Here is a 286,139-nt window from a genome sequence, read left to right on the forward strand (position 1 = left end):
TTGCATACCATGATTCACCTTTTGAGTCTGGGTTACCTCACTTAGTATGATGTTCTCTAGCTCCATCCATTTGCCTAAGAATTTCATGAATTCATTGTTTCTAATGGCTGAATAGTACTCCATTGTGTAGATATACCACATTTTTTGCATCCACTCTTCTGTTGAGGGATATCTGGGTTCTTTCCAGCATCTGGCAATTATAAATAGGGCTGCTATGAACATAGTAGAACATGTATCCTTATTACATGGTGGGGAGTCTTCTGGGTATATGCCCAGGAGTGGTATAGCAGGATCTTCTGGAAGTGAGGTGCCCAGTTTTCGGAGGAACTGCCAGACTGCTTTCCAGAGTGGTTGTACCAATTTGCAACCCCACCAGCAGTGGAGGAGTGTTCCTCTTTCTCCACACCCTCTCCAACACCTGCTGTCTCCTGAATTTTTAATCTTAGCCATTCTGACTGCTGTAAGATGAAATCTTAGGGTTGTTTTGATTTGCATTTCCCAAATGACTAATGAAGTTGAGCATTTTTTAAGATGCTTCTCCGCCATCCGAAGTTCTTCAGGTGAGAATTCTTTGTTTAACTCTGTACCCCATTTTTTAATAGGGTTGTTTGGTTTTCTGGAGTCTAACTTCTTGAGTTCTTTATATATATTGGATATTAGCCCTCTATCTGTTGTAGGATTGGTGAAGATCTTTTCCCAATTTGTTGCTTGCCGATTTGTCCTCTTGATGGTGTCCTTTGCCTTACAGAAACTTTGTAATTTTATGAGGTCCCATTTGTCAATTCTTGCTCTTAGAGCATACGCTATTGGTGTTCTGTTCAGAAACTTTCTCCCTGTACCGATGACCTCAAGGGTCTTCCCCAGTTTCTTTTCTATTAGCTTCAGAGTGTCTGGCTTTATGTGGAGGTCTTTGATCCATTTGGATTTGAGCTTAGTACAAGGAGACAAGGATGGATCAATTCGCATTCTTCTACATGCTGACCTCCAGTTGAACCAGCACCATTTGTTGAAAAGGCTATCTTTTTTCCATTGGATGTTTTCAGCCTCTTTGTCGAGGATCAAGTGGCCATAGGTGTGTGGGTTCATTTATGGATCTTCAGTCCTGTTCCATTGATCCTCCTGCCTGTCACTGTACCAATACCATGCAGTTTTTAACACTATTGCTCTGTAGTATTGCTTGAGGTCAGGGATACTGATTCCCCCAGATTTTCTTTTGTTGCTGAGAATAGTTTTAGCTATCCTGGGTTTTGCGTTGTTCCAGATGAATTTGATAATTGCTCTTTCTAACTCTGTGAAGAATTGAGTTGGGATTTTGATGGGTATTGCATTGAATCTGTATAGTGCTTTAGGCAAAATGGCCATTTTAACTATAATGATTCTACCGATCCATGAGCATGGGAGGTTTTCCCATTTTTTGAGGTCTTCTTCCATTTCCTTCTTCAGAGTCTTGAAGTTCTTGTCATACAGATTCTTTCACATGTTTGGTAAGAGTCACCCCAAGATACTTTATACTGTTTGTGGCTATTGTGAAGGGGGTCATTTCCCTAATTTCTTTCTCAGCCTGCTTATCCTTTGAGTATAGGAAGGCCATTGATTTGCTTGAGTTGATTTTATAACCTGCCACTTTGCTGAAGTTGTTTATCAGCTGTAGGAGCTCTCTAGTGGAGTTCTTTGGGTCACTTAGGTAGACGATCATGTCGTCTGCAAATAATGATAGTTTGACTTCTTCCTTTCCAATTTGTATCCCCTTGACCTCCTTATGTTGTCGGATTGCCCGAGCTAGTACCTCAAGTACAATATTGAAAAGATAAGGAGAAAGGGGGCAGCCTTGTCTGGTCCCTGATTTCAGTGGGATTGCTTCAAGTTTCTCTCCATTTAGTTTGATGCTGGCTACCGGTTTGCTGTATATTGCTTTTACTATGTTTAGGTATGGGCCTTGAATTCCTGTTCTCTCCAAGACTTTAAGCATGAAAGGATGCTGAATTTTGTCAAATGCTTTTTCAGCATCCAATGAAATGACCATGTGGTTTTGTTCTTTGAGTTTGTTTATGTAGTGGATTGTATTGATGGATTTCCGTATATTGAACCAACCCTGCATTCCCTGGATAAAGCCTACTTGATCATGGTGGATGATCGTTTTCATGTGTTCTTGGATTCGGTTGGCAAGAAGTTTATTGAGTATTTTTGCATCGATGTTCATAAGGGAAATTGGTCTGAAGTTCTCTTTCTTTGTTGGATCTTTTTTGTGGCTTTGGTATCAGCGTAATTGTGGCTTCGTAGAAGGAATTGGGTAGTGTTCCTTCTGTTTCTATTTTGTGGAATAGTTTGAAGAGTATTGGTGTTCACTCTTCTTTGAAGGTCTGGTAGAATTCTGCACTGAAGCCATCTGGTCCTGTGCTTTTTTTGGTTGGAAGACTTTCTATGACTCCTTCTATTTCTTTAGGCATTATGGGACTGTTTAGATGGTCTAGTTGGTCCTGATTTAATTTTGGTATTTGGTATCTGTCAAGGAAATTGTCCATTTCCTCCAGATTCTCCAGTTGTGTTGAGTACAGGCTCTTGTAGTAGGATCTGATGATTTTTTGGATTTCCTCAGTTTCCGTTGTTATATCTCCCTTTTCATTTCTAAGTTTGTTAATTTGGATACTTTCTCTGTGCCCTTTGGTCAGTCTGGCTAAGGGTTTATCTATCTTGTTGATTTTCTCAAAGAACCAGCTCCTAGTTTTGTTGATTTTTTGTATGGTTCTCTTTGTTTCTACTTGATTGATTTTGGCCCTGAGTTTGATGATTTCCTGCCTTCTACTCCTCCTGGGTGAAATAGCTTCTTTTTGTTCTAGGGCTTTCAGGTGTGTCATTAAGCTGGTAATGTATGCTCTCTCCATTTTCTTTTTGGAGGCACTCAGGGCTGAATTTTCCTCTTAGCACTGCTTTCATTGTGTCCCATAGATTTGGGTATGTTGTGTTTTCATTTTCATTGTGTTCTAAAAAGTCTTTAATTTCTTTCTTTATATCTTCCTTGACCAAGGTATCATTGAGTAGAGTATTGTTCAGTTTCCACGTGTATGTGGGTTTTCTGTTGTTTCTGTTGCTATTGAAGACCACTTTTACTCCATAGTGATCCGATAGGAGGCATGGGATTAGTTCTATCTTCTTATATTTGTTGAGGTCTGTCTTGTGACCAATTATATGGTCAGTTTTGGAGAAGGTGCCATGAGGTGCTGAGAAAAAGGTATATTCTTTTGTTTTAGGATAGAATGTTCTATATATGTCTGTTAAATCTAATTGGTCCAAAGCTTCAATTAGTTTCATTGTGTCCCTGTTTAGTTTTTGTTTTCCTGATCGGTCCATTGAGGAAAGTGCAGTGTTGAAGTCACCCACAATTATTGTGTTAGATGCAATGTGTGCTTTGTTAGTTTTAATAAAGTTTCTTTTACAAAAGAGGGTGCCTTTGCATTTGGGGCATAGATGTTCAGGATTGACAGTTCTTCTTTTTGTATTTTTCCTTTGACCAGCAAGAAGTGTCCCTCAGGGTCTCTTTTGATGACTTTGGGTTGAAAGTCAATTTTATCTGATATTAAAATTGCTACTCCAGCTTGTTTCCTGAGACCATTTGCTTGTAAAATTGTCTTCCAGCCTTTTACTCTAAGGTAGTGTTTGTCTTTGACCCTGAGGTGTGTTTCCTGTAAGCAGCAAAATGTAGGGTCCTGTTTACGTATCCATTCAGTTAGTCTGTGTCTTTTTATTGGGGCATTAAGTCCATTGATGTTAAGAGATATTAAGGAATAGCGATTGTTACTTCCTATCATTTTTGACGTTATTTTTTAAATTTGAATGCTTAACTTCTTTTGGGTTTGATGAAAGGTTACTATCTTGCTTTTTCCAGGGTGCAGTTTCCCTCCTTGTATTGGTGTTGTCCTCCTATTATCCTTTGTAGGGCTGGGTTTGTGGATCGATATTGGGTAAACTTGGTTTTGTCATGAAATATCTTAGTTTCTCCATCTATGGTGATTGAGAGTTTTGCTGGATATAGTAGTTTTGGTTGGCATTTGTGTTCTCTTAGAGTCTGCATGAGATCTGCCCAGGACCTTCTAGCCTTCATAGTCTCAGGTGAAAAGTCTGCTGTGATTCTGATAGGTCTTCCTTTATATGTTACTTGGCCTTTTTCTCTTACTGCCTTTAGTATTCTTTCTTTGTTTAGAACATTTGGTGTTTTGATTATTATGTGACGGGAAGTATTTCTGTTCTGGTCCAGTCTGTTTGGAGTTCTGTAGGCTTCTTGTATATTCATGGGCATCTCTCTCTTTAGGTTAGGGAAGTTTTCTTCCATAATTTTATTGAAGATATTTGCTGGCCCTTTAAGTTGTAAATCTTCACTCTCATCTATGCCTATAATCCTTAGGTTTGGTCTTCTCATTGTGTCCTGGATTTCCTGGATATTTTGGGTTACAAGCTTTTTGCATTTTGCATTTTCTTTAACTGTTGAGTCCATGGTTTCTATGGAATCTTCAGCATCTGAGATTCTTTCTTCTATTTCTTGTATTCTGTTGTTGATATTTGCATCTCTGTCCCCTGATTTCTTCCCAAGGCTTTCTATCTCCAAAGTTGTCTCCCTTTGAGTTTTCTTAGTTGTTTCTAAGTTGCAGTGAGTGTAGCATCCATTCATTTCATGCCACAATGCTTTACTGTTCTACTGTTCTCAGCAGGCTTGTGTCAGTTAACCTGAGGTTCTGCTGAATCCTGTTCAGCCTATGAAGGGCAGTCAGTCACCGAGCCACTGCAATAGAAAGTTTCTGGAGTCTTAGAGCCAGTAATATGAAGCTGTTCCTGACTCCCTAAAACAGTCCTAATATGCACAACGCATCTCTCATCAAGATAGTTCCTGGCTGCAATACTGTGTTTGTTGGGAGAGGGTGTTGTATGTGGGGGTGGGGGGGCATCGTGTAAGATGAAGTGACTTCCTTTTCTATTGTGAGATACTATGTAGATTTCTGGTTTTTTGTCTAGTTAGGCTGCAATGCATTTGTGCTTGTGAGACATCCTGGCTTGGGTTGTTGGTATCCTTGCCGATAGAATTTGCTGGTATTCTCTCTTCATTTTTACCTCCCCGCCCTTACATGGAGTGGAGAGATTCTCCCCCTGGCTGGGGAGTCAGGTTCATAAGTGTTAGAAAATGTTTTTTTTCCTTCTTTCTATGTTTTTATCTTTCACCTGCAGACTTTAAGAGTTCTAAGTTTTTCTCCTTTTGAGTCCAGTCCCCTCTCATGTCCACTCACCTTAGAGTGTATGCTTGCTGCTGGGTCTTCTTTGTAGAAGAACAGGTGCCTGACTAAGGCCTCTGATGGGCTATCATCTTCTTCCAGAGCTTAGTGTCCTTTCTTAGGTCCTCATATTCCCTTTATTTCTGTGTGTGCTTTTGTGTGTTGTGTGTATGAGTGTTATGCATACACATGAGTGCGCACATGCTCACACACTTGCATGAGGAGGTCAGAGAAAGACTTTGAAGCTTTCCTCTTTGATTTCTGCACTGGGAAATTTCACCATTTTGTCTAGGATGTCTGGCGATAGACCTTTTGGTATCTACCTTTCTCTACTCTTCAATGCCACAGTTACAAGAATGTGCAGCCCTGTTTAGCTTTTTATGTGGATGCTGGGGATTTGAACTCTAGTCCTTATGCCTGCTGAGCAAATGTTCTTACCCATGAAGCTATTACCTAGCTTTTAGATGTACATTAAAGCAAAACACACACACACACACACACACAAACACACACACATATCTCGGGGAGAATGAGTTCTAAGACATTACACACAGCTGACATTCCAGGGAATCATTTTCTGGCTTCTGTGGGCCCAACATTCCCTCTCTGGATCTTCCGCTACTTGTAAGCCACATAGTAACAGATGTTGAGCTCTCTGAGAAGAGAGTAGAAACTTAGAGATAGCTCCTGAGAAAGACTAATAGCATCTTATTCAGAAGTGATTTTTAATAACAAGATAGTATCACTTACCCAGAAGTTCCCTAAGACAGGGAAGCCAGAAGAAACACTTAATCTGAACAGGATGCAGAGTGAAGACATTGCGCCAGTGAGATGGCTCACTGTGTCAAGGAGCTAGCTCTCACTCCTAGCAAACTGAGTTCAATCCCCGGACATTCCCATGCACAAATGGAAGAAGAGAACGGGAACTTACTCCACAAAGTTGTCCTCTGAGCTCAATATGCAGGCCATGGTCGGTGTACCTTCCCATATCATGGTATCCCGAATTCATACACATTAGTAATAATAATAAAATAAAGTAATAATAATAAATAGTAATAATAATAAATAGTAATAATACTACTAGGAGCAAAAGAAAGGAAGGAAGACCTTGCTTTCCTGATGTCTGTCCTTGAGCTGTAAGGCATGGGGCATGGTTAATCTGCAGGTGTGTGTGCAGACAGATGTTTTATACACACATGTGATACATGATGCCAGGAAGTAAGTAAACTCAGGTCGAAGGGGATGCAGAGGGGGAGGGGGAGTGCAACAAAGGCAAGCCCAAACTTTTCCTTGAGTCATTACAGTAAAAATGTTAGGTTTAGACAGTCACAGAATAGCTCATAACTCTTAGCCAGGGTGTGATTATGACTATTCAAAAATTGTCTCTTTAAAAATTTATTTTTGTACCCTCCAGTACATTTTTGGTCTGATCATTAACATTCTCTTTAAACCACAAGGACTTAGAAGCACGTCATTGCCTGTTTCCCTACAGAATCAGCTTTTCGGTTCAAGTCCCAGCACATGGGGATGCACGGAGACTGTCAAAGTGCTTTATCGTCAACGTGAAAATTTTTCTCCTGTAAGAAAAATCAGTCGTTGAAAGGTATGATACATGTCTTAAGTCAGCTTGGAGGGCAGGGAGAGAGGAAGGAGCTTGCATGTTTGACCGGGCTTAGTAGTTAGCGGGCGTGGTAGTGAATAGTGTTACCATCTAACATGAATGAATTTGAAATCTATGTGAAGTTCCCTGCTTTGACGGTCAGTTCAGGGTGGGAAACCATTCCCACAGAAGTCAAGGCATAGATGAACAGTGTCAGCTCAGCTTAACACTATTGCCTGCCTCGTGGTTCATCTCGTACAATAGCATGTATGAGCAAAATCAAGCGCTAATTCAAACACCAGAATGTAGAGTTTAAAGGCACGTAGCGATGTTCTTTATAGGTTGGTGTTTATGTGCACTCAGTTTATGCACTCTTGGCCTCCTCACTTTGCATTCCATATTTGTGCCACAGAAGGAAGTTCTTTATTGAATGACTTTCAAGTGCAAATTTGCAAGGTCAAATTCAAACACAGAAGATTGTTGATTTAACCTGCCCTGAGTGATTGATTGCTCCTTAACAGTTTGCTAGATTATCAATCAAAATATTGACTGATTTCTTTTTATGAATTACAAAAGTCATTTTCTGTCTTTGTCTAATTAAGCTTAATGAGAATAAAAACCCTTTCAGGGAAAGGAGAAAAGATATGCCAAGCACAAACGATCCTCAGTGTTATCGTCGTCTGTGGAGCGGAGGTGTCCCAAAGACCTGGGCCATAAACAGAAAGCAGAACTTTCCAGAGTTGAGCCTTACCCTTGCCCAGGTGGCTCTCTGTCAGAAAGGGAGGTCTCGACCAAGTTCCTCATCTCTAGAGTTCTCTTTCCTTCACTTGGGCTAGGGTTTGGATTCCTGGGCATTCCTTGGACTTAAGATGGAATCAAGGATGACCCTCTGATCTAAGCAGTTCAACATGGGGTGGGGGGTCCTTTTCCTGGAGATTTGAACTTGAGACCTGCTCTTTCCAGATAGGAGCCTTACAGTTTTGCTTCCAGAAACATATTGTGGTCTGATGGCATGTTTCCCTCTGTTTTTTCTCAGTTCTAATTTTTAAAAACCAAATTCTAAAATCAGACTTATTTTCTATTTCAGTAGGCCCTGTGGCTTGAATTTGGTTAGGTACTGGCAAGGTCTTCCAGATGGATGGCTGAGGGGAATTCCCACATGCTGCCCTCCCACCTCCCCCCAGGATCCTTCTCAGTCAGAGCTCACTGTAGACCACACACATCTTTCTGAAGCATAGAAACGCCTTTGCCTTCCCTGCTCATAAGATGTCATTGTTCTGATCTTACTGTTAAATTTCCAGTTTCTAATCAGCAGGAACCTCACGTTTCCCTCAACATCAATGATATGGAATGTGACAGCTCCAGAACTCTCTCTTTCCCTTTTTAATCTGTTTTGCTATAGTAACTGGACAATTCCTAAAAAAATCACCCTGTCCCACCTCTCTGGTGATTAAACTTTAATCTCCCCCCCCCCCACCGGTTCTGCCTCCACACACATTTAAACATTTAAAGCTACGGGTGGTAAGGTTTCTGGATCAGTCATTCTGCCACTGGCCTGGCACAGAAGTAGCCATGCGTGCCATGTGTGGGCACAGCTGTATTCAATAAATCTTTATTTATAAAACCATGTGGCCAGCAGGATCCACAGAAGCTCCTACCAGCTGGGCCTTGCTCAACTCTGCAGCTTTACCCTTTAGACTTTCCCCATCTCGCACAAATTCTGAAATCAACTTCTCTCTCTTCTACTAGGCACTCTACATCGACCCCTCTATATTCTGTTGCCCCAGTGATGTGGGGCATGCTGTTATTTTTTTTAAAAAATACTTTTCTAGAAGAGATATATCCACATGACTTTATTATACTATGCTGTCATATTGTTTGTTAATATTATCACAAAGATTTACTGGAGAAGGCATGATAAGAATGAATAATTAAGGTAATTCAATGTAGGCATAGAGGGTCAAATCCATAGTCTTGGCTACTTGGAATACTGTTGTGGAAGGATCTCCCGGGTAAAGGAGTTGGAGAGTACTTAGCCCACATTGTGGGACCCGATTAAACAAAAAACATCAATCCCCTGTCGTTTAACAATTAAAAGATTATGATATACCAGTACTATGAGACAGGAAGTAGCCAAAGGACTGCATCATTTTAATTTTTATTTTATTTATTTTTTGATACCTTCATATATGAGCATCTACATTACCCCTGCCATCCCTCTCCTGCCTCCAACTCTCCTGCATCTCCACCATGACACACATGATCTCTTCCTTACTGTTGTTACATATGTGTGCTTGCACGTATGTGCACATGTTTTTATAACTTAGTCCATTTAGCTTTGCATGCATGTATATACCTATGCCTGCAGCTGACCACTTGGGATTGGACAGCCCACACAGGAGATTGTCCCTGGAGAAGACTTACTGTCTGTGAGGAGCCACTGATACCTGGAGCTATTCATCATGGGGTAGGACCCTGATGGATTCCTCACGTCCATTCCCGAGAGTCTATTACTGTTGTCATTATGCCGACCTTGTAAATCTTTAGATATAAGCACAGCTCTCATGCTCATCAAAGAGTCATCTTTTTGGAAGATGGAGACTGTTAGAGAGATCCATAAAAATGGTCAGAACGTAAAGAATAAGTGGCTGTGTGGTGGCTGCCCCCAACCAACATATCTTCAATGCGATCTCTACACCCAGTGCTCAAGAAAAATCATGGAAGAGTGGGTGGAAAGACTGGAGGAAGCAGAAGACCAGGGCATCTGCTGTGAAATGGTGTCTGCTATATATGAATTGGAAGTGACGCCCGTGAGCTCTCAACAATGAGGACTTTGAGAAATTTATACATATGCTCGCTCTTTTGCTAGTTCCAACCAGTGACGCCATCTTATCCTCACTTCATCCTGCAGCAGGGGCTGCTGCTCTTTTTCGTCCTTTCGTCTGTGCCAATCTTAAAACCACTAGGCACTTTTAAACACAGAGACCAACCCGGTCCTGCCCTGAACTATGAATAAGTTCTCCCTCACTGAACTCCTAGTAGACTCTAAGGTACTCTTTTAATCTTGGTCTACTTACCTCATACATAGCTTAGCTCAGTAGCTACAGTATCCAACCAGGTATCTGTCTTAGTGGATTTTTATCTGTTCCCTATAGCACAGATCAGTTTATCAAGAGTAGGTATTATGTGATTGATTAATAAGTTAAAGAACTTTAAAAATTTATAAAATGATGCTTCTTTTATTTGATGAAGAGAAGTGTCTATTTTGTGTTAGGATCAGAGTCACAGGCAAATCTCCACTGTACTGGTTTATAAAAATGTCCTCATGCAGGAGTAGTTTAATGTTACTGAACTTGCACTGAGGATTTTGTTAGCCAAGTTTGCTACATATGAAACCTATTGGCCATTTGGGGATTGACAACATTCCTACTGCTCCTTCAGAGAACTTTCCAGGGAAACTGGGATGGATAATCTAGACACCATATGTGCTGTTAACATAAAGTTACATATGCGTTAATCAAGTGGTTTCCATGAGAAACAAGAGGCCTCCAAGGCATGAAGAAATTCTTGTTAATTGTACTTCCTAGGGTAGTCACTCCAAAGAGTAAAATTACATTTCAAACTTTTCATCTTAAAAAAAGCAGTTAAATATCCAAAGCTGAAATATCTTGGAGTAGAAACACTGTGGCTGTTAAAAATGTTACATAAACAAGTTAGAAGTAAGTAAAAAGAGCTTGTATCTTTTTCATGTGACTCCAGAAAGAGAGAAAGAAAGAGGCAGGGAGGGAGAGAAAGACAGAGACAGAGAGACGGAGAGATAGAGACAGAGTCAGACAAAGAGAGAGATGGAAAGCTAGAGAGACAAATACACACACACACACACACACATGCACACACACACACACACACACATGCACACACACACACACAGCGAGGGAGAGAGAAAGCACTTGTGAAAACAAGTAACCATGGATATAAGACATGGTGCAGATGTGGGTGTTAGCTGCCATCCCCCCATGGGAACAAGGACACATAGCCATGAATTCCATTATCTGCATGCATTGGCTGACACCATTTGTACTTGTACTTGGCTACTGTTCCCAGGCTAACCTATTCTTATTATTTGTTTCTTTGGAGGAAAGTTCTGGATAAGGAGGAAATAATATTGGATGCTGTTAATCTTGAATACCTCCAAGCCACTTGGTTTGAAACTGGAAATGTTTATAAAAGATAATTCACTACCAATTACCTTAAAACAATGTTCTATCAAAATTAGCTTCATAACATTTTCAAAATTTTATTATCATAGCTTAAAATAAATATTAATATCATTTAAATCATTTTAGATAATCATATATTATAACTTCTTGGAAGTAGGTATGAATATAAACATGTAATTTGTTGAATTTGGGAGTAGCAGATTGAGAGATTATACTGATTTATCATAGCTATATGTGTTTGCTTCCTTTTTGAACTGCTTTTTCCTGTAATCAATCTCAGTTTTTTAAAATCTTGTCTAAAATCCTACTTCTACACTGAATGTTAAGGGAGCCAAAAGATGTTTGTTTGCGAGATTCTCAAACTGTCTGTATTGTTCCTTTTCCCCTTCTTTCTCCACCTTTTTCTTCCTTCTTTTAAAATATAACATTGCATTTTATTTCAAAGGAATAATATGAAAAGAATGGAATAGATAATTTAAATGTTCACAATTCATCATCTCTGCACTGGTTAGTTTTTGCCAACTTGACACAACCCTAGATGTTTATGGGGAGGGGGAATCTGAACTGAGAAATTGCATCTATCAGATGGTCCTTTGGGCCGGTCTGTGAGGCACTGTGTTAACTGCCCATTGCTGTAGAAGGACCCTCCCTCACTGCGGGCATGGCCGTCCTTGGACAAGCAGACTTGGGTTACTTGAGCAACAAGCTGAGTAAGGCAGAGATGGAGTTCCTCCTTGGTCCCTGCTTCAGTTTCTGTCTCCAGGTCACGTACTTGAGTTTCTGCTTTGATTCCTGTTGATCATGGGCTTTGACCTGTAACACAGAGACTAAACTAGGTCAGTCTCCAATTTATCATACTTCTTTCACAATGACAGATGACAGCCTGACTGGGTAACTTAAGCATCACAGAGATGAAGGAAGGTGAGGACTTGTCTATGTCTTTGATGACTGAAACTCCATTAGCCACATGCAATGAAAAGGAGGATTAATAGTGAGAAGCCTCCGCAGACTCCTTATCCCCAATGCTGTGAGTCACAGCTAAGGACAAGCCCTTTGATTCTTGGGTGCCTGCCCTATCCCAGGTCTCCATTTCTTCCTGGAGATGCTCCTTACCCTTCCTACCCCCCACATTAGTTGCAGATTTCCATTCATTCTCTTGGCCATCTGGCCATCCCCCTGCTTCTCCCCACACTGAGCCCTGAACGCCCCACTCCTCTCTTGATCTCCTCTCCCACCTAATTCCTTCCCTCTATCTGCCTTCCTCAACCATTCCATTCCCCCTTCCATCCTTGCTTGTGCCATCTTTCCTGTCTAGCCTCCTTGTGTCTTTGGAGTGTAATGGGCATCGTGTATTTTGTGGATAATATCCACTCATAAGTGAATATATGCCGTGCATGTCCTTTTGGGACTGGGTTACCTCACTCAGGATGATACTCCCAAGATGAATCCATTTGTCTGAAAAATTCATGCTGTCTTTGTTTTTCATAGCTGAATAGTATTCCACTGTACATGTACCACATTTTCTTTATCCACGCTTCAGTTAAGGGACACCAAGGTTGTTTCTAGTAGTTGTTTGTTTTGAATAAAGCTGCTCTGAACATAGTTGAGCAAGTGTCTTTTTGGGGTGGTGGGGTATCTTTTGGGAATATGTCCAGGAGTAATATAGCTGGGTTTTAAGGTAGAACTGTTATTATTCCCAGTTTTCTGAGAGACTGCAAAATTGATTTCCAAAGTGGTTGTACAAAGTTTGCACTCCCATCTGCAATGGAAGAGTGTTCCCCTTGCTCTAGCTTCACCAGCATGTGGTACCATTTGTGTTTTTGATCTTAGCCATTCTGACTGGTGTAAGAGGAAATCTCCTGTGGCTAGGCAGGAACCCCAGTGGAGCGATAGTGACACCAACCCACGCTCAAAACTTTTGACTCAAAAGTTATCCTGTCTACCACAAATGCAGGAACTGCAGATGGAGAAGAGACCGAGGGACTGGAATGGCCAACCAATTACCAGCCCAATTTGAAACTCATTCCATGGGCAAGCCTCAAACGCTGACACTATTAATGGTATTCTGTTTATTTACAGACAGGAGTCTAGCATGGCTGGTCTCTGAGAGGCTCCACTGACTCAGATGCAGACACCCACAGCAAACAGTGAATGGAGCTTGAAGACTCTTATGGAAGAATAGGAGGAAGGATGGCAGCCCCTAAGGGAATAGAAACACCCCAGGGAGACCAACAGAATCAATTAACCTGGACCCTTAGGACTCTTAGAGACTTAACCACCAACCAAAGGGTATACATGGGCTGGACCTGGGCCTCCCAGAACATGTGTAGCAGATGTACAGCTTGGTCTTCATGAACAACCAGAGTGGGGGCTATCCCAAAAGCTGCCGCCTGTTATGGAATATGTTCTTCTAGCTGGGCTGCCTTGTCTGGCCTCAGTGGGAGAGAAAGCACCTAGCTTAGCAGACTTGAAATGCCAGCATCAGAGTCAGGGGTGGGGTCAGATACCCACAAGGGCCCTCACCTACTCAGTGAAGGAGAGAGGGATAAGGAAAGGATTGTGGGAAGGAGTGACCAAGAGGGGGTCAGTGAACAGGATGTAAAGTGAATAAGTGGAAAAAAAAGAGTGGGAAGAAACTCCCAGGTCCTGTGGAGTCCTGCAAACAGCTCTCCAGAACATGCTCAGCAAGGCTAACAACCAGCATGTGGTCCTCCATTGCTCTACCATGACCTGATCTCAATACAAAGACACCATGCCCTAATTCTTCACCTGGGGAACTCAGCAAGGGTCTGGAGTCTCGCATAAATAAACAGGGATTCACTGGAAACCAGCAGGCAAGGATACAGAAAAGGATATTGGACGTAGCCATTTTCAGCTTTTCTAGGGTCCAGATAGATGAATGTTGAACGAATGGGTCTCCGTTGCCTGCCATGCTAATTATCATTGTATGTTTTGTTTTCTTTGTTTAATTTTGTTTTAATGATTGCCTAGTGCCCCTTTGGATGCCGAGACAGAAGAAAATGACTAGAATTTCAAAGCTGGGTTTAAATGAAGCTGTATTGAGGATTCGTGTGAGAAATAACCATGTTATGCAGAGAGATAAAAAGGAGACACTAATATGAATCAAAACAAATAGGTCAGGGCTCATGAAAAAATACTATCTGATCAATATTGTTCTGGTAGGAATTGCATGCTCAAAAATAATTTCAACCTTCTATAACAATACAACTCAGCAAAAAAAAAAAATTTTTTTTTTTGAGTCAACTCACTAGAGATGACTGCAGGCCCAAGCATACATTAGGTGAGTGGTCTACCCTTGAACGCCCCTGAACTATATCTCCGACTGTTTGTTTGTTTGTTTGTTTTGTTTATTATTAGAAGAGTCTCACTAAGTCCCTCAGGTTGGCCTTGAACTCATTCTGTGACACAGGTATCACTTAAACTCCTGCTTCAGCCTCCTTGAGTATTGCATTTTTAATATTGAATATTTTGAGTGAATGCTGTATATAGAATATTATATGTATATGCCACCATGCCCGGTGTCTTAGTCACTTTTCTATTGTTGGGCCAAAACACCATAATCAAGAAAACTTCTTTAAGAAGCATTCCATGTCTGGGGGTTGCTTACAGTTTCAGAGGCTTAGCCCATTATCATCACGTCAGGGAGCATGGCAGCAGGCAGCTGTGCTGCTGAAGTAGTTGAGCTACATCCTGATCAGCAAGCAGAATGAAAGAGAGAGACAGACAGAGAGGCAGACAGACAGACAGATAGACAGACAGAGACAGAGAGACACAGGACGAGACAGAGACAGACACTTCGTCTGGCATGGGCTTTTGAAACATCAAAGCACACCTCTAGTGGCATATTTTCTCCAAGGCCACCACTACTTCAACAAGGCCACACCTCCTAGTCCTTCTAATCCTTCTCAAATAGAGCCTCTCCCTGGTGATTAAGCATTCAAATGTATGAGCCAATGGGGGCCTTTCTTAATCAAATCACCACATATACTCACTGCCTTTCATGAGCTTATAGCCATATCATAAAGTAAAATGCATTTAGTTCAGCTTCAAAAGTCCCTAAAATCTTTCAGTCTCCAGTTTACTTAAAAGTCCAGATTTTAGTCTCTCCCGAGTCAGTCTCTTATGATCCAATTTCGTAAAATCCAAAAGTAAATGATTTACTTCCAACCTACCATGACACAGAGTATATGTTAACATTCTGCATGGGAGGAAATGGGCATAGTGAGAAAATACTTGACAAAAGCAAGCCTGAGAGTCAGCAGGGGCAGACTCTAGTTCTATAACTACAAGGGTCAAAGGGCTTAGCTGGTCCAGCTCTTCCAGCCTTCTTGACTACAGCCGACTTCTCTGGCTGGCCTCCCATAGTTGTGCATTCTCCAACATCTTGGGGTCTGCAACACCATTCAGGCTTTACTTTTACATGATAGCCTCTCGGCCTCTCTGGGCCTCCAACCACAGACTCTTCTGCAAAATGCCTGGCCCCAGAGGCTCTTCTTAACCTTGAAGGAAAAGTCCACAGTCCCCTTATTCCTGTATCTTTCATGACTCTAAAGCCATAAACATGTAGTAGCTGAAACTGCTCAAGTCTGCTGCCTGCTTGGTTTGAAACATTGTTTCCTCCTTGAATTACATTTGCACAGGCTTTTTTAAAAAGTGTTTTGTAGGTGAAGGAAATACATTGGAGCCCTTTCCTTTCACAGGTTGCAGGATGACCTGATGGGGTCTTGCTCTGAGAGCACCACTCCCTTTATCTCATAATTTAATAGCAGATTACGAATTTTATCCTTTAGAAATTAGTAAGGAGTTATTATTAAATCAAGTGATTAATAAATAATAATATACTATAAATAAAGCAGAAGGTATAATGGCTGAAAACTAAAGATATTAAAGAAAAAAGTAAGGTCCAGCATTACTAGGAGTCAAGAATTGTTTTTTTGTGAATAAAAGAGAGTCTTCAAAGTCAGCCTAGTAAATAATCGGTATTTTGGCTATATTGAATATTTAGTTATATTCTTAAAGTTTCAAAATAATCTACAAATTAAGAATTAATATTCTGGCCGGGCGGTGGTGGGGCACACCTGTAATCCCAGCACTCTGGGAGGCAGAGGCAGGCAGATTTCTGAGTTTGAGGCCAGCCTGGTCTACAGAGTGAATTCCAGGACAGCCAGGGCTACACAGAGAAACCCTGTCTCAGAAAAAAAAAAAGAATTAATTTTCTGTTTAAAAGCATTATGTTGGCATAAATCTCCTATACATCATTAATGTCTGACATAACCAATTTGTATTACATTGTGTAATAGAAATGAGTATATACACATACATATATGTATGTATGTATGTATGTATGTATGTATGTATGTATATATGTATGCACATCAGGCAGCATGAAGTACTCTGATTTTGTGACTTCAAATGTGGAGTCAGAGCTCCGCATTTGCGTGTGGAGGTCAGAGGTTGACATTGCGTATCTTCTTCAATTGCTTTCCACTTTAAATTTCTATACAGAGCTTGCTCTTGTACCTAGAGCTCACCGATTGGCTAGATGAGCTGCCTATTACTAGCCAACCAGCCTCTGACTTGTCCAAAGTAGAAAATTCATATTGGTACAGTAACATGAACATTAATAGTATTGGGTACTGATTGGCACTATTAGAAAAATGGCTTCATTCCAGTTCCACCAAAGTCCCTAGTGACAGTTATATTCTGTGGTGGGACAAAACATAGGATATGATATTTTATATGATGGTCATGGCTCCTAAGTCTCACCTTCCTACATAAACTTCCAAACGATCTCAGATTTACTGAGGAGTTGCAGTTACAAAGAGCTGTTTTCTCCTGGACCACTTTGAGAGTGAATTGTTTTTGTCACAAGGCACCATATCCAAGGGCTTCTGTTATATTTCTCTAAGCCTGGGCACTCTTAAATAGTGGAACAAAATTTTTTCCAACCATTCCAATAAAGTCCTTAAGAGTGCAGTGATTCGTTTCAAAAATGCATATTTCATGTGGTTGCTATATCTCTTTGTCTTTGATGTGCAACAATTCATAAGTCTTTTCATTATACATTTCAAGGATCCAGGCTAGTAGGGTTATAGAAAGCCCATCGATTTGGGGTTGTATAATGGCTTTTCATGATTGGATTAAGGTTATATGTCTAACACAGTCATATACTAAGTAATACAGTATTCTTTTCATTATGTACAATAAAATTCAAAAGTTACTTGTTTTGTATGTGTGTGTGTGTGTGTGTGTGTGTGTGCCCAAGAGCACAAGAACACATGTGGAGGACAGATGTTGATTTCCCTCCTCAATTGTATTTCATCTTATTTGTTTAAATGTGTTTTTAATTGGGATAGAATTACATCATTTTCCTCCTCCCCTTCTGCCTCCTATCCCTCCTGGCTGCTTACCCTGGCTTGGGCCCTTCACTTGTGCCCTTTCACTCTCAAGATGAGTCCTCTTTTTCTTTTATTATTATATACATATATAAATAAATGCATATATATACACATATATGTATATATATATATATGTATATATATATATACATATATATATATATATATATATATATACATACATACATATCCTGTTGAGTCCATCTAATTTTGTGAGAGAAGGTATCTCACTGAACCTCCAGCCAGTCAACTGTAGCCTGTTTCTTCCTCCTGGCGCTGAGATTACAGGTGTGTGCTGCCATGGCTGTGTTTCATGTGCACCAGGTGATCAAATTAAGGTCCTCATGCTTTATTGAATGAGCTATTTCCTTGGTTCCAACACTTAGTCTTGTGGCATTGCTGCTGACGTTAACTTTGATAACTGGATTGAGAAAATACCTGAGAGACTTATCTATCTTTGTAAAGTTAATTAGTTTTTATCATGTATAAGTATTTTGCAGTGATTACTTCTATAAATGCAGTTTTCACATACATATTAATATATTTATTTACGTTAGTAGGGACTCATGGTCTCTTATTAAATAAATTGTAATGTTTTACCATTATTCATCTAAACAACTTTTTATTTAGAATTATATATTCATAGGTGATAAAAACAAAAAGAGAAACTCAGGAAGGTTCTCTTCTGTGTGCACTGCATCTAGTTTCCCCTGATGGTTATATTTTGTTACTATAGAACAGTGTAACAACCAGGAAACTGACATGGGTACAATCTACAAAACTTACCCAGATTTGCTTGGTTTTATCTGCATATGTAGTTCTCTGTAATCTCACATTTGTGTGTCTCTCATAAAGGCTTGCACACTAGAGACACAGAACTCTTCCACGAACACTGGGCAGGCATCCTTGGATTATGTCTCTGAACTCACTTCCATGTCCTCTTCTCTTTAAAACTAAAATTTCAAGAACCACTAACCTGTTCTTAACTTACTTTATTTTAAGAACATATTAACAAGAAAATAAAGGGGTGTTCTGGGTGGTTTTATGTCAACTTGACAAAAGCTAAAGTCATCTGACAGGAGGAATCTCATTTAAGAAAATGGCTATAGAAGATTGGGTTGTAGGCAAGTGTTGATCTGATGCTGCTTGTATTCAAATGCTAAATTCTCTATTCCAAGATCTGCTTGCTCCAAGATGAGCTCATCCTCACGTATACCAGCTTTTTGTTTTTAATTAGATATTTTATCTATTTATACTTCAAATATTATCCCCTTTTCTGGTTTCCCCTCTAAAAACACCCTATCCCATCTCCCTCCTCCCCCTGCTCACCAACCCACCCACTCCCACTTCCCTGTTCTTGCATTCCCCTATACTGGGGCATTGAACCTTCTAAGAACCAAGGGCCTCTCCTCCCTTTGATGTCCAACCAGGACATCCTCTGCTACATATGCAGCTGGAGCCATGGGTCACTCCATGTGCACTCTTTGGTTGGTGGTTTAGCCCCTAGGAGCTCTGGGGATACTGGTTGGTTCATATTGCTGTTTCTCCTATGGGGCTGCAAGCTTCTTCAGCTCCTTGGGGTTTTCTATACCAGCTTTTGTTGTATAAGCTTATTCAAGTTATTCGTGATTGGTTAATAAAGATGCCTACAGCCTGTGGCTGGGTAGATGAGAGGTAGGTGGGGCTTCAGATCTGGGGCTTGGGGTCTGAGGCAGGGACCATGAAGAGAGGGATGGAAGAAGGAAGAAGCACCATGGGGGTGGATGGGTCATGAGCGCACGGCTGTGAGGAGTAGGAGCAGTCTACGAAGAACATGTCATATCTTGGGGTTATTGATGGGGAAATAGAAAAAAAATATAAACCTAAAGTGTTGATATCTGCTGAGCTATAATGCTTATTATAAATATGAAGGGTTTGTGTCTTTTATTTAGGAACTAAATGATCTAAGGTGGGATAGAAACCCTCAGATAATATTTACCACAACATACAAGCCTGCAGGACATTTTAATTAGTGATTGATGGGTCCAGCCCATTATGGGTGGTACGACCCCTGGACTGGTGGCCCTCGATTCTACGAGAAAGCAGGACAAGCAAGCCATGAGGAGCAAGCCAGTCCTCCATGCCTTCTGCATCAGCGCCTGCCTCCAGGTACCTGCCCTGTTTGGGTTCCTGTCCTGACCTCTTTCACTAATGAATAATGCTCTTCAATCGTAAGCCAAATGAAGCTTTGGTCAATGCAATGATGATCCTAAGTAGGTTGGAGTGTATCCAGTTTAGATTTGGATTTTTTTTTTTTTAATTTAGCACACTTTGGTTGAGATGGAACCAAGATCTTCCAAATTTCAATAGTTTATTGGTTTTATCATCGATCAACAGTATATACTGTGAATACGGCCATTTGTTCAGCCTGTAACTACTGGTGTGAATGCACAAGCACCTCTAAACGTTCATATGTTGGAACTCAAATGCCAAGGTGATGATACTCAGAAATGGAACCTTGAGGGCCACTGGGCCATGAGGATTTTGCCCTTCTGAGAGAGATCAGTGCCCTTTAACAAAGACCTTAGGCAGTGACCTCAGCCCATTAGACCTTTTTTGCCTTCTTCCACAGGAAGATGCTGCAAAATAAATCACCTTTGACACAAAAGCTCTCCTCGGCTCCTGAACCTGCTGCCCTGAGCTGGCGCTTTGCAGGTTTGTAGGCATCCCAAAGCAGGTTTTCCCACACCAAAGCCGTTCTCCCCTTAGGCTCAGACAGCTCAGTGCTCCTCTTGACTACAATATAACTTCAGCGTTAGGCTGAGCTTTTGACTCATGAAGCTCACGTGGCGGTTCTCCTCACCATTCCCAGGTTCTGATGCCAACTCTAGGCCACCCCCCTGGCACGTGGGGCATCGTCACTGCTCTCAGTCTCAGACAGCCTGCTCTGAGCTCCCACACTTCTTCTTGGTAACCAAAAGCTAGTTGGCTTTCTAGGGGATTTTGAACGAATCATTCAGCCAAGGAATGGAAGGGAAGAGGAGACAGAATAGACACCTGGACTGTGTATGAGGAAAAATGGACATTATAAAATGAGATACGACTTGAAGATGCAATAGTACCTGTGAGGAGAGCAGGGAAGATCTTGAGTTTTCTGGTGCGTGTAGTCAGTAAAGGACCTGTGTTTGGTCGAGGTGAGAGTACAGAGTCAAGTTGCGATATTGTTGTTGAGAGTCATAACTTGTTAGGAAATCGGATTCTATGTATAGTCAGTTTTATACTTGAGAAAAGTAAGCATCATTGGAGAGTGTAGGAAACACGAACACATGGAATACTATTAGACCAACTCCACTGAAAAGTGAGAAAGTGACCTAGGACAGAGCTAGTACAGAAAGCACCATAAAAGAGATATACTCACAAGATTCTTTCTTCCAGTGTGTCAGTCTATCCATGAGCTGGTTTGTGAAGCCCCAAAGTCATACAAGAGAAGTCATTCATCAAAGTAGATTCAGACTCCTGGCATATTGCTGTATTCTGGATTCTTCCTCAAAGCTGATTCAGTGCCCGAGCTTGTTGGGATGTTCTAGATGCTGCGACTGTAGATGCTACAATTGCACCAATTGGGTCCATGCTTCTGGACTAGGACAACCTCTCACTTAGAAAAGCTGCCCGTGACAGCTCACAACTGAGTCCCTGATAACTGTGGCTAGCCAAGTCACGTTTCTTGCCAGAGCTCGTGCCCCTAGTTGAGGGGTAGTCCAAATCTGATCACTTTTCTATGAATAAACACAGAACCCAGGCCCTTGCCTTTCTCCTCAATTGAGGGTGAGTGTGGATGCCCATTTCGACTCCTGAGTTACTTTTGAGGCTGGCTGAGGTTTCCTCTGCAATTATGTCTTGTTTGGGACCGTTTCTGTATCCTTCCTCTCCTGAAAGGATGCTCTGATTCACACGTGGTCCTAGTTTCATGTCTCTTTCTAGGAACCTGGGTTGTAACCTGCATTTAGTCCCAAATGCAGATGTTGGTAACTTTCTTATAATATAGACTGAAATCCTAAGTGATCTCATACATAGTGAATCTAATTTACAGGTAATTACACCTCCCCAAACCATTCACAGGAACTCGTTCAGACAGAGGGGAAATTTAGTTCTTTTATGACCACGACTGATAAAAGCTGAAATAGGCTTTATCACCAGTAGGCACTGAAGATTTATTTTCTTCCTCTGAATCACTTTAGATACCACACAATGAATCACTTCCAATGTGATGTGTAGATGAATCACTTCTAGTACTAGACGCCCCAGAGAGTCCTGTCCATCATTGTGCCTGCCAGGCAAAGAAACCTGCTTGTAAGTAATGCAGATTCTTTTTAAACATTGTTTGAGACCTAAAAGATGTTTTTTGTTTGTTTGTTTGTTTGTTTTTCTTTTTTTAAATTTATTGATATATTTATTTACATTTCAAATGATTTCCCCTTTTCTGAACCCCCACTCCCCAAAAGTCCCATCAGTCCCCTTCCCTCCCCCTGTTTTCCCACCCAACCCTTCCCACTTCCCTGTTCTGATTTTGCTCTATACTGCTTCACTGAGTCTTTTCAGAACAAGGAGCCACTCCTCCGTTCTTCTTGTACCTCATTTGATGTGTGGATTATGTTTTGGGTATTCCAGTTTTCTAGGTTAATATCCACTTATTAGTGAGTGCATACCATGATTCACCTTTTGAGTCTGGGTTACCTCACTTAGTATGATTTAAATGTTTGCCTTTATTGTTACTCATGTGCTTATTTACTTGTTACTTGTTGGTAAATGTAGATAGAAATAAATTAATTTCTATGCGATTTTCTTGAGACCAGGTTGGATAGCACTCTAATTTAGTTTTAAATTATGTGGATATGTGAGTGTTTGTGTGAGAGTATTACATGTACAGGTTGCTCACAGATGACAGAAGAGGGCTTTGGATGCCCTGGAGCTGAGTATAGGACGTTATGAGTCTCCAGACACAAGTGCTGGGAACTGAAATCTGGACTTCTGCTTAGAATGCCGCTCTTAGCCATTGGACCATCTCTTCAGTCCTGCATTTTTGCTTAGAATATTGTAAGACACATTGTAGGTAGTCTAACAAAGATTGGCACATAAATAATTATGTAAAATGGAACATGACTGTGTATGTCTTCATTTCCTTTTTCCTTCTCTTCCTCCCCCTAATTCCCAGAACCTCTGTGTTCCTTTTCCCATTCTTGAAGGGAAAGGAAGTTTAGCTTGAAACTTTTGTGCTCACCCAAGCCCTTAGTTCCCTTAGGGATGGAAAAGGGAAGTGGTGCTGTTGTCTTAGCTCAACATGGCCCGGAGAGAATTCCAAGTGTATTCTGGCTCTCATCTCCTTCATTATTGCTCGTGAAAGGCATGGTCAGCAGCAGCATTTGCCAGGGACACTCCCAAGGAGGGACTGACCTAGTTTTAGCTTTAGCCCATGTCCTTGGACTCCCCACAGTAAGAAGCAAATCAGGACAGCTGGTTACCCTAATAACCAAAAACCAGTAAATATTTTTAACACCAATGTGATTTGGGTGACTTTTGATCTCTGCTGGTTGAGGCTATTTCTTGGTTTGTGGTGAGTCTTGCATGAGCAAGCTAGTGAAATGCAAGACTTCTAGAACTATGCTGAACTCATCACCTACACAAACCAACAACGAACTGTGAGGGCCATGGTTTAGTATATCAGCTACTTCTATTGGCCTTGTGATCCAGGACGTGCTAAGTACAGAGAGTGTATTTTGCTGTAATTTTGGTGTAAGAGAAGACATCAAAGTCCACAGCATGAACAAGCAATGAGTCAAGAAACTAGGAGCAAATTGTCAAGGGCTCCAAGTAATAAACTACAGCATATCTTTTCAAATTGCTTCTTGAAAACACTTTCACAGTTTTTTTGCAGACATCATTCACTCCAGATTTTTATTAAGTGATATGGTATGGTACAGGTATGGTATTAGTTGGTAAAAGTACTCAAAGTGTAATTCTCTTTTGATTAGGATTAATGTTGAAAATGGAGACCCAACTGCAAGTCTCACAAAAGGCATTTACTATCTTAATTCTGGGCATTAACTGAACAGTACCTAGTATGTCATAAGTACTCAATAAATATTCCTTAAAGTGACTGTCTCCTATCCTTAAAGAGCTGACATTGACATATCTGGCTGTAAATCAAAAGTACCTTAAGTAAGAAGTTAAATTAGATAGTGACCAAAGATACACATGCAAAAGAGCAGCCTGTAGGCGTTGCAGGAACTTCTTATCATAAAGCATTGACTTCTTATAGCATAAAGGAAGAGGCACTGTCTCCGCTCAGTCATTCTGTGTGGAACAGTGACATTGAAAGCTCTAAAAGCTACACTGACAAAGCAAAAGCGGAAGTCGCAGGTGGATGTGGTGGAGAAGAGAGGGGAGGGCGAGATGGGGAAGAGAGCAGGCTCAGTAAGCAGAAGTTTGCAAGACTTTGGCGAGAGCAGATGAACTCACCCCCCAGGTGAAGCCTTACTGTTAGTCAGTTTGTTCTTTGAGTCATATGTTAACCATAAGTTGTACACATTGTGCAATGCTTTCAAGTTACCCAGATTTATCTCCTCTACTACTTACCCTTCTCAAGGTGAAATCCTTGATAGCTGGGCTCAGGGAGAATGGGACTAGATAGTCTGAGGTGCGATTTTCCATTGCTAAAAGAAGTCATCTCTGGCCCCTTGCGGTTTTTCTTGGCTGGGAGAAATGCAAATTGAAAGCCCAGTGTTAGCTGCGGGATAACCTTCCTTTACATTTTTGATCAACAGGTGTTTCAAAGAGTCCCTAAATCAATACAGGCTGTTACCATTACTCTTGGTTGCCTACCAGAACTTGATGTCAAGACCCTTTAGCTGTAGACCCCACACATTTTGGATACAGGACTTTGAGAAATCCATCTGGAACTGACCTGTAGTCTCCCTGAAGTCTCCTCTTACCATCTTAGAATGATTATGTGAGCTGCCAAGAGAGAAAAGCAATCAATAGTCCCGCCTACCAGTGAAGCATGCAAGCCACGAGAGTGGCGAGCGTGGCGAGATATGCCCATTTCTACAATAATGGTACAAATGCCATAGGGTGATAACCACTTTCTGACTGAGTTTAAGGCCCACTCCACAGAAACAAATGTATTTGATACTGTAAGTCTGGCCAAGAACCCATGGCTGTGGTGCTCACGGGCCACAGGAACGAACCTACAACTCTGAGGCAAATACATGGACATCGAAGCAAACGGCCCTCTGAAGTCTTGTCACTCTCTACTCATAGATCAGCGCAACTCTTAGACCTCATCACACAAGTTTCTTGGTGCAGGGAATGGTGGTTAATGCACAAACTCACCAATGGTCAAATCAAGGAGAATAAATACCTGTGGAATGTCCAGCCACAAATGGGACATATAAATCACAAGCCGTCCTTAACCTTCCAGGACAATCCAGGACTATCAGACAGGGTGGGATTAGGGTGAGTGAAAAGATTCCAAGACCTCCAAGATTCCAAGATTCCAGAGTGCCAGGGGCACCAGAGCCAAGCATTGGCCTCCGGATGTGACAGGATTGTTGAGCACCAACACACAGCCGCCGAGGCTGTCGCATAAGACCCGCAGAAGGTCAAGCCGGTCAACAGGCTAGCACGTTTTATGAGACCTCCACTCTTCACCACGGAGCTATGCAGAGTAGATGGTTTCTGAGTGGGCCTGGAGTTTTCTTCAAGGATGTGGTTCTTTGTAGGGTAAACCTACTCCGGTGGACCGTGTGTGGACTGCTCAACTTGGAGTCTATGGGTTCTTCAAAAAGGAGAAGGGGCACATAGTTGAGGGCTGTGTGTAGGGAGGTAAAGGTTGATGTCAGAGGAAACAGGGGGTGGTGTTGGGAGGGGTGAAAAATATATATGATCAGTACATGTCGCATGAAACTCTGAGAATTAATGAAAATTGGAAAAATATCAAGTAGGACAAAAACAGAGAGGAAGAAGAGAGGAATTCCCCTTTCTTAAACACTAAGGCCTGTGTCACTGGGTCGGTGTGTGATGGATGAGTGGTGCGCAGGATGAGGCATAAGGCCATCACTATCCAGGAGACAGCTGGTCTTGAGTCTCCAAACCACGCGGAGGGCCGGTTCCAGCACAGCTGGGGAGAACAGGCCTGGCCAGGCTTGCGGGAGAGTTGGGTATGTTTAGTATCAAGAGGACGTTTGTTTTTCAGAACTCCTCTCTCCCTTCCGAAATCTGGCAGGCGTTAGTCATCCGCCGCTCAGTACGAACCCATAAGTGTGCTTGTGTGGCTGGCGGGCTTCCTCCCGGCGCCCCGCCCTCAGGCTCGCACGAGCAGACCGGTCAGCGCCCACCAGGCAGGCCTGGGATACCCCGCGACCTGCTGATCCCCCGGGCGCTCAGCATCCCAGGCTGCAGAAGCTCGCCCCGCGGCACGGCGTGGCGTCAGGTTCGGGGCAGGGAAGAAAGTTGTAAAGTGCTGCGAGGAGTTGGGCGGTCCGAGGAAGAGAGGCGGAAGAGGAGGACTCGGCTGAGTTCCCGCAGCGATCGTGGGCTTCTTGGGCGCCTGTCCCGCAGCTCGCCACAGCAGCTAGACGCCAGCCTTTCTGCTCCCGGGTGGGCGCCAGAGACTCGGCGAGAGGCAGCGAGGAACTTGTCCTGTGCGAGCTGTCGCCGCGGGCCTCATTGTCTGTGCAGCAACTCTCCGGAATCCGGAGTGGGAGGACTGGACTCTGTCCACTGGGATTTGCTCAGAGTTCCGGCGGCAGCTGTGGCGGCCGTGGAGACTCTCTTTGTCCTCCCAGGACCTCGCTCTCTCCCCTCGGTGGCAGCTTTTGGGTGGCTCTGAGCTTGGAGCCCGCATCCCAGCCCCGCTCAGCCTCTGACCCCGGGGGTGAGTCCCCGGTGACTCCGCCTCTTTTGCCTCTCTGCTCTGTGAAGCTCAGAAGTCAGACCCCGGAGCCCAAGGGGCTGTGAGGCTGAGGGAGCTGCCGGGCCCCGGCCACAGGATGGTGGCGGGTCGGTCCCGGGCGCGCAGCCCTGGGAGCTGGCTGTTCCCTGGCCTGTGGCTGTTGACTGTGGGCGGTCCGGGGTCTTTGCTGCAAGCCCAGGAGCAGCCCTCTTGCAAAAAAGCCTTCGATTTGTACTTCGTCCTGGACAAGTGAGTGAAGGAGGACTGTGGGGTCAGGGTCTCCTGGGAGGAAGGGCAGCGCTGGGTCAGCTCGGACTGAAGTTGAGATGTGTTTGGGTTCTGGGAAAGGCAAAGGGAACTCTCCCTAGCATGCATGTGGCTGATTCCTTTCAAAAGCAAGCTCATTAGCTGTACAGCAATAGAGGCGGTGAGACTCCAGGACTACTTGCTTCTCCAGAGGAGAGGCATGCGTGCACTCTACTGCTTTTTGTCCTGGAGTCTCTTGGGAAATGGAAGTGTGGCCACTTGCATCTTGTTTCATCCCAGGAACTTTTATGCCCCTTTGACCTCTTTGTCACTTGCCTAGATGCCTACAGACATTCGAAAGCTTACCCAATTTTTTTTCCTGATCACAATGCTTTTGTGGGAGCCAGGAAAAAAATCCTTAACATACCCAATGTGGTTTGCATTTCCTGAGAAATGAGGGCTTGTGTTTTTATTTTGAAAAGCCAGGTCACACTCTAAACAGTTCATAAGCAAGTTGCCCCTGAAATTGCTCTTCCTGGTTTCCTAGATTCAGCCTGAACAGTAAAGGTTCAGCTCTGAACATGAACAGGCACTTAACTTTGAAGAGGGGGACCAGTCCCCCCGCCCCGTGTCCCTCACCCCCCACCCACCAGCATGCGCCTTGTAAACCTGAAGAAATGTTTGCCAAGGCCCACATTTTGTCTTTCTGATCATTTATCTTCCTTTTTTCAGGTCTGGCAGTGTAGCAAATAACTGGATTGAAATTTATAATTTTGTCCACCAGCTGACAGAGAGATTTGTGAGGTATGTCTCCCCATTGTACCCTTCTCGGCATTGGAGAGGAAATGGAACAAGCGGCCGGCTGTCCCTGTTCTGAAACCCTTTGCAAGGAAACTCTTTTCCAAAATCAAAATGTTGGATTTGAAACGTCTCAAGGTGGCCCCGTCACACGTGGTGTTCAGCTGAGACTTTGAGCTAACCCTCGGAAGTTCATTTTTTCTGGCCTCCAGAACTTGGCCCAGGGTGTGAGGGAACATCTTCAAATACAACTCTTAATGTCTTTTCCTTTTCGAGCATTCGTCTGTTTTGAGTTTGAGTTATGCTTTCTCATAATTTACCACATTAAAAAAATAACGTTTTATTCTAATAGTATCCGTACTATATTTTCAATTCCTCACACTTGGCTCTGTCAACGTCCACATTTAAAAGGAGAAAGTGTTGGGAAACTTTAAATGAACATGTGTTAATAACCCACTAGCTGAAAAAGCACTGTGTGTGTGTGCGTGTGTGTGTGTGTGTGCATTTAAAGAAATGAGTTGTGTTTACATGATGTGTGGGTGTGTGGTTGGTTTAAAATGTAACTGTTCTATATATGCAGGAGGCTTCACTAGCAAACACTGTTTCCCTTGCCTATAAAAAGCATGGCTGCTGGTAAATCCAGCTTACTCTCTTATTTAGAAGTAACTAGGAATTAGTGGCATTCCCTATTTAAAAATAACCCTTGGATGCCATGTTTTTCTGTGGCTCCCCCCCTTTTTTTTTGCATGCCAGGAACAAGTGCAAGTTTATCAGGATAATGGGAAGGACATGAATAGGAGTTGTGTCATTAAATATTGCCTCCTTCAGTCTTGTTAGCCCAAATGTTTTCTGTAAAACAGGCTTGGATGATCAAAACATTTTGAAAGTCATGTTGCAAGTAACTTCAAACAATCTGTAGAGGCCTAGGCAATCCCTGCTTCGGTTATTGGCAGCAGTAAAGCTATCCCTATAAAAATGTATGCCTGTCCGTGTTCAGTCATCAGTCTCCTGCTTCAGCAGCCAAAGATAGCACTCTGGTTCCTGGGCAGGGTCTGAGGTAAAACCATCTAGGAAAGGAAAATAAATAAGAGCTTATATCTGTAACTGTCCGAGCCGAATAGGCAGTTGTTTATAAGTTTCCAATCCAATTGCTGAATGTGCTGGGAGTGTCATACAGTGTTACTCAGAAGCAATGGATTATTTCAATGCGGCATCTGAAGAAAACGAGGCTCTCATTGAATCTGGTTGGCAAGTTTGGATTTCTATAGCATATACTGTTCTCTGGTTCAAGTATAGTTGCTCAGTTACTAATTATATGTTATGGGAAATGAATAAAAGATGGCGACCGTCATGCACAGTACTCAGAGAAGCTAGGGGCTTTGCAGAGAACTCTGACCTTTCAGCTCGTGCCTTATTTCCATACCTGCAGTTTTAGACCTGAGCAACATTAGCATATGCTTTTCTAAAAACAACCATGTTTCTGTGACATTAGTGCCCGGATCCTAGGAGACAGATTGGGAAATTGAATTGCCAAATCAAAAAGTAATTTTTTAATGCTTGAAGTATTAAGAAATGTAATTATTAAGTATTAAGAAACGTAAGTATTTACAGTATCTATGGTGAATTTTGTCTGGACTCTTATCCTAACTGTGACTTCTAGGTTAAGCTGGCTTCTCTCCAGCCCTAAGTGACGGGTGTGGCCGGCTGCAGAGATTCGCAGGAGAAGATCAAAAGAAGAAACAAGGAACTTTTATTTTTCTAGGAGAGATTCTTGCAGCAGCCTAGAGACTTTGCAGTTATTCTTTCTAGATGTAAACCCCAGTAATTCATGGAGGGATGTTTTGAGAGCTGAGAAGCATCAACTGCATAAAAAGAAATGCAGTGCAGACAGGAAGGATGGGCAGAGTCAGTTGATCTACTTAGAGAGTTCCATTTAAGGGAAGCAGGGACTGTTCAGTGGGACTAATTTCAAATGAGACTCCCTGGCTCTGCTACTGTATTGTACCAATATTTCTTTTAAAAATGTTTTAACTGCCTCTTTCTTTATTTTGCAGCCCTGAAATGAGATTGTCCTTCATTGTGTTTTCTTCCCAAGCAACCATTATTTTGCCATTAACTGGAGACAGGTTAGTGCATTATCATTTCAACGCAGGCTTTTAGGAGAGATGAATCATAAAGGCATGATGGATATTGCCATGTGGTGATCTGGGCCTCGCAGTGGGCTCAGGCAAACACACAGGCAACTAGTGCTCTGCAGGAACAGAAGGGAGAGGCAGCATGAGTAATATGAAGGAGTAGATTATCTGAAAATCAATATCATTTATATTGGTTGTAGAATATATTCTTCATTTCCTGTGTTTCTCTGAAGTTCAGTGGTTTGCAACATACTCTACAAGAATACACACACACACACACATACACACACACAAGACAGCACACACATACACACACACAAGGCACCAAACACATACCACACACACACACACACACACATACTCACACACAAAGATAGCACACACATACACACACAAGGCACCAAACATATACCACACACACACATATGACACCAAACACACACATATGACACCAAACACACATATGACATCACACACACACACACACACACACACACACGAGACACCAAAGACACACACAAAAGAAAGACACCAAACACACACACACACAAGACACCCAAATACACGCACGCACATGCACACACACACACACACACACACACACAAGACACCAAACACCCACCCCCACACCCAAGACACCAAACACTCACCCCCCACAAGACACCAAACACCCCCCCACAAGACACCAAACACCCACCCCCTACACACACAAGACACCAAACATACATAAACATATACACACACACACAAGACACCAAACATACATACACACACACACACACACACACACAGCCACACACACAGCCACACACACACACACACACACACACACACACACACACACCTGCTACTCCTCAGTGGTTTGGAAAGGATAGCCTTTTCTGTCCAGTGTCGCACTATTTCTTGTCACCATTTCCATGCTGTCTGATCATAGTTTGGCCCATTGGAAGTAGCCGTCCACATATCTGAATCGCAGCTGCTTTTCCGGGGCTACTTTTGCTTACTGTGGATTCTACAGTCAGAAATGGGGTGCTGTGCTTCATTTCTACTTCATCTAACAAAGTGTGTAAGACCTTGGTCAGTGAATATGTGCTGACTGAGGGAATGTGCTAACATCAGTTTGGGATCACCTCTTTCTGATCTACAGTTTTAAGCATGGGTGACTGAAGTGCTTTGGTTTGCAGAATGTGTGAGTTTTAAAAAAATAACTATGAAAATGGTTTTTAGGTTTCTTTTATAAAACTCAGTTAATATGCTTTAACCCTTATTTCTTGAGCTTTTAGTTTCAAAAGATCAATAAGTCATACTATTTAAAAGGGCTGAAGGAGATAACTTGTTTACAGTAGATTGACTTGGTTAGGAAAATTATATATATATAATATATACATTATACTATACTATGTCATACTATACCATGCTATGCTATACTATGTTTGTGTGTATGTGCATGTGTGTGTGTGTGCATATGTGTGAGCACATATGTATCTCTTGTGCTAAATTTTTCTTTGCTTGAAGAGGAAACACACATACATAAGATACCACGCACACAAACACACACACACACACACACACACACACACACACACACACACACATGGTTGTGAGTTCTGCTCAGGACTTAAGTATTCCTATTTGTATTTGGCCTCTTTAATTTATTATGAACAGGTGGTTTCAACACTGACACTACCTTATAACCCATGAACATAGTTTCCAATGTGCCTCAATATAAAAACCTTTGATTTTATGAAAAGGACATATCTTTACTGTCCAGTTTAATTTCCAGAGAGTCAGGTTTGGATCTAGCATGTCAAGAAAGAAAAACAGAGTGGACAACCCTGGCGGCGGCGGCGGCGGCGGCGGTAGCAGTGGCTGCTCCAGCTGAAGGGCCATCAGCAGTGGAACCAAGGCGACACAGGGTCCAGTTAGGCCCTGCGCCCACGACCACTGACCTTCGCTGACCAGCCGGGCGGCAAGCAACTGCGGTTCTGCGGAGCCTTTCGCTGCACGGAAGCCACTTCAGAACTCGGCTGCCCGCCAGTCAGGAGAGACTCACCGCCATCTTGATCCCGGGCTCCAGAGATCAGTCAGACTGAGGTACACAAACATAATCCTAGGCCCAACACCGCAGGGGTCTGAGCCAGACGGGCGTTGGCCTGCACCCAGGCCCTGGGCTGTTCGAGTGGCCATCGGGGCGCCAACCCAGCCAGGAGTTTTTTTTTTTTTGCCCCGGCCGGTGCACGCGCCGCCATTTTGCCTACAGGAGCCAGAGTGCTCGGGAGGGCAGAGACTGCTAACAAGCGTAGCCTGAGGCTAACAAAACGGGGGTCTAGGCCCCAAAAGGCACAGGACTGACCCCAAGAACTGGGCGGCTTGGTGGGCCATCTGTGTGTCAACCAGCCCAGGAGGTTATTAGCACAACAGACTCTCCCGGTGCTTTCGCGGAGCGCGGACGCGCACGCCCGCCATCCGGGTCACCTGGCGGACCCAAATAACAGACATAGCCCTAGGGGAACTTTGCTCGGACCTTGGCCTCCCAGGCGTTTGCCTGGACTCAGGGCCCAGGCGACAAGGCTAACCTAGTGTGCGCCAGCCCGGTTGGGGAAATCGGCTGCCCAGCGGAGTGAGCGGAGCACAGGGGAGGTCACAGCAACATTCACCTTCGGAGCTCCCTGGGGGTGCACACGGGTTCCACCTGGTCCACAGACACAATCTGGGGCAAGGCCTCAGGCAGAAGCCCCCAGCTCAAATCTCTCCGCTTCAGATCAGCCTGGGTGGCCGCCACATCTCCAGGTCCCTCAAGAGGCTAGTGGGGGCTTCCGGGCGGCCAGCTGGGAAAAGTCGGTGTGCTCCGATAAATCCTGCGGGCCCCAGCGGGAGCCTTCAGGTGCCTGCTTTGGGATCTGAACAGCCTGGAAAACAGCACCCTGTCTACAGGCAGTGCAGAGTGTAAGCTGTGCACCAGAGGCCAACGGGGAAGGGGCAGCTTGCACTGGTGAGTCCAGCACTGACAAGACCAAGTAACACCAGTGAGAGCTAGATGGCAAAAGGCAAACGCAGAAACGTCACTAACAGAAATCAAGGCAATATGGCAACATCTGAACCAAATTCTCCTCTACCAGCAAGTCCTGGATACCCCATCACACCAGTAAAACAAGATTTGGATTTAAAATCACTGGTCATGATGCTGGTACAGGAACACATGAAGGTCATTGAGGAGAAAATGGATCAAAAGTTAGAAGCCCTTGCAAGGGAAACACAAAAATCATTGAAAGAAATCCAGGAGAATACAAAAGCCAACAAGGAGGAAATGCAAAAAACACTTAAAGAAATACAGGAGAACTTTGCTCAACAGGCTGAGGTCATGAAAGACGAAACACAAAAATCTCTTAAAGAAATACAGGAGAACTTTGGTCAACAGGCTGAGCTCATGAAAGAGGAAACACAAAAATCTCTTAAAGAATTACAGGAAAACACAAACATGCAAGGGAAGGAGCTAAGCAAAACCATCCAGGATCTAAAATCAGAAGTAGAAACAACTAAGAAAACTCAAAGGGAGACAACTTTGGAGATAGAAAGCCTTGGGAAGAAATCAGGGGACAGAGATGCAAATATCAACAACAGAATACAAGAGATAGAAGAAAGAATCTCAGATGCTGAAGATTCCATAGAAACCATGGACTCAACAGTTAAAGAAAATGCAAAGTGCAAAAAGCTTGTAACCCAAAATATCCAGGAAATCCAGGACACAATGAGAAGACCAAACCTAAGGATTATAGGCATAGATGAGAGTGAAGATTTACAACTTAAAGGGCCAGCAAATATCTTCAATAAAATTATGGAAGAAAACTTCCCTAACCTAAAGAGAGAGATGCCCATGAATATACAAGAAGCCTACAGAACTCCAAACAGACTGGACCAGAACAGAAATACTTCCCGTCACATAATAATCAAAACACCAAATGTTCTAAACAAAGAAAGAATACTAAAGGCAGTAAGAGAAAAAGGCCAAGTAACATATAAAGGAAGACCTATCAGAATCACAGCAGACTTTTCACCTGAGACTATGAAGGCTAGAAGGTCCTGGGCAGATCTCATGCAGACTCTAAGAGAACACAAATGCCAACCAAAACTACTATATCCAGCAAAACTCTCAATCACCATAGATGGAGAAACTAAGATATTTCACGACAAAACCAAGTTCACCCAATATCTATCCACAAACCCAGCCCTAAAAAGGATAATAGGAGGACAACACCAATACAAGGAGGGAAACTCCACCCTGAAAAAAGCAAGATAGTAACCTTTCATCAAACCCAAATAAGTTAAGCAATCAAATTTAGAAAATAACGTCAAAAATGATAGGAAGTAACAATCACTATTCCTTAATATCTCTTAACATCAATGGACTCAATGCCCCAATAAAAAGACACAGACTAACTGACTGGATACGTAAACAGGACCCTACATTTTGCTGCTTACAGGAAACACACCTAAGGGTCAAAGACAAACACTACCTTAGAGTAAAAGGCTGGAAGACAATTTTACAAGCAAATGGTCTCAGGAAACAAGCTGGAGTAGCCATTTTAATATCAGATAAAATTGACTTTCAACCCAAAGTCATCAAAAGAGACTCTGAGGGACACTTCTTGCTGGTCAAAGGAAAAATACAACAAGAAGAACTCTCAATCCTGAACATCTATGCTCCAAATGCAAGGGCACCCTCTTTCATAAAAGAAACTTTATTAAAACTCAAAGCACACATTGCACCTAACACAATAATTGTTGGTGACTTCAACACTGCACTTTCCTCAATGGACCGATCAGGAAAACAGAAACTAAACAAGGACACAATGAAACTAATTGAAGCTTTGGACCAATTAGATTTAACTGATATATATAGAACATTCTATCCTAAAACAAAAGAATATACCTTTTTTTCAGCACCTCATGGTACCTTCTCCAAAATCGACCATATAATTGGTCACAAGACAGACCTCAACAAATATAAAAAGATAGAACTAATCCCATGCCTCCTATCTGATCACTATGGAATAAAAGTGGTCTTCAATAGCAACAGAAACAACAGAAAACCCACAAACACGTGGAGATTGAACAATACTCTACTCAATGACACCTTGGTCAAGGAAGAAATAAAGAAAGAAATTAAAGACTTTTTAGAACACAATGAAAATGAAAACACAACATACCCAAATCTATGGGACACAATGAAAGCAGTGCTAAGAGGAAAACTCATAGCCCTGAGTGCCTCCAAAAAGAAAATGGAGAGAGCATACATTACCAACTTAATGACACACCTGAAAGCCCTAGAACAAAAAGAAGCTATTTCACCCAGGAGGAGTAGAAGGCAGGAAATCATCAAACTCAGGGCCGAAATCAATCAAGTAGAAACAAAGAGAACCATACAAAAAATCAACAAAACTAGGAGCTGGTTCTTTGAGAAAATCAACAAGATAGATAAACCCTTAGCCAGACTGACCAAAGGGCACAGAGAAAGTATCCAAATTAACAAACTTAGAAATGAAAAGGGAGACATAACAACGGAAACTGAGGAAATCCAAAAAATCATCAGATCCTACTACAAGAGCCTGTACTCAACACAACTGGAGAATCTGGAGGAAATGGACAATTTCCTTGACAGATACCAAATACCAAAATTAAATCAGGACCAACTAGACCATCTAAACAGTCCCATAAAGCCTAAAGAAATAGAAGGAATCATAGAAAGTCTTCCAACCAAAAAAAGCACAGGACCAGATGGTTTCAGTGCAGAATTCTACCAGACCTTCAAAGAAGAGTTAACACCAATACTCTTCAAACTATTCCACAAAATAGAAACAGAAGGAACACTACCCAATTCCTTCTACGAAGCCACAATTACGCTGATACCAAAGCCACACAAAGATCCAACAAAGAAAGAGAACTTCAGACCAATTTCCCTTATGAACATCGATGCAAAAATACTCAACAAAATTCTTGCCAACCGAATCCAAGAACACATCAAAACGATCATCCACCATGATCAAGTAGGCTTTATCCCGGGAATGCAGGGTTGGTTCAATATACGGAAATCCATCAATACAATCCACTACATAAACAAACTCAAAGAACAAAATCATATGGTCATTTCATTGGATGCTGAAAAAGCATTTGACAAAATTCAGCATCCTTTCATGCTTAAAGTCTTGGAGAGAACAGGAATTCAAGGCCCATACCTAAACATAGTAAAAGCAATATACAGCAAACCGGTAGCCAGCATCAAACTAAACGGAGAGAAACTTGAAGCAATCCCACTGAAATCAGGGACCAGACAAGGCTGCCCCCTTTCTCCTTATCTTTTCAATATTGTACTTGAGGTACTAGCTCGGGCAATTCGACAACATAAGGAGGTCAAAGGGATACAAATTGGAAAGGAGGAAGTCAAACTATCATTATTTGCAGACGACATGATCGTCTACCTAAGTGACCCAAAGAACTCCACTAGAGAGCTCCTACAGCTGATAAACAACTTCAGCAAAGTGGCAGGTTACAAAATCAACTCAAGCAAATCAGTGGCCTTCCTATATTCAAAGGATAAGCAGGCTGAGAAAGAAATTAGGGAAATGACCCCCTTCACAATAGCCACAAACAGTATAAAGTATCTTGGGGTGACTCTTACCAAACATGCGAAAGATCTGTATGGCAAGAACTTCAAGACTCTGAAGAAGGAAATGGAAGAAGACCTCAAAAAATGGGAAAACCTCCCATGCTCATGGATCGGTAGAATCAATATAGTTAAAATGGCCATTTTGCCTAAAGCACTATACAGATTCAATGCAATACCCATCAAAATCCCAACTCAATTCTTCACAGAGTTAGAAAGAGCAATTATCAAATTCATCTGGAACAACAAAAAACCCAGGATAGCTAAAACTATTCTCAGCAACAAAAGAAAATCTGGGGGAATCAGTATCCCTGACCTCAAGCAATACTACAGAGCAATAGTGTTAAAAACTGCATGGTATTGGTACAGTGACAGGCAGGAGGATCAATGGAACAGGATTGAAGATCCAGAAATGAACCCACACACCTATGGCCACTTGATCCTCGACAAAGAGGCTGAAAACATCCAATGGAAAAAAGATAGCCTTTTCAACAAATGGTGCTGGTTCAACTGGAGGTCAGCATGCAGAAGAATGCGAATTGATCCATCCTTGTCTCCTTGTACTAAGCTCAAATCCAAATGGATCAAGGACCTCCACATAAAGCCAGACACTCTGAAGCTAATAGAAAAGAAACTGGGGAAGACCCTTGAGGACATCGGTACAGGGAGAAAGTTTCTGAACAGAACACCAATGGGGTATGCTCTAAGAGCAAGAATTGACAAATGGGACCTCATAAGGTTACAGAGTTTCTGTAAGGCAAAGGACACCGTCAAGAGGACAGATCGGCAACCAACAAATTGGGAAAAGATCTTCACCAATCCTACATCAGATAGAGGGCTAATATCCAATATATATAAAGAACTCAAGAAGTTAGACTCCAGAAAACCGAACAACCCTATTAAAAAATGGGGTACAGAGTTAAACAAAGAATTCTCACCTGAAGAACTTCGGATGGCGGAGAAGCATCTTAAAAAATGCTCCACTTCATTAGTCATTAGGGAAATGCAAATCAAAACAACCCTAAGATTTCATCTTACACCAGTCAGAATGGCTAAGATTAAAAATTCAGGAGACAGCAGGTGTTGGAGAGGGTGCGGAGAAAGAGGAACACTCCTCCACTGCTGGTGGGGTTGCAAATTGGTACAACCACTCTGGAAAGCAGTCTGGCGGTTCCTCCGAAAACTGGGCACCTCACTTCCAGAAGATCCTGCTATACCACTCCTGGGCATATACCCAGAGGATTCCCCACCATGTAATAAGGATACATGCTCTACTATGTTCATAGCAGCCCTATTTATAATTGCCAGATGCTGGAAAGAACCCAGGTATCCCTCAACAGAAGAGTGGATACAAAAAATGTGGTATATCTACACAATGGAGTACTATTCAGCCATTAGAAACAATGAATTCATGAAATTCTTAGGCAAATGGATGGAGCTAGAGAACATCATACTAAGTGAGGTAACCCAGACTCAAAAGGTGAATCATGGTATGCACTCACTAATAAGTGGTTATTAACCTAGAAAACTGGAATACCCAAAACATAATCCACACATCAAATGAGATACAAGAAGAAAGCAGGAGTGGTCCCTGGTTCTGGAAAGACTCAGTGAAACAGTATTTGGCAAAACCAGAACGGGGAACTGGGAAGGGGTGGGAGGGAGGACAGGGGAAGAGAAGGGGGCTTACGGGACTTTCGGGGAGTGGGGGGGGCTAGAAAAGGGGAAATCATTTGAAATGTAAATAAATTATATCAAATAAAAAAAAAAAGACAAAAAAAAAAAAAAAAAAAAAAGAAAGAAAAACAGAGTTTTAATATTCATGACATTCACATATACATAGCAAAGCACTTAGCACAGCGCCAGGCATGTCAAAGGCTCCGTAATTGACAGTTGCATAAATTGTGCCAGGGTTTCTGCTAGGCACTTTGTATATGGGTTCTCCATCCACTGCAGATGAGACATAGTCACTGGTTGCCCAGATTGATAATGTTTAGACATGTGTGGTGGGGATTGAATCTTTTATGTAAGCTCAAGACGTATCCTTTGTCAATAGTTACATCCAATGCACAAGGGACTGAAATTGGTGGGAGGAGAGGCTGTCACTGAAGAGGCAACTTAATGACGCACTCCAGAGTTACCGATCTGAGTCCACTTGAGTTAAAACCGCACCCTGGTGGTTACTAGTTGAGTGACCAAAGGTAACTTACTTAGTAACAAGTTTCTCATGACTCACTTTTCTCATGTAGATGCTACTGCTAATGATGACAAAAGGAAAGCCCACCTTATAAGAGAGTTGTAAGGACTGAAGTTGGTGACTATAAGGAAAGAGCTAATATGTTAGCATTCGTAAGATAAGAGCTTTGGACTTGGAGAGATGGCTCAGTCAGTAAAGTGCATCCATGCAACTGTAAAAGGCTGAGTTCAATCCCCAAAGACTATGGGAAAAACATTGGATATGGCAGTGCACACTTATAATTTCAACAGTTGGGAGACAGAGGCAGGAGGATTCTTTGGGTTTGCTGGACAGCCAGCCTAGCCTAATTAGGAAGCTTCTGACCAACAAGAGACCCTGTCTCAAAAAAAACCCAAAAACCCAAAACAACAACAGCAACAACAACAACAACAAAAAACCACCACCACCACCAACAGCAACAAAAAGAAAGCCAGCGAATACCTTCTGAGGCCTGACACCTGTGATAGTCTTCTGACCTCCATGTGCATGTGAGCACACGAAATGAGATGAATCCCTCACTCAGTGTCAGCTTTTCCATCTAGAGAACACAGATGCACAATCTGCCATGTTTTCTTAGAGTTATTGTGAAGATCCAAATAAGATAATGGGCAGTGCAATATTTTATATGTCGAGGAGCAATCTCCAATAAAAAGGGCTACTTCCTTCTAAGCACATTTTACTAGTTCTATTAATTGAATTGGTATCAAATTAACTGTGATTCTCCACCTTTGGATATAGAATCACTCCACAATTTTAAATTTAGAGATATAGTTTTCTTGTTGAGATGGAAGATCAGTGGACAACTGTTTCCAAGACCCCTGTGACTCTTTGTATTAAAACCTGGAAACTGGGTTCCTTATTGCTTATAAACTTTCCCAAAGTTTTGTGCATGCACACACACACACACAAATAGATCTAAGCATATGATTTGAAAAGTAATAGTTAAGCAAAAGAAAAGTACAGAGAGTTTCGCAATTTTGTTTTTTTTACTCACAGTTTTCAGTACCTTGGCAAATACAAGAAGTTGCTCTTTCGTGTTTCTCAGGGGTTGCTAAAGAGATGAAGCAAGATGAGAAAACAATAAGTATGCACACCAGGGTTGTGTCTTCTATTTAGCACGATGTCTAGTGTTATATAAAATCATAATCGTGGCAGACAAATTTCAGTTATACATTTTAGATACCCATGGCTTAAATTTTTTTTATCACATTGAATACTTTAATCTGAAGCATGCCCACCTTTCTCTTGCTCCCAGGACTTTTGTTCTACATGCGCCTTCTAGGTTACTGATCCACTTACTTACCCGTCTGCTTTATATGTGGAACTTAGTGTCTACAAAGATAATAATCTAATTTGTGTATGTGTGTGTGTGTGTGTGTTTATGTGTGTGTGGTGTGTATAAAGATAGAGAAAAAGAGAAAACTTGATAGATAGACAGATAAGAGAAAGGGCATGATTATACACATAAATAACCAAGATTTGTAGTTGAACAGTGGTTCCCAACCTATGGTTTGTGACCCTTTTGGCAAGCCTAAATCCCTAAAATTATGTACATTATGATTCATAACAGTATCAAAATTACAATTATGAAATAGCAATGAAATATATAGGTGCGGGTCACCACAACATGAGGAACTGTATTAAAAGAATTGCATTAGGAAGGTTGAGAACCCCTACATTAGGGGGTCAGGGCAGAGGCAGTATTTAGCATGTAAATATGTAGCTTCTCAGAATATGAAAAAAATGAATTTTGAGAATGTTACTAGCTACTATTTCACATAGATGTGAATAGTGATTTCTGCCCAATTCTGCTCATAATTATTTAATTCTGTGGTAATGATTTAAATAAAAACATTTGCTGAACAAGCAATACGTGCCAGATAATCTGTAAAGTGCTTTCTATGCATAGCCTCTGTTAACTCTATGTAATTACTTGTACTTTAAGATAGGTCATCTGTCTTGTCTAAGGACTCCCAGTAGCAAGTGCCAAGCAGTGTATTAGCCAGTGTTTAAGTAAACTATGTCATTCTAACACTAACACAGTCTAATGATTTAGAAGACAAACAAATGTCTCCAAACCCCCATCCAGTTGCCTACTCGGTCTTCTCCTGGGTCCTTTGGCCTTCCCATCCCATGAACAAGCCCAGCTTATTTATACGTTTTGTCCTTTCTTCCTTCTCTATCCTGGGTCTTCCCTGAGGTCCTGTTCTTGTTTTCCATTCCTGAGCTGGGGATGCACCTGAGTGGTAGTGCGTTCATGAGTTTGATTCTGGTTTGATCCCAGTATCAAAATATAAACAAAAGACTCCAAACCAACCAATGAAACCTAAGCTCTTCTCACGTATAACTTCAGAGAAGTCTTGCCTTGCCTCTGTATCTTTCCCCAGAATCTCCAAAAATGTTCTTATTTTTTAAATAATGAATGAATGAATGAATGAATGAGTTTGCATTTCCCTGAGCCTAGAGTATATGGAAGTATGGCGTTCTTAGTTTTCTTATTTACTCATATACCCGATCCCTGAACAGAGCCTGGTACATGTAGAAGCTCAACAGATATCTGTTGAATGATGGAATTTTTCTGATGCCAGAGCCTAAGTTAATGCTTAGAGCTACTACAATAAACTCTAGTTAGGCCAACAATATATATTATAGTAGTGTAATATAAATACTGTCTTGTATTTGCTACTTACCCCATTCCTATTCTTACATGGCAATTGTAAATACTCCCACTGTCATTATACTAGCTATATTTGCCTCGAGTTAAGAAAGACTTGTCTACCCAAATTGGACTTTAGATTTTGAGTACAACACAACTTAGGAAAAACATAGTCCTTATATAAACTTATAGACATGATAGAAGTCATTTAATTAAGTTTATGTAATATATGCATTTCATTGTTTGAATGAGCTCCTTCTAATTATTTAAAAACAGAATTAAATATTTACTTGTGGGGAAGTAGTTCTTGATAAACAGTTGATAACTCATAAATTAGCACATAATTTTTAGAAGAAAAATTGTCAGTATCTTTAAAAGTAGCAAGTTTCAAGTAAGAGATTCCAGTTTTTGCACTGTCTCAGCAAAGACAGATATAGGTCCAACATTGGACACTAAAGAATTATGTGTAATAATGTGAAACTATATCCAAAAATTCTATGCTCATCAATTGATTATATTATACTATATACATCGGATGAAATACTGTGTATATAGTCATATATAGTTGACTAAATCAAAATGTTATAATAAATAAATAATAAATGAATAACCACATTGCAGAACACTTAACATGAATTTAATTTCTTTTGTAAAAAAGATAAAAATTTCTATGTATTGTGTGTATCCAAAAACACGTGGAGTAGACGGCTGAAAGATAAACCGAATTGTTAATGATTCTCTCTCTTAGAGGCAGGAAACTAAATATGATGAGTATCATCATAATTTCAATCTTCATGTATTTAAAAGGAATACATGTAGAAAAGTCCTTAAAGTGCTTGAATTCAATGTCGAAACCTCATAGTGTTCTGCAGTCATGGGTTTCAGGCTTGTAGTCAGAAGGGAACTGAAGAATTGAAGAAAAAGCGTGGAGATCTAGAACACATTCAGATTGGAGGGCCCATATTCACCTCGCTAGTGAAAAGATTGGACCTTGGGCCAAGTAGACATAGGAGCTCTGCACTATCTGGATGACACCGGTGTGTTACTTAATGAGTTGAACCCAAGTTCGGAGCTCCACAGAGGAGCTAAGCGTCCCAACCTTCGAGCAGTGTCCCAACCATCGAGCGGTGTTCCAGGGACTGAGCGCTGTGCCTAAGAAGCCCTAGTGAAGGATTTAACAGATACTGGGTGCATCAGAAGCTCTGCGACAGCTTGCTTTTCTCTCTTCGCTTCTGTCCCCTGTCTGCAATTATCCCTTTAGTTCCAATGCCTATTTTCATAGTTATTTTCTTTCTCTTTACGTTTTCATGATCAGTTAGGAAGGTACTAAGGGGAATTGGAGTTGAAGGTTAGCCCAGGCTTATCCTGTGCCGTGTTGGTAATGGAAGATCAAAGATTTCACATGGTCCTGTTTGTCTACAGAGGCTTAGGTCAGTGGTCAGACTCACCCTGGCCTGACTGTACGCACGAACACTTCAGTGTGCTGTGCTGACTCAGGCTGCCTATGTTCCCCTTCCGTACTTTTCAAATGAATCAGAATCTTTCATAGTCTGAAAACATCATCTTCGGTATTACTCTGTTCTTCTAAGCCAGTGAACTGGGGAGAGAAAATAAACAGACTTAGTTTGTTGTTGTTTTTCTTTTAATTTTTATTTTCTTTTAATTAATTAATTTAATTTTTATTAACAAAAATTCTACTGGGGAACTGTTCTGTTTAGAAACTCTTTGGCCTCTGGATGGGTCCGGTTATGGCAGCCTCTGTGTCCTGATGTTGGATTTTGCTCCGTGAACTTGTCTTAGACAATGACAAGTTCATTACACTTTTACACATGCCTGGGGGACAAACAAGAACACACAGAAGTAGTAAAATGTACGGGTCACTTCCCATAGCCCAGTAGGACAGTGAATGAGGAAAGAAGTCATAATATGAAAAGAGGTAGCGGGGATGAACGTCAAGGCCAGAGTGGTAGAGCATGCAGGCTAAATTGGAGAAAACGTTCATAAAATATAAAATCAGACTAATGGGGGATGCAGTGGGCAGGTATTTTCAGATTATAGGTTGCTTCTTTGGATTTATTGGTCTAGATTCTATACCACAAATGTAGGCCTTAGAGTGACATTTGATGTAAGCAATAAGCAAAATTTGATGTGATTTACAGTGAGAGACTACCATGTCCTAAGATGATAGATTATAAGATGCCAACGTGTTCACACGGTTTCTAAAACTTCTGTTTGGGGCCTGGGACTGACTGACCACAACATTCAGCAGACATGAGTATGAAATGCCGTCAGTTTCAGGCACACATTTCAACAAGGCACGGGAGCTTCCCTTGTCATGGTCTTTGAAAATTTTCACCGGATAAAACTGTGACTACCCTGATGCCCCCATGCTTGAGCCCAGCCCAGCCTACCATGGAGTAGAACCAGGTACGAGCCCAGCTGAGTTCATGGCCAGCACGGCAGTCAGTACCAGCTCCACCTTGCCAACCCTGTGAGTGAGGCCATCAACCCTCCTAGTTTCTGCAGCTTCCCCAGTTGTTGAGAGCATAGCAAGAAGGGATCACATCTGTACACTAGTTTTTGGGTGGCTCTAGGAACAACCTTAGTGTCCTTTGTGCACTGTGCCCCTCTTCCTCCTGTATGCTTTCCTTTCTCGCAGCTGTCAGGTTTCCCACTTCATGTCACCTGTACCCTGCTACTTCCGTCCCAAGCCACCCAACCATCTCTGCATGTTTTCCTGGACTTCGCATTTCGTTCACGTGGTACACTCCCATATGAAGATGCAGAACTAGGAACCGAAGATGAGAGAAGATGTGGCACGTTTGTCTTTCTGAGTTTGGGTTACCTCACTCAAGAATCTTCTCCAGGTCTATCCATCAGTTTTATTTATACTGGTTCCTCTGACCAATTATGAGTCTCCACATTAACCGTTACCCATTGACAAAAGAATCTCTGACCAAACTTGAGATCACTTCTATAGATGAAGATTTTAGAATGCTCTTTGATAGCATGTTCATGCGGAAACTTTTGACAAGGTTTATAGATAGTATCAGACATAAAATCCTACAAAGCAGGCTTCACAGCCAATCAGATAGTAGTTTATTAATCCTTAACTATACACCACTATTGGGCCTGTGGATACGTTTTTGTTGGATAGGCTTGTATTGTAGCATGTAGGATCCAGGGCTGGGTAAGACAAATGGATGTTTTTCTCTCCTTGCAGCCTGTACAGTGCCCCTTGGCATGATGTAAACTAACCATTAGAACAGAGTTCTCTGTCTCCCAAGTGAGTGGTCTTCAGCAATAGAGTTTTATCATCTAGTTATGCTATGTCTATGTCATCTATGTTATGCTCAGGGGTTTCTATTCCTGCTTAAACATCATGACCAAGAAACAAGTTGGGGAGGAAAGGGTTTATTGAGTTTACACTTCCACATTGCTGTACATCACTAAAGGAAGTGTGGACTAGAACTCAAGCAGGCCGGGACACAGGAGCTGATGCAGAAGCCATGGAGGGATGTTTCTTATTGGCTTGCTTCCCCTGGCTTGCTCAGCTTGCTTTCTTATAGAACCCAAGACCACCAGCCCAGGGATGGCACCACTCACAAGGGGCCTACCCCCTTGATCACTAATTGAGAAAATGCCCCACATCTGGATCTCATGGAAGCACTTCCCCAACTGAAGCTCCCTTCTCTGTGATAACTCCAGCCTGTGTCAAGTTGACACACAAAACCAGCCAGTAGATATGCTAAGCAGCCCAGGGCAATGGCATTGCTTTGGTGCCTCTGGGACCTGAGTCACTAGGAACTCTAGGGTAGTATGTCTTTTGCTTTCTTACTAGTCATTAACTCTTCTCTTCTTCCTCTTTGCCTTTTGTGGAAAGTGCTCTTTCTTAACAGCAGCACTTTCTTCTTTTGTTACTGTTTCTTTCTTCTCTTGGATCATAATAGACACATTTCCCTTTCTCTTCTCCAACTCTGATAGTGCTGTCAAATTGCAACTTCCAAGGACTTAAGCATGGGTAATGTGTGAATACTGATAGTAATAAACAAAGCTGTGGAGTTTTATATTTCCTGGAGGGTACTACGATTTCATAAGGCATTTCTGAACTTGTGCGCTTTGAAATTGTTCACATTTACTATCCAAGGGACTTTGAGAGAGGGTTTCAAGTGAGTAGGCAGACTGTGATGAACTAGGCTGATTGTTCACACTTAGGTTCTCCACTCCGGATGCAGAAGCAGGAGTACACTGAATAAATATCAACAGTCAGTAACTACGGACATCTTCACATCGTGCCGGATATATTACATGCATAGCACCTTTAATTTTAAACCATCTTGGTCATGTGACCTCTTTGTTATGTTATACCTATTTTTGCATGGTGAGAATAAAGGATCAGGGCGACTCCCTAACTTGTCATAAATTACAACACTCGTCCATGCAAGAGCTGCCAGTTAAGGCTAACGTCTCATGCTTGGTCTTGGTGTCATGCTTGTCACTTAGTTCAGGGATCAATGAAGGGAGAACTGAGGGTTGACCAGCAGATGGCCTTGTTCTGTCCCTGGAAGAAACCATAGGACAAAAGAATATTAACTCTCAACACACATGTAGTCAGCACATGGCATGTGCAACTCATTTGATTTTTACGTAGCTCCGGGGTGTTCATATCACTATTCCAGTAAGTCCTGTGTGAGGCATCCAAGGCTATACGTGTGAGATGACTACCTCAGGTTCACAAGCTTTGAGGCCACACAGTCCGGCTTTGGGGCCTGCCTGTTCCCCCATTATGTCACCAGGAGTCCAACCTGTGCCACCATATGCAGGTTTTCTGGAAGAACATCACAGGAGTCTAAAGGGAAAATGGGGATTCTTCTGCTTTGGGCCCTCCTCCTTCCGAACCTCTCTGGTTATGCACTGAGTCTAAGCCCTTGCAATGTTCTGAATGCTCAGTGCTGCCGAATGATGTCATGCATCTCCAGTCTTAATGGAAACAAAAATCCAGACAGACATCACTATTTATATTTTATCGGTATAGAAGCTGGAGTCAGGGAAGTTACGTAACTGCTTACGGGTATACAGTGTGTCCCTTGTAGAACCAGGGTTTCCATTCATCTATGATTTACTCCAACCACCCCTCCCCCCATCATCCTACCTCATTAGATAGCTTCCCATGACAAATTGCCCTCAGTGTGTGTGAAGGGGTTGCTTTGAGTACCACTGTCACCTACCCAAACCCACACACGCTCAAATACTACTTTGAATAAGACAGTAGTATTTGAATGTAACCCACATGTACGTTCCTCAATGCCTTTAGCCATCTATAGATTACTTATCGTATTGACCATATGTATGTCTATTCACATAACTTTTATGCTAACCAACAGTTGTTTCAGGACTCGAGACAGGAACAAATGCCAGCGAAAGGCCCAGGAAAGATGGGATTTTCCATGTGTGTAAGGATGCAGACATTGTGATCTAATGCACCTGGAGGTTAAGGCAGGAGGATCATGAGTTTGAGGCCAGGTTGGGATATGGACCGTATCTCAATACCTGAGTTTAAAGAAATGATAATTGAGTCTGCAGTTGGTTGCATTTGTGTTGTGGTAGCCTGTGAGCTTGAGGGGCAGCCATAGTTCTTCGCTGGTACCTTTCCCTTGTCAAAGCTGTCCACATTTTTCTCTTACTTCCTCTTTTGTCCGCACTTCCTCCTGGGTCTCCACTTCCTCTTTTGATCTTTGCTCGTGAGCTCAGCTTGCAATCAGGAAGAGAGTGAACTAGGTGATCAAAGTCATTCTAACAGACTGTGGAGAACCAGAGCTGGGGCTCAGTGACCTTATAGTCCCCTCAAGGACTTATCAGTCACCATCCAGGAAACAAGGTTGGCTTTGAAAGTTAATTTATGTCCTGTCTATCAGTCTATACCCACCTTGATCTATGCCATTTCAGAAACTCTAGCTATGGTTTAATAGACTATCCTGTTCGGTCCAGAGACCTCCAATAGAAATGAATGGTAAACATGGCAAGTGACGGAGCACTCCAAAAACATGGTCAGTGTTAAAACTAAGTAAGCTAGGAAGTTCTTTTTTTTTTAAATTTTGTTTGTTTTTTTAAAGGTTTATTTATTGTTATATGTAAGTACACAGCAGCTGTCTTCAGACACACCAGAAGAAGGTGTCAGATCTTATTATGGATGGTTGTGAGCCAGCATGTGGTTGCTGGGATTTGAACTCAGGACCTTTGGAAGAGCACTCAGTGTTCTTAACCGCTGAGTCATCTCATCAGCCCGGAAGTTCTTAATATAATATGCTGAAGCACTCCTCCCCTCCCCTATGTCCCTTTTCCCTCCCTTCCCCTCCCCTTCCCATCCCTCCCCTCTCCTCCCCTCCCCTCCCCTTCCCTTCCCCTTCCCTTCCCCTCCTCTTCCCCTCCCCTCCCCTTCCCTTCCTTTTCCCTTCCCCTTCCCTTCCCCTCTCCTTCCCTTCCCCTCCTCTTCCCCTCCCCTCCCATTTCCTTCCCCTCTCCTTCCCTTCCCCTCCCTTTCCTTTCCCTCCCCTTCCCTCCCTCTTTTCCTTTCTCCTCACCAGAGATGTTTGGGTGATCCTGCTAGACCTCAGTGTTCCATGCGAGCCAGTGTTTAGGTTCTCCTCTGTCTCCCCTCCCCCTCTCTCCCTCTTCTCTTTGTCCTGTCCCTCCATCTTTCTCTTGTTGATTGTGGGGGTTTGTTCTGTAGTTCTTCATTAAAAATGTACAAACAACAAGCAGATGTTTAATCAGCCTTTGTATTTGTTTTCGTCCTGCCCCTTTCCAAAACATACTTGAGTCTTCTTAGGGCATAATAGCATTAAAAAAAAACATGTAAAATTCGGTAAGATCCTGGAAAACAAGAATAAGTAGGTAGCTCTAAGAACAGAGTTTTGTGACCAACTAAGACATTTACTGCAGGCTTCTTGACAGTCTGGGCAAGATACAAGTTGACACAAGAGCTCCTAGAAGCCTTTTCTCTTCTAATGAGTGATAGAAGGGAGTAGATCTGGATGGGAGAGGAGCTGGGTAGGAACTGGGAGGAGTAGAGGGAGGGGAAAGGAATAAAGAGATATGAGGAAAGAATCTACTTTGACAATTGAGAAGAAAGAGGGAGAGACATTTGGAATTGAAAAGGGTGGACACAGTTGTAAAGAACAGAAAGGAGGAAGTGCTCAGCAAGGACTCAAAGGTGACAGCAGCTGTGGGGCCTCACGGGGCTTTCAATGATAGCAGTATCCTGGGCAACGGCTTCAAACAAATACTGATGTGGTTTCCATACTACCCTTCCTAGTAGCTGACACAGCATTACAGCGAAGGAAGCCCGATGAAATGGGGCTTTCAAGATGACATGAACGTGAGCATTTCTTTGCAGCCCCACCATTTCCTACCCTGATTTTCTTCCCACTTGTCTCTGTCCCCTTTACAGTCCTCTGTCCCAGCATTGTGAGTGTGAGACTTCTGTCCTTCATCTACAACATCCCTTGACTTCTTGCTTGCTGACTGAGAGACTTAGAACATTTACATGTTCAAAGCCCCTTCTTATCTGGCCTGTCTTGGCCTGGGTTCCAGTTTCCCTAAAGAGATTGACAGTCTGGGTACTTTCTGTTGGAGGTGGCCCACACCTGCTCCAGGTGTGCCATGTCACTGGCCCTGGGCAAGGAGCACTTTATGTCTATGTCTTGATGGTGGTCTATCTCTATGATGGACCACCACTATCATGCAGTATGGAGGGGCATGCGGGTGGTAGGCACATTAAAGATGGAAACCCTTGATATGTTTTCTGTTATCCTGTTGGACTAGCAGTGCCTGGAAAAGACTGAATTCCACACTCTTGGGCTCTCTCTACTCAGCCTTGCTCATGCTTCCGGCTCTTGCATGCAGCGGTGAGTGGGCCTGAGCCAATGGGAGGGCTATTTTTACCACACAGATTCTGTTTGTGTAAGCTTGCACATCAGTTGTCTCTCTCCCTTTTGACAGCAAACATTAATGCTCGAGGACACACTGCCACTCATTTCAGGGAAACACCAAGTATTTGATATTTATCTCTGCTCAGACAAAAATCAGTCTCAAGTTGTTTCCATAGATCTCAAATATAAATATTGACACAAAATAAATGTATACATTATGGTATTTACTGTGCCGTCTGCAGAACCATGATTATTTCCTATGGATGATTGAAATTTTATTAGGCATTTATTTTGCAAGAGGCATTATAGTAAGCAGCAGGTTCAGAACACATGACTGCATGAGCAATAGAAGACAGAGGCCGTTATACCAAACCTCTGGTCTCACAGAGATGTGAACAGTTAAATTAATTAGTTAGGTAAAACGATGTCAGAGACTATGTTTTATCATAGAAAATTGTAATAGAGATAAAGATAAAAGCTAGAGTATAGTAGAATCAGTTAAATGCTTTGAGTACGTGGTTTTTTAAACCAAGCATTAATGCTATTAAAATATAATCCATTAGTTCCTTTTAAAATGTGTGAAACACTGGTACACGGCTTATTGAAACATTTAAATACATTTCCTATTAATTTTATGTGTTATAACCATGTGTTACAAACAAGTAAATATGCATAATGTACACATGAAGTTCTTTGTAAGACTCCACAATGGTCTTTGATATTAAGATATTATTTTTGTAATCCACCTCTTTTATCTGTCATCCCCAGTGGTGTGGATACTATTCACTGCTTCTTTCTTTATTTTTTAATTTTATTAGATAAATAATTTATTTACAATTCAAATGTTGTCCCCTTTCCTCTTACCCCCACACACTGTTTCTTTAAAGGATATTAATTCTGTTGATAATTCCAGATTGACATTTAAAGCATCTTTTTGCTTCTATTAAAAACTAAGAGTTAATATTTTTTAAAATGAAGATCTTCTCTGAACCTTTAAAATTAACATTTCCAGCCAGATGGTAGTGGGGAGTCTCACACCTTTAATCACAGCACTTGGGAGGCAGAGGCAAGTAGATCTCTGTGAGTTCAAGGACAGCCTGGTCTACAGCATGAGGTTCAGGACAGGCAGTGCTACACAGAGAAACCTTGTCTCAAAGAACAAAAGCAAAGCAAAACAAAAGGATTTCTGCAAAATTAACACTTAAACTAGGTGTGGTTGACACAAGCTTGTGATTACAGTACTCAGGAAGTTGAGACAGAGTGTCCTGAGTTCAAGACCAATCTAGTGGGTATAACAAACCTGCCAAATGCAAAAACAAACAAAACAGAAAACTAAAAAAAATTGAATGTATTTTGGACTATATTTGTAACAATGTTTTATCTCTTAAGATAATAATCTTAAACCCTAAAATATGGGTCTTCCTTTAAGTATTCATATGAAATGCCTTTTTTTAAAAACTTTGTAGACATAGCTCCATTTAGATATCTTCTACTGGTGCAATAAATAAGTTATATGAAAAAGACTCTTTGCCAGAGATGGTGATCAGTCAGGAGCCACCTAGGAGTGGTTAAGGCTAAGGTGAATTTCCTGGAGATGACCCGACATTTTTGCATGGTCTACGATGGGTGAGCTCTGAGAGGCAAGATCCCAAGAGACTTGATCTCAGGATTGCTTCTTGCAGCTGATATATCTTTCCTGTCACTGTTATATAGCCTAAGAATTCCTGGGATTAGCCTACCCTACTGAGTAAATTTCCTGCGGATCAACATAAAGATGAATGCTCATGAAATAATACTGCTTAATGATTTTATAGCTTTTTGTATTTGATTCAAATAATTTTAGGAAGAAAGTTTTAAGAGATGGTTTTAGTTGTTTTGCCAGAAAGATATAATAAACTTAGAATCAATAGAATGTGCCCATTCCTCATAAAATATTGAAGACTCCATAATAAGGAATACAATGAGCTTTCACAATTACACTGAAAAGAGAAATAGGCTTGGGACGAATTTGTGATCAAGGGAAATCATTCATTCTAGGTCAGGTCCAAGGATGAAACCACAGGTGTGCTCTATGATAAAGCAAGGCCTTGTGGAACTGTTGCTCTTAACTTATAATGAGCTTACAGAGTGGACCACTGCTTTGAACTTATGATCCACATCCTTCTGTAACTCCATTTTTGTGTAACATTTTATCAATGAGGTATTTTCTAAGAAATTTTGTCTATAAAAAGGCCAGAGAAAAAAATAGAGTGTGGCTTCAGGGCCTCTGCCCCACCCACCCATCCATCCACCAAATGTATATGTATAGTATTTGGGGCTCAGCCCCATACACCAAATGTATGTATATGTCTGCTTATCTATATATACATGTATAGGTATACGTCTAAGTATGTAAGCATGCTTAAATACTTGTGGAGTTGATTGAGACAGGTGGTCAAGCCCAATCAGAATGTATGTGTGTATGAGTGTATTTGAGTCTGTGCATGTTACCTATGTAAAAGAGTTTAATTATTTTCCTTTCTTTTCTTTCTGGTTTATGAAGAGTTAAGGAGTCCACGCCCCTTTCCTGGCCAGGGAGAGGCTCCTGGTCAAAAGAGAAAGGAACTCTTAACATTTAATTCTTTACTTAATTCCTTGCTGCTACCAAGTGTCTGTCTGTCTGTCTATATGTACATATGCTTAAGAGTTAAAGGAGTTCAGAGTTTCTTGCTGGGTACTCTTGCCAGCTCCAGATAATTAAGTTTTGTTCCATCAGTAGTATTGACCCCATCACTGTCACTGGGCCCAGTCTGCTTCTCATCCACTGCCTTCCAGAGAGAGCCTGTGCTGGGCAGGTTCCCAGCAGCGATCCATTCCTTTCATCCTAGCACTCCAGAGGTAGAAGCACATGGGTCTAGCGAGTTTGCTAGCCAGGTCTATACAATGAATTCTAGGTCATCCAGGGCTGCATAGTGAGACTGTGTCTAAGAAAAAGAACACGAGGAAGAAGAGGAGATGAAGAAGGAGGAGGAAGAAAAGGAGGAGGGAGGAGGAGGAGAAGGATGATTATTTACTTTTCTCCATCACACTATCTCTAACAAGAGTGCATTGTCCTCTTGTCCATCCATCCATTTATCTACCTGTTTACTACACATTTACCTATCCATTGTTTTATTTACTCACTCATTCATTAATTCATTAGTCATATCTGTATTAACTTTCTACTTATTTGAAAGAAGAATATTCAGGGGCCTGAGTGTGGGAATGGGTTCTCTAACAGTGAAGTTCTGAGACGTAAGACCCGACGAGACTGAAATAGAACATTTCACTTTCTATGAGGAAGGGTGAATATTAGTCTGTAAGAGTTTGTCAGAGTCTATAAGGCAAGGAGGCAGTGTTCCCTTCCGGGGAGGCGAGGTGAGTGTGGCCAATGGGCAGGCTGAGATACTTCATTTTCGTGTTTGTCTGTATGAGAGGAAGCATACAGGACTCCCTATCACTTGGTAAAGCAAGCTTCAGCAAAGGTTCCTGGCTCACCAGTGTGTGAAGTGCTTTGATTCCACCACCTATTGTTGTCTTTATAATTGATTGCATGGTTAAAATCCATAAGTTACCACATGCCTATTAGCCTGATAGGAAAGGAGGATGAGTGTCTGGACATAGGCCACATCCTTTCCTTTGTTTCTTACTGGTGGGGACTTAAGTTATCCAGAAAGTGTTTGCTATGGCCTCTGCTCAATCTTCTTTTCAGATACAAGATAGGCAAAGGACTGGAGGATTTGAAAGCCGTTAAGCCGGTCGGAGAGACGTACATCCATGAAGGACTAAAGCTTGTAAGTTATTGTACATTTCAAACAAGGGGAGGTGTAGTTTCTTACTATAGAAGGAGAAATCCCTTCGCATGTAGATGTCCATTTCCCCAAATGGTTTAGTCCATCCTAGACATGAGACTGATAGAAAATACCCTTTTCTAAGTGTTGATAGGAAAAGTCTGTTTGCATCTTGTCTCTTAACAAGCCTGTTTCCCTCTGGGATTAGTGTCAGATCAATTAATCCCAGGTATAAAAAGCTGTATCACAGAAACCCAGGTGTAGTGGCTCTTTTATATGAATACACACATATTTCCAATAAAAAGGCTAACAGAAATGCCCAGTTTTGTGAAGTCATTCATATATTATATGTGTATTATTTTGTAGCCCTTAATATCTTTATTTTGTCAGACCTACGCATTCAGCTTCACAGACAGTGCTGGTTAAAAGTGAAAATGAAATTGTCAGCTATATAATTATTCTTTATTTTTTTCAGGCAAATGAACAAATTCAAAATGCGGGAGGCTTAAAAACCTCCAGTATTATAATTGCTCTGACAGACGGTAAGCTGGACGGCCTGGTGCCATCGTACGCTGAGAACGAGGTAAGTGCTAAGCTGAAGTGCTCTACACCCCCTGTCGTGCTTCTCTGTGCGCACATGCACCATATTGGAATCTCCCCTCCATCCCTTGTGCCCTTCCTCCCTCTCTCCCTCCATCTCTCTTCTATTTTTTCCCTTTGGAAATATTAGTTATATCAAAATACTAATACATGTGACTGTGAAAGGATGCTTTCTTCATCACTGAGGCATCATGACCATTAATAATAATACTGATATTTTATTATTATTATTAATCTTTTTTACAGCCCATCATTATGCATTATGCTCCTTCCTGGTCCACCCTCAGACAGTTCCTCATCCTATTCTTCCTCCCCTGACTCCAGGAAGATGTCCCACACCCCCATACCTCACCAGACCTCCCCCTTCCCTGAGGCCTTAAGTCTTTTGAGGGTTATGTGCTTCTTCTCTCAGTGAGGTCAGACCAGGAAGTCCTCTGCTGTATATGTGTTGAGGGTCTCATATCAGCTGGTGTATGCTGTTTGGTTGGTGGCTCAGTGTCTGAGAGATCTCTGGGGTCCAGGTCAGTTGAGACTGCTGGTCTTCCCATGGGGTCACTCTCCTCCTCCCTTTCTTCCAGCCCTTCCCTAATTCAATCACAGGGGTCCCCAGCTTCTGTCTATTGGTTGGGTGTCTGCATCTGAGTCTTTCAGCTGCTCATTGGGCCTTTTGGAGGGGTGCCATGCTGTCTAGGCTTCTGTCTGTAAGCACACCATAGCATCAGTAATAGTGTCAGGCCTTGGAGCCTCCCCTTGAGCTAGATCCCAATTTGGGTCTGCCACTGAACCTCCTTTCCCTCAGTCTCTTCTCCATTTTTATCCCTGCAATTCTTTCAGACAGGGACAATTCTGAGTCAGAGTTTTTGACTGTGGGATGGCAACCCCATCCTTCTAATTGATGCCCTTGTCTTTCTACTGGAGGTGGACTCTACAAGGTCCCTTTTCCCACTGTTGGGCATTCATCCAAAGTCCCTCCGAGTCCTGAGTGTCTCTTCTATTTTTGTTTCCTCATAGGCAAAGAAGTCCAGGTCACTTGGTGCGAGTGTTTACTGTGTTGGGGTCCTGGATTTCGAGCAAGCTCAGGTGAGTTAAGACACACCTGCAGACTATAATTCACTCACTTGCCTTAAAGGTATTTAAATAAGCTCTTTTTCTGTGGCCAACAGAGGCTTTGCATAAAATGACTTGTGTTTTGAGTTCTTCTAAAATGGAAAATTAAACTCAAAATAAATTTCTTGAATATTTATTTGGTGAGGATCTTAAAAGAAGACAAATGCTTAGATCAATGCTGCATGAATATCCCTTTACCTTAATCAGTGAGACAATGGTGATAGTTTTATCTAGAATTCTTATTTTGATTTGAAAATTTTCTCTTGTGTGGGAATATGAAGAGTCCATTTAGAAATCTTTAAGATTTTTTTCATATAAATCTATTTTTCATGGAGTTTTCTTACAAAAAACTTTACCTTTGCATTTTTGTGTGAGTAAATGGCAAAAATTCATAGACTCTCCTGCTGTTAGACAGCAATTAGACATCTATACTACATAGATTTTGTAGCCGGTGACTTAAGTTCATTTCACGGTAGTATCTCTGGAAGGAAATTGGTCTTCTTACCATCAGTTCTAGGCCTTGAATTTTAATTGTAATGTACAGTTACACAACACTGTCGTGTGTGTGTGTGTGTGTGTGTGTGTGTGTGTGTGTGTAATCATTAACACAAATAATATATCACAGAATGAATGAGTTGTACACAGTAAGTTTTCGGATGAATGTTACCAAAACAATTTTCCATGTAAGTTTAAATTATAAAGAGCTGTGTGTCTAAACCTCCCCTTTCTTCATTTTCTTCCAAAAGCTGGAAAAAATTGCTGATTCCAAGGATCAAGTTTTCCCTGTCAAAGGTGGATTTCAAGCTCTTAAAGGGATCATCAACTCTGTAAGTATGCCTCTGATTCCCAGAAGGCTGGTAACTTTATAACACGAGTTTTAAGCTGTCCAAGCAAATTGTCTCAAGTGGAGCAGGTGGGCAGTATTTAGCAAAAGGAGAGTGATTTTCGTTTGTTGCTGCCAACAGGAAGATCTGGATTTCTTTGTTGGTGAGATTTGCCACCGTCTTCTGCATGTATTTCGTGATCCTGGGCTGGGATTTTTAGTTGAAGATTTTCGGAAATTGCCTCTGACATCTCCGCCCTTTCAGCGCGGAGTTAACCATCTTCTACTTTTAGAGTTTCTCCAGGCTTTATAGGAGAAATGTGGAATTAAAAAGAAAAAAAATTGATTGGAATGCGTGGTGAGGGCCTCCTCCCAGCCCGTTCGCTGATTAGACAGGCAACTTGATCTGGGGGCTCAGGCTTTGACTATAGTTGTTCCTCCCGTTGAAATGATGAATAGTTTCCGCGGGGCACATAACATCTCTGTTTGGGATTCAACAGCACGCTCCCTGGTGACTGTTAGACTCTGGGCTCTCCTGAGCTGGGTCTGGCGGGGAAGGCGAGGATTGAAATTTGGAGTCGGGCTCTGGCTCTTGCTGTAGAGGTTTATATTTCGTTTTACTGCCTTTTGCTAGAAGCACTAGGAACAGTTGCTATTAAGTATTTATGATATTTGGTAAACATCACCCTAAACTGCAAGTGAATATATATTCTCTAAGCAAAATCTTTTCCTTTAATCTTTAGGCACTTAGAAAAGGGAGAAGTATCTCACTTCCAACATTTGGCTTGGGCATTTTAAATGTCCCCTTGAAGATCATTCTCAGGTAGACAGGGTGAGATTTATTGGCTTTGGTTTTAGTAGTGTGAAGGCTTCACAAGAACTAATGGATTTTTTAGAGAAGACGTAATTTGGTTCGGTCACGTCTAGCGGACATCCAAAATGTAATAGAACAGAGATTAAGTCATTATAGGAGTTTTAGTAGATTATTAGTTTTGATTTTTAGGGAAAAATTGCAGTGTGAAAAATAGTTAAGTTTTATGGCTAAGTTCAGGGTAAATAACAATATGATGTAAATTTTTAAAATCCAAGGAGAGGAATGAATAATTGACTCCCAATAAACCGGCCAGTGGTGTGTATTTTTAATAGATTTTTATTGTGCTTAGGGTATGCATGTAAAGATCTCTCTGGATTACTGTCTTTGATTTTTATTTTTGTGGTTCTATGCACATGAAGACTGATTCAGAATCTTCTGCATGACAGCGAGCTTTGCAAAACTATTGTTGTGGGATTGAAATATAGTTATTTTTTCCCTCCAGGGAAGCTTTAAAGAATGTGATTTAAGTACAGTGTAGCTCTTGGTAGATGCTAGCTTGAATAAGTTATGTTGAAAGAATCAGCAGGGAATTAGAAAGAGTCACATATTTTAGGCACAAAATTTGATAACAAAATCCTTCCTGTTACATCTGGAGGGTGCTGATGGGTACCATTTCAGGTCAGCAGAGGTTACCTGTTTTGTTATCCCAAGGGAACAGGCCTCTGAGGAAATCTTGCAGGACCTGCAGGTAGAAGTTGGAGCCTTTACAAGCAGTCTGGACTCACTAATGCCTGATATGTTTATCCATGTAATGATGGTAGGGGAGTAGAGGGGTGGGGGGTGAAGGAAAATATATATATTTTCCCCTATACATTTTATAATTACCCATTATTGCCTTATTTGAAATACCTGTTTGCTACTTAAAATAAATGTAGCATATCTTCCACAGACTGAAGACAAATAGAAGACATTCTTCTTTTCTTTTTTCTTTACTTTTATTAGATATTTTCTTCATTTACATTTCAAATGTTTATCTCCTTTCCTTGTTTCCCTTCAGAAAACTCCCTATCCCATCCTCCTCCCCCTTCTCACTAACCCACCCACTCCTGCTTCCCTGTCCTGGCTTTCCCCTACACTGGGGCAATGAGCCTTCACAGGACCAAGGGCCTCTTCTCTCATTGATGTTGGACAAGGCCATCCTCTGCTACATATGTGGCTGGAGCCATGGGTCCCTCCACGTGTACATTTTGGTTGGAGAAGACATTCTTCTTTTCATTATGCTTTACCAAACCAATGACTGACATTGCACTCTGAGTGCATTTAAATAAAATACAGCAAATGGAACAAATATGAACACTTAAGTCTCTCAGATGAGTGAGAGGAGGGCAGCTGTAGTTACCTCAGCGATGGAGAAGAAACTAAGATTACAGTTGGTGTGGGATGCTAGCATGGATAGAGTGTTCATCAACATCCAGATGGGGTTGTTTAGGTGTGTGACATCATAGGCTCTTTTCATGGTGGGATTTGAACTGAGCTCCGACAACGGGAGTAGCTATAACTATAAACAAAGCATGCATGACCAGATTGGTCTGAGCTCAGTGATTTAGAGGATACATGTCTCCAGGAAGCATGGATTAAGAGTATGAATATTTATGTGTTTCATTTCACAAGTGAAATGGAAGGTTAATTTAGAACCTGGGATCTGTAGGATGGTCATGAAGGTTCAAGTAGAACAACAAACAGTAATGGATAGGGTCCATTTCTAGAATGGAGTCATGTGCTCATATTCTCTCACCGTTGTCATTGTGAGAGATGGTGAAAGAGTAGAGACAGTCTGATGTTGCAGTGGGAGGAACAGGTATAACTTCTACCCTGCTGCTAGGAAGCCATGTAGTCAGTCTTATATCCTGATTAATCCCGAGTTTTAAACTTTGCCTTTGAAATGGAAGTGGTAAGTTGTAGTTTATTAGAGGGTTAGATGTTTTGGAGGGCAGAGAGGTTGGAATTGAAGTCATATATTGGGTAGCTAGGAATGCAGCGACCTACAACCATATAAGATGGAGCAATTGATCTATCTGTGGGGAAGCCTATAAGGAAAGATATTCAGCAATCTGTATGTCAAGGTCTTAGGGATAACAGGACATGATTGCATGGGGATTGAATTCAGTAATATAGTATCATAACTAGGAATTCTAGATGACATGATAGTCAATGTGAAGAGTTTGGCCAACACTCCTTCCAAATCTTCAGGTCATGGAGCAGGACTCAGTTCCATACTGGATAATGAGCACTGAACTTTCTATTTTAATGTCACAAAGATTTTCAAGACTCCACATTCACAAAAAGGGCCACAATTTCTTTTGAGGGAAACTTCATTGTTACTTAGAGGCAGGTATCATAAGGAAAGAATATACTCCTTTGAATATAGATACTCTCAGAGTCCCCAAGGCTTGGTTCTTTTTAGCTTGTTCAGAATAAAACCAAATCAAGGACCTAAGGGAAGCGCCTAACAGATTGTCTTCACTGGTCAGGATGAAGTCAAGAATAGGGTCAATCTGAGCCTTCAGTTATACAATTCTTAATTCATGCTGCATGGACTACCATGGATAGAGACCCTTCCAGTGCTGTCTTCATGATATATGTGCTAGATTGCTAGCAAAATGGTAAATTTGAATAGTGTAAAAGTTAGCAAAAATGTGAGAGGTCACTGTATCATAGGACTAGAGAAGCAGAAAGACAGTCAAATGTAATATCATACCAGCATTTGATTCCAACGATGGATAGCTAGCTGAAGGCAGGGTGAAAACTTCTTAAACAGAGTGAGCAGAAGTTTACATAAAAAAAAGAAGAGTTCAGCAGGGAGGGGAATCCAACTGACCTTAAGAAAGAAAATCCAAGTGGGGATGCCCCTTAGAAAATTGTAGAGCAAGTTAAATGTTAAGGTTGGAAAATTTTTAAATTGAGTCATTCCATCCTCTTTGTTACTTCTTCCACCACATTGACCATGGGTGTGTGTGTGGGGGAACCATATGATTCTTATGTTTCAGCTTTAGGTTATTTCAATCATAGATTCATATTTGAAAATGAAATTTTATTTGAACTACTAAAAGTCAGACTGGCCCATGAGTTCACCTCATAGTTCAAGGCCAGTGATTTGTTATGCAATGCCCTGGAAGAAAAGATAAAAATAAAACAAACCCACAGATTGAAACCTACAGCACAGAAAGAGCAGAAATAGAAGCGCTTTGTGGAAACTCCCTTGATTTTATTTTTCAGAATAGGATCATGCATGTTTCACTACTTGGAATTATTTGTGCAAGTTTTGTTTTTTCAATAAGAGTAACTTGGAAAGGATTCAGCAGAAAGAGATGAATCCAGTGTGAGGCTAGTTTTATAGAGTAACTGTGTTCCAAAGCTCAAGTACACTACATGTAGGGTGACTGTGATTAATGAGAATTTGTTTGGAAAATGACCTAAACCATCTCAGGCAGGATATGTAAATAACATGCAAAGATGCTTTCTAAGAGAAATTATGTTGCTTAGATTTAAAAAGTCACTTCATTCATCGTGTTGGGAATATAAGGATTGGCATTAGGAACTAAACTGTTCTTAGTAATGTTCATTGTTTTGTTTGAAAAAAAAAATCCAGAGTGTGTATAAAACTATGTTATAGGGGAAAGAGGAGATCCTACAAACTCCTTTCTCTCCAGGCAAAGGGAGAAGCTGGAGGTTAATAATTGTCTGTCCTAGCAAGACATCTACCACAGGGGCTGTGGTGAGCTTCTTAGCTGGGGAAACCTATATTTGTGAAATCACAGTTGATGAAATCTCAAAGCTTGAGCAACTGTAAAGATTTAGTCTTAGTTTTCTAAGAAGAAACCAAACTGCCAGGATTTATTCAAAACTGGAAATCAATTTTCAGGATGCTGCTTGGTCAGCAAGCCCGTTGGAAAGTGACTGGTATTGACAGCAATAAAAATCACAGGTTCTATCAGAACGCCATCGTATATAATTGAGGCATGATAGTATGTCAGCCTTATTTAGATCACGTAGTCATCTTTGTCCTCATGGCCTGAGGTTTAGGTTAAAAGGACACCATCGTGATCAGTAAGTTCACTAGGGCTATTTGCAAGAGGAGACCATTTCTCCAGTCGAAAGGAGGAATTATCCATAGAAAAGAAAGATGAAAAATGTTCTGGGTGAGAAATAAATCAAAAAACAGGTTAGGCCTCTGTAATATTCGGACACATTTAAGTTGTTCAAAGATATTCTAAACAAGACAACATGTTTATCCTAAGGAAAATGAAGAAATTGAGGTGTTCACTTTATTAAACACTCTGTTATACTTTGAACATTTAATATACACATTTAATGTTTTCTTGAGAATTAAACCCACACTGAACAATTAATTAATTACAGCTTGATGATAGTCCGAGAGAAAACTAAAATCATGGCAGTAGGAAATCCAGAGTTGAACAACATTCGGTTTGTTAATATTAACATGTAAGTTCTAGCTAGGTTTTTGTTGTCCATGGCGTTGTGTGTATGTTGTTTGTGAGTACGCTCGTTTGTGTGTTAGAGTATACATGTGCCTGTGGAAATCAGAAGACAACATGAGTGCTGGGTTCGACTCTGTCTCTCTTTGGCCTAGAACTTCAAGTAAACTAGGATACATGGCCCGGGAGCTCCAGGGATCCCCCTGTCTCTGCCTTCCATCTTATGATCTTTTTATTAAAAACACATGCCACCATAGCACCTGGCCTTTGGCTTTGGGGATCATCTCAGGTTCTTCAGCTTGCAAAGCTCTCTCCTCAGCTCTATTAGTTTTTGAGAGCAGATTGAATTGAGTAGAAAGTCAGGGTCACATTCTTATAATTCTACCACTTGGGTGTTGGTCTATAATACTTAGGAGTTCACCATCATTCTCAGCTTCATAGCCTAGCTTGGGCTACAGGAGACCCTGTTTCAAAACAAACGAATAACAAATGAACAAATAAACAATAAACATAGCAACAAAACAAAACAATACTCCCCAAAACACCACCACAGGAAACTGTATAAATAAGATTTAATATCCCTTTTCTCTTTTTATATAGCATACATTGAAAACACTCTTCAAAAGATAGTATTCAACTAAATTTATGATTTTTTTAATGTTGCTACCTTATTTTTTTTTGTCTTTGCCTTATTATTTTGCATTTGGGCCCATGACTCATGAGTATTACTGAGTAGAAATTTGAATCCATACAAATACATTTTTACTACGTATGAGTTAAAATGACTTGAATATTTCCGGTAACACAATTTCCAGCACCTCTGTGCTGGCTAGTTATAGGTCAGCTTGCTACAAACTAGAGTCATCTGGGAAGAGCTCACTTTGATTGACAGGATGTCTGCATCAGACTGGCCTGTGGGAAACCTATGAGGCATTTTGGTCACTGCATGTTGCAATCTTGGGGCCTTTCTGCATTAATGATTAATTTTATGCCTTTCCCTGAGAAACTTATGTCTGAATCTTTTTAGGAAAATCCTAAAATTAACTTTATCTGGCCACTATTTAGAAGTCTTCCATATGCCCTGGATAAGCACAGAGCTAGATGAGGCCAGTATTCCTAGAATATGCTTGGGATGTCTGCCCCTGAGGAAAACTCAAGCAGTTTAATTGATGCAGGGTAAACAGAGTCAACTGACAAACTAGGGCTGGCCAGGAGTATGGGTTGCAGATGGAAAGTCTTACTTAATATACACATAGAGCTCTCTGAAATGTAGTTTAAAGATAGAGGGTTGTACAAGGTACACCCCTGGAGGAATAAAACTTCAGTAAATAAGAGATTGAGAAAATAAACCTTTCCTACTTCATAGCGTAGATGATGAAACATATAGAAAAGGGGCTAAGTATAAGTATTTGCTATTCATAAAGAGACTGGTTCAGATATTTTCTCTTTGTCTGGAGTGTTTTAAAACTACAAATGCTGGCAGTCTAAAAGCAGGCTGTCATATAATAAGTGTGTTGGCTTGTGGAGACATTCTTTAGATTCTTTAATTCAGAGTTATAGGGCTAATAATGAAAGGAAAATCTGTTCTGTTTGTATTTTCTAATTGTAACTGAACTTGTAACCCTGGACACGTAATGAAAAATCAAACACAGAGCCTGTACCACTTGGATAATCATTCATCTGTGTTTGTTCTGGTTGCTAGTTAGTCAGAGTCACAGAAGAGGCCTGATTGTTAGCCAGTTAGAACTGCTAAACTCCCCTGACCATCCATACCTGACCCCCTCCCTTCCGTTGCTGACCCCTTATCTCCTCTGCCTGCATCCCTGTCAGCAAGAAAGGAAGACTCTAGGTGGGCAGGCGCCTCCCACCCACCCCTCCTGGGACCTCACTACCTCCTACAGCTGTTCTTAGTACAGCAATGGAAAGCCAACTAGGAAACTCTGTATTCATTGTCTTAGAGCCAGAATGCCTGTGCTTTGGATTGAGAAAGTCCTTGAACTATATGCCCAACTTTGTATTTGCTTTTGGTCAAATTTATTTAATATTAACAGAGCAAGTGGTATTTATAACGAATTGTTCAATATACTTTTTACATTAGGTCATGGTTTAAACATATGGTAATCCTGTTCATTTAAAATTATTTGGTACATTTTTATGGAATAGGCTATTTAGAAATAAGAAAAGTATAGGGACTTTCAAATCTGCTTTGGTTTATATTGGTCTTTGAGAGGTCATGATTTTTTTCCCAAACTGGATTTTTGATATTCAAATCATAATATGCTGAACTACTTCTTACATTGTTATCTTAAGTTTTAAAGACACTATAGGTTGTAAGTAATAATTTGACTTCATGCTCCATATTAATTTATTCCATATAAGATATATACCTTGGATATATCCCAAGTATAGCTTTTTATTAAATAGCCCTATGTTGTCATAAATACCAGGGAAAAGCATATTAACTATATCATATATAGTTTTTAGTTCATAATGTGGATTTTACTTTATGTGTGTACTGCTGGATGTGACAACATGCCTTTAATATGTAGACTTGTTCAGGAAGTTATATGATCTTAATCAAAACATGAAAAACTCCATATACATGAGACATACTTTAACTATGTTAGAAGATCTATTTTTTTCTCTGAAAGCGATTGTTCCTTGGCAACAGTGTCATCATGTTTGGTTATTTTGGGTTATTAATCAGTGGCTAAAAAGACCAGAGTGTCAAATGGAATAGGAGATAATGCACTCATTGTGGGCAGCAGAATTCCTTGCATGGCTGGGCTCTGACTTAGGCCTGGCTCCCTCTCTTCAGTTCTGTGCCAGCTCTGCTCGCAGAGAGCATGTCTGCCCCTCCGTAGCTAGTGAAGAGCCTGGCCTATATTAAAAGTTCTGCAACCTGACAGTGCATGAGATAGAGGAGGTTTAATTCAAATTAATTTGGAACATGCCTGTAGTACCGAGGGAGAAACACCATTCTGGATTGGGCTGCTGAGAAGGGGTAATGGTGGTATCCACTTTCATGTCCTGCCAAACATCCACACCCTCAAGGAGGCCAGCAGGCAGCATCCACAGCTGCCTCACCACACTGCATCTGGCCTTGCCACTAACCCGGAGCAGAGAGTAAGCAGCCTTACTGGATTCTTCCCTGCGACCTCCTCAAACAGAGAAATTCCATAAAATTGATATTTGCAGTTTCACAGGTTATTCAGAGCATTCTGACTTTTGAATTGTGTGAGTAATGTGTTGAAGTTTTATGAAACTAGTTAGACTCAAAATAAAAATCAGCAATTCTTATTTGTAAGGGACATTGTAACCAGTCCACCAGCCATTTCCACCTATTTATATATAGATCTATCTCTATCTGTCTATCTATCTATCTATCTATCTATCTATCTATCTATCATCTATCTATCTATCTATCTATCTATCTATCTATCTATCTATCTATCTATCTCTGGTTTCTTGAGATAGGGTTTATCTGTGTAGCCCTGGACCAGCTATTCTGGACAAGGCTGACTTAGATCTCAGCAATCTGCCTGCCTCTGCCTCCCAAGTACTTCGATCAAAGACACACACCACATAGTTTTACAAATGTCTCTCTGGTATGTAGACTTAGAGTCCTTCTACATACCCAGGAGCGGTATGGCTGTGTCATGTAGTAGTTCTATGTTTAATTTGTCTTCTTAAGAAAATGTTTCTTAACATGTTTATGTGTATGTATGTATATGTACTCATGCATGCATGTGTGCACACATGTGTGTGTTTGTGCATGCATGTGTGTGGTATCTATGACATAGAACCTAAGAAAGCTGGGTTCTGATACCAGTAAAGAACTGTCCAGAAGCAGCAGCAATGACAGCAGCAGAGCAGATGCACCTGACAGCAGGAGTGAAGGAACAGCTAAGCAGTAGACATTACCTCTTTCTTTCCATCCTCACTATTGTGTGTTCCCCACACCCCCACACCCTCATGCTTGATGACAGTCACTCTATCTGGAGTGAGATGGCATTTAATATGCTTTTACTTTGTGCTTCCCTGGTGGCTAAGGATGTTGAGTACTTTGCACATTTATTGGCCACTCCTATTTTCCTATGGAGGACTGTTTATTCTGTCCAGGAGCCCATTCATTCATCGAATGAGTTGATTTTATTGGTGTTCAAGTTTTAAATTCTTTATATAAACTGGATATTAAACCCATGTGAGCTGTGTAGTTTATGAAGATGTTTTTTTTCTCATTCTGGCGATGCTTTCCTGGACTGTGCTGAAGCTTTTTAATTTTTTAGAATCCCATTTGTCAATCCTTGGGGCTCTTTTCTGTGCTGTTAGATGATTTTTTTTTCAGAGAGACCTTACCTGTGCCTATAGCTTAAGGTTCTTTATTCATGTCTCCTCTAGCAGGTTTCAAGGATTCAGGTATTAAAGTCGATGATTACTCTTGAATTTATGTTTGTGCAGTGTGAGAGATAAGGACTGAGCCTCATTCCCATACAGGAATGGATTATAAGGTAGATATTTGTTTTGTCCCAGCACCATTTATTGAAGAGTGCCATTTCCCAAAAATATATATTTAGTATCTTTGTCAAAAATTAGATGGCTACATCCAGCTTTATAGAATTTCTGTGGTATTCTGGCCTTTTCGTGTATTTGTCTTTCTTTGATGGCACTGCAACCCCATTTTAGTTGCTGTTCCACTGGAGTATGTAGGAGTGCTGATTTAGAGTATGTGGTATTGCTAGGATTACTTTGTCCATTAAGCATTGCTCCGGATACTCAGGGATTTTGTACTTCTATAAGAATTTTGGAATTAATTTTTCTAGTTCTGTGAAGAATTTTATTGGGATTTGGGTGGGTTTTGTATTTAATCTGTAGATCGTGTTTGGCTGGATGGCAGTCTGATAGCGTCTTCTTTCCCTTGAACATGGGAGGCCTGGAATGTGTCTTCCTCAGTTTCTTCCATAGCTGTCTTAAAATTTTCAACATAGAGGTCCTCACCTCTTTTGTTAGGTTAATTCCCAAAATTGTGCTTTCCTCGAAGCTATTGTGACTGTTATATTTTCCTGGTTTCACCCTTGGGAATGTTTTTATTGGCCTACAGAAAGACTGCTGAGTAGTCTGTGTCCAGTGGCGACCATGAGACTTTTCTGAAAGTGTTTATAATATGTAATTGTTTTCTGTTAAAGTTGCTAGGCTCTTATAGCTACAGGATCATGTCATCTGCAAATAGGGATAGCTTGATTTCTTCCTTTCCTGTTTGCTTTCCATTTAATTTCTTTCTCTTGCAATCTTGGTCTACTTAAGACTTAGAGTACTATGTTGAACAAGAACCGTGAGAATGGACACTCTTGTCTCATTTCTGATATTTGAGAAAATGTTTTTTGTTTTCCCCCATTTAGTGTTATAAGGTCTGTAAAATTATTGTACATACTCTTTAGTATATGTGAGTCCATTTTTTTTAATTCTTGTTTTCTAAGGGCTTTAATCAGGAGGGAAGATGAAACCTTGTCAAAGGCCTTACTACATCTATTGCGGCATTGATATGCTTTTCGCCTTTTAAGTCTCTCTGTGCTGAATTAGTTTATTGAACCAATCTTGTATTCCTCACCTGAGTTAATGCCAGCTTGGTCATAATACATTTGTGATTTTTTTAAAAAAGAATTTACTTTTATTTCATGTGTATGAATGTGTACCTCATGAATATATGTATAATATGTGCATATCTGGTGCCTGCAGAGGCCAGAAGAAGGCCTTCCCTTCCCTGGAAGTGGTGTTATAGATGTTTGTGAGCCCACATGCAGGGGCTGGGAAACTGGGTCCTCTATTAGAGCAGAAAGTGCCTAATCAGCCACCTAGCCCTCAGCCCAGCCTTATACGTGTGATTCTGAATATATTTACAAGAGTACTTGTGAATCTTACTTCACAAGAGTATGATTCTAAGAATTTTGTTAAAGTTCACCAGAAAATATTGTTCTACAGACCTCTGTGTCTGTCTGTCTGTCTCTACTCTTTATGTGTTCATGTACATGTGTGTGTGTATGCATGCATGTGTGTGCACATGTATGTGTGTGCACATGTGTGTGCATGTGTTTTATGTTTTAACTAGTTGGTCCCTGAGCAATACACACTTTGGAGGATGAATTTGGCACTTTATTTTCTTTTGCTATTTGTGGAACATTTTAGGAAGTTTTTTTTTTGGTGTCTTAAATCAGTAGTTGAAGGATTACAATGTGTTGAAGGACTCATGATGCTTTGCCTTTTCATATTTATTGTGTCTCTGTGCTATGATTCTGAGTATGGCTTCCGGTTGTACTTGGAGACATTCCTTTTGAGTATCACACTTTTGGGTTCTCAAGTTTTCATTTGCATGGCTCCCCGTCTTTGCATAGTGAAGCCATAGCTGCTCGCACTTAGCTTTGTAGTCTGCTCTGTGTGGATGCTCGCACCCTTATGGATACTACAGTTGCTACTGTTCCCTAAGGTAGTTAATGTTTGCTCTTGGTGTCTCCTAAATCCACAGGGAGTGTGAAAAGCTATACACTGAGATCTGAACAAGAAGGGAGATCTCCTAAATATCTTATCCTTCCCCCATCTCCCCGGACGCAGCTGTAGTGTTAGTGGATTTAGGATTTAGGTTCTATAGCAATGATCAACTGGTAGTTGGTCCCGGTGATGGGTTGTTTCCATTGAGCTTCTAAGCTCCAAGTGACCCAAATTTGGGGTATTTGTAGTTAATTAGACCTGCTCCAGGAAACCAAGAGGGGCAGCTGCCTCTCCTCAGTACTCCCTGAGTGTGTACTCTCCTCAGTACTGCTGTGTACTGTTTTTGGCTTTGGGGATTCTAGTCCTCCAGCTGTCTACAACTGCATCCAAAAGCTGTACATACCCTGAGATGGTTGCAGATTAAATTCCAACTCCCCGTCCTGTGACTGTACCCCATCCTCAGCTCCTAAGGATAGTTTAGTTTCAAATAGTAGCTTCTCTCTCAAGATGGTGTCTGGCCCAGCGCCTTCCTTCTGAATCACACAGAGTACCACTGTGGAACCATCTGCCCAAGGAATCGCTGTTACGTCAAAACCATCTTGAGTGTTAGGTCTGCACATGTTTTGCAGGCCTATCCTAAAGGTAGGAATCCAAGTCCCTTGTCACCAAGTCCCCAAGCCTTAGGCTTTGGAGAAGCTTTCTGCCTTTCCTCCCTCAGTCCCCACCAGACATCCCTATGAGTGCAGGATGTTAGGCTGACCATCTTCCATGAGCTACTGTGTTTGTACTTATACATTTAGATATCCTACCCACTGTCTCGTAACTCCCCTGCTTCCTTGCTCTCTCTCTTTCTTTGGAATAGTGCTGTGTGTTTCCTATTCTGGTTCTTCTCTACTCATTCACACAGGAGCAACTTCTAGTTTAGTTGGCCATCTCACCAGAACCACCTCCAGTTTTACATCTTGAGCTTCTCATTGGTCACTTCTTACATAGAAGATCTTTTTAAATGAACTATCGTGCTTTAATGGTAATTACTGTTTAAAGTATTGCATGCAAACTGCATTCCAACATTAAAGTATTCAGTGTCTAGTTATTGCCATCTTAATATAGAATATGGTAAATTCTAGATTAGAAAAACAAATTTACAAGTCATTTTTGTTTCTAAATCTGTATTAACTCTTGTCAGTCTTGTCTACCGGCCCCTTCTCTGACTCTTTTTCTTTTTTCTTTTTTTTTTTTTCATTTGGAAGTGATTTTGGTAAACTTTGTTTTAAATTATATTATTCTGCATTTGTAAAATCCATAATTTAGAGAAGGGACTAGGTGCCTTTTCTTAAAAAAAGTCTTGACTTATCTGTGTCCCAATGTGATTATTGATTTGATGACTAGAGAAACCTTTTTAATGTTATTTCTAGTTTATTTTTTCAACCTAAACAGTTCAAAACAGTATTTTTGTCATGAGTGTGTCTGCCCTGGAATCTGACTTATTTTTTTCACAAAGTATCTTCTCATGGATTAAGCAAGTTCCATTCTCAACATGAGGTTCAAGAACTGGAAAAGGGAAATTCAACTGGATTATGTCACACATTGGTGCCAACTTTATGACTCCCTATTTTTTTTTAAAGAAAACTTTCCCTTATTAGCCTAAACTATATCAATGTGGCCCCTTTTAAATACTTGGAATGTTTTCACTTTAGCCTTAACCCTCAAAAGTTTTCTCCTTTAGAGTCTGGTGCATAAATTCTGTGAAAATATTTAAAGATGTTATTGACTAGAGATTCCACTCCTCCACAGAAGGTATACTGGATTTTACCATTGGTCCCCATTGTTGTTATCCAAGAGTTTTTGTAGCTTTTTTTCAAATATAAAATCTTAGGAGATTTGTAGTTACTAAAGACTCAATCCAACTGTTACACAAAAGTTATATTCATTTGGAAAAACCTTTCAAAAGTTCAAATGTGTCTGTCATTCAGATGCATATTCAGCACAAATAGGTCTGTGGCTTTACAGGTGGTTTTAGAGGCTGAGTGTCTGCATTTCCTCTGTAATTGAAAAGCACAGGAAAGGTTTGCAATTTTTTGCGGCAGGACTTCCGTCCTGTCTGGTTACAAGCAGAGGATGTGTCCACCACTGTACTTTGTCTGTCTTCAAGTTCCATCAGGAGCAGAATGCTGATCACAGACCATCTGGACTTTGTCTGAATTTGATAACGCTGTGCAGAGGAGTTCTAAAATTAGAGACAGAACTCTGGTGACCAGGCACAGCTTGCTTCATCGTTTCTCACGTGTAGTCATGCGTCTTGTGTGGTGGTTTCCGTGTCTCAGAGCGTGTTAAATGGAGCGGTTCTGAGTCAGTGCATCGTCCGTGCTTGAACACAGACTGTGTTTGAGAATAATTGCTTGGTTTTCACAAGGGATCTGCGTTCTGCAAGTGTGATGATTGATACATGAGAGGAAGTTGAGTCCCCTGGGAGTTAAGCCTGGGAAATGGACTACGAACACATTGTCAAATAAAGAATCTGTTATGGGTTGGTAATCTTTGAACTTCAAAACAGAAAACATAACAAACAACAGTATTGAGCGGGCAGATTTATTTGCTGTCTTGTTTAGACCGGTCTGGGAAGGATAGCATTGGTTTTGATGTGAGAAAATTTTAGTTACCTGTTCATATTCAAGGCTACAGGACTTTGAGGCAGTGCTCAGCTTTCCTGTGTTTGTCTGGATTTACTCTGATAAAATCATGTTTTTATCGTGTTTTAAAAGGGATGTTATATGTACAGTGTTAGACCCTGAAACAACCCAAGTGCTTACTTATACAGAGTGTTGTAGCTATGTGTAGTGGTGAATTGACTGACCTCGAGCTTGCTAATAGCCATGGGAGTCACGTGTTATAAGTAGTCTTATAGCTGCTCTTAATAATTTATTTTTTATCCTTTTCAGATATTAGCTCAATCATGTACTGAAATCCTGGAACTGAGTCCTTCAAGTGTCTGTGTAGGGGGTAAGTGTTTAGAATTTAAAAATACCATGTAAGAAATTAGTTTTCTTTTTTTTCCCCTAGCTAAAAGATATGATTTGAAACTCATGTTGGAAGGAGAATAGCAAAATTAACTTTTCTGGCATCTTTCTATTTTGTGTGTGTGTGTGTGTGTGTGTGTGTGTGTGTGTGTGTGTGTGTAAGAATTTTTAAATAATTCCTTGAAATATTTCTATTTTAAATTCAAATTTTTTAAGATTCGAATGTTATTTTAAATGATGAGCATATCGTGTGACAGGCTTTTAGAGTGTTCTGTATATTCAGTTCGTGTTTGAGACCCTTTCTATGGCAGATAAAATAAAATGTAGGATCCTTTATCTGATTGGGTGGTATCTGGAACTGCAGAGCTCTATGCTCTAAGGACCTGGCCATGCTATCACATCTGCCAGCTCCAGGCACGCACGGAAGTGACGTAGAGGCAGAGTGCAGGGAGGAAGCGATGGGTTCATCAGCTGCTTCTCAAAGCAGAGCAGGCTTAGGTTCCCACCTCCCAGACATCCTTGCCCAGGCAGTCTGTGTCTCCCCAGCCGGTTTTCCTCTTCAAGTTGACCTAGAGTTCTTTTTAGAACGACTTTATTTAGAAATGGAAAAAAAGCCCCACCCTGAATAAGGAGAAGGGGGATGTATCATGTAAGCTCCCTTCACACATGGTCATTGAAACACTGGGCAGGAAGCACGCACAGGCACATTCCAGAGCAGCAGGGCCTTGTCTAAGGATGGAGATCATTTTCTAGGGAAAACATAGACAAGTAGGTAGAAACTACACCAAGATAATAGCTTTTCTTTATTATATTCCTTCTTGAGTCTTCCAGGCTGTGTTCTTTAACTATACAGTTTTACCTAGTCACATTAACATTGCTATTCAGGAGTTGTATAATCCCAGTTTGCAAATGGAGAAAGTGAGGCAGAGGCAGGTTCAGAGATTCGGTATATGCCAATCATTGTCCTTTAGATTCTTGTCCCTCTGACACCAGTACCCGTGTTCTTCCTGAATTACATGTTAGGTTTACCTGCATATTATTAGAACATACAAGTACATGTCCTTTGATGACATGGTGAATGGGAAGTGTCCTGTAGACTTTGCTTTGGTAGCTAGTGACACTATGTCAGGGATGATGTTAGGAGAAAGAAGTCTGGAAGTATAGAGGGTGTCAGGGTGAATTAAACAGAAGGAACTCTGAGCATAAAAGTCCATTTAGGAATCACAAGTGACCTCCTTTGCCTGGTTTGTAAACTTCAACAAAATCTGAGCTATATATTTAATACACATTGAAAAATAAGAACAAACCCCCAAAATATAAAAATCCCGAGAACTTCAGTTCAACCAACATATTTATGCTATTAAAGTAGGAACTTTCTCACAAGATAGATCTATGATGTGAATGTATGAGTGTGTGTGTGTACACATATGTGTGTAGGCTTGTATTATTTCTATGTTCTTTCTAGAAAAGTTTTGCTGATTTTTTTTCATGGGGTTTCATGATTTTTTTTTACAAGCAAAAAATCATGGGTTTCATGATTTTTTTTTACAAGCTACTTTTGCCTTGAAGCTGCCCAATTCCTAAATCGTAGTTTGCTCACATCAACTCTTTAACATTTCTTTCTTCAGTTTGCTTTTGGTACAAGAGGTCATCGCCATTGGGATCACTAACATATTCTATTATAGTTAAGCATCAAGTATTCTCTGCCCAGTGAAAGACTGAGTCTGTCAACTTTTCTTCTAGCATATTCTTTCATATTCATTCCTTCTCGAAAATTCAGAGCCTTTAGGCATTGTAGATAGGGAGACAATAAAGCAGCTTCCTCTAGTCTCTGCCATGGCTGTCAGTAATCCAAATGCCAGAACACCTGTTGTATTGCAAGCTTGTAGGCAACAGAAGACAAAACAGGTTGACAAGTTGTTTCTTTGTTTTTTTGTTTATTTACTTCCTGAACTTAATGACTGAGAATGGAAGAAAAAGAGCAAATTCTTTTTTTTTTTTTTTTTTTTTTTTTTTTTTTTTTTTTTGGAGAAAAACCTATAAGAATAGAATTGGGGGAGTTGAGATCAGCCAGGTAATTAATTAAACCAAAGTAGCAGCTCCATGTGACCTAGAATGCTATCTCCACCTAGGCAGTCTACAGGAAGCAAGCTTGCCTGGAGTCGCATATTCACGGTTATTGGTGGACAGGATCAAATATGAAGATGTGTGCTGAACCTCTTGATGCTATGGATGTCCTTAGTAAAACACTGGTTATGGTGCTCATCTTTTTCTTTCTTTCTGTTTTTACCTCTAGAGAAATTTCAAGTTGTTCTGAGTGGAAGAGCAGTCACGTCGATCAGTCACGATGGCAGTGTCCTGTGTACATTCACTGCAAATAGCACATACACAAAGAGTAAGTCCCCAGGAATGCCAACGTCCCCTAAGTGTCTTTATTACACATTTATTGCGCATCTTGAGTATTATTTTTTCTTCTTTAAAGAGTATTTATTTTTATTTTATGTGTAGGAGCATTTTGCCTACATGCATTTGCATCTAGTGAGTGCCTAGTGAATGCAGGGGCCAGAAGAAGACATCAGATTCTTTCAAACTGGAGTTATAGATGGTTGTAAACTGTTATGTGGGTGCTGGGACCCAAACCCACCTCCACTGGAAAAGCAGCAAGTGCTTTTAACCTCTGAGCCTTCTCTGTAATCTAAAATATTGTTTGTTCCTTCCTTCCATCATTCCCTCTTCCTTCCTCCCTCCCTCCCTTCCTTCCCTCCCTCCCTCCCTCCCTCCCTCCCTCCCTTCCTTCCCTCCCTCCCTCCCTCCCTTCCTTCCCTCCCTCCCTCCCTTCCTTCCTTCCTTCCTTCCCTCCCTTCTTCCTTCCCTCCCTCCCTCCCTCCCTCCCTCCCTCCCTCCCTCCCTCCTTCCTTCCTTCCTTCCTTCCTTCCTTCCTTCCTTCCATCCTCCTTCATTTCTTCCTCCTCCTTCCTTTGTTCCTTCCTTCTTTCTTTTTTTATTCAATTAAAATCAGCTATGCTAGTTTTTCATTAGAGAAAAAAGAAGTTTCCATAATAATAATATGAATAGCAATAATTATTTAGTAGAGACTAAATAATTGCTCATGACTTAATAAACACTAGACCTTGATTTCAGTAACATCATTATTCAGAAGATGATCTTTGATGTATGGGTCACCCTCCTGTGGTGAAATAGCTAGTAACAGGCAGAGAAGAAAGTTGAAGTACCTGGATCTAAGGTTTTGATTAACCACCTCAGTCATGTGATCAAATCACCCTTTGTGTAGACTTATGTTTTGCCACTCTTGACTTAAAATGCAATTGTGTCAGATGACTTCACTGCCTGCTGCCGTAGTATTATTGTTAGGTTTTGCCATCTCTTCTCAAGATTTAACGTCAAGTAACTTTTCAGTTTCTTGACTTTCTTTTGTTGTTTGGTTTGTTCTTTGTGCCATTAGCCTTTTATGCCTCCAGTGTTCTCCAAAACTGAGTTGGATGGTAGTCTGCTCATCAGTGCCTCTTGCTTTCCTGAGTATGGTGGTTTGATAGTGAAGTGGGTTTTTTTCAATCAATGGGTATTTTGACTTCTATAATCTATGAAATCTGGTAGAGCTGTTTTAAAGAGATTCATCTATAACTCTGCAGTTTGTTTGATGGTATTAGAAGAGTTTTGACCACACAGCAAATTGTCAGTATGTGCTTGTTGGATTAGAGAGATGGGCATCTCAGTTTAGTAAATGTGGCCAATTCTCTCTCTTCTCTGTATGAGAAATACCATTTGTTAAGGCAAAATGATATTTGTAAAAAATGCATAACAAATTACACAATTGAACAGGGAAGACTAACTTTATTTCTGTTCAGTAGTTATTAGTATGAAAGTGCTGGATTTATTTGACTCCTTTTGATTGCACATTTGGCTTGATTATAATATGGACATAGATAAGATTCAGTTTATTGAATTCAATTCTCAAATAGATGGAGGTGGAATAGTATTTTCATTATTCGCATTCTGAGATGATTCATTTGCTTATGTAAATTTCCTCGATAGTTCTACTCCTTGATTAATCTTCACACACACTGTTAAAACTCTAAGGGAGTTTAAGCATCCAGCTTGTTAAGGTGTGCTTATATGCTGTAGAGTGCTATATACGTATCCTTTGTTCATCCATCCTAAATTTTGTTTCTTAGAAATAATATCTAATTTACCCTTGAATAGCTGAGGTATTTGAAATGTTCAGGATAAAAAGTTATAATTATAACTGTATATTATTATCTTAACTAATAAATCTAACTTTTGATTTATCATATTTTATACTAAGATTTTGCAACTCTTCATGTTTTGATTTTCTTTCTTTTGCCTTTTCAGCCAGACTTTAAATATATGTGATATGTGTGTGTGTATATATATATATATAAAACTTTAAAAATATTAAAACTTTATATATATATATATAAACTAAAAATACTATATATATAAAAACTTTAAAGACTATATTAGTGATTCACAACTTGTTATTAACTAAATGATGTTCTGTATTTTAGGCGAAAAACCAGTGAGTGTTCAGCCCAGTTCCATCCTTTGTCCTGCACCTGTCCTGAACAAAGCAGGAGAGTAAGTACATCACAAGGACAACTCAACATGGAGTTCGTGTTCCTGAGTAACTGGTGACTGCTCTGCTCTGTGAAGGTCTCTCTCTCTCTCTCTCTCTCTCTCTCTCTCTCTCTGTCTCATTCTTTCTCTCTCTCCCCCATCTCTCTCTGTCTCTCTCTGTCTCTCTGTCTCTGTCTCTGTCTCTCTCTCTCTCCCCCCCCCCCATGTGTCATCACATAAAAGTCTTTCTTCCTTGATTAAAAACAAATAACAACCAAAGCAAACCAAACATAAGCAATTCCTAGAAAACAGCAATTGCACATTGGTCATTTCGTTTGCTTATTTTGTCTTTTAAGTACAAGCCCAGGTTGGGCTCAAACTTATTCAGCGGCCTGCACATAACCAGAGCCACACAACCATTAGTTTGAACTTTATAGTACTGAATGTACATACTCACAAACACACACAGGAGTTCCAAAGTAAGATTTTAACTGTTTGCTGTGGAATTTAATAAATATTAAATATAAAAGCGAGTAGAACAAGCTCACAGTACATATTAATTTGGGCTTTATTTCCCACTTCAGCTAATCCCACACTGCTACTCCCTCTTTCTTTTGTGTGACAGTAGACCACGAAGAAGATTCTTATTTAAATTATCAATGCAAAAATAATTTTAATAGTCACAGTATTTCTACTTGATTTTTCTTATACTCTTTAGTATGCAGCAAATAATTCCAAAAAGTTGAGATGTTCTCTACTTTGATATTAATGGGCACAATTTTCATAGTGCTGTCCCACGTGATGGAATTACTTAATGATGGTATTTTCCACAGAGCAGAAACATAGTAAACACTAAAAGCATAATCTCCAGTCAAAAACAGTGTCCACACAGTGGAGTTTCTTTTCCTTCATTGAATCAAAGAGAATAAATTTTGTATCTTGCTATCTGCATGGTACTTGTTTTTTATGAAAGTATTCAATTTAGCTATTGTATAGCACTTTCAATAGCCAAAAAGAAAGCTAACATTATCACTTTTGTATTTTAAAAAGATCAAAAGGGCTATATTATATAACTTCAGAACCTAGACTAATTTCATTTTTTTGCCTGTGTGTGTTCTGCCTGATAATCTAGCATCAGTGATGACTTGTCCATGGCTTATTGAGAAAGGCATTGGACTTTATGATAGTTCAGTTTTTCATGACATCATCTGGCCCCACATATACAGTAGAATTCAGTGATCTTGTTGTAGTAGGCATGACAAACCACTGAAGATTGGACTTGATCAATTGAACTTGAGGTTTCATGTTCCTTGGCTGTCTTCATGCCTCTTGGCTCAGTCTGTCCTAAGTTATATTTTCTAGTCTTCCCATTGATTATAACATCTTTTTTCTTTATCATTCAGATAAAAAACTCTTAGAATTATAATTGATTCATTCTTATTTCATGCACAGTTTACCTTGAACTCACTCAGCACTAAGTTTGGACCATGACATCCAATATCAGATTGCTCCATCTGGGCAGTCCACGTTGTCACGTGCCAACGTCAGTAATCTCTTTGTTGGTCTTTATGCTTCTACCGTTGGCTTCAGTGACCCTACTGGGATAGATAGGCTTGTGCTAGTTACCTCTGCAGGTAGGAATGTCGGGAATAAGTTCCTCATCCCACTCAGGGAAAGGAGAGCTGACAGTTCCCCATGTTTCTGTAGGACCCAAACCCTCACTCCCTCCACAGGCCTCTCTTCATTGCTTCTCTGCTCACCACTACGTCGCTATGGCCACACCTCTGCCCTTTTTTTCTGTCTCTTAACTCATCAGCTTACACTTCTGCCAGCGCTGTCCTACTTGCTAGTCTCTCTGCTTGGACTGATGTTCTCTTATCTCCTTAAGTCTTGTTCAAATGTCACCTTCCCAAGAGGGTAAAACCCTTTGTACTCACCCTGCCCCAGCAGCCTCCCCAGTTTCTTTCCATGTTCTTGTTTTTCTCTAAAATCCTTAATGGTTACTGCCTTTCCTTTCTTCTAGGATAAATGTCTTCTTTCCTGTAAACCCCCTTGCATTACCCAGTGCCTACCATTGTACAAACTCACTAAGTACTTGATTGCTGAAAGGTGGTTAACTTTTTCTCAAATTGTTTTTTTTTAACCCATAAATATAAAAAGTTAAAGGAGATCATTCAATTTCTGATGGACGAGGACTTTATCAGCTAGCAGAAAATGGTCAGAATTTTATTTTAGGGTGACATACCACTGACAACACAAAATCATGAGACTTTAAAATAAGTGACTATTGAAGAAGAGAGTTTTCTCTTCTATGTAGTTAAAAAATGAAATTGTACTTATTATATGCCATATATTATTTCAAATTTTAAAAAATGTTTACTTTGACTCTTGCTTACCTCTGTATGTGTGCGTGCTATGCGTATGGGTTCATATGTGCCTGCTGTGGTCATATGGAGGTGGGAGGGTGGCTTTTGACTTCCCTTAGGCATCTCAGGGACCAAACTCAGGTCCTCAGGCTCAGCAGCAGGCACTCTACCTGCTATCTCCTAGGCGCCTCCTTTTGAACATTGTAATATAGTAACTATTGACACCCTTTAATGCTTTGCAGACAGGATAAATACTTCAGGTACATGATTTTTACAAACCTCACACATAATGATAAATATTTGGTATAAAAAAAGCATCATTCATTTAGCTTTTGGTATTGATATTTTGCTTGTACGTAGAGAATGTTTGGGGAGGGAGATTCACCCAAAAGAATTGCTTTTGCACTATTTTGTTTCATTTTGGTGTCAGACTCTAGCTAATCACTGAGGCAACATTTTAGAGAATTTTGTAAATATTCTAGGTGCTGGGAAATACCATTGTATTCACTACTTCCTATGCTGTACATAATTTAGACTATTTTCTTTGCCTTGACTTCTCTTCGGATCCTTTCTGTACATGACCAGTTCTTACGAGGTTGAATTAAAATCAGCAGAACCAAGACCATTTAGCCTTGTAAGGCGGCCGAGGCTTAATATGTTTGCCTAATTACCTTTTGGCTAAAGATTCAAACCCATTAAATAGCTAGTTAGTCTGTGTTTCAGATGAACACATCTGGCCCATCAGTGAAGGGAGGCTTGTCCTGTGTGAGGGTGACAGATGTGGTGATGGGTCCCCCTCTTCTCTCACCTAAATAATTAACAACTCACTGGTGAAGTAAGTCCTAGACAGAGAGCCTCAAAGACAGATGCATGGTCTCAGAGCTGACCCCCACTCCTGCCTCAGCTCATTAGCAGGCTCTGTTACTTCTTCTCTCCTCTTTGTGATGCATGTTTTTTTTTTTTTAAATGTGCTTGTGGATTTTGATTTAAATGAGGGCTAAGATGGATGTTTTCTGGGAGGTGGGACTAAGAGCCTGCCTCATCAGAATGGCTAAGATGTCTTACATTCAAATATTTATGTTAGGAAGTAAAGACGAGTTACATAAACAAGTTACAAAAACAGGTTACAAAAACTCCAATGTGGGAAAGGGATGTGTGTGTGTGTGTGTGTGTGTGTGTGTGTGTGTGTGTGTATGTATATATAATTGTCAGAATGGATCCTAAGTCAGTATAAATTTGTAAGATTGCAAATTTAATTAATGAACAAGTTTCAAAACAAAGAACTTCAAAATGCCTGTGCAGCTCCTCTCTAGGAATAACCCTGCTGAAAAGATCTGGAGTTGGGCTTCCAGCAGCTTTCTTTGAAAGAGATCAGTCAGTGTTTACAAAATTTACTTGACAGAGATTTTGGCTAACGTCTTAGGATACAGGACAGAAAGTATCCTAAGTGGAAGGAGTTGGGTTTTTCCAACTCTTCTCACTGGACACACTTTCTTTTTAAAAAAAAAAAAACAAAAACTTCATACACTTAAGAGTCACCTTAGCAAAAGTTTTGGTAGATTATTTAGTTTCTTTGTGTCAGGTGCTTATCTGAAGCAGGATGCCTTCTTTGAGTTTAAGTAGGATGGCCTCCTAAAAGTTCTTTGACTGGTCCCCACCTGGGACCAATCTCAGGTTCCAGGGATGCTATGCCATCAATACACATGCTGGCAACACAGAGGTTGTTCTCTGACCTCGTGTTCTGGGAGACAGCAACACTAGCACAGCTGCTCTGAAGGACTTGAGATTTTTAAACCTGTAATTTGACAAAAAGAACAGAATAAATTGGGTAAACATACATAAACACATTGTGAAGAAAGAAAAACAGAACAGAACGAGGCAGAGCCTTAATCTACAGCTTGCTTGATACGGATGACTTAAGGAGGCATATGGTATAGTTAAATGTGCTTTCAAAAACATTGGCCAGAATCTTCTGGCAAATATGAAATAAATATCTAAATCAAATGAAAGCGATAGCATTATTTCTCTTACAAGGCAGTGTAGGAAGCCACAGCCAGAGTCTTGCAGTTAGAGATGGTAGATGCAGGTCATTTGAAGGATCTGATACAGGATCTCTGGGATGTGTGGTAACTTGGTGGTGAGGGCTGGACTGGGTAATTGTTAAACATTTTTTCCTGAACGTTGTTACTTTTCAATATTAAGCCTAATTTATTTTGTCTGGCATCCAATTGACTAATTCGATTTATTTTTTCTTAGTTGGCTGAGTTTTGCTTTTTACCAAGCTTCTCTTTCTTTGCAAAAACATACCCACATATGTGTGTGTATCTATATCTGTGCAGTCCCTAGATCCTTTGTGTTGGCAGCAGGTGATACAAACATTATTGATTCAATCTGTTCTTTCTTGTAAAGAATGAGACTTGATGATTTAATTTGCCATCATGGGTACCAGGACATCAGTTATGCCTTTATTTGGATTATAACCATTAGAATCCTGATGAAGGAAGTTAAGCTGAGAATCTTTTTTGTTACTCTCATCTTCTCCCATCATGGAACATTCACCTTCTTTTTCCATAGAATAGTATCTTCTGATTATGCCAATGAGCACACCATGTCATATTTACCTGGTCAGCATTGTATCTCTTTGCCAAGTATCTGGTACAGCGACAGGCATTGTCCTTTAATAGGAACAGTGCTTACTTTGAACACATGTATGTGTGCCCCTCAAGATGTCCAACTGAGAATGTTAAATCACGTGCTTCCACGTCTCAGTGAAGGCCTGGCTCCTGAGTGCAGACACTTGGCCTCATCAGGCATCGGGGGTCAACGACGGGAAGGGTTTCACTTACTCTTTTCTTTTCAGCTACATTTCTTTTCTGCTACAGAGAAAGAAGAAATGACTAGCAGGTAAAGAGAAGCACTTTCCACCATATTGTAAGGAAGATATTTTCAAAAGCTGGAATGGCTTCCGTGAGTGTGTTGAAAGCTACAAGATGATGATGAACAGGAAATCTTTCAAGTTTACCTTTAGAACTTCTTATATACTTGCTTACAAAACTTACATTATCAATTTGATATCACAGAAACACTTGACATTTTTAAAAAATGCTTAAAGAAGGGGATTATTCATATAGAATAATGTACATATGTACACATATACACACATATATACATATATACATATATGTACACACATATACATACATATATTTATATGTGTATACACACATATACATATATATTGTATTTTTCTAAAATTCACCAGCTTATTAAAAAGTTGTTACTAACATTAGAGGGATTTACATTGTGCCTTATACGGGAACATTCATATATACTGAATATGCACTGGCTTCTCCTAAAAGCTGTCAATCATGCTGGCTGTAATTTTGTTTTGGTCAAATACATAGATAACTATAGAATAAAAAAAAATTATTTAATCTCTTTAATCCCTTTAATATCTTTAATGAACACAGTTCAACAGAATATTAACTTACATCTGTGCCCATAAATTGAAGTGGCTAATTTGGACTGCTCACAAACCTGAGACCACCCTTTGCTACTGAAAATCTGCATCATTCGCAAAGCTAATGCTAAGAACACTTCGCAGAGTATTAAGTGGCAGTGCTTGCTTTCAAAATGTCTGAAGTTAACCATGATTTTAATAACTTTTTGAATGGTTGCCAGTTTAATTTTCAGTGCGTGCAAATTGGAGGTAAATTATTTAGTGCTTCTAGTGAATGTCTTTAACATTTTCACTTACTTAAAAAAAAAATCCTCCTTAATGGATCGTAAAACAGAAATCTTTCCCAGAATCTTATGTATCTGTCTACCATCTGTCTGTCTGTCTGTCTGTCTGGAACAAATGTACCTATTTCAACTAGGTTACTGTAGGTTTAAATAGTAACCATATTTCATGAAGTATGACATTTCTTAGATCAGAATGGCTCTAATGTAGCACTGAGCCCTCTTCCTCCAATTTTGAACTACTCGTATATCTGTTGGTGTACTAAGACGCCATGACTATCAGGACTAATTGACTTTATTTAGTCAACAATAAGTCAGAGTATAATTTACTCATTTCTCATGTAAAATAATTTAGTGTGTTTGACTTTGACTTTATGAGTTATTAATTGAGTACAAGGCACCATGAAAATATAATTAAAAAATCTTTGTACTGTGACAACGTCATAAAGGTTTCTTTGGTCTTTCGCGTTGAAGACCTGTTTTTTTTTTTTTTAATTTTTTTTTTATTATTCGATATAATTTATTTACATTTCAAATGATTTCCCCTTTTCTAGCCCCCCCACTCCCCGAAAGTCCCGCAAGCCCCCTTCTCTTCCCCTGTCCCCCCACCCACCCCTTCCCACTTCCCCGTTCTGGTTTTGCTGAATACTGTTTCACTGAGTCTTTCCAGAACCAGGGGCCACTCCTCCTTTCTTCTTGTACCTCATTTGATGTGTGGATTATGTTTTGGGTATTCCAGTTTTCTAGGTTAATATCCACTTATTAGTGAGTGCATACCATGATTCACCTTTTGAGTCTGGGTTACCTCACTTAGTATGATATTCTCTAGCTCCATCCATTTGCCTAAGAATTTCATGAATTCATTGTTTCTAATGGCTGAATAGTACTCCATTGTGTAGATATACCACATTTTTTGCATCCACTCTTCTGTTGAGGGATACCTGGGTTCTTTCCAGCATCTGGCAATTACAAATAGGGCTGCTATGAACATAGTAGAACATGTATCCTTATTACATGGTGGGGAGTCTTCTGGGTATATGCCCAGGAGTGGTATAGCAGGATCTTCTGGAAGTAAGGTGCCCAGTTTTCGGAGGAACCGCCAGACTGATTTCCAGAGTGGTTGTACCAATTTGCAACCCCACCAGCAGTGGAGGAGTGTTCCTCTTTCTCCACACCCTCTCCAACACCTGCTGTCTCCTGAATTTTTAATCTTAGCCATTCTGACTGGTGTAAGATGAAATCTTAGGGTTGTTTTGATTTGCATTTCCCTAATGACTAATGAAGTTGAGCATTTTTTAAGATGCTTCTCCGCCATCCGAAGTTCTTCAGGTGAGAATTCTTTGTTTAACTCTGTACCCCATTTTTTAATAGGGTTGTTTGGTTTTCTGGAGTCTAACTTCTTGAGTTCTTTATATATATTGGATATTAGCCCTCTATCTGATGTAGGATTGGTGAAGATCTTTTCCCAATTTGTTGGTTGCCGATTTGTCCTCTTGATGGTGTCCTTTGCCTTACAGAAACTTTGTAATTTTATGAGGTCCCGTTTGTCAATTCTTGCTCTTAGAGCATACGCTATTGGTGTTCTGTTCAGAAACTTTCTCCCTGTACCGATGTCCTCAAGGGTCTTCCCCAGTTTCTTTTCTATTAGCTTCAGAGTGTCTGGCTTTATGTGGAGGTCCTTGATCCATTTGGATTTGAGCTTAGTACAAGGAGACAAGGATGGATCAATTTGCATTCTTCTGCATGCTGACCTCCAGTTGAACCAGCACCATTTGTTGAAAAGGCTATCTTTTTTCCATTGGATGTTTTCAGCCTCTTTGTCGAGGATCAAGTGGCCATAGGTGTGTGGGTTCATTTCTGGATCTTCAATCCTGTTCCATTGATCCTCCTGCCTGTCACTGTACCAATACCATGCAGTTTTTAACACTATTGCTCTGTAGTATTGCTTGAGGTCAGGAGTACTGATTCCCCCAGATTTCCTTTTGTTGCTGAGAATAGTTTTAGCTATCCTGGGTTTTTTGTTGTTCCAGATGAATTTGATAATTGCTCTTTCTAACTCTGTGAAGAATTGAGTTGGGATTTTGATGGGTATTGCATTGAATCTGTATAGTGCTTTAGGCAAAATGGCCATTTTAACTATATTGATTCTACCGATCCATGAGCATGGGAGGTTTTCCCATTTTTTGAGGTCTTCTTCCATTTCCTTCTTCAGAGTCTTGAAGTTCTTGTCATACAGATCTTTCACATGTTTGGTAAGAGTCACCCCAAGATACTTTATACTGTTTGTGGCTATTGTGAAGGGGGTCATTTCCCTAATTTCTTTCTCAGCCTGCTTATCCTTTGAGTATAGGAAGGCCACTGATTTGCTTGAGTTGATTTTATAACCTGCCACTTTGCTGAAGTTGTTTATCAGCTGTAGGAGCTCTCTAGTGGAGTTCTTTGGGTCACTTAGGTAGACGATCATGTCGTCTGCAAATAATGATAGTTTGACTTCTTCCTTTCCAATTTGTATCCCTTTGACCTCCTTATGTTGTCGAATTGCCCGAGCTAGTACCTCAAGTACAATATTGAAAAGATAAAGAGAAAGGGGGCAACCTTGTCTGGTCCCTGATTTCAGTGGGATTGCTTCAAGTTTCTCTCCATTTAGTTTGATGCTGGCTACCGGTTTGCTGTATATTGCTTTTACTATGTTTAGGTATGGGCCTTGAATTCCTTTTCTCTCCAAGACTTTAAGCATGAAGGGATGCTGAATTTTGTCAAATGCTTTTTCAGCATCCAATGAAATGACCATGTGGTTTTGTTCTTTGAGTTTGTTTATGTAGTGGATTGTATTGATGGATTTCCGTATATTGAACCAACCCTGCATTCCGGGGATAAAGCCTACTTGATCATGGTGGATGATCGTTTTGATGTGTTCTTGGATTCGGTTGGCAAGAATTTTATTGAGTATTTTTGCATCGATGTTCATAAGGGAAATTGGTCTGAAGTTCTCTTTCTTTGTTGGATCTTTTTGTGGCTTTGGTATCAGCGTAATTGTGGCTTCGTAGAAGGAATTGGGTAGTGTTCCTTCTGTTTCTATTTTGTGGAATAGTTTGAAGAGTATTGGTGTTAACTCTTCTTTGAAGGTCTGGTAGAATTCTGCACTGAAGCCATCTGGTCCTGTGCTTTTTTTGGTTGGAAGACTTTCTATGACTCCTTCTATTTCTTTAGGCATTATGGGACTGTTTAGATGGTCTAGTTGGTCCTTATTTAATTTTGGTATTTGGTATCTGTCAAGGAAATTGTCCATTTCCTCCAGATTCTCCAGTTGTGTTGAGTATAGGCTCTTGTAGTAGGATCTGATGATTTTTTGGATTTCCTCAGTTTCCGTTGGTATATCTCCCTTTTCATTTCTAAGTTTGTTAATTTGGATACTTTCTCTGTGCCCTTTGGTCAGTCTGGCTAAGGGTTTATCTATCTTGTTGATTTTCTCAAAGAACCAGCCCCTGGTATTGTTGATTTTTTGTATGGTTCTCTTTGTTTCTACTTGATTGATTTCGGTCCTGAGTTTGATGATTTCCTGCCTTCTACTCCTCCTGGGCGAAATAGCTTCTTTTTGTTCTAGGGCTTTCAGGTGTGTCATTAAGCTGGTAATGTATGCTCTCTCCATTTTCTTTTTGGAGGCACTCAGGGCTATGAGTTTTCCTCTTAGCACTGCTTTCATTGTGTCCCATAGATTTGGGTATGTTGTGTTTTCATTTTCATTGTGTTCTAAAAAGTCTTTAATTTCTTTCTTTATTTCTTCCTTGACCAAGGTATCATTGAGTAGAGTATTGTTCAGTTTCCACGTGTATGTGGGCTTTCTGTTGTTTCTGTTGCTATTGAAGACCACTTTTACTCCATAGTGATCAGATAGGAGGCATGGGATTAGTTCGATCTTCTTATATTTGTTGAGGTCTGTCTTGTGACCAATTATATGGTCGATTTTGGAGAAGCTACCATGAGGTGCTGAGAAAAAGGTATATTCTTTTGTTTTAGGATAGAATGTTCTATATATATCTGTTAAATCTAATTGGTCCAAAGCTTCAATTAGTTTCATTGTGTCCCTGTTTAGTTTCTGTTTTCCTGATCGGTCCATTGAGGAAAGTGCAGTGTTGAAGTCACCCACAATTATTGTGTTAGGTGCAATGTGTGCTTTTAGTTTTAATAAAGTTTCTTTTACGAAAGAGGGTGCCCTTGCATTTGGGGCATAGATGTTCAGGATTGACAGTTCTTCTTTTTGTATTTTTCCTTTGACCAGCAAGAAGTGTCCCTCAGGGTCTCTTTTGATGACTTTGGGTTGAAAGTCAATTTTATCTGATATTAAAATGGCTACTCCAGCTTGTTTCCTGAGACCATTTGCTTGTAAAATTGTCTTCCAGCCTTTTACTCTAAGGTAGTGTTTGTCTTTGACCCTGAGGTGTGTTTCCTGTAAGCAGCAAAATGTAGGGTCCTGTTTACGTATCCATTCAGTTAGTCTGTGTCTTTTTATTGGGGCATTAAGTCCATTGATGTTAAGAGATATTAAGGAATAGTGATTGTTACTTCCTATCATTTTTGACGTTATTTTTTAAATTTGAATGCTTAACTTCTTTTGGGTTTGATGAAAGGTATCTATCTTGCTTTTTCCAGGGTGAAGTTTCCCTCCTTGTATTGGTGTTGTCCTCCTATTATCCTTTTTAGGGCCGGGTTTGTGGATAGATATTGGGTAAACTTGGTTTTGTCATGAAATATCTTAGTTTCTCCATCTATGGTGATTGAGAGTTTTGCTGGATATAGTAGTTTTGGTTGGCATTTGTGTTCTCTTAGAGTCTGCATGAGATCTGCCCAGGACCTTCTAGCCTTCATAGTCTCAGGTGAAAAGTCTGCTGTGATTCTGATAGGTCTTCCTTTATATGTTACTTGGCCTTTTTCTCTTACTGCCTTTAGTATTCTTTCTTTGTTTAGAACATTTGGTGTTTTGATTATTATGTGACGGGAAGTATTTCTGTTCTGGTCCAGTCTGTTTGGAGTTCTGTAGGCTTCTTGTATATTCAAGGGCATCTCTCTCTTTAGGTTAGGGAAGTTTTCTTCCATAATTTTATTGAAGATGCTTGCTGGCCCTTTAAGTTGTAAATCTTCACTCTCATCTATGCCTATAATCCTTAGGTTTGGTCTTCTCATTGTGTCCTGGATTTCCTGGATATTTTGGGTTACAAGCTTTTTGCATTTTGCATTTTCTTTAACTGTTGAGTCCATGGTTTCTATGGAATCTTCAGCATCTGAGATTCTTTCTTCTCTCTCTTGTATTCTGTTGTTGATATTTGCATCTCTGTCCCCTGATTTCTTCCCAAGGCTTTCTATCTCCAAAGTTGTCTCCCTTTGAGTTTTCTTAGTTGTTTCTACTTCTGATTTTAGATCCTGGATGGTTTTGCTTAGCTCCTTCACTTGCATGTTTTTGTTTTCCTGTAATTCTTTAAGAGATTTTTGTGTTTCGTCTTTCATGACCTCAGCCTGTTGACCAAAGTTCTCCTGTATTTCTTTAAGAGATTTTTGTGTTTCGTCTTTCATGACCTCAGCCTCTTGACCAAAGTTCTCCTGTATTTCTTTAAGTGTTTTTTGCATTTCCTCCTTGTTGGCTTTTGTATTCTCCTGGATTTCTTTCAATGATTTTTGTGTTTCCCTTGCAAGGGCTTCTAACTTTTGATCCATTTTCTCCTTAATTTCTTTATGTATGTCCTTCATGTGTTCCTGTACCAGCATCATGACCAGTGATTTTAAATCCAAATCTTGTTTTACTGGTGTGATGGGGTATCCAGGACATGTTGGTAGAGGAGAATTGGGTTCAGATGTTGCCATATTGCCTTGATTTCTGCTAGTGACGTTCCTGCGTTTGCCTTTTGCCATCTAGTTCTCACTGGTGTTAGTTTGTCTTGTCAGTGCTGGACTCACCAGTGCAAGCTGCCCCTTCCCAGTTGGCCTCTGGTGCACAGCTTACCTCCTGCACTGCTTGTAGACAGTGTGCTGCTGCCCAGGCTGTTCCGATCCCAAAGCAGGCACCCGAAGGCTCCCGCTGGGGCCCCGCTGGATTCACTGGAGCACACTGACTTCTCCCAGCTGGCCGCCCGGAATCCCAGCTAGCCACTTGCAGGACTTGGAGATGTGATGCTGCCGCCCAGACTGATCTGGATCTGGAAGCGGAGAGAGTAGAGCTGAGGGCTTCTGCCTGAGGCCTTGCCCCAGATTGTGTCTGTGGACCAGATGGAGCCTGTGTGCACCCCCAGGGAGTGCCGACGGTGTATGCTACTGTGACCTCCCCTGTGTTCTGCTCACTTCGCTGGGCAGCCGATCCGCCAACCGGGCTGTCGCACACAAGGTTAGCCTGGCCGCCCAGTCCCTGAGTCCAGGCAAAAGCCTGGGAGGCCAAGGTCCGAGCAAAGTTCCCCTAGGGCTATGACTGTTAATTGGGTCTGCCAGGTGACTAGGATGGCGGGCGTGCAAGCCCGCGCTCCCTGAAAGCGCCGGGAGAGTCTGCTTTGCTAACAATCACCTGGGCGGGTTGACTCACAGATGGCCCACCAAGCCGCCCAGATCTTGGGGTCAGTCCTGTGCCTTTTGGGGCCTGGAGCCCCGCTTTGTTAGCCTTAGGCTATGCCTGTTACAGGTCTGCCCGCCAGAGCTCTCTGTCATCCTGCAGGCAAAATGGCGGCGGCGCGCACGCAGGCCTGGGCAAAAAACCTCCTGGCTGGGTTGGCACCCCGATGGCCCCCCGACCCGCCCAGGGCCTGGGTGCAGGCCAACGCCCGTCGGGCTCAGACCACCGCGGTGTTGGCCTCGGATTATGTTTGTGTACCTCAGTCTGTCCGATCCCCGGAGTCCGGAACCAAGATGGATGCACCTCTCCTGACTGGTGGGAGGCCGAGTTCTCGAAGACCTGTTTTAAGGGTGGGATGAACAGCATATTGAGATGTCCAGGAAAAGCACAAAGCCTTCTCGTTCTGTCTGTGGTGGCCAGCAGAGGCAGCACATGGTTGGCCCTTGTCTTTCTGAGTTGTCTGCTCTAGGCTAGTCCTTGAGTGTCTCCTCATTCTCAGGGCCTCATGCTTTCATGTCTGTCTTCAGATGTTGCCGCTGCATCCAGATCCTGCCTTTCATGGAGTCTCTTAACTGTCAGTTTTCATCATGGCTGGATCCCTGACCTATAAAACCATCTCAGAGGCTTCTGTTCTTGCTGTCCAGCTCCAAATCTCCAGGCAGGATCCGATCATTGCCTTTGCACATCCCATGCGTACAGTTTGCAAATGTCTACCGACTTTCCTGTAGGTACATTTAACATAGAGGTTGCAAAGAACTTAGGCTTGGTCCTCCTTCTGTGCTCCCTACACAAGGCCATGCACACACTTGTAAGACAGAAATATTGAAGTCAGTCTTTTTCTTGCTTGCCTCCTACTTATATGGAGTGTCCGTGGCCCTTTAATTCCGGCATTAGATCTCTCAGTACCATTTGCATGTGTCCTTGTGGCCTCTATTTTAGTTCAGTTCCATGTTGGACTTTATCTGAAACAGACTCAGACCTTTGTAACTGGTCTTTGTTCTCTATAAACACATTCTTCAGATGTGTGCCCTATATTTAGAAATATCAACAAGAATGACATTTGTGCTGGGTGGTGGTGACACACACCTTTAATCCCAGCACTTGGGAGGCAGAGGCAGGCGGATTTCTGAGTTTGAGGCCAGCCTGGTCTACAGAGTGAGTTCCAGCACAGCCAGGGCATCATAGAGAAACCCTGTCTCAAAAAACAAAACAGAAGAAGAAGAAGAAGGAGGAGGAGGAGGAGGAGGAGGAGGAGGAGGAGGAGGAGGAGGAGGAGAAGAAGAAGAAGAAGAAGAAGAAGAAGAAGAAGATTATTTGCAAAACACAATTTTCACCATATTTTTATGATGCTCTTTACCTTTTCAGACTATTTATTAATTCCTGGAGATAGAATTCTTCACAGCTGTCCTTGTTATTATCTTTCCAGACTAAAGCTTTCTCCCCATTCTTTTATAGTCCTCTTCACTTTCTCAGAGGATCTTCCTCACTCTCTCACACAGTCCTCCCCTCTCTCTCACAGGTCATCCCAACTCTCTCACAGGTCCTACCTACTCTCTCACAGGTCCTACCTACTTTCACACAGTCTTCCCCACTCTCTCACAGGTCCTCCAAACTCTCACAGGTCCTCCCCTCTCTCTCACAGGTCCTCCTCACTCTCTCTCATAATCCTCCCCTCTCTCTCACAGGTCCTCCTCACTCTCTTTCATAATCCTCCCCACTCTCTCACAGGTCCTACCCACTCTCACACAGTCTTCCTCACTCTTTCACAGGTCCTTCAAACTCTCTCATAGGTCTTCTCCACTCTCACAGGTTCTCCCCACTCTCTCACACAATCCTCCCCACTTTCTCATAGGTCCTCCCCACTCCCTCACCCAATGCTCCCCACTCTATCACACAGTCCTCCACACTCTCACAGGTCCTCCCTATGCTCTCACACCGGTCATCCCCACTCTCTCACACAATCCTCCCCACTCTCTTATAGGTCTTCCCCACTCTCTCACACAGGTCCTCCCCACTCTCTCACAGGTCTTCCCCACTCTCTCACAGAGTCCTCCCCACTCTCTCACGGTCTTCCCCACTCTCTCACACAATCCTCCCCACTCTCTCACAAGATGTTGCTGGCATGTTCCATCTTGACTGTCCTCTGCCTCTCTTGTCTGTCAGTTTCTCTATCTGCAGAGACTCCTTTTTGGAACTCCTTATCATTTTTCAGGTTTATCTAATAGGTGACTGTCTTCAGGAAACTGATGTTTTTGTTGACAAGTCTGAATTATCTGTGCCTCAGTAGTATAGAAGATCCATGTTCATGTCTGTTTCACCTGATCTCAGTCACACTACATTGTGTGTATTCCCTTCAGTTATGTGGTGATTTGTTTTGTTATTATGATCATATTATGATCCCAGTTTGGCTGTGCTCCTGTTATAATGATTATTATTGGAATCTTAATCAATTCAAATGCCATTGTTGCTTTAACTGGTAAAAGACAGAGAGATTGATATTAGCAAACATTCATCAACCAGTTTGGAGTACTAAAACCAGTATGATTTTAGTATATCCATGGATATATGGATCTTCAAACACAAGTCAATAAAGAAAGCTGTAATACTGGGTTTAGTAAGATGTTTTATAACAGGAAATAGAACTGCAAACTTTTTTTTTTTACATAGTCTACATGAAATTAGATTGGAGTAATTTTTAACACTTTAGCTTTCTAGTAATTAGTAATTCTAGACTAGTAATTCTTTAGGGGAAAATCTTGTATAAATGTTTGCTTCTATACTCTATTTACTTGTATATTCTATATTGTCTATGCTGTTCTTTTAAGTGGCTTTAATGAAATTATAAAAACACATTGATGCTTTGAAAATCCTTCTAACACATAAATGAACATTACAAGACTTCAGAGAGCTCCTGAGTTACACACAATACAAGGAACATCCCTGTATGTTGTTAATCTCTTCCATGGAGCAACTTTGACATAGGTCTATATCCCTACTTTTAAAGGCTAGGAGTGGAATATTAAGACTAGATTGACATAAATTCATTCTTGGGGCTCTAGATTCTTCAACACATTTCGTTAATATGCCTGCTTTTACAAATCATGTTCACATTTGGGACAAATAAAGATGAAGTGTCCCTTTGCAGCCTATCTGTGTCCTGAACTAAGTAAACATAATATTTATTTAATATATTATAGCCCATAATTAGATCTCATAACTGAGAATCTGGATTCCATTGTTAGATGCATACTAACCAGAAGTAGAAGTGATAGAGGGATAGGATTGAACAATGTATTGGAATTAAGAGAAAGGACATAACATGTGGCAAAGCACCTACTATGTGCATTGTAACCTTGGGGCAAACAAAGCTCCAAAGCTTTAGGCTGCAGGGTGGCCTTTAACTACCTTTGTGCTTGGGGTCATCACTGGCTCCATGACAATGTTATACCATACCAGGAATTTAAGGATTCCCTCTAAAAGAACAACAGAATTCAAAAGCAGAATCAACTGTGTTTTTCATGTTCACAACTATTTTGAAATTCTTCTCTAAAAATTATAAGTATTCATAAATATGTATTCAAGAACAACTATCCTGTTTATAGAAAAAAATATACTGTAGTTAAGCATGAAAAATATGATGATAAAAAAAATCTAGATAAGGACACCTAATTTTTATGAGATAAATTTAACAATAGGTTCCTAAAATAAGTGTGGAGGATTAAGACTAGGTATGTTGGAGGAGTGAAGGTTCTCGGATTGCAAGGTTAGAGAGGTCTGAGCTTCTGGTGAGCTACCTTTGGAAACTTCATTTTCTTGACTTGCAAAATGGAAACATTGCCAGCGGACTACTGGGAGAATGAACTAATGTTTCTGGATGATTGGAAGAACTCAGTTTATGACTACTGTTGTTGACCATTTTGCCTGGATCCTGTTACTAATGTGTGCATTTTGATATATCAATGAGGACTATTGGCATTTCTTCTAGGCTCCACCGCAGTTACCAAGTAACATCCAGGTGTCCTTGACTCAAATCAAAGGGGCTGCTTGCCCCCTCCTCTCTCTTGCTCTTGTCCTCTTCTTCTCCTCTTGCTCCCTTCCCCTCTCCCCCCTCCTCTCTCTCCATTCCTCTTTCCCCATCTCCATGTGCTCACAGCCAGACCCTGCTTCTCTTCTCTTCTCTTCTCTTCTCTTCTCTTCTCTTCTCTTCTCTTCTCTTCTCTTCTCTTCTCTTCTCTTCTCTTCTCTTCTCTTCTCTTCTCTTCTCTTCTCTTCTCTTCTCTTCTCTTCTCTTCTCTTCTCTTCTCTTCTCTTCTCTCTCTCTCTCTCTCTCTCTCTCTCTCTCTCTCTCTCTCTCTCTCTCTCCTTTTCTCTGTCTCTACTACCCCTTCAAGTCCCCTCCTCCCCATGCCCTAAATAAACTCTATTTTATACTATACCTGTCTGTGGCTAGTACCTGGGTGGTGGTGGTAGGGGAAGAGAGGCCTCAGCATGGGCCCACAGAGGCACCCCCTTCCCCCACTCCTTACCTTGCCTCAGTCAGACATATCACTGTCTTCTCTCTATCTTTTTATATCACAGTAAGGACCATATATTAAAAAAAAAGCTTCTGGAGATTTTATCTGTATACCTCATTTCCACTTTACTGAGCCATGGTCATGTTATACTAGAATGTTCTTTGAGGATAAATAGTTATTTTGGATAACTAAGGTCTCAACATGTGCTTCTTCTACAGGAAAGCATGATTATAATTTTCAAACTTCATCCTGGGTTCTTATTTCATTCTACTAAGTGCTAAAATTGTGAATATTTTTGCTGGACTTTAAGTGCTCCATTATAAACAACTCCAGACAGTTTCTGCTCATCTCTTAAAGTGGAGTGAATGAGATTACCCTGACAAGAATATATTAGTATGAATAAAAATAATCTTTTCTCCAAATAGAACTATGTCTGCCCTGTCATCTGACTTCTCACATAAAAGCATGGGACTTGGAAATTAGGAAAGTTTATTTTGGATTCAGTTATGCTTAGTCATGCAAACAGCAAAACAGACACCAAGTTCTGCAGAATAAGCAACTTGATTTAACAACAACAAAGAGCCACTTGGCATTCTGTTTTGAAATAGTGCAAAAACTCAGCAAAATTCAAAATCCCCTTCTTTCCTGGTTCACACTGTTTTCTTCTTAACAAAGAGTTTTTGAAGTGGCTATATTAGAAGAAATGGTCTTAACAGGAATGTTCACAAGTTTTGAGTAAGATCTTACCTTGGATTTAAGCAGTGCTACCTTTCTCTGTGGCTCTCTTCCTGTGTGGATCTGAGCAAAGTTATCACATGGAGGGAACACACACCCTAAGAATGTCCATGGTGTCATTTCGTCTTGGTGTCATGAGTGGTGAGAGAGCAGGTTGGATCAGGTAGAATCCTGCATCCAAGACTTTTGCCAAATCTATTTGCCTTGAGTCTCCTGTGAAACTATGAAAGTCCTGATTGCTTTAAAAAGCTGCGGTAAAAATGGAGAAGTCTTCACCTTCAGCATCTCCTAGCTGACTTAATTATTGCTTCTTCACTCCTCTTGTAGAACTCTTGAAGTTTCAGTCAGCTTTAATGATGGGAAGTCTGCCGTCTCAAGATCCTTAACGATCACAGCCACAGAATGTGTGAGTAAAAAGCTAATTACCTTTTAAAAAGAGTTTTATTATGAGATTAAAACCTAGAGTTTTATGGAAACCACAAACCAAGAGAAAATACAAGAAAACATTTGTAGAATTTATCTTCATTTTTTTTCTGTTTTGACCTCTTTTAAAGGCTGTCTAATATACATTATATTTTAATATTTATAAAATCCCCCAAAGTCATACTTTAGATTTTAAAAAGTAAGAAAACAGAAATGAAGCACTTTTTAGGAGATTAAATATGGAAGTAATTTTTCTCTATTATGAAGATTTGATTTTAGTAACCAAAAATGTTGATCAAGTTTTGAAATTATTAGTGAGCTTTAACAGGTGATATCATCATTTTGTCCATATAGACTGAGTCTGTGCTTTCTAAAGTCAGTAAGAATTCTCATTCTGAGAGCTTGGTAATAGTGAAATTTGAAACTCTATTTCAGTTGAGTTATTTATATGCATCACTCAAAGTTAAGTATTTTGAAACATAAACTCCACTGAGACAGTTCCCCCTCCCCCATGGTAACTAATTTTGTATATTGACAGAAAGTTTTGATATTGGTTTGTTGAACATAGAACCAGGACCCTCTAAACTATATTAGATTGACTGCTCAGATATTGTTCTATATGTGTGTGGATGCAGATAAAGGATCAACCAGAAATTCTCTTTTCCTACAAAAGTTCAAAGTAGCAAGCTGAAGATATTGCCATATCATGTTTTTATGCATTGATTTAGGAGATACATAATGTTGCCCCTTCAGGGATACCTGTTTGTGGCTGTAAGACAATGTTGTAGGAAAAATGAAGCATCCACATGGGCTTTTGAGCCTTTTGAGCTCTTTGGATAATTTTATTAACATTTCTTTCTGTTTTGCAAATAGCAATTCTTTTTTTTTTTTTTTTTTTTTTTTTTTTTTTTTTTGCAACTTCTAGGTTGTATGGATGTTGCAATTTTTTGGTTTTCTCCTCTCAGGATGTGGTTGATTGAGGTTAACAAATATCTGTGCTGTGAAGTTAGTTGCTTAGGGCTTAGCTCACCGAAATGACACACTCTCTCCATCCTTCTCACCCTTCTTCATATCCTTCCCCCTTTTAAAAATCTTTCTTCCTTGCAGGCAGGAAAACAGATATTTGTTTCTGTCTTGTAGTCAAGAGCCAGTTCAGTTTGATGTGTAGGGACTCTGAGATAGAGTGACTCACCTGGTATGGATGTATACGGCCATCTTATTTGAGCCTGGTAACTTCTCAGGAGACTTGTTCCTGAAGGTTGTTCAAGAGTAAATTGCTTAGAAAGTGAATACTGGTATTTCAGAAGTGGGGAAGAGCTGGAGTTGGAAATGTGATCATTGAGTAAGGGGTCAAGGTGAGTCTTGTTGAGACGAAGACTTTTGTGTCAAGGTTGGAAAGGTCAGAGTGAGTCTTCAAGACCATGAGTTACAGGAAGGTTCTGTGAAGATATGCCAGGTGGCCAGAGCCTGAGGAGGGACAGCTTCTAAAGAAAAGTCAGTGGTCAGTGATGGAGTGAAGACATGCCAGGAAAATTGAGGTCTCGGTGAGGAAAACTGTGGTAGAGGGGGTAGAGGGCATTTGATCCTGTGTGAGCTACTGTGAGGCCTTGAGACTTTCTTCCCAGTTACAGGAAGAATCTTGAACAGAGACACACACTTAATGCTTACAAGGATCTCTCTAGCCACTGTGTGAAAAGGAACAAAATGAAAATATTTACAGCAAGTCTCAGCATTCCTGTAGTCTCAGAAGCATGGGAAGTAGCCCAGTTGGAACGATTGTGGTGGAGATGATTAAGAAGAGATTAAATGTCAATAGTTTTTTTTAAAGTTATAACCCTTTGTCTATAAAGAACTTAAATGTAGTTCATGGGAGTATGAAGTAGATTTAAAATAGTTTCTTTTTTTTCTTGAGGTGTGGGAAGGATGATTAGTTATCAGATAGAATATGATGAGTTCCTTATTGGTACTGTTGGGTGATAAATGTGTCTGAGTGACCGTGGTTCCTTGGTGGCAATGCTATGGAAGCTCCTGCCTCTACAAATGTTAGTGCTTTATTTGCAAAGTGATTCTAGGAGTCATCAACAACACAAATCCCATGTGGTGTGTACCAGAGAACTGGATTCTGCCTTCCAGATGTTTCTGTTTGCTTTCTTGGGTAGCTTCAGGGGGCATTCACTCTCTCAGACTCCATGCTCTCTCCATAGTGGCTTCTCTCTTTTGTGAAAGGCTTTTTGTTATAACTACACAGTTCCCTTCCTGCTTACCCTTCCTTAAGCATTGCCTGACAGGCTCTCCCATGTGTCTGTTGGGTTTCCTTCCCCAGACTTCATGGTGTTATTATAGATTCAAGGTCCATCTCTATTACTCATGGGCTACATAAGTGCACATCTAGTACGTGGCCTTGACACCCATTTAGCAGTCCAGCCTATTGTACTATCTACTCAGGTATGGTTTAGATGAATGGAAAAGTATTTTTAGATGTCTGCCATGTATGTTGAATTCATTTAATTCAAGAAAAATGACAGTCATATGCAGAATGTTTTTGAGGATTTTTCAACTGGAAGTCTGTGTATGGACAACATTCCTGATTAAAAGCAAGAAACTTTTGGTTTGTGATTGTGACACAGATCTAGGAGTGACAAGATGTAGTTTCATACTCTTCTCATCTGGCTTCAAGTCTATGCCACGGCTTCAGCTCATAGCACTCTTGTTTCTAAGCTCGCTCTTTTCTTAATTTGTTTATGAAGTTATGTGAACAATGAAATTACTTCCTTTACCACACTGACCACTCTATGCTCTGATGTTAGCTCTGACAATGAAAACAAAGGAAATGGGTAAGCTGGGATTCGTACAGTGAGCAGAGGTAGTGTTTGGGATAGTACAAACAGACTCAGAGCAAGGCCGGTAGCTTTAAGTCATTGCTTCTTCTCATCCGATTTTCCATCGTGCTTGGCTGAGACAAAGGAAAGTGAGATCTGCAGTCTTTAGAACATTGGTATTCTAGTTTCACATTTGCAGAATGGAATCAGCATAGGTTTGTGAGTTCCTTGTTCATTGAAACATTGTTTGTGTAGGAACAACAAATGGACCTTTTTAATTAGTATGGGACGAGGGACGAGGGACTCCACAAGATCCTGCCGCCAAAAGTAAGACCAAGAATGCACAGGGTTCTCCCAGAGTCCGCTGCAGTTTCTCACGTACTTCTAGGAAGTACTTTTCCTGTATATTCCTGCCTTCCTAGTTTGGTACTTACTGTAACTGCCTGTGGGGTGGTGTGGTTTGTGTCTTGAGTGTTTAACTTGTGAGGAAGGAGAATGAGCTTCCTCTTTTTTTCCCAATCTATACTCAATTGTCTTCTGTTAGCTTTAAGAAGACAGTATTTAGATGTTTGTCTAAAATTCTTGATAAAGTATTTCTTTTTCTTTGTTTATCTTCCCTGAGTTCTTTCTCTTTTAAAAACAAACAAATCCGACAAAAAGACAACCAACTGAAATGCCTTTTCTGGGAATCCCAGAGATGTTGGGTTTGGAAGAGACACTGTTTTCATGTAAAGTCTGTGCAAAGTTCTGTCTATAAAGTGAAAGTGTGGACGTCCGTTTTGACACCTGTGTCATGTGAAGTCTTGTTGATTTAGAGTTCACTTTCTTGGTACATAGCTTATAAATGTCAAACAAGGAGTATCAAGTGGTAAGCTGATTAAAAAATGGCCTTTGAATTCCTAGGAGATGCACGATCATGACAGAAAAATTGCATCAAATTATCCAATGCTCACAGTTAATTCCATTGTAAAAACACTGCCATTAAAATATAGAGAAATTCTTTCTAAATGTGTGGCCAGATCCAGTGGGGCATCTGTAGCTGTGGATTTGTAAGAAGGGTTCCTACCAGAAACAGCTAGCCTGGGCCGAAGGATGACTCAGTGGTTGCTACAGTGCCACTTACAGGCAGGACCTATAGCAGGTGCCCAAAGGGGAGAGGAACTTGGTGGACAGACAGTGGAGAAATGTAAGTTCAGGTCTTGCCTGCATAATATATGGATCATGACCAGAAGTCAGTGGAAGGAAGGATTATCAGACTGAAGTTTCAGTGAGACACACACAGCAACAAGCTTTGCTTTTCTTATCGACCTGTGTTTTATATCTACCTCTCCCTCCGAGTCTATAAAGTAATTGCTGCCGTATCATCATTAACCCTGTGGAAATTCTGCCTGGAAGAAATTGGACTTGAACCAACGTAATTGTTGCCTAAGCACAAAAGCCCCTAAGGGACCATTTGCTTAATCCTCAAAAGTTGTGGTTCTCACATTCTTTGGAGACATATTTAAATCATTCGGCAGCATGTTGGAAGATGTTGCATTTCTTGTTAACCATCTTCGCATGGCATGACATAACATGCACTAAGGAATTAATAATTAACTAGAGTGGAACAGAATTTCAGCCTGATACTGTTTGGCCATTTTCCCTTAGTGTGTGCTTCCTTCAAAGGATAAAGAGCACGTGGGGTTTGACCTTAAACTTCACTTCTTATTTGTTTATTTTTTTCCCTACAGTCCAATGGGATCGCAGCCATCATAGCTATTTTGGTGCTGTTGCTGCTCTTGGGTGCTGCCTTGATGTGGTGGTTTTGGCCCCTTTGCTGCAAAGTGGTAAGAAGAGTTTTCAACTCTTATTTATTTTTTAAAAGCGTCATGATACAACATAAGGCCCACTGTATGAATAAATGTCACATGGTACAGGAAATGAATGAATGGATGAATGAATCCAGCATTTAAAACAGCAAAGTTTTAATTGGCAACTTGAATCTCGATTATTTTACAACTGTAGTAAATTCTAGAAAGCGCTTATGTCAATATCTAGCATACAGCCCACCTCAAAGACACTTTGGAACTCGGGTTGGTGGAGAGAAGTGTTGAAAGGTTGAAGGTAGTTAGGAACTGATATAGGGGAAAGTCATTTCCACTCAAGCTCAAGGAGAGTTCTGATAAATGGATAATGTTCTTCACCATCATCCCGAGAGCTGTGGGTCTGTGGCTGTTTTAATGCTCACAGATTGCATATCTTTGAAGATCTATGACACTGGATGTTCTTTTATCTTACAACTGTAACATGTTTTAGAGGTAAGTCCAGTGCAGAAGTTAGGCTGTCAGTTAAATGGTACTTTTAGAGATAGGCAAACAGCTTCTGCTATTTGCACGGAAAAAGTTTGGGACAATGGAGCGCCTTCCTGTTGTCTTAACAGGTCGTCACCTGAGTGACTTGTAAAAGCACTGAACATTTCTATCTAATAGTAGTTTCACCCCAGCGCTTACTTAGGACTCACTGGGCTGGTGTGCTTCCCTGGGGATCCACACCTCTCTGATGCTCTGGGACTGAGTCTGTTTTCTTATCACTTCCTGTTTAAAGAAGCAGCCTCATTGACTTGTGACCTCTTTCATCACCCCAGAGCCAGTACCTCTGTGTCATATCCACCTGATGATTCCTCTCTACTTACATGTCTCTCCAACTGAATCCAAGTGTGCGAAGGCTGCCTGATGTTAAAGACTTGTAGATCCCAGTTGAGGCCATTATCTCAGGGTTGTTAATCATCACAACCCCTTAACCATGTATGGTACTTTATTCACAGTACCAGGGATTAAGTTACAGGCATCCCTACAGAGGTGTTATTTAGCCTTCTACAGGATAATGCATAACACACACACACACACACACACACACACACACACACATATATGTGTGTGTGTGTGTGTGTGTGTGTGTGTGTTTTACTTAGTCCCTTTTTATAGGGTTTATTATAGAAAAGATTATCTTAGGAAAATCTGTCAGTGTGTTCATTGTATTGCTTGTTTTGAGAGTGTTACATAAGCACTTCCCCTATCTCACAACATAGAAGACTGCCTTTCCCCTTCACCTTTGTTAAGAGATTTCAACTTCCCACAGCATCAGGCCATGGTTTGTATTCTGTCTATGCTTCTTATCATCTGTACTGCAGTCTGCTTTCATGAAGGCAGCCTCAGGACCTCTTACCTCAGGGTAGCTGGCCCACAGATGAGGCACAGCATTAGCTCACACATCAGGCAGGATGAGACTCTTGCTGTCTCTTTGCTGAGCTCATCAAGTTTGTGCCACAGCAGTTTATGCTCAAAAAGTTTCCCGATATAATCTTGATTACCTTAGACACGGCTATTTTGGGGTGGATGGCATTCTTGAGTCTCAAATTAAAAAGCAAAAAGGTGCCCTAATGTGATTTGTGCTCCTTGCATTTTTAATTTAAATTTCACGGTGGCAGATTCCTCCCTTCATTAGTTAGTAATTTCATTTACTAATGGTCACAGGGTGCAAAAGTGTCCAAGTGTGTGACTGTTCCCTTAAAGATACATGGGAAAAAAACTGAGGGGCAATTTTCAGGAAGTTGTTATTCTGAAATGTCATTTTAGAACATAAATTTGAATGTTATAAAGGAGATCCTATCATCATCTGGTGGAACAGGTCCATTCTAACCTGAGGCTCTGCAGATCATAAACCATGAACCTGTGTTATGCAAGGCATTGAGCCATCTCTTCAGTTATGTTATAGGACTCCAGGAAGAGTTTCTAGCTTCAGAAGTAGCATGATATCTCATTAGTTCTGAAATGTGTTTGACAAAACAGCCACTTGCACAGGTCCTAGGTTGAAAAGCTGGGGTAAGGTGCAGGCAAAATTCTTCCTTCAGCCTTTGTTGACTGTGTGTTGACCATGTAGAAGGTGGCAACTACTGTACTAGGAACTGGAGAATCATACATGCCTTCCGTATGATATGAAATTTCATATTTTAATAAGGAAGCAAAAAAATGTGGCCTAGAAATGTAAATGAAGGACCCTAAGTACCCAGTAGCACCATCTGAAGGACAACAGCCTCAGAGGCACCGACGGTGTCTATGATCTCAAATATGTTTTAAATAATAAAAAAGTGCAGTTAATGAAGGACATTTAAGGTGTGTGTGTGTGTGTGTGTGTGTGTTTTGTGGTGTGCTATACAAAGTGCTAAGCTGAGACCTACTATAGAAGGCAGTTTGGATTTTAATTAGACCTTCATACACAAGGGTATCCTATGTATTCTAGAAAGTTTGCACTCACTGGAGAATGGAGACTTGTGGAGCTTTGAGGCCTGAATATATATTGAGGCTCTTGCAATAGAGAGATTGTCTTGAATAATATAGCTGGGCTCTATACATAGCCATAATTCTTATGAGGAAAACTGAAAAGGGGGAAGACAGCGCAATGGAGACAGATTGTAATGACCCAGACCTTAAGACAAGGAACGCTGATGTGAGCAGAAACTGGCAGGGGCCAGGGACAGTTTCCCCTGCAGTCTGCAGAAGGAAGCCATTAGCCAACAGCTGACTTTTAACTCCATTACAATTCAAACTCCTGACTTCCAGAAGTGAATGGACACAAATCTTTAGTGTTTTAAACCACATGTTTTTGATGACTTTTTGTTGCAACAATAAGAAATATTGTATCTTTGGACTGATTCTGATATTCCCAAGTTGGAAATGACCGGTTAGGGCTATTGATTTTGGAAAGCAGGAGATGTGGCTCAGGGGTAAAGGCACTTGCCAACAGGCCTGTTGATCTGAGTTCAGTAGCTGGAACCCAACATGTGCAAAGACATAACTGGCTCTCTCCAAAGTTGTTCTCTGACTTTCATATTTCCATTAAGGTACTAAATAAATTAATAATAAATGTAATAAAATAAAAAAATAGAATAAACCATTTTTGGTTCATTATAGTTAACTGTCTAATAGCACGTATAATGGTTTATGTACTGAATAGGACTGACTTCCTGTCTCAGAGTGTGATAGCAACAGTATTAGATTATAATTCTGAGAAATGTCCTAGGCACACGGATTACTAGTGTCACCAGAAAGCAGGGACCCACGTATAGGTTCTTCAGGATGATGCTACTTGCAAGAAGAGCCTAACGTGGCTTCTTTCAAATTTAGCTGTTGTGCTGTGACTCTTATGAAAGTTAGAGATTGGTGTTTTGCCCTGCAGAGAATAGCAGGCATGGGACATTTAGATAAATATGGTATCTGTAAAATCATTTTTTGTGTCTGTTAGCTGTACCAGCTTCATTCCAGGACACAAGGAGCAAATGAAAATCAGAAGCTTTACTTCTAAACTATTTTATACTGATTTTACTCCAAATGCATAGAGTGAAATAGTACATTTTATTGGTGATATGGAGGTAAATGCACACAGAAGCAAGCATTTAGTATAATTATTTATTTAAAATTTATCTTCCAGAATAGCTCAGCAAGTTTATGAAAACAGGCACTTTGATTGTTATTTATTTGTAAATATGCCCAGTGGTATAAACATAAACAAATAGATATAGATAAATATTCAGTAAATACATCTTCTGGGACATCTTCTTGAACTATGTCATCACAGACACTGAGAGATGTAGTGTCTGCATCTACCCACATCAACTTTAAAATAGAGCGCTCTGTTGCTTGTTATAAAATAAGTCCTGTTGGCTGTGGAAACATATTGTGCTGGAAGGAGTTTGTAGTTGTTACCCAGCATGCCTGGTTCTTTCATTTTCACTCAAAACTTGTCTCTTACAAATGAATACACAATAGAAAGCACAGGTTAAGTATTTCCATCCAATTGGAACTCTTCATTGTAATAAAATCTGAAGTTTTTTTTTTTTTTTAACTCTCTCAGAGTTGCCTCTACATGCAACCCACAGGGGGTTTTCTAGCAGAGAGATGATGAATTTATACAGAAAAAGTCTTTGTATATACTTGTAATGGAAATCTATCATTTACTTTCATTCTTTGCTTATGGTCCCTAAAAATCCTGAGTTCTGAAGACTGTCGCCACTAAAAAACACATATCAAATGATTCCCAAGAAGAAGAAAGGAGAGGGCCCTGGTCCTGGAAAGGCTTGATGCAGCAATGTAGGGGATTACCAGGACAGAGAAGTGGGAAGGGTTTGACTGGGGAATGGGCAGAGGAAGAGGGCTTATGGGTCTTATGGGGAAGGGGGAACCTGGAAAGGGAAAATCATTTGGAATGTAAATGAAGAATATAGAAAATAAAAAAAAAAAGGAATCAACAAACTCCCTCCCCCCCAAAAAAGAAAAGAAAACACAGTTTCTATAACACATCTAGTTCAGATAATTTTAAAATGTATTTTACATGTATACTTACTTTACTGGCTGGTTTCCTGTGTCAATTTGACACAAGCTGGAGTTATTATGGAGAAAGGAGCCTCCCTTGAGGAAGTACCTCCATGAGATCTAGCTGTAAGGCATTTTTCTCAATTAGTGACCAAGGGGGGAGGGCCCATTGTGGGTGGTGCTATCACTAGGCTGGTAGCCCTGGGTTCTATAAGAAAGCAAGCTGAGCAAGTCAGGGATAACAAGCCAGTAAGCAGCATCCCTCCATGGCCTATGCATCAGCTCCTACCTTCAAGTTCTTGCCCTCTGTGAGTTCCAGTCCTGACTTCCTTTGATGTTGAACAGCAATGTAGAAGTGTAAGATAAATAAACACTTTCCTCCCCAACTTGCTTCTTGGTCATGATGTTTTGTGCAGGAATAGAAACCCTGACTAAGACACCTAATTCAAAGATATAATAGGTACTGTCTGTTACTTGGTCTCATTATTTAGTAAATTAATAAAACAGCATACCTGCTCCTGTAACAGACTTTTAATAGATTTGACAAATGGAACATATTTATAACTATAATTTCAATATTATTCAAGTGCTCCAAATCCCATGCATTCAAGTTTTTCTTTGTTAGTATGAGAAGGTTTCTGAGGATTCACCAGGTTATTACGGTAGAGCATCAGAAACAAAAGAAAAGGCAGATGTGTCTGTTATAGATTGACTACTCAAGATACTTTTACTGTGATCGTTTATTCTATCTTGCCATTAATTTTAAGGAGAGCTCTTTACAAATGAAAGGGAAGGGTGACTGTGATTGAAAATGCCGCAGGTTGTGCCCTCTGCATACCTGGCTCTCATACAGAATCCGAAACAGGAGCAAATTTGGCTCAGGAGTCCATCTATTGATATTTTTAACAAGAGAGCTCTTACACAAACGCTGGATGAGCAGGCCCTACCACTAGTCATCTGTAAGTTGTGTAGTGTTTGTGAACTGCTCCAACAGGGCGATAAGCTATCACAAATGTAGATGTTTTCATTACTGTGTAGCTTAGAGGATATATTGTGTTTCTGGCAGATTCGTTTGACTAAACAGGACAGCAGAAACGACAGCCAGATAGTAGCATCATTTGGGATAGCCAAACACTCCACCGAATTACAGATGTAAGGCTAATGAGGTGGCAAACAGAGGCTTTCTGGATTCTTGTCAATGAGCATGGTACACAGCTGCAAATACAGTTGATTATGCAGGAAACAATGCAGTGGGTGTAGGTCTAGTGTCCTTAGCCAAAGTTCTCTATCCTCAAGGAAACACTGTTACATTCATTGATTCAAAGTGTCTTCAGGGCACTTAGGATGTTATAGAAAGGGTTTGTGACTCTTAAATTAGAAAACAACTTAAAAGTTGCCTTTTTAAGGAACAATTTACTTACAAGTTAAACTTCATAGTGGTGTTTCCGACCAGAGCTCTATAGAATAATTTTCTTAGCCAGCAACAGCTGTGCTGTTCCCTTTACAAGTAATAACACTTCTATATTGCACTTGCTTTTTATTGTTGAGGAGGGCTCCTGGTACCTTTATTGAGTTACTTTCAGAGAGGCCCGATTTTTGGGAGGAATGCGCAATAAAACAGAAGTAATTTAAATTTTAATATGCCTTCCTTGCACCATTAATTAAAATGATTTATGTTCAGTTGCCTCGTTGAAATAGAGTGTGATAGATGCTAGGATGTATTGCTTCCATGGTGATAGTTTCCAACAGCATCATTTTGGAAGCACTATCAAATTCTTCTTGGTCTATGACAGCAGCATCTTTCATAACTCCTGGCATTATACTGTTCTTCACATGTTCCATGTGACCTTTGAAGGTTGTGTTTACTGTGTAGCTTTCTGACTACTGCCGTTTTTTATTTTATTTTATTTTGTTTGTTCAAGGTAATATTTTCTGAAGACTAGTGAATTTGTTAAGAGAGAAAAGAAGGATGAGATAACTGGACTATTTTCAGTGTTCAACTAAGATATTCAGAAAGGACTTTCCAAGTGCAAATCTAAGGGAACCTAGGACTTCAGTGCCTGCTGTGCAGTGGTGGCACACACCTTTAATCCCAGCATTCAGGAGATAGAGGCAGGCGGATTGATTTCTGAGTTTGAGGCAAGTCTGGTCTACAGAGTGTGTTCCAGGACAGCCAGGGCTACACAGAGCAACCCTGTCTCAAAAAAAAAATCAGTCCTTGATCCATAGTTTGGTCAAGAAGAAAAGTGAAAATGATTTATATATATTATATAGTATATAAAACATATAATTAATATATATTATATATAATACTGTAAGTACTCAGAGTGTTTTCCATGTTGCCTGCAGGCTTGTAGAACTTAGATGGTTTTCTTGTAGTTCCTGGCAAAAATTACTTCTGAAATCCTACTTGTCTATAGTCATTATACTGTATCTTATTTTAAAACTCCAAAGCAGTTCAATGTTGACAGTTCTTTCACTATTTTTTTTCTGAGTATCAGAACATATGATTGCATCAAGCTGGCTGCAGGCTCCCGAGCTGACATTCCCTCGCGCAAAGAATGCCCACATCATTCGAACATTTGAAAAGTGTTAATGAGCCGATCAAAAGGACTGTTGCCTGAAGCAGCTAACTTTTTTTTTTTTTATTTTTTTTTAAGAAATCGGCTCTCCTCCAAACTGAAATCTTCATTCTAGCAGCTAAGGAGATGAGATGTAATCCCCCCCCACCCCCACCACTCCGATGAGGATAATAACAAACGGAAAAAAAAATTGGAGGAGACTCAAACTCTCCATATGGTTCATAAAGTGGTGGAAGTGTCTTCCAGAATTTTCAATACAGAGCTGAAGGATGCTAAGTGGAAAAAATGCTGGCAACCAGGCAATATTATGCCTTTTAAAACCTGCACATTCTCATGAAATATGGTGCACATGAATACATTCTTCTCTCGAGTAAATGTGCTCTTACACTATTTAATGTAAGAACGAGTTTCTCACGACTGTTATTTTTAATGCTTTTGGACCACACTAAGTTTTTCTTTCTCAACCACAAACTGATTTTACTGGCACGCGGGGTTACTGCTTTCATGTAGACTCCTGTCAATTTTTGGCTTTAGGGACAATTGGTGACACATTATTTTCTTTTTCTTTCCTCTTTGTTGCTTAGGAGGCCACATGGTAGTATGCAGAGGAACATTTTCAAATGTAGTAAGAGAACTAGTTTGTCTCCTGTCCTAAAAATTCTGAGTGGTGTGGGTTTAATGGCGGACATGCAGTGCTTCTCTGAAATGGTGTAAGCCTCATCTCTAGCACATGATTCATATAACTGATTTTCTGGTATATATGATTTCCCAGCAGCACTGCTTAGAAAACAACTGGTCTATCACAGACTTTTCCTTGGTCTTCAAACCGTTACTGTGAATGGATCTCATGTAGTGGAACTAAACTTGGTATTTGGAGGTAGATTGTTTTAAGTGATGGACTTGAATTTTAAATTTATCTTTTTATCTTTGTATATACTGAGGGGGTGATTGCTGGAAGTAGAGCTTTCTGTTTTGCTATACTTAGGATGGGCATCAGCAAAGTAATCTTGCTGGCTCATGTGAATGTCTACCACATGGCAACACAAGAAAAGGATAGACACTGTTAGTAAGAACATTCTCCAACCCTGGTTCTGGGGGTTCTGGGTCCTGTCCTAAAGCTTCCCACCATTTCTTGAGATGAAGGGTGTGTCTTTTTACTCAGTAGACTGACACTTGACTGAAGTAGAACATAAGGCTTCATTTTCACTATTAACCATGGGTACTTTCAGACTTCAATATCTCTCTAAATTTAAAATTGCTCAGACACATAAATATTTTCATGTTGCCTGAAGAAATAACCTCTGAAAGAATCTGTTCTGGAATGATATCAGTGTAAGATGCATGCTCACACATCGATAGGTAATTATACAAAGTCATAGGAACAAGAGACCTATCAGAAATATTGCGATGTATGTATTTTTATTTTCTTATAAGCCTTTTCATGTTGGTGAGGACCTAATATTAATCCAATGTATTCCAAGATGTTGAAAATTGGTATGATCTCATGCATCCCTTACTCCTGTTGAATTCACTAGTTCTCTAGCTTCATTGGTTAACAGAGAAAAAAATGTTGATGATTTCATTGAAATTGGTGGTATTTTACTATGATGGAGCTCTTTCCATCATTATTTACATTTTTATAATATATATTATATTATATATTATAAAATTTAATATAAATTATAATATTAAATAATTATTATGATTATATTATAAAATATAGTTTTATATTTAATATAAAATAAAATGATGACATAATAAATTATAATATAAAAATATAATAATATATTTTTTATAATTTATATTTTTATCAATATCTCACTTGAAACTTGATCATGATCTAAAACACTGATGTCCATATATCTGAAGGGATTAGGGGGATTATCAGTCTGGTTGCAGTAAGATACATGTAGATAGACTGTTGAGGCAGAGCATTCTGGAGACTGATGACCTATCACACAGAGACCTCAGAATTTAGACAAGAGAACAGCTGGGTCATGTAAACCTGCTCCAAAGAGGCTTGGTATTTCCATAATGTGGATTGTGGAAAAGTAAAAGCTTCCCAGTAAAACAGAAACAAGTACTTCTTGTCTTGGATAAGTTTGATTAGAAGTGACTACATAAAGATTTTTTTTTAATATAAAATTATTTTTTTGTGTTTGTGTGTGTGTTTTTGTGTGTGTGTGTATGGGTGTGTGTATTTGTGCATGTGTACTTGAGTTTATGCATGTGTGCCACATAAGTAAAAGAGTTTAAAGAGATCAAAAGAGGGTGTTGGTTCCCCTGGACCTAGAATTCCAGGTGGTTGTGAGCCTTCTGCAGGAGAAGTAATTGCTCTTAATTCCTGAGCCAATTTCTACAGCCTCACAGAACGATCTTAATGTAAGACTCAAATTTCCCCTTTATTAGTGAGCCTCTAGGAAATAAAAAGGAAGAGTTAGTGATGGAATTGGACAGTGATCTTCAGGACGGTATCATCACGCTAGAGGTTCTACTTATATTTGTCTGTGCAAGAGGTACATGCTATAATAGGAAATTTGAAATCTTTACTATGAAATGAAAGTGATCTCAGATATATTCAGTCTCAGTGGAAGAGATGGGTATATTTTGATCTTTCTCTGGTGAGAGAATTCCGGAGAATGCATGAAGAAACAAAAGAGATGCAAATTCCAAAGCCTTTCAATAAAATCTAATACTTTCTTCATTTGAGCTAGGTGCATTGGAACTTTGAATTTATTTTGACTCAGGGGGATGATTGATTAAGCTTCTGTTAGAAGAACATTGGCTCAGTTACACAGGTTAGAATGAAGACTTACTAAAGGGGCCGAAAGAAGCCAGTTGTTTAATTTTTACTGAAAGAATTTCGTGCACCCAGTGGTGAAAATATAGTATAATGATAGACTACCACAAGCATGGCTACTAGTATTATTAATATTTCCCTTCTATAGCTTTTTACTTTTTGAGCCTATCATAATGGTTATATTGTGTTCTGATGAAATCTACTATTCCTGACTCCTCCCCTTCCGGTTTCTCCACCCCCCCATCAGCTTCCCCTACCAATCTTGTGTATTCTTTTTTTGAAACCCATCAATTAAAATGCTGAGAAGAGGCCAGGAAGCATGAGGCCCCAACTGCTTTGCCCCCAAACACCATTGAGTTAACTGCTGACCCATATTTAAAAATGTTATTTTATGGATGGAAATGGAGAACATCATCCTAAGTGAGGTAACCCAGTCTCAAAAGAACACTCATGGTATGCACTCACTGATAAATGGATATTAGCCTAGAAGCTTGGAATACCCAAGACACAGTGCACATATCAAATGATGCCCAAGAAGAAGGAAGGAGTGGTGGCCCCTGGTCCTGGAAAGGCTCAGTGCAGCAGTGTAAGGGAATACCAGGACAGGGAAGTGGGAAGGGGTGGATTGGGGAGCAGGGGGAGGGAAGAGGGCTTATGGGACTTTTGGGGAGGGAGGATCCAGGAAAGGGGAAATCATTTGAAATGTAAATAAAGAATATATCGGATAAAAAATGTTATTTTAGCTTAAGGAAACTGTAGTTGTGATATCGATTAATGAATATATACTAAAGAAAATGAACAGAATAACCTGGGTAACATGTAACCATTTTATTAAAAATGGGTTATGTCTTTAGCTCCCAACTATAAACTCAATAGAAATGCAGTAGATATTCTAGCCTCTAAAACCAGGAATTTCTTTCCATTAGAAAGAAAAAAAATGTGTGTGTGTGTGCATGTATGTGTGTGTGTGTGTGTGTGTGTGTGTGTTGTATGTGTTTGGGTGATGCTATATGTGCTGTGTGTGTTGTGTGTGTTGTATGTGTATGTGCACATGTGTACACACATTTTCCAGACTCCAAGACTAGGGCTGAAGCGTGGAATCTATTAGAAAGAGAAGTTTTGGCTTTGTTTGGGGTAAAAAACCTTTTTATTTCTTTTTTTAATTCGATATATTTTTTATTTACATTTCAAATGATTTCCCCTTTTCAGGGCCCCCCATTCCCCGAAAGTCACATAAGCCCACTTCCCTCCCCCTGTTATTCTACCCACACCTTCCCATTTCCCTGTCCTGGTTTTGCCCTATACTGCTACACCGAGTCTTTCCAGAACCAGGGGCTACTCCTCCATTCTTCTTGGACATCATTTGATGTGTGGATTATGTTTTGGGTATTCCAATTTTCTAGGCTAATATCCACTTATTAGTGAGTGCATACCATGATTGATCTTTTGAGACTGGGTTACCTCATTTAGTATGATGTTCTCCAACCCCATCTATTTGTCTAAGAATTTCATGAATTCATTGCTTCTAATGGCAGAATAGTACTCCATTGTGTATATATACCACATTTTTTGCATCCATTCTTCCGTTGAGGGATACCTGGGTTCTAAAAACCTTTCAAATGATGAATTTCTTGCCAGTCAAATGATGCTTTATGGAGCAGTGAATTTCTCTATTGCAGTGGACCAAGCATAACTGGAACCACTACTAGGTAGGGAATTTTTAGAATTTTGAAGTTTAGGTTTGTGTGCACTTTTCATGACTGAAGAGTGTATTTGCCATCTTTAAATTTGGGGGAATTCTAAGTCCTTGATTTTGGGGTGTGACAGCAAGAATGGAAAAACATAATCCTGTCTTCTTTCTTCATCTTTCCTCTTTTCTGTAGTTCCTCCCTCCTTCCCTCTCTATCTCCTCCCTCACTCCTGCTTCCTTCTTTCCTTTCTTCTTACCTTTTCCTCCTCATATTTTTCACTTTCCACCCCTTTCACCTTCCTCTCCTGATTTCTCTCCCTTCCCTTCTGCCTTAAATCCTTAATGTTTTGTACCAACCCCACTCTGATGAATCATGGGAACACAGAGGGAAGGCAAGGCACACATGGAACTTGTATTGGCACTTGCAAGGAGATTTCCTTTTAACTAGATAAAATCAAGAACTCTCTGATAAACTTTGGGGAAGAACATAGAGGTGTCTGTGAATATCATAGAAATTATAACCCGTTTTTGAGAAGATGGAAATCCATGGCAAGAGATAAGGTAGAAAAATATTTCAAGGAATTTGTTGGACCTAGGAAGGATTTGGAGAAAGTACTAGAAAGAAGAAACTGATCATAGGTTCTTCTGTCGTTTGTAGTCTGCTTCTGGAAAGAATGAACACTAGCATGGAACATTGGGAAGAAATTTGGGTTGGCTTTGATCTTACTGAGTGCAGTGCTGACAGTAGTGTTTCCTTTGGATATGCATGCTGGTAAAGATAAAAGTACTCCCTTCTTAATAAAGGGATATAGACTTCATAACCTTATGTCAGCTTCATTTGACTATGTTTTGTCATAAATCTTAACCCCATCTCTGGAGTTGCCACAATAGTCATTGTTTTGTACATTCTTAGTTTTCTTATGCAATGGAAACTTTTACATTTTGTTTTGTTCTATTTTGTGATAGGTTATCAAGGATCCTCCCCCACAGCCTTCTGCACCAAAGGAGGTAAGTGTGTGCCTGGTAAAGGGATACATAGCTGTTTCATTTTTATATCTAAATAGCATCCCAAAATTCATGCAATTCTGTTTCTGTGACAGCTAAGTATCTACTTTTTGATTTGTGACAAACCAACTGCAACTTTTTATCTTATGATTTCTTTAATGTACTAGAGGAATGGCCCCTTCATTGATAGATATAGACAGACTGGCTCCAGGATCAAAAGTACATGAGGATTTAATATGGATTTATAGCCATGTATTAATGGTCCTGATGATATTTATCTAAAATTGTTAAAATATCCAATCTGGCCATTGAAAGGTGCCATTACTTTTGTCAGAGTGGTAATTGCTCTTGTATTATTCTGTTAGCTGGCATCATACAGGCAACATAAAGGAAGGGATGTTTTGATATTGTGTGTTTTTAGTGCTTCTTTAATGTTTGTCTTTTCATTATAAATTTTATACTTCAAAGTTACATATATGCAGAAATATGAAGTAATTGAAATGCGGCCCCAAGTTGAATAATTTTTTCAAGTTTGAATTGATGAGCATACTTGATTTAAAGTACAATATTCATACTTCAAAAGGCAAACTTCTGTTAGCCAGTGGGTGATGCGGAGAGAAACTGATGAAGGGGAAGAGCAGTCATACCTTGTAGATCAACACTTGAAATTGTTGTGTGAGATTATAAACACACTGTATATCCCACGTATAATTTTGTATTTTCCCATAACAATGGAATAATTTAAAATATCTCAATATGACCCACCTCTGACTAAGCAACATTTTAATAAATTAATTAGGTATACTTTTAAAAATTGTATCTCCATAGGAGGAGGAGGAAGAGCCTTTGCCCAACAAGAAATGGCCGACTGTGGACGCTTCCTACTACGGTGGTAGAGGGGTCGGAGGAATTAAAAGGATGGAGGTTGGTCTCTTAAAGCAAGAGAAAGCACTGATCTAAAGTATACATTTGTAGAATTCTAGAGCCATAGACACCATGCTTTTTATAATTGCATCTCTCTTTAGTTAGCACTGGGTCCTCTCTGTGCATATTTGTTCTCTGTGGAAGCATCCTAGCTGTGTCCAGAGCTGGTGAAGAACAGCAGGCTCCATCAATCAAAAAGGACTGCATTGATAAGATTTATGAATGCTAAGGATAAAAATAGTTATGGGTTTCCTTACTGCTTTGGAAAAAAATACCCCATGGAACATCAGCTTTAAAAATGTCAATCATTTAGAGTTGCAACAATGCTCTTCTTTGAAAAGACTCAACAGTTAGTTACTATTTGAGGGAAATCACTTTTGCAATATTCAACACCATGAATATGACTTTATCACAAATATAGAAGAGGCACATTCAAACATTTGACAGCTTTTACTTACCAGTTACCAAATATCCCAGTTAATACTTCTTATCATTTTTGTTGAACTATTTTTTTTTTGTTAGTCCAGTAGTCCAAAGATGAAGATTCTTTCTAAAGAAAAGGGTAACATGAACCAGGGAATGGATCCTGAGCAAAAGAATCCATTGTGATTTTATGTATTAGTAGGTTTGTGTTACAAACACTTTAGATAAACCAACTTACAAAGAAGGAATTTACTTTTGGCTTGGAGGTCTAACCTCAGCTTCGAAAGCCTTCCTGGTTCTAGCCCTGCATCCAGGCTTACCCTGGGCAGGTAAGAAGCAAAACAAGAGAAAAAATGTCCAGCTATCACCCCCTACAGGCACAACCAACAAAGGCCTAAGTCTTAGACCTCCTCCTGGGCTTTTAGGTGCTGTTACCTTCCGAAAGCGCCTTGCTGATGACCAAGGCATTAATACACGTGTCCTTAGGGGACTTTCCATATCTGAACTACAGTAGTTTCTTTATGCTCAAGAAAGTACAGGCATGCTTCCTAGTACCCTGTGATTCAAAGTTCAAGAGTCCTTGAGTGCCAGCAAGGGAAGTTGCATCAGCCACCCTTCCTTTACAGTTGCAGAACATTTTTGAAAAAGAGCCAACTTTCATTGAGTCTGTGTCCATTAATCTTGTATATTGTAGGCACATTACTGCAATATTCTGTTGACGCAATGATAGCGTGGATGATAATGAATTTAAAAATGATAAAGGAAAAAAAACACCCCATAGATATTTACAAAGAAGAAATTCAGTATATAAATACACACAATAAATTGAGTTGAGAATTGGGTATTATTAAAATTTATCTAATGTGAATTTAAACTTGGAGTGGGAAAGTCAAGTCCACAATGCTTTTATTAGCACACCGATAGATCCAAGCCTGCCCAGCACCCAAGCTGAAGGGAATAAATTGATTATAGAAGGGCTCAGATCCACGAGCATGGAAGATTTTTCCGTTTTCTGAGGTCTTCTTCGATTTCCTTCTTCAGAGACCTGAAGTTCTTCTCATACAGATCTTTTATTTGTTTGGTTAGAGTCACACCAAAATACTTTATATTGTTTGTGGCTATTGTGAAGGGTGTCATTTCCCTAACTTCTTTCTCAGCCTGCTTATCCTTTGAGTATAGGAAGGCAACTGATTTGCTTGAGTTGATTTTATAACCAGCCACTTTGCTGAAGTTGTTTATCAGCTGTAGGAGTTCTCTGGTGGAGTTTTTCAGACCAGTCAGAATGGCTAAGGTTAAAAACTCAGGAGACAGCAGGTGTTGGCGAGGATGTGGAGAAAGAGGAACACTCCTCCACTGCTGGTAGGATTGCAAGATGGTACAACCACTATGGAAATCAGTCTGGGGTTTCCTAATGACACTTCTGGATATGACATGACACTTCTGGAGGACCCTGCTATACCTCTCCTGGGCATATACCCAGAGGATTCTCCGGCATGCAATAAGGACACATGCTCCACTATGTTCACAGCAGCCTCATTTATAATAGCCAGAAGCTGGAAAGAACCCAGATGTCCCTCAGTGGAGGAATGGATACAGAAAATGTGGTATATTTACACAATGGAATACTACTCTGCAATTAAAAACAATGAATTCATGAAATTCTTAGGCAAATGGTTGGAACTGGAAAATATCATCCTAAGTGAGGTAACCCAATCACAAAAGAATGCACATGGAATGCAATCACTGATAAGTGGATATTAATTAGCCCAGAAGTTCTGAATACCCAAGATACAATTAGAATATCAAATGACTCCCATGAAGAAGGAAGAAGAGGGCCCTGATCCTGGAAAGGCTTGATCCAGCATTGTAGGGGAGTATCAGGACAGAGGAAAAGGAGGGAGGTGATTGGAGAAGGGTGGAGAGAAGAGGGCTGGTAGATTTGGACTTCTTCTTTCCCTGATCTGGCCTAATAATGCATGGCAGTCTGTCTTGGATTTGTCTGTGTTTCTTTTCTTACACTCTACCTGTTATCTCTGTCCTCTTTGGGAATGTCCTGGGATTCTCTCACTGCTCCTGCTTGTATAAACTCCTCCAGAGACCACTTCCCAGTTGAATATTGTTGGACTCCTATTTGGCTCTTCTTTTTTGTTGACTGAGAAGTTGAGAAAAACAATAACCCAAATCCCCATGGTTTTGGTCAATAGCAAGACTTCCCAGAGAATGAGATTGCCTAAAATTGGTGAGATTCGATGTGTGTGTCCCTCCACCCCCAGCCAGATAGAATAGTCCAATTCACGTCTCTTGGTTAAGAATTTACTTATTAAATGACTTTATTCAGATGAGCAAATGAACCAAAGACAGAAAGCTATCTGGCAAGTGAAATGTAACTGGAAATTAATACTTTGTAAATCAGTTAAATATTATGAAATAATTTTTAAAAAGATTATTTATTTTTATGTAATATAAATTCATACAACTCATAAATCATGTATAACTCCTTCACTCATTTCTTATTGCTTACATTCAAATCCTTACCCTTCCCAGTGCACACCTATGGTGGCTTTTAGCACATTGCCTACTTATATGCCACAGTCCCACCATCTGGAAGGGAAACATATAATATCTATTTCTTTGATTTTTGTTATGGATTGAATAAACATGAATGCACTGAGTAAATACTATCATTACCACCGCACATCCCTTGTGGTAGAATTGAACCACAGAATCTTTCATTTTCTTCATAAGCCACAAATTGTCTCCTTATTTGAAGCGGTGGAAAGGCCATTGTGCCAGATTTAACTGATGTTATATTTTTGAAGAGTTATCTTGCATTAGGGTCATATTATTATAATAAAGAACGATGAGGATGCAGGCAGGAAGATCCTTGGACTGTCCTGTCTAGCCGGCCCAGTCTAATGGGCTAGCTCCAGGGCCCAGTGAAAGAGAGACTGTCTCAAAATACAGGATGGAGAACTACTGAGGAATTGACAACTGAGGCTGACCTCTTGCATCCACACCCATATGCAAACACTTGAACATGCACACATATACCCATACATACAGAAAAATAATAATAACGAGTGATAAGGAATTCATGAAAATGCAGAAGAAAAGGAACTGGCGTTAGCATACCCATTTGTCTTCTTACACCGGACTGGTGACTCACAGGACTGTGGGCCATGTAAGGCAAGAGCTTGCTCCTCTGCTGGGACCCTTTGATTGACAGCAGTGCCTCCTTCCTTTTAAAGGTCCGATGGGGGGATAAAGGATCTACTGAGGAAGGTGCAAGGCTAGAGAAAGCAAAAAATGCTGTGGTGATGATCCCTGAAGAAGAGATACCCATCCCACCAAGACCACCTCGACCCAGACCCACACACCAGGCGCCTCAGACAAAGTGGTACACTCCAATTAAGGTACGTGCCTGCATTTTGTGTGCTATAGCTGAAACCTAATGGGGACTTAGCTTTTACAGTCTCTCCTATCTCCTGAGGAAGACCAAGGCCCATAGAACAGCAGACATCCATTTTTATACTCTAGCAACTGCCTATTTTCTTAGCACAAGCCTTTACGTTTTTATATTTATTTACTTGCTTACCTGATTAACGAAGTGAAACTATCCAAGTTCACAAGTCCAATATCTCTATAGGGTCGTCTGGACGCACTCTGGGCTTTGATCATGAAGCAGTATGACCGGGTGTCCTTGATGAGACCCCAGGAAGGCGATGAGGTAATATGATTCCTTGAGAAAGGTGGCTGGGGGCGGGGCATATAATGAAAGTAATTTAAAACTTCCTGTTGGCAGGCAGGGTAGAATCGATGCTGACCCATGTATATGCTCTTGTTACACAGGGTGCTTGTTAACGTCTGTGTTTTCAGAATTTGCATTTCTTTTTCAAGCCAGTTTCATACCACTGCCTTTCCAGATAGTTAATTAAAGTCATAAGCACGCACATCGCTTGGGCATTTGACTTTGAAGACATGTGTTCTGAGTTATTTTCCTTTGGAAGAAACAGACTGGGGATTAGCCTCTGAAGTCTTTTCTTCTAGCATTCGTAGCAACGAGATCTGGGGAAACCACCTCAGAACCGTGTTCTTTAGGTATAAACATGTTAACTGCTTTTAATAGTGGTAGCGGTCACAGTCCGGCTTTTCAAATATGTCAAGGTGTCCTTAATTCTTGAAGCACCACAGAAATCTGTACTAGTGATGTTCAGATGCATATCCTCACAGGTGTGCTGTATGCTTGTCTTTCCTTATCGAGAGTCCACTATAAGCTTTCATTTTAGAAATCTGTTTATAATCATTCTGCTCTTAGTAACTTTCCTAATAATGTGCACCATTTCCTAGAGCTACAGTTTTAGAAAAGTTGTTCAAAGCCTCCTCCTAGGCGACAGTGGTGGTCTGGTTGAGGGACCCAGTGCTGTTCATGATGCTAGCAGGCTGCTTTCCCGCTGTGAGTTCAGCCCTTCCTTTCCTCCTGAGGAGAATGCCAGGCACCTCTCAGAGGAGTATGGCTTCAACATTTAGGCCTGACACGCTGCTCTTAAAAACTACAGTGTAATCTGTCAATTTAGTATTTATGCTGCGAAGCCGAGAGAAGATGCACTTAGCATTAGCTAGTTTTAACTTGGTGTTTAAAAGTTTAAAAAATTTTTAAATTGTTTGATTATTTATTTTGTTTTTTACTTCTATCAACTTAGGAACATTTTAGAAATATCTGAGGTCAGCCAGTTAGGGTACACGACTTGAGAATATATAGCTGAACTTTCTAGCATTATGACAGTGACCTTTGCTTTGAACACTGAGAGAGAGAGAGAGAGAGAGAGAGAGAGAGAGAGAGAGAGAGAGACAGGCAGAGAGAGAGAGAGAGACAGAGAGAGAGTTATATGTGTGTAGGGTGCAGCCTCTTCTATTGCCAGGTCATTGGTGCATTAGCAATAGGAACTTCCTTTATATGGAAATTAATGCATCAGTTTAAATTCAGGTGTGGACTTGAGTTTTGTTTCTGGAGCTGCTGAGTAACCTTCCTTCCTCTCAAGCATGCTGGAGTTTCACTTCATTTGTTTACAATGACTTTCCTGCCTCATCTTGGCATGCTCCTCACCAGGTTAGATGTTCATGTATATGTTTAATAATTTCCATCTTATTAAGTGCTGGGTATTGAGTAAATAGTGAGAACTGGGAATGGGTTGGGATTTCAGTTCTCTTCCTAAAATCGTATATGCTCTTCTAACTAGTATGGAAAAGTTTGAATATTTGCAAAATTTGCTTCCCTAAAATCCACCAATACCTGATTCACCTGAGTTAAACATTAAACCCTGACTAAATTTACATATACACATTTCATATAAATATGAACTGTAATTATGTGTATGAGATCTTCATTTTCATCTGATTACCAGTTTGCTCTAAAAATTTACTTTCCAGTAAACTATCTTATTAAATGTTAGGAATTCTATAAACAGTCTGTTTTCAGCATTGGTAAATATGTTAAATTCCTTTTGAAGAAGTTTGGCTTCACCTAACTCATTGGAGCAAATGTTATCTGATATCAAGCACAATTTCTTTAAAGAAAAAGCCTGAAATTTATCAGCTTGTAAGTTGGTATCATTACTAACTTTATTTCCTGTCTCCTGTGGTCATTAACCTTCTTTGAATGCACACATATACACAAACACACCATTTATATTGGTTTGTGCTTTTTATGAAGTACTCTAATGGTACAGGTGTGTGTGTGTGTGTGTGTGTGTGTGTGAAACTGTAAAATAGTTTGTTCATTTTAGGCATTATGTAGTCTCGGAAACTCCAGGATTTAGATGGCCGTCCTCATTTACATCTTCAGGGCATAAATAATACCTTTTCATCTGGATACCAAAGACTGGCATCCTCCCAGGGTGGACTGGGAGGCTGACTTTAAGCTGCATGACAGATAATAAAAGCACAGTTTTTCTCAGGGCCTGACTAATGGCTCCAAGGAACACAACCCCAGCCTACCACAGCAGCTTGTTTTGTGCTTTGGAAAACAGCCTTGTCATTTAGGTAGGAACAGTTTGTTGCAGATTCTGCCTCTGGAGAGCTCTGTCTGATAAACAAACCGGAGAGCGCAGCACTGTAGCAAGTCCCGCAGGTGGGGCAGCGAGCCCTTCATGGTGCTTTTGGAGCCCAGGTTGTGCTGGGGCGCAGTGGCCGCGGGGCTCCCGGGCCGAGCTCTGCGCAGCCCCGGGGTCCTTGATGCGGTGGCTGGAGCTGGCGGGCGCAGTATCAAAGCGGCCGCCGGGGCGGGCGAGCTCCCTGCGCGGGGCTGCGGGCGGGCGAGCGCGGGCTTTGATGCGGGCGCTGGGTCCTGGGAGTCGTGGGTTTTGCAACCAGGTGCAAGCTAGCAGGTTGTCCCGACATCTGCTGGCGGCCTCGCTGCCGATTGTCAGTGGAGGTAGTTGAGAGCGGCAGGACCGGTTTGGTCTCGCGCGAGCAGCCTGGAGGCCCCAAACTCCAAAGGTAGGAGCGGGGTGGACACAGCTGTGCTCCCAAACTTGCCCGAGGCACAAATAGGAGATCTAATGCAGTTTGACTCCGCGGCGGTGGGGAGACAGGACAGAGAGCCACTTCAGAGACAACTTACCGCTGCAACAGCTGCCGCCAAGTTTCCAGGGAGTGACAGGGGACAGCAGGTACAGATCGAAGTCTCTGCACAAACAACCTCCATTACGCCCTGGACTCTTTTGAAGGGTCTCCATCAAACAGGCTGGAGTCCGCAGCAGGAGTTTGTTTGGTTTTCAAAGCAGTATTTTTTTTGTATGAGCCTGTGTTTTCCCCCTCAATAACAAGGTAATTTATAAATGATGCATTACCATGCGTCCTCTTTTTTTCCCTATGAAAAAAGAGTTAGAGAAGCAGAAAGGCAAAGAAAAAAGAAAGCACAGCACTAGTCTGGAGTTGTTCCCCAAACAATGAAATCTCAGAAGACCTTCTTGACTGTGTTTGAGGTTATGTTAACCTTCAAAAGGGTTCTCACTCACCCATGAGCAGACAGCAACTTACACATGCAACGCAAGAATCCCAGAATATGCCTGAAATACACGGATTTCTGCTTACGTCCGATGTTCTGTAGAGTTTATCTCTGCAGATGTGAAATGTAAGGTTCTCTTTTCAAAGGAATATGGGGATTTGCTTTGTTGTTGTTGGTTTCTTCACCATCACCCGCAACCCCACCGCTAGGAAAACAAAAATATCTAGGCAATTGAATGTACTTCAGTTTGTTTGTCAGAACTGCATTCCTGTAGCACCTCAAAATAAGGAGGCAATTTTCTCTTGGAAGGAGAACACCCTTTCTATTACCTGCATTTAGCTGAGAGAGAAAAATTCATCAATTAGTTTAATGTTTTCACCAAAAAATAGTTGCAAAAAAACTTAGTGCACAGGTGTATATTTATACACTGGCAATGGGATGGGCTAACATAGCATCTTGGAAAGTAAAGAGACAGTCCTGTGATTTGTACCCCAGCATGCAGTGAGATCCTCATGAGATGAGAGCAGTCTTATAAATGCATGCTTTGGAGCAAAGGATTAGCCAAATAGCACGGCCTAGGCTTAGCAGTTGGAGTTGGCCGTATGTGTATAGTAAGGCTTAGGTAAAGCCTCCCATGTGGAGGTCACTTATAAACTATACAGCCACGCTCGCTCCATATTCCTCGAAATGACCATGTCCACACGAATAGAACACCATTCTTCCACTTTTTAAAAGTTTCTAGCAAAAACAAGACAAGATGCATCAAGATCCTAGGGAGCTCAAATTTATTTCGAAGACATCACGAGAGAGCTTTGTAGCTGTAAAGGCTGATGGCCGAAGCTCACTTCCGGTTTCTATCTCCAGTTGCAGATTTACGTCTACACCCACAGTCCTGCTTCTGGATCTTCATGCCCAAACAAGCAGGCCTGACTCTTTTTGAATGGTACCTTCTTCAGTGACCCAGGCCTTCCTAAGTGTCACTATGAGCTGCCCCGTGTTTATGAATCACATGGTGTCAGCACCGTTCAGCCCCACCATCCGCAAACCTGCTTTTGTTGTCTACTATGTTTGTGGCATAAACCTCTTGTGGGTTTCCTGCAGAAGATTGATCATTCACTCAAATGATTCTATAGTTATGATATTTTTAGTATACAGTGGATGACTTCAGACTTTGAAATAAATTTGTCAAAATCTTAAACTTAAAAAAAGTTTTGTAGCCTTGGCTTCTCAAGAATATTATTCACTGTTGTCATCTTTTTGTTTTGTTTTGTTTTGTTTTGTTTTGTTTTGTTTTGTTTTTAAAGACAGGGTCTCTCTGTGTAGCCCTGGCTGACCTGTAACTCACTCTGTAGACCAGGCTGGTCTCACAGTCAGAAATCCGCCTGCCTCTGCCTCCCAAGTGCTGGGATTAAAGGCGTGCGCCACCACTGCTTGGCTGTTGTCATCTTTTCAATGACTGCATTCATACCCTTTGTTTTTAAAATTTAGTGTATGTATTTTGTGACATATGGGTGGGCTTTATAATAGATTTTATGGGCTTTAGAAAAACATCATATTTTACCCCGAATTGGCCCTATTAATCACAAAACTCTCACACTTTTATATACTATTTTCAGTACTTAAAATGAAAATATAGAGATAAGTACAAAACTGTTAAAAAAACAAACCCTAAACTGATGGCCATATGTGACATCTGCAGCTAATGATGGCCCTTTCGGCCAATTATGATCTACTCAACACGTCTTAGAGCACACTGCCAACGCTTTGCCTCTCCGGGAACCCCAGCAGCTTACATTTTCATTATTTCTTGCTGTATTCACTTTAAAACATAACCCGCCTAGACCACGCAGTATTGCCTAGGTGGACATGTGATTGCCGTAGTCGTCCACGGTGAGGTAACCTCTTAGGGGGCTCCTCCCTGGAAGAGACAGAGTCTCCCTTTCTCAGTAGCCACTGGTCACTGATAATTCTTCATCTAGGCTTGGGGACTTAAGAGGTTCTCCTCAAGTCCACTGGCATTTCAAATGGTGCTGCCATGATGCAGGTGCAGGTCTTGTTTAGGTGACCATAGAGCCAAAATTTTATGGGTACAATTTCCCTGTCCAACCTTTAACCCAGGACATCTTTTAAAGTGTTATTTCACCCTCTCATTTTTTTTTTTTTTGCCTGCAGGTATACCCATTTGCAACATTTGTGCAATACAGGTAAAAGTCAGATCACCCAGAAGTTGAGTTAAAGACAGGTTTAAGCCATGATGTAGGTGCTGGGAATAACACCTGGTCCTCTGGAAGAACAGCCAGTGTTCTTACCTGCTGAGTATGCTCTCCAGACCCCATTTCACCATCTAATAGATACAACTAACTACCTTTGGCTGATACATGATTAAATTTCTACTAGAATGATCCAGATCAGGAGCATGTGGCTGCTATGGCAACCCTGCTGACACTACAGTGGTGTGTGTCTGTGTAGATGGATGTCCATTTACACTGTAGTTATAGAAATGCTTGCCTTACTACAGAACACATATTTGCTTCTTATAAAAGTCATCAACTCATGTCTCTTGCACTGGAAATTAACACTCACAAAGAATGTTTTTTGGGTGCCATTTCTTAGCTTAAATTTACCTCCTAATAATGTCATGAACAGGTATGTGTTAATTCATTCTGGTTTCCTGAAGTGAGATGAAAGACATGTGAGATTCAGTTACATAAACTACAAAGCTAGATGAATTTTTCAAAGAACCTATATATAGTTCTTGGATATTTAATGAGCACATTAGTAATTAACAAAGAAAATATTTATTAGTACAAACACCTCTTTTTAGATAGATACATTGTTTTTTAGGAATGTAAATTTTCTTTCATCTCTAAGCTTTGGCACAGTAAAAGAATGAACAATTAAAAAAATTATCAGACATAATCTTCCCCAGGGAAGTACATACCAGTCATATGTTCAATAACAAATAGTCAGCCCTGAAAACATGTATACAAGTAACAGACTGAGTATATTCTATTTAGGAATAGATACAGGAATATATAGGAGTTTATACAGGAATATATACAGGACATACATATGCATCATATACATAAACATACATGTATACATATTTACCTGTATGTATACCATAGCACTTAATAAAAAAGAGGCCATTAATATGAAAGAAAGCTAGGGGTTTATATGGAAGGGTCTGAGTGGGAATGAGAAATGTAATTATATTATATTGTCAAAACAATGCAAAACTTGTTTTTTTTTTTTTAAAAAAGGCCAAAGTTCATTTCTGGTTTTCCAGGGCTGAGCACATTGTTTTATAAGCTCAGTGTGCGCTGACATGGGATCATCTTGAGAACATGAACACATCATCCCTCAGGGGACAGAAATGGCCTCACAGATTTATATTTTAACATTTCTCTATGCCTTTCAATGTAATATTTTAAAACAGGATTTGTTTATTTTACCTGTATGTGTGTGCACGCGCATGTGCATGTGTGTGCATGTGTGTGTCTATCTGTGCATGCTCCTATGTGTATGTATGTGCACCATATGCGTGCACATGTCTGTAGAGGCCAGAAGCAACCAGAAAACTCCCCTCTAACTGGAGTTGCAGGCAGGTATGAGCCACCATGGGAACTAGATCAGGCTCCTCTGCAGGAGCAGAAAGTGCTTTTAACTGCTGAGTCATTGGTCTATTTCTGTTTAATCTTAGTACAATTTTTATTGTAAAGGAGAAAATACACCTCTACTCAGTCGCTTCACAAATTTTATAACATAAAATTGTATTTTTTATTATGTTCAATATTCAATTTTTTAAAAAAGATTTATTTATTTATTATATGTAAATACACTGTAGCTGTCTTTAGACACACCAGAAGAGGGCGTCAGATCTCATTACAGATGGTTGTGAGCCACCATGTGGTTGCTGGGATTTGAACTCAGTACCTTTGGAAGAATAGTCAGTGCTCTTAACTGCTGAGCCATCTTGCCAGTCCAATGGGTATTTTTTTTTTGATTTTATTTTTTTATTTTTCGAGATATAGTTTCTTTGTATAACCCTGGCTGTCCCTTCCTAGAACTCACTCTGTAGACCAAGCTGGACTTTAACTCAGAAATCCGCCTGCCTCTGCCTCCCAAGTGCTGGAATTAAAGGCATACGCCACAGTATTTTGAATATTTTGAAATATTTTGAAATAGATTATTATTTTAAAAAGAATGTTTTTTGGTTAGGCCTTGAGATCTGCTAGATGCCCAATTATAGGTTTAATGTAAAAGATTTCTCAGTGTGGTTGGGAAAGTTTCTTTGAGTAGAAGTGTCTATTGCTCTGTCCTTTGCTTTTATTTCCCAAGGACTGAATCTTGCCTCATAGGCATGGAACACCTGTACTCACTGTGTAGGTCTTGAACTTGCAGCAATTCTCCTGCTTCAGTCTCTCGAATGCTGGATTACAAGTACTGTGATAGCATGCTTCTGTATATTTTGATTGTCAAAAAAAATGTGTACTCATTTAAGCACATTCTATAAATGAACGCTTTTAGGGTCTTGCTTACTATGCTAAATACTTCAAGAATTAGTTCTGTAATTTTGAGGTTATAATATGATTACAATCTCCTCCTCCATTGTCTCTCACCAAATCCTCCTGCATACTCCTTTTGCTGTTTCAAACTAATGGCTCTTTTAAGTTAATTGGTACATCACACACACACACACACACACACACACACACACACACACACACACCCTAATACCCTTTAATTGGTTCACAATTTAATTTTTTTCTGTTTTTGAAATAATAACTAATTCCTTTTAATTGATTATATGAAATTATCTTTATTTCTCCTTATACTTTTCAAAACGAAACTGGATAGTTTATTCAAACTCAATCCAAGTTCATTTTATTCTTTGATGTACATTATATACAAATCAATCATAATACTTGACAGAAATAACATAATTCCTACACTTTAGATTCGCATGATTATTTTCTAGCAAGCTGGTTAATGTACTGAATACTAAATATGTGTCTTGCAAATATATATTTCATAGACATACACATACACCTACATGAAATTTATACTTCATAATTTGGTTGATCACTAAGCATATTTTGTTTTAAATAAAAATTACAGATTTGAAACAGGCTTTTAAAATAAAGCTGTTTCCTTCTTAAAATAAATGTTCTACTAGAGCACTTCATGACAGGGATGATTTCTTAGCAGTTTATTATAAATTCGCTGTATTTTATACCATAAGTTTAAAGTCTACCCAAGGGGGGCTCAGACATACAAATAAATCCTCTTCATATTTAATTGCCTAACGGAGTTTGTAAGTCTGCAGAGCATTGCAGTAGAATATTCATATAGCATGATCATGTTCACGGCATACTGATAAGTATTCTAGAGTAAAAGGTGCTTTGTCTCCTGCAGGGCCCTCTCTCACTTCAATACCTTCACAGGTCTTATAACTCTGGTGTGTTCCTAAGTTCAAATCCTTGGTTTATTTCTCGACCATTTCTGGGAGCACACAGAAACTCCCTGACTTGTTTCAGCATTAGGAGTACCATTCACAGACAGTTCTGCCCTCCCTCCCGACTTTCACCTGCTTGTCTGAGAGCTTATGTGATTTTCCACTTGGATGCCCCATTGTCACTATATTATCTGTGTTTAACTGAACTTAACCATATGACTCATGGAGGCTTTCAGATTTTGGTTATATAATTCTCTCAGTCATTAGCTCCTTTAAGGCACATCTAAGGAGAGACCCAGTAGACACAAACCCACTTTTGTGGTTCCTACAACGGTAGTAAGGTGCCCAAGATTTTGATGTTCTGAGTCTGGGTACAGAGTCCTAACACTCTGTTATATGTATGAGATAGATTCAATGTACAGAATTCTTTATGCAAATGTCACTTTTGGGTTTGCTGTACTTTATAAAAATAAACAGTTGGGGAAGTTATGTGTTAGACCCTATTGATGTGTGAGAAATACATCATTTGACTTTGTAGATTTAAATGTTTCTTTGATCATTACTACATATTTTACTGTTCCCTCACTTTGCTGAAAATCAGCTGCTAGGAATGTGAAGACAAAGCAATTCTAATATTTGACAAATTTGAATAGTTTCTTATTAAGGTATGGTAGGGACTAATGGTACATAAAATGTTATTTTATGGAGCTAAGACTTGTTGATTTTATGGGATGGTCAATTTTAAGTTATAATTAACTCTACTAAGCATTTTCCTGAATTATATAAGTATGACACAATAATTTCCCTTTAGGTTGAATTCTGCATAGATGAAGGTTAGTTATTCTTATTAATTCATTTATTACAGTATCTTTCTTTTTTGCTTAAAGTAGCATTTCTTCCTCTTTTGTTCCTATTGGATCCAAGAAAAGTTTCTAGTGATTGAAACTTTTCTAGATATGTCTTAGTACCGACCTAACTGTGTAGACTCTTGTCCATCTCCGTGTTCCTTACTCACTCACCTAGCTGGCCGGCACGGAGCTTCTGTTAGCTCCGTGTCTCATGTTTTGGTTTACAGAAATACTGGCTCTTCATGGTGAGAAAGCTGACAGTCTAATTTGGATCCTACTGTCCGGAAAAATGGCTTAAACTGTCCTCCGAATCCTGATTTATGAACTAGTCCCAGGCCCTAACTAGATTAGTGCCTTTTCTATTAACTGCTAAGTAAGGCAGCTGTCGGAGCGGCTGGCTGTAAATTTTCTCATGTCTATTTCTCTAACTCTGCTGCAAAAAGCAGCAGAGACCAGGATCACAGTTTCCTGACCTCCGTGTTCACAGCCCGAACTGAGCCTGAAAGGGATGATGGGAAAAGTTTGAAGAGGTGCAAGGAAGCGTTTGTTACCTCCGTTGGGGGGGGCGGGGGTGGGAAGGGATGGCTCTTGTCATTAATCTTAATTAATTGCCAAGAATTTTAAATCTGAGTTATTAATACTGATGTTAAGCCCTTAACTTGCCATTCATGCCTTGGAATCAAGTAGTGTTATATGAGATAAGAGTTTTAGGAGGCATGGAAGTGTGTGTGTGTGTGTGTGTGTGTGTGTGCACGGGCATGCATGCTCATGTATGTACCTTATATGATTTTTTCATTTATATCTTTCCAGTATTAACTTAGGTTAATATTCAGGCCTTCACCTTTTGACAGTTGCAGAAATGATAAGCAAGTAACAGTCATTCCAAATAAAAACTCTCGATACAGCAGCGGCAATATAAGTCTGAGTAATGTTGCTTTCATGTTTACCTGAATACTAAATAGCTCACTGATGTCAGGATACTTGTCAGATTGTGGGGTGACAGAAGAATGCAAATCAGAGCTAGAATAAGGAACAGAAAACAAAACAGAAGAAAACAGATGACTAAAGAAAAAATACTATTTCTTCGAAAAAAATTAAAAAAAATCAGAACGTGACATGCTTGTTTCAATAATAGACAACAAATGATGTATTTTTAACTGTTTCATTCCCAATCATATCTGAAGTAAACAAACTTATTCTTAAAATGTCTTCTGCCTTCTTTCCAAAGCTTACCATTAGTTCTTAACTCTTATCTTTTAAGTCTATGTCAGTATTCTGCCTTACTTTTCAATGACAAGTTATAACTACTTATGATATTTATGAGTATTTTTGGCTGCCAAAAATGGCTTGTAAATCTTCAAGGGAAAATCTTTCAAAAATAGATAGGACTCTGAACTTCTGAGATAAGTTTTCAGGATTATATTCCATGTTCTCCATGTGTTTGGATAAAAAGATAACCAGTGGCAATATATATATATATATATAATTTCTGGAATTATTATAGCTTTCCCACATAGACCTTGAGCTAATAGAAGTGACTTAAACTTCAGAAGTAAGGTTTGTTCAGTGGGGGGGGGGCAGACATTGTTGATGGTCAATAGATTTAGAGCCACAAATTGGACTTTGAAATAGATGGTATTCTTTTGAAGTGTTTTCTTTCTTTTTATGAGTGCTTTACATAGTACATAGAAAAATAATACAGAAATGAAATATTCTATTCATGCATCTGCTGGCTGAATTTATATGCAGTAGCTACTGCAGATGTAAAAGCCTGCTGATGCCAACAGTGCAGATTTCATTTATAGGCTCTGAAGAGCCCACGAAAGCTTGGAACGGTCAACGGTGGGAGGTTAGAACTCTGCTCTTGGAAGTCTCTCAGACTGAGGCAAGCAGAGGAAATGTTTTCTTCTCTGTACCTCGGCTTCTATTGATGGGTTCTGCGTTCATTTGTAGTCATTCATTGTGAATCACTAAAGAATGATGTGAAGTGGTACTGCCACTCTGCTGGTTTGAGACTCATAAGCAGATTCTTGTGTAAGGCAACAATCGATATAGGTCTTTTTCGAACGCCAAATTTGCTTTATGAACCGGGAATATTGTGGATCCATAGTTACACACATTTCTTGTTTAGGGGTGTTTAGGGGCTTCTTTCCTTGCTTCTTGGGAATATTTGAATGAATCATTGAGGCTCAGAATTTCAGTATTCCCAGCTGCTTGGGTGGAAGGGTGGCTAGCTATCTAGAATAGTGAAAGCAGGTGTTGCAATACTTGAGGGAATTTATGGCTTTCTTTTCAGAGGAAGGATTTAGAGCCACAATTTAGCCAGCAGCTAAGTGTCTATGACATCTTTGGTTTGCCTAATATGCTATCTCATTTGTGTCTTAATAGTCTTGGAATTAACCATCATATCAGCCCCATTTATGGATGGAAATAATGAGACTCTTATATTTACTACATTCTTTAACATCTCACTGTCAGAAAGTCGTCAGGCGTAGAGTGCTTAAAATCAGGCCCTTTGATTTGTCATTCAACAAGTACGACATATTCTGTACTAATTTTATTTGTTTGCTTGTTTTGTTTTGTTTAGTTTTGGTTTTGTTATTATTGTTGCATAATCCAGGCTAGCTTTGAACCTGCGGCAATTTTTCTGCCTCAGCCTTTTAGGATTATAAGCCTGTGACATCACATTCAGTCCCAAGCTGTCCTTTTACAAAAAAAAAAAAAAAAACAAAAAACACTTGGTATGTTGAACAACTAGCTGAATGAAGACCATTCTTCAGGTGTGGAGGTACTTTTAAACTTTTGGATATTTTGAATTTGATTCTCCTGCCAACTAAATTATCATGATTGAGGAACTGCTTTTGTTGTGTATTCAGAATCATGCCTATTACTCTATGATATACATATCTAGTATTATTTATTTGTATGCACTGAATAATAAAATTTGATGTATTCCAGTGGCAATGAATGGATTCCACAGAAAGTTCATAAGGCAGAGTAAAGAATAATTGAACCAAGATTATTAGCAGTTGTGTGATTTAGTGTCTTTGACTGTGGTTTGATCCATACTTTTAATTCTGTGCCCTGGTAGAAAAGAGCCTGCAGGATCCCATGGGAGACGAAGAGCTAGTGCACCTAGGAATCACAAACTGTTTTCTAGGTGGCACAGAAAACTGGGAGTTGGGAAGGAGGCTTGTTAGAAGAAGGCAGAATTAATGCAGCTCTAGCACCATAGGCAATTAGAAAGACTTCTTCCGGCTGGGCGGTGGTGGCGCATGCCTGTAATCCCAGCACTCTGGGAGACAGAGGAAGTCGGATTTCTGAGCTTGAGGACAGAGAAACCCTGTCTTGAAAAAAAAGACTTCTTCCTTGGAGTCCAAGGATATGTGATTTCTATACTGTCACTGATTTGTATCAATATAACACAAGTTTTCTAATCTTTCTGTCCCTTGGGTTTTTCATTTGTATAGAGTCTGAAAGGATCTCTCTCTCTCTCTCTCTCTCTCTCTCTCTCTCTCTCTCTCTCTCTCTCTCTCTCTCTCTCTTCCCCTCTCCCTCTCCCCCTCCCTCTCCCTCCCCCCCCTCTCACACACACACACACACACACACACACACACTCATATATACACCTCTCTTTTGGATGTGGATGTGAGCTTGTCCTTTTATTTTATGTTTTAGATTGAAAACTAAACAAGACAGCTCTATGAAAAGGACCCTTTCTGCTTTGCTCATGGGGGGGCGGGGGTCCCCTGGACCCTGCTCATCACCCCGCAGAAAGGAAGCTTGTGAGAGAATTTCTGTTGGCAAAAATCTAGTTTGCTATCAACAATTTTTTTTCACAGAAGCACATATTTATTTAGAGTAATAAAACATTTCCTAGGCTAACCATGATTAGAAAAAAAACATAAACATTTTTTCCCATAACATATAAGCCTGAAAACTGGCATGCGCTCTTTATAATATGCCGGAATCTGCTAAGCGACTCTCACGAAGCCACAATCCTGACTCCGTGGTGGCCTTTATCTGCTATTGCTATGCTTTTCCATAAATTGAACATAGCTGCATATGGAAGGCAGTAAAGGGGTGAAGACTTCGGAGACCCATGTAGCTAATTGTACACTAATGTTCTATTTTTATCCTGTTTCTCCTTCCTGATGATTGTCCTAAAAAAAAAAAACCTTAATATGTGATATTGGATTATTATCATAGTCATTTGATAGGCTATGATTGCTGTGTTTGAAAAACACAAGCTTTCCCTTTATTTAACAGTTGCTCACAGGACACTAACATGTCCCTGGCATTAAATATATAGAGATACATGGGATTGCTCTCCCGTTGGGTCACAGTAAAATTGATTTTTTTTCAAGCAGGGCTACAATACTAGACAAATGTTAAATGAAAATCAATCACTCTGATTTAAATCAGATAAATACACTTCTTTTATTAAGTGCTCTTTCCCCATACAGCTAACTGGATGACAGATAACACTGATGTAGCCTTTGACCTCTAGAACTCGGCTTTCAACAAAGATCTAAAGAGAATGGCTTGCTTGTGATTTTATTCTTGTATCATGTTTCTCTCTCTCTCTCTCTCTCTCTCTCTCTCTCTCTCTCTCTCTCTCTCTCTCTCTCTCTCTCTCTCTCTCTCTCTCTCCATCTTTCTCTCTTGGTTTTTTCCAGACAGGGTTTCTCTGTGTAGCCCTGGCTGTCCTGGAGCTCACTCTGTAGAACAGGCTGGTCTTGAACTCAGAAATCCACCTGCCTCTGCCTCCCAGAGTGCTGGGATTACAGGTGTGTGCCACCACTGCCTGGCTGCTTACCCTACTCTTGAGCAATTAGATGAAACATGTACTTTAGATTGTTTATAAGTAGAGAAATAGTAATTAACTAAACTTCCCTAGGCGTTTATTATCTTACATATAATGGAGCATAAAATGCTTCATTAATAGAAAACTAGGCTAGTTTTGTCAAGACGAAACTTTAGTTTTAAGCAAGTATACAAATACAATCTAAAATCCAGAAGTCACCATGACATTAAGTGCAGTGAATGACAGTCATATTTATGTAGAGGCACTGTGAAGGCAGAGTTCAGAGGTCAAAACCTCAGCCCTCAGGTAGTCCAAGGACACGTCCTAAGGACATTATCAAACACAGTCATCAGGGCTATCAGCATCATCAATGATAAGAACAAAGGAGCTTGATCTTAGGAGTTTGGTGTGCCACATACTGTTCCAGGGACACTGCATATGTTATTTTAATTCTTACAACACTCATTGCAAAGGGTCTTATTCCCCTTTTAAAGCCAAAGCAGCCAAGGGGAGGGGGAAATCCGGTGAGTTACCAACGTCTTGCCAAAGGGTTATGGTAGGATGAGTCAACTGGCCTTCACATGGGTTGTAAAACATAAAAAAAAATGGCTAAATTTTTATTTATATTTCAAAATTGCTTATACATAAATGAACAGTGCTTTTGAACCTAGTGGTTTGCTTCTCATTATTGGCTTATGGATTCAATTAAAAGAGTATAATAACATGATATTTAAAAATTAGCAAATGAAGGGTAGGCAGTAGTGAACTGTTTTGATAAAGCAGGGTGCCCTACCACTAAATATCAGATGTTTGAAGCAGAAACTTTGAGTGTCTTAAGCTGTTATTCAGTCTATTTGGTTAAGAATATCAATTAAGATACCTATGGATATCATAAAGGGGTCAGGAACAATGATAAGGCTTATACACTTGCTTCCTTAAAAGGAATATAATAAAACAATACGTCACGCTTAATATGGAACTATCAAAATAGATGATTTGTTCCCAATCTAGAACTGCAGAGAAGGAAGAGCTTTAGCATTTAAGTGCTGCGCAAATGAACATACAGACAGATATCTCTCCATGAAAAGAAAAGACACAAGAAAAGAAAACTATGTAATTCGTATCTTAAATTCAAGTTATTTATAGTAAATACTTTTTTCTTTTCATTTACATAATCTATTTCATTTCTTTTTTCTTTGTTTACATTTCAAATGTTATCCCCTTTCCTGGTCCCACTCACCCCCACCCAGAAACACCCTATCCCATCACCTTGCTTCTATGAGGATGTTTCCCCACTCGCTGCCTCCCACCTCCCCACCCTTGAATTCCCCTACACTGGGGCATTAAACCTTGACAGGACCAAGGGCCTCTCCTCCCATCCTCTGCTACATATGCAGTTGGAGCTGTGGGTTCCTCCACGTGTACTCCTTGCTTAGTGGTTTAGTTCCTGAGCTCCCTCTCCTCCCTCCCTCTCTCTCTCTCTCTCTCTCTCTCTCTCTCTCTCTGTGTGTGTGTGTGGTTCGTTGATATTATTGTTCTTTCTATGGGGATGCAAACCTCTTCAGCTCCTATAGTCCTTTCTCTAACTCCTCCATTGGGGACCACATTGGGGACCCCGTGCTCAGTCCAATGGTTGGATCTGAGCTTCCCCCGTCTGTATTTATCACACTCTGACAGAGCCTCTCAGGAGACAATCATATCAGGCTCCTGTCAGCATGCACTTCTTGTTTCTTTTTCTAATTCTCTCCATATTACTTTTGAGAATGAATCTGGAGCTTACTGACTTAACTAGCTAGCTGTCCAGAAAGTGCAGAGACCTCCCATCTGCCTCCCTAGCTCTTGGTAATGGAGGAACCTTCACTCTGTCTCTCTGGCTACCCTGCACTGGGGTGATGGGGGGACCTCCTGTCTGCCTACCCTGCACTGGGGTGATGGAGGGACCTCCTGTCTGCCAACCCTGCACTGGGGTGATGGAGGGACCTCCCAGTGCTCCGGATGGAGGGTGCACCACTTGATTCTGTCCTGCTTCTTAGGAAGACATATGGGGCTAAAATTCAGAACTGTAAACCTGTATAGCAACCACTTTACCACCTGAAATGCCTTCCCAGTCAGGACTAGAAGTTTATTTGTTTTGGTTTGTTTGTTTGTTTTTAATTTAATGGAAATAGTGACATTGAAAGATACCTCTGATAGAATGTGATGATTGGAAATGTTTTATCATCACCAGCAATGCGCTTCACTTTCAATTGTGAGGGATGATTACTTATCATCATATTTTCAGCAAAATATATGAGAGTGGTACCGGTTTACTAACAGGAAGCAATTTAAGTCTTGCCTTGGCCAACTTTCCCAGGAAAGAGCTTGGCTTAGGGGAGAATGGAAATTTATTTCACACCTGCATGCCCTTATTCCTTCTCTGACTGAAGCCTCATGAGATGTAGTTTACATCAAGCACGTGGGAGGTTACCAATGACTCAACAGCCAGCAGGTGGTAAAGGCCACAATCAGTGTGCCCCAATAGCGAAGCTTTCCTGTACACGGATTTAATAACTTATAATTTACCAAGGAGCAGTCTTGAGGCATCGAGGACTCTGATTTTCTGTGTCTGTGCACAGCATTTGCCACTTATATTTTTTTAAATACACTGTGCTTCTCCAAGAAGTCCCCTGGAAGGATTGTGGTAGTGTGGTCACAGGCCTCGGATGGTGACAGCTACTGCAGTTGATTCTAGCTCTTGTCATCATTAATGACTTGCGTTGGACACTGTATCATGGCCACCTTTGCTCAGTGTAGACATATGTTCGTTAGAATAATTACTGCCTCTCACCGTCTACTTAATAGACAGCTCCTACTCATTCCAGACATGTAACTGTCATGGAATAATGCACCAAGCCCATGTGATCGCTCTTCTCCTGCTGCTCGTGGGCAGTTCTGTCTCCTCCCTTTCCTTCTTTTGCATGATGTTGAAATACATTTCACAGCTAAATTGATGAATTTTCATTATGCCACTCCTTAGTTTCAAAGGAGACGATCTTCCTTAGTTTCAAAGTCATAGCCTGACATTTATTAAGGAGTAATATTTTCTGGACATAAAACATGGCCAGTGGGTTTGAGTCTCTTTTTTTATCCTGCTATAACATCTTGAAGAGCTAGAGGAGAAATCAGAGAACCAGCAGTAGTGCTGACTCCGGAAATCCAGACTGTAAATCACCCGCAGAACCTTAACGTCTATATCAAACTTTTGCTCTAAGCCGACTGTCTCCCTTTCCTCCCTTTGCTCCTTCTTACCTCACAGCCTGTTATCTCTCCGCCTCTCCCTTCATCACCTCTCTTCTACTCACTGAACTGCTGAAGAGGAAATGGAAGAAATCTCCTTGGCGGTTTTAATCTTTAAATCTAGAGTTGTCATGATAGTGTGTGCTATTGAATACATTGCTCAGTTCCTTTGCTACAGAGATTGGCATCTGATACATGTGACTTTCTGAGTTTTACCTAAGACCTTTTATTTTGTTGTTGTTGATATCTGTTATGGTTCCTCCTTTCCCAGCTTAGGAGACTTATCTAAACTTAAAAAGCAAACTAACAGACATATAAGGCATATATATATATATGTATATATATATATATATACATATATATATGACATAGTTGTTGTATATATGTGCATGTGCCTGCATGCCTGCGTGCGTGTGCATGTGAGTGTGCGTATATGTGTGCATGCATGCTCCTCCCGCATTCACATGTGCACCAGTGTGAATGGGGAGGGCATAAGACAACTTTTGGGAGTTAGCTCTCCCTTTCAGCCCTGTGGGCTGTAAGGATGGAACTCGGGTTGTCAGGCGTGGCAGCAGGCACATTTGACCCTCTGAACCATCTTACAGGCTCCAGGACAGCAAATCCCAAGGGAGCTTTTGAATTTTTGTGTGTCTTAGCTTGACACTTTAAGGAAACCAAATGCGATGGATGCCTGAAATTTACAACAGCATGGTTTTTGACTGTGCTGAGGGTTACCCTAGCTTTACTGTCACAGTACAGAGTCAAATGCTGCCTTTCTAATTTACTGGTAATCGGCCAGGGGCAACTTAGGTCTTTGTTTTAAAACAGACATAAATAGACATTGTCAACTGAAACTTCATCTCTGAACCCCAGAAAAGAGGCAGTGTTCTAAGAGATTCTACTTGGTTTTGTCAGAGATGCCACACGGCCAGTGTAAGGCCTGCTTAAAGGATGGTTTCTATGCAAACTAGAGATCTTTGAGCATCCAGTTTTCAATGCACTAAGGAACCTGCCTTAGATGGGCCTATGGGGACAAATTTAATTTTCTACCATATTCTTCCTGCCACTACTTTTTCTCATAAGTTGAGAAAAAGATTCAGTCTTACAATACAGAAATGAATGCAGAAAGATGGTAATTTCTTACTTTTGAGTTCCCACATTTGTATCCAATGGCAAGGTGGTTTCTATGAAGCTAAAATTATTTTCTCATTATGTAACTATATATATTATTATATAGTTACATTATGCTTGGAGAAAGAGTCCTTCTCTAGGTTTTGGAGTATTTGCAGGCAGGGTCTTTGAAAGCTGATCCTGGTTATTGTGTATGCCTGGAAATTCGCCTTATCTCGTATCCTCACTCAGAAATGACCTTGTTAGGTGAGGAGGAATGGCAAGAGAGACATCCCGTGCCTCATGAGAGCAAGTGGAGCCATGCGTATCAGGAGAAGACACTAACGATTTATTGTCTGTGGCAAAGGAAACTCAGCTCTCTTGGCCTGTGCAGTAAGTGTTTCTGACACCACCCGTGGCAAAGGTGACAGAAGCTGTGGGTTAGAAAATGTTCTGCTGGGTGTAATGACAAACACTCTCATTTGGTTTTGTATATATTAAGTGAGTTTTAACGTTTAGTCTTTGTAACACTTTAAGCAGAGATGATGACACACCAAGTCTTTATTATAGAGGGAACCTTGCTACCCAGTTGACTATCTGGGTGGTCCTATTGGACTAAAGTTTATGAGTAGATCTGGCCTGTTTCTGAGAGAAGGTAGCATATACAGAGCAGTGTAATTTTCTCCCAGTCTTATATTTTACCTATTAAAATGTTCTTTCCTTCTTCACGGGAACTAGTTTAAAGGAGAAAACCGTAGATGATTTAGTCACAATCTGGAGAAGGGAAGGTGGTTATAAAGCAGGAACTGCAAATCTGGGGTAGCTACACAGAGAATCTTAGAACAGTCCCATCACACTGGGAAGTGTGGACTCTGACAGCTGTCATTGTGGGGTTTGTATCTGATTCTGTCTGGAAGTAGCCAATAGCTCACACACCCAAGCGATTCATAGTAATTTGCAATATGATCTCTATGGGCACTTTGGTAAGAAAAAATGCAACACTGTGATTTTTGTTTTATGTTGTATGTAGACACTAAGGGTTCAGAATATAAAATATAAACACTAATCCACTATGATATATGTCTTTTTCTGTCTTCAGGTAATAATAGTAGTTAGTCATCCTAAACAAATGCAGGCCTCCAATGGGGGGAGAGGGAAATAAACAAATGTATATAGGCCTGTTTTTATCCATAATACATATACTTACCTATTTTTTAAGTTAGATACTTCATTAGTATGTATAATTAATGTCCTATGATTTCAACAAGAACAAAATTAGTAGATTCAAGGTAGTGTATTGTTACAGACCATTGGTTCTCAACCTCTGGGTCATGACCCCTTTAGGGATCAAATAACCTTTTCACAAGAGTCACATATCAAAGATCCTGCATATCAGATATTCATAGCTGTAGAAAAATTACAGTTATGAAGTAGCAATGCTTGAGTTCCAATCCTGACTTCTTTTGGTGATGAACAGCAATGTGGAAGTATAAGCTGAATAAATCCTTTCCTCCCTAACTTGCTTCTTGGTTATGATGTTTTGTAAAGGACTAGAAACCCTGACTAAGACACAAACCATCTTAAAGATTGTGCAGGGAACATATCTAGGGTCTGTATTTATGTATAGAACATAATGTATGATAATGTATGGCGTATTTTTTTTTTGTGTGGGCCAATCAAGTTTGATGTAGGGTCTGTTGATTCAGCCCAGCTCCTTTTGACTGCATAGGTTTTCTTCATTCATTTTCATCACATCATAATGAGACACCTAAATGTGCTGAGAGAAGATGCCGGATGGACACAAGAAACCCCAGCAGCCAGATTGATGAATTATGTAACAAAAGGTGTATTAGGGACAGAAAACTTAAAATTAGCTTCATGGCTTTATTTTGTGTTAAGTAAGTACCCAGCTTTCCTTTTTGTTGAGGACTAAATGAGTGTAGACACGTGCATCACGGGTGAGCATTGCCAGACTTGGGGTAAATACAACCTCAGTGGTTGTAGCCATGTTAGCTGTAGCTATGTTAGCCTTTGGGGCTGATACCCTGGCAGAGAAAGCAGATGCTGGCTGACATGAGACTCCGGAAGCTGGAGTGATGAGAATTTTGAGCTTTCTCCATAGTCAAGTTAAATATTGCTATCTAATGATGTGTTGGGAGAGGATCCTCCTAAAAGTGAAATTTACACACTGGGCATATTTTGCTTATTAGGCACTAATGCTTAGTGCGCTGAGTGGTCTTCTGTCAGGCAGCAGATCTCCATAGATCTCCTTTCATTGGTGCCTGCAGTGGGCAGCTCTTCTTGGGAGGGGGTTGTGGCATGAAGGGGAAGGCCTGTGTTCCTCGCTACGCTTGCTCTGGTGTAAAAGAATCTATTTGCAGTAAATAGCTTGAAATGAAGCCGAGATTAAACAAGCATGCTTGAGATCAGCACGTATTTGTTTCTAATATATTTACACTTGATTATTGGAATACACAAGGATAGAATGTTATGAAATTGCTGAATGGCTGAGAGTGTAATTTTTGTTCAATTTCTGCATCTTGCTGTTGGCAGTTGTTCCTCGGGCTCTAGGGATAAAACATTGAACTATAACCAAGAATCAGAAGGGCAGAAGGGTCTGCCAGCAGTGGTGGACATGCTTAATGTATTTAAAGGATTAATGGGCTATTCAAATTAAAACCCCCAACAAAAGTGTGCAATGCTAGCTCACGAATGCATGCATGACAACCTCATGGACTGCAGCAGTAGCCTTTAGCTTTCTTCCATGTTGGATGGGGCACAATGGAGACAGAATTTTTTCTTGGATGTGGAAGGCTGAAAATGCACTTTTGATTATCCCCCAAAATAGAAATGTACATGTAGTGCAAGATCTCATGTTTATATTTTTATCTCAAGCAGCGAAATATATGGTGTGTGTGTGTGTGTGTGTGTATGTGTGGTTCCAGAGTAGGATATAGTAAAAGAAAATATCTGAACATTTTTCTCCTACTACAGCAGTTTTAAATGGTCTCATGATTTAATGATTTTTAATGAGGGCAGCAGTAGCAATTATTTCTATATGTAATGTAATATATTAACCTCTCCAGATAGCAAAGGAGCAGTTCTTAAGGTAATATATGACTTTTTCAGTATTATTTAATTTTTCCTGTATGGCCAGCATTAGTAACTGAGAGTGTAATGCGAAAAATGCACAAGCACTGTGGATACATTCATCAGGCTGGAATTCTACAGCACTTTCCCTCCCTTCCTTTGGCCAGTGCTCTGCATTTCACAACCGGATTCTCTAGAGCAGTGGTTCTCAACCTTCCGGCTGCTGCAATCCTTTAATACAGTTCCTCATGTTGTGTTGAGCCCCAGCCATAAGATTATTTCATTGCTACTATGTAACCGTAATTTTGCTACTGTGAGAATCATAATGTACATATCTGATGTATAGGATATCTAATATGTGACTTCAAAGGAATCACAACCCACAGGTTGAAAATTACTGCTCTAGAGGCTTCTGTGTTGTAATCTGTATGGGCAGAGCATTTGGCAAGGTCCACCTAGGGCATTCTGACAGAAACAAGTGTATCTAGAATTAGCAAGAGAACCTGCTGACTCAGGTCATGTGCTGGTCTTGTGACACTGTTTGTCTAAATACCAGTCTATAATCACACCCACGATTTGGGATAAATAGGTAGATTAAAAAGTAACCAGACCTCAAAATGGTAATTGTTGTTTTCACAACCAATGCATTATTGGCCACTACTAGACGATTAAAAAAAAACATAAAACAAAACAAGACATAAACAACACAGCCGTGTGTAGTAATAACTGATAATCAATGTGTACTTTATCTTTCTCATTGTTACCTAATGACAAAGAGCATGTCAAAGTTTCTTTCTTTCTAGTTTACATAGCAGTTTGAATCTATTCTTTGAGAAAGATATGATCAAGGCAGTGTTTTCATAAGGGTAGATTCAAATTAGAAGTCAGAGCTGGGAGAACTGGGGCAAGGGAGTGAGTAGCATGCATAGTTGCTTCCAAAGAGGCAGTTTTCATGGACACTGAGCAGGGAGGGCTTCAGTGCTGTTAGGTAGAAGCCAACCAGGTGAGCCTAAGCTTGGCCAGCCGCTGCCATCCATCTTCCTGAGAGCTGCCTTTGACTGACTCTCTGTTGTTTTAAATGATAATATAGGATTGGTTTGCAAGGAGTTTACCAAGCCAAATCAGATCTTTTCAGATTTTCCTATGATGAGTAACTGCAAGTGCAGTGAGACAGGGTGACTCCACCTAGGTTGTAAAACCCATTGGGGCAAGCACTCAAGGTTTGTTTAGCCTGCTCAAGGCTGGAGGAAGGGTGCAGCATAAATAGGTAGATAGATAGTTGTATGATATCTTACAAGTTTTTGGACAGCGGCATTACTGCTATTTTGCCCTCCTCCCTTCTCCTCCTCTTGTTTATTTCTCTCTCTTTCCCTAATTAAATTCTCTCTGTTGTGGCCACTTCCCCTTTCAGCTCAGGTAGCACCTGCTGTCTTCTTCTCTATTGCTCACCCTTTCCCACAGTGATACCATGTCACTGTCCAGGTTTCTGCAGCTCCTCCTGGTTCTGTAGTCACATTTGAAGAGTAGGAGCTAAGAGTCTCAAATGAGGGGCAGCATGCGACATTTGTGGTTCTGGGTCAGTTACTTCAACATGATCTTTTCTAGTTGCATCCATTTTCGTGCAGAGTTAATGGTTTCATTTTTATTTAAAGCTGAACAGTATTGCATGGTATGTATGTAGCACATTTTTATTATCCATTTATCAGTTGAAGGACATTAGATTGAGAGGGGTTTTGCCAGCTATATATCCAACAGAAGAGTAATGATCCTGATTACATTTAAAACTTTAAACACAACGAGTCAAACAAACAAAGAACCCAACAGATGACCTACTCAAAAACAGGCCTGGGATCTGAATACTGTTCTCGGAAGAGGACATCAAAAAGACTAAGAAATATCCCCAAACTGGTCTTTATTCCTAGCAATTAGAGAAATGCAAATCAACTTTGAGATTTCATCTTATCCTAGTCAGAACAGTTAAGACCAATAAAATTATAGAAAGCAAATGTTGGGGGGATGTGGGAAAAAGAAATTCTCATTCACTGTTAATGGTATTGCAAACTGGTGCACTCATTGTGATCAGTGTGGAGTGTTCTCTAAATTTAAGAAATAAATCTATCATATGACCCAGTCACAGCACTCCTTGGAACATGTCTAAAAGACTCAGCATCCTACAGATCTACAGCATCTACAGATACTTGATCAGCAGTATTGACTGTTGCTTTATTCACAATAGCTAAGAAATTGAAAGATCTTCTAATTTATTTGTTAACTAATTAATTTGCAGGAGGAAAAGCTTATGAACATTTTCTGGGTGTTTTCTAAACGTTAATAAAAATTAAAACTCATTCATTTATTAATTTTCTTAAGAGTTAAAGTCAAAAAAAATATCAATACATTTTTTATCTTTGTAACAAACATTAAAACAAAAAATGTCTTCCAGTGATTGGATGATCAAATTCTTCCCTCCAAGTAATCGCACCTAGCACCATTCACTAGTTTTAAAAAGTCATAAACATAATTAGATCTTATCTATGTTTGATACTAGGTAGAAAAGTCTGTAGATTTATAAAGACTGTTACTTTTCATGGAGTAATAACTGACAAGAGCTTAAAGTGAATTCACGTAAGGTTGTACAATTATCTTTTATTTTCTTGTGAAGTATTTATAAATTATCAAAAACAAATGCAGGTTTTTTTATATGTAATTTTTTCACAATTATCTTAAGTCAACTGCTTTTGAATTATTCTCTGTGTTACTTTTTGTTTTCTTCATCTGACTGTTTAGGCTTGCATTCATTGCCCAGTCCTTAGATTTTAACTATTTCACTAATGACTTCCACCAGTAGTTATATGTGAAGGTTTTATGGCAAAATAAATTATCTTCAAAGGAAACAAAGGTCTAATAGAATTAGAAAACATGAGGACATCATGGTAGCGTCTCTCGCTTTGGGCAGTCAGGCTCAGGAACACCTGTGGGCAACAACTAAGCTGAGTGCTGTGGTATCGCCGCCGATTTCAGTGCTGGTTGTGAATGGACAGCAGTCATGTAACAGTGGCCACATCCTCATGACTGAGGTCTAAAATAAGACTGTTACATATCATCTAAAAATCGATCTGCATAGAGAATAGCTGAGTACCATAAAAGCCCCTGTGCTTAAGTAACTATGTCATTTGTGGCAGGCACACTTTTTTTTTTTTTAAGAATAAAGTAGATGTTTATTCCACATAATTTTAGTTCAAGATGTAGAGAAGAAAGGGAAGGTAACAATGAATACATTGCAAGCTACACATTGTTTGAAAAAGTTCTGGAACTGATGAAGTTACAAAACTATTGAAGAGGGTCAGGCAGGATGATGTCACACAGAAGAAAATATAGAAGACCCAACAGAAAGAGGAATTACCTGGTGCAAAGGTGAAGGAGACACACTCAGAGGGAGAAATGGTTATTGAAGGCCCCTGACATGCAGGAATGGAGTTCAGAAGATCATTGCTTGTTGACTTCAATCTGCCAGTAGGAAATATATCCTAATTTTCCTTAAGCAGCCTACATTTCTTTTAATGATAGAAGAGAAATATAAATTCACTATTTATCATGAGATATTTGTAGTGGAATAATTTTAAAGTGTGTGCTTCAGATAGAGCAAAGAAGAACATTCGAGAATTGATAAACTTCACAGAAGATGGCAGACACAAGTGTGAACTTAAGACAAGGAGGCTTTGCTAAATAATACTCTCAATGAGTCCAGTAGCTTTGTTTTATAAATGTAGATGATGGTGGCAGAAAATCTGACTCATTTTCTCAGTATTATATAATCATAAACTAGCAGAGAGAGATTTACAGTTAAGAATACTGACTTGAATATATACCCTCTGATTAAGTCTCTGCCTCCATAAATTAAGGACTAAATGGATGGACTAATGAAAATATAAAATCCATTTTATATAACCAGTAAATAGAATATTGATATGATAAAAGATTATCAGAGAAACCATTAGGTAAAACATCAGGATCTGAGATTCCAAGACCCAGCACCAAAATACGTAGGTGAGGGAACTGGTGTAAGTCTCTTAGTATTTCTGACCCTAGCTTCAGTTCTGCAACATGGAGGTAATATCTGTGTCCTGTGCTAAAGTTATTGTAGAGAGAAACTGAAGAATGGCTTCAAGCCCAGAGAACCAAATAACCCCATTAAAAAGTGGGGTACCAAGCTAAACAAAGAACTTTCACATGAAGAACTTTGGAGGGTGTCACGTCCACCTTCGCCAGCAAAGAGTACGCAACACCAAGGAGTTTCTTCCTTTAATGGTTTATTCTGGAAACCTTGAATTAAGCTTATTTCTTCTTTTGGCGCTCCGGGCTCTCTCCCAGCCTCACCTTATAAAGCCTAGATAGCTTGTCTGCCCAGGGAGATAACCAGCCATTTCCTCATAGGTCAATTAAGTGAGTACCTCATTAGCATGTAAGTGTGATAAGGAATACAGCACACAGAGCATGTACTCAAGTGATTTACTACCAGGGAGCTGCATGTGGCCAGCACCATCTTGTAACAGAGAAGAACAAAGGGTGGCTCACTACAGGAGGGCTGAGAAACACCTTAAGAAATGTTCAACATCATTAATCATTAGGGAAATGCAAATCAAAACAACCCTGAGATTTCATCTCACACCAGTCAGAATGGCTAAGGTCAAAAACTCAGGAGACAGCAGGTGTTGGTGAGGATGTGGAGAAAGGGGAACACTCCTCCACTGCTGGTGGGATTGCAAGATGGTGCAACCACTTTGGAAATCAGTCTGGCAGTTCCTCAGAAAACTGGGCATGACACTTCCTGAGGACCCTGTTATACCACTCCTGGGCATATACCCAGAGGATTCTTCAGCATGCAATAAGGACACATGCTCCGCTATGTTCATAGCAGCCCTATTTGTAGTAGTTAGAAGCTGGAAAGAACCCAGGTGTCCCTCAAGGGAGGAATGGATACAGAAAATGTGGTATATTTACACAATGGAGTACTATTCAGCCATTAGAAACAATGAATTCATGAAATTCTTAGACAAATGGATGGAACTGGAGAACATCATACTAAGTGAGGAAACCCAGTCTCAAAAGATCAGTCATGGTATGCACTCACTGATAAGTGGATATTAGCCTAGAAACTTTGAATACCCAAGATATAATCCACATATTAAATGAGGTCCAAAAAGAATGGGGGAGTGGCCCCTGGTTCTGGAAAGACTCAGTGCAACAGTATAGGGGAATACCAGAACAGGGAAGTGGGAAGGGGTGGATGGAGGAACAGGGGGAGGGAAGAGGGCTTATGGGACTCACTCTCTCTCTCTCTCTCTCTCTCTCTCTCTCTCTCTCTCTCTCTCTCTCTCTCTCCCTCCCTCCCTCTCTCTCAGTTTTTTCTCTGTGTAGCCCTGGCTGTCCTGGAGCTCACTCTGTAGACCAGGCTGGCCTTGCACTCAGAAATCTGCCGGCCTCTGCCTCCCAAGTGCTGGAATTAAAGGTGTGCGCCACCACCACTCGACCACAGCGCTTTTCTAACTCATCATTCAACACACATGGGCACTTCAAAACTGGAAGAGACTGGTGGGAAAGGCTGGTACCATGGACAAGAACAGGAACACATGACAAAGAAACAAGTCTCTGTTTATCCTCTCATTGTTGTCTATCTAATTTATCTGTCTGTCTGTCTGTCTGTCTATCTATCACTTATCTATCTTTACTTATTCACTTTATCTTCCACTCACTAGCCCCCTCCTGGTCACCCCTTCCCACAATCCTTCCCCTATACCTGCCTTCTCCTTTGAGGAGGTGGGGACACCCCCCCCCCCCGCCCCCCGGAGTATTCCTCTACCCTGGTCTTCAAGTCTGTGAGGCTAGGCACACACTTAATATTAAGGTGGAAGTGTCTGAATGTCTCTGAAGGACACCATCACTGTGGTTTCGGGGTGATGTGTTTTCACTCCTGTCTTTAGAGCTACAAATGACATTGCAGAATCAGACTATGCTATCTCTAATAATCGCCAATTAGGTTGATCTTATGTCATACGCTCTCTATGTCACGGGATGGGATGGATCCTTACACTTGATACTTTGATTTGGAATAGGCTTTCACAGACTAAGAAGGTTTCTACTCAAACCTAAGAAAGACTCCTCCTGAGAGCACATTACCTCAATTATTTTTCTTTACATTAACTTGGCAACAGCTGTGCTGCAATAACAATGAGCTACACATTTCCACAATGGATGTAAGATATCAAGTATTTCCTTTGAAAAGAAACTGCCAACTCTAGCAAACTGGGCTTAGCCTATTCATTTTAAATTTCCAGGCCCTTTCATAAAGTATATATATATATATAAGTATTTTTTAAATATTACAGTATGTATAGCTAAAATAAATGAAATGACCACACTTTATTTATATCGTTGTAAGAAACATGGGCTTGACATTGGGCTTATATGTTGCTTCCTTGTCTTCCCACCCCTATTGTACCTGACCTGTTTGTATTTGGCCCTTTTCCTTTCTGGTCCAGGTTGCCTTCCAGCTTTTCCTATGATGGTTAGCATTTCTCTATAGATGAACTGCATCTACACTCACTCCTGGCCACTGTTTGATTTATTTGTAGTCCGTGCACTCTAGGATAGGTGCAGGGCATATTGTTTTAGGAATGATGCCCATGGCTGCACATGCTATATCCTACAGAAACCGGAAGTGGGGTCAGGGCACTGGTTCTGGGATATGCTACAATTCAGCCCTGTGTTCCCACCAAGCTAGAGAGCAAGAGGGCTTTTGTTCTAGTGGCAAAATTATTACTTTTTTTCCCTCATTTGGTACCCCTCCCCTTCTCTACTTGTTCTTGCTCCTCCCCTCCCCTCCTGTCCCCTCCCGTCCCCTCCCCACCTCTCTCCTCTCTTTCTAATTTTAATTTTCCCTTAAAAAAGCTAAACAGATTCATAAAACTGTCAAACTTCCCACACCGTAAGATATCCATCTAAATTTTCATCACTACTAATTTCTGTCTTAGTAAAATGAAGAGGTGAATTCTTCTTCAAAAGAAGGGTCTTTTTATACAGAGGCGTGCGCGTCTCTCAGGAAGGCTGCTGAACAGATGTTTGTTTTAAGTTTCGCTTGCCTAGCCTTTTCCAGTTTCAGCTCTACCATCTACTTTGAAGTTTTCTTTGAAAATAAGTTTATGTATTGAAGTATTTCAAGTATGTTAAGCGGACACAGTAGTGTAACACGTGGTGTTTCAGTGTTCATTCTGCATGGGCATAGAGTACCACATGAATTTCCGTACATCCCCACATAACCCTATGAGGTAGGCACACACTGTTCCACGTGGTATAAATGAAGAGTAGGTGGAGAAGAGAGATGTGGTTTTTACAGACAAGTTATATCATTGATTACTCTTGTCATCATATTAAAAATGTAGGTAGCTGTTCACTCATATTCCTCCCCATAGCTTGTCTTACTCTTTCCATGTGGAAAGTTTGATAACCTACAGCTCTTTTTTTTTAAATGAGAAAAATACCTCAAAACTTATAAATTTGATTCCATAACATTATGCTTCAAATTAGGGGAGGGAGGGGAGTCTGGTGGGTAAGATGGTGTCTGCCAAGCCCGAAGGTCTGTGTTTGGTCTGGTACCACATGGCACAGGGAGAGAAGTAGCCCCTGTGAGTTGTCCTCTGACTTCCCAAGGTGCACTGTCACATAAACGCCCATGCAAGTACTTACTCACGCACAAAAGGAGTATGAGGGGAAAAGTAACATAACCATTGGTTATATGTTGTGTGTATGTGTGTTCTGTGTGTATGTAGCAAATACCTTTTCTTTTACTTATTAGAAAATAACACTGTTTTAATGGGAACATTTGTAAGTGTCAGAAGGAGTAAGAAAAAATTATCTTCTACCAATCTACAAAGAATTAAAGAATTATCATATTTTTTCTCTCAGGCTATTTTTAAAATCTGCGTTAGACTATGCTACATAAATACTAATTTCTTTTCTGTTCGTGAACTATATGATTACAGCTCAGTACACACATTCACACACACACACACACACACACACACACACACACACAGGTTTCACAGTGAATTCCATCACAATATGTGCATCTAAATGGAACAAAAACAAACTTTTTTATGTTATTTTACATGGCATTTCAACTGCCATGTTGCGTTTATTGAGCATGTCTGCAATTGTTCTTTTGTCCGTACTCTGGATATTTAATATTTTTTCATATTAGGGATGGCATCTTTATATGTAAAGCAACAATAATTTTTAAGGGTTCCTTATTATTTAAGGTTTCCTTTTCAGCAATTCAGCTATTTGAAGTCAACTGTCTTCTTCAAATGTTAAATGGAGACCTTCAGGAAGAAATGTTAACATGTTAAATTTCATACTTTTCTGAGGAATGATATCATGGGTGGTGTTGCTGTGTCTGCCACGGACATGCGTTATTCTTCTGTGCAGTGGATCCACGCTGTATGTGCGCCCTCCCTGTCCCTCACCTGTCATGCTGTCAGATTGGCCGTCACTGGGTTTGTGCTCAGTTGACCTTATTTTTTGTGGTAATGGCCCCAAGGCACAAGTGAGAACTTCTAAGGTCCTTTTTAAAATTGAAAATGTTCAAGTTCTCCTCTTAAGGAAGGGCAGTTGTATGCTGGAGATGCTAAAATTTGCTATGAAAATGATTCTTCTGTTCACGAACACACAGGAAAACTTTAGCACCTTAGTGTTTAGTGCTACTCAAGGTTAGACAGACATTGGTGGCCATTTAGAACATGTCCACTGCATATTTGAGAGGGTGATTTGAGAATAAAATTCATGGGTTTACAAAGAAGACTAAAACGAATTTTCTTTTTTTTTTTTTTCAAGGCAAGTAGATCACTTTCATCCAGTTGATGCTAATGAGGGCATTTTAATTAATTGTTCTGGAAAGCCTTCCTTCACTGCTGTTCTGTTCTCACCTTCCCTGTCCTTTCTCCTCCCTCTAAACCCCTGTCACCTATCTTTCTAGTTTCTTGGACTGAATTTATCTCATTCTTTTGGTAACAGTTTTCAGGAACAGGGACAAAGCAAGACTCTTAAACAAATTTGGCCCTATTAATCTTTTGCTTGCATTTAACATTTAACAAAAGATAACTGTTGAAGATACAGTTGCATTTTCCTAGACAATGGATAGTTGGTGGGAATTCCATGCTTGGAGGAGAGTGGACAAGAAGAGGAAGAGAGAAAAGGGGAGAGTGTACTAAGTATCTTTATCCTTGGTTTGTAATAGTGTCGCATGTGTATCCAAGTGATGCTAAATAAGATTTAATATATGTTCACTGTATGATCTATTACAAAGCACTGGAAGAATTAACAAACAATATTCATATTGAATTTTTTTCTTATGGATTTAGTCTCTATCTCATAAGGCAGACAGCAGGTAAATATTCAAAATTAGTATGAGACATTTCCCCATGAATAAGGATATTTGTAAAGGTAACTGAGGGAGTTATGTTCTGGCAAGTCCATATGTAAACAATGATGGTTTTAGTGAGTACAATGAAGAGAAAAACATAAGTAATATAATAGGTAACTTTTATATCTGAACATATCCAGATATTCAACTCAATATCTGGATATGTTCAGATGATAGCAAAGATCATAGTATCTTTATTTAATGTTTTTTTGTTGTTAGCACACGCCTGCTTGTGAGACCAGTTACTAAAAAAAAACTGAGGCAGGGGGAATATGTCTGTGTGTTTTGCGTGTGCACCTTGTTATTTCTAAGGATACATCCTTATTTCTAAGGATACACTCCTTTCTGTAAAGGAGTGTGCTTGTGGCACATCCATGAGATGGGCTCATTTGCTTGAGACTTTCTAGTGCTGCTCTGGGAACAAACAGTGAGCCCTCACTGTCGCGGCGTTAGCCTTGCAATCACAGACTTCCTGTACGTGCACTGTAGCTACTTGGAACCTTTTCTGGCTTGGCGTTGGCATTCTTTTGCTAGATTACATTTATGCATTAGTACCATCTGTGCCTGCTGCACCTTCTGTGAGTTAGCCCTGTCCAAATGACTGGCATTTATCTGGAAACAGAGAGAGAGAGAGAGAGAGAGAGAGAGAGAGAGAGAGAGAGAGAGAGAGAGAGAGAGAGAGAGAGAGACTGAGACTCACTGTCAGCATAAGTGAAATTTGGTAAGGGAGACATATAAAACCATCTCTATTGATTCATTGTCTCTCAGAAAATTAAATATAATAATTATTCTTTTTTAGCCTCTGAAATGCAAAAGAAGTTAGAACCCAGTGTCTAAATAAGGGAATACAACAAAGCACACATTTTGCTAGATTTTCAAGCCCAGAAAAATTATGTGCAGTTTGAATATGAGGGTGCTTCCCCTGGACAGTGAATATACACAATATGGAGTTCAGTGTGGCTGAACAGATATGGCAGATACTCGAACCGAGTTCTATTTTGATCCATGTGTTGAAGTGTAGACTTAATTTCACATTTTTTTTTTTTTAGGAAACGATAGCTCTATATTCGACATATAAATCAGATTGCTGAATTATTCCATAGACTCTCTCCAAGGCGTTATTATTTTTAAGCCATATGGTATTGCCAGAGTTCTCATACCTCCAGCACACCCTAAGCTGTGAGTGGAAATAGAGGGATCATTTTTTTTCTCATCAGTAAAAATAGACATCAAAAAGTTTCAGCTCACTTACACTGTTTATTTTTAAATTGTGCCTATTTTCAGTTGCTTGATCATCCAGTTTCCATTCTTGAGGTAGTTAAGAGCTGGTGGACTAGGGTCAGAGGAGGGTCCTAGGGAAAGATAAAACACAGTGAAGAGAGGTGGCAGCCTCAGAAAGAGGAGGGATAAAGCAGGCAGACAGGGGACTCAGAAAAAGCACTATAGTTCAGAGCTGCTCATGGGGAGAAGAAACAGCTCCCCAAAGATACTCCTGAGCCTTGGAGAACAGTAACCATCAGTTCTAGCAATTACAGCCACTTGAGCACAAGGACCATGCACACAGCTCAATCTAGGAAGATTAAAATGTGAATATGTTCTTGAGAAGACTAAACCCCAAACGGAGAGCATACAAAATCTTAGAACACAGTGAGCATAACTATTCCACACGCTCCCCTGCGTTGTACTGTAGGTTCAAAGGGAAATCCAGACTGGGTCTCACCATGGAGCACGGGCTGGCCGAGAAGTCACATGTAGACAAGGCTAGACTCAAACACATATCAATCCCCCTGCAGCTGTCTCTCCCAATGCTGAGATTACAGAGGTGTTTTGCACTGCCCCACCTCAAATTTTACTTTCAAATGATTCTTGCCACTAGTGATTCCGAGTTACTGTTCTCTGGATATTCAGTATTGTTGGTGTGGAAAAGTCTTGATCACAGTCCCTCTGTTAGCTTAAGGAAAAGAGGCCACATAGAATCGCTCAAAGATCCTGGCCCACCCTGGTGTGGTTAGTGAAGTTAGTGGTTGCAGCTACATCATTAATAGCTAAGCACAGCAGTGCTCATTCATTCACAAGTGCTGGGCACTTCACTGATTGTCTTTCCTGATGGCCTAGCCTGTGAGCCTGGTTGTGTTCATCTTCATTTGCCAGATGGTTGGCAATGACAAAAGCCCTCCCAGTGTCTACTTTCTGACTGAGGGCAGGCATAGGATGGGCAGGAAACCAGCCTTCCACCCCCTCCTCTCTCAACTGTTAGGGTAATTGCCCTAGTTTCAATCACGGATTTTCTAGCTATTATGCAGAATGAATAGTTTTCCAACTCCATTAAGCATCCTATTTAGATCAAGTCAATAATATTTCTACCATATTATTCTTAGCAGACCTGTGAAGTGGTATGCATTTTTCTTGAATATTTGCCTTGTACAAACACATATGAAACATTAAAATGTACATGTCATCAACAGTTTTGTTACATTATAAGGAACCAACTGCATGATAAATAAAACAACCATGATTATATTTATAAATGATCATTTAGCAATAATTTGTTACTAAAGGCCATCATATATTTAAAAAGTTATTTGGGGGAGTTAATTTATAAAAAAAAAGAGTTATATTTTTCAGCCATTTTATACTATAGGGCACTTAATTCTTTTTTATTCAAATGTTTAAATTATATTCATAACAATATTTTTTGCTTTGATAATTTGAAAAATGTGAAATATATTTTTCATTGCACTGTCTTAACCTTTCCCATTGAACCCTTTCTTCATCTGTATACCTTAAATTTACCTCGTTACTGAATTCTATAATCACATTTCAGTTACTTAAAATGATATATATAAAACAATATTTTATTTTGTCAAATTGTATATTACATAGAAGTTATCATGCTACCCATTTTAAAATGTACTATTTAGTAGCATCAAATCCACTCACATTACTTTACAACCATGACTTTTATACATTCCTAGAAATTTTATCATAAACACAAACTGAAATTTCAGTCACTAAAGAACAGTCCTTCACCTTCTGCTAGTCTCCAGTAGCCACTGTGTCATCTCTCCTTGTGGGTGGGGCAGTTTAAGGTTTACCCACATGTGGCATCATACAACATCCCTCTTCTGTGACTGGTTATTTCAGTTACAGTATATCTTGTTCTAAATGAAACCATGATATAGCATGTAGTGTTAGAATTTTCTTTTCTTGAACTTAAATTTTTATCTTTTTAAATTTCATACATACATAACTGTATTTATATCATTTTCTTTCTTCTTCCTATCCAATGCTATAGTGTGCCCCCAACCACTCAAATTATTAGCAGCTTTATTATTATTGTTATACACACACACACACAAGTGCACACGTACACGCACACGGTGTGCTCACTTTATGTTTCACTTATGTCTATGCAATCAAGGCTGGATGCTTGGATCTGGACAAAATATCAGGAGTCTCATTCCCAGGGAAGACTTATTCTCCTTATCTCAGCAGCCATTGACTGCCTGTAGCTCTTCATCTAGTGGTAAGGAATTGTTAGGTTTCCTCAATTCATATTGGCATGCCAACTTGTGCTGTCATTTAAGCGGGTCTTTCTTAGGGAGCCATATTGTTGCGATTTCATGGGTGCAGCATTCTTGTCATGTCTAGAAGTCAGCAGACATCCTGGTGTTCTGGCTTGTGTAATCATCTCAAATCCCATCTCCCATGGTGTCAGGTATAGGAGTTGTCTGTATCATGGGTCTATAATTTGGGGTTGGCCATTATTCTTTGAATTTTGACCCGTTATGGATGTCTGGGGTAGTCTCCAGCTGTTGAAAAGGAAACTGTCGATGAGAGGTGAAAGCCACATTGAACTCTCCGTATAAAGATAAGAATATGGAATGCACTGAGGAATTACATTGGCTTGAGAAAGTGGGAATAGTAGACTCATGTTTTGAAGGATGAATAGAATAGCATTACTGTATTCACAGATCTAATTTTAAAACGGATTGATCCCTAAATAGACACTCCTGTTCTGTTCTTTTGCTTTCTACTTCTTGTGAGTAATGAGCCATGAATGTAGGAGTTCTTGATCCCAGGTGTCTTAGAGCCACACCAGAAAGGGCATTCAGGTGCATACTGCATCTCTGTGGTCATTTTCTGAATACTTTCAGAAAGACCACATAAATTTTCATTTCCTATTAGCCACTCACACAGATTTGAGTTTTCTACATCTATTCCAAACTGATATTTTTTCATTCTTAAAAATGATGGTAGCCATCCCAAGGGGTAAATGATAAGATAATGATAGTTTTTTTAAAGCTTCTATTTGTTCTTTACTTATTATTTATAAATAATTTGTAGTTCTTATCTTAATATAGCGGTGATATAAAATGATTTATATATAATAAAATACTAAAATCGAACACCTTTTGAATAACTATATAAAATCAAATCCTCTTCCATAGCAAAATTTCTTTTTTTATTTTACTTATTTATGTTTCAAATGTTTTCCTACTTCTATGTCTCCCCTCAACAAGCCCCCATTCCATCCCCCCTCTCCTTTGCCTCTAAGAAGGTGCTCCCTCACCCACCCACCTACTCCCTCCCCACAACCTTTCCTGGGGCATCAAACCTCCACAGAACCAAGGGCTTCTCCTTCCTTTGATGCCAGACAAGGCCATCCTCTGCTACATATGCAGCTAGAGCCCTGGTTCCTTCCATGTGTACTCTTTGGTTGGTGGTTTAGTCCCTGGGAGCTCTGGGGGTTCTGGTTGGTTGATATTGTTATTCTTCCTATTTCTTTGTGGTGTGTGTGTGTGTGTGTGTGTGTGTGGCAGCAGCATCAAACATATTTTTAGCTCCTATCTTGCATGCAATGCAGTAATACTAGTTATAACCTTCACACCGAATGTCCTAAAACACCTTTTTAAGTGAGAATTTGTACTTCATCATTTCCCTTCTGCCTTTCTGCCCTCAGCCTCCAGTGCTGCCATCACCTAATTGCTCTGAGTTTTCAGAACATATTTTGTTTGTAAGTGTCATCATCTTGTCCTTGTCTTTCTGTGTTTGGCTTCTGTGACTTTACCCGATGTCATCTTGATTCAATTGTGTTGTATATGGCAGAATAGTCTTTTTAAATGATGAATATCATCTTTTGTATATACCACAGGTTTTCCTTTTTCTTTAAAATTATGTTCATCTTAAAGAAATAAGTGGTATACAATGTCTTTCTTACTTTTTTTTTTGTAATGCACTAGTAGACACAGGTTGCTTCTATACTTTGGTTACTGTGAATATTCACAGTATTTCTGTACACACCAGAGTGCTGTTTTTCCCCACTCAGGGATTTTGACTGGCATGGAATACAAATACAAAGACTTTATGTTGGATGAGATATAGTAACTTTACAACAGATTTTCCATAGAAGAAATGTAATCGGACTTCTTAGTTCATTTAAAAATATCTATAGACGTGCTATGTGCAGCTGTCTTGTTTGATGAAGTTGATGTATTTTTGCAATGAAATAGATACTTTAGTATGCAAGTCTTTAACAGAGCTTTATAAATCCTCTTTTCCCTTTTCAGCTTGAAGTCAGAACTCATCCTTTGCCTCAATGTGGCAATTTCTTCTCTTCCTGACTTCTTAGCACATATGACCTTCTGCCTGTGTAGGTGTAGTTGACATGTAGTTTGTGAGAAGGTGGGACCAGAGCTGAGAGCTCTTGAGATTGAATTGGGTATATTAGAAATGTAATATAGAAACTTGTTTTATATAGATAGAGGTGGTTGGATTTTTCTATTTTGAAAAAAAGAAATCTTCTTGTTAACCCATTAACTAAAACCCTTAAAAACTTAACAGAAACATGAGACTCATTAGCGTTGTCCATGGTTAAGATGCTGTATGCAAATCCTCATCTGTAAGTATTTGTCACTTAACTGAGTTGTGGAACAATCAGCATTGATTTCATAATCTTGACAGCTGGTGCAACCATTGTTTTAAACATTAATTTTTAACCTCTCCCAATTAAAGGAAAAAATAAGGATGTTGAAGCCATGTATTTAAGGACATTTTGATTGGTGATATTATCTAAGCCCATTTGCTCTTAGATATAAAGTGTCTCTTCCCATACAAGGGAAGAACAATAAAGGAAAAAAAATCTCTCTTCAAAAGTCTCTTTGTCTGGAGAACTGGGGGTGATGCTGAATGGTATGCTAGATCTCGGCTCTGTGGGGCTTTCCTGTTCATTGATACTACCTGATACAACAGCCAGGTAGACGTAGTTGCCCCAGTGCTGCCTGCCAGCTGCAGCAGTTACTACAGGCTGGTTTATAAAAATGTGTGTGTGTGTGTGTGTGTGTGTGTGTTTGTGTTTATTGCTGATCAATGAAAACTGACCCTAGCCATATATGAAAAGCTCTGATGTGATGTGATGTGATGTGATGTGATGTGATGAAAGCTTTTGACTGTGGAAATGAGTTTCATTTCCCCCGAAGACTGAGATGTTACCTGCAGATGCTGTGAATCCCTAGAGGATGGTGAGATTATAGAAAGCCATTGTGTTTCCATTGGTGTCTAGTTTTCTTGATAGGCATGATTCAAGATCACTATGAAAGCAATAGGTTTGCATGGTGTTATCTTTTAAACCAATATTTGTGCCTGGAATTCAGATTTGCTTTTTCTTATTTCCATATGCTCTGTTTTAAACATATGTTAAGATGTTATTTAAAACTAGAAGCACTGAAAAAAAAACCCACATAAAATATGTTTTCTTCATTATCCGAGGCTTCGGTGCCATCATCGTTTGGAGTGGGAAAGAGAATGTTAAGTTATGTCTGTAAAACAGATTTTAACAGCGCCAAATAGAATGCACAGCTGGCTGTCATTCTACCAGGTGCACTGGCGTTCTTGGAAGAGACTATTTGAAAATGCGGATATAATTGGCCATTCTTGGGGGATGCCAACACCATAATGTTCACTGAGTGCTTTCCAAGCTCCAAAGATTAGTGTTGATTTTGCTGGAAAAATGTGATTAAAAAAACATACATTCCACATTTCAATCTAAAATGTACGCTGTTGCTGTTGGGTTTCCATATAGGTACCATTCAAATAAAAGGACACCATCATTTCACACAGTCTTTCTGCCTGTCATGCTAGGCTCTTTGGTGGGGTATGACCTTTCAGGGACAACTTTATAGTCACTTTGTAAAGTTACATGACACTTAATAACTTATTTCTTTGCTTCAATTATCAAAGGGGTATTTTCAAGTGACAAGTTGTGTGTATATGTGCATGTGCATGTGTGTGCGCATGTGTGTGCGCATGTGTGTGCATGTGTGTATATGTGTATGCATGTGTGTATATGTGTGTGCATATGTGTATGTGTGTATATGTATGTGTGTGTATGTGTGTATGTGTGTATATGTGTGCATTTGTGTATGTGTGTGTGCATGTGTGTATGTGTGTATATGTGTATATGTGTGTATGTTTGTATATGTGTGTATATGTGTGTGCATATGTGTGAGCATGTGTGTATGTATGTCTATGTGTCTATGTATGTATATATGTGTATGTGCATGTGTGTATGTGTGTATGTGTGTGTATGTTTGCATATCTTTTGAGACCATCGGTAAATCTTGAAGTGTCTTTCCTCAAGAACTGTGAATCATAAAACAAGACAGACCCTCTCACTAACTTGGGGTTCACAGATGAGGCTGAGATAGTTGAATAATGAGTGGCTATGACCCACCTATGTACCTCTCCCTAGGACTGTTATTATATATACATACCACAAGGCCAGATTTCTGTTTTCATGTGTATTCTTGGGCTCAAATTCAGAATCTCTTCCGAGTGCAATCACTGTGAAAACTGTATCATACCCCTAAATTCTTTAAATGATAAGTCTTTGAAATTCAATCTAAAGAGTACAAACTTTTTAAACATTAGAATTCATATCATCATCATCCCTGATTACAGATACAGCTTTTAGTCTTTCACATTCCCAACTCCAAAGCATGCCTGTGTTTTCTGTTCCTGCTATAGATTGCTATTTACCTTAGTCTTTCACCCCAGGAAGAATAGCTCCATTAATGAAGTACAGATAATGACTTTCCTCATTCAGTGTTAACAAGGAATGGTAATTGAAGTTAGTCTTCTTAGTTAGGTTTCATTATTAATTTTTAACTAATCAGTTAATTAATTGTGTGTGTATGCATGCATATGTGCCTGGCCTGAGTGTATTTGTGTATACTATATGTGTAAGAGTCTGTGGTAGTAAGAAGAGTTATGGAATCACCTGTAGCTGTAGTTGCCCATGGTTTTGAGCTACCATGTGAGTGCTGGGAATAGAGTGAGTCCTATGCAAGAGTACTAGGTGCCTCTAGCTATGAACACATCTCTCCAGCTCCAGGTTTCCTTATTTTAAGAATATTTTTGTTATTTTTTAATCCAAAATTAACAAATGTTAATATTGGTTAAAAAATACTGCCAACTTTGAGCATTTTTGTTTAAAAAAAAAACACTTGTTTCAGAAAAAAAAAATCTATACCAAGTGTTCTACAGTCTCATTTTCATATTTAATGACATGAATGAGAAATCCCTGATTTGGTTTGGTTGGTGGAATTTCCACAACAAATGCGGCAGGGCTATGCTACTTGTGTGAAGGAGTGTCTTTCAAATACTGATTAAATAACATGGACACAGAGGGGAGTAAATGTTCCTGTTATCTGCACCCATTTAAGTCTCTGAGTCTTGCTGTGAACAGTGTGGGGCTGTTCCTCCCTTGCCCAGGTGTGGTGTGTATGGATGTAAGAATTGCTGTAGCGCTGGAATATTTACTTCCCTCCATTGTCTCTGTCTGCTGGTGCCTTCCACCATGAAACAGACCCAACCTCCTGCCATCTGCTGTGCGTTCAGGACTGACATCAAGGTCAGTTTCTCTAGGATGCCTGCTGTTGCCCGGTTTAGAACATTTCCAGCCTGCGATCTGTCCACCTCTCTGCTGTGTCAGTTGCTGGGCTGCATTTGAAAATCCATATGACAAAGGAAAGCAGGAAGACTCTTGCCCAAGGGGTGGTGGTAGCTAGTGATTATTACAAGGCAGTTAGTGGGTAGTGGCATATAGGTCTGTAGACATGATGTTAGGCAAGCCAACCACTGTGTTTTATTTTATAGATCACTAATCACTGTGCTCTTAGACTGAAAGTTTCAATATCCCTACCAAAAAAAACCAAAAAATTAGTTATAGGAGCCAGAGAATATTGCCTATATAATTTAAGTTTCAAAACTGATTTAATATTTCTTTTTTTCCTGTTAATTTTTAAAATTTTATTTATTTTTGTTTATTGAGATAGGGTCTGTCTGTGTAGTCCTGGCTATCCTGGAACTCACAGAACTCACTATGTAGACCAGGCTGTCTAAGAACTCTCAGGGATCTACCTGCCTCTGCCTTGAGAGTGCTGGGATTAAAGTTGTGTATCACCATGCAGCCTCTGATTGTACACTTCTGCAATAACTCATTAATCTGGTATTTTATCAGTTGTACCACAGGGGGAATCACTGAATTAATATTTATAAGACAATAACAAGAACAAACCAAAACAAAAAATACAAACAAAACAAAATGAAAATGGAAAAAAAAATTGTGAGTTTTGTAGAATATGGAACAGGATGCATGGGCTAGAAACAAATTTCTAAGACTGGTTTGTTAAAAAAAAGAAAGACAAACTGAGGTCAGGAGACCCTTGCTATGGAAGCATGAACAACTGAGTTCGGATCTCCAGGGTGCAGGTCAATGGATGATGTGTGCACACCTGCTCCTGAAAACCCAGCATTGCAGGGTACAGAGAGGAGGGTCTCTGAGGCTTGCTGGCCACCAGCCTAGATCCAGGTTCAGTGACAGTCACTGTCTCTAGGGAATGAGACAGAAGGTGATAGAGCAGGACATCCAACACACATGCAGATCACACATACACACACTCTCTCTCATATTATAATATGAATGCATATACATACTCAACTTCTCACATACTAAAAAATGAAAATTATAGGAACTGGAAGAGTTATTATAATGCTAAACCCACTGTACTAGGATCTAATTATGATTTTTGTTTATTTTCAGAGAATATAATAAGTTAGTAAATTACAGTATTATTAAAAATCATGTTTGCTTAGAATACCAACTGTATTTCTCTACACTAATCTTATATTTATATTCATATCCTTAATTGTTTTGCTTTTTTCAATCTATATGTATATCTATCTATATCTATCTCTATGTACCCCTCCAGATATATCAATCTATCATCTATCTATGTATCTATGTAACTATATATCTATGTATGTCTCTATCTATTCATCCACACATACACATATCTATCTACCTGTGTATCCATAAGTCTTATGATATATCATTAATTTTCTGCAATGTTTGACCTGCAGATAGACTTGAACCTCAGGGTCTGTCTTTGTGACAGGCATAATTACACTAAACTGTCACACCGTGGTCAAATGTGTGCTGTGTTGTTACAACCAGTCACCTTTTTTTTTAATATTTTTATTTTCTATATTCTTTGTTTACATTCCAAATGATTTCTCCTTTCCCAGATCCGTCACCTTTTATTACTTGACTTTAATCTCTTTTTGTTGTTGTTGTTGACATTTTTGAGGTTTTTTGCAGATAGAAAACTATTCTTTGTACATAAAAATGACTCCATATACTTTAGTATTTAATCAATTGTTATTTTGAAACATCTTTGCATTATGTCTCTAGTTACATGAATATACCTGTATACTATAGAAACTCTTTAAAGGTTGAATATTTGTTCTTTTCATTTCATTGAAATTAATTGTATCTCCTGAAATACAGGAGATAAATACTATTTTAATAATCATTTTAAAATTTACTTTTTATAAATGATAGAAACTGTAGATTGTGATTACCATATCAATTAAAGGGTAATATTATTGCACATTTAGTTTTTTTCCAAACTGTAACATGAAATTCCCTTTGAATGTCATTGTGTAGTTACTGCTCAGTGAGATATGTGTGCCACTGTGTCTGCCATTTTCTCTTGCAAGAAAACCTCCATGGCTTATCTTCAAAGCTTATTTGGAACCTATAAGCTGTTCTGCATATAGAACCATCATAGCCTTCATGTATTATCAGCTTTGAGTTGGTGTACATGAAGTATTTAAATACTGTTTGGAGTTTTCTTCTCCAAGATCTCAACTTAGCAACAAATGCAGTCATTTGGCTGTTTCTCTAAGAATTTAGACCATATTAATCTGCATATATTCAAAACTAAGCCCTGACTTTAGAAATGTGGATTTTAATTATTAACATAAAATATAAACAGCAGTTATTTAAACTTATGTTTCTCAAGTGTGCTAAAACTATTAAAAACATACATCTGTGGTCTAATAGTTGAATTGCCTTTACATATACTATTAGCCTGCATATCTTGAAAGTATTTATTGCGATCTTTCTGAACTGAAAGCAAACAGGATCATAGTATCTAATTTTCTGGTCAAAGTTTTAGGAAGATCTTTCACAAAATCATGACTAGAGAGATGTTTCAGAATCTTAGAGTGCTCATCCCTCCCTGGTGATGTGAGTTCTGTTCTGTGCTCCCATTTCGGATGGCTCACAGCTCGCCATTTCAATTCTAGGAGATTTGATGTTTTTCTAGTCTCTGGAGACATCTACAAACACACACACACACACACACACACACACACACACATATATGTGTATATATATATATTCACTAATAGACATACACACTTGCTTAAAAAATGTTGGTAACCCTTTACAAAGTAACCCACAACTGTTACTTTGGGGTTTTAAGTCTCCATACACTTCTATGCACTCTTTAGTGGTTATTATTCACAAATGGTGTTTTCAAACCCTCATAAAATTTCAGTATTTGTTTTTTTCTGTGGAAAATCTTGATAAATAACCGGTACCATTCCAAAATTGGGTGGAGATTTGGTTGTGTGATAAATAGCCAAAAAGGGCTGATTATTCTTGGAAAATTCATTCTTTTAGAAAAAGTCAGCAGTCATAGAGATCCTGAGATGGAGTTTCCCTGTTCGTTCTGTGGAGAAAGAAAGCAAAGGGTATGGTAGGAGTAGAGAGAGCTGAAGAACACTGGGTCTGAGGCCAGAGAGGAGACACTGGCCCTCAGGGCAGCAGAGGCTCTTGGACATGGAAACCTTACATCACTAACTATTTATGTCCTTGTTAAAAACAAAGGTGTTTCACACAGAGTTATCATCGGCTCCCTTCAAATTGAAGTAGGATGTTAAATAACCTACATTTAAAAAACAGCAACAATAAACAATGAAGAATGTTTACAGACCCTAACAGACTAAAACACCCAAATTCCAATCATAGTCTGTTAACACCAGTTTCCACTCAGATGTCTTTATTACATTTACTTTTCTATAAATATGGAAACTATAGTTGATTTTTTAAAAAGTTAGTAAATGTTCCATTGTCAGGCGCCCCACATTGATTTGAGGAAAAGTCAGCTGTTACCATTATCATTATGATCTTCCTTGTACTTCAGAGGATGAGAGGAAAGGAAAGCAAGTGGAGATGCTTTTATGGTTGACTCTTGTGTTCTGAAATTTTGCTGTATGTTTCCTGCATTTCTGTGCATTTATTCTGTTGGGACACAATGAGCTTCTGTCTTTGACTTTTAAGCTTAAATGTTTCACTGATCATTTATTCCTCCTGGAGCAGTGATTTCTCAGAGGACAAGAGTCCCGTGTCTCAGAGACGGGACTTAGTTTCTTGCATTAGTTCTTATTTTATTTTGTTTTTCAATTTGAAAACCTGAAATTTCAAAAATCAGTGAGCCTTTGACTATACCCAGATTACATGAACATCAGTCAAATATACCAATTTTCATATGGTTTATTATTTGAAACTTTCATTTGAAATACTCAAGTACTATGTTAAAAAGATATGGAGAGAGGGGGAAGCCTTGTCTAATCCCTGATTTTAGTGGGATTCAAGTTTCTCTCCATTGAGTCTGATGTTGGCTACTGGTTTGCTATATGGTGCTTTGACTATGTTAGCTATGGGCCTTGAATTCCTGTTCTTTCCAAGATTTTTAACATGAAAGGACGCTAAATTTTGTCAAATGCTTTTTCAGCATCTTATGAAATAACCATGTGGTTTTTTCTTTGAGTTTGTTTATGTAGTGTATCTCATTGATGGATTTCCATATATTGAACCATCCATGCATCCCTGGGATGAAGCCTATTTGATCATGGTGAAATATGTTTTTGGATTCGATTGGCAAGATTTTTATTGAGTATTTTTGTGTCGATATTCATAAGGGATATTGGCCTGTAGTTCTCCTTCTTTGTTGGATCTTTGTGTGGTTTTTGTATCAGCATTATTTTGGCTTCATAGAATGAGTAGGGTAGTTTGCCTTCCATTTCTATTTTGTGGAATAATTTGAGGAGTATTGGTGTTAGGTCTTCTTTGAAGGTCTGATAGAATTCTGCACTAAAACCGTCTGGTCCTGTGCTTTTTGTGGTTGGGAGACTTTCTATGACCCCTTTTATTTCTTTAGGGGTTATGGGACTGTTTAGTTGATCTATTTAATCCTGATTTAATTTTGGTATTTGGTATCTGTCTAGGAAATTGTCCATTTCCTCCCGATTTTCCAGTTGTGTTGAGTATAGGCTTTTATAGTAGGATCTGATGATTTTTTTTGAATTTCCTCAGTTTCTGTTGTTACATCTCCCTTTTCATTTCTAATTTTGTTAATTTGGATACTGTCTCTGTGCCCTTTGGTTAGTCTGGCTAAGGCTTTATCTCTTTTGTTGATTTTCTCAAAGAACCAGCTTCTAGTTTTGCTGATTCTTTGTATGGTTCTCTTTGTTTCTACTTGATTGATTTCAGCCCTGAGTTTGATGATTTCCTGTCTTCTACTCCTCCTGGGTGAATTAGCTTTTTTTTGTTCCAGAGCTTTCAGGTGTGCCATGAAGCTGCTAGTGTATGCTCTCTCCATTTTATTTTTGGAGGCACTCAGGGCTATGAGTTTTCCTCTTAGCATTGCTTTCATTGTGTCCCATAAATTGGGTATGTTGTGCCTTCATTTTCATTAAATTAGAGCAATTAGAAAACATAAGGAGGTCAAAGGGATACAAATTGGAAAGGAAGAAGTCAAACTATCACTATTTGCAGATGATATGATAGTATACTTAAGCGACCCAAAAAACTCCACCAGAGAACTCCTACAGCTGATAAACAACTTCAGCAAAGTGACTGGTTATAAAATCAACTCAAGCAAATCAGTAGCCTTCCTATACACAAAGGATAAACAGGCTGAGAAAGAAATTAGCCACAAACAATAGCCACAAACAATATAAAGTATCTTGGTGTGACTCTAACCAAACAACTGGAAGATCTGTATGAGAAGAACTTCAAGTCTCTGAAGAAGGAAATTGAAGAAGACCTAAGAAAATGGAAAAATCTTCCATGCTCATGGATTGGCAGGATTAATATAGAGAAATGGCCATCTTACCAAAAGCAATCTACAGATTCAAGGCAATTCCCCTCAATATCCCAACTCAGTTCTTCATAGAGTTAGAAAGAGCAATTCTCAAATTCATCTGGAACAACAAAAAACCCAGGATAGCTAAAACTATTCTCAACAGTAAAAGAACTTCCGGGGGAATCAGTATCCTGGACCTCAAGCAGTACTACAGAGCAATAGTGTTAAAAACTGCATGGTATTGGTACAGTGACAGGAAGGTAGATCAATGGAATAGGATTGAAGACCCAGAAATGAACCCACACACCTATGGTCACTTGGTCTTTGACAAAGGAGATGACACCATACAGTGGAAAAATGATAGCCTTTTCAACAAATGGTGCTGGCTCAACTGGAGGTCAGCTTGCAGATGAATACGAATTGATCCATTTTTATCTCCTTGTACTAAGCTCAACTCCAATTGGATCAAGGACCTCCACATAAAACCAGACACACTGATACTAAAACTGGGGAAGACCCTTGAGGACATGGGCACAGGGGAAAGTTTCCTGAATAGAACACCAATAGCTTATGCTCTAAGATCAAGAATCGACAAATGGGATCTCATAAAATTAAAAAGTTTTTGTAAGGCAAAGGACACGGTCAAGTGGACAAAATGGCAACCAACAAATTGACAAAGGATCTTTACCAACCCTACATCCGACAGAGGGCTAATATCCAATATATACAAAGAACTCAAGAAGTTAGACTCCAGAGAGCCAAATAACCTTATTCAAAACTGGGGTAGAGAGCTAAACAAAGAATTTTCACCTGAAGAACTTCGAATGGCTGAGAAGCACCTTTAAAAATGTTCAATATCACTAGTCATTAGGGAAATGCAAATCAAAACAACCCTGAGATTTCACCTTACACCCGTCAGAATGGCTAAGATTAAAAACTCAGAAGACAGCAGGTGTTGGCGAGAATGTGGAGAAAGAGGAACACTCCTTCACTGCTGGTGGGAATGCAAGTTGGTACAACCACTCTGGAAATCAGTTTGGATGTTCCTCAGAAAACTGGGCATAACACTTCCAGAGGACCCTGCAATACCACTTCTGGGCATATACCCAGAGGATTCCCCAGCATGCAATAAGGACACATGCTCCACTATGTTCATAGCAGCCCTCTTTATAATAGCCAGAAGCTGGAAAGAACCCAGATGTCCCTCAATGGAGGAATGGATACAGAAAATATGTTATATTTACACAATGGAATACTACTCAGCAATTAAAAACAATGAATTCATGAAATTCTTAGGCAAATGGTTGGATCTGGAAAATATCAACCTAAGTGAGGTAACCCAATCACAAAACAACACACATGGAATACAGTCACTGATAAGTGGGTATTAGCTTAGAAACTCTGAATATCCAAGACACAAATCACATATCAAATGACTCCCAAAAAGGAGGAAAGAGAGATCCCTGGTCCTAAAAAGGCTTGTTCCAGCAATGTAGGGGAGCACCAGAACAGAGAAGTAGGAGGGGGTTGATAGGAGAATGGGCAGAGGGAAGTGGACTTAGGGAACTTAAGGGGAGGGGGAAACCGGGAAAGGGAAAATCATTTTGAATATAAACAAAGAATATTGAAAATAAAAAATTATTAAAAATGAAATATTCAATATGCATACTATCATTTATTATCAGTAGATTTTAAATATCTTTACTATAGCTATTGTTTGCCCTTGTTTTTTAGGCTATATTGTAAGCCACCTGTATTGGCTATGTTTTCTGTTAATTAAGGGACATATTTTCCTATTTCTTTATTACTATTGTTATTTTTTATTTTATACTGGACATTGTGAATATATATTATAACACACATACACACACATATATGTATATAATTTGTGTCTGTGTATGTGCATATGTATTTTTTATTTAATTTTTTGTGCTTTTTAACTTCACATCCCACTCATAGCCCCCTTCCCAGTCACTTCCTCCTACAATCCTTGCCCTCTCCACCCTCCCCTTCTCCTGTAAGTGAGTAGTGCCTCCCATTCCACTTCGAGGGGAACTTCAAGTCTCTATGAAGCTAGGTGCTTCTTTTCCTACTGAGGCCAGACAAGGCAGCCCAACTAGTAGAACATATCCTACATCCAGGCAGCAGCTTTTGGGATAGTCCCCACTCCAGTTGTTCAGGACCCACATGAAGACCATGCTGCACATCTGCTACATATGTGCAGGGAGGTCTAGGTCCAACACATGTATGTTCTTTGATTGGTGGTTCAGACTCTGAGAACCCCAAGGTCCAGGTTGACTCTGTTGGTCTTCCTAACCCCTTCCTCTCTTTGGCTGTTGACTCTCTCAATTTGAGGGAGACATATGTACTTGCATATACAGAGAGGAAAGAGAGAGGCAGGCAGACAGCATTGACTTACATTTTCTTTACCCCTGGAGAAACATGCACCACTTTCTCTCTTTCAGATTGTTGATAGATTTCATCTCTGAGCTGCATCTTGTCGCAGACTTCACTGCTCATTTCAGCCAGCTCTTGCTCCCACTCTCTCTCACTCTCTCTATTGCTCTTGCTCTCACTCTCTCGCTTGCTCGCTCTGACTTAAAGTCTGTCTGCAAACTTTGTGGTTCCAGGGGATGTTTCTAAATCACAACTATGACCCTCTGATGCTTCCTGGTGACCTTCTGAAGTTTTTAAAGGTCTGTCACTGTAAGGTATGTGGACCCATGAATGCAGCCTGCCTTGCATTTCCTTGGGGTTCATGGGAGCTTAGGAAAGACCCTCTCATTCCTCCAGCTCATAGTTTGCACAGTTACATCCTGGTGGCTGAGTACTTGAGGCTCTTATTCTCCTGCCTTTGTTCCAAATGCTCAGTGAGACGCTTCTGTGGTCCCCTATGAAGGAAATGGGAGAGTTTATCACCTAGGGTTTTCAGTGGACTAATTCCTGCCTCTGGAGTGAAGTTATTTGGCCTGTGGTGGGATCTTCTCTACATTTGACAGGTTCAATATTGCACTTGTTTTATTTGCAGATTTTTTTTATTATTAAGTAACACTATCTCCAAAGTAAAATATATAAAAGTTTTTCATTCAGTGTCACATAATAAAAAGTATATCTCCATCTTTTCCTAAACACATTTGGAGGCAATTAATCTCTTTTAAAGATATAGCTATATATTAATCCAATTATATTCTTTTTATACCATAAAAGTTAATAGATATGATGCCTTCCAGATAAGTGAGTGGAATTTATTTTGATAAACCTTGGCCATTTTTTTCCAGTAGCCTTTTTTTTGGAATAACATTCTCTAGAATAATATAATTCTATTGTCTATATATTAGTTTATTAATTTGCCCTATGATGATAATAGACATTTGGATTATTTTACACCTTTGTATGCATCCTTTTTGTCTTGCATTACTCATTACTTTTCTCTGTTGGTCTCTCCCTGTTGCATCTGAGTGTATGTATGTTTTGTGTATACCTTTGCCTATGCATGGAGGCCAGAGGGTGACTTCAGGGTTCTTCCTCAATTACTGCCCACCTTAGTTTTAGAGTCAGCCTCTCACTGAAACTGTAGCTTATCACTTGACTAGACTAATGGCCTAAGGAGTTCCAGAGGTCTACTCGTTTGTCTTTCCTGACACCTATCCCCTGGCCCCTAGCTCTAGGTTGGTGAAATGCACTACCATACCAACCAACATTTTATAAAAGGATCTTGGGGAACCTAACTCAGGTCTTTATGCTTGTGTGGCAAGCACTTTACCAATTTGGGCTTCTTTCTGTACATATACATACGCATATGCATAAATATAAGTATACATATACACACAAGTGTATATGTATATGTATACATATGTGTATGTGTATATGTATATATTCTATTGTTTTAAAGATGTCTTTACTTTTAGTATTACCTAAGACATAATCTATAATCTAACTAAAATTAGGGAAAGGAAAATTATTGCTGTACTACTTATGATATAACTAATAAGGCAAATATTAAGCAAAGAGTAAAATACATAGAAATCTGTTTTGACTGTGTATGTATGTAATGTGTCTTTTGGGTATCTACTTCTCACTATAATTTATTATGAAGCATAGCAGGGGCTTGCCAATAATGATTTCCAGAAAACTGTCAAAATTATATCTATATCTACATATAAACACACATATACCCTCACACACAGTCTCTCTCTCTCTCTCTCTCTCTCTCTCTCTCTCTCTCTCTCTCACACACACACACACACACACACACACACACACATACCCCTTGTGTTGCAGTTAGAAGGATCATCTCATCTTTTATTATGGCCAATGGTTTAAATGTTTCATTCACTACCAACTATATGTTTAAATTTCAAAACTGTCAATAAACAATATATTTGCAAAGTAAGTATTACTTATATTTATAGAGTTATAAACATTTTTCAGGTACCATGACAGAATGAAGAGACAAGTCTGAGAGTAAATTTTAGGCAAAATCAGCAATTCCTTTAGTAACATAGAATTATGGTTTATATTAGATAGACATTTATAGGTTGAACTTCATTTAGAAAACTGTGTAGACTTGTATTTCAGCTCAAAATTTTTCAGTTTTAGGCAAACTCATCTCTAGTTCATATTCTCTATAAATGGGGAAGGGCAATCTTCAGCGTTTTATCACCAGTTACTATAGGGAATTGACATTCAAAAAACTCTTGTGTTCTCTGGTCCCCTAACAATTGTGTCTTCCTGAACATTCTGTCTATGATCTCTACGTCCATGTGTCTGGGTATTTGTGTGTTTGTTTGCTTGTTGATTGTTTTTAATCATTTAAAATTTGAGATTGTGTTTACTTTTGCCCTGTGCGTGGACATCTAGGAAGGTCTGTTTAAAAGTGGAGATAAAAATCAAGCAGCTCCGTGTGTTTGAAAAGTCTCAGCTAAAGTGCAGTTGTTTGTGTTGGCTTGTCAATGGATGTTTATGAGGCAAGCGCATAATCCTGTTACGGTTCCGGCAGTAAAATACATCCTGTGCAGAGAGTTAGTAACAGGCCATGTGAGCGCTGATGCTAGTGGAATTTTAATGCTTCAGAGATAGGAAGCATGGCGTCTGCTCTGGTTAATGCTGCTGTTACTGACCACAGTAAAAAATAGAGGTGGAATCAGGTTTTACACACTGCTAAAGAGCCATACCTCCCGCAGCAGCGAATGTGCTGCTTCCCACCGCTCTCCTCCTTTCCTTTGTTGCTTTAGCTCGCTGTAGAATACTCATGTTTCTGATATTTTTCTTTTAGATTTCTTATTTATTGTGAAGCCGAAGAGAAGGGCCATTGCTAATAATGATTTCTGGGAAAGTGTCAATAAGATAGATCCTCTCTCAGGAGGTTTCTAGTTATTGTCTGAAATATCACTTGAGTGCAGTTAAAGCTGTCAGATCTGACTGTGAGTTTAGTCTTGTTACCATTTGTTATCATTGGTATTTTATTCACAGTACATTCTTGCTTGGTACATTCTGTTCCTTCTTAGGGTAAAAAGTTGTGATAGAATAAAACTTCACATGGACAAGTTGAGAATGTTAATACATTTCCAGATTAGTTTTTGGGGCAGAGTCCCATACATCCTAGACTGCTGTAGAACTGATGTATCTGATGTTAATCTTAAACTATTGATCTTTCTGCTCTACGTCCAAGTTCTGGATTGCAAATGTGCATCACAACCTAGCTATAGTTTTCGCTTGTAATGATTTTTATGGAGCATACTGTTTCCTAGAATTCAGTAAAATTAGTCCATGTTCAGCCTTCAGAATCAGTGGATTTATTTTCATAAAAGAATAGCCTGGCTTCAGCATTTCCCATGTCTAAATGGCAAGGTCACATTATCTGATTTTTTTTTTTTGCAATTCAGATTAAGTTCAAATAAGTCATCATTTGGCATCTACATAGTATTATCTGTCGGTACTACACACACACACACACACGCACACACACATGCACACACACACACACACACACACACACACAACCCTCCAGAATAAATGAGGAAAAGTAGTACAAGTGACAGGGCCTCTAGTACAAGGCAGAGGTTAAAGAGATCTGTTGTTGGAGGGTGGTAAAGGTTAAGATGAATTCAAATATTCTTTGTGTTTGGGAAATGTAAGAATAATGAAGTGTGCATTAATTTATATTTGCCTAACCCTACACTACTTCTGAAGAAGAAGCATACACTAAAGCTTCAGCAGAATAATAATAGGAGAATGATTATGAGTCAAATTCAAGTTCAATTATATAAGAAAGTGCACTGTAATGATAACTTGTTATTTTAAATTACCCAGCCCAGGAAGAGCTCCCTGCAACCTAGGCAGAAAGAAAAAAAGACTAAGATATGTAGTTGTCTTTGTGTAACAAAAGGGAAGCACGTGGGCTTAGCCTAACACTTTTCCCAGTTCCAAATGAACTGATTCTTTAATATCGTCATCATAAACAATAATTACCCAAAACCCTGTCTTCTTCTTATAAGCCCAATGGTCACACAGACTCCTTATGTTATGAAAAATTATAGAGATAATATTGTAATATTGGAGATCTTTGAAGACATTTATAAGAGCTATAAAAATAAAATAACATAAGGTCTAGTTAAATTTCTGTATTGTGAGTTATCAAAGTAAAATTTTAGCACAGGAAAAAAAATCTTACAGTATGGACTTACAATTTTCAAGGCTTGAGTGGAATTGTGTTTGAGACCTTCACATGTTCCACCCAAACCCAGGTAGCTTCTGGGTATGTGGAGATTCCACAGTAGTCCATGAACCATAGAACCAGAATGAGAACACCTCTGATGGAGAGAAATAGTTTCACTTAGTGCCTCCTCCTCAAAGAGAGTTTTCTCAGTTGTATATAAAGAAAGGATGTTTAAGCTATTTTGCTATATACTTTTTGATATTTTGCATTATTAGTGAACAGAGAAATAAATGCCTTATCTAGCTATCAACATGGCTAGAACATTTGATGCATAAAAATTGCAATCTTCCTCTTCCAGTTAGATATAATGAAGCACTGGATACATGAGCAGTAAGGGATAATTAGGGTTACCATGTATTCACACACACATGAACAAGCCTATTTAAAAATTTAGTCAACCATTATCTTGCTAGAGGCCTGAACAGCCTTTTTTTTTGTCAAGGCTCCTGATATTTAGTACTTTAAAGACGAGGAAAAGAAGAGTCTAGATTGTAGCAATTGCAGTGCTAACTACAGATCATGCGTTTACAGAAAATGTTGAGTGGAGATTCCAAGATTTATTAGTCATTCAGCTGATTTCGTACACTAGCACCTCTGAGCAGACCTGCAGTTCTGACAGGTTCATTTGGATGTTAACTGTCAGATGCAGCTCAGACAAGAGAACAAATCTGCCAAATGCTGGAAATCTCTGGCAGAGCAGTTAATGGTGGTTCCCAAAAGCAAATCATGAATAGATGTTTGGGATGACTTTTAACAACCTATAAACAAATAGTATTGTAAAGAATTTTAATTGTAAGGTAACTTATTTCAGGGTAGTGAATTTATTCTTTGAAAAGTATTATTTCTTTTGAAGTGGTTAAACAGACAAGCATACAGAAAGTGTAATAATGAAAAATAAGTTGTCATGGACAGTTCCATTCCTTCCAGATGGCTAGTAATCTGTCTGTTCATCTTTTACTTTCTAGACACATATTTACACAGTTATGATCATGTATGTATATATATGTCTATATATGAAAAATTGGCATTCTATTTTCACTACCACTTTTTTTCATCTTTTAAAGATTTTTATTTATTTGCCACATGGTATTGAGTTAGGTAAATTGTAATTTGGTTTCTGAATTGTTGAACAGAAATATAAATTGATAATATAATTTTCCTATTACAAAAATTCTGTGGTAAATATTTTAACATCTACCTAGCCATTTCACTGGTTTGGAGTCTCTACATAAGATTAGAGGAGTGGTGGTAGTCATCCCAAGATAAGAAAGTAGTGTTTGCAGCCCATTTTTACATAGTTGCTTGTCGGATAGATTTTTGCCAATTTATGCTGCCATTCAAAAGGCATGTGAGTTGTTTCCTTGCCATAGACACAAAGTAATTAGATAATGTGTTCAATATAAGGAAGCATAAAATAGTATGGTTTAAAAGAATGGCAGTTTTATTCTTTTAAAATTATACCTTCTTTTTTAGATGAATAGTACTGACTTAGAAAGACTGTATAAGATTATGACAGTTATCAACACAGAAATACCTTTCTTACATGCTAGGAAACATTTATTTTGGTTGGGAATGATCTGGTTTGGAATTAGTTTGGCTAATTGATTTGAGCTCATTAAGAAAGAACAACAACTTAATATCTGAATTATCACATTGAATTTATAATGCAACATTTGAATTATCACAACGAATTTATAATGAAGTGTACTGTAAAATACTTGCATATAGGTCTACAGTCACTAGTAAATTTGTGTTTGTTCTCCCTAAATTTAGTTTCTTTAAATATTTAGAAAATTCTACCTCTAGTATTTCCCATATAAAATGAATAAATTAAATTATGCTTCCCTTGCATTCAAGAAGTTGTATATCCCCAAAGCAAAAGAAAGAAGTGTATTCATAGTTCCTGTTGAAAGTAATGAAGTGTTATGACATTGATATAACTCAATTTTTATTGACAAATGTTATTACTCACAACTGACTCAGTCATTTGTAGATCATCAAATTCAAATTAGTTTTATTAATGCATAAATATGCAATATGGGTATTGTCCAAGGCTTCAGAATACTATATGTGGATTTAATGTATCGCTAAAGGATGATCCCAAATCCAGAAAATTAGTCAAAAAACAATTGATTCACAAATTCACAAACTAAGAAAATTAAATTTTGTGCTCATATTAACAAGAAGGATTTGTGATATATTAGTATTAGTATCTAAAACTTATACCACATGATTCAGATGCTAGGCACAAACTAATAAAATTAGTATTTGTAGAAACATTGTTGCTTCCAAAATTATGTAGAAGATGAAACTTTGATGGACAATTGACTTTTAGCAGAAGTTGTTAAAACCTCTAGTTCTTTTAGTTCTTTATGGTTTCCTGTTTCCAAAAAACGTCAGAAATCCCTAAATTTGTTGAGTAGTTGTGTTCCAAACAAAAATGGACAAAAACAACCTCTATGTTCTAAATTTTCTTCTTCCATAATATTTTTTAAGTTTTTTGAATTTTCCCTTGTCCCACGTATTCCAAATAAGCACTCACATTATAGGAAACTATAACATGAGGAGCTTTTGAGAGCAGATGTAATAGCAAATGGAAGTCTTAATTGCATGATAAATCTGGCCTAAACTAAGAGAGAGTGGGCTAGATTTAGCCAGTGGAGGACTTTGGACACAAGTCATGTGTCACAAGTCAACAGTATTGTAGGAAAGGAAGAAGGGAGAGTCTTTATCTATAATTGGAAGTTTTGTTTCCAAATAATTATTGGGTTAGTAATTATTTTATGAATCAATATATCTACATGACCTTCACTGAAGTGTTTAGAAACTGGACTGGCGAATACTCTCTAAAAATATATGATTCAAGTAAATAGTCTTAATTTGGGAAAACAGTATGTATAGTGGTATAAGAAGTGGGTCAGCAATGTAGGATGTGATCTAGAATAAGGTACAGCACAAAGAAAACATCCCTATCCAGTCTTGGGTTTCCTTGTCCTTGGTTCCTTAATATGCTCCTCATATATACATTTTAGAATCACTGAATTGCATAGGAAATCCATCCATCTTACTTCATCATAGAAAGTATAAGGCGATGTCATTGATAGTTTGATTCTGACAGTGGTGCCATACTTCAGACAGCACTTAAAATGTTTTAATCCCATGTTGATTTTTTTCTATGTGGATTTGAGCACACCATCACATAAGTAAACTCTCTGTACACAATAAAGAAAATAAAGTGAAATAAAATCTGAGCCATATTAGCTTGTGCTAGGGAAAACGATATGACTTTGTGACTGATGTGGACGTTGTTCTGAGCTTGGGTATCCTTAACTACATCTTGCTATGGAAAGTAGATGTTACTTGACTTTTAAATAACTGCTTCCTGTTTCACCATGGATTTCCCTCTTCCCTCAGGGGCGATGCATAAACTTTTCCCGGGTTCCACATCAGTAAGATGGCAGCATGAAGAATGAGAAGAAGACAGTGTATCTTCGTGATGCTGATTTCCAACAGAACGGACAGTCCAGTGCATCTCAGAAGTTCTGGGGACAACAGCTCATTTTCTCTGTCAGGAAATGTTTCCTCTGCCTTCTGCTTTCTGTGCACTAAACATTTTCCAACACTTGTTCTGCCATGGACATGAGAGGTGATGAAAGTCCTTTGGGACCCTGAAAATCCCAAGGGATGTTAATTTGCATGCTATGGTTTATGCAAAGCTGGGTTTGACTGTGTAAGAGGACAAGGCAGACACACCAATGATATAATGATACCAAAGCCAGGACTGCAAATCCACCAGCCACGCAGGTTTGCAATGGAGACTGTTGCTTCTGACATGAATGCGTGACGTGTGTGCTTTTGTTTGGCAAGATCTTTAGCTGCAAGCGAAACATGGAATTTCCCACCAGGCTAAACAGATAATGGAGTCTACTGCCTTGTAGCTATGTCAGATAGCAAAGCCTTTCCAAGTCCTCCATTACTTTGTGCCTTACGGGAAATTTCTGACTAGAAAATCTTGTCACTGTTACACTGAAAGTGCACACGCATGACAAAATGTGGACGCCTCAAGGTACTGGGATGCAAGCAGGATTTTTGCCCTTTAGTTTTCCAAGACACCTTTCTTTCATTATGCACTTGAGACAAGAGAATTAATAGAGCGTTAATTCAACAAGAAGACCGCCTCCAACCAAAGACCTGGAGTGCAGCAATAAGGACTTGTGATTTGAGACTTTGTCCCTAGCCTGGTAGGTTTCCCCTCTCTCAGCATTTGGGATTTAACAGTGCGTAAAGCATTAGTATCTGTAAACACACCTAGGTGTTTGTTTGGCTTTTAATTTAAGGAAGCTGTAACCACAAAGCTTCCGCTCAGGGTTTTTTCTTCCTTCAAGTCTCCAAGGGCTCTTCAGCGTCACAAGCCAGCAACTCTCTTTGCATGAAAATTTCAAATTTTAATTAATATAATTAAAGGCAACAGCAAGCAGCAGCCTGTGAAGATTTTGCTCATCTTTTTTATGCCTTTTGACATTGAATGACCTATCACTGTATGCATGTGACTTAGAAATTGAGGAGCACCACACCTTGGTGGCGATTCAGGCTAGGAAAGAGACCTCCTTCCTTCAGTTTATAAATTAAAATCAGGAGGGGCGCCATCAGAAAGCATGGACAATATACATACTATAAATTTTTAGAAATATCACCATCGTGTCACGTCAACGATGCCAAATTATGTTAGCGTGAGCAGAAACACGGTGGGGGAGGAAGGAGGCAGCAGCTGAAGGGAAGAGCTCAGATAATCTAGTCACTTTCGATACCGTACTTCAGATGCGAAATGGATATTCGACTGGAAACCTGACAAAGCGCGCCTGCTTTGATGTGAACTGGTATAGACAATGACCAGTGGCCGGGTCAGTGGGATGTCTCTCTGCGAGCACAAAGGCTTATCAAATGACACTAAAAATAAGTTCAACAACCATCACTTTGGAAGGGGGAAGGCGGACATTTCATGTTTGGCGGGCATGAGAGTGCATGAGATGGAAAGAGCGATTTAGAGCATCCTCGTATAATTACCCTCATTGTACTCTTCATGGAAATTTCAAAGGACCGCAGTGATACTTTTCATTGGGTGTCCGGGTTTGTGGCACTGCTCCAAGAAGCCTTACACACACATCCAAATATACAAATGCACATACCTATTCTCTCTAGCTTCCATCGTTTTGCTCAACCTTATTTATGTCACTGACTGGCTGGAACCAAAGTCACACCTCCACGTATTAGTGAATAAAAATTTTTACCTGTGTCTCTGTTATCAGTTTCTTTAAGTTCACATAGAGCCTACACTTTCTTGGGTTTAATACTCAACTACTCTGGTTAGGAACAAGATGGAATTCTATTCCATTGTAAAACATCCAGTATGTTCACAGTTGATTCATGGTTGATGTTACAGGTACAATCTGTGTGTGCACATAGAAGGCTGGTAAGTACACCTAACTCTTCCTGTGATGAGTCCTTTTAGACATTTGTTCTGTGTCTGCCTCTAGAGCAGGACCTATGGTCACTTCCCCAAAAGGCATTTCATTTCTGATGCAGGCACACCCATTGGTGATATTTTAAGAGCATCAAAAATACTACAGAAGCTCTGGCTATGTTTCTTTGGTAACCACTTCAAATTTTTACAGAATCATGTAGCATATTTGCACCATGAGGAATGTAAATAAACCTCTGCCTTTAAATGGCAAAATAGCTTTCTTGCGATTTGTTGCACTGGCTGGAGAATGTGTAATAAAAATACAACAAAGAGCTGTAAACGAAGAGGGTGAGTCACGGTTCTATACATAGACTGAAAAAGTATCATTCATAAGGTTCAAAGACAGATGGAATTTTATTGCCCCTAAAGTTAAGAACCAGATTAATGTTATGCTTTAATCTCAGATCTTAGCAGAAATGAGAAGAATTTGTTTTTAAAATTAATCTTCTTGGCAAAGGACATTGAGAATCTTTATGTGACACTTTTCATACATAGCAATAGCTCCCATGTGATTGATCTGGACATGATGTCAGTCGAGATCTCTTTCTTTGTACAAACAAATGAGTCTTGTCCATCATCCATTTGTGTTACATAAGGTTGCAAAAGCAATTAAGTGGGAAATGACTCCTAACTTATGTGTCTCCTCTGCCTAGAAAGAAAGTTTTGAAGGCATCTATATATATTTCATAACAATGTCTGTTCTTTATGGATTTGATCCATAAATATTTATCTATCTGAAAACTTTGATACTTGGAATGTTTTCCGTAAAGCATTTGGTGCTCCAAGAAGAAACATTTGGTGCTAAGAGTTGCAGCTCTGATGCCTTCCCCCAAGTTAATTCTATTTTAAAAATTTATATTTCCTTCCCAATGAGATGCAGAGTAAAACTTGAGAGTCTCCATTGACTAGGGAGCAGCATCTGTCATCTATGGTTAATTACTATTTTGTTAAGAGTATATAAGGTTTAAAACCTTATATTTCAAATTGTTGAGAAGTTTTTTCTTATATTTCCAATGAACTTTGCCCTAATCATTTAAAAACAAATTATTTATTATTTTTAAAAATAAATCATTATCAGATATAAGATATGAGTGTCTCTATGAACTGAATTTCATTATCTGAATGTCTCTGGCCTGTATTTACTGTTCAGAGGTAGACTAATTTCTTTAAGATTGAAACACTTTCTGAATTGTGGTGAGCAAGTTGATGGAGACATTTCTATTTGGTTGTCTTACAGATATTATATTTGAAACTTCTGAAGAAAAATATAATACGGTTAAAGTACAAGTATTAGAAACCATTGTAATTTCTTTCTTTTCATATCCTGGCTAACTTTTATTAGATTTTCATTCCTATTATATTAGTAAATTTATTAGAATTTAATTACTACTCTCAAGGTGGTGAGTATATATACACACAGAGGAGACATATATCTCACACACACATACACACACACACAAATACACACACACACACTTTAAATGCTCAGACTAATTGGTGCATCTGTTGTACAGTTAAAGAAAGCAGTAGGCTCATGAAGCTAGAAAATGCTGTCTGTAGTTGGTGTAGCTATAGTGAAGTCTCATTAGATTAGTGTTGTCTAGTCAATTTCTATGGAATATTCTGAGAACATTTTAATTTTAGTATATTTCTATATTTACTAGAATTTTATTCAGTCAATTGGGTAAAAGAACGAATAAATTTATTGAAAACCCATAATGCAGCAAGTCTTTTGCTGTTTTGTAAAATATATTTTTGTACTCCTGCCAGAAGAAGATTATAATGTGAAAGTACAAGGTATAGAACATGCATCTCTATATACATGTTCTTGTATGGGTTGCTTTCCTCATTTATCAGGTTGGGAAGCAGGTAGGGATGTTCTCTTGGACACCTAGTGAGTAGGTAGGTGGCTGGCTTGAGAGACCAGCACTCCAGTCATATTAAAAGTTCCTCCCAGTTCTGATGCTTGCATGAAAATGATGAAATTAGAGGTTTTAGTGTTTATCTCAAATTTGTCGTACCTTCTTCTTTGTAAAGTTTGATAGTATCAGCTCTGTAAACTGCCAGTTTGGTTACAGAAAAGACACTGAACTTAACATATAATTTTGAAAAATAGTCATAGTGGAGTAATTTGCTAGTTAATTTTTTTATAGAAGAATTTGTTAGAGCAACTGGTACGAAACCTCTCTGAAGATGAGCAAAACATTGGCAAAGGTATTAACAGTTCCTTCTGGTCTTCCAGTCTCACTGGTGTCTCAAAGGCTCATATAAAGAGACAAAAGAAAAACCCTATTCTGAAGCAGTTATGAGATAGTTTATATATTATAGAAATTTGAAATGCATACTTCCCCCAGTCAACACTGGACAAAAGAAAAATCAAAACAAACAAAGGAAAAGCCAACTTGATTAACAATCAGTATGCCTGTGTTATGTTGCCTGTAGCACATCGTCAAAGGGAACTATTGTTGAGTGATTTAGTGTTTAGGATCTGTAGTCTATTTACATAGTGAGCCTTGCACAGACGTGCCCTGGTCTTAATGTAGATGACTACTGTAAGAATTCCATACCCCCCACATTTTTCTTCTAATCATTGCAAAGTTATTTGTATCTCAGATGAGTTATCTTTGCAAGATTGCAAATGTTAGTCATAACATGGAGTGAATTTTAAACATAACTACAATGTATATTTAAGTATGTTCAACCTAACTAGAAATATTAGAAACCATTTCCCAAAGTGAAGATCATTAAAAATAAGCACATCTCCTTCATGAAGGAAACGGTGGGGTGACGGTGAACAATAGAAATGAACAAAGGGGTCGAGTACGTTCAGAGCCATGGTTGATAAAGGAAGCTGTTGCATCATGTGCTCAACTAGGAACAAATCTAAGTCTCTTGGCACCATCTGATTTGTAAAAGTGACTGGAAAAAAAACCTCAAAATGTGAAACAAAACTGACCAGTTCTAGCAGATGACTCCTATAAATGGAACTTTGACTTGAAATTCCAGTATGAAATCAGACAATTATGACGATCGCACTCAAGTTCCCTTCAAGTTCTTTTACTTTTTAGAACATCTTTTTAATTCTAAAAGTTTCTGCTAATTAAACAGAGCAATGACAGACCTTCGTTTTCTTTAAATACTTTGTTTGTGTGAGGCTGTCACACAGAAGGAAGGATTATATTTTAAACAATATGCTCAAGTGTAAAAATCTTCAACAAATTCTTAATGTTTTTTTATGGGAGAAATTTTTGAGAAGTTTTGTAATGAGCATCTCGAGCCTTCTCTAAGGAAAAAGATAGCTCAGGAAGTTGAAAAGAATTGTACATAATTTAAAGAAGGTACTAGGGACTGCACTGTGACCTACAGAGTACCTTTGAGGGGAGTCAGTTCCATGTAGCACAACACTAAACACAGAGTTACTGTAGCATCATGGTTACCTAACAATTCAGCGTATTGTTGGTGCCCAGGGCCTACTGACCTGATGCCTTTCTAACACTAACCCAATCCTTGCAGAAGTTCTTATCAAATGACAGCTAAAAGCTGATTCATTGGGCTTCCTGGATACAGTCAGTGCATGTCTCAAGTTCCTCAAATAGGCTTTATGAACAGGCTGAGGGAGGGGTCAATTTTCTTTAAAAATATTTTCCATAACTTCAAAAATCAGTGTGATATATTTCACTTCAAGGTTATCATCACATATGTTCACAGTTTCTGGCTTTGAGAAACTTTTAATACCAACTAAATTGATCAGAGATGGCTTATTTCCCTTTTCCTATGGCTACTGTAATGAAGTTCTATGTATTTAGTGTTCCAGATACAACACAAATTTATTTTCTCCCTAATTTCTTTGCTTGCTTCAGCTTCTATTGCTGCCTACAATCTTTAGCTTCATCCGCCTCCAAAGATCCTCACACCAACCTCCAGCAGTCATCACAGCAACAGTTACCTCTGATCTCCTGGTCCCATAGACAGACTGTTGCCTACTCATATGAATATGCCTGTAGGCTCCCTTTCTCCAAACAGAGTAATAATCATTAGTTCTAGGAAGGAAGACATAAATATTAGAAGGGTCCATATTTAGCTCATTGCAGACTTGTAAGCTTCCTTTGTTAATAAATGCTATTTTTCAACCTACCACCACAAGAAACATATAAGCTAGGCTCAGCTTTCCCTGTTAAATCTGCCCCTGTGCAAAGCCATCATCTTGATATGCCACAACTGGAGCCAGGAGAGAACCTCTACTTGCCCCCATTCTTTTTTGCGGTGCGTTTTGTATTATACCTAAGACTTTACACAATGAAAGGAGCTAAGGGTTACACTACTGGAAGATGTTTGGCAGATGAAAGATCTCCTAGGAGATGGAAGCGTGTGGTCAGAGTTTTGTTTCCTCCAAAACATTTGTGCAGAAGGCCATACGTTAACTAAGTTATTCCTGGAAAACTTTCTGCTGTCATTCTGAAAAACATTTAAGAAGGTGTTTAAATATCACCAGACACTATGGACAAAAATACATTGATATTCTAATCCTAACGTCAGTAATAGACATAAGGACCTAAACAGAACTTCCTCCCACCTGTTAACTGTTTTTAATCCATAATTAAGAATGTTCTCATGAGAACTTGTTTTAAAATTGACGCAAACCTCACATATATATCAAATATTGGTAAGTAGCAATTATAAAGATATTCATGGGAGTGATAAAGTATAAAATGATAAAGATGAGTTAGTCTAGATAGATTGAATTGGGAAAAACAGATTATTAGTTTTGATCCTGGTGGTAGGAGACATTTTTGTATATTTCAGATTTTATATCAGCACTTACACACCCTTCTTAAAAAGTACATTTACATATTTAACAATATTATGAATTATTTAGGGCGTAAACCTTTATATGTTTTGTGGTCCTAAGACACTCTGCCTGTATCTATAGAGTATCTGAAGAGTTCTTTAATGTCCTTATGTACATGCCTTTCATTTCTTGTTCAAAGGTATATAATAAGTGCATACTATGTGCACTATGCTAATTTTGCTAGACCCTATGGAAACATTGATTAGCATTTTTAAGACATGTTTAGTAGGTGGAAGGGTCTTCTGATGATACTAAGTTAAAAAAGCTATTGTGGCATGAATCCTGAGTGGTCCATTTAAAACATAAACAGGATCACATGTCATGAGATTTCATGCTCAGGGGGACCTGTTTTATGTGGCCATGCGTAGATAGACCCTGAGCCAGGTTATCTCATTTTGCCACCAACACAATTTTCAGTGTCTACAAAGTCTTACTGATGAATCACGAAGCCTGTAAACCATTCCATTTGTTACAAAATATTACTTTTGCTTAAACTTACAAGAAAGTTAAACCACATAAATTTAATATCCTCCGGGCGAAACAAGGCTGCCTTGCCCATTGGGGCAAAGTGGCACTTCTATAGCACGCTGTGTTTACGACATTTGAGGACTGTTGGTCTAATATCATTCAGAAGCAGTTACTATTGGACAGTAAAACAAATAGCACCCCAAACACTTAAGGGATAATTAATTCAAAATCTTAACTTTAATTTCTGAGGAATGTGTGCTAAAGAATCCCTTTACAATAGAAAACCAAAGAAAAATGACTATATTTGTTTTTACCTTGTGATAACGCTATGTTCCAAGTATATATTCTAGTCTCTCATCAATACTTCTCTTTCTTACCAGCACAAAGCACAGGCAGAACAGTGGTGCTTCAGGGAAGCCAGGAAACATCCTCTTAGAATGTCCCCAGTTCTCAGTTCTTCATAGTGTCTACAGAATGGTAGAAACAGTGTTGGGGGCGGAGGCCTGAGGGCATAGAAAGTTGACTGGGCTTCCTTCCAGAGATAAAAAGGACTATTTGAAAGATGGATAAGAGGTCAGTGAGTTTCCTTTCAGCATGAAGAGAAAGGAGCCCAAAATTTCCCAAGAAAGAATCTAGCCAGTTCTGCACTGCTGTAGAAAACAAGGTAAGGAGCGATCTTGGGAGAAAATCTAGAGAGGAAGTGTCTTGAGGTTAATCTCTTGTCAGCTTCCTAAGGTTAGCAGATGCCTATCTTGTGCTAGTCTCAGCAGAAGACAATAGGATATTGCAGACAATCCAGTCTCTGCCATCTGATTGTCGAATGGAGACGGGCATGAAACAACAATAGCGTATCAAGAGGATTTCAAAGAGGAAAGAAAGCATGCTGCAGTCATGCAAGAGAAAGGGGCTGACCTAGCCCGAGCCTAGTCATACAGTGTTTGCTGATTGTGGTAGAAGTGGCAAATGATCTTCTCTCCAAAGGAACCCCCTTGAGATGGAGCAGGCCCAGAAAGATAAATGTATATTATCTCCTCTTGAGCTCGTAATTAATAACATAGATTGCCTACACATAGCAAAGCGTTTCAGAAAGGGCTCCCTGAACATGTGCCCTGCGCTCACAGCATCCCCGCCTCTGACAGGCTTGTTTAGCTTGCTGTCAACGTCGTCATTTCTTTTTGTGAGCGAAAGATGGAGGGCGCCACACCGTGAGCTTTGGCTTCTTTCTGTTATTCCTGTTGCAGCATATGTCAGCAGTTCATTTATTTTTATTACCAAGTCATATTCCACTGTACAGTCGTGCAAGTGACAATTCATCTGGTGACCTGTGGATAGGCATTTGGGTGATTTTCAGTAATTATGATGAGTGCCTATAATTATTTGTATAGAGGTATTTGGATGTTTATGCATCCATAAACCACACATGATCTTGCTTGTTCAAATATTTAGGAGCTATTGATTGACAGCTGTATATTTAACTTTATACTGTAGCATTTTACATTTATATATTGACTATTTCTGTATTCTAGCCCTTTAGTAACTCCAGTTTGCCCAGTAACTTAAGAAATTAGCATGAATTGTCAGTCAAATTCATAGAAATGGGGAATAGGAATAGTGAATTAAATTAAGGATACAGGATATGAATAACTCACACATAATTGTTTCCTTTCTTTGGTTTTATGACTTGGGCAACTGGCTTTGTAGGGAAGACAGAGGAAAGGACAAGAAAGCCACAGGTATGGATGGACTCTTCCCAGGGAAGGTCTAAAGTGTCATCTGGAGAAGCTGTGTCACAGATGCATGGCACTTTGGAGTTCGCGCTACAAGCCTTCTACAAGACCAGTCTGGTGAAGAGATTACTACAAATCACTAGACTATGCCTTCCTTGTCGACTCACTGTGAGGTTGAATTTGTAAGTGTGGGTGAGTTACAAATGATGTTCAAACATACATGTGACCAAGTATTTGCTATAGCATGGAATTCTCTTGTGTAATCTGAACCCAAGTTCTTTGTAGCTTGGTCACTTACTACTTCCAATCTACATCCAAGCCAAACACAAAGCAGAGCGTGCATAGAGTTACTGCAACATTAAAGTTATATCACTAGTGTTATAGTTTTTACAAATCCACTTGTGCATATTTTCCTGGTTATTTTTTTTTTCTGAATAAAGCAGAGAAGTTAAGAGTCCCTCTTCCAAAGAGTACCTAACAAGTGCTATATGTGTGAACTTTCCTTTTAACTGTCTTAGCTTAATCTTCTGATTTTGCATTAATGGAATTCAGGTCCACAGATAATAGACTAGATTTTGGAGGCCATATTGCTGCAGTAATATGCTTCCCTCTGTTGTTCAGTAATTTTCCTAATCAAGTAAAAGGAGATAAAAAAATTGCACTGGAAGAGCCCAACCCTGTCATTCACACAGTTAAATATAGCTAATAACATAAGAAACAAAGATTTTCAACAGGGTTGATTTGCATTTTTTAATCTAGCCAGAAGTCCAAGCCTAATTGATGTATTCTATTCCTCTACTAATACCTAGAGAGACCAAGTAACGCTAATAATGTAACCCTATCTGGGTATTGATGAATTTATTTATTTATTTATTTATTTATTTATTTATTTATTTATTTATTTATTTAATAGATATGTACTGATTACTGGCTCTGTATTTGGAACAAAAGTTGGTCACTTATTGATTGCAGTGAAAAAAATAAATACAACCCTATTTAACAGAACTTATCCCCAGTCCTAGTTCTTTTATGTAGCTGCTAAAATAATTTACTAAAACAGGTCTTGAATCTTAAAGCACAAAGTATTGTCTTACAATCTGACAACCAGATTTAAAGCTTTAGGGGAGAATCTGTTTCCCTCAAGTTGTTGGACCTTGTTAGGTATTCTTATTCTGGTTGTCACCTGGGACCATCTTTAGTTACTAGGGCTGTCACATCTGTCCGAGTCATAACTCTCTGACTCCAACATCAGCCATGACAAGCCTGGACTTTCTTACTTTTCATCTCTTTATCCAACTCTTGCCCTGCAAGCTGAAGTATGTGGTGGACGTGTGTCTAAAGAAAACAGGTATGTGTGTTTTGGGAATTAATCTTGAAGGTATTCTTGCCATTTATAACAACAGAGATAAACTTGTAAGACATTATGTTAAGAGAAATAAGCTAGTCACACATGGACAAAATCCTTGGGATAGCCAAGCGCAATGAGGACTTAATAGCAAAAAGAAGGGTGGACAGAGGGGAGGGAGTGATGTGGAATCCTTTTCTAATGTCTAAAAACATTTGTTATACAATATAAACAAACTCATAGGACTTCTGGATGACAGAGTGTACACTGTTAGTAGGATACTATGTGCCTTAAAATATCCAAAACAACTACCAGGCCTATCCTGTGCCCATCTCAGGAGTAAACAATGGGATATTATAGATGAACTGGTGTCTGCAATTTGATTGGCTAATGGTATCACCCAGGTCACAAAATCAGTCATAGGAAGAAAGAGCATATCTCTTACTCATGGCCCACTGAATTCAGACCTTTCATTACAGTGGACCTTGTTTTTTTCGATAGCTCTGTATTTGGAGGCTCAGGGTCTTTTATTAATTGCCTTTTGTTTTCCTTTGATCATTGCACATGCATGATTAGAGTGTTACATCTTTGGGAAGATTGATGTTTTATCACAATATAACATCTCTTTTTGCCTCTAACAGAATGATTTAATTACATAATTATATACTTTCTTTTAAAATACTTTTTACAGAACAACACATTTGCTGTTCATTTATTTTTTTATTTTTTTATTTTTTTTATTCGATATATTTTTTATTTACATTTCAAATGATTTCCCCTTTTCTAGCCCCCCACTCCCCAAAAGTCCCGTAAGCCCCCTTCTCTCCCCCTGTACTCCCACCCACCCCTTTCCACTTCCCCGTTCTGATTTTGCCAAATACTGCTTCACTGAGTCTTTCCAGAACAAGGGGCCACTCCTCCTTTCTTCTTGTACCTCATTTGATGTGTGGATTATGTTTTGGGTATTCCAGTTTTCTAGGTTAATACCCACTTATTAGTGAGTGCATACCATGGTCATGATTCACCTTTTTTTTTTATTATTCGATATAATTTATTTACATTTCAAATGATTTCCCCTTTTCTAGCCCCCCCACTCCCCGAAAGTCCCGCAAGCCCCCTTCTCTTCCCCTGTCCTCCCACCCACCCCTTCCCACTTCCCCGTTCTGGTTTTGCTGAATACTGTTTCACTGAGTCTTTCCAGAACCAGGGGCCACTCCTCCTTTCTTCTTGTACCTCATTTGATGTGTGGATTATGTTTTGGGTATTCCAGTTTTCTAGGTTAATATCCACTTAATAGTGAGTGCATACCATGATTCACCTTTTGAGTCTGGGTTACCTCACTTAGTATGATATTCTCTAGCTCCATCCATTTGCCTAAGAATTTCATGAATTCATTGTTTCTAATGGCTGAATAGTACTCCATTGTGTAGATATACCACATTTTTTGCATCCACTCTTCTGTTGAGGGATACCTGGGTTCTTTCCAGCATCTGGCAATTACAAATAGGGCTGCTATGAACATAGTAGAACATGTATCCTTATTACATGGTGGGGAATCCTCTGGGTATATGCCCAGGAGTGGTATAGCAGGATCTTCTGGAAGTAAGGTGCAAAGTTTTCGGAGGAACCGCCAGACTGATTTCCAGAGTGGTTGTACCAATTTGCAACCCCACCAGCAGTGGAGGAGTGTTCCTCTTTCTCCACACCCTCTCCAACACCTGCTGTCTCCTGAATTTTTAATCTTAGCCATTCTGACTGGTGTAAGATGAAATCTTAGGGTTGTTTTGATTTGCATTTCCCTAATGACTAATGAAGTTGAGCATTTTTTAAGATGCTTCTCTGCCATCCGAAGTTCTTCAGGTGAGAATTCTTTGTTTAACTCTGTACCCCATTTTTTTAATAGGGTTGTTTGGTTTTCTGGAGTCTAACTTCTTGAGTTCTTTATATATATTGGATATTAGCCCTCTATCTGATGTAGGATTGGTGAAGATCTTTTCCCAATTTGTTGGTTGCCGATTTGTCCTCTTGATGGTGTCCTTTACCTTACAGAAACTTTGTAATTTTATGAGGTCCCATTTGTCAATTCTTGCTCTTAGAGCATACGCTATTGGTGTTCTGTTCAGAAACTTTCTCCCTGTACCGATGTCCTCAAGGGTCTTCCCCAGTTTTTTTTCTATTAGCTTCAGAGTGTCTGGCTTTATGTGGAGGTCCTTGATCCATTTGGATTTGAGCTTAGTACAAGGAGACAAGGATGGATCAATTCGCATTCTTCTGCATGCTGACCTCCAGTTGAACCAGCACCATTTGTTGAAAAGGCTATCTTTTTTCCATTGGATGTTTTCAGCCTCTTTGTCGAGGATCAAGTGGCCATAGGTGTGTGGGTTCATTTCTGGATCTTCAATCCTGTTCCATTGATCCTCCTGCCTGTCACTGTACCAATACCATGCAGTTTTTAACACTATTGCTCTGTAGTATTGCTTGAGGTCAGGGATACTGATTCCCCCAGATTTTCTTTTGTTGCTGAGAATAGTTTTAGCTATCCTGGGTTTTTTGTTGTTCCAGATGAATTTGATAATTGCTCTTTCTAACTCTGTGAAGAATTGAGTTGGGATTTTGATGGGAATTGCATTGAATCTGTATAGTGCTTTAGGCAAAATGGCCATTTTAACTATATTGATTCTACCGATCCATGAGCATGGGAGTTTTTCCCATTTTTTGAGGTCTTCTTCCATTTCCTTCTTCAGAGTCTTGAAGTTCTTGTCATACAGATCTTTCACATGTTTGGTAAGAGTCACCCCAAGATACTTTATACTGTTGGTGGCTATTGTGAAGGGGGTCATTTCCCTAATTTCTTTCTCAGCCTGCTTATCCTTTGAGTATAGGAAGGCCACTGATTTGCTTGAGTTGATTTTATAACCTGCCACTTTGCTGAAGTTGTTTATCAGCTGTAGGAGCTCTCTAGTGGAGTTCTTTGGGTCACTTAGGTAGATGATCATGTCGTCTGCAAATAATGATAGTTTGACTTCTTCCTTTCCAATTTGTATCCCTTTGACCTCCTTATGTTGTCGAATTGCCCAAGCTAGTACCTCAAGTACAATATTGAAAAGATAAGGAGAAAGGGGGCAGCCTTGTCTGGTCCCTGATTTCAGTGGGATTGCTTCAAGTTTCTCTCCATTTAGTTTGATGCTGGCTACCGGTTTGCTGTATATTGCTTTTACTATGTTTAGGTATGGGCCTTGAATTCCTGTTCTCTCCAAGACTTTAAGCATGAAGGGATGCTGAATTTTGTCAAATGCTTTTTCAGCATCCAATGAAATGACCATGTGGTTTTGTTCTTTGAGTTTGTTTATGTAGTGGATTGTATTGATGGATTTCCGTATATTGAAACAACCCTGCATTCCCGGGATAAAGCCTACTTGATCATGGTGGATGATCGTTTTGATGTGTTCTTGGATTTGGTTGGCAAGAATTTTATTGAGTATTTTTGCATCGATGTTCATAAGGGAAATTGGTCTGAAGTTCTCTTTCTTTGTTGGATCTTTGTGTGGCTTTGGTATCAGCGTAATTGTGGCTTCGTAGAAGGAATTGGGTAGTGTTCCTTCTGTTTCTATTTTGTGGAATAGTTTGAAGAGTATTGGTGTTAACTCTTCTTTGAAGGTCTGGTAGAATTCTGCACTGAAGCCATCTGGTCCTGTGCTTTTTTTGGTTGGAAGACTTTCTATGACTCCTTCTATTTCTTTAGGCATTATGGGACTGTTTAGATGGTCTAGTTGGTCTTGATTTAATTTTGGTATTTGGTATCTGTCAAGGAAATTGTCCATTTCCTCCAGATTCTCCAGTTGTGTTGAGTACAGGCTCTTGTAGTAGGATCTGATGATTTTTTGGATTTCCTCAGTTTCCGTTGTTATATCTCCCTTTTCATTTCTAAGTTTGTTAATTTGGATACTTTCTCTGTGCCCTTTGGTCAGTCTGGCTAAGGGTTTATCTATCTTGTTGATTTTCTCAAAGAACCAGCTCCTGGTATTGTTGATTTTTTGTATGGTTCTCTTTGTTTCTACTTGATTGATTTCGGCCCTGAGTATGATGATTTCCTGCCTTCTACTCCTCCTGGGCGAAATAGCTTCTTTTTGTTCTAGGGCTTTCAGGTGTGTCATTAAGCTGGTAATGTATGCTCTCTCCATTTTCTTTTTGGAGGCACTCAGGGCTATGAGTTTTCCTCTTAGCACTGCTTTCATTGTGTCCCATAGATTTGGGTATGTTGTGTTTTCATTTTCATTGTGTTCTAAAATGTCTTTAATTTCTTTCTTTATTTCTTCCTTGACCAAGGTATCATTGAGTAGAGTATTGTTCACTTTCCACGTGTATGTGGGTTTTCTGTTGTTTCTGTTGCTATTGAAGACCACTTTTACTCCATAGTGATCAGATAGGAGGCATGGGATTAGTTCAATCTTCTTATATTTGTTGAGGTCTGTCTTGTGACCAATTATATGGTCGATTTTGGAGAAGGTACCATGAGGTGCTGAGAAAAAGGTATATTCTTTTGTTTTAGGATAGAATGTTCTATATATATCTGTTAAATCTAATTGGTCCAAAGCTTCAATTAGTTTCATTGTGTCCCTGTTTAGTTTCTGTTTTCCTGATCAGTCCATTGAGGAAAGTGCAGTGTTGAAGTCACCCACAATTATTGTGTTAGGTGCAATGTGTGCTTTTAGTTTTAGTAAAGTTTCTTTTACGAAAGAGGGTGCCCTTGCATTTGGGGCATAGATGTTCAGGATTGACAGTTCTTCTTTTTGTATTTTTCCTTTGACCAGCAAGAAGTGTCCCTCAGGGTCTCTTTTGATGACTTTGGGTTGAAAGTCAATTTTATCTGATATTAAAATGGCTACTCCAGCTTGTTTCCTGAGACCATTTGCTTGTAAAATTGTCTTCCAGCCTTTTACTCTAAGGTAGTGTTTGTCTTTGACCCTGAGGTGTGTTTCCTGTAAGCAGCAAAATGTAGGGTCCTGTTTACGTATCCATTCAGTTAGTCTGTGTCTTTTTATTGGGGCATTAAGTCCATTGATGTTAAGAGATATTAAGGAATAGTGATTGTTACTTCCTATCATTTTTGACGTTATTTTTTAAATTTGAATGCTTAACTTCTTTTGGGTTTGATGAAAGGTTACTATCTTGCTTTTTCCAGGGTGAAGTTTCCCTCCTTGTATTGGTGTTGTCCTCCTATTATCCTTTTTAGGGCCGGGTTTGTGGATAGATATTGGGTAAACTTGGTTTTGTCATGAAATATCTTAGTTTCTCCATCTATGGTGATTGAGAGTTTTGCTGGATATAGTAGTTTTGGTTGGCATTTGTGTTCTCTTAGAGTCTGCATGAGATCTGCCCAGGACCTTCTAGCCTTCATAGTCTCAGGTGAAAATTCTGTGATTCTGATAGGTCTTCCTTTATATGTTACTTGGCCTTTTTCTCTTACTGCCTTTGATATTCTTTCTTTGTTTAGAACATTTGGTGTTTTGATTATTATGTGACGGGAAGTATTTCTGTTCTGGTCCAGTCTGTTTGGAGTTCTGTAGGCTTCTTGTATATTCATGGGCATCTCTCTCTCTTTAGGTTAGGGAAGTTTTCTTTCATAATTTTATTGAAGATGTTTGCTGGCCCTTTAAGTTGTAAATCTTCACTCTCATCTATGCCTATAATCCTTAGATTTGGTCTTCTCATTGTGTCCTGGATTTCCTGGATATTTTGGGTTACAAGCTTTTTGCATTTTGCATTTTCTTTAACTGTTGAGTCCATGGTTTCTATGGAATCTTCAGCATCTGAGATTCTTTCTTCTATCTCTTGTATTCTGTTGTTGATATTTGTATCTCTGTCCCCTGATTTCTTCCCAAGGCTTTCTATCTCCAAAGTTGTCTCCCTTTGAGTTTTCTTAGTTGTTTCTACTTCTGATTTTAGATCCTGGATGGTTTTGCTTAGCTCCTTCACTTGCATGTTTGTGTTTTCCTGTAATTCTTTAAGAGATTTTTGTGTTTCCTCTTTCATGAGCTCAGCCTGTTGACCAAAGTTCTCCTGTATTTCTTTAAGAGATTTTTGTGTTTCGTCTTTCATGACCTCAGCCTGTTGAGCAAAGTTCTCCTGTATTTCTTTAAGTGTTTTTTGCATTTCCTCCTTGTTGGCTTTTGTATTCTCCTGGATTTCTTTCAATGATTTTTGTGTTTCCCTTGCAAGGGCTTCTAACTTTTGATCCATTTTCTCCTGAATTTCTTTAAGTATGTCCTTCATGTGTTCCTGTACCAGCATCATGACCAGTGATTTTAAATCCAAATCTTGTTTTACTGGTGTGATGGGGTATCCAGGACATGTTGATAGAGGAGAATTGGGTTCAGATATTGCCATATTGCCATGATTTCTGTTAGTGACTTTCCTGCGTTTGCCTTTTGCCATCTAGTTCTCACTGGTGTTAGTTTGTCTTGTCAGTGCTGGACTCACCAGTGCAAGCTGCCCCTTCCCAGTTGGCCTCTGGTGCACAGCTTACCTCCTGCACTGCTTGTAGACAGGGTGCTGCTGCCCAGGCTGTTCAGATCCCAAAGCAGGCACCCGATGGCTCCTGCTGGGGCCCGCTGGATTCACTGGAGCACACTGACTTCTCCCAGCTGGCCGCCCGGAAGCCCAGCTAGCCACTTGCAGGACTTGGAGATGTGGTGCTGCCGCCCAGACTGATCTGGATCCGGAAGTGGAGAGAGTAGAGCTGAGGGCTTCTGCCTGAGGCCTTGCCCCAGATTGTGTCTGTGGACCAGATGGAGCCTGTGTGCACCCCCAGGGAGTGCTGACGGTGTATGCTGCTGTGACCTCCCCTGTGTTCCGCTCACTCTGCTGGGCAGCCGATCCCCCAACCGGGCTGGCGCACACAAGGTTAGCCTGGCCGCCCAGTCCCTGAGTCCAGGCAAAAGCCTGGGAGGCCAAGGTCCAAGCAAAGTTCCCCTAGGGCTATGACTGTTAATTGGGTCCGCCAGGTGACTAGGATGGCTGGCGTGCGCGCCCGCGCTCCCTGAAAGCGCAGGGAGAGTCTGCTTTGCTAACAATCACCTGGGCGGGTTGACTCACAGATGGCCCACCAAGCCACCCAGTTCTTGGGGTCAGTCCTGTGCCTTTTGGGGCCTAGACCCCTGCTTTGTTAGCCTCAGGCTATGCCTGTTACAGGTCTGCCCGCCAGAGCTCTCTGTCGTCCTGCAGACAAAATGGCGGCAGCGCGCACGCAGGCCTGGGCAAAAAACCCCCTGGCTGGGTTGGCACCCTGATGGCCCCCCGACCCGCCCAGGGCCTGGGTGCAGGCCAACGCCCGTTGGGCTCAGACCATCGCGGTGTTGGCCTCGGATTATGTTTGTGTACCTCAGTCTGTCCGATCCCTGGAGTACGGAACCAAGATGGATGTACCTCTCCTGACTGGTGGGAGGCCGAGTTCTGAAGTGGCTTCCGTGCAGGAAAGGTGCTGCACAACTGCAGCTGCTTGCCGCCCGGCTGGTCAGCGAAGGTCAGTGGTCGTGGGCGCAGGGCCTAACTGGTCCCTGTGATGCCTTGGTTCCACTGCTGATGGCCCTTCAGCTGGAGCAGCCACTGCTGCCGCCGCGCCGCCCGAGCCTCAGACCATGATTCACCTTTTGAGTCTGGGTTACCTCACTTAGTATGATGTTCTTTAGCTCCATCCATTTGCCTAAGAATTTCATGAATTCATTGTTTCTAATGGCTGAATAGTACTCCATTGTGTAGATATACCACATTTTTTGCATCAACTCTTCTGTTGAGGGATACCTGGGTTCTTTCCAGCATCTGGCAATTATAAATAGGGCTGCTATGAACATAGTAGAGCATGTATCCTTATTACATGGTGGGGAATCCTCTGGGTATATGTCCAGGAGTGGTATAGCAGGATCTTCTGAAGTGAGGTGCCCAGTTTTCGGAGGAACCGCCAGACTGATTTGCAGAGTGGTTGTACCAATTTGCAACCCCACCAGCAGTGGAGGAGTGTTCCTCTTTCTCCACACCCTCTCCAACACCTGCTGTCTCCTGAATTTTTAATCTTAGCCATTCTGAGTAGTGTAAGATGAAATCTCAGGGTTGTTTTGATTTGCATTTCCCTAATGACTAATGAAGTTGAGCATTTTTTAAGATGCTTCTCTGCCATCCGAAGTTCTTCAGGTGAGAATTCTTTGTTTAACTCTGTACCCCATTTTTTAATAGGGTTGTTTGGTTTTCTGGAGTCTAACTTCTTGAGTTTTTTTTTTTTTTTTTTTTTTAATGGAGAGAATCACCTAGATTTATTATTGGTCTAAATTTTTAGCCATGTCATAACATTTGATGAGTAACGTTACAGACAACAGATAGAAATGCCCGGGACATTTCTGAGAAAAGACAAACTTTCGCCAACTTTACAAAGCATCTCAAAAACGAACAAAAATGAAGGCCATAATGTTGTCTAAAACATTAGCAGATAGCCAATGTAGGTCTGCGTGCAGCTGAGGATTGTCTATCAGAGAGGAAGAAGCTGATGATGAAGATAAGGAGGGTGACCTGAAGTTCAGCATCTTACAAACAGTAGGAGTCATGTGATTCCAGGGTAGGAGTGATGGGTTTCCTGGGATATGGGGACTGTCCCTTGTTACATTGTTTTATAGGAAAGTCAAGTGTTGAGCTAGTGGCAGGGTACATCTGCAGAGTTAGTGGCTGAAGAAGGAACTCTATAGCTTGAGATTTTGCAAGGCTGTAGAGACAAAGTTATTATCCAGGATGAGAAGAAGGGAGGAGAACTGGCTGCTATGTGGGGGAGGGAGGTGGGAAGGTAATGAGGACTTACTGGGTAGAATAGCATGAATTTAGGGAGCCAGGAGGATTTCAGATCAGCAGGGGAGGTGAAGATTATATGGGCAAATGCAGTTTCCTTCCCCAACCTTCCCCAGACAATTTCTAGCAATTCTTTTTTTTTTTTGTCTTTTTTTTTATTCAATATATTTTTTATTTACATTTCAAATGATTTCCCCTTTTCTAGCCCCCCACTCCCCGAAAGTCCCATAAGCCCCCTTTTCTCCCCCTGTCCTCCCACCCATCCCTTCCCACTTCCCCGTTCTGGTTTTGCCCTATACTTCTTCACTGAGTCTTTCCAGAACAAGGGGCCACTCCTCCTTTCTTCTTGTACCTCATTTGATGTATGGATTATGTTTGGGGTATTCCAGTTTTCTAGGTTAATATCTACTTATTAGTGAGTGCATACCATGAGTCACCTTTTGAGTCTGGGTTACCTCACTTAGTATGATGTTTTCTAGCTCCATCCATTTGCCTAAGAATTTCATGAATTCATTGTTTCTAATGGCTGAATAGTACTCCATTGTGTAGATATACCACATTTTTTTGCATCCACTCTTCTGTTGAGGGATACCTGGGTTCTTTCCAGCATCTGGCAATTATAAATAGGGCTGCTATGAACATAGTAGAGCATGTATCCTTATTACATGGTGGGGAATCCTCTGGGTGTATGCCCAGGAGTGGTATAGCAGGATCTTCTGGAAGTGAGGTGCCCAGTTTTTGGAGGAACCGCCAGACTGCTTTCCAGAGTGGTTGTACCAATTTGCAACCCCACCAGCAGTGAAGGTGTGTTCCTCTTTCTCCACACCCTCTCCAACACCTGCTGTCTCCTGAATTTTTAATCTTAGCCATTCTGACTGGTGTAAGATGAAATCTTAGGGTTGTTTTGATTTGCATTTCCCTAATGACTAATGAAGTTGAGCATTTTTTAAGATGCTTCTCCGCCATCCGAAGTTCTTCAGGTGAGAATTCTTTGTTTAGCTCTGTACCCCATTTTTAATAGGGTTGCTCGGTTTTCTGGAGTCTAACTTCTTGCGTTCTTTATATATATTGGATATTAGCCCTCTATCTGATGTAGGATTGGTGAAGATCTTCTCCCAATTTGTTGGTTGCCGATTTGTCCTCTTGATGGTGTCCTTTGCCTTACAGAAACTTTGTAATTTTATGAGGTCCCATTTGTCAATTCTTGCTCTTAGAGCATACGCTATTGGTGTTCTGTTCAGAAACTTTCTCCCTGTACCGATGTCCTCAAGGGTCTTCCCCAGTTTCTTTTCTATTAGCTATTTCTATTTTCTATCAGTATCCGGTCAGGGATACTGATTCCCCCAGACTTTCTTTTGTTGCTGAGAATAGTTTTTAGCTATCCTGGGTTTTTTGTTATTCCAGATGAATTTGAGAATTGTTCTTTCTAACTCTGTGGAGAATTGAGTTGGGATTCTGATGGGTATTGCATTGAATCTGTATATTGCTTTTAGCAAAATGGCCATTTTAACTATATTGATTCTACTGATCCATGAGCATGGGAGGTTTTCCCGTTTTTTGAGGTCTTCTTCCATTTCCTTCTTCAGAGTCTTGAAGTTCTTGTCATACAGATCTTTCACATGTTTGGTAAGAGTCACCCCAAGATACTTTATACTGTTTGTGGCTATTGTGAAGGGGGTCATTTCCCTAATTTCTTTCTCAGCCTGCTTATCCTTTGAATATAGGAAGGTCACTGATTTGCTTGAGTTGATTTTATAACCTGTCACTTTGCTGAAGTTGTTTATCAGCTGTAGGAGTTCTCTAGTGGAGTTTTTTGGGTCACTTAGGTAGACTATCATGTCATCTGCAAATAATGATAGTTTGACTTCTTCCTTTCCAATTTGTATCCCTTTGACCTCCTTATGTTGTCGAATTGCCCGAGCTAGTACCTCAAGAACAATATTGAAAAGATAAAGAGATACCAAATATCAAAATTAAATCAGGACCAAATAGATCATCTAAACAGTCCCATAATGCCTAAAGAAATAGAAGAAGTCATAGAAAGTCTTCCAACCTAAAAAAGCACAGGATCAGATGGTTTCAGTGCAGAATTCTATCAGACCTTCAAAGAAGACTTAACACCAATACTCTTCAAACTATTCCACAAAATAGAAACAGAAGGAATACTGCCCAATTCCTTCTACGAAGCCACAATTATGCTGATACCAAAACCACACAAAGATCCAACAAAGAAAGAGAACTTCAGACCAATTTCCCTTATGAATATCGATGTAAAAATACTCAATAAAATTCTTGCCAACCGAATCGGAGAAGACATCAAAAGGATCATCCACCACGATCAAGTGGGCTACATCCCAGGGATGCAGGGATGGTTCAACATAAGGAAATCCATCAAAGCAATCCACTACATAAGCAAACTCAAAGAAAAAAACCACATGGTCATTTCATTGGATGCTGAAAAGCATTTGACAAAATTCAGCATCCTTTCATGCTTAAAGTCTTGGAAAGAACAGGAATTCAAGGCCCATACCTAAACATAGTAAAAGCAATATACAGCAAACAGGTAGCCAGCATCAAACTAAATGGAGAGAAACTTGAAGCAATCACACTAAAATCATTTATTTTTTTATTCGATATATTTTTTATTTACATTTCAAATGATTTCCCCTTTTCTAGCCCCCCACTCCTTGAAAGTTACAACTACATGTTGACACTCTTTCTATATCTGTGATTTTCATGTCTTTTCCTCTACTATCCATGCAAAGCCAGTTGCCTGGGTCATGAATACAGGCAAAGGAAGCAGCAATTTGTGTATATCTATCTTCTAAATTCAATGAACTATTTCTATTCCTCATTTCCTCCTTATGATGCCAACAAACAGAACATTCAAAAGATAACAAAATACTCATGAAGTTGTTGAGATGTGTATCAGCTTCCTTTTGGTGATTTTATTACAGGAATATAGTGTTTCAAAATTCAACAAAATGAACACAGCAAATATGGTGGGTTTTTTTGTAATTTAATTATATTGCAATAAAGTCAAATGGAAAACAAACCACTTTATGCTGAATGAAAGAAGGCATCAAATAGTAATTCCTTTTACAATCAAGAACAGCCAAACTGAGGTATGAAGAGAAGATACAGAGGATGATTGAAAATGTGAGAATTCACTGGGAAGAGGAGGAGAGCTCTGCTAGGGTCACAAGGATGCCTACAATCAGCAGTTGATGACAAAGGCTCAGGAAGGCAGTTGTGAAGAGCAGCAGGCCTGGCACCTGGGTGCAGGCTGGGAAGAGCTGCTTCAGTTCCAAAATGCATCTGGCGAATTCTCCTTAAATTCAGACTGGAGGATAATTCTGAAGAAGACAAAGTAGAAGCATAATATTCCTCAGGTTACATTTCTTTCTAAATAATCATTCAAGAAAGTATAACAAAATGCCTTTGCCTTTTCAATGGAGTGCTATGTGATTGATGTTTATGCTTCTATTGGAAACACATATTTGTATATTTGAATTACTTCAACATTAATAAAGTCAAAAGGAATGAGTCAACTTTCCCAATGTCTTCAGAAACCCAAGAGTGTAAGAAATGACAAATGTTTCTTGGATATAATAATTTTTAAAGAGAATTTCTCATACAATTGCAGTGAAATAATTGTAGTTAAAAGAGAGATACCCATGGGCCAAAGGATAGGATAGAAAATTGACCAGAAATGTCAGAAAAGAAAATTTGAAAGACCCAACAAGTTTTGCTCTCTTGTTCTTGGTCCTGTGGAGATTTGATGCTCTAGTGTAGAGGGATGCTAGAGTAGTGAGGTAGAAGTGAGTGGGTGGATGGATAAGCACCCTCATAGACCAAAGGGGAGGGGAGAGGGGCATGGGATGGAGGGTTGTGGAGGTGAAACTGGGAGGGAAGAATATTATTTGAAATGTAAACAAATAAAATGATTAACAAAAAGTATGGAATGAATTTACACCTCCAAAAAAGGGACAAAAATTATTTAAAGGTTGGCTAATAAAGAGGAATAGCATATCAGAGTAATACTTCCAATATGACAAGAAAAATCTGTGAGAAGGCAGATGGCTATGTTGTCAAGGAAAGGACTTGCACCTTCCTTTGTTGCAGTGAGGAGAGAATAAATAAAGAATGAGATTATTTCTAGTATGATATACACACCAGGGACATAAGGGGCTCTTTCTGAAAAACCTTCTTCGGGGGAAGGATACATAGATAAGAAATGGCTCCCAGGACTCAAGGGGGTGACCTTATCAAAAGGCCCAACAGTGGGGAGATGCAACCTGAAGTGATCACATCCAGTAGCTAGACAGGGTGCCCAGTGGTGGGATAGAGTCTCCAACCCGTTTTCTTTTCTTTTTTTTTTTTATCTCTCTCTCCATATCTTTTTTTTATTCGATATATTCTTTAATTTACATTTCAAATGATTTCCCCTTTTCTAGCCCCCCACTCCCTGAAAGTCCCATAAACCCCCCATAATTATTTCCATCTAAAAGAAAAGTAGGGACAGAGATCAAAGGAAAGTCCATCTAGTGACTGGCCCACCTGGGGATCCATCCCATGGGTCAGCATCTAACCCTAACACTATTACTGATGCCATGTTGTGCTTGTAGACAGGAGCCTAGCATAGTTGTCCTCTGAGAGACTCTACCAGCAGGTGACTGAGGCAGATGCAGATACTTACAGCCAAACATTGGACTGAGGTCAGGGACCCGTAAGAAAGAGTTAGGGAAAGGATTGAAGGAGTTGAAGGGAATAGCAACACCATAGAAGGACCAACAGTGTCAACTAACCTGGACCCTTAGGAGCTCCCAGAGACTAAGATACCAACCAAAGATCATACCTGGGTTGATCTGTGTCCCCCAGAACATATGTAGCAGAGGACTGCCTTGTCTGGCCTCAGTGGGAGAGGATGTGCCTAATACTTGATATCCCAGGGAAGAGGGGTACAGGGAATGGGGGGATGCCTGCTCAGAGGCAAAGGAGAGGGAAGATGGGGTGAAGATCTCTGGGAGGGAGACCAGGAAGGGGGGACAACGTGTGGAATGTAAGTAAATAAAATAATTTTTCAAAATAAAAGAAAGATAAGGGAAGGAAAGAAAAGGAAAGAAGAGAAGAGAAGAGAAAAGGAAAAGAAAAGAAAGGGCTGTTTTGTCAGAGGATCCAGGTTCTAATCTCTGCACCCACATGAAACCTCACAGCTACTGGCCCTAACTACAGTTCTAGGGAATGTGATGTCCACTTTTGGCCTCTGTTAACACCAGGGACACACATGGTGCCCAGATATATATGCAGATAAAACTTCCATACATGTAAAATTTAAGAACATATTTTCAGTTAAAAGAAAGTTAACTTTCGAGATGGCGAGTGAGGAGAATGGATAGAAATTCTCGTGGTGCTAACCACCTACCGCTGCCCCCGACTGCTAACAAAGCTAAACAATCATGGTGTTTGGGGAAACTCCATGATTTACACAGACTGGCTTCTCCAGGGGCACAGAATCAGAGGGATCTGGGGCAAGAACCCACCAAAGAGGAGGAGCTAGTTCACGATTTCTTGTGGGTCACTGGAACACTCTAAGATCAATCATTGTTGGAACTGCATGTGTTAGCCTGAATCAACCCCAGAAGCAGCTTTAAGGAAAGTGGACTTTTGAGAAGCCTGTATGACAATGCATGTAAATTTTGAAAATTAAGCAAATATAGCTTATATTACAGGTAGCGACTAAAAATGTAAACATTCGTGGAAATAGCATGCATGACTTTCATGAACTTGATAAATGTAAGTAGGAAACCCAAAATAGACACATGTCATTATTAGCTAAGAAGTAAGAAGGCACAAAATATATTGATTCTTTCCTTACTGCTCTGTATCAATAGTGCTCAAACTTCTAATACTGTGACCTTTTAATATAGATCCTCATGAGGGGGTGACCCCCAATCTTAAATTTATTTTTATTGCTACTTTATAACTGTAATTTTGCTACTGCTGTGAATCATAGTGTAAATATTTGTAATTTCCAATGGTCTTTGTTGAGCCCTGTCCAAGGGTCATTGGTCCTCAAAGGGGTGGAGACCCACAGGTTGAGAACTGATGCTCTACACATCAGTACTTCCTTCTTGTCCTATTTTTCCTTTTTTTCTCCGAAGGCCTCATGAATATTGTATGGTAGAAATAAAAGCATTTGGGGATATTTCCTATTTATCTAATGATAGTAATAATAACATATTCTAATAAGGTTATTTTAATTTCATCTTTTTGAGAACCAAGTTCTATGAATCAGTGGCCAAATGAAAAAAATCAGGACAAGAATTAGTTATAGGCTAATTGGGTGAACGCGTGTGCACACAAGTACATGCACCTCCCCACACACATACCAACACACATATAGGCACACACATATGCACATACATACACTCATGTATGCATGTACATACATGCACACAGCAGTATCTTCTAACTCACAATAACATAAGCATCAATAACCCCCTTTACATACTAAGGCCAAGTGCATTTGTCTTTTTTCTTTATTTTGAGAATTCTTCAAAGGCAAGATTGTGTTCCTTTATGCTCTGCCAGCAGTCTTTGGCACATGGTAAGCTCTTAATAAATAATAATTAATTCTGTCTCTTACTAAATATTCATCCATTTAGTCAATGAATAATAATTAAAGATAATTAAATAATGGAAAAGAATACAAAACTTAGCAAAAAGAGTTATAAATGAGATTATGTTTATACCTGACTAACTACAGTGCAGTAGAAAACATACTTGGAGCTTGAGATCTGCCCATTGGTATAGTTTCATTTGCCTTTAATTTTAACTCATCTTTTACTGTGTCTCAGTTGTATACACATGTGTTTGTATAAACCTACATTATACATTGTATTCATTTATATACCTGTGTTAATACTTATTTGCATATGTTAAACTGTTATCATTGAGTTTTCTCAACTTGATCTATATGTTTTTAACTTTGGACATATCTGTGTTAAATTTCATTCACTACATAGTGTATGTGTGTGTGTGTGTGTGTGTGTAAGTCTGAATGTGTGAGTGCATGTGTATGTTTGTATAAGTGTGTGTGAGTGGGTGTGGGTCTAGTTCATGTAGCGTGGTACTGTAACAGCCTATTTGTTCCCTGTATGCTCCTGCACTGTAAATGCCATTTTATTTCCTAAGATGAAGGGATAAGATTAGAGCCATACCCAAACTGTGTGAATATATTACTTGGGCTGAGCCCAGAACATTTCTTTCTCTGTGCTCATTACCCCTAGGCCTAGACCTAGAAGAGTCTAGCCTCTGTGCAATCTAATATTTTAAGCTGATGGATTCAATCTGTCTTCTCTTGACTTCTGACTGAATTTCTCTCCATGGCCTCATACTAACTTCGGCAATATGCTTTTAATCTTCTGGCATCTTGTCTTTTTCTGTTTTCACCTGTGTCTAGCTTGTTTTCTTTGCAACCTGTCTCTGTAAAACTGTCCAGGTAACACTGCCATATGTACACATCATCTCTCTTTTTCCGTCTCTCTTTTTCTCTCTGCTCTTAAGTAACCTCTTTCCTGTGTTGTCCTCAAGTGAGTTAGCCACATCCTATCTCTGACTCATTCTGTCAAATCTTTCTCTGATTCATCATTTTGTACCACAGACTAACCTTACCTTTATTGTTAGGCATTGAAGGTATGTACTAAGGGCAAGTTTGTATTTTAGACAAATCATACTGTAATCCAGAGCATGTCTGCATTCTGGCTGAATCTTAAAGGTCTTTGGATATGATCCTTTGCCAGAGCAGCCATATTGTTAGATTAAAATTCCTCTACATTGCACTAGACAGTCAACAATCATAATGTTCGTGTCCTTTGTATAGAAGAATTGTCGCACAGTGGTCAGGAGTACAAGTACCCTCTCTGGCCTAGACTTCCAGTGCTAATAACTTCCCCAAGTATCTTTTTGCTCAGTCTGCTTAACTCCTCCTCAGTGTCCACATATGTAAGATGGAGGGTACCAGCTGTAGGCTCCTGTGAGGCACAGAGTAAATGCCACCTGTGTTACCTGTCATAATGACTATTAGGTTAATATTAGCTAATTAATTTCAGAGCTACTTTTAATGAAGCATTAATAACCTGATACATCTTTTCCTACTTCAACGAGGATATTTGATATTTCAATCTGTTTAAGAATTACTAGTTAAAATTCTTCCCATATCCTTAAACCAATGTGAGTCACAATTAAATTATGAGTTTCTCTATTTTCTCTCTTCTTTTTTTCACATATAAACCTAGGAACTTTGTTCTTTTAATCTTTGCATATAATAATGCTATTCTAATGTATGAAGTTTGTAATGGAGGGGCTGCAGCTTCCCCTTACACTGTTTGCAGCTAGTTAAGCCAACAGGAGTGCTTCTTGCTTAACCTGCTTTCTGGAGACACTTCATTCATGTGCTCAATGGTCACCCAGTCAGAGAAAATTATGTTCTTTATTTCTTGAGCTTGATGTTTGATTAAAACTTGAACTCTACATATCTCTTCACATTTTCCTTCCACAGTATCCACCAGGGCACATTTATGCCCATCACATCAATCTTCAGGGCACTAAACTCTTTTATTTTCAAAATTATTGAACAAGCTAGCCTTGGCCACATTGGCTGTAGTAAGTCTAGTTAGTCCTTCACTAGGGTTTCTCAGACAGAGTAGCCAATCTCTAAAAGACTTCTTCTTTCAGGACTTCAGGGAGTTTGCAATTACCTTGGTTTCCTTATGCTGTCCTACAAGCTACCCAAACAATGACTTTTGGAACAAATTTAAGCCCAACCATCTTGGGATTCTTCTCCCACCTTGGCATCATGCAGTAGCTTTATTTCTTTTTAGACAGGTATTTATTTGAGAAGTTCATAATGAGTACTGTATTAATATCCTCCATTCCACTTTCTGTTCCTTCCAGCTCCTCATGTGTCATCCCCACCCCATTTTCTTTCAGATTCATAGTCCCAGAGCTGTAGAGATATCTCAGAGGTTCAGAGCATTTTTGTTCATGCAGATGATCCAATTTTGATTCCCTGAACCCACATGGTGGCTCACAATCGCCTGTAACTCTAGTTCCTTGGAATCTGACATTCTCTTCCTACCCGCTTGGGCCCAGGCATTCACATAGTGCACTGGCATACATCTAAGCAAAAACACGTGTATACACAAAAGAAATGAATCTAATTTAAAAGTTCACAGCCTCTTTTTTCTTTTTTCTGTATCTGTTTATGTATGCATAAATATTGATATATAAATACAACTTGCTAATCCATTTAATATGGTCAAATGTACATATTTTTGGGGCTTGCCACTTGCTATTAGATAACCAATTAGAGGGCTTATCCCTGGGGAAAACTGTCTCTTCCACTTTTAGCAGCCATTACTTGCCTGTAGTTTCTCATATAGGTATAGACCTTGTGGGTTCCTCTCTTGCATGTTGGCATGCCACCTGGCATTGTTATTGCTCGTGCATTGTTTAAGCAGCCATATTGTTGAGATTTCATGTGTGCAGATTCTCTTCAATGGGGACCTCTAGGATAGCATTCAAACTATGACATTTTACATTCCGGCCATTTCAGATGATAAGTAAAAAAAAAATTACTCAGTCATTTCTTTCTAAAGACCCAGCTTTTCTATCTAGCAGACAACTCCATTGCCACGTCACCTTACTTTTAAGTTGTGCAAACATAATGACAGCAGCAGCAACAACAACAACAATAATAATAATACTCAAGTAATTTCCAGAAGTCCATTTGGCAACAGAACATCATACCATATGAACTGCTACAAATCAGTTTCTACTGACAGGGCCACAGTCAAGGGTAAAATTTCTACTTTGCTTTTTAGTTGAAAGTCTTATCTTAGACTGTTATTTCCTTCAGTATTTTCTGAACTACAGCTGAAGCTGAATTATGTTCATGCCAGTTAGCATGCAAGATGGACATCTGATGAACCCTGATGAGTGCCTGGCCTTTCAGAGATTGTGGTATAGAGTAACCAAAAGAAGTGAACACCATATGAAATGCAAGCGATGCTTTTATTGATAACAATTGTGATAAAGCCTAAAAACATTATATAAGAAATAGATGCAATAAAAGGAATGAGTCCTTTGGATGACAATCGGGTGATGATAAGCACTCAACCTTATGCTTATGAGTAATTTTCTTATTTTAACCTAATGGCCTAAGGTCCGTTGAATTGTCCAGATGACAGATGTTATATGAGGATAATACTGTCAATTGCTTTCTTCCATTTGACTTTAAAATAAACTTCAAAGTCAAAAAAACTTTTTGAGTCACATCGGTTTGTTCAATGATATGCCTTCGAAAGGTGGGGTTTTCATATCCACTATTTTTATATGTTAAATGAATTTTCTTCCTCAAAAGGTACAACCTCATAAATAAATACCTTAATTCAAAGGAAATGGATGAGACCTCTAGTGGAATGACAGCCAATTCTGTCTTTAAAGACCGCCTTTGTTTCTGTTGCCTGAGCCATCACTAAAGATTAAGGACAGTGCTCAAAGAGGGCAATTCCTCATACTTCACCTGCTCACTACGTGCCATGGTAGTTTTTTATTCAATTATTTATCTGCCAATTACAAGAGTGAGCAAAGACAACATCAAGGCCATGTTTTCATTTCAATTATTGTTCCCTAGTGAATTACAAGGTTGTGGGTCTCCTATAACAATTTATATTGACACAGGCCTCATAAATCTGGTGCAGCAGAGAGAGTTGCTCAGCTATATGTTGTGATCATGTCTTTCTACTAACAACATCAATCACTTGCCCAAGAGGACAGAATAGTTCAGAGTGCTCTATCTGCTGTTGACATCATAAAGTCTTCTTAAGTGAGGACTGAGTTTCACTTCCCTCTTGAAGAGTACTCAGCATTGGCCTTGGAGGTCCAATCTCAATGTTAAAGTTAGCCAATCAAGTTAGCCAATGTTAAAGTGGATGCAACATTTGCAACAAATGGTTTATATCTATCTATCTATCTATCTATCTATCTATCTATCTATCTATCATCTAGTTATTTTGTTATTGTATATGACAAAATTTCTAAAACTTGAGACATTAAAATGATTTTGGATAAATATTAGAGATGAAAATTATATTTCTAAGTTTGTTTACTAAGAGTTGAAAATGTTATTTGAACTAAAATAAGTTAGATTCATTTTGTCTCAAGGATGGATTTCTTCTCACTCATTTTTAAAGTGAATAATTTTCTCCTTAAGGAAATAATGAAACATAACAACCCCAGCCAACACATCTGTCTCTGAAATGTTCCAAGGCAAAGATGTTAATCATCAGGCAGGTTATGCATGTGACCACCAACAGTTTATCTGGAAAAAATGAGGCTATGACTAATACACGGGAAATCATGTTATTTGATACCATATTGCATCAGAGAACAAATAAAACAGAAAATGGGCAAGCCATAATGTTAAGAAGTAAATGAGGTTATTAGGTTAGCATATTTGTAATTACACCATTTTTTCCTGTTATTTCAATATACAAAGCACAGCTAAACATTTCTTAGTAAGGGATTACTAAAAGTAAATATATTATGGTCTCTTCCCAATATGATATTTAAATTACCTACTTCATACAGTTACAGTGATTCTGATGACCTTTACTTTGGTTTATATACACAGTAATTTGTACTGGAGGGGGATGATTCATTTTAACAATAAGTTGTGCTTAGTGACTCACTCTTCTTTGTGACACTACTGACTAGTTTAAGAAGCATTTCTTGCTATTCTTTTTTATTGGATATTTTACTTATTTACATTTCAAATGTTATCCCCTTTCCCAGTTTCCTCTCCAGAAACCCCCTACCCCATCTTTCGCCCGCCTGATTCTATGAGGGCACTCACATACCTGCCTACCCACTCCTGCCTCCCCACCCTGGCTTGTTATACTTAAAAAAATTATTTCTTTTTCTATGGAGAACAGTGTTTTGGGGAAAATGCTTTAATTTGCAGTTAATAGCAAACTTGGTGGCATCTTGTTGGGAAGAGAAAAATGCTAGAGGTTTTGGACTATGTTTTTTACATTTACCAGTATTGAGCACACGTTGCAGGTCTAGAACACATTCTAATCCTTCTTTCAATCATCTATAAAACTTTAGAAAACCAATTTTTAAAAGACTTCAAGTGCATCAATTTTATTGGAGTGGTTGGTGGTATCTATGAGTGCTCTTGGTAATATCAACATGCCAGTAACACTGAGTCTGTAAACAGGAAGGTCAACTGTGTTGGCTTGTTGAGATAGAGAAATGATGATAATTTTTCCAGCCCTTTGAGAAAAGTTCTAAAGTTTTAATCTCATTCCTGCCGTTAATGGCAGCTTGTACTACTCCTCATTCTGGTGTTGCTATCTGTGTGATTAAAGACCATTTGACTAGTACAATGGATACAGAACCAGATTGTGAAAAAAATGCTTCTCTGATTATTAAGTCATCTTGAAACCATCTGCCCTTGGACTATGTTTTGCTTATACTAAAACCAAAATGAGCCTCTGTGTAATGAAGAATTTAAAGGAATGCTACAAGACATAATTCAAGTCAACAAAACCATACTGAAGATAACAATATTTTGTATTAATATAAGGCAATGTTAGTCAAATTACTACAGCAATATTTAGTATGTATCATAAAATTATTCACAAGCCTAAAATGCAAAAGAAATATGAAAACAATAGCTGTTGATTTTAGCTACATCAGTGTTTCTATACTGGAATGTACACACTCATGCTATTTCTTACTCATATACGACTTTGACTTCAGTCATGGCTCCGCTGTCTCTGAAGTCCTAATCTTAAAAAAGAGATTTAAAAAATGTATGTATGTGGTGAACATGCCTCCATGGATTTATTGAATCAGATTCCTTGGAAATAGAGTTACAGGCAGTTATGGTTTTTCACGTGGGTGCTGAATTGAACCTAGATCAAAGTCAGTCAGTTCTTTTGCCTGCTGAGTCACTTCTCCAGCCCCCAAATCCTTTATTAAAGCAGGTCAATGAACTATTCTCCATGCATGAAAATAAGTTAAATCATAGAAACCAGCATTTCAAAGGTAATTTAGTGAAGTATGTATTTGCCATTATCTCTACTCTGTTGTAACACTGATTGTTGCACAAAGTGAGGATCACCAAGGTGCTAATATTGCAATACAAGCTCTCCTCTAGGAAGTCTAGGGTGGGAATAAGTAGTTAAATAGGAAGACAGAGACTGTAGCAGTTATTTTGAAGTTTGCATGGGACTTTATGATAAATGATAGCAATGTCCTCAAGAATTAACATGTCAATTATTTGGTATCAAGGACTTGAGCTGATCTATCTTCAATGAGGTGGTTTAATTAGGAAGTACAGAAACAGCTGATTTACCAACTTGAACGTTATTCTTAGTGGCTACTCTTAAAATACCACCCACATAAAGGAGAGTTTTAAATATGTCCCTAAATATGGTCTCTAGTCTCTTGTTAGCTTGACTAGACTTAGAATCACCTTCAATACTGAAGAAGGTTTGTGGTGTTCATGTAGGGATTCCTAGAGTTGATCAACTCAAGGGAAGAAACAGAACCATTATTCCACAGTCTGGGAGCTCAGGGAAAATAAGCAAAGTGGTAAAGCAAGTAAATCACTGATGCTTACTCTACTGGCTGTTTCTTTGTGTGTGTGTGTGTGTGTGTGTGTGTGTGTGTGTGTGTGTGTGAGAACTTGACACAGGCTGAAGTTATCATGGAGAAAGAAGCCTCCCTTGAGGAAGTACCTCCATGAGATCCAGCTGTAAGGCATTTTCTCAGTTAGTGATCAAGGGTGGGAGGGTCCATTGTGGGTGGTGCCATCTCTGGGCTGGTAGTCTTGGGCTCTCTAAGAAAGCAAGCTGGACAAGCCAGCATATGCAAATCATCACACTGTCTCTAATAGACAACTGTTTGCAAAGAAAAACAGTCAGTAAGGACAGGCTTCATGTCCAGCATGTAGATGACTAACTCAAGCTGAACTCAATGACATTTTTGTAGATTTCATTTTGTCTCATATTGCTTTGTTTGCTTGTTTTATTGGTCTTTTACTCATATATTAAGGTTTCCAATTTTGTGTTTTTATTAGTTGTTTTGTGGATATTTGTTTCCTAGGCCTTTTATGGTGGTGTTTTTTATTTTTTATTTCTGGTTGGCTTACTTGCATTTAAAAAATAATTTCCCTGTGTGTGTGTATGTGTGTGTGTGTGTGTGTGTGTGTGTGTGTGTGTGAGAGAGAGAGAGAGAGAGAGAGAGAGAGAGAGAGAGAGGATGTGTGAGGAAGCAGGGGAAGAGGTATGTGATGAGAAACACTGATCACAAGATATTTTATAAATTTTCAATTGAAAACACGAAAAGACTTTAAATTCTCCAAGCTTAAGAATAAAAGTTATCTTCAGCTCTTAAAAACAAAAAAATATATCCTAATGATGATAAACAGCAATTGTATACATGTGAACATGCATCACTAAAATTTTGTTCATGAGCACACATAATCACTTAAATCCTAATAGCCAATAAACAGGAAAACTAAGCACAACAAGTGATACCTATCCTTCTGTGTTGAATGGAATTTGATGGGGGAAAGTCGTCATGAGTCTAAAGATACATCAGCATCATGGGTCAATCACAGCATGTTCTCAATAGGAGATGTATAGGAAAATGTGCCTAGCTGTCACTGTGTTCATGGGAATCAAAGCACTGGTACAAGAAGGGACGGGGTTCCCAAGTGGCTACTGATGGATGGGCATTTCTGCAGGTATGGGTAACCAGAGTGTGTTCTGAGTGACTATTATATACATATGTCATTTTATTCAAACAGCAAAAAACCAAAAACTTTTAATGCATGTAAAATTATAAAACATACATGAAATTACTAGTAAATCACATTGCAAAAGAGTAGGGATAAAGGGTTAGCTATGTCCGGCTCAGAATCTGAACAGAACGAAGTTAGAATGAGGTAAGTGATTTTAATCTGACCCTTGGAAATCTGTTGGACTACATGCAGAGGAGGATGGCCCTCATCAACAGTTTTTCTTCTTTGCCATGGACCTAGGTCAACTAATGCACTTGCCTTCTTCCAGGACTTCTTGATTAGGTCCACACCGATATCCAGTAACTACCAGGAGGATCTGGCCTTATTAAAAGCACAGCTTCAAGTATGCATCATCAAGGCTCTTGTCTGTTCAAGCCATCTGTGGGAGTTTGAACATGGCCTTCAGGGTGGACCCTCTTCAACTATGTGGCTCAATCCCGTTGTTTTGTGGTTTCAGTTTAAGAATGATCCCTAGGCCACAGAGCTGGCCTCATATGCTCAGTTTGGTTGTGTGAGATGGGTGGTTCATCTGAAGTCCCTTTGGGAAGGGTGGGGTTACACTTACGACTTTGCTTGTTAATGTTAAACACATGTAGAAGGCCAGTGGTTACTTTGCGGCTTTAAGTTTAGATCAAATAAATTGATAAAGAGTCGTGAGTTTTTTTAGACAGTTATAGGGACTAATGCATATAGACTAGGAACCTTCTTCCTGATGTATGTTTACATCTATTTTTTAAAAAAACATCTGCGTTCTTTCATCTACAAGTTTGTGTGGTGCTATGCCTACCAATTTTATGCACTAAGAGCTCAATTCCAAATACTAGCAGAATACTTCTGTGAAGCCATTGTATCTTTACAACAAACAAAGGGAGGGATATACTGTTATTATTCCTTATTTTAAAACCAAGGCACAAGAGAATGTCATGGCTTGTCTGAAGTTGTGAAGGCTGTGAGAGTGTTGGCGGAGTCTTGATCTGGAAAACCACTGAAGGCCCACATGCTATGATCTTAACAGTTCCAAACTATTAGGAGATGATGGGACCCAGAAGAGATGGAGGTATTTTGGTTGTTAGCAGAATGCCCTTGAAGGAAGTAATCTTTTCCTATCTGTGTTCTCTGTCTGGATGAATTATTTTGCTGCAACATGGATTACAACCATGATCCTCTACCTCATCATCAACCCAGCCCCAGAGCCAGCCAATTGTGGACTAACTTGCAAAGCTGTAACCTCAAATAAACCTTTCCTCTCTATAAATAAGCTATTGTGGATATTCTTAATAGTTAGTTAAAAGCTAGTTGACCCATATGTCAAGATTTGAAAAAGATAAAATGAAAACTAACAGGTTGTGTATTGAGCAAGCTAAGCTAAATGGCCTGCACCTTCCAATTCTCTGCTTTTATTCTTTTTCTTAAGGCAAGGGGAGGGGACTTGCACATGATTCCCAAGAGGTCTTAACTTACAATATCTCCTCTATTTATGGGTCTGAAATCTCCACTACCTGAAAAACTAAAGGACCAATTTTTCTATAATTATGCTGCTAGATATTGTAAAGTTGCCTGAACTTGAAGCCTTATTTGTAGATCTACGCAGATGTGGTCCTTCTATGCAAAGGATATTTAATGTAGATTTTCATCCCTGAGATTTTCAACCTTGATAATTTGCACTTAGTAAAATTGGTAATGCCCAAATTGTGAATATCTAGCTATCTGGGGCTATTTTGGAGAAGATAACATTTAAGGGTAAAGGCCCCTGAGGGAAGATACACAGTGGCCACTCTTTCTTATCTGGCTGGTGCTTTCTCCATGTAATATGGAGGCTGTAGCTACCTCAGTGTTCCTCCTCAGTGCATTGCTTAAGAATCAGTATCTTCAAAAAAATCAATATATATAAAGAACTCAAGAAGTTAGACTCCAGAAAACCAAACAACCCTATTAAAAAATGGGGTACAGAGTTAAACAAAGAATTCTCACCTGAAGAACTTCGGATGGCGGAGAAGCATCTTAAAAAATGCTCAACTTCATTAGTCATTAGGGAAATGCAAATCAAAACAACCCTGAGATTTCATCTTACACCAGTCAGAATGGCTAAGATTAAAAATTCAGGAGACAGCAGGTGTTGGAGAGGGTGTGGAGAAAGAGGAACACTCCTCCACTGCTGGTGGGATTGCAAATTGGTACAACCACTCTGGAAATCAGTCTGGCGGTTCCTCCGAAAACTGGGCACCTTACTTCCAGAAGATCCTGCTATACCACTCCTGGGCATATACCCAGAAGACTCCCCACCATGTAATAAGGATACATGTTCTACTATGTTCATAGCAGCCCTATTTGTAATTGCCAGATGCTGGAAAGAACCCAGGTATCCCTCAACAGAAGAGTGGATGCAAAAAATGTGGTATATCTACACAATGGAGTACTATTCAGCCATTAGAAACAATGAATTCATGAAATTCTTAGGCAAATGGATGGAGCTAGAGAATATCATACTAAGTGAGGTAACCCAGACTCAAAAGGTGAATCATGGTATGCACTCACTAATAAGTGGATATTAACCTAGAAAGCTGGAATACCCAAAACATAATCCACACATCAAATGAGGTACAAGAAGAAAGGAGGAGTGACCCCTGGTTCTGGAAAGACTCAGTGAAACAGTATTCGGCAAAACCAGAACGGGGAAGTGGGAAGGGGTGGGTGGGAGGACAGGGGAAGAGAAGGGGGCTTGCGGGACTTTCGGGGAGTGGGGGGGCTAGAAGAGGGGAAATCATTTGAAATGTAAATAAATTATATCGAACAATAAAAAAAAATGTTAAAAAAAAATATAAACAAAAAAAAAAAAAACAAAAAAAAAAATCAGTATTTTCTTGATAATAGTTATTATTATACAAACTGGGTACTCTGAAATTTGCTTCCCTGACAATATATATTAGCACTACCAAATCTACTTGGAGATTATTTTTGTCCAGTTATTTTTTTCCCATCTCAGTGGTGTAGTCTAAACTAGGTGTCTCATGGATGGCAATTAGGCCAGTCTTTAGAAACTGCTACAGAGAAATGATTTTTTTTGCATCTTTGAAATTCTTTGCAGCATGTGATATACGTAATTAGGTTTCACTTGAGAGATTTTTAAATCTTTTTTCTTTGTGGGAAAATAAGCAGGAATGAGACTTAGAAGTGATATTGGGTTAAGAGAGAACCGCATAGTACGGATATTATTAAAGTACTATAGAACTCAGATGTAAATATACATAAATATTATGACTTTGTTATTCCATTTACAGTAACAATATTGAAATTTTCACAGGTATATATTTTGGGAGGATTTTTTTATATGTTGAGAAAGACTTACTATGTTGTACCACCTGACCTGGAACTCATTATACAGACCAAGCTGCCATTAACTCACAGAGATCCATCTGCCTCAGCCTCCTGAGAGCTGAGATGAAAGGTATACCATTTTTCCTGGCTCATTTTCTTTATTTTTAAAGTCAACATATTAATCACTTTGGGACTCTCATGTATTTTCTTGCAAATCAACTTATCTTTTATTTACTATGACATGCAGTATCTCTGTGCTGTGAGTTTTTAAATATATAGAAACATAACCTAAGCAGATTTTTTTGCTTCTATTATTTATATTTTTTTCACCCCAGAAGTATTCATCAATAGACTTCTGTGTTCCAGGCTGTAGTGGTTTAAAAGATCTCACATTTTAATTCTTAATCCTAGTGTGGTTGAATCGTTTGGGAAGAGTGGGGAAGTGCGGCTTGTTGGAGAGGGTATGTAGCTGGGGATAGGCTGTGAGGTTTTAAAAGGCGCATACTCTTCCAGTAGACGCCATTCCTATTGGTTGCTATTTCCCCATGTAAACGCTCCACTACTGCTCCAACGCCATGCCCGCTGCCATGCTCTCTGCCATGATGGTCATGGACTCCAAGCCTGCCTTTCCTTTCATCTCTAAGCATGTGAAGACTCTGCTGATTTGTCAAGTCCTGGTGTCTCCTCTATACCTTCAGTTACAGTGTTTGTTCATGTGTGTGTCCCTGTGCATGAACATGTGTGTGTGTGTGTGTGTGTGTGTGTGTGTGTGTGTGTGTGTGTGTATGTGTTTGTGTGTGTGTGTGTAGGGGGAATATATGTGCATGCCTGCTTTTTGTAGACAGGCTCACATGTCTGTGCAGACTAGAGATGGGCATTGGATGTCTCATTGACTCTCTACATTATTTTATATGAGACAAGGTTTATAACTCAACCTGAAGCTCACCAATCTGGTCAGGGAGCCCAGGGATCTGCCCCCGCCACCACCACCCCGTGCTAGAATTATAGGTGTGCCTGTTCTTTCAACTAACTAGCAAGCACATCACCCACTGCACCATCTCTTCTGACCCCAAAAGCAGCACTCCCTACCCTCCTTGCAACTTCTGTTGAGCTGAAATGTTTTCTGGTGGGTTTGAGTATATGAATGAATAATACAGAAGAAAACCAATAGCCGGTTGACACTTCTTGCTGTCCTTCCAAAGCTTTCTGGCCCAAAATAAAGGTGCTGCGGAGGTGGAGAACCCAATTTCCATTCTAAGTTTTGCACAGTGCATTTCAGTCAATTAAATTTCCTGTTTCTAAGATACAGTTGCCTATGAAGGCAAGTAGCACCAGCATTTTTGGAAACAATAAACTTGGTTTAGAGTGACTTTCTTCCCTTGATGCCTGTTCAGGCCTCAGAGATCCTTCTCAGTCTCTGAGAGTGTCTTGAAGCTGGTTAGTTTTACAGGCACCAACCTCTTTCTATTACCTGGGTTCTGAAGCCCCCAAGCAGCACAATAAATATCTTGGGGGTTGGGTAGGGAACAACATGTTTCTTGTTCTTTTTTGTCCTCTCTGATACATTGGAACTAGGCCATCTGGCTGCCTTTGGGGTAAATCCATTTTATAACAGGATTTTTTTTGGTGATTCAGTAATTAAACCCCCTTGGATAGGGTTCAATATGGACCTGCCTTATGCTGAATTTTGCTTTATAGCAAACTGTTGGTCACAGGTGCCAGTGAATTTATAAATGAGAATAAAAAAATCTTTTCTGCTTTTAGAATGAGTATCATTTTCCCATGATTCACCACAATCTCAGGACTCTTGTAAAGTCCTCATTGTTAGTTGTGTGCATTCAAACATTAAGAAGCAGCTTGAAATGTTATTGCACTAGAACATTTTTTGAAATAAATTTGTTGATTTTGAGCCATTTACCTCATGTTCTTAAACTCAACAAACAAAGAAATAATACAAAAATGTGTTCAAAGGCAAATGATCATTGGGTGTGGTATGACATCCCTAGAATTCCAGCTCTTAGAGTCTGGGGAAGGGGCATAGAAAACTTTAATTCTAGTCTGGTCTATAGTGGGAATCTGAAAAAATTAAAATCAAATGGTAAGTTATGTTTTTCTTGATCTCATATCAGGAAAATTTCAGTGAAATGAGCCATGAGTTGTTAATTAGAAATTTAATCTATTTTGGCCCTTGATTCATAAAAATCTCTCATTTTTTGGTGCAACCCTTGTAACCTGCACTATCACAATTTTAAAACATTTGAAGTCTTTGTATTTTAGAGCATTTTATAACAAAATTAAGAAGAAGGTTTGGAGATTTTCTACATGTCCCCCACTATGGGAATACTATTATATTGTAGCAAAGACAGTCAGCAGTTGTCCTAGTAGGCCATATTGGTATCAGATGGCTTTGAGTGGTCTTGTGTCTTGTGCTTGAGAGGTCTCAGGATACCCTGCTGAATCTCTGTGTGTGCACCAGCCCCAGGTGGCTATGCCGTCTGCAGTTTACCGAGCTAGCTTACCTAAAGCTTATTGGGAGTAACTTCTTTGACGTTTCCTAAAAATAAAACTTGTCAGACAATATTTCAGGCATGTTTTGACACATACAGTCCTAAAAACCGACTTGAAAATAAGTAGTAGTCCTCCTTTTTTAGTCCAGCACCTTGTAGTTATGAGCAGCAGATGGTGAAGGTCAATGTGAAGCAGGGTGGACAAATGTTAAAATTCTTTGTGGCAAGAGTCTGGGAAAGCTTAGTGTGTAGAAGCAAGACTTTGCTGCTGTTGTTCCTTCTTATGAGTTTCTCTCACTTCCCAACTGGATGATGGCATGCTTCAGTAGAGTTTTCTTGGGTGGTTATTGTTGCTATAGGCAATAATCATACACCACCCCATTATTCAATGCTTCCTCAAATCACCTCTTAGATTCCGAATTCCACCTTTCTTGATACTGTCCACCTGATACTTCCCCATTGGAATAGAATGGTTCAAGCTAGAATCGTCTTTTCTCTACATTAATCATAGACCTTTTTTTGTTTTTTGTTTGTTTTTAACAAATTTTAAGCCATTTTATTTCACAAATGAGCTAAGAAAAAAGGGAAATTATTACTCTTATCTTCTGAATGTGAAAAGTAAACATATTCTTAGAATTTATAAAGTATTATTTAACTTAAAATTATTCCATAAACAAGTGTGAAGGCAGTGAAACATTTCAGCAAGCAGTCGGATGGTTAATCAGAAAATAAGTCTTATCATGACTCATAATCATTCCCAAAGGCTTGAATTACTACAAAGCCACAACCTTTCTAGGACCACAGCAGACAGACAGTAGAGCACAGTAATCAAGCAATAAAGAAGGAAGAAAATTAAACTATGAGCTTTATGTTGTAACTCACAAGGCAGAGGTCATGAACCATCAAACAATATAGCCACATAGCGTGTAGTAGTTCCACAATTCCCACATGATTTCTAAATCAAATCTAAGCAAAATAAATTAACTTTTTAAAAACAAGATTGGTGAACTGTTGATAAATATTTAAGATAGTTATATATAAATATACATTTTAAAAATATTAATACAATTTCCCTTTATTTTTAATTGCATCTTGCCTGCTATGCTAAAAAGATTTTTAAGTAGCTGATAGCCACTAAGTAATTCACTTAGCAAACTATAGAGTACCTATTTGCGCAGAATGGAAGCAATGATGTCCTACAGTTTAAAGATTAACAGCAGAGACGGGTAACAACACTGCACCACCAGATGATGAGTTCCAGGAGGGAAAAAGGCCAATGGTGCTGGGAACACAGCAGATAATCCTGCTGGAAGTCTCTCAGAGTGCACAGACAGGAAGAGCAAGTGCGATTGATTTGGATGAGGAAGGTGTTAAGAGAGTCTTTCCAAGGAGAGGAAGAAACACATAAAGTGGGAGAAGCTTGGCTCACACCAGGAATTCCATAAGCGTAAGTCATGTGTGGGTGCACGGGCTGGGCAGGCAAATTAAGGTGAACTTAGGAGAGCCCATGCCAAAGTCACTGTGGATTTATCAGTACTAGGCACAGGAAGATCAAATTGGTGGTACAGTGACGCATGGGTTAAATATTACAACTGATATGGGAAGAGCATTTGAAAGGATGTTGGAGTGGGACAGTTAAAAACAAGGATGGTCCCAAAGCAAGGTAGCCAGAGCAGTGTAGGTGAGGACAAACCAATGTAAAAGTGAGGACATTTTGATAAGAGTAGGAGGGTAGTGGAAGACAATCAGTTAGAGGTGACAATCAGTTTGTTGAGTTTAACGATCAGTATGATCCTTTGTGGAGGAGCCAATGCAAAGAAAGTGATCTGTAGAGGGGGTATGGACCATTCACCTGAGATTGGTCTCATTTACAGCATCACTTTGAGACTCCCAGTGTAAATACCAACAAGTAGACTCATGTAAGGGTCAAGGGAGCCATCCCTGCTAGAGGTGTGCAATTGAGAATGATAGCAGTTGATACCATCCACCAGCATGAGTACTTTATCCCTAGAGTGATGCTGGACCTTTTAAGCAGATAGAGACCTGAAGGCTACAAAAGAAACTAAGAGAAATGACTGGTGAAGGATGAGGCTGGATTCCAGGAGTCAAGGGAGTTAAAAACAGAATGAGGGTCATGGGCTACAGTGCTGGGAAGATATTAGGATTAGAAAAAAAGAAAGATGATTGTGTAAATTGCCATTTAAAAATGCTTAGATTTGAGAGTTAAAAAGTGTTGTTTTTAGTGAGTTTGACAGAAAATCAGAGTCTGAGAGAGCTTCAGGCAACTTGGAATGCCTGGTCATGCTATCTGTACATGCAGAGCTGCAGTAGGAGTGAGTGCTGAAATACCAAGTCCTCCGCTGCAAATAGACTCGGATGTAGTTAGGGATGAATGCAGAGAGAGTATTTTGCTTGCAGAGACTGGAAGAGCACTCTATGTAAAACAGAAGGACTTAATGGAGAGAGATAGGGAGAGAGAGAGATAGACAGACAGAGAGAGAGAGAGAGAGAGAGAGAGAGAGAGAGAGAGAGAGAGAGAAACAGAGAGACAGAGAGAAAGGGAAAGAGGGAGAGGGGGGAGAGAGGAGAGGAAGAGGAAAGAGAAGAGAGGAGAGAGAAGGGAGAGAACCAATTAATCTGTGGGTGTGAGTGGTGACATGTGAAATCAATTTCACTGGATTGTAGTTTTTCTCCATTGTTGAAGGTGAGCTGGGGACCTGTGGCTGAGAGTGAAGGGTGAGATTACAGAAGAAAGGCTTTTGAGAGGCAGTTAAGAATGGTGAGCTAGGTAACCCAGTCACAAAAGAGTGCACGTGGTATGCACTCACTAATAAGTGGATGCTAGTCCAAAAGCTCAAAATAAACAAGTTACAATTCACCCGGCACAGAAAGCACAAGAAGAAGGAGGACTTAAGTGAGGGTGCTTTGGTTCCTCTGAGAAGGGGAACATAATAATCACAGGGGCATTAAGGGAGGCAATGTGTGGAGCAGAGACTGAAGTAAAGGTCACCCAGAGACTGCCCTATCTGGGGATTCATCATATAAACAGTCACCGAACTCTGACACTACGACAAGAAGCGTATGCCAAAAGGAGAATGCCATGGTTGTCTCTGGAGGGGCCCTGCCAGAGCGCTACAAATACAGAGGCAGAAACTAGCAACCAACTATTGGACTGGGCGTGGGGTCCCCAATGGAGGATCTGGACGGTGGTCAAAAGGAGCTGAAGGGGTTTACAGTCCCATGGGAAGAACAATGATTTCGGCCACCCAGACTTCCCAAGGACTCAAGTCTCCCAGGGATTAAACCATCAAACAAGGGGTACACATGGTTTCAGCCAAAAATGTAGCAGAGGAAGGCCTTGTTGGGTATCAGTGGGAGGAGTGGTCCTTGGTCAGGTGAGGCCCCAACAAAGGGAAACCGAGAGGGGGGGGGAGTGGGAGTGTGTTGGGTGGAGGGGCATATATGTGGAGGCAGAGGTTGGGAGGAGGGGTTGGGGAATCCAGAAAGGTTTTTACCATTGGCAATGTAAATGAAGAAGATATTCAATAAAAACATAAAATAAGGACGCCAGACAGATCTGACAGGCATTGCCAGGTACACAGATATATTCTGAGTCTAACATCACTTGGGTCTCAGCCTGTCAAGCTTCTGCCTGCACCCAGGGCCTGGGCAGCTCTGTGGGCCATCTGTGTGCCAGCCCTGTCGGGAAACTTTGCCCTGCAGAGTGATCAGCACTTGGAAAAGGACCCTGCATCATCAACCATCTTTGAACCATGATGGAGCAGATAGGCAGCACCAGATTCACAGAGACAACCTGAGTATAACATTGCTTGGGGCAAGACACATCAGGGCTCCAATGACACCCAAGAATAGGGTAGCACATCAGCAATCTGTGCCAGGGGAAACCCAGTCTTCCAGTGGTATGGAAATAAATAGCTTTACAGGCTCACATGAGGTTCAAGCACCAGCCAGTGACAACAGGACCAACTAAGGTCAGAGATAACCAGATGGTAAAAGGCAAACGTAAGAACTATATTAACAAAAATCAAGACAATATGTCAGCATCTGAACCCAATTCTCCAACAACAGCAAGTCCTGGATATCCCAACACACCAGAAAAACAAGATTTGGATTTAAAAATCACTGGCAATAATGCTGTTAGAGGAACAAAAGAAGGACATAAATCAATCTCTTAAAGAAATACAGAAGAAAATGAATCAAAAGGCAGAAGACCTTACAAAGGAAACACAAAAATCATTTAAAGAAATGCAGGAGAATATGGGTCAATGGATAGTAGCCAATAAAGAGGAAATGCAAGAATCACTTAAAGAAATACAGAAGAACTTGGGTCCACAGGCAGAAGTCATGAAAGAGGAATCACAAAAATCTCTTAAAGAATTACAGTAAAACACAAACAAACAAATGAAAGAACTGAGCAAAACCATCCAGGATCTTAAAACAGAAGTATAAACAACTAAGAAATCACAAAGGGAGACAACTTTGGAGATAGAAAACCTTGGGAAGTAATCAGAGGTCATAGATGCAAATATCAACAACAGAATACAAGAGTTAGAAGATAGAATCTCAGATGCTGAAGATACCATAGAAACCATTGAATCAACAGTGAAAGAAAATGCAAAATGCAAAAAGCTTGTAACCCAAAACATCCAGGAAATCCAGGACACAATGAAATGACCAAACCTAAGGATTATAAGTATAGATGAGAGTGAAGATTTACAACTGAAAGGGCCAGCAAATATCTTCAACAAAATTATAGAAGAAAATTTCCCTAACCTAAAGTGTGAGATGCCCATGAATATACAAGAAGCCTACATAACTCCAAACAGACTGGAACAGAACAGAAATACCTCCTGTCACATATTAATCAAAACCCCAAATGTACTAAACAAAGAAAGAATATTAAAGGCAGTAAGAGAAAAAGGTCAAGTATCATATAAAGGAAGACCTATCAGAATTATACCAGACTTCTCACCAGAGACCATGAAAGTTAGAAGATCCTAGGCAGATCTCATGCAGACTCTAAGAGAACACAAATGTCAGCCAAGACTACTATACCCAGCAAAACTCTCAATTACCATAGATGGAGAAACCAAGATATTCCATGACAAAACCAAATTTACACAATATCTTTGCACAAACCCAGCCCTACAAAGGATAATAGATGGAAAATGCCAATACAAGGAGGGATACTACACCCTGGAAAAAGCAAGATAATAACATTCTTTCATCAAACCCAAAAGAAGATAAGCACTGATATATAAAAATAATATAAAAAATGACAGGAAGTAATAATCACTATCCCTTAATATCTCTTAACATCAATGGACTCAATTCCCCAATAAAAAGACATAGACTAACAGATGGATATGTCAACAGGACCCTATATTTTGCTGCATACAGGAAACATACCTCAGTGTCAAAGACAAACACTACCTTAGAGTAAAAGACTGGAAGACAATTTTACAAGCAAATGGTCTCAGGAAACAAGGTGGAGTAGCCATTCTAATATCAGATAAAATTGACTTTCAACCTAAAGTCATCAAAAGAGACACAGAAGGACACTTCTTACTGGTCAAAGGAAAATTCCACCAAGAAGAACTCTCAATTCTGAACATCTATGCTCCAAATGCAAGAGCACTCTCATTCATAAAAGAAACTTTACTAAAGCTCAAAGCACGCATTGCAACTAACACAATAATTGTGGGTGGCTTCAACACTCCACTCTCCTCAATGGACCGATCAGGAAAACAGAAACTAAACAGGGACACAATGAAACTAATTGAAGGTTTGGACCAATTGGATTTAACATATATATATGTTCATCCTATTCATTTCATCCTAAAGCAAAAGAATATACCTTTTTCTCAGCACCTCATGGTACGTTCTCCAATATTGATCATATAATTGGTCACAAGACAGACCTCAACAAATATAAGAAGATAGTACTAATCCCATGCCTCCTATCAGATCACTGTGGAGTAAGAGTGGTCATCAATAGCAACAAAAATAACAGAAAGCCCACATACACATGGAACTGAACAATACTCTACTCAATGATATCTTGTTCAAGGAAGAAATAAAGAAAGTAATAAAAGACTTTTTAGAATTTAATGAAAACGAAGGCAAAACATACCCAATTTTGTGGGACACAATGAAAGTAGTGCTAGGAGGAAAACTCATAGCTTTGAGTGCCTCCAAAAAGAAATTGGAGAGAGAATACACTAGAATCTTAATGGAACACCTGAAAGCCCTGGAACAAAAAGAAGCTATTTCACCCAGGAGGAGTAGAAGATAGGAAATAATCAAACTCAGGGCTGAAATCAATCAAGTAGAAACAAAGAGAATCATACAAAGAATCAGCAAAACTAGAAGCTGGTTCTTTGAGAAAATCAACAAGATAGAAAAACCCTTAGCTAGAGTAACCAAAGGGCACAGAGACAGTATCCAAATTAACAGAATTAGAAATGAAAAGGGAGATATAACAACAGAATCTGAGGAAATTCCAAAAAAATCATCAGATCCTACTACAAAAGCCTATACTCAACACAACTGGAAAAATTTGGAGGTAATGGACAATTTCCTAGATAGATACCAAGTACCAAAATTAAATCAAGATCAAATAGATCATCTAAATAGTCTCATAACCCCTAAAGAAATAGAAGGGGTCATAGAAAGTCTTCCAACTAAAAAAAAAGCCCAGGACCAGATGGTTTTAGTGCAGAATTCTATCAGACATTCAAAGAAGACCTAACACCAATACTCTTCAAACTATTCCACAAAAAAGAAACAGAAGGAACACTACCCAACTCCTTCTATGAAGCCACAATTATGCTGGTACCAAATAGAACTTGAGGCCAATTTCCCTTATGAATATCGATGCAAAAATTCTCAATAAAATTCTTGCCATTGGAATCCAAGAACACATCAAAACGTTCATTCACCATCATCAAGTAGGCTTCATCCCAGAGAGGCATGGATGATTCAATATATGGAAATCCATCAATGCAATCCACTACATAAACAAACTCAAAGAAAAAAACTAATGGTCATTTCATTAGATGCTGAAAAAGCATTTAACAAAATTCAGCATCCTTTCATGCTAAAGGTCTTGGAAAGAACAGGAATTTAAGGTCCATACCTAAACATAGTAAAAGCAATATAAAGCAAACTAGTGGTGAACATCAAACTAAATGGAGAGAAACTTGAAGCAATCTCATTAAAATCAGCAACTAGACAAGGCTGCCCCCTCTCTCCATATCTTTTCAATACCGTATTTGAAGTTCTAGCTAGAGCAATTAGACAACATAAGGAGGTCAAAGGGATACAGATAGGAAAGGAAGAAGTCAAACTATCACTATTTGCAGATGATATGATAGTCTACCTAAGTGACCCAAAAAACTCCACCAGAGAACTCCTACAGCTGATAAACCACTTTGGCAAAGTGACTGGTTATAAAATCAACCCAAGCAAATCAGTAGCCTTCCTATACTCAAAGGATAAGCAGGCTGAGAAAGAAATTAGGGAAATGACAATCTTCAAAATAACCACAAACAATTTAAAGTATCTTTGGGGACTGTAATCAAACAAGGGAAAGATCTGTATGACAAGAACTTCAAGTCTCTGAAGAAGTAAATGGAAGAAGAAAATGGAAAAATCTTCCATGCTAGTGGATCAGCAGGATTAACATAGTAAAAATGGCCATCTTGCCAAAAGAAATATGCAGATTCAATGCAATCCCCATCAAAATCCCAACTCAGTTCTTCATAGAGTTAGAAAGAGCAATTCTCAAATTTATCTGGAACAACAACAACAACAAAAAAAAACCCAGGATAGCTAAAACTATTCTCAAAAGTAAAAGAATTTCTAGGGGAATCAGTATCCCAGACCTCAAGCAATACTACAGAGCAATAGTGTTAAAAACTGCATGGTATTGGTACAGTGACAGGCAGATGGATAAATGGAATAGGACTGAAGACCCAGAAATGAATACATACACCTATGTTCACTTGATCTTCAACAAAGGTGCTGAAACCATCCAGTGGAAAAAAAGATAGCCTTTTCAATAAATGGTGCTGGTTCAACTGTACCCTCCTAAAAATGGGGTACAGAGCTAAACAAAGACTTTTCACCTGAAGAACTTCGGATGGCTGAGAAGCACCTTAAGAAATGTTCAACATCATTAGTCATTAGGGAAACGCAAATCAAAACAACCCTGAGATTTTTCCTCACACCAGTCAAAATGGCTAAGATTAAAAACTCAGGAGACAGCAGATGTTGGCGAGGATGTGGAGAAAGAGGAACACTCCTCCATTGCTGGTAGGATTGCAAGATGGTACAACCACTCTGGAAATCAGTCTTGTGGTTCCTCAGAAAACTGGGCATGACACTTCTGGTGGACCCTCCTATACCACTCCTGGGCATATACCTAGAAGATTTCCCAGCATGCAATAAGGATACATGCTCCATTATGTTCATAGCAGCCTTATTTATAATATCCAGAAGCTGGAAAGAACCCAGATGTCCCTCAATGTAGGAATAGATACAGAAAATGTGTTATATTTATATAATGGAATACTACTCAGCAATTGTAAACAATGAATTCATGAAATTCTTAGGCAAATGATTGGATCTTGAAAATATCATCCTAAGTGAGGTAACCCAGTCATAAAAGAACACACATGGAATGCAGTCACTGATAAGTGGATATTAGCCCAGAAGTTCTGAATACCCAAGACATAACTCACATATCAAATCATTCCCAAGGAGAAGGAAGGAGAGGGCACTGGTCCTGGAGAGGCTTGATGCAGCATTGTAGGGGATTGCCAGGACAGAGAAGTGGGAAGGGATTGACTGGGGCACGGGTGGAGGGAAAAGGGCTTATGGAACTTATGGGGAGAGGGGAACCGGGAAAGGGAAAATCATTTGGAATGTAAACAAAGAATATAAAAGATAATAAAATAAATAAATAAGTAAAATAAAATAAGAAAACTGATAAAAAAAGAATGGTTAATTTGTAAAGGAAAAGATCAATTCATTGGGAACCCACAACAGGACTTTCTGGATGTTAAGTGCCAGTAGGTCACCAATGTCTTGTAGTGATATAGAGAAATCAGTTTGGGGATACATTCCCATCCTATACATTTTTAGTAGTAAAGCGTGGGGTATCACTCACACTGAGGCGACTGTAAACAAGTGTAGTAGACAGAGACAAGTAAGGGAGAACAAGTCAAAGGCCTGATTCAGGTGAAGGTTATTGTGCACATAAGAAATGGGACAAGGGCTGGAGAGATGGCTTAGTGGTCAAGAGCACTGACTGCTCTTCCAAAGGTCCTGAGTTCAAACCCCACAACCACATGGTGGCTTACAACCATCCATAATGAGATCTGACGCCCTCTTCTGAGGTGTCTGAAGACAGATACAGTGTACTTACATATAATAACAAATAAATCTTTAAAAAAAAAAAGAAAGAAAGAAATGGGACAAGAGGAGACCTAGGGGAGGCTAAGATGGAAGAGTCAGTGCATTTCAAGTCAGGGGAGGGTGAGAAAGAAAGTTATTAACAACAGGAATGAGATGGGTAGAAGAGGAGAGACATTCCTGGAGGAGACAGAGACAAATCTGTAGAGTGTGGCTTTTGGGTCTTTCTCTATTAGGAACTTGTGTCTATTAGACACTTATCTCACCCAAACGTGCTGTTTTATCTCGTCTCTGGGTTTGCCCTGGGATCTTATGTCTTAGTTCTCGTTGGTCTTCTTGTGTCTCTGTACCTGAACTAACTCATAAGGAATTCAGGAAAATCACCCTCAAACCTTTTACACAGAATCCTCTCCGTCCTACAGCTTCCTCAGGCTGTGATCTTAAAAAACGTTCTTTTCACTTTAAAATTCCAGACTGCAAAGTAGCTCTCTTCTACCTAAATAACTTTCCATGTAAGTCATCAAAATCCATTATGGTACTGCCAGATGGGGGAGGTGATTTGAATACTTTCACTGTTGGAGAGGACCTGTCATCCTCTGTCCTCTCCTTCCTTCCTCCCTCCCACCCATAAGATGCATTTTCAAGTTTTCCTGAGGATTTGCTCCAATTCAAAGAACTATGGTTGATTTATCACTGTTTGATTTTTCCAAATGCTGCAGATATGCAACTTTTTAGCAGAGCAGTCTTGAATCTCACATGCCTGCTTACTATGTCAGTTCACACTGCTAGATAATGTTGGCACCCTCAAAGCCCAGAGGTCATGACATGATGGTGATGACCATGTTGCTATGGTGATTCTGCAGCTGGCCAAGTACTCACCGGTTGATTTTTCCCAGCTGGAATTTTTACAATGACTTTGCTAAGAGTGAAATAAAATACATTTCCTTTTCACATGAATGGGGTAGCAAAGATGGATCAGTATGGAATTTCAAATTAACCAACCCTGAGGAGAAAACAGGAGAAACATGAAAGCTTTTGGGTAGGGGAAGCCTCTGGAATCTTAAATACCACTAATATTTTTGTAAGGCGAAAGAGTAGAATATAAGGAAGCTAAACTTGGACTGTCTTTCACAGAATAGCTATTATTATAAGTTTGTGAACATTTAATGCACATGTACATATTCACAAAATGTATATAAAGCTATTTGGTTATGAATGTCTTTGTCCCTTGCCAGGCTAGAGTATAAGAAATATCATAGTGTGCTAGAGTTGAGATTCTGATTAAGAAAATTACCTTCAAAATTGCTTCTGCTTCACTGTACCTCTGAAGACTACAAGGACATTAAGTCAAATTAGGTAACAAGTTTCATATTCTTTTCTTCTGTTACTTAATTTATTGCTCAGAGTTTTAGTTACTTGTCTTGTTGCTGTGCCAAAACCATCTGAGGGGAACCATTTTGGCTCCCAGTTGGAAGGTACAGTCCAACGTAGGAAGGAAGTCTTGGTATGACAAACATATTGGTCATGCGGGCATGATAGTTACATTAGTCATATGGTATCCACAGTCAAACAACAGAGTAGTGAATGCTGGTGTTCACCTAGATTTTCTCTTCTTACCAAGTCTAGAGACCAAGCCCAGAGAACACAGCTGTTCAAGTTTTGAGTAGGTTTTCCCACCTCGGACAACCCAATGAGGAAAACTCTCAGTCATGACCAGCAGTGAGCCCAATCTTGATCATTTCTCATGACTCTGCCTGGAGTTTTTCTCCTAGATGATGATTCTAGATCCTGTCAAATTGGAAACCAATATTAGTTGCTGTAGTCAGGGACCTCACAGTTACAAAAGTTAATCTATAAATAAGATAGCCAGATTGTCAATAAGTATGGACCATACCTGTAACTCATGTGGCTATTTAAACATAGATGGAAGCTGATACTCAGGTTCTTCCAAAGAAAATCTTCTCACTGGCTAGAGGATGGAATTACACACAGGCATGGACACCTTTTCCTACATTAATGAGTAGTAGGTGAATATTTAATAGAGTAACCACAAGAGTGTTGTGTATAAAAAAATGAGAGACATTTCAAGAGTCCTCTCAAAAAGCTTACATTCTTGCATCTTACCTGATGGGGAACACCTGATAAATGGAAGAAAGTGATGGAAAAATATGCATGTTTCCAGGTTACTGGGACATAATTTTTCCTGAAAAGCTAGTGTGAATTTCTTACTTTACTATAAATTCCTACCTGTCATAAAACGAAGTAGAACGAAAAGTAATGCAAGACTTTCTTCTTTCCCAAAGTTTGAAATGGATTTTCTAGAAGGTTGTATTCAGTCTCTATTCTATTATTTGTACAAGGCCTGGTATGTCGACCTGCTGCCCTGACATTGTGGGATATAACTGCAATAGTAACACAGGGGCCTGGGTCTAACTGAAGATCAGTTAAATCTGAAACACTGGTGAAGTTTCTCAACATTGATATATTTTAAACTCTCCTGAGATGGTGTCATTGCTCATATAAGTCTAAAATTTGTAGCTCCCTATTTTCTACACTCTGAGAGTTAGGTGCAGGGATACTTCAGACACTGCTGGCGATTGCATCAATTATCAAGTCATGACTTTCTTTGAAAGGTCTAAATTGTCTCACTGGGATATCAGTACAATATGATCAATTGTAATATGATTACAAGGGGTAGACGCTTGATCTTCCTCTAAACACAGGTCGGGTTTGCAGCCATGTGGGATCCTAAAGATCATTACAAGATATACAATATGCAGTTGTGATTCTAGACACAGAGAAAGAACCACTTCTGGAGAGCTTAAGCGAGGGCTTTTGTTTTCATAAAAATGTCCCCAGTAACTTTCTATATCTGATGAAACTTTTAATTTGAAATACATATCAAAAGTGGTGGTTTGGGGAACAATTTAATAATTACAACTTTATCACTTTGACTTTTGAAGCCTCACTGAGGTTTTTTTTTTTTCCATGATATTTTCAGTATTTGCTAAAGGGTGGCATCTCCCTTGCCTTAATCATGTGCCAGATTACCCGTAAACCTGGACCATATGCCACTGCAATTTGCTGATGGGCCCAAGCTGTTTTGGTAGATAAAAAATCCAAGGGGATTAGAATGAGAGTCACTGTGAATGCAGCAGCATTGGTGAGGCAGTGATATGTTCTTCCTTCTCCCCTATCCACACAGAGCTCCTTTTCCTTAATTAAGGTTATCTGTAACCCCCGTCAGAACAAACACAATCCACGTTTCAGTGTAAATAAAGTTCTTTAGACACTTTAAGAAAATTTCAGACACACAAATTCACACAATTCCGGAGTAGAAAATGTTTCCCATTTGGGATTCAGAAGGATCTGGATTATTAGGGGGGGGGCACATTTAAATTAGGAGCGCGACAAGAATTCTTTCTTCCTTAGCTCAGCGAAGTTAATGACACTTTTTTTTGTCATCAATGTTTGGCTGACTAGAAGGTTTTAATTTTAATAAAACATGAGTTTGCCCACCAATATCTACTTCCTATATCTATTTCCTATATTTACTTCTGTCTCATAAAGCTGAGACAGAAGAGTCTGATGTTTAAGCGCAGCTTCACCAATGTAGCAAAACATATCTTCAAAACAAACAAACAAACAAACAAATAAGTAAATAATTGAATGGAAAGTGGCACTTGAAATAAAATAATTAACCAAATTATTATTAGAGTGACCTTTTGGAAAATACAATTTACTGGAGTATACTTTGCCATGTTCATGTTTCTCCTTTTAGTAAAACATAAAACCTTTCCCACATGAGTCATTGTGATTTATGAATTGTGTCTTGAGACCCATTTTCTTAATAGTTGCCTATTTATTTTAAACGTCTAATAAGCCTTCTTTAAAGATAAAGCAACAAAACACATTGCCTTAAAGTATTCTAGTGATTAATACTACTGTGAATGTTTAACGTGAAATGTACTGTGGAGAAAAAGGTAATTATTCAGAATTCCATGCTTTGTCCATTTCAAAGTTGCTCAGACTGCATTTAACTGTTTGTTTGCTACCTTCCTTCTGTCCATGGTTTGAATGTCCTCTGTAGACTCATGTATGTGAACAATTGGTTCCCAGTTCTTTCCACCATTTAGGTAAGTATTGTAGCCTTCAAAAGGTGGCTAGAGGGAATTCATGGAGGGAGGGTGAGAGACCAGTCTCTCTTTCTGTTCTTTCTTTCTCTCTACATGCTTTCTAGTCCAGACCAAATGTGAATTCCCTGCTTCCCAACTGCCAGGCCAACCTCACATCCTGCTTCCTACCTTCCTGGTAACCATTGGCTGGGTCTCCCTAGAACTGTATATACAAATGAACACTCTCTTTCCTAAGTGTGGTTTTGTTTGTTTGGTTTTTTGGGGGGTATGGGGGGTGGCCAGGGTATTTGATGACAGCAACAATAGTAATCAAGATATTGTCCAGTTAAAAAAATGCACTTTAATTTCCCAAATTTTATTTGAACTTAATAGGGGTGATAGAGGTGAAGAAAACATTCCTTTCAATTAAATTTAAGTCTTCCTCAACTTTCATGTATGGTCATACAGAACCCTTTTCACTCAGTTTTCTCTGTAACATTTGACTTTCATGAGAGGTGCATGTCTATGAGGAATTTGATAGTTAAGATCCTTTTTTTCTTCTAATGTGATTATAAAGAAAACTCTTGAGATAGCTAAGCACATCAAAAATAGAAGTCAAGGTTACTTGGTTATGTGTGCAAATAATTAATATGAATTTATAAAATTAGGATTTAATTTTCCCAGTGAATTTTGGAATTCTGTACGTTTTTGAAAATAATTTTGAAAGTGTACTACACTTCTACATCTTTGCTGTACCCCAGGAGTGTTCTAAAATGCTAACACATTTATTGAAATACTTTTCACTGCACTGACAATATCTTACAAGGACATCTGTCATATAGAAATAGATGGAATTATTTACAATGATTAGAAAAGCACACATTTACTTTTCAAGTTCTGAGTCATAAGCATTGTTTTTCTCTTACCACGTTAAAGATTCTTAACACCTTTTGTCAAATGTAAATTTATTAGTGTCAGAGTGTATAAGAAGATATTTATGCATTTCTGATTGTTAAATGAAACTACCATTTTTAAAATATTAAAATATCTCAAGCAATTTTGTAAGCAGAGCAAAATGATGTAGGAAGTGTGAAATAAAAAAATGTTTTCACTTATTAGTGATGACCTTATATAGTCTCAGTACTTATGAGTTATCAGGACATCTGTAACTTATGAAAATCATTTTCATAAACTATACCCAAATATTATGTATTTTCTCTTTATTTTTTAAAAACATGTAAATATGCAAATGCAATACTAAAAGCTATATTTTTATGCATCTTGGTATACTAAGTACTTAAATTAAGAGTTAGCAAATTCATTTGTTAAGATATCCCAACAAAGACAGTAGGGGAGATACTACCAACGTCATTTATGTCCTTGCTCCTTCAGAGGAAAGGTCACCTTTCCAGAGGCATAACAAACTGGCACACTGGGATGGTGAGGAACATCAGTAACGTCAAATACGTTTTCACTTGTGTACTGAAAGTAGAGCGAAGGGAGCATAAATTAAAAGAAAAATGATGAATAGAAGATCAATGGCTCAGGTAAAAAGGATTATGAGCCAGACATGGGATTCTGTTTTGAATCTGTTTCCACACAGTCACTTCAAAGGGGCTTAGAGAGACACTGTATGAAGTAGATTAGATATGTTGTGAAAACAAAGCTAGCTTTTTGGTTATGAGTGGAACGACTGCCCTCTGTGTTGGGCATGCTTTCTGTCTCATCTTCTTGGGTCACCTTTTTACCCTAGCTGTTGTCACAGGAGCCAGTGGTATGCAGTGTTTGGACTGTTTTTTGTAGCCAAAGTACATGACCTATGCCTTCCTGTAGTGTAAGGAAGGAAAGTGTTTGCATGTGGCCCTTTGCAAAAGACCTGGGATAGAACCTTTGGTACCAAATGCCTTGGGAGGATGTAAAATAAGCCACAGATGAGTGATGTTGTGGTAGTTTTTAAAAAGGGGGAGCACTATGAAATCTCACAGGAAATGCAGATGTTTTTCTGCTTATATTGGAGCTATAACCAGATAATTCTATAATAATTTAAAAATACTACAAGTCAGCAAAACATTTAATACACCTTACCTACTTAATATAACAGCATAGAACATAGCATTCTGTGAAATGTTGGCAAATTGCCTTGCAGTTGTGTGCTTGACAAGAAAGTGATGCTCACTGTTATTGTCCCGCCTTAGGAAAGAGTATTTAACCACCTACTACTTGTCTGATTAAAGAACAAAATTCAGGATTCAGAGTGCATTGAAATTGGACTTGAGAGTTTGAGAGCAAATGTAGAAGGAGACACACTAGTTAGGAAGGGAGTCAATAGCAGAAGCTGATGCCTGGGGAGGAAATGGGAATCTAGACTCATTTCCAAGACAGAACTAATAGTCTATAATTACATACAAAGTGTGAAATGTCACTGAGGGAAGAGTGAAGGATGACCTTGAAATCTTAGTCAAGAATCAGGAAGAGAGGAGCTCTAACTCCTAGAAACTAGGAGATGGTCAGTTGTAGGTGTTAGATACTGTGGTTCCCAAAAGAAAACAAAAATCAAAATAATTATAGATTAACAGTAGCCCAATATATGTGGCACCATATAAATTATGTTTGATGTCATAGACAATGCAGCAAGAAGGTGAGAAGAGTTTGAGGATTGAACTCTGTGTTCTCCATTGTGTTGGAGGTGGAGGCAATAAGGAGAAAATGGCAAAGGAGCTAATGAAGTGTACACTGACAACTGGAAGAATGTGACATCTTAGCCAGATGATAAATTGGGTTTCAATCTGGTCAAACCCCTAGGAGAGCAAGGTGAGAGAGGAGCTTTGAGAAGTAGTCATTGAATTTACTGGGGACCATGAAGGGTTTCACGGAGAGAAGGGGAGGAAGACATGAGAAGGTGTTCCAGGGAAAGGGATGAGAAAATTGCAAACATTGAATGTAAACAACATGGAGAGAACAGGATGGAGATGTATTGGTGACAAAGGTGGAATTGCAGGGTTGTGACTATGTCAAGGGACAAAGTCCTGGTTGCTAGGGAACAGATGACATCAGGAAAGCAAGCTATGGAAAACTGGAAAGGAACAAAAATGGTGGTGATACAAGAAGTGAGAAGGATCTGTAAGAGACTGGCCTTGAAAAGACAAGGGACTTTTGTGGCCCTTTGCAAAAGACCTGGGATAGAACCTTTGGTACCAAATGCTGAGAGAACCTGGAGGAAGGAAGAATATAAGATATGAGTGCACAACTACTGTTACAGGCAGTGATGAAAGCTGTGGACATTGTGTCTTTTACATTGTCTTGATTTATCCTTTAAAATAGGGATTTGGGTCAACAGGCAAAGTGAAATTAAGTGTTCTGTTTGTGATGTTAGAGAAAGTTTGGAATGTTCTAGAAATGTGAGGATGTATTACTTTTTGTTGCCATGACAAAATCTTGAGGCAAACAACTTAAGGGAAGAAAATATTATTTCAACTTGTTTTCAGAAGAGACAGGTTATCATGGTGTCACAAGAACATATAGGAGAGTTCTCACAGTGGCAGAAACAGGGCAAGGAGAACATAGTAGAACTGCAGATGGGTGTAATCAATAAACTTATTGACCTATGTCCACTGGGATTTCTGTCTCAAAGGTCCCATAACCTCTTAGAATACTCCTACTATCTGGGCCCACATGAGCTTGTGTTTGATGTCTCTTCTGGGGACATTTTACATTCAAACATATCAGAATATGATTCACAACACAACGGGGAAAGCATGACACAAGATCTCTGACTGCCAGTAGGGTTCATGAATTTTTAGTTTTGTGATTTTCCTAGGAAAGTTCAGTTGAGTATGGTGACCAAGAAGGGGGATTTTCAGTCTAAAATGATAAATGAGAAGTCCAATGTGTTGGTTAGGGTTTTATTGCTGTGAACAGACAATATGACCAAGGCAACTCTTATAAGGACAATGTTTAGCTGGGGCTGAAGAGGTTCAGTCCATTATCATCAAGATGGAAGCATTGCAGTATCCAGCAGAGATGGAGCTGGAGTAGCTGAGAGTTTTACATCTTCATCCAAAGGCAGACTGGAGAAGACTGGCTAGTAGGCAGCTGGGACAGGGTCTTAAAGTACACACCCACAGTGACACACTTTCTCCAACAAGGCCACGCCTCCAAGGAGTGTCACTCCTTGGGCCAAGTATATTCAAACCACCACACAAGGGAACTGAGTTTCCCAAGGGAGTGAGTGAGAAGGTTGGATTCATACTAGGTATCCCTCTTTGCTTTCAATCAGTGTCCTCACCTGACTTTTGGCTTTCTGTGTCAGGTATCCACCTTAAAAGATCTATAATAATTTTATAGCCCACTGTCCAAATATACTCATTATCTAAGCAGGGACTGTCTTTACATAAGCCCCATCCACCCTGATCTCATTGCCACAGATGGTAAACACTAGAGTTCATGATGCAGGAGAAAATAGATAAAGGGAGGGTGAGAAAAGCAGGCTAGAACAGGATATGAAAGCTTTAAAAATGTGTGTTACAGTAACATTCTTAATTCAATGAATGGCTATGGGTTAAGTACATCATGACAAGTTTTCCCAACTGCAAGGCCTTTCCTGATCTTACTGACAGAAGCTCATTGCACTGGTTAAAGTGTAGCATTACTAATGTTATATGGTGATAGTTGTGGATGGACCTGGTGCTGCTTGTATTTTGATGTTTATTCCACTTTCACAGGAGGAGCTGTCTGGAATGAGGCAGCAGTACTCAGGTGACTTCTTGTGAACCATTCCCTAATGAATAAAAAAACCAATCACTGGGCGAGTACGCAGGGCTTCTTGGTTAGATAGGGGAAGAAGAGAGTAGACAGGAGAGAAACCAGAAATTTTTGGACTGGGATAGCAAGAGGACAACATGTAGCTACTAGTGTCTCCCAGTTTCAATGGCAAATACATCAGGATTCACCACTGTAGGAGTTAGATTTAACATGGCTTACAGGATTAGTATTCTAGTTGTTGCACTCAGATTGAGTTACCATTGTTTCTGAATTAAATTTGTGTGGTGTTTTCCTTCACTTCACAGCTTGACTGCATGGGGCTAGTGTGGTAATGTCCCAACAGAGGGAATCTAGTGGGCTGTGCGAAGAGATTTTGGAGCTCTGAGTCAGGAAGTCTCCACGAGACGAGTAAAGGTTGGCCATTGCCTGCCAGTTCATGTCGGCCAGCCTGCCAGTGTCATGCTGGCTATAGCGTGGGTTCTTTTTAATATTTCCTGCAACAGGTGTTCTTTTCACAAAGGGACCCTTGGAATCATACATGTGCTATAGAGGACTTATTTTTCAATGAAGTGGTATTGGACAATAGTAGTTATGAATAAAAACAGAAAGTTTTCTCATTTGTCCAAATAAAAGTCTGAGAGGCAGTAGACTAGCAGAAAGGGTCAAAGGTGAAAAGATGTCAGAGAGATGATGGACCCTTGAGCACTAATCAAATGTGTAAAGGCAAAGGAAGGAAAGTCTTTACACCATCATATTTTATTCTTGAACTTGTGGCTAAAAGTTTCGAAGTTTTGTAGACTCATGCTACTGTAGCTAGATAAGGAGTTTGGGCAGAGCCACTTGAAGACTACACTATGAACAATAGTTCATTTATGATCTGGCTGCTGGCTGGGCACTTAACCAGGCTGTTGGCTCCTTTAATGTTCACAAGCAACCTCTCTTGGCTAGCTAAACTTCTTCCATGGCAACAACGTCCACATTGCAGACACCTTGAGAGAAGCAGGAAGAAGCTGAAGACCTTTGTCTGACATGGCCCAATGAGTCATGCTGCCTTGCTTCCATACCACACTATTGCTGAAACCAGTGGTAAAGGCCTCTCAGATCCCTTCCCCAATTATAATAGGATAACCCTGTTATTTTGGTATCTTCTCTCAAAGTTCAGTTTTTTGACCTCAAAGCTTTAAAACCTGACTGTGAAAATTACTGGTAGTACAGCTTTTTAAAAATGACACAATATATGTATGCCTTATATTTGTTCACTGGAAAATAGTTCTGTGGTAATGTCTACTTGATAGTATAGTTGTGACTAGCAAAAAAAGGAAAACCTTAAATGGCACTTGCTTCCCACCGCAGACACTTAGAATATGTGAACAACTTCTTTTTCTTTCTTTCTTTCTTTCTTTCTTTCTTTCTTTCTTTCTTTCTTTCTTTCTTTCTTTCTTTCTTTCTTCCTTCCTTCCTTCCTTCCTTCCTTCCTTCCTTTCTTTCTTTCTTTCTTTCTTTCTTTCTTTCTCTCTTTCTTTCTTTCTTTCTTTCTTTCTTTCTTTCTCTCTTTCTTTCTTTCTTTCTTTCTTTCTTTCTTTCTTTCTTTCTTTCTTTCTTTCTCTCTTTCTCTCTTTCTCTCTTTCTCTCATTCTTTCTTTTTGGTAGCAATGTCAAGTAGACTCTAGTGGAGAGCCTTTGATAGAATCCTATTATGAAGGTTTATTAAGTCCTCCATATGAAGAAAAGCTACACAAATTCCTAAACCTTTTCTCAAGTCTTCAAGATAACCCTGTGGCCTGGTGCTTGCATGCATGCTTTGCAGATTGCAAATGTGACTCTCAATAACATCACTGGATACTTTTCCACCACACAATGGGGATTTAGAAATCATCGAGTGGCTCATTAGTGGATTTCAAAATTCCTTTCTCTAAAGGTCAACAAACTCTATCTTCATGTTCATTTTTGTAAACGACTTTTGTTGTTATACTTCTTTGCCTGTAATGGTCTGTGCTGACTAGTCTTGCCAGTATGGAATGACTGTGAAAGAAACTGGATGACTTACAATGCTTGGAATATTTGACCTCTGAGCATTTGTGAGAAACGTTTGCTAACTCTGTCTCTAAAGCATAACACATCCCAAGCAAGAACCTCAAGAATGACCAGTAATGAAGCCTACAGTAGAAATCTACATTACAAGCAGTAATAACTACATAAAACTCAAATGTCTCTATGCATTACAAGGGCAGTTCCTCCCCCTCATTTCCTGCCTCTAGAGATCTTCCCTGAGACAAGATAAAGTACATGAACTGCACCCAGATTTAAACATTAATTTTGGGATGTTTGCCAGACCAGATGGTTAGAAGAGCTAAATACCATTGATTTATTTCTTGCCCTTTGTGAAACAACATTAGAGACAATGGACCTTATCAGAACAAATGAGAGCAAACAGCAGAATGCAGATCGAGGGAGAATTAAGAACAAATGCTATTAAATTCTATTATGCTATAATTAATTCCTGTATGGAGAAAATTATTAGCAAACTGTGAAGCACACCAACCAAGCTCTAGCTCCTGGCAGCTGGGTAAGAAAAGCCCTTCTTGTCTCAGAGATGCCACTTTTCATCATGTAGCATTGTGATCATAGTTTCCAATACCCTTTGCTCAACTGCAACGTCAATTCATCACTCATCCAGGACCTTTTGGGTATGTAGTGTCATTAGAGGCTCAGGAGACAGCAATAGTAACACTTGATTCCAGTGATAATATTGCCACGCAATGACCATTTGTGCCCTAGAGCTACAACAGTGGTTATTATATTCACCAGGATCACAGACCCTGTTGATAATATAATCAAATCCAAATAGTTAATTTGGAAAAGCAAAGCAAGTGTGATTGAAAAATGTATGAGGCTTTTAACTGCCTAAAGTTCACTCACAGAATAACTACACATGGAGGGGTCCACTTCCTCTTCATAATCTTTGGGGCATGGTAAGGGAAGAAAATGCTAATACATGTGAAGTTGCATGAATATGAGTATTTGCATATCACGGATATCTTGGGAAGATGGGTAAGGCTTCACAAATAAGTTGCATATTAGCTCCCTCAGGAAATAAAGATAGAAAATTATTTTCAGGTTGAGAAGAATAGCTTATGTGAAAGTAATGGGATATGATTGGACAGGAGAATTTACGAAGGTCAGGCAGTTAGAGGTCAATGATATAAGTCTAGGTTGGAGGAGTAAAATTTTGGATGAGGAGCTAGCAAGAGATAAGAAAGCAGGCAAATATAGCTTGAAATTATTTCACCTAATTTTTGGTTTTGGCCTAACAAATTATTTCTGAAAGGCTTTCCAAACTCTAAACCTAGTTAGCATAAAGGCTGTGAAATACATCCCAACTACAGTCTAGACTCTACGGTGACAGGACAAGATGTAGGAAACAGTACTATGTTAGATTTGGCTGAAATGAAATTCAGAACACTGCCGGGCAGTGGTGGCGTATGTCTGTAATCCCAGCACTCTGGGAGGCAGAGGCAGGTGGATTTCTGAGTTCGAGGCCAGCCTGGTCTACAGAGTGAGTTCCAGGATAGCCAGGGCTACACAGAGAAACCCTGTCTCGAAAAACCAAATCCAAAAGAAAAAAAAAAAGAAATTTAGAACACTAAGTCATGCGGGCTAAGCCTTGAAACAAGATGGGGTACCCCCCTATCAGATGAAAACCATAGGGATATTTCAAACCAAACGGTGAAAACTGGTAGTGTTGGTCATTAAGGCTTGTTCCATATCTACTTCAAAGCCCTGCACTGATACTAACACAAAATGCATTAATTGTTGAAAGAATTTATGTCATTAATAAAAAAAAGCATCCCCCTCTGACTGTTTTATGTATGTGTGCCCTCTCTGGAGGACAGTGCTCAGCTTGCTTTCCAAAAACCAGGCGTAGCTTTGTTTACATGATTTTCTCTGACCTCCGCGGCCCCCTTCCCTCAGCACAATTCCATTGCTCAACCTTGCATCATCTCGCTGGACCACAGCCAGGTGGAGAGGGAACAGCTGGGAAGGCATGATCTGTGAAGATCACCAAGGATCTAAGAAGTTCCCTTTGGTGGGGGAAGCTTGTCAACCTGGAGGCCCTTTTGTCAAACATGATGACCATGTGAGGCGAGAGAAATGAAATGCAACTTCAAGTTGCATGACCAGATTGCAAAGTAGGAAACATTTGCAAGAGTGCTTCAAGTTCTGTATACTTTGGAGCATCTGGCAAGGCAATGACAAGCATGTCCACTAAAGCCTGCAAACATTTGTTCTTGATATAATAATGAGGCACAAAGTCTAGCAGAAAATAAAGTTCTATTTTAAACATTTACATATGCATATGAGGGTCTGGTGTCACTACTCATACTAAGACTCATTCTGGTAAAATAACACCTTACAACTACTGGGAGACCCTTACAATGAAACTGAAATTAGTTTCGAATATCAACTGATATTATTTCATTGTACTGTGTTGGAAAGACACAATTACTGTTATCCACCTCAGAGAAAGATGAAGCAATTACCCTTCTATCTTGGTTCTTTGAATACATTTCATCATTGTTCTGTGATTTACAAGCTGGGCATTATTTTTGGAAGCTTCTAATATCTCTATGACTGAATAATTACACTTATGAAACAGATAATATCAGGATCTAGCTCACAGAATTGTGTGAAATTAAATAGAATAATGAATGTAAAGCCTCAAGAAGAATGCTTATAGCATAGAAAATAGTTTATAGTGCTAGCTGTAATAATTTTCACTATTATTATTATTATTAATTTAAGTTTAGGACTTTTCTATTGGATACAAATATACAAATGTTAGATTGCTAAGGGTAGGATTTAAAGTGTTAAGTGTAAATTTTCTGATTAATAATTTTGCATAGTTAGCAACAGTTTCTAATTTGTACAAAATGCTTTGCATGCTCCAAATTTCCTTGGTAAAGAAGTAGCACATATGTGGAGTTCTTCTGAAAACTTGTCTCAAGCCTTAAAAATTTCTAGGCATATTAATAATGACTTGTGACAAGTCTGAAGACATCAGTGATTAAAATTTGTTGATAGTCATATTTACCTCATATATTTTGTCTAATTCCTAAAACCTCTATGCCAGGGCTTTGAGGTTTTATAACTTGTTTATCAGAAATAGAGCTATGTCACATGCAGGAATTTGTAAACAACATCTGTGAACCCCGAACACATATTGTTTGTTGTAGGGCACCCTACAAAAAAGAACTGGGTAGATTCTCAAACTTTGTTGAGAAATGTTCAGAGATTAAGAGAAAGTGTTTTTTGAAATAATTAAAACAAAACCAAAAACATGTGTCATTGCCTCTGTGCTACAAGTACACACACCCCTCTGTCAAAAGGCTAGCCAGCCATTTAGATCTTTATATATGTGCCCCAATGACGTAAAAGGGAGTAAAATGTTGATAACTTTCCAGACTTACATGCATCATGGTCTGGATTCTTAGGACCTATGTGGCATGTTAGGATTGTTTCCAGGCTTAATGCCAGAAACAATGTGAGTGAATCCCACCCCAGTATTCTAAAAGCTTCAAGTATTCTGTAGCTGGTTAAAGCTCCTAACTAATGATTGAGGAAACTTTCCAATATCTCTGTGAGGAAACATAATGCCCTAAAGTCGTTACAGCTTTCTGCAAACATTCTGAAAATTCTTCTCCCTTGCTTTTCTGTGACCTTGGATTTCCCATGAGCCATCCATCTCAGACTCTGAAGGCAGTTTCTAAGACAGTCTTGTGTATAAGCGAATTTTACAGGAAATGGAAGTGGGAAGGAAAAAGTTGTGGAGGTCTGAACAGGAAACAGGAAAAGCTGATGTAAGAGTGCATTATGTAGTTGACTTCAGAGTGCTGGACTGGGTGGTTATCTCAGAGAAGCCTTACAGTTTATGTTTCAGAACTGACCAACTACAAATTCATGGGAATATGAGAGTCAAAATCATGAGAGTATGAGTTTATCTTCCAATTTCTGTCTACAATTGATTGAGGAAACACTACCGACATTTTCTCTTTTTCACTTCTGATTGATTCATAACTTTCTTATTAGATATTCTCCTTATTTACATTTCAAATGTTATCCCCTTTCCTGGTTGCCTTCCCCCCCCCCCAAATCCACTAACCCATCTCCCCTTGCCCTGTTCACCAATCAACTCATTCCCACTTTTCTGTCCTCGAATTCCCCTACACTGCAGCATCGAGCTTTTCCAGGACCAAGGGCCTCTTTGCCCTTTGATGTCCAACAAGGCAGTCTTATGTATAAGTGATTTTACAGGAAATGGAAGTGGGAAGGAAAAAGTTGTTGAGGTCTGAACAGGAAACAGGAAAAGCATGGGTCCCTCCATGGTTGATGGTTTAGTCCCTGGGAGCTCTGGGGGATACTGCCTGGCTCATATTGGTGTTCCTCCTATGGGGCTGCAAAACCCTTCAGCTCCTTGGGTCCTTTCTCTAGCTCCTCCATTGGGGATTCTGTGCTCAGTTCAATGGTTGGCTGAAAACATTCCTCTATGTATTTTTTCATGCACTGGTAGAGCCTCTCAGGAGGCAGCTATATCAGGGTCCTGTCAGCAAGTACTTGTTGGCATCCACAATAGTGTCTGGGTTTGGCAGCTGTATATTGAATGGAACCCCAGGTGGAGCAGTCTCTGCATGGTCTTTCCTTCAGTCTCTGATTCACACTTTCTCTCTATTTCTCCTCCTGTGGGTATTTTGTTCCCCTGATTCATCAATTTCTGCTGACTTCCCATGCAAATGTATCAAAACAAAGATAAAACATGAAGGAAGAAATGGAAAGATGCTTATTCTAGGGCCAAGGTCAATGTGATCAGGTTGCAACACTGAAAATTGTATCAAAAGCTTCAAAATATCTTAGCATCCTTGAAAAGGAGAAGGAGAACATTTGAGGTAGAGTCTAATGCTGCATCTCTCTTGCCCAGAGTTCATCTTCCTGCCTCTCAGTTTCTCTCCAGCTCATCACATAACCCACCTCAAAATGGTCCTTGAGTTTGGAAGCTTGGAATGAAAGGAAAGAAGCAGAATGAGCTCTAGTCTTTGCTGTTCACAATAGTGACAAAGTCACAATCAATAGTTTTTCCCTCCACCCTAAACTTTAAATTGCTCCTGTACTTGGTCATTAACTGGTCTAGTTGGTAGCTACAGAATTTTCTTCTTAGAAGATTAAAGTCCTCCATGTCCTTGCTGTTTGTGGGATGTGTTCATTATAATGTTTCTTCTGCTGTCTCTGAGTATAGCACAAGCACAGAGAGGCATCCCAGTGTCTCCCCTTTCCCAGGTGTATCCCTTCCAGACAGTGAACTGTGTACCAATTCTCACTAATTAACCAAGGCCAAATATTGCTGGCAAATTCTTCACCTACTGATCTTATAGCACAATTAGCAGTTTGAAAAGCATTAAGTCAACTTGAAAAGACATTAGAACCTTATCTTTTCTGATAGAAAGGGCACAGGATACAGAACTTGTTCACCACATTCCTTTAAACTTTCAAATGGTTTTATTTTTTCACATTCTTTTAAAATTAATCTTTAAACTCAGCACACAAGATAATGGGTTTCTTTATGAAATCTCATGTATGGATCTCAATCCTCAGGTTTCATCTGAAGAGCTTTTTACTTCTCATATTGAACCTGCTCTTCTCCCACCCCTCCTTTCCTCTCATCTGTGTCCCCATCTTCCATGTTGTGTCTCCTCTATCAGAACCTCTAATGAGACCACTCTGATAGCATCCTTTCTTAAGATGAGTCACCATGAGTGGTGGTGATGAAAACCACGGCTCTTCCAAGACCTCCATATCCTATTTATGTGGTCACAGAACTAGGAATGGACTATTGATTTCAAAGATAGACCATATTCTAGAGAACTGTGTTCCAATTTTCCAAGCCATTTAACAGGTAATTTCACTGTTTCATAAAGTCAATAGCTTCTAGACAACAAGGTGTGTATTAAGTTCAAATGACACTGTGGGCATACATCTAGTCTGATACTGTCTTCATTCTTGGATTGCTCTGTGAGAGTGAGACAGTGCTTAATATATTACCCTATCATAAGTTCAAGAATTTGGTACCTAAAATTAGAAAAGCTTCTAGGTATGAAAAGAAATTCTGGATTTAGTTCTGATAAGGTCCATAGCATGAAAAACAAGTCTAACCTAACAAAGCTGAAATCAGATGTAGCATTAGCATTGCCACTAATCAGATCAGACTAGCATTACCACTAATGACAGGGTGTTCTATGGTGGTAGTGGCTGGATTGTTCTTGGTCAAATAAATTTTGTGCTATTTGGTCTATTTATAGTCCCTACCTATGAGAGAAAGTCCTGCTTTATTCACAATTCATTTTGTCAGCATCATCTTGGCTGAGAAACTAAGATAATTGGCCTCCACAAGGATGGGTTCTCATGCCCATTTTGTTGTTGAACACCTCCTGTGCATCTTTTACAATAGACACTAATGTTAGACACATGTGAATGTTGGCACCCTATCCCTTTCTCCTTTATTACACACACACACACTATACTTCTCATCTTTAATTGTTTGTTGCTCTTTTAGGAACAGAAACCAGTGTCTGAATGGGTAACAGAAACCTAGACCTTCTCACCCCTCCATGGATCAACACTGGGTGAGTTGTTTGATGTCCTGTCCATCTGTGCTTCAGAAAATAGCAACCAATCCTTCCATTTGAAAGAAAAGACATTTCAGTGACATTCAGCATGAGCCTCCAGGTCAAGCCTCACTCTAATTCTTAATTCAATACCACAGATCATATAAAACCCTGGTCTCTATAGTTTTGGGTTAATTTGTTAGCGAGCAACAAGTGGAGCCAGTTCCCACATACCAAGAACTTTGTCTATGCACCGTCATAGTCAACTGCTCTGCTCAATAACAACACAGAGTGTTAGTATCATTTGGGGACAAAAAAAGTGGTCTGAGAAGTGAGCATTCTCCTAGTGCCACAGGCAAGAAGAGAAAGCTTGTGATATAAACCTAAGGCTGCTTAGCTAACTGGAGCCTGGGAGTGAATTATGAATTATAAGATAACTGAAAATTTTCAAGTCATGCTTGGTCTTCAACAACAACAACAACAACAACAACAACAACAACAACAACAAAAACCCTGGCAAAATGGGTGATATTAACTGTTTGGTATTAACTGATTTATAGAGACTGACATTTGAACAAAAGAATTAAAGCACTTTCTAGAGTTCAGTTTGTGCTGGCCGGAAAAGAAAAATAAATTGGCTGACAGGCTTCTAGTGTGAAACAAATTTAACTATTACCATATGAATGTTGTTGCCTGAACAGTGTTGATGCCAAATTGCTGCACAAAAAAGGTATTGAAAATAATCTGTAACAACTTTTATAAAGATGTTTTGGCACAAAAACAAAGAACAATTTTATTTTGAAATACCAAAAGACTGAGTGAGAATATAATTAGTATCTGCAAAAGTAAGCAATTGTAGCACTTTGCTTTAAATGACCTTTGGTGGAATTCTAGTTCTTTGATATGTCATTATCCATTTAAATTCACATTAACAAAAATTAAATCATTTATTTGCTTTTCATATGCATTGTAGATACACTGTAAACCAGAAATATATTATTCAAATTATTGTATCATATGCTAAAGGCTGATCAGGGACTTAAGATTATGTCTATCCACACATGACTAAAATGCTGTTGGTACTGATTGTATATATAGTTTATAACTTATTTCTGCTGACTTAAACATTAAACAATCTATCTTTACCTGTTCCTTTACAAGTTTTTACCTATGAACTCTACTGGCAAAGGCACATTCATTCCTGGCCACATCTTTACCTTTGATTATTCTTGCTTCACCCTTCTATAATATTTTACATTTATAGAACAAATTCAATGCTTTATACATTTAAGTTTGATATCTCTGAAATGTGCTTTTCAAATACCACTGTATATGTGAATCTTCTAGGCAACATACAATAAAATCAGACTTCTACTCCAGGGTATGGAATAGCATCTAAGTTTCTTGTGCTGAAGACTATTATCTGTATACCACCTGAGTATTATATTTAGACAAAGATTTTCATGGATATTATCTGAACAATTAAATTAACTGACATTTGATTGTAAAATATGAGCTAGATGGATTGATAAATGTAGATCTTTCATCTATATATATTTCCAAAAATCATTACAAAATATGCTATACTTTAAAAAGTACAGTTCAAAATGAAACTCTGAAGCTACATAGAAATATATGGCCTATAGCATATGAAATAATACTCCAGAAAGTCGACTAAAATTTGGCAAGGTCAGTGATCTTCACAGCATCTGAACCAAGACTTATCCCCCTTCATTCTCCCCTTTCAGTAGTAGACTCTACTCTAGACTTTTACATCAATAATGCAGGCTCCCTCTTCTCACAGCAACAGTTCATATTGTCATTTCAAGAATGCAGGATCCTTCTCACAGAGACAGCCCACAATGTTTTTTCCTAGATCAGGCAAGACCTTATCTCGTCCAAGTTACTTCCACTTCCTGTCTAGGGTCTGAGTTCTGAGTATCACTGAGAAAAGAGATCACTCTGTCTACAAAGCTTTCTCCACATGACAAAGCTTTCTCCACATGACATAGGTCATGCCCTCTTAGTTATACTGTTGTTGAAAAAAGTGGGCCTATTCTTGACTTAGAGATTCCAAAATGAGGGGTAGACTAAAAAGATAGGTCCCAATGTGTTAGATTCACTCAGAGAAAGAGAGAGGATGAGACAGAGACAGAGACAGAGATATAGAGACAGAGAGACAGAGGGGAGAGGGAGAGAGACACAGAGAGATAGAGACAGAGTGACAGAGAGAAAAGACTTCACTGTTGCCATTTCACAGCTTCACATTTCTGTGAGGGACAGGCTGGGATAATAGGCTCTGAAAAAGTCTATCCTACAAAGAAATTTACTTCACCAAGAATAAACTGTGGAAAAATTCAAGTCTAACAGAGCGTGATAACAAGCAATCATTGGGAACATTGTGAAACTAGTAGATATACTGAGGGTATAGCTAAACTGGTGATTGACTAATTTGTCAGACAAAGTCAGAAAAAGACAGCTGGATGGAGCCCTTTTGACTTGTATGAAATGAACACATTCAAAATGCTGGCCCTAGGATACCTTCAAAAGTGCCCAAATTTGATTAAATCAGCTGGTGTAGTCATTCAGGGACTAGCACATTGATGAAAATAATATCATCTGACAATTATTGGAGCATAACAACTGGGTGTGGCCTGGGAACAAGACAAAAGATAACTGCCAAAAGTATTGTCAGCTCAGTGTAGTTGAGGGTTATTCAAGGGTATATCCTTGGATAAACAGGGTCCAAAGTTTCCTAAATAATGGAAGAGTAAGGCAGAATATAAACTACACTAAAATAATTCAGCAAGTCACATGCTGGAAGGGATGGACCAGAATCGAGATTTTTGTAACATCCTACTTATAGAGAGATTTCAAATGAAAAGTCACAAGCCATGAAAATAACAAATACACATGTTCCCAGAAACATATATGAGAATATACTTGTGTAAAAACCACAGGTTAGGTCTGACAGGAAGATAATTTTATAGAGACTGTGAAATCTGATGAACATAGACAAATGATTTAAAATAGTTTTTGAAGAAGTAATTCTTTACAGTCTCCAAGTTGATGAGGAAATGTGAGCTTGTGAGTCTAGAGATTTAGGGTGAACTCCAAAGAGGGTGAGCAAAGTCACAGGGTAGCCGAAGTGCCAGAAGCCTAAAAGCAACACAGAAGGCATTGAAAGAAAAAAGAAAAAATGACTCAGCATTTAGTTGATGATAGGAAGCACAAAATGGACAAAATAAAGAAACAAACCATTAATACCCCAAATCCCACCCACAGAAATCTATCTTTCAAAGCTGAAAACAGAAGAAATATAAGAGTAAAAATCTTGCTTGTTGGTGTTGGTACAGTGACAGGCAGGCAGATCAATGGAACAGGACTGAAGATCCAGAAATGAACCCACACACCTATGGCCACTTGATCCTCGACAAAGGAGCTGAAAACATCCAATGGAAAAAAGATAGCCTTTTCAACAAATGGTGCTGGTTCAACTGGAGGTCAGCATGCAGAAGAATGCGAATTGATCCATCCTTGTCTCCTTGTACTAAGCTCAATTCCAAATGGATCAAGGACTTCCACATAAAGCCAGACACTCTGAAGCTAATAGAAAAGAAACTGGGGAAGACCCTTGAGGACATCGGTACAGGGGGAAAGTTCCTGAACAGAACACCAATAACTTAAGCTCTAAGATCAAGAATTGACAAATGGGACCTCATAAAATTACAAAGTTTCTGTAAAGCAAAGGACGCCATCAAAAGGACAAATTGGCAACCAACAAATTGGGAAAAGATCTTCACCAACCCTACATCAGATAGAGGGCTAATATCCAATATATACAAAGAACTCAAGAAGTTAGACTCCAGAAAACCGAACAACCCTATTAAAAAATGGGGTACAGAGTTCAACAAAGAATTCTCACCTGAAGAACTTCGGATGGCAGAGAAACATCTTAAAAAATGCTCAACTTCACTAGTCATCAGGGAAATGCAAATCAAAACAACCCTGAGATTTCACCTTACACCAGTCAGAATGGCTAAGATTAAAAATTCAGGAGACAGCAGGTGTTGGCGAGGATGTGGAGAAAGAGGAACACTCCTCCACTGCTAGTGGGGTTGCAAATTAGTACAACCACTCTGGAAATCAGTCTGGTGGTTCCTCAGAAAACTGGGCATGTCACTTCGGAAAGATCCTGCTATACCACTCCTGGGCATATACCCAGAGGATTCCTCAGCATGTAATAAGGATACATGTTCCACCATGTTCATAGCAGCCCTATTTATAATAGCCAGAAGCTGGAAATAACCCAAGTATCCCTCAACAGAAGAATGGATGCAAAAAATGTGGTATATATACACAATGGAATACTATTCAGTCATTAGAAACAATGAATTCATGAAATTCTTAGGTAAATGGATGGAGCTGGAGAACATCATACTAAGTGAGGTAACCCAGTCTCAAAAGATCAATCATGGTATGCAGTCACTAATAAGTGGATATTAGCCTGGAAAACTGGAATACCCAAAACATAATCCACACATCAAATGAGATACAAGAAGAATGGAGGAGTAGCCCCTAGTTCTGGAAAGACTTAGTGTAGCAGTATATGACGAAACCAGAACAGGGAAGTGGGAAGGGATGGGTGGGAAAACAGAGGGAGGGAAGAGGGCTTATGTGACTTTTGGGGAGTAGGGGACCAGAAAAGGGGAAATCATTTGAAATGTAAATAAAAAATATATCGAATAAAATTTAAAAAAAATCTTGCTTGTTAAAGACTTACTTTCCAAGAATACTAAAGGAACATGCTTTTGTGAATCTAATCATCCAAAGAACACCCATGAAGACACTTGTGGCATTTTAAGAATGTTAAGAGCATTTTTCTTCCTTTACCTGCTTCAAAAAGCAAGTGTATAAAATAAAAAGATAAATCTATAGTTCATATAGGAAAGTAATATCTTGGCCACTAATGACAGAGGAGGCTGAGTGTTTTTATAGGCCAACTGGTCTACCAGGATCTTCTCAACTAGTAACTCAAATCCATAGAAATGAACAGAGATTCAGAACTCACAAAATGTTTGGTGTAACAGAAGTTGTATGTGTGCTTTTCTTTGTTTATTGGCTTCTTGGAACAAATAAGATTATACAATATAATGCTTATAACCATTAAATACTGAGCATGGAATAGAAGGCCTCATGTTCCACACTGTGATAAAAGAGGAGTCATATCTCTATAGCTCATGGAAATTAAGTTGGAATAGATTTGAGATTGGTTCTAATGAACCGAAACACACATATTAACTCTGAATTTAAAGACCCAAATATGCTGAAATAAAACAATGGAATGACATAGCACACAATAATCAATCACCCCAAAACCACAGTGATTGGGAAAAAATTAGACAAAGTTGATTTTAATTTTTGTTTTGCATTTATTTGTCAGGGTTTGCCTGTGCAGTGTGTATTTGCCTATGACATTTCTCAGCAGTCAGCTCTGTGATGAACATTAGAGCTTATTCTGAAATGAACGAAGTGAAGACTCAACCTGGGGTCACCGAGGAGACATGTTCAACAGTTCTAATATATATATATATATTATGTATGTATTTCAGTAACTGCTGACTTTAAAGCAGAACAAATATTCCAAATTGATATACTAAATTTTAATCTTAAAACTCTGGCAAGTAAAAGACAAAACTATAGCAGAAGAAAACAGTATAGAATAGAATGGTCATTAATGAAATAGGGAGAGACAACTTAAGATTCAAAGTTGGTTCTTAAGAAATTGCAACAGAGATTGACAAATACTTATAATTATTGACTAAGGAGTGATGTGAGAATGAATCTGCTACATTTCATGTATTTCGATTTAAAAACAGGGCCACCTATTTGTGATTTTTGTCTGTGTACCCTGTGTTGTTTTCAGCTGAAGTTTGTAGTAGAGAACTCAAGCTAACCTGGAGCCATAATTGATAATGACAAAGACACTGAGAACGGCCACTTTGGCTGGTTTCTTTAGAACTGCACTACTGATCCCAAATATCCAGGGGTCAGTCCTTTTCCCACCATGCTTTCTAGTCTGTCTGTATTCCCTGATTTGCTTTGCAGAACATGTTTTATATGTGATGTATTTAGCAGATAACATATGTTTATGTTCTTTGGTTATCAGTAGCTTAGTCAAATGATCTCTAAATATGAGGAATTTTATCAATCAGAAATAAAATCTACCTAATTTGGATACGTTTTATAGGAAAAATGTTGAAAGAAATATCTGAGGGAAATATACTACTTAATTTTTTCTCATAGGATATTAAAACATATTTTGGTGGTTGGTTGAAATATAAGTCATAAAAGCTGGTGGAAAATAGTTATGTACATAAACAACTTTCCTATGGCTAGCTGCAGAAGCCTATAGAAACATTTGTTTTCCCAGACATAAGAATGAACATATATTAGTGAATGTCTGGCAGGGAAAGAGAGCACATTCTAAGTCTTTCGACCAGAAGAAAGAAATGCAGTAGACGTGAAAGAACAGAAGTTCAACTGGGTTAAGTTAGAGGAACCCAGACATGAGAACAGAGGATGCTTGAGAATGGAGCACTGGAAACCAGGGCTGTAGCATACAGAAGCAAGGGTGAGGCTTCAGACAGGAGCCGAAGGCATGGGTAAGAAAGTAGCTGCAAGGGCAGCCATGGAAACAGATGACTCAGCATCCCTCCTGGTTCCTGCTAATCTTTCATGATTCTTCCCCATAGCTAAACTTAGTGGAAAGCCATTGAGGAGGAAGACCAAGTAATATAGATTAATGTGGAGCTGATCAGAGCAGAGAAAGTGTGGGAGGTGTGTTTGAGTAGATAAAATGACAGACGTTGTATAAAAATGCCAAATTCTTGATCAGTTAGACAGCAAGGGCAGGAGCTACTGCTCAGTGGCAGGGCTCCAACTTAGAAACACATAAAAATATATAACCAAGGATCCAAAAGTATACAGATAGGAACTAGGGTAGATATATAACACATATAACACTTGTAATAAATCTCCAGTTAGAATAGGGAGCAGAAATCAGGAATCCAAGAAGAAATAGATCACGTGACTTGACTCAATTTGTAGCAACTTCAGGAAGATGACAGATTGTAGGCAGATACTAATTAAGAGTACAAGTATGATGTAACTGCCCACAGTTATGTTGAATGGGTTACCGGGTTACCTGGAAGGAAAGGAGTGGCAAAAGGAATTTGAAGCCAAGACAAATAGGTTTTCAAATCAAGGCTTGAAGTTTAATGGGGGTCTCCAAATATATATGGCGGGGGACTCTTCCCCCAAAGGCTGGAGACTCGGTTGACTTACTCCACAAGTGGCTAGTGTCAGGTGGCTAATGCCTCCCAGGAAACTGCAGGTCCTTGGAGAACAATGGGCTTCACCTTGGTCTTAGTGTTCCACCCAAGGTGGAGGGTTTGTGGCTAGCACAGGAATTTCTGCTCAAAGGCTGGGAGAGGAACTTCACCTTGGTCAATGTCAAGTTCCTGCCAGGTGGCATGGCACCCCAATATGGCCCTCTACAGTATGATGTAAGAAAGGGCAAAAAATGCAAAATAAACTTGAGGTCAAATTGTAATTTTCAATGGTGTAAAGCACTATTATACAGAATACACATAGAGTGATGCCAAATAGAATACTGAAGAGTCAGAACAGTGTTTTGCCCCAAGTGCAAAAGTGTGAAGCATTTTTATGCCATATTTTCTAGCACTATGAAACAAATTATTGAAGATCCTGAATGTAGAAAGTGAGATTGGAAAATTATATTTTTGTTTTTTCTCATAGGTAGCTTGGACTCAATAGACCAGGCTACAAAAGCAACACAAAGAAAACTGGGACTAGGCCAGCAGCTATGGATAAAGGGCAGAAACATTGCCTTGAGATAACTTTAAACACAATGGCAAGCTTTAAAGTGTAAAGAACTCAAAAGCAATTACACTTATCTTGGGAGGCAGGCATAATAGTATTGGCATAAATAAAAGAATATGGTATCAGAAGATCTACAGGGAGAGAGAACCAGTTTTGAACATACATGCTTGGTGATCAGGCCCAATCAGTACCACTTTAGCCTTGGGAAAGTGATGCACTTCACCCTAAGGTGATAATATCTGTTTGTAAATAATATTCACGGCTGGGCATTGCCACTTTAGACAGTGGTATATACACTCTTTATTTATATTAACAACAGAATATAAAACTCACTTTTGTCTAATATACTAATTAACTATTTAAATTTATGTAACCATATCACATTGTCTATTGAAATATGAAAAGCCTACATATTCTGCATTTTCTGGGTTTGTTTTGAACCTAGCAGTTACTCAAAAGTATTTACTAATGGTTAGATAACTGGATCTGTGCAGGTCCCTGTGAAGGTAGAAATGCTTCTTGGGAATAATTGATCTTGAGCCTGTTTACCTCCTGTGGGAGATATATGACTTGAGGATGAAGATTGAAATATAAATAATAAAAATGCAATTTTCACCAGTAAGGAAGCACACAGATTATCAGAAGAAAGTCTCTTACATGGGAGCTACAACAAACTCTGTTGGTTCAAAGCTTTCTTTCATCAAATCTCTTACCATATCTCTATGTACAAATTCCCAGACAATTTTTATTCTGGATGTGTGGCACCTGTGTGGGAAGATGCCTCGGTCTTTCATCTCCACTCTCTTACAGGCACAGAGCACCCAGGAGTTTGTTTTTCTGCCTTCATCCCCATGGTGTGAACAATGTGTTTGTCGAGGTCTGGCCAGAGGTGAATGTATATCTCAGACCTCTTGTCCTTGTCATGAAGAAGCAATCCATAGAGCTCTCTTACGGGACTTCTGGATGTTTTAAGTGGCACTTTTGTGATGATACTTAATGTGAAATCTACACTATTCTCTCCCTAGCTGTCACAAATACGGGACTTGTATTGGGAAGTCAACTATTTAACTTTCAGAAAAATTTTCTTCCATATCTTGGTTTTCCCATATAAAAACGAGATTGCATAATTATTCTCTTGTTCTTTGTGCTGCTAACATTATATAAATAACTTTGTCAAAACTAAATTTTGTTTGTTATTTGAGAATTGAGCACAATGTGTTCATCATATTCACCTCTCTCTCAACACTTCCCAGAGCCACCCACCCTCTTTCTTATCCACCCAATTTTGAGTCTTCCTTGAAAAATAACCCTTCAATCCAATTTGTACTGTCTGTATGTTCTTTATATTCTTGGATATGTGGCCTTCCACTGGGTGTGGTCAACTTACCAGGCACCAAACTTGTGATGATTTGTATATGCTCTGCCCAGGAAATGGCACTATTAGAAAGTGTGGCCCTGTTGGAGTAGGTGGGGTCCTGTGGGAGTAGGTGTGTCCCTGTGCATGTGGGCTATAAGACAGTCATCCTATTTGCTTGGAAGCCAGTATTCTGTTACCAGCCTTCAGATGAAGATGCAGAACTCTCAGCTCTGCCCGTACCATGTCTGTCTGAATGCTGCCATCTTCTCACCATGATGATAATGGACTGAACTTCTGAACCTGCAACCCAGCCCCAGTTAAATGTTGTCCTTATAAGATTTGCATTGGTCATGGTGTCTGTGTACAGTAACAAAACCCTAAGACAACACTCAAGGAAAACTATCTATCTGTCTATATGTCTATCTGTCTATCTATCTATCTATCTATCTATCTATCTATCTATCTATCTATCTATCTGTCTGTCTGTCTGTCTGTCTGTCTGTCTGTCTGTCTATCTATCTATCTACCTACCTACCTACCTATCTATCTACCTATCTATCTATCTATCTCAAAAACTATCAAATTATGCTCGCCTCTTCCCATTATGGGATTTTGTTTGGCTTTACATTTGCACAAATCATAGGTATACTATAGATCAGAGGTATAACAAGGGTTAAGGTTAAAATTAATCACTGTGAAAATGAGTATAACTAGCCAGAAACAGAAGTATTTCGCCACTGTATTCTTAGGAATAACTGCTTCCTTGCATGCGTAGTTTCTATATGTACACTTACATTGTCCATGCCATGACTATTTTCTTCATCATCAAAGCCTGAAGTAGATTTCATTCCATAGCAATTCACTCTCACCAACTATTAAGTTCTTCCATGTTGAAGGATCCTGTGATGGTTTTGAGCCCTTCTGGATGATACAGGATACTTAATGTTGTATTCAGTGGATCATTAATTCTATCTAGAATGTCAATTTCCTTTATCTGGAAACAATATAAAGATCAGAATATAGGTATAGGGGATTCATAACTCTGTCAATAGCAGATGGTAAACCCTGAATACAAAAGGTGGTGTTGTCAGAACCAGCCTGCTCTCTCACATCAGGCTTCACTGTATGTTATGCAACGTGTTAGCTTCTGCCTTTTTTTAGGGAAGTCAAGGGCTGGAAAAAGTCATATTAAGAGAAGGTGCATCTGTTTCTAACTTGTGGTAATGTGTTTCACAGTCCATCTTGCTCCTGTTAATTATTTGTATCATTGGCTAATTAAATCAGAGTTTAATATAATCTGTGAGTATCTGGGGACCGTGAGGAATTTCTTTTTGCCAATCCACAATCAACACGAAACAATGTGGGCTTTAAGAGTCAACAGCGTTCCAACTTGGAAATGAAGCGTAAAGAGCACAGAGCTCATGCTTCATTATTTACTTCTCCTCTCATCCCAGCTTACAAAAGGAGAGTACTGACTGATCAAGGACATGCTGCTATCGAAATTCAAGTATAATGGGGAGTAGAGTGCATTATGGGATACTTTGTGTGGTTTGGTTCATTATTACAAATTTTCACACAATAACACTGACATTGGCTGGGACTCCTTTATAGTCGAGTGTAACTCAAACAATCCACCATCAGCATGAGAGAGTTGATGGAGTCTACAGATGCACCAGCAGTTGCTCATGTTTTGACCAATGAAGTCACAACAACAACAACAACAACAAAAAAAAAAAAACATGAGGAAAGGGTGGGACCCTGTTGCATTAAGGAAGAAGCCTGTTTTGGTGGAGTCTGGAAAAATTTTCTCTTTGTTGTGTCCAGTGAGATGCATTGAGGCAGTGATTAACAATTCTGAATCTAGAAGATAGATGTTCAAATGTGCTTAGGCCATTTTCTTCTCAGAACCAAAAAAGGATATGTTAAAATTGTTTTTCATAAGTGAACTGCTGCTGAGAAACTAAGAAAGGTATTTCCAAACTAAGACGCAGGCGAAACCTTGGGTCTGCTTGCCAAGACTGTAAACTCCATTTGTCACAGAGATTGTGCAGTAGAGAATTTCTTCTAAATTTATTGTCTGCATGTGTTTTTGACCTGGAGTTGTAAACAGTATGAGTTAGATACATAACATTCCTACATGTGTCCTGTTCTTTAGATTTATTTGAAGGAACTTTGTTTAAGCTGCACTCTCAAATATGGGTAAAGTGGGGAACCTTGGCCCTTGCCTTGAAGGTCTTCTGCCTTTCTGTATGCTCAAACCCTGACTTGTAAACTTTTTTCATTCATAAAACCTCTTTCGTTAAGAAACTTGTATGAGTCCCTAGGGATATATACCCGTACATCAAATATTTACTGATAATAAGAATAAAGAAGTTTAGTTCAAAACAGTTCTCTCCTGTACTTATACATTTTATACTTATACAATATAAATTTTGTCACTTATTAAAGATGACAGTAAATTTTTGTGCTAAGTAGATGAATATGAGTATTTGCTTTAACATAAAATCTTAAATGTTAGCTGGATATTTAACACTATAGGAGTTAGAGCTTGAATGATATTTTGACTTATAATCATCAATGACAGTTTGCATAAATACATAATAAAAATTGCAGAAGTGTGTGTTCAGAAATTGTTGTAAATTCTAAGTTCAACCTAAAAAATTTAAAATGAAACTCAACAACCTCAACAGCATTTTTTAAAGTCAATGAAATATTCTAAGGCAATAGAAACAAAAAACCTTAATTTGAGATTTGCAAGTTGAAAAACAATGGTAGGAAAGTATTAAAAGTCTTTGTTTCCTTCAGTTTGATCATTATGCTTCGGTAAGAACAGAACATGTTTTACATGCAAGGAAAACACTGTGGTCCATAGTATCACTAACCCTAATTCTGAGCTGAGGTGTTGTAGGCAGCTACCCCTGGTGTTGCATGGTGTGATGGCATACACTGTAGTCAGATAGCACTTGCTGTGCTGAGAACCAAGATTAGTAGAGTCATGTGATATAGCATAGTCAACCACTGCCAGAAACACTTCGGGTTCATTATACATTTTTACACATTTGATTTTGAATGAAATTTTAGTCTTTGTACATTCAGAAAATTTTAAGTTGCTAATTATTTTCAGCCTCACATTGAATTACAGGACACTATGTGGAGATATGGCCCACAGTGTCAGAAACTATTCTCAATATTGTTCAGCTCAGTAGCTAGCACCTACTACATGTCAAAACCTGTATAACTTCAGTACATTCAGTGTACTGAAATCAAATGTGGCATGCTTCTTTGATGTCTTATGAATAATAGTAAATATAGTCATATGAGTTATTGATATTTTAATGTTTCAGTTAATACCGAAATGGCAGTTTTATAATAGTTCTACTGAATAGATGAGTAGTTGGTGGTTCACCTGTCTTTCTTCCCTTCAGATGTCATTGTCATGATAAATCATGATTTATTAGGCTTTATTAAAGGTTAGGTAGTCAAATAAATGCTTTCTGATCTTATTTTATTTGCTCCTTAAAACAACTGCACCGTAGCCCAAATTCTTATCATGCTCCAGAATCTCTCACTTTGGAGAATATTTCTGTGCATCATGGTTGGAAAAGTGGATGATTTGTATTTTATTCTCATATTTAGATCATGTTATTCAGCACAATTGCATATAAGAAAAGGAAATTATTGGATAAGAGGGTGGCAAGGATGTAGTGTAAACTAATACATGACTTGAAGTATGAACATATTTGAAGTGGAACATTCTCTGCTTCTGGTTGGAGCTGGAGTGGGGTGAGGAGGGGGAACCATTTGCTACTGTGAGCAACAACCAGCAATTTGAATGTTAAAAACAAGAAACAGCCAGTAGAAAACAATAGGTCTTTTGTCTGAATAAGGTAGAGAACTATGCAAGAGACCCAAGAGCTTTGCAGAGGACTATTGGCCAGAGTTAAGAGCTATGGTTACAGCGAGTGGATTTTAGCACTCTCAGCATCTGAGTAGAGAATGTAGTCATGACAGACCAGATCAAGTAGGCTTTATCCCAGGGATACAGGGATGGTTCAATATAAGAAAATCTATCAACAGAATCCACTGTATAAACAAACTCAAAGAAAAAGAAACATAATCATTTCATTAGATGCTGAGAAAGCATTTGACAAAATTCAACATCCCTTCTGTTAAAAGCCTTGGAAAGATCAGGGAATCAAGGCCCATACCTAAGCATAGTAAAAGCTATATACAGCAAACCAGTAGCCAACATCAAAGTAAATGGAGAGAAACTTGAAGCAATCCCACCAAAATCAGGGACTAGACAAGGCTTTCCACTGTCTCCATACCAATACGATATAGTACTTGAAGCCCTAGCCAGAGCAATTAGACAACAAAAGGAGGTCAAAGGGACACAAATTTGAAAGAAGCCAAAATATCACTATTTGCAAATGATATGATAGTATACTTAAGTGACCCCCAAAATTCCACCAGAGAACCCCTAAACCTGATAAACAACTTCAGCAAAGTGGCTTGATAGAAAATTAACTGAAACAAATCAGTGACCTTCCTCTACTCAAAGGATAAACAGGCTGAGAAAGAAGTTAGGGAAACAACACACTTCACAATAGCCACAAATAATATAAAATATCTTGGTGTTACTCTAACTAAGGAATTGAAAGATCTGTATGATAAGAACTTCAAGTCTCTGAAGAAAGAAATCAAAGATGTTCTCAGAAGATGAAAAGATCTCCCATGCTCATGGATTAATATAGTAAAAATGACCATTTTGCTGAAAGCAATCTACAAATTCAGTGCAATCCCCATCAAAATTCCAACTCAATTCTTCATAGAAAGAGCAATTTTCAAATTCATCTGGAATAATAAAAAAAACCAAGATAGGAAAAAGTATTCTCAACAAAAAAAATGAACTTCTGATGAAATCACCATCCCTGACATCAAGCTGTACTACAGACCAATCATGATTAAAAAAAAAACAAAAACAAACAAACAAACAAACAAAAAAAAAACGGTATGCTTTTGGTACAGTGACAGTCAGGTAGATGAATGGAATAGAATTGAAGACCCAGAAATGAGCCCACACATCTATGGTCACATGATCTTTGACAAAGGAGCTAAAACCATACAGTGGATAAAAGAACTCATTTCCAACAAATGGTGCTGGTCCAACTGGAGGTCAGCATGCAGAAGAATGCAAATTGATCCATTCTTATCTCCTTGTAGTAAGCTCAAGTCCAAGTGGATCAAGGACCTCCAAATAAAACCAGATACACTGAAACTAAGAGAAAAGAAAGCAGGGAAGAGCCTGGAGCACATGGGCACATGGGAAAATTTACTGAATAGAATACCAATAGCTTATGCTCTAAAATCAAGAATTGACAAATGGAACCTCATAAAATTACAAAGCTTCTGTAAGGCAAAGGACACTGTCAATAGGACAAAACGGCAACCAACAGATTGGGAAAAGATCTTTACCAATCTGATAGAGGACTAATATCCAATATTTATAAAGAACTCAAGAGGTTAGACTCCAGAGAACCAAATAACCCTATTAAAATGAGGTACAGAGCTAAACAAAGAATTCTCAACTGAGGAATACCGAGTGGCCGAGAATCAACTAAAGAAATGTTCTCCATCTTTAGTCATCAGGAAAATGCAAATCAAAACAACTCTGACTTTCCACCTCACATCAGTCAGAATGGCTAAAATCAAAAACTCAGGTGACAGCAGATGATGGTGAGGATGTGGAGAAAGAAGTACACTCCTGTATTTTTGGCAGGATGGCAAGGACTTAGATTTAATAAGGCTTAAAATTTAGCATTTTAGTTGTGGTACCCAGCAATTACTGTTGGTTCTGAAACAAAAAGAAATGAGACTTAGGAGAGTAAGTGGGAACTGAAAGATGAGACTATCTCCAAATCTGCTGTCTGGCGGTTCCTCAGAAAACTGGGCTCCGTCACTTCCTGAGGACCCTGCTATACCACTCCTGGGCATGTACCCAGAGGAGTCTCAAGCATGTAATAAGGACACATGCTCCACTATGTTCATAGCAGCCCTATTTATAATAGCCAAAAGCTGGAAAGAACCCAGGTGTCCCTCAATGGAGGAATGGATACAAAAAATGTGGTATATCTACACAATGGAGTACTATTCAGCCATTAGAAACAATGAATTCATGAAATTCTTAGGCAAATGGATGGAGCTGGAGAACATCATACTAAGTGAGGTAACCCAGTCTCAAAAGATCAATCATGGTATGCACTCACTGATAAGTGGATATTAGCCTAGAAACTTGGATTAACCAAGTCATAATCCACACATCAAATGATGTCCAAGAAGAATGGAGGAATGGCCCCTGGTTCTGGAAAGACTCAGTGCAGCAGTGTGGGGCAATATCAGAACAGGGAAGTGGGAAGGGTTGGATGGGAAAACAGGGGGAGGGAAGAGGGCTAATGGGACTTTCGGGGAGTGAGGGGCCAGGAAAGGGGAAATCATTTGAAATGTAAATAAAAATATATCAAATTAAAAAGGAGAGAGAGAGAGAGAGAGAGAGAGAGAGAGAGAGAGAGAGAGAGAGAGAGAGAGAGAGAGAGAGGAAGGAAGGAAGGAAGGAAGGAAGGAAGGAAGGAAGGAAGGAAGGAAGGAAGGAAGGAAGAGAATACCAAAAAGCCACACAGATCCTCTGACCATGGCTCTATTATGTGCTTTACAGCTTTAAATTGAAGTTTAAATAACCTCTGTGTTCTTGATTTGGATATAATAAAAGTATATTTGGCAAAAAAAAAAATAACTCCATTGCCCTCTTTTAAAGACAGAACATCCAACTGTCTTTCTGAAGACTGAGGTGCGTGGGAGGTATGTAGCAGCCTCTAGAGCTTATATGATCCATCTTTAATAACTTGGTCCTATGTGAGAAAGCACAATACTCAACCCAGCTGTGGTGGTTTGTATATGCTTACCTCAGGGAATGACACTATTTGGAGGTGTGGCCTTGTTGGAGTAAGTGTGTCACTGTTGGCACTGTCTTTTTTTTTTTTCTATTTGGATAAATTTTTATTTATGAGCAAACACATGAGATATATATGGTAATGCAGTAAATTATACTGTTTGACAATTACAAACTACTGAAAAATATATGAGTAAGTATTAATGGCACTGTCTTTAAGACCCTACTCCTAGTTGTCTGTCAGCCAGTATTCTGCTAGTAACCTTTAGATGAAGATGTAGAACTCTCAACTCCTCCTGGATGCTGCCATGTTCCTGCTTTGATGATACTGGGCTGAACCACTGAGCCTGTAATGAGGTCCCAGTTAAACGTTGTCTTTTATGACTAAGCCTTGCCTTGGTCATGGTGTCTGTGCACAGCAGTAACACCCTAACCAGACATCAGCATTTGATAACCCATCTCTGTGAGTTATAGTATACTGCTCATGATATTTGGCTGTGTTTCCTATAGCTATTCAGGGAAAATAACAGAAAGTGATAGCAAGAAAGCCAGATACCACACTAAATGTGTATGTTTCTACACATAGTCTGGTGCATGCACAGGTGTACCACTCATCCCCACACATTCCTCCGACCCCAACCACACTTATGTATATTTTAAAACCTACAAATTTGGATAGAATTCATCCTGTTTTAAGTAGATTATTGTCTCATTTTTAATCTTCTGGCATGTGATAGTTGTGTGTCTCAGGCTTTCTGCTTGATAATATGTCATGACTGAAAGCAGGTGGGAGAGGAAAAGTTTGCATACCAGACAGCCTGCATATCTGATATTTACATTGAGATTCAAAATTAGAGTTCCCAACTCTTACTCATGTCACAATCCATCACTCAGGGCAGGATCAAGGCAGGAACAGGAGGCATAAGTCATTGAAGCAGAAGTCATTGAAGAATTCTGCTTACTGGTTTTCCCCTCAGCCCACTTTCTTATATCATCCAGGATCATGGCTCGCTCCATATCAGTATCAGTCATTAATCTCAGTTGAGATTCCCTCTTCCCAGATGACCCTAGACTGTCAGGGTCATATAAAATCAAGCCAGCATATCACTTTTCACAGATACTATGAAAAAATAAATGGTGAGACTTGTAGTTACATACAGAAAGACTTTATTTGGAATATCACATTTCTGGTGATCTAAACTTGTCTGTGATTTATTTCTTTAATATCCTTGTTAGTTTTGGTCTAATATCATCTTAGATTCATAGAATTTTTGAAATAATTTTGTAATTTATTCAATAAAATTTTGAGATCTATCACTGGAGACTCATTAAACATTAATAATTTCACGGTGGAAATATTTTAATAATGAATTGAAATTTTTTTAACTTTTGGGGCAAAGGGATTTACTGGGTAGCCCTTTATGTCCCAGGACTCACTCTGTTGATCACACTGGCCTCAAAGCTAGAGATCCACTTGCCTCTGCCTCCTAAGTGCTGTGACAGCACTGCCTGGCTAACTTTTAAATGGTTTATGACAACCAAGATTATTTTTATGTCAACAGTGGCCACTGTTTTTAGGAATCTGAACCATTTAACAAGCCCCTCACTCTTGATGACATACAATGTCTCATTGTATTTTGTTTTTGTTGTCTCTAGAGTCAGATGGCTGTAGGGTCTTTCTTCATTGGTCATTTTCTGCTACGTTCCTCTGAAGAGCAATACTTGTGAAGTCTTGGCAGTTAACTGAGATAAATCTTCAGCTGTCTCTCCTCCAGGAAAGATCCTGACATGGCTGTGTACTTCTGCAGCTCTTTGTCTGTTTTCTGCCACTCTTTCTGGGTCATCTATTTATTTACAATGTTCAGGTCATTCCAAGATAAGATTAGAACGTTAAAAAAATAATTTTAAAAATTTCATTTTTTTTTCTGAAATTCTTCTTCTGTCTTCTGTGGGAACCACACATTCAGGCAGAACCCACAGATACAAGCAGACAAAACAACTTGGCACACAAAAAACAATAAACAAACCAACAAACATACAAATAATAAAAAGATGAGTGGAATGGTAATATCCTATCTACAATCTGGTACAGATATTGCAATAACTCACAATTATCTTTTGAGTTTTTGGGTTTCAGATTTTTTCTGGTTTTTATATAGTGGTACAGGTTTCTATCAGCTTTAAACAAAATGAACAAAAGTATGTTTTTCTCATCTGTGAGCTTGGAGTACAAATCATATTTTTGAAGTTTCTGATTCATTTTCAACTTTACATAAAGCTAATGAAAATAGGATGTCTGAGCTTTATAGTTCTGGTTTTGTTCTTTAGCCTCTCTGAATTTCTTCACTTCTAAACTATACTTTTTTTTAAAATGCATTTCAAATAAGTCTTTCTAATTATTAAAGAGGAAAGTTGTATATAGATTAATATTAGGGTCTTGATACTAAGTAGGCTTGGGTTAGAGTGCTGGACCCACCATATATATGTATTCCTGGAAATTGCTATAATTCTCTGAATTTCCATTTCTGCATATTATTGATAAAAACATTTACATTATATACCTGTGGTAAAGATTAGGTGGGACAACATTGGGAGAGTAACTTCTCACAATTACTCTTGGACAGACATAGCATTAACACTACTAATCTAGACAAAATTTTTGGCTAAATGAGTTTGCATATCATCATAAAATTTCCTTGCATAATTTCATCTTTCAGTATTCTTGAATGGAAAGATATGTGTAACTTCCATCATCACAAATAAAATTATTTAGCCCAAGAAACAAAAAAAAATATCAGGAAAGTTTTTCCCTATGTGTTAAGTCCTTGATGTTTGAGGGCTGGGATGGCTGGATGGATATTTTGTTCATGGAAGTTTATGCCAGCTGGTGGCGTGTTATCTTTTGTCTTGTCTACACCCTGACCTTTCAGCTTTATAACTTCCAAATGTTTATGTAATGAGAATTGCCCTTTTAAAATTGACACAGTGATTAAAATTGAAAATGAGAGTCAAGACCGTTCTCTAATAAATAGGCTGAATCTGAGCATACATCTGTCCAGCAAAAAATCTTCTCAGCAAGCAGGCACACATTGCATTGCTTGTATTGAGAAAGTGAAGGTGACATTTATCCCATTTGATAATTTTTTTCTCCATCTGTTTGTTCAATGGTGAGATTTAAGTTGGCAAATGTTATACTTAAATTGATCCTACACTCAGGCTATGCTTCCAGCATGTAGCTTTTGTATAGATGCATCCAAGGACTTGCTGACACATGGTATTTCAGATTATGAGAAAATATTCCTTCAAGAAAAGATGTGTGATCAAAGCAGGAACTGCCTTCCTCCAGAAGTACATCTTCCCATCAGATCTGCTGGCTTAATCAAAGTTGGCATAGCAGGTTGTGCTACTTTTCTGACTTCAGTCAAGTAACTTTTTTTCCACTTCTGTAGAAGTGAGTTGCGATTATTCAAAACTACCTCTCTAAATGACTAACAGGAACAGAAAGGATTCATCAAGACATATTGAAATGCTCACAAACTTTACGCTTCTCAGTGAGCACAAACTCATAGGAAAGACTGAAAAACAATAAGCTATTCTTATTAAAAAATTAACAAAGTGAAAGCTAGAGAGACAGCTCAACAATTAGGAACATGCACTGCTCTTCACTGGACCTAAGATTGGTTCTCAGCCCCCATATTAGGCAGCTCACTACCACATGTAACTAGCTCCAAGGTAAATTAAACCCTCTTATGGCGTCTATAGGGAACTATGCCCCCCTCCCCCCTCCTCTCGCTTGCTTGCTCTCTCTCTCTCTCTCTCTCTCTCTCTCTCTCTCTCTCTCTCTCTCACACACACACACACACACACACACACACACACACTGTCAATTGAATAAAGTCTTGAGTGCAGTCACAGATAGGAGCTGGAAACAACGATTTAAACTTTCCATTCTGCCTACACTCTAGTCCCAATGGCTTTTTTGCTTCTTGAAGTTTCCAAATCATTTCTTTTTGGTGGTCTCCAGGTCCTTTTCAGCAATTGATTTCTTTGTTTCATAGTCATTCTTCACGTTTCATTTAACAGCTTCATGGGGTAATTGCATTGACATTTGTTGTCGATAAAAACTCATAGTAGACTTCTGTTCTCTGGCTTTTACATTCTTTCTGCACCCAACTGGTTATCCAATAACAAATGACAAACTGTGATATTACATACAGATAGACTGAGGACATATCTCTATCTGTAACAATAGATAAGTAGATAGAGAGATAGATGGACAGATAGATAGATAGATTGATTGATAAATAGATGATAGATAGATAGATAGATAGAGAGAGAGAGAGAGAGAGAGAGAGATAGATAAGTGGAAAACATGCACTAAAGAGACCAAGGGGATGCATGGAGAGGTTAGAAGAAGAAAAGGAGGAAACAATGTAATTGTATTTTAACTTTAAAAGCCAAAATATTATTAAGAAACCAAAACAGGAAACACTTTACTTTTTAAGCAAACATAATTCTAGTTTCTTTATCATTCAGATATCTCTAAAAACACCAAACAGTCTGTGCATACATAATGAACTTAATTATCAAGCATGATACTTGTTGCATGTGTTTTAATGAAAAAACAAGCTATTAACATTTTAAGAATTGGGGTGAATCTCCAAACTAACCACTTTTCTGGTGTTTACATAAGGATTCTTTTGAGGGGGTGCTTGGGCTGAGCCTATATCTAAAGGCCTCCATCAGCAGTGGTGAGAATTGGCCAGCTCAAACCTCAGGCAACTGTTCTGTGTATATATACGTGTCTTCATATTTGTACAGATAGATGTAGTTGCACTTATGCATATGGACATGCATGTGTATGCTTGGTGTCTCTCCCTGAGAAAGTGGGCTAGCTTGGTTGGCTAGAGAGTCCCAGGGGCTTACTCTCTCCATCAACACAGCACTGGCATGGCAAATACATTTCATCAAACCTGCATCTTTTACATGGGTTTCAGGGGTTGTACTTGGGTTCTTCAGCATATAATGCAAGAAGTTCACCAACTGAGCCATTTCTACATCCCTTCAGACCATTTAACCATAGAAAATATTATTCAATATCAAATAGTTAAATATTTTTGAGGTATCTTGCAATTTGTATTCTCCTGATATTCTATAGTATATACTGAACAAATATAAATTATTCCAAGTTACCCAAATAATTTTCCTATAAGTAGTTCTTTTGTGAAAACAATAATTATAAATTGATAATCAAAACACAAACGACACAAACATGAGATTCAAAAAATATCTTTTCCACTGGCCCTGTCTCTTGTCTTTTGTACGGTGGCATTGGTGAGGGAGATTCCCTTCCCTCTCTTTGGCTCTCACCACCTGTGTTGGTCTGGAGAACAGGCCCTGATGGGGTCATAAGACCAGGAAAGCTTTCCTTGCCCCTCACCTGGTACAGCACTCAGTTCCTGCACCTCACCTGGATAGCACAGTAAAGCTGACTCTGAAGGGTGGGACATAGGTGAGCCAGTCCTGAGGGTGTAAACATGAAGAGCTGCCCCAGCAACTTGTGGTACCTTTATCAAGGGAGAAATGTCCTCTCCTATCCTTGCTTCTTGTCACCTAAGTCAGGCAAGAGATCTAAGGAGCAGGAGATCTGGCCCTTGCTATTGCCTGCTGAGGCACTCAGGAGAGTTAGGCCCTGTACCTCACCTGTGCAGCACAGTAGAGTTGACACTGGAGATGGGGCTTGCAGGTGAGCTTATACCTAAGGCTGTGAGTGCAGGAGAGCTGGTCCTGCTCTTTATCTGCTGAGAGGTGATCCAGATGATGGAGAGATGCATTCTTCCCTTCTCTCAACCTGTGGCAGGCAGGAATGCTGGGCACAGGGTCATGAGAATAGGAAGATAGGTCCTGCCCCTTGTGGGCTGCAGTAATCAGGAAAGTGGGCCCTGAACCTCTCAAGGGCAGCAGGATACAGATGGCCCTGGTTGAGGGGTTTGGTGGTGAGCCCAAAGGTGTAAGAACTAGGTTGACCAGTTAAGATGCCTCTCAGGCCCAGATCCAGGGATTTGAATTGGCCCTACCCCAGCATCTACCCCATCAGTGAATTCCTGGAGTGCATGAAGGAACTGATCTTACAAATCCAGGATCTCCATGACACAGGGCAACAACACGATTTCCAAGAGGAGTCCCGGTGAGGCTCCTGCATTGATAAAGTAGCAAAAGCAAGAGGCCTTGTACCAGACCAATGAATCATTGTAATGAACATTTGCACAAAAAATGTGTGGACAAAAGAATATACTGTGGACGCACTGTGATACAGCACTGCTTCCACAATGAGATTTTGTTCCCTCTGTTCTTTGGGAGGTTTCAAGTGTAGAAAGCAAGTACAAGGGGAGGGAGAGATGACTGTGGTTGGGGTACATGATGTGAACTTCACCACAGCCAATAAAAAGCTTTTCTAAAATGTATGTCTTTCTTATCCTTTTCCTTTACCTTTTCCATAAAAATTGTCTTGGGAAGTCTTTGGAAAATGTTTACTGTTCTGGCTCTCTGTTTTATTCTATAGCTGAATCCTGTTTTCTTGTGGAAATGTATAGCTCTTCTCATTTTTTTTCTTAGTTGTACAATTGCTCCACAGGAGTAGTTTGAGATTTCTGAAGTGTCTCCCACATGGGTTATGGTCTACACAGAGAACCAGTACAGTAGAGTGATGACAGCACAGGCTGTTGTAACTTTCTGTCCTTTTACACCTCCCTGGTGGCTCTTCAGTGCTTGTTGGTTGAACATACTTCATCTTGCACCCCATTCTTCTGCTATGTAGCAAGCCTATGATCATTGCATCTCTTCTGAGTGTGGACACAACCTTTCACCTTACTGATATTTCCTATCCAGTGCAATATAACAACTGTTCAAGTAGAATTCCCTTGTGTTAGATACTATAATACATCTTCGGGTGACCTAAAGAATATAGATAGGTTCACACAAGTTATTTGCAAGAATTAAATCACTTATATGTCCCAAACTGTGGGATTTGGGAGATAGTCTTTGATAGATACTGGCAGACAACCTATTCCATTGGAGAAATTACAGTTGCTATAGGTATCCTTACACATATGAAAATAAGTGTAGGATAAATGCTTCAAAAACAAATTGTTTTGTAAATTGTTCTTTTATTTCTCACCAAAGATTCTGTACCTTACTCTTTTTTTTTTTTATACACAACTTCTAAAACAACACACCAATTCCTCCCTCCTTTCATAGTTGGTCACCTTTTTGATAGAAGGATATCTGAATTGCGCAATGACTCAGAATTGACCTGCTTCAATTTTAGGGGAACAAACTATACCCTGCAATACCAAGGTATTGCTTACCTCCTCTTAACCCTGAGTGCTTGTGAGTGTGCTCTCTCATGCAGAAATAGAACATCTCTAACTAAATTGTGAGGGATTGCTTGTGAAAACAAGTATCTGATGATTTTCTTTTATTGGATTCCAAAGTGAAACTTCTAGAAGAGCATTAACTTCTATAATTATTCCATGTCAATTTTAAAACTGTCTTGGTTTAAAGTAAACTTTTCACACATATGCTTCATCCAGTTCCCCAAAGTCTGTTCCTTACAAAAATCATAGTCAATGACCCGAGAAAGATATCATTACTATGACATTGCTAGCTAACCATAAATGTATTCAAACTGTATTCTCCCCCTCCTCCCATCCCTCTAGTTCAAAATCTTATTAGGCCCCAGAGAAAAATCTTCTGTCTATTTAAAACCTATTTCTCAGGTAGACCTTCCATTTGGTAACAGTTCCTCAGGCTTCTCTTATTTTCAACAATTTCCCATAGGTCCTGACTACCTATTTTATATGGCATCTTTTTTTTTTTAAAGATTTATTTTATTTATATGAGTACACTGTAGTTGTTTCCAGCCACACTGGAAGAGGGCACTGGATCATATTATAGATGGCCGTGAGCCACCATGTGGTTGCTGGGAATTGAAGTCAGGACCTCTGGAAAATCAGTCAGCAATCTTAACCACAGAGCCATCTCTCCAGCCCCACTATACAACATCTTAAAATCTGCCTTTAAAATCTGTGATCACTCAGGTTTAGAATGAGGTCATGTATGTTAGTAAGATAATCAGAGAAGCTATTTGTCTAATCATAACAGAGTGGGTGTTTTCATATACATTATTTCCAATGATATAAACTCAATTTCACTTTGGGCATAGGAAGGGGATGACCTAGCTGGTGGTATAGCACATGTATGACCAGAGCAGCATGGCAGGCCTATGGAATCAGAACAAACAGATCAAGCTAGAAGTTTTGTGAAAGGAAATTCTTGAATATATTTTATTTATAAATATTGTATAATAGTACATATTGAATTGATGTAAATTATTTATGCAAAAGAAAATCCCCCTATATATCATTCTGTACAACATATTTACATTTCAGTGCAGCCTACTATAAAAAGCCATTACTTGCAGAAATATTGCAATCATATAAGTTCATTTCTTATTGTTGGTATTGTTTGGATTCATAGCTTACTTAATTCGAAGTTTGTCAGAGAAGCTGTATCAACTTATAGCTTTACCAATGTGCTCTTAGAATTTATTTTCTCCACTCTCATAAATCTCATGCATGAATTTATTTTTATTCTTTGGAATCTAATGTGTAAAAATCAAGATTCTGCTGCAGCATATATTGTCCTTAATTCTGGTAGATCAGATGTCTCTTTGTTAAGTTATAGCACATTTTTCACTTTTTTTCTATGAACTTACCTTTCTTATTCTTTTAATCATACTTTTACTGAATTGTTAGGGGAAATTCTGCTTTATTTCTCTTTTTAATGATAGATAAGCAAATTACTTTCTCATACATATATTGCATTTTTTTTTCTGATTTGGATTTTGGATGTGCACTTTTTGTGTATGCATGGTGGCAAGCTGATATCCAGTCAACTGGCAGAACACTGAGTTTCCCTCTTAACATTTTTAGTTTGGAGTATTACAAAAATTTTAGCATAATTGTTGTATTGTTGTCACAGTTGTTTGATAGGAAATACAATTGGATTTATGTCTTTGACTAAGATACCTTTTATATTCCTACTATGATGTTTTGATAAGCTCCTTTCTTCTACTATTCTAATAATTTATTTTTACATTATAAACATTGCTCTTCAAAACTTATTATCTGTCAAAAAGAATAAAGTCCTGACTGCAGAATAGAATCCAACATTATTTCCAGTTTTCCTTTCATTCTTTTTTCTGTGTGTAATGGCTATCTGGTTTCTGCAACATTACCCAGGGAACAATTCCTCATTCGCCAACTGCTTCATGTTTATCGCCTACCAAGAACTTCATGTTGCCTCCAACTCTGACGGAATGTTCCACTTCACTGATCTAATGATTCTTGAATCAATTCCAAAAATCATTAAGCTAGTATTTTCATTCTCTCTCATGCAAAAGCCTTGTGTTCCCTGTTTGTTGTTCAGAAACTTCTTGAAAATATTATTTGCTATGTTTTGTTAGAAAGTTTAAAATAAGCTTGGCAAGCCTAGATTATTTTGTCCTATTTGTGAGAATGAAGTGAACTTCAATGATTAACTTACAATTGGCATCTTAGAATACTTCACGTTTCTACTCAAGAATAAGTCCCATGTTTCAATGTATCTGAGTCTTTTCTGGCCTTCTATAGTTTTTGCTTATTGTTTTTTTTGTTTTTTTGTTTTTTTTTTTTTTTAAACAATGAAGGTTTGAAAAGTGTATGAAAATAAAGCAAATTGATTTTGATTTTTTTTATCACTCAACTCAAAAGTAAAAATTAGTTTTTGAGTCTGGGGAGAAGGCCTACTGGTAGAAAGCTTGACATACAAACCTCAGGACCTGGGTTTGGCTTCCCAGATTTGTGCAAAAAGTCAGCATTTTGATATATGCTTGTAACCCCTTTGCTTCTGTCTTCATTGCATTAACAGGAATGAGTCTAGTTAGGATATTTCTTTATATCTGAGTGATTTTTGAAAATTTTCCTTTCATTTTCACATAATTATATATTTACTGTAGTTCATTATTCACTTTTAACAGGACATTAATCATAGAGGTAATTGTACTACTATGCCTCTTTATTGATAAGATTAGTAATTCGCATCATCTTGTATTTTTAACTGAGCTTATAATTTTATCACTTAAAATAATCTTTACATGAATATTTAATTTTTCTCTGATTCAATATTATTTTAATGCATCTTATGTCAATTATTAAAAGAATTTGTTTTTTATTTTTACTACTAAATTTTTATTTTATAATCATAAAATATATTCTTTACTGTGTAGCAATCCAGAATTTATTAGCTCTTCTTGGAGAATTAATATATGCCAACTGTTACTAATATTTAATTATAGGAAAACATTTACTTTTAAAAAACATATTTACTTAATAAAATTTAGGGATAAGATCAATTTTAACTACAATATGCTATTTTTGTCCTTTATAATATATACATTATTTGTCATTTTATTTATTTGGCAAACTTATATTTTGATAATGATTGACTTGTGGATTTGTTTTTTCAGATGCTGAAATGCATTCAGCACTCTTATTTTTGTCATAGACTACAGTTCCATACAAAATTTCCATTTCTTTGGAAGAATGATTTGTGGTCTCTACTTTTCTGTGCATGACTTCCATAACTACTTTACATTTCAGCCAATTCCAGTCACTCACAAAACATTTAGTGTCACATATTAATCAATTTAAAGGATGACACTTATTTGCCTTTTGATACCTATGAGTATAGATTCATTTTCATAGTGTTTTGTCTTTTAACATATCCCTGGTAATTTATATATTTCTTCTCTTTAATTTTAATTTTATTGATTACTTTGGATTATTAGTTTTTAAAATCTTGCCATGTTAAATATTTATCAAAATCTAAAAATCAGATACATTTTTACCCATAATTATTTTGCCATGCAATTATCCAATGAGTATACTTATAATCTGTTATAATATGTGTCCACAGCTGCTCATTACAATATTTATAAAAGAAAAATAAAAGAGAACAAGAGCCCTTTAGGAATAAAAATATCCTTAACTATGGTTTGTAGTGTGTTATTATTTAAGAAAATTAGATCTATACAGGAAAAAAAGGAAAACTGGTAAAATGCATGAAGTGTAAAAGAAACTTATGTGTTATACTATGTTCTTTGCAAATTTTCATAAGAATGTATGGCTAGAGAGATAGATTGGCATACATTCATATATGTATGAATGCTTTAAAAAATGGAGAGCTCTTAGTGACTCTAAGTGAAAATGGAATGACTTCTAAGATTGACACTAAGGTAACAGAAAAAATCTATGTGAATTTTATGAGAATTATTTATTTTAAAATATTCATTTATTTTATGTGTATGTGCTTAAGTATATGTTTGTGTCCCACATGCATAGAGGAGCTGAACCTAGGTTGTCTGCAAGCGCCATAGTTATTGAGTTTTTCTTTATCCAATAAAATCCAAAGCAAAAATAACGCCTGATTTCTAGTTTTCAACTAGAAGATATCTTTTAATATCTTCGTAAAATTAAAATTATTGAGTCTGGAGAGATGGCTTGGCCATAAAGAGCACTTGTGGGTCTTGCAGACAGGAATTAATTTATCATGCTTCAGAAGGCTGGACCCCCTTTCTCAAGGTCCAAAGCTTACTTCCTCCTGAGGTCTTTCTTTTGACCTAGTATTATTTTCTATGTCTTCACACAGCCTCTTCTCTCTGAGTGCATGTTGCTGGCTTCTGTCTTGTTTCAAAGACACCAGAAATACTGGACCAGAGCCGCACCCTAATGATCTCATTTAACCTAGTTACTTCCTTGATTGCCACATCTCCAAATGCAGTCACAGTGGGAATTAGGGGTAAATTGTGGATACTTCAGAGTCTATTGTTTTCTGTTTATTTTGCCTAGCAGTGAAGGCCTCCTCCTTTGCTCAGGAACTCTGCTTTTTCCTTGTGGGTCTTGCAGACAGGAATTAATTATTAGGTAGACTTTCTGGTCTACCTAATTCTCCCATTTCCTCTCCTTCATTTGCTGTTCTGTGTTTGTAACCTTCCACATACTGTTAATATTCTTATTGCTGGGAAAATTCAAACAGTATTGAACTATTCTGGCTAGTTTAAAATGATACTGTATGTTATGAACAATGAGTTCATTAGAAGTGGCCTCCAAAGAAAAACTTTATTGATTTGGTACAAGTTCCATTGAATTTGGAATCTCTCCCATATTTTGGAATATTTCTTTATCTTCTTACTGATTTTTGAACAAGGAGTTTCCCCCATTCTTTTACTATCTTACTACTATTAAAGACAGGAGTGGGGTAAAGGGCCTTTATTTTATCATAATCTTTAATACTAGATGAATTGGCATTTGTGGTTATTATTGATATTATTAGAATTCTATTTTATGGTTAAGGTGAAGGTTTTTATTGTAGATATGAGAGAAAGAACAGCTGGGCACAACTGGAAGAGTCCAGAGCAGAAGAGAGAAAAAAGTAGACTGAACGTGGGCAGCAGACTGAACCTGGTCAGGGCCATCTGCATTAGATATGAAAATCGCAGGGATAGAGAATAGAAACACAGTGAGAGAAGCAGGAGCAGAGCAGAGACATTACTAAAAGTCTATAGATGGTCTTCTGAACATTAAAACCTTGAGGGTTAGGTGCATCATCTCTGAATGAACACAGACCCGGGCAGTCCTCAACTGTATGGGTGGTGGGGGCCTCATATCAGCTGGTGCATGCTGCCTGTTTGGTGGTCCAGTGTTTGAGAGATCTCAGTGGTCACAATTAAATGAAACTGATGGTCCACCTACAGGATTGTCCTTCTCTTCAGCTTTGTTCAGCCTTCCCTAATCCAACAACAGCGGCCAGCTGCTTCTGTCCATTGTTTGGGTGCAAAAATCTGCATCTGACTCTTTCAGCTGCTTTTTGGGTCTTCTGTAGTGCCATCACACTCAGTCCCTTTTTGTGAGCAGCTCTCCATAGCCTTAGTAATAGTGTCAGGACTTGGGACCTCCCCTTGAGCTGGATCCCACTTTGGGTCAGTCTCTGGACCTTCTTTTCCCCAGGCTCCTCTCTATTTCCATCCCTGTAATTCTTTCAGAGAGGCACAATTACGGGTCAGAGTTGTGATTGTGGGGTTGTCCCCTTCTCCCTCCTTTGAAGCTCTGTCTTCCTGTTGGAGGTGGGCTCTATAAATTTCCTCTCCCTACTGTTGGTCATTTCATTTAAGGTTCCTCCCTTTGAGTACTGAGAGTCTCTTACCTCCCAGGTCTCTGGTGCATTCTGGAGGATTCCCCAACCTCCTATCTCCTGAGGTTGCCTGTTTCCCTACTTTCTGATGGCCCTTAGGGCTTCAGTCCTTTTCCCTCACCCAATACCAGATCAGGTTCCCCTCTCCCCCTTCTCCCTCCCCCCATCCACTTTCCCTCCCAGGTCCCTCCATCCCCACTTGTGATTGCTTTCTCCTCCCTCCCAAGTAGCACTGAGGTATTCTCACTTGGGCACTTCAGCTTTTTGACCTTGAGTTCTGTGGACTATATATTGGGTACTCTGTGCTTTTTAACATCCACTTATTAGTGAGTACACAATCATGCTTGTCCTTTTGGGTCTGAGTTACTTCACTCAGGATATTCTCTAGTTCCATACATTTGCCTGCAAAACTCAGAATGTCCTTGTTCTTAATAGCTGAGTAGTACTCCATTGTGTAAATGAACTACATTTTCTGTATCCATTCTTCTGTTGTGGAACATCTGGGCTATTTCCAGCTTCTGGCTATAACAAACAAGGCTTCTATGAACATAGTGGAACATGTGCCCCTGTGCCATGGTGGGGAATCTTTTGAGTATATTCCAAGGCTCCAGGGAGTTTAGAGGTCAGATGGGGGCAGGGGTGGAGATATCAACATGGAGACAGGGTGGGGAAGAGGTACAAGATGTGGAACAGTCAGAGGGTGGACAAGAGTAGGGTCTGGTGGGATGGGGAATAAAATATAAAGTGTAAAAATTAATTAATTATTAATTAATTAACTAATAAAAGCCCAAATTTCATTTAAGTGGACTCTTTCAAACTGCAGATTTCACAGTTGTTCTGGCAGTAGTTGATCATGTAGAAGTTTCCACGGGCCAGGCATGGAAGTGACACATAATTTCTACCCTCAGTCCATTAGAGAAAATCTAAGCCCATGTCTGTATCTGTAGATGAAAAAAATCTAGTGATCCTGTGCCTATTGATCTGCTTGTATGTATATCTATATATCTATATATCTATATCCATAGATATAGATATATAGATATAGATATAAATATAGATATAGATATAGATGATCACATATATATATATAAAATGATATATATGATATATATATATATATATATATATATATATATATATATATATATATCATTAGGAAAATGGGCAGATTAGATTTTGGTTAATAGTGATTTTCATCATATACACATATCTTATGTTGTATGATTTGAATAAAGTTTGCCTTCTTAAAAAGAGTTGTTATAAGCCGGATGGTGGTGGTGCATGCCTGTAATCCCAGCACTCTGGGAGGCAGAGGCAAGCGAATTTTTGAGTTCAAGGCCAGCCTGGTCTACAGAGTGAGTTCCAGGACAGCCAGGGCTACACAGAGAAACCCTTGTCTCGAAAAAATCAAATCCCCCCAAAAAAAAAAGTTGTTATACATTTATATATCCTTAAGTGTTTTCTTCAAAAATACTTCTCATGTTAATTACAATAGCAATCACATTATTTCTAGGTAATTTCCTGAGATGCAACATACATTATTGTCCATTTCCTTTCCTCCTCTTTCTAAACCTTACTATGAATCCCTCTTATTTTGCTTTCTTTCAAATAAATGGCCTTTTCAAATGTTTCTGTCTGTCTGTCTGTCTGTCTTTCTGTCAATCTATCCATAAATAGAACCTGTTCAATTTGTATAATGGTAGTTGCATATACATGTTTTCAAGATCTGAAAATCTGCTAAAAAGAGGTATATCGTGAATAATATAGGTAATTTAGTTATCTATACAGAACTAGTGATTTTATGAATTTTAGAGGAGAATCTACAGCTGCTACTATGCTAGACCAGCATAACACCACCTAGCTACATTCTAAATATTTGTCCTCATACATGCAGATACGTTTAGTCCTTACTCCTTGTCAAGGTAATTTCTCCCTTAAACAGATGGTAAACATTACAATACGTTTTTGTTGCCAGCAATTGTTAAGCTCTTCCTCTGTGCCAACTATTGCACTGCCTAATAGGGTAGCCCCTAACTTACCCTCTGTAATCTGAGAGAGAGAGAGAGAGAGAGAGATAGGGAGAGAGAGAAACTATTAAATCTTACAAATGGATATACCTTTTTAAAGTCAAACAAATGACAAATAGTGAACCTGGTTAGTAAATACATTTATACTTCTTTACATTCTTAGTTCACAGATGTTATCTTATGGATAGTGTCTTTGTAGGAAAAGTAACAAAATTCATCAAAGAAATAAATATAAAAGAACAACAGGAGTGGCAAAACTACTCTAATAGTTACTCTATTTCCATTTAGCTGATTTTTCTATTGCTAACCACAATGTGGCTAAGTCATGCTATGTGTATTCTCATTAATAAAACACATATCAGTTGTGGTCACTCATATTTTTTTTTACTGAAGAAAGCAGGATATTGCCTCACCTTGAGTTACTTACTTAATTCATAGCCATTTACTCTTTTATGTACCAGATCAACTTGGTACAGAAGATGAAGCCATAGAACTGTGTGATTGACACTAAGATAGCCATTACAGATTGATGCTGTGTTCTTTATACCCAAATATCTGTTAACATAGAGAAAATAGTTCCTTGGTATACATTATCAACAATAATATTGCTATCTATTCAAAACAAAAGCAAAATTGGATGCATTAGATAAATATGCTTATTTATTTTACATGAAGAATTAATCTGAATTGTTTTTACTATAAAATAAGAAACATCTTCAATGTTTTTACAGAATTGATGAATATTTTGGTTTTACACTAATGCTGGGTATGTATACATATGTACTTATATATATTGAGTATATACATACATATGTGTGTTTGCATGCATGTGGTATAGAATAGAGAAGGATTTTTAAGACAGTTTCATAAAATTTATGTACTAATACAAAGCAATTTTTAAAATGATCTTTAATTCAAACTCAAGTCAGAAACTAAACAGGATTGTGTGTACTGTTATTCTGTGTATGTCTATAAACATGTGCTTAAATCTATCCACTACTTCGCTAGGTTTTCTATGGATCCCAGGGTTTTGTGTGCTTGTCCTTATATTTTGGCAGCAGACACCCAGTGAACCATCTCCCCACCCTTCAAACCACAATTTTTGGGAAATCAACTTTCTAATGCAATATATTCCAGATGAACTCATTTAATCCATGGTGAAAAACGAAAGTAAGAAGACAGTGAATGTCATCTTCCTTAATTAAACCATCTTGTTGCTTGTGTACAGGAAAGAATACCTTTGATAGCATTGCACCTGACCTGAAGTGTTTCAGGTACCAATCGCTGGTATTTCGCAGCATTCCGACACACACAGTTTAAAACGCACATCCGTATTCAGAATCAATGGCACAAAGATGCTACGCAGTACATCATGGTGTGATGCAACCAGAAACACCCTTGGCATATTTTGTGTCTGACTTTGAGTTGACTGTTGATTGATGAGCATTCAGAAACTTTTTATACTTGCCAAATTTATCAGAACTTTCACATTAAGTTGTGTGACCAATTTATAATTGAAGCCCACAATTTAGAAAGCCAAAGTCTACAGTGACATGAAATGTAATCATACGGAGGAACTGAGTGAGTGACAGATAGCATCTGTTTTCTATTTTTACACTTCTTACAGATTCTCAATTATTTCAAAGCATTAGCATAAAATCAATGGGACCATGTTCAGTGTGACTTGTAGAATGGTTATCTTTATACCACAACATTTATGTTCAAATGTTTGCTTCAGTGTCCATTTGAATGGTGTTATTTGTGTGCTGTACATACTTTGACTTCAGAGAAGAAGTTGGAGGTAGCATATCTACTCATCAGAAGCATCATGTAATTCTTGACTTTACATGATGAGCACATGCCATTGAGTCTGATGTGTTTCCTTGGGGAGTAGACTTTCTCCAGTGTTGTCATTCAAAATACTATTATGGCATTTCTGCGCACATTTCTACCTTCACCAAAAATATGGTTTTAAGTAGTTTACAAAGAAGCCAATAAAAATTTGAAATATTGGAATGGTCCCTATTTTAAAGTTTCTTTGTCATGTTAATTATTCCTAGATGCAAGATCTTGATATTACATCACCACACAATCTTTTGTGTTTATATGTAGTCATTAGTGAATGCTATATACTCATATGATGTTTGAATAATAACCCAAATTCAGTGTCAAGATTTTAATACATATGAATAATAGTGCATGAGAAAGATACAGATGCTGCTTGGCCTCTCTGGTAACGTGAGGGATGCTTAGCAGGCAAAATTCCTCCTTAATTCAGGTTATTTCCCTCAGGCACAGTGAAACTGTTAGTGGTTTATTTCTGCTTACTGGTCTTATTTTCATAAATTGTATCAATAATAATTTGCCTATTTTTCTGCTTTGAATACTGTCTTTTCTTAATTGATTTAAATATATGCTTCTGTCTAATTATGTAGTGTATTGTTGCATGTGTTGGAAATCCTGTCTAAGTGGTAAAGGGGAAGCAGTGAATTCAGTCTCACACACACACACACACACACACACACATACACAAACACACAGATAGACAGACATACAAACAGACCGAGACAGAGACCGAGACAGAGAGACAGAGACACAGAGACATAGAGAGACAGAGACACAGAGAGACAGAGACACAGAGAGACAGAGACACAGAGAGACAGAAGACTGGTTAGTTGATGGGCTTAGTAAAGAGTTAACTGTCATGAAAAACCTTAAAGCTATAGAAACACACAAGGTATAGGGTATATGAAGGGTTTAGATTAAGCCTGTCAAGGAGAAGCTATGGAAATAATTTAAGTTAAAGTGCTTCCCAAATGGGGCAGTGTCAAGACTATGGCAGTGCTGCTATGAAAACACAGATTTTAAGTCTTTCCAAAACTCATAGCATAAAGAAATAGACTGCAGCAAGCTCTCAACCTGAGTCTGTTCACTGCTAATGCAAGTACATCAGTTACCATTAGCAGTCCTGCCAGGAAACCTTGTAGTCTGGAGAGACCTGATAATTATTCCAATGTCACAGCCACGAGAATCGTCAGTGACACAGCTGTTTGTAGGCTGCATTCCATCTTGTTCTAACCTAGAATGAGAGTGTATCCAGAGAGCAGTTCATGAATGCGCAGCACAGCCGAAACAGAGAAAGGATTCTGCTACAGGCTAGAACACTGGCAGCCTTGTTCTAAACAACAATATAATCATGCAATTCATTCAGTCTCCTGGGAATCACACAAGTATGTGTGATTAACACAGCAGAGGCTAGAAGACCTAGTTCTAACAGCAAGGATGCTGACGAGGACCCAAGGAACAATAGCATCCTCAGATTCTGGAGTTAATCTGCCAGGATTGGCAAGTGTCAGTTTTTCAGAACTCAATAATTTACAGGAATGGTGTTCACAAGAGGAAATGTACTCTGTGGGCCTTCAATAAATAGTAGCTGTCTGACTGACAGATAAACACCCCTATAAACTAGCAAACACTTCTAGTCAACGACTGCCATATATTTTAAAAGGCAGTATCACACCCGCATGTGTAAACTAGAGATTAAGTATATGAAAAATAACAAACAATGAAATGGTGAAAAGATTATATTCGGCTGTGAATTCCTTGAATGGGAAATGCAGATACAGACCAAAGTTACTAAAGTGCTTTAACACTGAGGATTTTGTCAAGGAAATTTACTCCACAAAATGAATACCCTTCAAACACTGAAAGCAAGTGTCTTTTGAGAGTTTCAATCTTTTAACTGACCAACTAACAGATACATAACAAAAACAGAGTCTTGTGAATACATGCATCTCTACAATGTGAAATATGTAAAAGTCAATCTCAAATAAAACTAAGGATATAAAGAAGATATTTGTGTATAAATTCTCCCTTCAGCCTTAACCATGCTAAAACTGCATCAGATGTCTTTAGCTAAAGCAATGAACATGTCTATAACAACTTGAGAGACAGTACATCTTGATTATTGATTGTTGGACCAGTTTTGAACAACTCAATGAATTTAGTAAAGATTTAATGACACCAAGTTTAATCTTTTATCCTCTCAATAATGAAAAGTGTTCATCGCATAACTGCCGGAAATAAAATATCTTTAAGTATAGAATACCTGGTGCCATGCTGGGCTTTTAATAAGCGTCTGGAATTTGGCTTCACCAGAATTCATTAATGATAATTATGGTCACCAATAACAATGATCAATAACAATAACAATAACAATAACAATGATCAATAACAATAACAATGATCAATAACAACAACAATGATCTATTTTGGCATCACTTCTCTAAAGAGGAAGAGACAGGGAGTTTATTTCACTTATATTTAATATTTTTAATGTTTATTTTATTTTGTATTTTAGTGTAAATGTGAACTTTGTACAGGTGGTCCTTTGGGGAGATATTGGATTCCCTGGAGCAGGAGTTAGAATGAATTGTGAGTCCACTGAAGTGGGTGCTGAGAACCAAACTAGGCTCCCATAGTGGGTCAGCAAATGCTCATAACAAGTCAACATTCCTCCATCACCACAGGGAGGGAATTTTTAATCTGATCCTGAATTTAAGAACAATTCTTCCCATCCAAGGAAAAATAGGAGGAAGGATTGCAGTCCTTAAGGGGATAGGAACTCCACAGGAAGACTAAGAGGAATCAACTAACCTCAACCTCTGAGGCTCTCAGAGAGTGAACCACCAACCAAAGAGCACATACTAGCTGGATCCAGGCCTCCCCTCTCATATGTAGCAGATGGGCAGCTTGGTCTTGATGTGGGTTCTGAACAACTAGAACAGTACCAATCCCGAAAGACATTGCCTGTTTGTGAGATATGTTCTTCTAGCTGGGAGGCCTTGTCAGCCCTCAGGGGAGAGAGGATAGCCTCTCAGAGACTTGAAGTGCAAGGGTTGGGGGATACCCAGGAGGGCTTCCACTCACTCTGAGGAGAAGGGGAAGGGGATGTGGGAAAGATTGTGGGAGGGGTGACCATGACTAGGAGGGGGCAGTGAGTGGGATGTAAAGTGAATAATAAATAAATAAATAAATAAATAAATAAATAAGGAAAGGAGAGAGAGAGAGAAAAAGAGTGAGCAAGAGAGAGAGGGGGGAGAGAGAGAAAGAAGGAAGAAAGGAAGGAAGGAAGGAAGGAAGGAAGGAAGGAAGGAAGGAAGGAAAGAAAGAAAGAAGGAAAGAAATATGCATACCCTCTCAACCCCAGCAGAGCAAAGAAGAACTGTGCTCCCTCTGAATGCCTGAAAAGTGTTCACAGCTCTGATGACTTAAAGTGAAAGAAAGCTAAGATCACAAAACTCCCACTGACCCATTTTCTAGAAGCATTAATGGAGGGTTCAAGTGGAAACCCAAACTCTGAAAGAAGACAAGATTTAACTACTTTGAGTGAATTGTGATAGCCTCTTAACTGTTCTACCTGATTCTACATCATATTTTCCTTTGGAAGAAAACACAGTTGGGGCCTGGGAGGTTGTCACAGTGAGCAAAGTAGTTGTTGCATCAACAAGAGATTCTGGGTGTGATCTCATGCACCATCTACTGGGGACCGGTGCTGGATATGATGACATTTGTAATTCTAGAGCTGGAAGACCATAGGCTCTCTGGGTTGGATGGCTGTCATTCTAGCCAACTGGTGAGCTCCAAGTTTCAGATTGTCAGGAAGGAGGAGAGCAAACACCGACTTCTGGCCTTAGCATTCATAAACAACATGCACATGCCTCTGTATGCACAGAGATACAAGTACAACATGTATATGTGCATGCCACCCCAAATACAAAGATAACACATCAACTTGGGTAATTATTTTAAATCGTCATTTGTAAAACTATGCTGTTCCTTTGCTCCAAGTCAGTATAGGGTAAATGAACTCCACTACAGTGGCCAAAGAAGGCCACTTGAAGGTCAAGAATTGATACTCACCTATCCCACTCCAGACACACAAACTCCTGCTCTTTAACAAACTGAACATCTTTCTGTGTGCAGGTTTCTTTCCCGGCCTCTACTGTATCCCCGACAGGCTCATATTTATGACATTTTCACCATTGTATATTATTTATATGTTTGTTTTTGTTTTCTATGTAGGATTAAATATTACAAAAACCATGCCAGCCATGTTCCTTTCCATGAAACAGACTCTCAGGCATTTCAGAAAACATTGCATCACAGAGTCTCACATCCATCACTTATGAAATCTAAAATGGTGTAATCTATAGCACCTACATGGAAAGCTAGGTTTACAATACTGACTTTATTCATCAAGACATCCTTACAACCTCTGTCAAAGACATTTAAAAAGGAACATAGAATATCCTCTTCCCTATAAAGGTGGCTTTGGTTCCTTCCCTTAATCTATAAACACTGCATTTAGTATTGTGTATACATTTTCAATTTCTTAACAACAGCAGAAACCCAACCTCTCCTAATTTCAGATCTTTTAGCTAAATTTGTTTTTTGATCATGATAGATACCATCAGAAATTGGGAATTAATATATGTGCAAGCCAGAGAAGGTTTATGTCCTCACACTAGCTGCAGCTGCACCAGTGAAACACAGATTGTTCATCCTATTGTCAATGTGTACATAAATATCTTACATAGTTATAGAAGACTCTGCAGAGAAGCATGTTTGCAAAGCAGGGAAGGATATCTCCTAGGGAGGTTAATCTGTATGTTTAGAGATTTATAAACACAAAATCACCTTGTCTCTCTAAGATGAGAGTTATCAGAGAAGAGTCAGAGCTGAGATTTGTGTTTTTCAGAACTGATGTTAAACCAGGACTCAGAGGGAAAAATCAGCAGTAAAGGCTTCTGATATTGCGGACGCTAGTGAAGATAAAGACGCAGTAAATAATAAAGAACCCCACAGTCAGAACAGAAGGTGGATCACTTAAGGATTGGAGTTAAAAGATGGCAAAAGCCAGAAATCAGTGCAGACAAATGTAGGCTACAGCATTCTGAAAAAGAGGAAAGATAGGCCAAATAAAGACAGTTGCAGTATGGTGCTGGGGGTAATAATCAGGATGCCTAGAAAACAAGTCTCCAAAGGGTGCAAAGCCTTCTGTCTCTCCTGAATGACAAATGGAGGAAGAATGGCCCCTGAAATCCAGTAGCAATCAAAATGAAAAAGGGAGGTCTTCGGATGCTGTCAAACAAACTAACAGAATCTCTCCTGTATGTTTCTGGTGTTACTAACCAGGTTCATGTCTAGAAAAGCACAGGTAGCAAAAAAGAGATCATGAACAATTGTAATAATTAAAATTAAAATCCTAAGTTTCTTTCACCGATTTTGATTGAAACCGTTTCATGAATTTCCAATAGGCAGTAAAACAGATATCAAGTTAAAGAGCTAACTATTAACTAACCGTAATTAATTCTCCGTAATTACCTATCCATAATTTTGTTGCTGAAAAAGGTTGGACACTGTTCTGTGAAACTATACACATTGCTCTGAAAATACTGAATTGCCAAACAGATGAACTGAATCTAATACCTTGTGGTGGTTTGAGTGAGAATGTGCCCCATAAGCTCAGATGCCCGAGCACTTGGTCTTTCCTTGGTGGTATGGTTTGGGTAGGTTTAGGAGGTGTGTCCTTGCTGAAAAGAAGTATAAAATTAGGCACTAGCTTTGTAGTCGCAAAGCACAATGCTATTCCAAGTTTTTTTTTTTACCTGATTCTTGCTTGTAGTTCAAGAAGGTCAGGTTCTGTCCAGACACTATGCGTGCAACCTGCTGTCTGAGGCCTCTGCTCTGCCTTCATGCAACCATAAACACAAGCAACTTCTTTCTTCTACAAGTTATCTTGGTCATGGTGTTTTATCACAGCAGCAGAAAAGTAGCTAGCAGCTTTTAAATGAATCTTTTCTAAGGTGGCCGATAGAATAAATACTTAGATTCTATGAGGTCCCATTTGTCTATTCTTGATCTTAGAGCATATGCTATTGGTGTTCTGTTCAGAAACTTTTTCCCTGTACCGATGTCCTCAAGGGTCTTCCCCAGTTTCTTTTCTATTAGCTTCAGAGTATCTGGCTTTATGTGGAGGTCCTTGATCCATTTGGATTTGAGCTTAGTACAAGGAGACAAGGATGGATCAATTCGCATTCTTCTGCATGCTGACCTCCAGTTGAACCAGCACCATTTGTTGAAAAGGCTATCTTTTTTCCATTGGATGTTTTCAGCCCCTTTGTCGAGGATCAAGTGGCCATAGGTGTGAGGGTTCATTTCTGGAACTTCAATCCTGTTCCATTGATCTGCCTGCCTGTCACTGAACCAATACCATGCAGTTTTTAACACTATTGCTCTGTAGTATTGCTTGAGGTCAGGGATACTGATTCCCCCAGACTTTCTTTTGTTGCTGAGAATAGCTATCCTGGGTTTTTTGTTATTCCAGATGAATTTGATAATTGCTCTTTCTAACTCTGTGAAGAATTGAGTTGGGATTTTGATGGGTATTGCATTGAATCTGTATAGCAAAGGACACCATCAAAAGGACAGATCGGCAACCAACAAATTGGGAAAAGATCTTCATCAATCCTACATCAGATAGAGGGCTAATATCCAATATATATAAAGAACTCAAGAAGTTAGACTCCAGAAAACCAAACAACCATATTAAAAATGGGGTACAGAGTTAAACAAAGAATTCTCACCTGAAGAATTTCGGATGGCGGAGAAACATCTTAAAAAATGCTCAACTTCATTAGTCATTAGGGAAATGCAAATCAAAACAACCCTGAGATTTCACCTTACACCAGTCAGAATGGCTAAGATTAAAAATTCAGGAGACAGCAGGTGTTGGCGAGGATGTGGAGAAAGAGGAACACTCCTCCACTGCTGGTGGGGTTGCAAATTGGTTCAACTACTCTGGAAATCAGTCTGGCGGTTCCTCCGAAAACTGGGCACCTCACTTCCAGAAGATCCTGCTATACCACTCCTGGGCATATGCCCAAAAGATTCCCCAGCATGTAATAAGGATACATGTTCTACTATGTTCATAGCAGCCCTATTTATAATTGCCAGAAGTTTGAAAGAACCCAGGTATCCCTCAACAGAAGAGTGGATGCAAAAAATGTGGTATATCTACACAATGGAGTACTATTCAACCATTAGAAACAATAAATTCATGAAATTCTTAGGCAAATGGATGGAGCTGGAGAACATCATACTAAGTGAGATAACCCAGACTCAAAAGGTGAATCATGGTATGCACTCACTAATAAGTGGATATTAACCTAGAAAACTGGAATACCCAAAACATAATCCACACATCAAATGAGGTACAAGAAGAAAGGAGGAATGGCCCCTTGTTCTGGAAAGACTCAGTGAAGCAGTATAGAACAAAATCAGAACAGGGAAGTGGCAAGGGTTGGGTGGGAAAACAGGGGGAGGGAAGGGGACCGATGGGACTTTCGGGGAGTGGGGGTCCAGAAAAGGGGAAATCATTTGAAATGTAAATAAATATATCAATAAATTAAAAAAATAAAAATAAATAAATACTTAGATTCTTTTTTTAATTCACCACTGTCCTATTTTGCCAATGTAAATGGTCCTCAACACATTTGCTTTAGCTTTTATTCCAAATAGTATTAACTATTTCTACTGGTTCCATATTTTACAAAATGAAATCCATTTATTTTCTATTTCATTATTTTAAAGAGGCCAAACTGAAGATTAGCCCTCCAGCATCTTTGTCTTTTCTCCTGCTAGAAACTATGTACATCATCTATATCCATATCAATATCCATATATCCATATCTGTATCTATATCATTAATATCATCTATATCATTTATATCATCTATAGCTATAGCTACAGCTACATGTCTGTGTGTGTGTCTGCCTGTGAGTCTCACTCTATCTATCTATCTATCTATCTATCTATCTATCTATCTATCAGAAAAGCCACATCTAACTTCACTCGGTTATCACCAGCAAAACCATACAATATTCATTAGGTGCGAAGATGAAAACTGAGAATATAATTACTGAAGACACGGCATCTTAATTAAAGGGATCTTGCACAGAAGGACCAACACTGTGCAGGCGAATCCAAAGTGACTGTGCGATTGGGTCCGCAGACATCAGTATCCTAGGTGCTGGCCCTTTCCTCTCATTCTATCTCAACACAAGGCATAAAAACTCACAGCTGTCACCCTGGGCAGATACTAAGTCCCTTAGAGCAAAATCATGTGTCCTGGAGGAAGAAAACCAGGCTTGCAACCTTCCCGACATATAGGAGAATGCATCGACTATAGTTTCCTTACAACAAAGGGATTAAAGATATGTCAGCGACCTTGAGCCAGCGTGGAGGAGTATCTTTATCACCTCACTGGCAATTCTGTATCGCACTCCTGCCCAGCCCAGCCTCAGCACCATCATTAGTCCGTGCACACGGAAGCTATGAAGGTGTCTCTTAAAGTAAATCATTGGGGGATTTTTATAATATCATATAAAATTCTCTAATATTTTTTCTAAGTTTTCCAGGTTTGGGGTTTTAATCTTTTATTATTTACAGTGCAGTAGTTTGAAGGAACATGGTAGGAACCCTGAAAAATTGCACCGATGTGAAAAAGCCAGCACTAGGCAATGATCTATTAAAAACTAATCAAGTCTTTTTCTTCTTATTGATCTATCCTCTATTGCATGTGTTTATATGAGCCTTTAATATTGATCAGTAACATATTTTTCATCATAAAACAGTCTTCAGAGAGTCCATGTGAAAAAGCCTGTTTAAGTAGTGTTTCTATCAGAAAGACCTTGTGCATCTATTATAACTGAATTTTTTTCTAGTTTTTAAAGTGGTATTAGGATGAAGAAAATTCCCCAGTACAAAAAGAGAAAAACTTTGAATAAAATAAATCTGCTTCAGATTTCAAACTTGGCCATTTCAAATGGGTGTTAGCAGAACAGGTGCTGTGGATGAAAGGAAAGTAAAATGTTTCATTCTCAGAATTTGATAAAAATCACAGGATCTTGGTGATTCACTTCAGTGTTATTTATCAGAATACAGTTGGAAGAGCTAAATTGTATTAATTTCTGTTTGGAAAGTCTCAAATTTCTTGATTGATCTATATTGGTCATTAGACATGGTCTGCATCAAGATTCAGATCTGGACTCAGACCATGCCAGTCCATGAAATGGTCTGACTATTTTTTAAGGCCAAATAATTGTAGATCAGGCACAAGGAGAGTTAATGCAAAGATGAAATCCTGAAGAAGTAGCTGAATCTGCATCCTTGTGTATCCAGGGCTCCTGCATCCTCCACACTCGGGAAGAGATGCAGGCAGTATGCAAGAAGACAAGGAGATGAAGAGGGGGGAAAATGTTCCCTGAGCCCGAGTAGTTAGCATCGGATTAAATATTAAATGGTCTTCACCTCAATTTAAACTCCCTGTTTGCCACATGTTTTTTCTGCATTTGTATCAGCTACTTTTCCCAAGAGAAGTACTATTTGTGCTTCCCAGGAACTGTGATTTTGAAAAAATTTTATGCCTGTTCTGGGTTCTGTTTGCCATTTGGAACTTCAGTTTATTTGTGACACAGCCAGCACTCTGCAAAGTGGACTGATTGTCCTGTTAATATTCCCTTCTAGTGAGTGTTCCTTTTCATTCTGGTCCCCTAGAACATTCCATTCTCACAGAGACAAGATACAGACTCATCCGTTGCCTTTTAGAAGTACTTTAAAGTAGTTCTAAAAATTTTGCAAACAATTAAAAGTCATATTATCAGAACTGGGCCATGGTTTTAAAAATATATGTTGACTTTCCATGCTTTTAGTTTTGAAATGAAAAGAGCACTATGGTATGTGAGTTCACACACAATCCAACCTTTATGTACATTGATGGTTTAAAGACATGGATGGAAACAAATTTAGTTTTGCAGACATGTAGTAAATTCAGGTGCTTATTAAGAAATCACTGTTTTTGTAACTTTTCTTGTATATAGTTCATCATGGATAAACAGAGGCTGGTTTAAAGCACTATCAGTTCAATCACGTTATTTTTTTAGTATATGAAGAACAATAAACTTAAATGTTTTATGACAACCCAGCTCTACTCATTGTCCTAGAATTGACGTCATTGTATTCTTCCATATGCCTAAGTACAAGTCCCTTCTCTATGCACAGTATTTTCCTTTGCCCATTAGACTTTTAAAAGGGAACCAGTATTCACAAAGTCAGTTATTATGAAACGTAGTCATGAAACACAAATGTGCAGGTATTTCTGTAGTGTGGTTCAGGTGGGTCGCATGGTAGTTCTATTTCTAGTTTGTGGTTTTGGTTTTTCGAGAAACCTACATACTGATTTCAGTAGGGGCTAAACAAGTTTATATCCCCAGCTGCAGTGAGTAAGAGTCTCTCTCTTTCTGCCATGCCCCTGCCAGCAGTTGTGATAATTGGTTTTGCTTTTTAGGTTGGTTTGAGTTTGGTGAAAGCTGTTCTTGCTTAGATGAGGTGGAACCTCAAGATAAATTTAGTTTGCATTTTCTTGGTTGCTAAGAATGTTTGATGTTTATATATGTATACATATGCGTACTATACATATGCATATATGTATATATGTATGAATGAATGAACTGGTCATGTATAATTGCATCTTTTGATCTATTTCATTTGTCCACTTACTAATTGGATTTCCCACTATTTTGTAATTTAATGTTCTGGGTTCTTTATGAATTCTATATAATAGTTCCACATTAACTGTATAGCAGCCAGAGATTTTCTTCAATTCTCTAGGCTACCTCTTCTATGAATTGCTTCTATCTGTCAACTCTTAATCTTATTTATTGAGCTGTTAGAGTGATTGTCAAGAGGTCTTATGTTTAAATTTTGAAGTGCTTTACAAAGTGTTTCATGTTTTGTATTAAGGTCTTTGATTCATTTCAAAGATTTTGTTCATTGTTTATTATTATTTTGTACAGAGTGTGAGACGAAGATTCAGTTTCAATCTTCTGTCCATGGATAGCAAGTTTTTCCAGCACCATTTGTTGGAGAGGATATGTTCTGTAGTCTACAGTTGGCTCCTTTGTTTGGGTACAGCTGAGTAAGTTTGCTCCTTGGTCTTTAGTTCTAATTCATGTATCTGTGTTTCAGTTTTTAAAGCAGTGGCATGCTGTTTGCCGTCAAAATTCTAATGACATTTGTCATACAAATAGAAAAATACCCCAACATTAATAATTCATATGAAAGACAAAATACCCTGAGGAGCCAAACCAGGCCTAGCAAAAGACCACCACTGGAGGCATCAAAATGCCTGATTTCGAATTTTGCTACACAGCTATTGTAACAAATGTCATGTATCCTTAAGCTGTCTCATAGACCTGGAATATGTTTTTTAAAAACTCTTTTGTTGTAGTTAATTTACTTCTCACTGTTCAATAGTCTTTTTGAAAGCAAGAAATACCTAAAGAGCCCTTGACATCTAATAGATGCTTAAAAAGAAATTTACACAGAGGACTGAAAGGTTCGAATGGTGCTGTGGCATTTCTGGTCATTAGTGGGTTTTAGGAAGGCATTAACCAAAGGGAAAAATATTATAGGTAGCATGGGGGTGGGCACAGTTCCTTGAAAACTTCTGGATTACTAAAAGCCAGTGTGGCTGTTGTTCCCACGGAGTAGAATTTAGTCAAAGAGAAGAAAAGTTTTTATGTAATCACATTGTCAAAGCATAAGCTGTGGCTGCTGTGAACTTGGGGAATGAAGAAAAGAAGCCGAGGAAATCTTGATACAGACTCATCTTTTGAGACCAATGTCTTATCCAATCATTGTTAAGCAACTTCATCAAAGTTGTCTTTGAAGAAGGCAATTTATATTTAGCAAGGACTGCTATTAATTAGTATTCATGGGCATAGTCTTTCTGTTGGTTCTGATGTTCCAAAATTCCAAGGAGTAAAAAGAAAAAAAAAGCCTGCCATTTAACGATATTAAATCAGATATGCGAACAGCAAAATTCTGGCATCAAGGACTGTATTAGCAAAGTGTGCCAATTAGAAACACACAGTAAGCACCACGCACAACCCTCCGCACTGCGGATATTAAATCATATAGCAGCGCAGTAACAAACACAGCTAGCGTGATATGACTGTCACATCTTCCAAACGTTCATTTTTAGCTACTTTGCCTTTTGAAGAAAACATTCAGCTTGCTGTAGACCTATACGTAAATGCTTCCCAAAATATAGGAGATAATTATATGCTAGAGAAGTAATATGCAAATACACTTCTTTAGATAATCATGAGCACTTATTTCTCCATATGGGAAGCTAGCCAGGAAGTGAAGACACACAACACTTTGGGCAGTCATCCATTTTTAATATGGCAGACTGTGCCCAATCAAACGCTGCAAGGAGGAAGGGAGGGCTCCTGTGATCAAGTGTACAACACAATGAAAGAAAATCTGAAAATGACAACTAATGCCCCCGACATAAGGCCTCCCTAGACAACAGTTCATTGAAAAAATGGCTGGTGAAAAAATAAATGTTGGCAATCACTAACATAATTTCTATGTTTAAAAACTAAACAAAAAAAATTGTATTTTTCTTCAGAAATACCCTTAAGATAAGTGGGGATTGAGAAGAGTGAGCCTTGGTAGTCTCAGAAAGTCTATCTTATTTGAAATTACTTAAGTTGACTCAAGTTTTTCCAAGATTAATGTTTGTATGGTATAATTATTGATAATCAAAATTTTAATTTCTCTGTAGATAAATGTTTTAAGTTCCTCTCTTACAGACACAGACTGCCACATGAAGCTTCCTTCACCTCTAAAGAGTTTAGCAATGAATGTATTCTTTTTTAGTTTTTATTTTTATCATATTCAACACAATATATATTTTATACCAATCATAAAAATGATGGACATGTTATTAAATAAACATAAAAAGACAAAGTCTTTTTATTGGGTTGTTTTTTTGTTTTGTTTTTAGTAGAGCTTAAAATCTTGGCTCTTATTGTGGTTCAAACCCAAAATAAGAACACTTTTTAGACATTGGAGTTCATTGTAATAAGGGCTGTACTTTAATGTCCCTCACATCACCAAAGGATTTTACCTCCATAGTAGCTAAGAGTTGACAGTTCTGCTACACCAAGGAATGGATTGTAGGCACAATTATTTGGATACAGATTTCCTGCTATGGTCAAAGCTATTTGATTTGAGTGATTGTCATTATTCTCAGCCCACAGAACAGGTTACATTCATATATAAGAAATGGTGTGTGTATTAAGATGGTCTATCCATGAAGTCATTCAACAACTGTTTCTATGAACAATGGTTCTGCATGGAAGGTGGCACAGATATTAGATGTGAGTAAGATTCTGGTTTGTTGGCTGTGATGATTTGAAAAGCATTCATCTCAAAAAAGAGTAACCTATAAGATCATCTTCTTCAAAATTGATACAATAATTATAAATATCAAGCAAAACATTCAGTCTCAGTCTTTGTTGTTCTCTTACAAGTCACCTTCCAAATTGTCTAAGTTTCTTTTAGCTGTATATATAGTTTTGAAATATTTAAACTGTTCTGAAAACCATAGTATAGTGTAAAAACATCAAATAAACAATCCTACTAATAGAGAGGCTGAGATAGGAGAAGCATGATTTCTTTTTTCTTTTCAGGTTTCTCTGTCTAGCCCTGTCTGTCCTGGAACTCACTTTGTAGACCAGACTGGCCTCGAACTCAGAAATCCACCTGTCTCTGCCTCCCAAGTGCTGGGATTAAAGGCATGCACCACCACCGCCTGGCAAGAAGCATGATTTCAAGACCATTATGTGGTACACAGCAAGACATAGTCACATACCAACAAGCAGAAAGTGTATATGAATTGTACAATATTGGACATATCTCTCCAATTACCAAATTAGAGAGACCACTGGGTGACAACCAAAAAATTTCTAATTCCTCAAATTTTAAATTTCAATCAATTAGTGTATGTTGATAATATTAATTTTCATATAAAGAGATATTAAGGAAAAGTGATGGTTACTCCCTGTTATTTGTTGTTAGAAGTGGAATTAAATTTGTAAGGGTTTGTTGAAAGATTACTTTCTTGCTTTTTCTAGAGTGTAGCTTCCCTCATTGTGTTGGTGTCTAACTTCTATTATCCTTTGTAGGCCTGGGTTTGTGGAAAGAT

At 39.1% G+C, this 286,139-nt stretch overlaps 1 protein-coding gene across 1 annotated transcript; it reads left to right on the forward strand.

Annotated features, from left to right (window-relative positions):
• Positions 1-26,521: 26,521 nt before the first annotated feature.
• Positions 26,522-173,377, forward strand: Antxr2 (ANTXR cell adhesion molecule 2). Its single transcript, XM_052198699.1, has 17 exons — positions 26,522-26,675; positions 27,405-27,476; positions 29,525-29,596; positions 52,820-52,901; positions 53,374-53,481; positions 54,510-54,578; positions 55,352-55,432; positions 70,161-70,221; positions 72,535-72,633; positions 74,786-74,855; positions 93,110-93,188; positions 97,755-97,850; positions 110,410-110,451; positions 111,277-111,372; positions 115,044-115,208; positions 115,442-115,522; positions 171,499-173,377. Exons 1-17 carry the CDS (start codon positions 26,524-26,526, stop codon positions 171,535-171,537), a joined length of 1,464 nt encoding a protein of 487 aa, XP_052054659.1. The 5' UTR covers positions 26,522-26,523; the 3' UTR covers positions 171,538-173,377.
• The last annotated feature ends 112,762 nt before the right edge of the window (positions 173,378-286,139 follow it).

The sequence above is a fragment of the Apodemus sylvaticus genome, chromosome 11, assembly GCF_947179515.1.
Source record: "Apodemus sylvaticus chromosome 11, mApoSyl1.1, whole genome shotgun sequence".
In the NCBI taxonomy this organism is placed as follows: Eukaryota; Metazoa; Chordata; class Mammalia; order Rodentia; family Muridae; genus Apodemus; species Apodemus sylvaticus.

What these genes read in the sequence shown, in the direction of transcription:
- Antxr2 (XM_052198699.1), top strand. Translation starts at nt 26,524, where the DNA reads ATGGTGGCGGGTCGGTCCCGGGCGCGCAGCCCTGGGAGCTGGCTGTTC. An exon ending in TTGTACTTCGTCCTGGACAA is followed by an intron (nt 26,676 to 27,404) that starts GTGAGTGAAGGA and finishes TCCTTTTTTCAG; the next exon opens with GTCTGGCAGTGTAGCAAATA. An exon ending in TGGATTTCGAGCAAGCTCAG is followed by an intron (nt 54,579 to 55,351) that starts GTGAGTTAAGAC and finishes TTCTTCCAAAAG; the next exon opens with CTGGAAAAAATTGCTGATTC.